Source organism: Python bivittatus, unplaced genomic scaffold (assembly GCF_059951505.1).
Source record: "Python bivittatus isolate LINGU-HERP-01145 unplaced genomic scaffold, Pbiv_v1 ctg000610_np1212, whole genome shotgun sequence".
In the NCBI taxonomy this organism is placed as follows: Eukaryota; Metazoa; Chordata; class Lepidosauria; order Squamata; family Pythonidae; genus Python; species Python bivittatus.
Window position 1 is genome coordinate 58402660 of NW_028277088.1, and position 261568 is coordinate 58664227.

The 261568-nt window shown below is 38.6% G+C and overlaps 2 protein-coding genes across 8 annotated transcripts; both read right to left on the minus strand.

Annotated features, from left to right (window-relative positions):
* Window positions 1–14228: 14228 nt before the first annotated feature.
* On the minus strand, window positions 14229–82565 carry DDC (dopa decarboxylase). 4 transcript variants are annotated; one of them, XM_088150121.1, is made up of 15 exons: window positions 82457–82565; window positions 65714–65932; window positions 61057–61170; window positions 59360–59479; window positions 59093–59260; window positions 56429–56563; window positions 46916–47059; window positions 40323–40389; window positions 36837–36931; window positions 31636–31703; window positions 30557–30633; window positions 27010–27029; window positions 26550–26648; window positions 20868–20969; window positions 14229–15902 (listed from the first exon to the last, which is right to left on the minus strand). In XM_088150121.1, exons 2-15 carry the CDS (start codon window positions 65912–65914, stop codon window positions 15696–15698), a joined length of 1617 nt encoding a protein of 538 aa, XP_088006247.1. In that variant the 5' UTR covers window positions 65915–65932; window positions 82457–82565; the 3' UTR covers window positions 14229–15695. The 4 variants fall into 4 exon arrangements, with proteins under 4 accessions (XP_088006247.1, XP_088006246.1, XP_007425721.3 ...); XM_088150120.1 differs by lacking the exon at window positions 82457–82565 and adding an exon at window positions 80149–80239; XM_007425659.4 differs by lacking the exons at window positions 59093–59260; window positions 82457–82565 and adding an exon at window positions 80149–80234.
* Window positions 82566–89984: 7419 nt separating this feature from the next.
* On the minus strand, window positions 89985–209489 carry GRB10 (growth factor receptor bound protein 10). 4 transcript variants are annotated; one of them, XM_007425657.4, is made up of 17 exons: window positions 208987–209489; window positions 168823–168920; window positions 147780–147876; window positions 140280–140496; window positions 138732–138873; window positions 117418–117574; window positions 109732–109847; window positions 108556–108630; window positions 106171–106308; window positions 103780–103890; window positions 103229–103327; window positions 96943–97020; window positions 96058–96174; window positions 94777–94843; window positions 94255–94342; window positions 93677–93770; window positions 89985–92675 (listed from the first exon to the last, which is right to left on the minus strand). In XM_007425657.4, the coding sequence occupies exons 2-17, from the start codon at window positions 168871–168873 to the stop codon at window positions 92529–92531; spliced, it is 1794 nt and encodes a 597-aa protein (XP_007425719.1). In that variant the 5' UTR covers window positions 168874–168920; window positions 208987–209489; the 3' UTR covers window positions 89985–92528. The 4 variants fall into 4 exon arrangements, with proteins under 4 accessions (XP_007425719.1, XP_025020825.1, XP_088006249.1 ...); XM_025165057.2 differs by lacking the exon at window positions 208987–209489 and adding an exon at window positions 208241–208263; XM_088150123.1 differs by lacking the exon at window positions 208987–209489 and adding an exon at window positions 179817–179838.
* Between the last annotated feature and the right edge of the window lie 52079 nt (window positions 209490–261568).

The window sequence follows — 261568 nt, forward strand, 5'->3', positions numbered from 1 at the left end:
GGGGCAGAATGTGTTTCAAAGCCCTTGCCCTCACCCTTGCCCTGAAGATTTCTGCAGTTATTAAAAAACTACTCCTAAAGATAGAAGGAATCCAAAGCAGCAATGATTTAAAAGCAAGTTAGGCCTTAAATTCACTCATCTGATTTTTCAGTCTCATGGTCAGTGTCCAAACCAATGCTGATTACAGAGTTCTAAAGAATCTGTGTTTTTAAGAGCTGAAAGCTTGGCATGTCCTTTTAAATTAGGAATAAAATTTGACAAACATTTGAAATGTTGCATTGAGTTATGTAACAGTCTCACTTCTTAATATTCTTGGATGTGCTTCCTGTTTGTGCAGGTGCTTAAGCAAACATACTGATTCTATTTCTCTCTTTTTTCTCTTTTTTGCCCACTCATTTGCAGTCCCCTCTACCTTTATTTATTTTCAGATTAGAAAATGGAAAGAAGTAAAGCACTTTTAACCTTAGCAGGCACCTGTAACTGCCTGAAGGCATTTATTTGAGAAAATGCCTCCACCTGCTGGCAGATTATTCAAAATTGTTACAATAACTTAGAAATAAGAGAGTTGTCATTTAGGGCAAAACAAGAACCAATACACATAGAGAGCAAAATCTATAGCCTTTTCCATTAGACCATTTCATTTTGGAAACATTTTGCAATGGCAAATATATTAGTTACTTAAACCAAACTCCTAGGCACTCCAAGGCCTAAGGCATTGGGCAACAGAAAGGAATCAGTAAATAAGTGTGAAGAAGCAGAGCTATCAAAGGAAAACTAGGCAGCCTAAAATGTGGTATGACTGGGGAAGCAGCCTGCATGGGCATAGGTGGCCTGGCAGGTAATCTGGGCTCCAGCCCTATAGGAGCAAGCACTATGAGTTGAGCCCTAAAGGAATAAATAATGGTGTAGCTATTTTAACACAAAGGTCCAGAGAAAATATAGTGCAGAGTTTTGCAGCACTTCCTCTGATGCACCCCATTTGTAGGAATCCCTTTCTCATCCCTCTTCAGGCTCCCCACTACTGGAATTCCCTCCCCCACTGGAAGCCAAGGCCCTGCCCTTCCCAAATACCCCAACAGTGGCTGGTTTTGCTTAATTTTTCTTCCATTGCTGTGAAAGAAAACCAACTGAAAGGAGGACTAGAAACAAGGTGCTGGCTAACTCCTTGTTTTGACATTCCCCTGCAGAAAGCACCCTTTATGAAAGCATTCCTGTGCCTTTGCCTGGTGAAGCTGCTGTCTCAGAAGAGAAGAAACCATTTCAATATATTCAGTGTATGAATACTTTGTCTTAAATATTTGATTAATCATTCTGAAATATTTTCCAACTTTTTGAAAAGAAAGAATAGGCTCAGGGAAAAAAGGGCATGTTCCTGATCTAAAAAAAAAAAATATTTTTTTTTTTTTGCATTTATGGATGGCCTCAAGACACTTGGGGGGAGGGTTGTGGATGAAAAAGTTCTGGGTGGTAACTGTCTCCCAGACTTAATAAAGAGTCACTTGGAAAAGCCATCCATCATATTTTGATGCTAGGCATTAAGGGAACTGCAAAGAACTTCCCAGCTACATGATAGAGTAGAGTATGAACCTAGGAGACAGATGCATTCAGCAACATGGACAAAGTTATCATGAGGAACATCCAGGTGATGCTTTAGCCTGCCAACCTTTTTCTGATATGAGGTCACTTCAAAATTGGCTCACATTTTCCCCAAAGATCTGAACTGGATTTAATAGTTAATAGTTTCATTATTTTATACTTCAATTTCATTCAGTGTCTGTCCATACTGTCTTCTAGTTTTAACTGAGGTTATTTTTTTAGGAACTTGATCATTACTGTCATATCGAGTTCTGCATCTTAAGGTATGTGTTTCTTTTAAATGAAAATGCAGATGATTTCAGGTTCTGCCAATGCAATGTAACTAGGTTAGATCTGGAAAATGCAGGAAGAAAATGAAAATATTTTGAACTACCTTAATAGCTAATGAAGGTTCACCTTTCCAAGACTGCTGAATCATTATTACAATTTAGAAAAAGGGATGAGGTGGGTATGGAGATAGTGCTGGATGTTATTCAACCACATAAAGGAGAGTTCTGCATTTCTTCTCTAAGTTTAATCAGGCAAAAAGAATAAATAAAGAAGAATTATATTTGTGCATCACCTGAACATACTCATTAAAGTGGATTCATCTGCATCATTTGCTTTAAATTGCAATCTTGCCATGTTTTGTTGCAGTTGTCAATATTTATGCAAAATTATGTTATTTTTCAGTGGTGGTACCATTTAAATAAGAGATAATGGAACACAGATATATTAAGTAGTCACCTGCCTTCACTGGCTTCAACAGCAGATTGCCTGGCTTCTTACAAGATATTGCCAAAATCCACATATTAGTGAAAGATGAAATTACCACAGAGTGAAGATTTATTCTAAGTAAATGAGCAAAATATGCAATAATAAAAACTTAACAATGATTAGTATAATACTGATACAGATTTATGTTTTCCTCTATATTTCTCTTAATTTCGAAGTATGGGACAACCAGTTTTATTTCAGTGGTGGATAATACTACGCATTCTGAACATTTGTCAGTACACTGCATATACCTCCTAATAGGTCAGATGCTCATTTATTTAACTTGTATGCAAAATAAATCACAAGAAACTCGGATGATAAAATATAGAAATTGGAATTAAAATTGCTGGGAGAAACATCAGCAACCTCAGATATGCTGATGGTACTAGTTTGATTGCTGGAATCTCTTGTTGAAAGTGAAAAAAGAAAGGGCAAAAGCAGGTTTGCTGGTCAATATTAAAATAATTCAAATTCTGTCAATAGAATGCCAACTTAATGCAGCTAGGAAAAGAAGTAGAAATTAAAGTTAATCTGACAATCCTGGCAAAAAGATGGCCATCAGGTCACAAAGAACTGGAAAGAACTAATTGAACAATACCAGCAGTAGTATTATGGTCACTCTTACAAATTATGGTCATCACTTAGGATTAAATCTGGAGTTGTCATCCCCTGGCCAATTCCCAAAGTAACTATTCTAAGGCATAGACGCTTAAGGTAATTAATCTATCTATCCATCCATCCATCCATCCATCCATCCATCATCTGCCTGTCTATCATTCATTCATTCATTCATTCATTCATTCATTCATTCATTCATTCATTCATTTATGCCTTCAAGTCAGTGTTGACTTCTGGGGACTGCCTGGACAAGCCCCTGCAGTTTTCTTGCCAAGGTTTTTCAGAAGTGGTTTGCCTTTGTCTGCTTCTTAGAGCTGAGAGAGTGTGACTAGCCCAAGGTCATTCGTAGACGGATATTGCTACCCATAATGATTCTGTGGAAGAATCTGCTATTTCAATGTTTTCTAATATATTATGTTTTATATCTTCCTTGATTTAAAGAACAAAATTCCTCCAGTACATCCTTCCCCTTACTATAAAGTTTTACTGAAGAATGATAATGCTCTCTCTATTCCACCAAGTTTCTGTTTATATCTACTTTATCTATGTTCTCATTCACAACCAAATATTCTAATTCTCCAATTTTGGTTTGAAGACTTCTAGTATTGATATAGATATACCTATCACCATTTTCAAATGCTGTTGGCATTAGCATATTCCACAACATTTTTGTCATTTACCTGCTGCCAATAAAAACTCTATCCTTTACAGTATTTGCTGACATATCTTCATATTTCTGAACTGGATGCTATCCAACACTTGTTGACTTTTTCTCAGAGATCAAGAGATCAATATAAAATCTATTCTGTCACCTTTGCAGTATTATGTGCCAACAACCTACTTCATTTCAATTCCAGTGTACAGGTTCACAGTTTATCAGAAAAATGATCCCCTATACTGGTCTTTGATCAAAATAAACTTTGAAACTGAAACCGATCTCCAATACCCAGTAAATCCTCTTGGCATCACTGCCTCACCCATACATTGAGAAATGTTCTGGTTGTCTCCCTGACTCTATGTATAGTGCAGGCAACATTTCTGAGAACACTGCCTTGGCAGTCCTGGACATCATTTAGTTGCTAACAGCCTAAATTTGATTTCCAGAACCGGTCAACTACATTTTCCAACATGCTCATGTCATCATGTCTGCTGCTTCTGCTCAAGAACAGATTATCTAGGCAGCACATGACATTTGCAACCTTTGCATTAGGCTAGCTACTTATCATACAATCTAAAAACCCATCACTAATCCATCTATCTGATTTACTAATGATCAAATAACTCAGAACCAAAACTCTCTAACCCTTTAGAGGGGTATCCTTGGAACAAGGATTGGGTCTCCTCTTGTGGGAACACTTCACTTATCCTTGAAATGACAAGGATGAAGGCAGTGATGTCGTTATTCTCCCTGATAGCAAGGGAACTGTCATGCATGGAACAAAGCTATCACATGTGAGAAATTCTTGTCTGTTTTTTTTCCTCTGACTCATTAAATATTTCCATCTCAAGGGAACAGACTTATTTTCTAAGAACCAGATGCACTTGCGCTAAACACAAATCCATAGCTCATGCTCAATGATGTACATATGATACTTCATGAAATAACTTGGAAAGCACCCTTTCCTTGGCTGGCTTTCTAACTTCATGCAATTTACTGTTGGTAACTTGGTTTTCTTCTTCTTTATAAACTGTCTATGTCATACTTTTACAGAATTTGAAGTTAGAGCCCTGGCTTTCTCACACAGTACTAATTTACCTATAAATCTGGTTTTGGAGTTTGGAAGGCAGTGTGCTCCCCCACAGTTCCCCACTAAACTCATTTGGAAAATTCGAATTTGTGTTTGCTTTTCTGATTGCTCTGTCTGCAAGTGCCCAACTGCCTCCCCTCTTCCAAAAAGGTTTGGCTTGGTTTGAACTGTTGACTAAGACACGGACTACTAGCTGCAGCAGGATGTCCCTATCTCTCAGACCATGTGCTCAGCATGCAAATACACACCTCACTCAGCCAGAAAGAAGCACAGACTCACCCAATTAGTCAAACAACCCTTCCTTAAATGCTCAGCTCCACAAACTCACCAGCTGCCTTGCAAAATTCCCATGTTCCTATTTGCCCTCTTATTTGCTCTGATTGTCAGCTCCCAATTGCCTTTCCTGTTTCTGGCTAAGTCTGAGTTAATGGCATTAGACACTTCACTTATTGCCAAAGATAACTTAAAATGTGCAACTTCTGCATTGGCTGAAGAAAACATATAGTGTTGATGGCACTGAAAAGCTGGGTATTCCAAATTTAGCTGACCCTAATTTGTACAAATTTGTACCCCAACTGCAGATTGTCTTTATTTTTATTTTTAATTACCATTCCAGAGATAAGATTCAGGTTAAAAATAAAGAGAGCAATACCTTTATTAGTGTTTACATTTGCTTATGTCATGGCACTGCTCTGGAACATTTTGGCAATCTGCATCATCTGGCAAAAATGCATCATCCACACAATTTTGTTCCATCAAATTACCTGTTGTCAAAGCAGATAGCCACTTGTCACTGTCATTTTGCTGACAGCTTGCCAAAATCAATGTCTTTAGCATAGTTATTAAAGCCAGCTTCTCTAGCCTGCCAGAGTCAATAACTACAGAGTATCTGTTCTGTGCATTTTGAACAGGTTGGTACTGCAAACATAGGAGATTCTTGAATTTGTCCATGCATACTAAATGCTTAAGATGTATGCACAATGTTCATTTGCCTTCTGTCCTGGTGGGAAAGTGCCAGAGGAAAAAATAAAGCACTTTTTCTGCTATTCACAGGTAATGAGGCTTTAGTCATATAAGATCTACAAAAAGAAAAATGTACTGTTCAAAAGTACCACAAAATGCGTTTTTATTTCTATCTTCAGCTTTAGCTGAGGAGGCAGAATTTCGTATAATTTATTTCTCTTATTTGGCTGTCTGTGACATATTACAAATATTTTGGACAGCCAAGACCAACTGATACCTCTTGATTTATACAATATTTTATGATTCATATAACTGATAAGGTTATGGGATATGCACAACAATCAAATCTCATTTAGCTCACACAAAAGAATTATTCCTACTCTGAAAGAAGTTACTCTGATGTTTCTTCTCCTGAATTTCAGCCACCTCTAAAGTCAACCAAGTGGAGCTGCATGGACTATGTACAAGACAGTTTGAATTGCTACCTTATAAGCAAGGATGCATACATGAAGTTCTTCAGTATTTATTTATTTATTTACTTGATTTATACAGCTGCCCATCTCACATAAGTGACTCTAGGTGGCTTACAACAAAATAGATAAAATACATAGTATAAAAAATAAAACCCATAGCGGCTGAACATCATCCAAACAACTGTCAGCATAGCCAGGAGATGGGCTGTGTCACACACTCTGCACCCCAGGTTCAGGTACAGACCCAAGTTTCCAAGGCCTTACAGAAGGCCAGCAGGGATGGGGCTAATCTTAGAGGGGATGATGTTCCAAAGGGCAGGCGCCACAGCAGAAAAGGCTGTCCTTCTAGGCCCCGCCAGCCAAAACTCCTTCGGTACCCAGAGCATCCCCTCCTGCCAGATCAGGTAGGATGGGGAGAGACGGCCCTGTAAGTTACTTGGTCCCAAACCATGAAGAGCTTTAAAGGTGACAAGCAGCACCTTGAATTGCACCCAGATGCATTTTATAGTGAAATATGGCCTAACCACTATATAAGAGAAGAAGGAGCCAATATCTTAGATGGCAAGATGGAAACCACTAAGAACCAAAGCAGGAGTTAGCTCTGCAATGAGTTTTCTATTACGGAAAGTAGAGAGAGGACCATAGCTATTGTAAATAAATACCTAAGCTATAACAAACAATCCAGACAGTGGCCTCATGCAGTACTGATCTGGGAGTCTTGCACATAATCACAAAAAACATAAATCTTGCATAACCATATGGTGAATATGGGAAATGCATGCTAATCTCATACCATGTACAGACTGGGAAGAACGTTACACATCTAGACTATGGGCAGAAAGTTAGACAACAATAGGATTCATAGTCCTTGAAGCTGCGTGGACCAACCCTGAGCACACATATCATATTAATTCCTTAATGCCTTCATCCAAAGACAAGCATATTATTGACTAAGTAACATTTTCATATGGAAGCTATGGTTGCTATGCTTTATGAATAGGCTAAGCACATGCATTTATTAAATTCTCCCTCTGGAGTTATATTTAGGCATTGAATAACTGACCACTTTTAAATGGCCCTAAAGAAATTTTATCCTGGAAGTTAATTTGATGCTTTAGCATTTTCAAGTTTTGGCATATAATTTTTTTTACTAAAATGCAGATAAACATCCATAGTTAGGACTCTTCATAAAGCGGGCTTTTGTTTTTGTTTTTGATGGCAGAATGCTTTCACTGCCTGGCATTTGAGCTGCAAAGAAAGTCTGCTGACAAGGCTCGGAGGCTATGTGACAATGGAGCAGCATGGAAGGAACAGGAGAAATCCATATGGCCAGCTATCTTGAGCAACTTCCCAGGCCTTGTGTATACAGAGTCTGCTGGAGACTTGAAAAAATATGAGTTCTTAAAAACCATAGGGAACAGCAGTTTTCTGCCCCTGACATGTCATTACTGTAACCAGCTCAGAATCATTTTATTTAGAGAAAGAAAATGGTCAATTGCAAAGCAGGGCACTTTAGTGATATTGCCGAATCAAAAAGCTATTGCTTGCCAGTATAAGAATTCACATCCCAGTTATCTTGGTCCTCATCTGCCTTTCTTTTTCAACTTTGTTTTCTGCTAGCAGATTTTTTTTTTAATAGTTTGGGACCTTAAGCCTATACCAAGAAAGATAAGAGATTTTGTTATTTTGAATATATTTTGTAGCTTTCAGACACAACGTGGCCTTTCCTCTTCATGGTTGTTTTTTAAGGCTGATGCTTAGCCTCTGAGCAGCATAAAATAGAGCAACCCCCAGTGAGGCACTACCTTGACATGGCTGTAGGGCTTGCGTGCTCTGAGGAGGATGAGAGCTATGCCAGAGGTTCAACCATACTGGACAGGTCTCATCAGAGGAGCCAGATGAAGAGTGCCTCTCCCATAAACTATATGGTGAGATATAATTTACAGAAACCTGTACCGGATCAATTGTCACCTGGGTCAACAAGGACCACACAAGATGTTCTAGTTCCTGGACATCTGTTGATTATTATTATTATTATTCTGACTTTGAGCATTGTCCTAAGTTTCTCTGGCATTAATTTTTTCTAACCTGCAAAATTTTACTGTGGACTTGGGAGGTAGAAATATTTTTCCTTCATTCACTTAATCCATGGGTTGGTAATCTGTCCCTGCATTGGGCCTCTGTACCTCTTCCACAACTTTTTAAAAAAGCAACACCTTTTGGAGGGCCTCTAAGGGGCTAGTCATTTTTTTTACCTCTTAAAATTCCCCATGCTTCTGCTTGGGGTGACTAATGGCAAAATGAGCTTCTTTAGTCCCACCCACTTTGGTGGAATCAAGCTATCACTATGCATCACTATGCAAGATATCACTGGAAAACAAAACTATGACTCTAAACAATTGGCTTCAGAATATCTGGCATATATCATAGCAGAGAAGTGATAGCATACTCCTTGGTTTGTTCAGGTCAAATTAAAAACAACACCTTTTTTATTGTAGGATCTCATTTTACAGCAAATGTTGGGAATTATGGCTGCCCTCCACCAATTAAATATATTAAAGTGTAGAAAACATATTAAATAATGCCTGGCTTCATGATTCATTCTTTGAAGTGTGTGAAGTGTGTGAAGTGTAAGTGTGACAATGTTTGGATGTCAAGACACCATTGAGATATGCCTCTTGAGCTCATTAAAAAAAACTGAACACCGCCCTTAGCCACACAAGAAAACTTCTCATCCATGATTTAATCTTTCAGCCACATTGCTTTACAGCTGAAAATATATAAAGAGAGGCATCATTAATTGGAATGATAGAATTTTCAGTGTAATTAGAATTCACTGAATCAATTTAAGGACCAAATCCAAGAATCAAGTTGCTACTAATCCTGCTTGTCCTATTTTTTCCATACGACCATTATTTCACTTGTTTGTGTCTTGGGTTGTTCTATGAGAATGAAATGATAGTAACTAAGGTATATATTTGCACATAAGTAGCTGACTTTGGTTTGTGCATGGAACACTCTATGGCATTTTATCTCCTTAAAATCACTCGCATATAATTTACATTCGCTTTTTTCTGTAATAGTATATTCAACTTCCATAAATTGGAAACCACTTTTTCTGTTTGAATTTATGTAATGTTTTTCAAAATACTCTGCTCAGATCAGTCATAGCTTCTTGCCCATTCAGGCATTTGAAGAGCCTCACTTTCTAGAACAGTAATATATTTTGAATAAGCCTATAACATTAATAAGTTTATGTAATCCATATTGGCCAAAGAAAAGTTAATAAAACCAGACACAGCTTATTTTCATTTGCGGACTATGGAACAAAGCAGTGAACAAGTGTACATCCCCCTTCTTAATAAATATCAATCATTAATGTTAAAACAACAAAACCAGTAATAGAATATTGAAAACAAGAATGAATTAGAGAATGTTGTTACACCAATTTTAATGTGATTCAGGATGGTACCGAATACTTTAGCAATGGCAACATAGGTATCTATCTTAAAATATATTAATTATTCAGAATATAACATCTCTACAATACAAAGACTATTTTTGTTTAATACTGCACTATTCCTTCATTTCATACAAACACATTTTTCCTCCTCCTATCTCCCTTTTCAGTAGTCACATATCATTTGATTTTTTTCATATTCTGCCAAAGTTCATTTAGGAGGCAATATCATTACAACTAATAATAAATTATTTCAGCTGCTTTGTAAGCTTTTAATGAAAAGGCACAATGGATCCTGATTTAGTGATTAACTAACATAGGATATATAATACATTTTTGAATGACTTACTGCCAGATGATGGTTTTACTTCAAGACATACAGATTTCACAAACCATTTTATTTTTCAGTGAAAAAGATAAAACACATTAGAGCATCAGTTTAACCAAACAATATTAAACACAACGGATCTCTGCAATATCATATCAATATCATCTTTTATTTCCCTAAGGGGGAAATGACCTTTTTCCCTGCTTGGATATGCAGTAATGGGAATAGCTTCATTTGCTAGATTTCTGCTTTGCGATGGAGCTATGGAAGCAGAGGAATCCTGCCATAAATAAAAAATGGGCTTCAGGTCTTACTCATGTGAGGTTAAATACGTATAGATGTACATACAAACATTCCTTCCTTACAGACCCTGTAAGTTATAGTTACTGAGAGGAGGGCAGTGTTAACTGTACAACACTGGACGGAGCTTGTTTGTAGATGCTCCATTGTTTGCATAAATGCTAAAATAATTAAAGTTAGTTATCCAGGATTTATTGTGTTTTTAATTAAAACCCAGCATGAAGGACTCTAAACTACAGAGAAAGGAAGTCTGAGTCTTCAACTGCCCTTTAAAATAAAGCTGCCCCTGATCCTAAAAGTAGTGTCCATATGCACTGGAAATAGAGATGGGGGGATGATCTCATTGGGGTCATTGCTTTAATTAAAAGTTACACTTAAGATGCTGCAACTAACTTATTTAATGTCACTTACAGTTAGACCTGAATATATCACATATCGTTAGAAGAATTTGCAGTGGTAGTTTGCTGCCTTATCAGACCAGAGAAGTTTAAGTACACTGAACTAAAACTTAAGTTTCACACTGGCTTATTCTGAATTGTAATTCACAGCTAATATTGTAACTGAAGTGTTTCCTTAATTTAGAAATAAAAAGAGAATGTGATGAACTTCTCAATTACTTCAGGCACTACCTAAATTCTGTATAAAGTCACACTATGTAAGTACAATATCTGCATGGTAAGTGTACTGGAAAACATGAAAGCTTACATATATTTTTGTGTTAATTTGGTCCTATTAAAGGTATCTCCCATTTTACATTAGAATTTTACTTAGAATTTTACATAGAATTTGGGAGCATGTTACAATTTCAGAAAACACCAAAACTGATACAGTATGCAACTGATTTCATCTTAGAATAAAACTTGTTAGTATATCAAGGAGGCAGCAAAGACTGGAAAAGAACACAGTTATTTAGGAGTCATTGTCCTGGATTCATAACACTTCTTCTAGAGAAAAATCATATGCAAACACTGCTTGACTATCATACAAACATTCAGAGCCTATGAGGTTAAGTTATTCAATTTGAATCTTGCCATTCAGGTAACAATCTGAGGCAATTAAAAGTTCAAATGTTGCATGGAGGAAGTACATGAACAATTCTGCTCATGTTATTCCTTAAAAGGTTTCAAGGAACTTTTCCAAAAACAATCTGCCAGTGCCAGAGTTTTTAAATAAAAAGCAGTAAAAATCATTAATATTTTCCATTTGCCCAGCAATGGGAAATTGAACACAGGATAAAATATTTATAATTTTTGATTGACATAGATATTCTATGCCTTTTGATAATTTGAAGACTGGAAAATGTACTGCTTATCATGCAACTGTATCAAAGGCACAGGAATAGACTCAGGCGTACAAGTTGTATATTTGGTAGGTAGCTGCAATTTAGTTGTTATTGAACTAATAAATGAAGTCTGGGCTGTACAATGTCCAGCTCCAAATCATGTCTTATATGGCTGGTGGAAAATTAGCATATAAAAAACTCAGCCTTAACACTGACATTGTAGTTTTCTGCACAGAAATAATTGTTGAAATGCCCATTTTAAAAATAAAACATGAGATTCCCCTCTCCCTGCAGCCTGGAGTCATCCTCGGCGTATATTTACATTTAGTCAGGACCTACTAGCTCTGAATAAAGTCTATTCCGGATCTTTAAATTGTCCCCTGGAGACAAAATAACAGTTAATATGATTATTCTCCAGACAGAGAATAATCTGCTGCACCCAAGGCCACGCCTGCTCTGCAGCCTCCGCCCGTGCATCTGCTCTGGAGCAGAGGGGTCAAAAGCGCGGCCTGCGGGCTGCGTGCGACCCACCACGCTCCCAAGTGCGGCCCGAACCCGACTGAAACGCCACTGAGTAAGATGTAAGAAAAAATAAAAATACAACGAAACATAGATATTGTTACATTTTAAAACAAAACAATAATAAATTTTCACCAATCACCAAAACTCAGGGCTCGCAACTCACGAGGAGTCTCGGCTTAATTCCAGGAGCAAAGGGAGCTGCCCCAGCGCGAGCTGAGCAGGGGCGCCACGTGCCAGGAGCTCCCTCTGCGTCTGCTCTGCACAGCCTCGAGCGCCCGGGGCTGCCGCGAGGAAGCCGAGGCAGCGGGCTGGTGCTTTCCCCCAGACAGCAGGCGGCCAGCCTTGCGCTGGTAGCCGACCTGCTCCAGGCCCCGGAGCCTCCGGTGCACAAAGGCGCACCTCTCTCTAAAGCAGGTTGCACTCGTTTCCCTTCTCCCTCCAAAAGAGGTTTCATTAATGTCTGTTGAGTTTCAGGATGCACAAGGTTCACGATAATTATTAACTTTATAAAAAATTCAATTTTTAAATGTGAAGTTTAAATAAGTTCAGAATGCATCCAGAGACGAAGGGAAGAATGGGGGAAAAATGAAAGAGAGGGGGCAATTCAAATGTTTATTTAATTACAGAATCAAATTCCAAGGAAAGAAAGAATGGATTGCAGTTATCAATGACTAGTGAGTTTATATTATAATCTGTAAGTCTATATGTGGAGCCAATTTAGTTGTAATAGTGTGAGAGATGGTTAAAATATGTTATTATTGACAAAGAAATAGTAGCTTGAGCATGCTAAGAGTGCAGTTGTGTGAGAGATAAGGAAGTAGTGTTAATTGTTATGGTTATCAAATAGTGGCAGATGGAGAGGAAGTTGTCTCCTTGTGTGGGACAATGTAAATAAAAACTAATTTAACCTGGGGCAGTCTTTATCAGTATAATGCAATTAGCTGAAACCTTGAGCAAATTACCATAGACTTGCAATGGATGAGGTGGGAGGGACCAGGAAGAAATCATAGAGCAGTCGGAAAGACTGTACAACCTGAGTACCTTAGCCAATGGGGAAAAGGGGAGGGACTTGCAATCGGGAAGGTATATAATTAGGCCGGAGTGTGTATGTGGGTGTGGCTTCTTATTTGCAATGAATCCCACCAGCTTTTGCAAACGCTTCCAATAAAACTTAACTTCTGACTAACCCACAGAGAGATTTGTGGTGCTTGTTTCACACAATAGTTAAAGTGTCAGATTAGAAACCAGGAGGTGGTGAGTTCTAGTCCTGCCTTGGGCATGAGGCCAGCTGGATGACCTTGGGCCAGTCACTTTCCTCACCCCTAGGAAGAAAGAATTGCCAGGTCACCTCTGAAAAATGCAGGCAAGAAATGGGCAGGGTGCAGTTGCCAGGAATCCAAAATGATTTGAAGGCACAACTTTCAAGCATGTATGTGACATACTATTCTAGTTTCTATCCTTTAGAAATGCATAAATACTTCGACACATCACAATTACACATATTTGCAGTTTACTCATATTCTCCTATTGTGGCACACAAATTTATACTTGGTTTGGAAAAGCTGCACAAAACAATTTTTTCCACACATGGGATGTCAGAAATTACAGAGGGCACATTACAAAGAAGTGGTAAGCAGGAGTAAGAGGTAAGGAGGTGGTTTCTGCAATAATTTGGCAGTACACCAGGAGGAAGCTCAGAGTGGAGTGGTGGGGAAATATGTGTGTGTGTGTGTGTATACACATATACACACACACGTGTTATATGTGTTTTATGTGTGTTATGTGTTTTATGGTTTTTATATTTTTAAAGCTGCACTGGGGTGGCATTAATTTCGTTCTACAAGCTGTACAATGACAATAAAGATTTCTATTCTATAAAGAGAGAGACATAAATATTGAAAACAAATAGTCAAATTTGTAATAATACATTTCTTTTTATGTATTAGTTATATTTAGTTTCTATCTGATTTTACTGTGTTGATGTATTAATAAAATAAATCAATAAATAAATGTGTGGTTTTTTACATCAATATGTGGCCCATAGGGATCCTTATGTACAGTTTAGTGGCCCTGTACATTCTGTCTGAGTTTGACACCATTGCTCTAGAGGATCAAGCAAGTCCTAAGATCCCATTCAGTGGAAACACCATGGAGGCACTAAACAAGCATTCACAGAGAAAAGGAATGTATAAATTAGCATTTATACAGAAAAAGATACACTCTAGTACATTTGATTATATAACAGTAAGAATCTAAATCAGAATCTGTCACATAATGGGAATAACGCAAGGCACAATTACTTCAATGAAAGTTACACTGAAACATTAACTTGCTACTGTTCTGTAATTCAGTTAGAATCATGGTGCTAGACTTGAGCTGTCAATACTTTCCTCATTCTTTTTTTTTTAAGTGTGCCATCAATAGGTTGCCAATACTTGCAAAGCTATAATGTCAACAAGACAAAGTATGGTTGGGCAAGATTATATAATTTGACCCCAACTGTCATTCACATTTGTTGGATCTAATCCAAGAAATTGTCCTGGAATAATTACTGTCTACTTGTTTAAATAATTGAAGTTAAAAAGAGGTAGCAATAAAACCCCAGATTTTTTTTTGTTTTTTCTCAGGATGAGTTTGTTTTTGTTTTGTTTTTTTAAAGAAAAGAGGAGTGGCAGAAAGGAAGAAAAAAATGAAAATATTTGGAGGTCGAATAGGATGAAAATCACAAAACAATGTTAGTGGTGAGGTGGATGGCTTATCTGAGAAGCAGCAGTAGCATTGCCTCCCTTTCCCACAAATGTCACTTTTTAATTTGCTGCACTGCAATGAGTGGCAACAGAAAATCCTCTAGCTGAGCAAACTTTTACCCTACAGTGCTGATCTTCATGCTTTGGTATCAAATGCCACAAGGCATGGTAATGATCACTGATTTGCATGGCCTAAAAGACAGATTCTTGGAGGCAGATTTATTCACATGTTTATGTTCTGCCAACAACCATGACATAGAAGATGCTGGAGCCAAACAGGAGGAGGTCATAATTGTCAGGGCTGCTTTGGCAGCCCCCAAAGGCATCAGGTTGGCTGTTCTTTTAAACCAAAAATGGAAAAAGTGGACTAAATGATTCATGGTCTGATTGAGAAAGGGCCATTACAGGTAGTCCTCACTTAACAACAGTAATTGGGACTGGAATTTCTGTTGTTAAGCGATGCAGTCATAAAGCTCAATGTCACGTAACCACACCGCTTAGCAGCAGCACCTCCAGCATTGCCATTGGAGGTTCCCATTATTAAGCAAATCACCACAGATCGTTAAGTGAGGACATCACATGGTGGCCATTTGCAACCTCCTGCCGGCTTCCCCACTGAATTTGCTTGTAGAAAGTTGGCAAAGAAGGTTGCAAATGGCAATCACATGACCATGGGATGCTATGACAACTGTAAGTATGAGGACTGGCCGTAACTACCACTTGTTCAGCACCTTCATAAGTTGGAACGATCACTGAATGAGTGGTCGTTAAATGAAGACCACCTCTTACCTATAAACTCAATCTGATTACAGCACTGTATGTTCCTGGTAGTTTTGCAAGTATCAGACAAGACAGAACACATATTATCCTTTAAATTTAGAGTTGATTCCAGCCTTTAGCCATTACTCTGACTGTTTTTGTGCTTTCAGAAGTTCACTTGCCATTGTTGTGATATGCTTCCAGGCAAACTGGATATGGGAAGACTCCACTGTGCGGGCACAAATTGCAAAACGAAGTACAAATGTTCCTCTCAGGTGACATGGAACAAGATGAATCTTCCTGGCATCATTTATGTTTTTAAGAAGCACTTCATTAAGTTCATTACTGCCCTAGAATAATGATAAAATATGCAATAATAGTTATTCCTATGACACATGTCATTCCTGCAGCTCTGTCAGAGACACATTGGAACCCTCATGGACCTGTTGTGATAGATCTGTGAGGCAAAGATAACATTGCTCATATTTATGTTGACTAACACTACTTTTCATGCAATATATATTGAGATATTTAGTATACCATCGGGTCTAGCTCATTTCAACCCATGAGGCCCAAGGATAAGGATGTGGACTTGTAACCATCCAGCCTTCTACATGGTTTCTTGACCCTTGCCCATTTAGTTCATTTGAGCTAACCAGTGGGGTTGACTGGTTGATCCAGAGAGGGTTGAAAGCATTTTTGCAGGATGGAGAAGTACCATTAAATTCACCCACTCCTGAAAAAATTCCCTAGATCCAGAAAACTTTCCTAACTACTGCCCAGTCACAGATACCCCTTCTTGGGGCAAAATGCTTGACCAAGGGTAACATCTGCACAGACATTCTTGGAGAACACTAATTATCTCAACCTTTTTCAATCTGAGTTAAGCCTGATTTTGGAATAGAACCAGCCATAGTCGCCCCGATACCCTGAAAAAGGGAGACACAGGGAGTGCAGCTCTTTTGAACCTGCTTGACCAACGCCACCTCCTGGATGATCCTCTATGAGGTTGTGGTTGGGACAACATGTTACAATGGGTTACTCCTATCGCAGGGATACTCTTAAAAATACTATGTTGTAGGGCGCCACAGGGCACTATTCTGTCTCCAGTACTATTTATCATCTATATGAATTCACTGGGGAATTTGTCAGGCTTTTTGTCAACCAATATAAAGATGGCACTCAACTTTACTTCTCCATAACAACTGAATCAGGAGAAGCTGAACACATCCTGAACCAGTGTCTAAATGCAGTGATGGAGTGAATGACAGCCAATAAGCTAAGACTGAAACCCAATAAGATGGAGCCTTTCTGGATGAGCAGTTCCAGAGTTCAGCACTGGGAGATTTACCTGTTCTATAGAGGATAATAATCACTCAGAAAGAACATGGACATAGTTTGGAATGCTCCTAAACTAATTGTTGTCAATGGAAGTCAAAAGATATCCGTGGCTAGGAGTGTCAACTGCTAGCCTCAGCTGGTATACCAACTATACTCTTTTCTGGAGAAGGACAGCCTAGCTGTAATTGTTCATGCACTAGTTCCCTCAGGTTTAGTTGTAGGGCTACCTTGTACTTGGTCCAGCAGCAGCAGCTGGGCAGAATGTAATGACCAGTTTAGCTAAGCAGGGCACCTGATCATAAAGGTTACACCTTTGGTGAAGCAACTGCAATGGCTGTCAATTAACTACTGAGCTGGATTCAAGGTCTGAGGTATGACACAGAAGGCCTTAGTAACTTGGAACCAGGATATCTGTCAGATCATCTTCACCATTATAGATCTGGTTGGTTATTGGGAACATCAGAAGTCCTGCAATATGTACTGACAGCTGCTGAATGCCATCAGGCAAGTGTTTCTAGATGGGCATTTTCTGTAATGGTGCCCACACTCTGGAATGATCACCTATAATATAAATGCTATACTATATATAAATATTATCTACTATAACATCTTTTTAGCTATGTTGAAAACTCACCTCTTCACCCAGAAATTACCAGTTATGATTGTTGGAAGTTTTTTGTTTCCCCTCTCTTTCCCCACCCCTACTTTTTAATGAACAGGTTTTACTGAATATAGATTCACGTTGTTTTAATGCATTGATTTATTTGTACTTTATTGCTGCTTTTTATTGTCAACTACTTCAAGATGCTTCAATATAAAACGTTTCTATAAGCATATCCAAATAAATTGTTGGAAGTGCGAATCCGAGGGCTCATAACCCACTGGCCACAAGGGGGCAGTAGGGTGTAGACGGTTAAGGATTTGTTTCCCTTCTTTGTCAGCCTGCCTGTTTTAGAGATTGCTGATCTGATGGCACTTCCTTCAGCTTTTCTTCCCAAGCACGTAGGCACAGAACACAAGCTCTTGGCATTAGGTCACTAACTGCTAGGCTTTGCGGTTCCTGTAGTATATTTCCTGTAAATACATCATCTCTCTGTTACAAAACCTGCTTTACAAATCTTCACTCAGATCAGATTCCCACTTCCAGAAACACTCAGACACAGAGAAGAGGCTTCAACTTCCAATATCAATCAACCATTCAATCAGTTCTTTAGGGCAGGGCTTTGAAACCTTTTCAGGTCACAGAACCTGTTAGTTAAAAAAAATATATTCCTGGAACCCCTGATCAAGAGGCAAAGCTTTAGTGATAGAAAAATAGCTGCACTTAAGTGAACCTTTTGTTTCGTCTCTCATGAAACCCGTCAAGGTCTGATGGAACCTTAGGATTCTGCGGGACAGAGTTTGAAAAAACTGCCGTCGGGCACCTTTCCCCAACATGGTGCCCTTCACATGTGCTGGAGGTACTAGAGCAGGCATCTTAAAGTTGCTGAGGATGGGAAACACTGATCTAAATGAATGGTTTGCAGTTTTTCCATCATCAGGAAATATGTATTATGTATCTAGTCTGCCAAAGTTATCTGCAAGATTTTTTCTTTGGGCATGTGTCCTATAAGATATGTGCTCTGTATATTACAGGAATAGGATAACAACGAGGAACAAGTCCTATATCAGGAGGGAGCAAACTGTACACTGCCATGGGCTTCTGGGGAAAAGAGGTATTTAAATGATGTCACGGATAGTTCTGCTCATGCTTCCTACAAATTTTATTCTCTCTGATTCTGCTAGTTTCTTAGCAGTTCTTTGGACAATTTTATTACTCCATTAATGGAACGCCCAATGTACTTAAAATTTTCTGGTTGTCCTGTTGACTCCAACATTATGCCATATCTTTTCCTATTGCAGAAACTTCAGATTTTTCCTTTAGAAATTGCCTCATTCTGACCTTTTTCAAATATCTGGAGATTTCCCATAGATAGAATGGTTTGCATTGTGTTTTATAATGGGAACAATGGGTCTAGGCTGAGGGATGGAGAAAAACAGAGGGATGAGGGGAGAGAAACAAAGTTCTTGCAAGCTGCTTTTTCGGGAGGAAGTTAAAAATGTATGGTTGGGGGGGGTCAGTTTAAAATGTACACAAGTTTAGGTGCAGTGGAGGAGAGACCTGCAAATAAAAGACAAGGATTATATTTAGCATAGTATTTTAATTTGGTATGCATTTATACCTAAGTGTCATATAAGACCTATTTTTTCCCAAAACAACAATCCTGGGAGATAAGTTTGGTGAGAGAAAGTGATTGCTGTGAAGTCATCCCAGTGAGCTTCTGTGGCTGAGGGTGGACTGATAAATGCCCCTGCCTATTGAACTGGTATTCATCTCATAATCATAGCAGAGATACAGACATCCAAATTCAATTGCAACTTCATTTCCTTTGAATTCACAATCTTAGGCTAACAGCATGGGCAGTTTGTCAGAAAACATTTTTAGTCATTTTTGCCAATTTATAAATTTGAGCACCTTCTTCATGCTAAGTGTTTGTTCTAGGTTTTTCCTGGGTCCAGTGATAGCTGTTAGTCACTGCTCTAAATGTGGTGCAAAGAAGCTTTTCTAATAGTAAGGTAAAAGTCAGACTGCATCAATTAGTGGTCCATCTAAAGGCTAGGTGTTCTATCAGAGAAAGGCTCAATGTCTTTTGAAACATATTGTTTGCTAGAAATACAAGGTTTACCCTGTAGTAGTACAGCTTTCCTACAGTCACAGCAGACTGAATGCATCTTGTGTGGGGAGCCTGTTAGAATGGAACATATTGCAAAGACCATGGAGCTGCCTTCAAGTCCTCCCCTTCTTCTCCCATATTCACAGGGTCCAGTAGTTAATACGCTGTCCATCTCCCTAACCCCATCAGTAGCAAATGAAGATACAGAGAGATGCACAGCACAGTGGGCGTCAGGACACTGGACGTGATGTGCTAGAAACTGTGGAAAAGGAAAATCAACATGGGACTGTTTTCACTGGCAGATCTATATTCTTTGGAAAATATAATTTCACCTTTACCATCAAAATATTTTCTTGCACAGGGAAGGATTTTTAAAATTGTTATTTTATAACATAGGTCATATTGTATGTATATCCATTGCCTAGAATTTGGTAGAAAATTGTATAAAAGGACATGAAGCATGCCAGAAAGAAAAAAATGGCTGCTTTGCTTGGTAATGAGGGGCAGCCAAAAGGTTAATTTCCTTAATTTTCTTTGCTTTTTATAAACTGTATTCACCTGTTTAATCATATAAAATCTTAGCGTGTCACTTTAGGCATCTACTCAAGCGATAAGCTAATGATCACACACTATTATCTCTCGAAATGTAAAAAAAAATGTGGTTAAGGGTCAATGTGTTTAAGGGTTATTTTTTGGTCTTCCTTGTCATGATCAGTATTAAGAAAGCTGATTATTTCCTTAAGAGTACTGGAAGCATTCTATTAAAACTAGCAAACTCAATCACTGCTGGAAATATAGAAAAGCCTTACTGATCACTGGTAACAATTTCACTCATCTAAAGCAGATGCTGCGGTTGTTCGTAGTTAAGAGTTGGCATCAACCAACAAGGAGAGCTCTGATCACCAAGCATATTTAAGGTATTTCAAGAAAAAGCAAAAAGAATGTCATAAAGGCTGGTAAAATTATCTCTAAAGTGTAAACTAAGCTTTTAGAAATGTAAGATAAGAAATATTTCATAGAGGTCTGAGAAAATCCAAATATTCAATTGGTGATTAAATATAAAAGTTGATTCATTAAACTGCATGTATGTTACATTCCTCCTATAAATCAAAATACAGACCTGACAATAGAAACTCTTTAAAACTAAATGTCTGCTTTAGCTTTAGTTTTCAGTAAGGTACTCTGATTTCCCCACAAATTATTGTACAAGCATGGTGTTAAAGCAAAGGTTATAGGAATTGGAAATTTGTCCACATTTACCTTTAATCGGAAGCACACCAGCCCCAGTATGACATCAGCACAAATTTCAAATCGATCATCCTGAAGCACTAGGTCCTTAAATTCATGTGCTATCCTAACATGCTAAAACAATAAAGAGAACTTATGAAATCAGCATTCATCCAAAACATAAACAAGAATTCCACAATTGGAAAGAACGTCCTCACCATCTACTCTTCTATCCATTGTGCACTAGAGGGTATATTTATTTCTAATCAACATCTAACAAATAATTAAAGCAATATTATACAATCCCAAGCTTGCAAATAAATCTACCAATTTCTGAAGCTCATCTTAATTTTTAAACATCTGGCTATATTATTGATTCCCATTTTATGGGAAATCACAACCTGACATAAAAAATGAAGCATGTTATTTGCAATATATGCATACTTTATAACAGAGTATGCAAGCACATTTAACTGGATCAAGACTGGGGTTAGCATGTTTTATAAACCCCAAAGCCCTCACAACAGTGGGCATGTTATAACTTTAACCCAAAATACCCTTGGACTGTTTTGAGTTAAACTATCTTTCCCCAGTCAGTTGTGTCATATGAACATCAAGACATCATCAGTCATGGGACAGTTTCCAAACTGCACTCAGTCAGTCCTATCAGAAAAGAACTGGCATTATAAAGGCGCTATCAAAGCAAGCTCCTCCACTGTAATTCACTATCAGAACATGCAGTTCAGCACACCTTCTCAAGGGCTGATTGCCTGTAGCGCTCATGTCCCACCTGATGCTTCCTGCCTGGCCGGTAGGAAAGCAACCAGTGATGTAATAAATGACTGCTTTGCCGGTAATCTGCCACTGCAAAGGTTCACAGGACAGCAGGCAGTAGATGGAAATCTTGGGTTCTCCAAAATGGTGGCTCTTGAATTAGTGTTGATTATGTTCTACCAGTATCATTGATAAGGCAATATGACTGGATCATTGTTCAGAGGCAATAATCTTAGGGCTCATCTGTCTTGCCTCAGCTTGAGGATGACCCACTTACTATTTACTGGGAGTCCATGCTCACAACAAAGCTTCCATCTCTTTGCTAACCTGGGGCTAAGCAAGCTGAAACTGGCCCAAATTATTCCAGTTGGAAAATAGTATTTTCCTGGGAAAATGGAAGAAAACCTCCCATAGGGAAATTCCAGGCTGGATCGAAGAGGAGTCTTCAGGGGTTGGCAACTTGCTGAGCTCCATCTGGTTACTGCAGGACTGCTCCCTCCCATCTGGCTGAGCACATTTCTACGGTGACTGCCAAAGAGATTGGATGTGTACTGGCAGCAACACTGCTCAGCCTCATTGCCAAGTCATGTTAAGGGTAGCCTGTAGGGGCAGTGCATTTTATAGCAATGTACTTTCCTATCATTTCAAGGACAGGAGGAAAGCACATTGGCACTGCTGTGTGGATGATCCCTTATTCCCTAGGAATGACTGGGCAACACTATTTACAAGTTAAACTATTCTTTCTCCACATTGGTAGTTTAACAAAATCTCATCAACACAAAAATCTGCAGAAGCCTATCCACCAATAATGATTAGCTTATATCTTTTATATAAATGGCTATATTCAAACTGCCCTATCTGGCAGTTCCATCAAGCACCTAACTGGCTGCTGAAATCAGTAGACTACAAATTGCTTGGGACAACTTCCTGAGGGGCATCATGGTCTACTGAGGGGCTCTGAGAGACGAGGCAACAGAAGGGATATCTGGAGTACCATTGGAAGAAGATCAATGGTGAATCTGACCAAACATGAGTAAGAGCCTATGTCTGGGTGTCCACTGTGGCAATAAGGGTGGCAAAATGCCAGTACTTTTCCATCTGATTGTGTCAGTGAGCTGTCATCCAGCAAGGTGACTCATTCCCTTGAGTATCCTCACGTTATGTTTCTGGAAGCCTAGGCATAGCAGATCAGTGCTGCAAGGAAACATGTTCATCATTATTGCTCTTCTATTACTCTGCATGAGAGCTAGTTTGGTCTAGTAGCTAAAGCACTGGATTAGGAGTGGGAGAACCTGAATTCTAGTCCTGCTTTATGCCAGTTGTGTGATTTTAGGCCAGACACTCTTTCTCAGCCCTAGGAGGAAGTCAGTGCTCCAAAAATGCTGCCAGAAAAGGAGCTAGCCTTCAGTTGATCCAGAGGTCAGATCTAAATGCACGCCTCCCTTGGCAGGCTATGTGATGTCACTGTTTAATGTAATTAAAACTTGCTTTCTGATGTCACCTATTTCTCAAATGTCAAAAGCATACTCCTTTGGATATTACTCACCCAGCCTTCACTACCCATCACAAATAAAATCACACACCCACTCTCCCTTTGCCTTCCATAGAATAGTCTGAGTAGCACCTTTCCCCATCAGTAATCTAAGCTGAACAAACTAAAAGGATCTAGAAAGCATCATACATCTTCCACAACTGGGGAAGCAGCCTTCCCATATCAGAGAAGACATCTACCAAAGACACTGGCAAAAATTACTCCTCACTTTCTTTGACTGACTCCTAGTGATCCTGTCATCTTTTCCTTATGGGGGAAGGACACGCTGTGGGCAAAGCAGAGCTAGTCCTCCTGCAGGAATGTGGGACATATTGGCTACTTTGGCTCAGGGTGGAATGATGAGGTGTAGATGAACTGCAATGGGACCATCACCAATGATAGGGGAAAGAGGTTAGGGAGGAAACATTCTACAAGCCAGACCTGCCCCTTTTCTTAGACAACTTCCCATAGTTAGCATGCTTGTTGGATTTGTTTCAATATTTCTCCCCATGTGATTCTCCTAACAACAAGCATTTTAGACCAGATGGAAACACTCAAAATTTTATGAAGTACACTGCTTGCATGATAGGCTAAACTTAGTTTTAAAAGAATCACATGGACAGAAGCCATGCTGATACTGGGACCAGTAGAGGGGTAGAGGGGACCTCATTTTACAGAGGCGGATGACTTCAACGGAATATGATAAGAACTAAATACCAATCCAAATGATAGTTCAGAAATTTTCTTGCCATTTCCCCAGATAATTAGATTATAATAAAATAATAATGGAAGTATCCTAAAAAAAAGAATATTAAGGAAAGTACTGTAAGGCATAGAATAAATTATCTAATAGAACAATAAAATGTACTTTATATAACAGGATTGTTACTGCTGGGTAAAATCGTGAAGCTCAGTTCTGGTAGATTTTCCCCCCCTTTTTTCTGCTAGAAAAAAGAAGGATATTGTACCTGTGTGAGAAAGAATTACTTCTGGCATATATACAGATGGGAATCAGTTAATTTTGCAACTGGAAAGCCTTATTTTACAATCAATTAATTTTAATAAAAACTACTATTTTTTATTTTTTGCCCTGATCCTATCCTTTTTTTTTTTTTGGCTAATGTGCACATATATCAGACACAAAACTGTTGGGAGAGAAAAATCTCCAGAACTGGTTTCAGCTGAGATTAGCATAGTAGAACAACAAAGTGGACATCTAGGTAATGCACAGAGCTTATTTTATTTTATTTTATTTTATTTTATTTTATTTTATTTTATTTTATTCTTTTCTTTTCTTTTCTTTTCTTTTATTTGTACAAAATTCATATTTTATACAATTTTATAATTTTTTTACTGTCTGATCTCATAATTTTAAATTGAGAATTGTTTTCCTTTTAAATAAATACAGTATTTCTGTACGTATGATTGTTTAATAGCTTTAAAACAACAAGTAGAAATTAGATGAAATTTTCTTGCATTCTTGTAGCTGTTTTATCTGAAAGAACAATGCTTTTTGTTGTTTTATCTGAAAGAACAAAGTTTTTAAAAAATCTATTATAATCATTTATAATTATAATGAGCAGTATTTAATAAAGCCAGAGGGGGGCGCCAAAGCTTTGGAGATTTCCATTGCTACAAGGAATGGAAACTGAAGATCTTCTATAGGTATAGGAAGATATGCTGTTCATATACAGTATACAGAAAGGTCAGTAAACAAGTACATGCATATGGCTGCTGCTTTAAAACAATTATTCTTTTATAATCATGTATAAAGACTACATAAATATTGGATGGATATGAACTTTAGAAGGTTTGGGAACTTCTGAAAAAAATATATTAGAAATATATTTGCACACCACTCCAATGAAGAAAAGGGGGGGGGGGCAGTTTAGGAAAATTGTGAAATGCCCAGGGAGCTTTTAACTGATCAAAAAGATAAAAAGGACATGTGTAGAAAATGGAGCAAGGGCTTATCCCTAAGGAAGTCTACCAAAAGTAGGGAATATCTTCAGGGAGAAAATTAGACCAAAGGAAAGAAAGCTAAGCACAACTGAAAGAGCTGTTTGTGCATTCCAATAGTAAAAGAAGGGAAAAAAGGAAGGGGTGGGAATTATGCAAGAAAAAGAAGATGGGCTGCTAACATGACAGGGAGAGGGCAGGGAGTTTCAGTGCCAATTTTGCTTCATCCTTTCCCCAAAAGGGAACTGCGTTAAAATTGATCTAAGCAGAACAACTGACAAAAGGAAGGAGTAGCAACCCAAGGTAACTTTTAACTGTGTTTAATTTTCCAAAGCAAGACCCGAAAAGTCCCTTTCTATGTCTTCGAGAAATCATACGCGACAGGCATAGTGTCAGAGAATTACAGAAAGGCAGATCTTTATTTTTCCTATCTTAAAAAAAAAAATACAGCACTTTATATATAGCAGGAAGATGGATTTTTGCAGCCCAGGTTTAGTGGCTTTATTATAGCTCCATTGGTTACAAAATGCAAACTTGTTTCACTGAAAGTGTAACCAATCGTCCTATAACTCTTAGGTGAGTAAACTATATTTCAACAATGTTGTCCTGTTTCTGGCATATAAATCATCAACTGATGAGGCAGAAGAGAAACCAGCAGAACCAGCAAACAGATCTGCCCCTAGTTCCATCCCTGAACTACAGCATTGATTGCCCAGCTTGCATGAACCCCGTCTCCGTGAGCTGGAAAAGAGACTTGCACGGTGATTGTATGGTGAGGTCTTTGGGCAGGACTGTCTACATGGAAGTATGTCGCACTCCCTGTCGCATAGCCCCTTTCTGCGTTTCAGACTGACTGACACCAGCTTGCCTTCCAGCATTTAAAGTTCTATCTGACTACAGTGTGATGCTGGAACAACTTCCATGACAGACTAGCCTTGTCGGTATTGTGGTGTATCTCCTTGGAAACCTGGATCCTTCATCTGGACCCGAGAAATCCTTTCTGCCTTGCTATCTGACTTCTCAGTGCCCACAATAAAAGTTTGCTTATTTAAGACACTAGTTTTCTGCCTTCACCTGTTACTGTTGCAGCCGGTTTATGACTTTGGATGGTTAACAACTTTGATAAAGCAACCTTGCTAAAGCTGAACATACCTTTATCAATGAATATATATATAATGTATTTATAGGTAATATATTTTAACGCATTGGTATGCTGTATTCATGAACATAGTGCATGTTTTTCCGCAGAAATGTGTATCTTTAGATGCATCTCTGGAAAACTGCATCTCAAAATTCAGAAACTACAAACATCAAAATATAACTGGTTTTGATGCACATATTATATTTTGAGCCTGTATTAAATTAATTTTAGATCATGTGTGAACTAAACACATTTTTCTTCCTGTCTCATTCCTTTCTGAGCATTTAGGAGTAAAATAAAATATGTTCACCTTGCGGATGTATTCTTGTAATCCATTCACACCATACATTCGGAACACAAACCACATTTTCAAGGAACGGAATCTTCTACCTAAAGGAATCTGCCAGTGCTGGAGATAAAACACAAACAATTACTTTTCATTCAGAACAGAATCTTCAACAAAAGGAGAAATGAATTAAACACTGTCAGACTTCTAAATAACCCAAATTAGAAGAATAAGTAAGAATCAAATATCTGATAGAGCAAATGCTACGCCGGAGTCCAAATTTTGCAGGACATAGAGCAAGGTGCTGTGCCACAGACAGGATTCAGAGATGTATTCTTCCTCAACTGTGCTCCCCTCTCAGGCACATTTCTCCCTTCTTCTCAATCCCTGAAGAGCAAAGCTGTAATTGCATCCAGCCTTTTGGTTTTTCCTTGACAATTATAGAACATGCAAATTATTCTTCTTATGGGGAAAGAGTACTTACCCTGTAATCTGTAATGCATCCTGTAAAGGGTTGGGGGTGAGTAAAAGAGAAACAGTACAATAATATATAAGTATGAATTTATTACTCTGCTTTATGATACTTCAGGCAGCCTAATCTATCTGTTCAAAAAACTTTATATAGCAAACACACCTGACTTTCTATGATGGAAACAAAGCACAGTTGCATGTGCCCTGCATAATATTGCTTTAATTCTACTGAGTATGTGTTTGGTAGAAAGTGCAAATCAGACTGTGGATTTCTCAATGCGCTTACATACACAGAAATACATGCATAGAAAATCCACAAATACTATACACAAGTAAATGATCCCATGCCAGATTTCCTGCATGGTTGAAACTTTTGTCAATAATATTTAAGAGAATTTCCTTCCACTGCAACTGAGACTATGCATATCCAAAGTAGCAACAACATCTATATATTTTATCAAGAAAGATTAAGGAATTATCAAATTATAGACTTTATTTTGTTTAATATAAGCCTCTAATCCTAATTTTATAGTTAAGAGAACCAACTCCAGCATCATATTTGTTGGAGAACTCATATGATCCCTCACTCAAGAGAAAGACAGCTCTATTGCTGTGTCTTTCGGCCTATTGCAATCACATGCGGTATTGCTTCCCATAGACTCAAAAATACTGGAGCAAATAGGTTGTGGTTGTGTTTCTCAGGTGTACAGTCAGTAACAGATCATCCTATGAAATCTGTTAATTTGCAGACCTTCAACCCTTTAAACCATCTATGGGGATATGGGGAAGGATGGGAAAACAACTTATTATTGGATGCCATTTTGCTGGTAGATGGATACTGTACTACTAGATATAATCCAGTGAACTAACCTCATACAGTATGTGTATGAGAACTTCCCTGTTCATTTTTCTTAAGCTATCTCAGATTGACTTCCAGCTATTCTAACTACCAAAATAGTACTATAAGCTAGCTATTCAACCAGACCTCTCATCTGAAAAACAAATGAATAGTATATCAAAAGTCAATATAAAATTCTAAAATTTCCCAGGTACGGAAACCGTACACTCAATCTTATCCAAGCTGTTTTCAAATATATTCTCTTTTTCATCTATTGGCACTGCTTTGTCACAAACCAAAGTACATAACACAAAGGAAAATGAATTCATGTCCAGTGAATCTATATCATTTACAGTGCACAATTACCCAAAAATATTTTTGCTTTTCTTTAAAAGCCCCAAAGGGTACCCTATTGCACTTCCAGTTCCAAATGACTGTTTAAAAACAGTGGTACCCAGTCCAATGAAGGAGAGACACATTTTTCCTAGTAAGAATCAATGGTAGGATAGGGAATAATAATAATGAGAAAACCACACCCCACCAACACTGGTAACTGGGTAATGAAACGTTTGCAATCAAACAGCAAAGCTCAGAGAGCACCAAGGACTGCACAGAATTCTCTCTGTCCCACCCATTTCCCAAACTGTATTTGCCAGGCTCTTTATTCCCATTAATACAGCAAATGTGTGATTGGAACATATATTTGCCAACTAATATCAAGATTCATAATCAGCAAATTAGTGTGCAGTTAATATTCCCATTTATGCATTTATAAAAAAACCAATTTCCTCAGAATATTATCATACATAAAGCTGTACAGAATTGGAATTACAGATATCTCATCTCAATGAACCAAGTAGATTTCAGAAGGAACTGAACCAGAACCCCAGATAAGCAGCTGAAAAGCCTACTATTCCATCTTACTAGAAGTGTTGATTTAATAGTTGCAGGGCAGGAGCAAAGCTGGAGGCAATTGGTGATGGATAACTAATTGCATGTTGCTATAACAGACCATGTGGCTAATGATACACTAGTAACCTCTTGAAAAGAAGCTGAACAGCATAATGCAATCTACTATTAGTCCTTGTCACTCTAATTATAAACTTCAATCTTATCTCTCTGTAGTCCGGATGAACTTAATTAAAGCTGCATATGTGGTATTTATTTAGAGTATAAAAGAGTATCTTTCTGATGCTAACAGCCATATGCTAGTGGCTAGGTAGTAAATAGAGTCTTGAATGTTAGAGTATAAATTAACACAAAATAATAGAATCAGGTAAAATAAGGAGTATTTTTTTTTTCTGTTTCTTGAACAAAATTAACTGCTTGGACATTGTGAAACTACATAGCATGAACAGATGGCCTTTCAAAGACACACTACACTTTACATTCTGATGGTAGAACAACTGAAGAATGACTTGCAGGATGTCAGCTTTGCTAAAGAAAGCACAAAACTGGAAGTTCATCATATCTGTATGCATTTCTCTTTCCCATTTCAAGAAAACTTACTCAAAAGATGAGGATTAGTTAAATGTTATCCATTTCCCTAAAGTAAGTTGAGAGTTTGAGCTAAGAAAAAAAGATAGCTTTGTAGGATTGGGCAGGCATAAAATATTAAGAGATGCCTTATTATGTTAGATCTATCTGTTTTGCTGTTCTTGGATGCATTTTATAGCATCATCTTGTGATATAGGTGGCCCTCTATATACACAAAGCAGGCCTGCCCAGAGGAATTTGCAGTGTAAATTTGAATGACAGAAGGGAGGGATGCCAAAAGCCACCATGGGCTACAGAAAGGATCCCAAAATAAATCTGAGCAAATGCTGCTGCATATCATAAAACTCAAATTCAGTTGGGGATGAGATTTCTGTAAGGCTTAACCATGTGAAAAGAGAGACAACTCCTGTGTACTTACATAACTTTCCCTAAACTAGTCATACTGGTGAGGACTTAGGGAAGAGATAATCTAATTCATCAAGGGAGCCCTAGGTTGGAAAATGCTATACCAGAGTTACTGTGTGCAATTTTGCAAGTTTCTAGAAAAGAGAGGTAATATAAAAAACAAATGAAAAAAAAAGATATCTTGACTTCTTCAAATCCTTACACTAAGGATACTCCCATGACTCCTAGATCGAATGAAGAATTTGGAACAGTTCTGTTCAAAGTTCTTGAATACTTGGAAACATTCCATTTTGATACCCTTTACACTAACATCATATAAATATGGCACATTATTGTATTTATTACTAACTGCTGGATAAGCATCTTTCAGAAAGATCAAAGCTAGAAAACAAGCATATTAACTATATTAGAAAAAGGTGAACAGACATTTGTGAGGCTGTGCTTTAGACTCAGTAGTTACTTGAGCATAGATCCTCCATTTTAATCCTGCTTCTATATCACTGCAGATAAGCAGAGTCTAAGGAACCATTTGGTGGAAGCCACCATAGTCTAGCATGCTTTTCAAATATTTTGACCATACATTACTTATTGTCCATTCCTTTGATTATTCAAGGAGGAGATTATGACTGCAAACTTCAAAATTCAGTGACAGAATTCAGTAAAGTGCACTAAATCTCAATATTCAAGTCAGAGAAATAAAGCAGAAACAGTAAGGAAAATACTATGAATCATATTAACTCTCATTGTCTATGTCCCCATTATGCAGAAACTGGACCAAGATTATTATCATCAAGGAAATTATTATTTAATGGCACTTTACCAGATTCATCATGATCATGCTTCAAGTAAACAGGATCTATTTTAAAGGCACATGTTAAATCCGATCTCTTCTTCACCCTGCACAGATATTGAATATATGGTCACTGCTTTACTTAAGAATTGACCTATTTCCATGATGACTAGTAGTAGAGATATAAATTTAAATCAGTTCAGATTAATCAATGGAGAAGTTTTAATGGGAGATTAAAATTTAATCTCTGAGTAGTTAATTTAGAGTTCATTAATTAATTAGTGTTGCATTAGATAACTTCTAGGATTGTTTTGAAGTCTACAATTCTATGAAATAAAAAGATCTGACTGCACTTTAAGCATGGATTAATTAATTAATCACTGTTTAAGTCTCATAAATGTACAAGTTCCTTCTTTGACAAACATTGAATTTAACAAACCTAAATATGGCATTATATCCTAAACTAGCAAATACTTTGTAACAAATGTATTTTGATTGCTTTCCTCTCAAATTTCTGGTATTATTTATTATTATTAATTATTTCTGTCACATTCTGGTGACAGAGTAAGTTATCACATAGAATCTGTACCTACATAGTTGGGGGGGTTTTTCCGCCAAGAATTTTGTTTCTGTCTGCACAAGGCACCAAAATTAGCGAAACCTCTGGCTTATCGTGAATGGGCCAGAGTGAAATGCATACTATCTCATGCTCTCTTGACTTCTTATGCCAATGGAAGCAGCTCAACAAACTGTGGAAGCTCTTTCTGTGGTTTCTTTATCATGATGTGGGAACCAGACCCTCTGGCTTACTCTTTTAATGAGACTGAGTCTGAATCCATCCAATTCCTTCTTGAGAAGAGACAACTCAGGGATCCTGGTCTCCATAGGATGATAAGCAGTTTGTTCCACAGTCGGTTGAACCACTCTTGGCATAAGGAACCAAGTAGGAGGTCATATACTGTATGATCAGCATAATAAACTAGAGTTCCTGGAAAACCTGTCTTATAATGGCACATATATGCTCCCATTAAGTCTGCTCCCTATCACATTCCCTTAGAGAGAAATGTTATGTGATAATACTGTTAATAATTCTTGCATTTCCTACATACCACATAGTAGAACAATCAAAGTTCACCAGGAGCCACTTATGAGGGTTAAAGTTGAATGAATCCGCAAACTACAAAGAAGAAAATAGACCAACTGTTATAGGATAAGTGTCCTACAATAGTTTCCAGAGTGTTATTCTCTCTGTGGTACTTTAAACTGTGACAAATATTGGAATGTTCAAAGACCTTTGAATTCCAGCATCAACATTTACAGAAGAAAATTCTGAAGAAATGTCCTTTATCTACAGTGAACAAAAATTGTATATGTGTGTACTGAATGAAGTCTGTTCCATATTCTGGTTTATTCATTTATTGTATTAATAATAATTAAAATAAATAATGTGTATTTATTGTTAATGTTTATTAATTATTAATTAATTTGTTTTTAAACTTAAGATAATTTTAATTTAATTTAATCAGTTATAGCAGCCCTCATCTGACAAAACTTAGCACATGGTTCCCATTTTTTCTTCTATGGAAGCCCCCAACTATGTGGGGAAAGACCCACCCCCATTCTCCACCCCACATATATTGAACATGCAGAGCTTGGGGGGGGGGGCTAAGAGTATCATAAGTTTATTTCCTTTTCTTCTTTGTCTCAGTGTTGACTCCTGGCAACTGCCTGAATGAATCCCTCCACTTTTCTTGGTAATATTTTCAGAAGTGGTTTGCCACTGCCTGCTTCCTAGGGCTAAGAGAGAGTGAGTGGCCCAAGGTCACCCAGCTGGTCTCATGCCTAAGGCAGGACTGGAATTCAGTCTCCTGGTTTCTAGCCTGGTGCCTTAACTACTACACCCAACTGGCTCTTCCCACAAATTTAATAAAGATTATTATGGTAACCTGACAAAATATCATTAGTTAATTTTATGGACCAAATTTAAACACCTACTCATGATATGTGAATTTCCACATTCTGAACACCACCCTCGCTTCATCCTCATGGTAGTATCAATGACAGAAAGACTTAGTGATAAGATCTAGCATCTGCTGTTGAAAGGAAAAGTTTGGGAATCCTAGAATTTCTCCATCAGGTTACTGTTCCTTTGTGAAAAATGAGTGCTTTAACCAAACAGTGAGCAGATAGGTAGAAGTAGGAAATGTATTCACACTTGCTGAATGGTTGCTACCCTGAAAAATGCTGGGCTACCCTGCAAGTGATGATTCATTTCCTTCAGAAGCCAATAAAACCTACCCAGGAAATTACAGCGGGCTTTGTTTGCTGATAAAACGAGAAAGAGGGATGCTTTACAGGTTAGCGTTTTTCCCCTTCTTTTTCTTTATTAGTCTGTAGCCAGTGGGCACTGACCTTCTCCAAAGAATGTTTTTTCTCCTGTTGACATAGAATTTATCTGACAGCTGAAGAGAGACCCAGGAAATTGCATTGCCCTTATCAAAGGAAGCACAGGGAAAGCAGCTAGGCATTATTGAAAAGGGGGAAGAATATAAAAGAAAAATATTATACACAGAATGTTAAACAAAATCCCCACCCCCACCCCCACCCCGCTCAGTTGTGAATTCAGGAAACAAAGCAGGAACTTCTCTACCTTAATTTCCAAATAAATGCAGGTAAGGAAAGTGGTCATTAAATGAAAATATGTATTTCAAATAACAAGTTGGCTGTAGGGTTATTCAAAAAGGAAAGCCAGCCTTTCTCATCTCTTCATTAGGGCTTTGTGCTGTTTCCTCTGAGCACAGGAAAGGTCAGAGGAACTTTAGTCAAGGAAAAGGCCCAAAGGTGTTCTTGCTTATTTATTTATGGTTCCTTTATGATTGTGGCTAGGATAGATCAAATAGTGCTGGCAAAAAAGACAGAAATACGTAACTAAATCCAAGAGGTTCTGTACTGTACTCACAAAGGATTCTTCTACCTGTCAGCCAAAAAGGGCACTTCCATATAGCAAAGTTCTCACTAGATAACCTCTCAGACACATACATAACCCTTCAAATGCCCCTTCTGCTGCCCCCTGGAGCTGGAGAGGATGGGGAAGTGAAAGGAAAAGATTATTTACTCACCAGTAAGGAAACCAACCACCAATCACTCCCCTAATGTGAGATGGAGAAGACAGCAAATTTTGATAGAAGGCTATGTCCATGGATTTTGAGACAGTCTGGTACCAAGGCAGCTGATCCGCAGGAGCAATGGGGGTTGCCCAGTGAAGGAGAGGCCCTTCCCCAGCCTACAGATCAGGCACAGGGCTTGCAGCTGCTCTTCTGGATGGCAGAGGCAGAGCAGTCTCCCCCAGGCCCTCTTGTCACCCTATCAGCTTTGGCAGCAAGTTGCCAGGACTGAGCAGGGTCCCAGGAGAACTGAGGAGTCCATCTGCCAGCCCCTGTCAGCCAGCCCAAGAAACAACCAACAGGTGCTCTAGGGATAGTTTGGAGAAACAGGAGAGATTCCATTTCACCATACCCACCTCCATGTAGGCTATTTGGGGAGCTACTTTTAAACATACATTTAGCATCCTTCTGAAAGAGAAGCATTCTGGCCACTTAATATGGATTTAGGGCTCTTTGAGAGGAGCACTGAACCCATGTTTAAAGTAGCCTAGCTGACAGCAAGGAAGGTGGCTGATCAGTGCAGTGTGATCATTCCTTCCCTCTGCACCATATATGAGCTGCCTCCCCTGTGCCTGTTAAATGTTTTTCAGGCTTCTTTTAAACACAAGTTTAGTGCTTTTAGTATGAACCCCGTGTTTAAAAACAGGTGAAAAAACAGCTGAGAGATAAATTGTCAGCCGAGGGGGAAGTGGGAGGTTTGGGTGCAAGGTTGCATCAGGGGCAACCTCTGGGTATCTTGTAAGAGTAAGGCAATACCAAGAGGGATCTTATTATAAACCCCTGGCGGAAAATATTTCTCAGTATTTATTTAGGGCTATCCCAACAACCTACCATTTCCCTGGCCCATAAATATTAATAATGCATATTAATATTTAAATGTAATGTTGACAAATATGAGAGATTGAAGCAGCAGAGAGACAGACTCCCCTGATCCCCTCTCCTCCTGACCCCACTAGTCAGCAACTGTTCTGGTAGGTCTCTGAGCTAGGGATCAGTTTAAACACCTGGCAGGTATGGGACAGAGCCCACCTTGAAAGAACCAGGTTCTCCCACTGCGCCCAGGGACTGGAGGGTAGGATGTATGCCAGCCCTGACCATTGTTAAGCACTTCTTTGATTATGCATTCTAGCAAAAAGTATGTCAGGAGAAGAGGGAACACATCTCCCTTCTAATCCCCCCTCCCCCAGTCAAAGTTCAGTCTTTTTTATAATAAGGCCACATTTTCATTCTCCAGATATTACTTTTAGCAGATCTTGTATATCCTGGTCACGAAAAAGGTGTGAAAGATACTTCAGAAACCTGAATCTCTTTGTTCCAATGCTTAAATATATAGAATATAGTTGACAGATAAAAGGTCTTGGAGCAGAACCAGTAGAGGCCACATTCCTGCCAAATGTGAAATCCATTTGGTAATGTTCAGATTATTCTTGTATCTGCCTGTAATCCCAAGTAGTTGGGAGAGGCCACACATATGTGAACATATTAACCAAAATGATCCAGGACCCGTATAGCACCATTGCTCCATGAGCTGCATTGGGTACCGGTTTGCTTCTGGGTCCAATTCAAGGTGTTGGTTATCACCTTTAAAGCCCTACATGGCATGGGGCCAGGTTACCTGAGGGACCACCTCTCCCCCACAACTTCAACCCATCCCACCTGATCACACAGAGAGGGCATGCTCTGGACCCCCTCGGCAAAAGAACTCCAACTAGCGGGGTCCAGAAGGTGGGCCTTCTCTGCTGTAGCCCCCACCCTTTGGAATATCTTGCCCCCAGAGGTGAGACTGGCCCCCTCCCTCCCGGCCTTTCGAAGGGACTTGAAAACCTGGCTCTGCCATCTGGCCTGGGGTGGGGAGGGAGGTCATCAAATGTGGGGTTGGCTAGCTCCTTAGAGGCCTGGTGTTGCTGCCTGAACCATCAGCCTCCTGGGTTTTTTTCCTTTTATTTTTGTAAACGTGTATTGTTATAGATTTTAATTGTATATCTATTTATTGTTTTAATATGTTGTGAGCCGCCCATTGGGGGGAGATGGGCGGGGACAAGTTTAATGAATGAATGAATGAATGAATGAATGAATGAATGAATGAATGAATGAATGAATGAATACTCATAGACACACATGCACACACACACACAGGGTCACTCTGCTGGGATTAAAGAGAGGTTTCTCTCCACTTTAGCAGTGAGAGACTGCACTGTTCTCCATGGGGTTGGAACACCCTAAATAATCCTGATAGAGGTAACAGTCTCCACCGCTGTATCCAGGATATTATTTTTGATTTTAAAAGCTTATAAAGATCTAGATTAGAGAAAAGAGGAGAGGGATGTCTCACCAATGTCACCCTGCAATTTAGAATTGAGGTGGAGTAAGGAAATGGAGTGCAGGACTATAGAAATCCAATCTCATTTATTAGACAGCCCATTCAAATGTCTGTTAGAACTGAATACATGCTGCTACAGTTGAGTGGGACAGCGTAAGATGTCTAGTGGTATATCATCTGTCCTTCTTTTTGTTAATTCCCTTCTTGAAATAGCCAAGACAATATGAGGGTTGGTACTAGATCATCCCAGTGTTCTTGTTCTGGGAAATTATCTATTTATACTAAGGGTGTTTATTTGAGAGAGGCTTATATTGAAAATTCTAAATGATCAGTGAATAGCCTGTTTAGTTGACCCACTTCCTTGCCCCAACAACCCAATCAGCTCCCTGATTCAGCAGAAATCTGAGGGCAATGAAATAATAAGACAATAGCTAGAACTCCAATGGAGGAAAAACTTGGGATAAATCAAATTTAACCTGGGTTACAGCCTAATACTATAGGCTATTCCATGATGAAAGGAATAGCCTAAAGACAGCATTTCTCTGCTATCATTCCATCTGCACCAAAGAGACAGCATGGCTCTTCTGTACTGTTTCTGTACTGTACTGTACTGATCTATTTTCCTAGCATTCTGGTGGGCAGAATTCAAAGCAGTCAGTGGCTTGCTGTGAAAAATTTACTTCATTTGTGGGTGAAGTTGCTAAGAATCTGATACGGTTTGAACACTGATGTTAATACCAAACAGAATGTCTTACATGACTGTAAAAGCATCAGCTTAATAGTTCTACTGTATTTCATTCTGAAATACAGTAGAACTGTGACTTACCTCTACTCCATTGAGAAGGTAACGAAATTCGGGGCAGACAAAAGCACTTCCAGCATAGGCTGCATCAATATGCATCCAAATATTCTCCTCGTTACCTAGAAAGAGAAAAGTCTTAGATGTAATACATTTTTTTACCTAATTAAATTATTGCAAGGATGGCAAGAATGATCAGCTGGGGGGGTGTGCCGCACGTGAAGCAGGAGACCCATGGAACTAGCCATTTCTCAATGCAATTGGCAAATGGTGCCCTACCAGCTGCTGACAGTTAGAGAGAGAGGATTTAACCCATGGCCTGGCTGAATATCATTTTTTCATATCCAATATTAGGATACCACCACCCAGTGACAAGCCTGAATGAAGACTACAGAGCATGATGCAGATCAACACAGGGAAAAGTACATTTTCTGCCAATACAAACTTCTGCTTGCTCAGGAATAGGTAGAGCATACAATAGCTTGACAAGTAGGAAAAAGTTCTAATACAGTACTCATAAAGTGCATGTCTGAAATCCATGAGGCAATTAGTTATCAAGTTTAATTTATTTCCCATTAATTTCAAGGGGAGTTAGTTATAATTAACTTAGTTTGAATGCTACCCATGAATTCTAGAAGCAACTATCTTAGGAAGGCAGTATAAATAAATTGCCATTTTATATTTGAGAAAGTTCTGTTCATTGTTCTGAAACTTAATCTAGACTGTTAGTTCTTAACAACCACTGACCTTAATGTCCCTTTTTAGGAAAGGTGCCAGATAATGATGGCTGCATAGCTTCTGATGTTCTTGAAAGAGATGGATTATCTGGGCCCATTCAGCTCAGACCTGGCTATGGATGTGTTTCCTTTTCAGGGAGTATGATCCTGTTGATTCTCTTAGATTTCTTGTACTGTCCTGTGATACTGGGATTTTAACTGTTTTATATTTTTAAAGACTGGGTGATTTAGAGGTTTTATTATAAAATTTATTTTAAAATATGCATTACAAAATACATATATGCTCCCTTCTAACATTTTCATTGAACCATGATTTCAAGATTCCTTTTCTGATCAAGTCATTGTCAACTTGGATCCCATAGATTATGTGTGTGTGTATGTGTGTTAATATACATCACCTTGTACTTTTTACACACTGAACTGCATGGATGTGCATATAGGGCAGTGCAGCTCTTCAGAAATGATTTAGAGAAGGTGCTTTGCTGTGTAAACATAGCACTGCTTGCATATCTTCAAAGACTTGTGTCTTTCCCCCTAAGATTGTACAATTGCCACATGATCCTAAGAAAAAATATGGCTGCTATGTCTGGTCCCTCGCAGATGTTGAGGCACCTTTCCGGAATCAAATCAAAGCATCGGAGTTGAATCCAAAGCCAGATATGTCATCTACATCTACTGTTTTTTAGCCCCTAAAAGTGTTAGTCGCATTATGAAAACATCATTTAGATTCCAAGATCCTGACTCTGGAGCATCAGGATAATGGTCAGAAGTGGAGCATTGTTCTACAATATATGCCTGGCCTCTGTTTAAATATGAGGAACAAAATAAACCCTGCACAAACAAGCCACTGCAGTGACTCTTCCGGCTGGTGCTATCCTTTGAGGGTTCTTTGGGTTCCCCTACATTGACCCAATGCCACATTAGAACCTGAAGGGGAGGCAAGAGAAATAATTCATTTTCTGTCTTTAAAAAAGATGTTTTGGTGCTTAGGCTGCCCAGGAAATGTGTATAACAGTTGGGAGCCGGGGGTGGGGGGGAAAGAATATTTCCTTTCTGCTTCCTAGCAAGTTGTGGGAAAGGCAAACAGTGAGCAACCAGAAGAGCAGAAATGGAATTAGAAGAGTAGTGGCCAGAATCCAGAGACAATTTGCTTAAAGCACATTCAAACCGAGGCCCTCTCAAGCAGGAGAGAATCCCAACTCTGTATGACCAACAAGAAGAAAATAGGCATTTATTTTAAAAGCAACAACAAGATAAATAAATAAAAAAGAAGAAAATAGGCATTTTGTGTTTGTTGTTATTCTAACTATTTATTCAAATGTGTTTGAATCTTAAATTGTTTTCCTTATTATGCACTGAGTGTATGAACTTGCAAAATAACTGCAATAAAACTGAATTGAATACATACAGTAAATGCTGTAGGTATGCACAACCTTTGATAAATATCAGAACAGATATCCAACATAGATACCTACTGTGATGAAATAGAAGAATGTGAAAGTTTAATTTACAACTGTAAAAACTATAGTGTTCCAAGGCTGCCTGGCAGTAATGGAATGATCTTGCTATAGTTTAAAGATTGTATAAAAGGTACATTATGGAAGTTGTATATGCTGCAGGTATCACGTTGCTCAATACTTTTCATATCATAGGTAATACTCAGTGAACAACCAAAAAGAAAGGCATTAAACCCCACCTTGTCACCTGATGCTGCTGTTCCAGATTGGAAGCCTCCTTTCTGCAGTGGTTACTTTTTCAAGTTTTTGTTTGTTTCCTGTATACCTTCTACCATAACAGTCTGTATGCTATTCCTTTTTCCTAGGTCACTGGGCATTTCTATAACAATGCCCTGAAGAAGAGAATATGCAGGTAGATATAGGAACATGCAGGCGATAGCTGGAGACAACACATTGATCTCCAGATAAGGTTCACAATCTTCCTGGATCCAGCATTGTCTGGATAAGGGGGATCTTTTATTAATCTCAGCCAATAAACCAGCTGTGCCCTTATCTGGAGGAAAGAAACCTGACATGGGTGACATGGGCTACCTATTACTGCTTTGTGGGACAGCCCTTGCAGAAGCTTTGGAAATTGTAGCTAGCTGAGAACGTGGCAGCTTGGTGGGTCTGCAATCACATTTGTGTTGAAACAGCTCCTCTACTTGCCAGTTGTTTTCCAAGCCCAATCCAAAATTCCCCCTTTGGAGTATAAGGCTGTATACAGCTTAGATTCAGGATACCTGCAGCATGGCCTACTCCTGCACAGTCTGTTCCAGACTTTCAGGTCTTTTGCAGGTTTCTTCATGGATACATCTAATATCAATGGCAAATTCTGTTTTTTCCTTGGTGGAGCTTTCATCATGGAACAAACTGCTACTGGAATTGAGGGCCGATTTCCCTCCTAGGAGGGAGAAGAACACCAATCTTTTTCCCCAGGACTTTTAGACTTTTAAGGATTTTACACTTCTGATTTTTACAGGTTCACGTACGTGGTTTTCAATGTTTACATGTAAGTATCATAGCCTGTTGAAAGTGGTTTTGGAATGGGTGACATACAGATGAGTAAAATAAATAAATTGCTCCCAGCTAAAGGATCCAGCCATCTGCTAGAAAGTATGCCACAAAAGTGTTTGTCTAATTAAATTGTGTGGGAATACTGAGCTTTTCTGCTGAGCCAGTCTCTTACTCAAAATCCACTAAAGGGTTTAATGCAATATGACCCACAAACCAAAAGCAGATTTTCAGTGTTGAGATAAAATGACCGCTTGTTAACTTACAAATAGGACCCAGCTCTAGCAGATTGTCAAAGGAGCAGCACGTCGTGGTTCCAAGAGTCGCACAAAACTGCAGATCCAAAAAAAAACCCAAAACAAAAAAAGACCTTTTAAGAATAACGTTTAATATAATGATATTACACAATCTAAAAACGTAAGTTTTGGTATACTCTATCTTGGCACAAAACTGGCAACATAACTTCATGCAGCCATTTTCTAGGGTGTTCTGTGATTATGCAGGCATATTTTATCAAACAAGGACAGAAAAATATTTTCAATTAAAAACAGCCTAGATGTAGTACGTGATAAGTTTGATTGTAGATAATATGAGACAGTTTGTGAAACAAACGGATAAATCCACAGCTAAAAAGCTACTGGAACAATCCACTGAAGTCCATTTTTAACCATGTACTTTTATTTCTTTGTTGATCTCTTCTTGTATTCTTATGTTTGCATAATGTTTTTCTGCCATTTTTTTCCTGAGTGAAGGAGATCTGCATGTTTGTGAGGTGCTTCAGAAATCCTCAGGAAGCCTCTTTGTGAAATGATAATGTACTAAAAGCAGTAGCTTTGCAATACTGTAAGTGCTTAAAATTTTCTGACAAACATTGCCATCAGCCAGAAGCACAGGGCACAGAATAACTTTGCAGACCGCTCAGCTGTTCCAACTGGTTTCCATATTACAGCCTCATTAATTCTGGCTTCTGGAGATGTTGAAAACATTATTTCTATGCTGGTCTTTGACCGTAATAAAGATTTGATTTGAATCTTACTATTTCTGTAATAATAATGTTGAGGTTTGGACTAAGTCTGGAGAACCCAGGTTCAAATGCAACTTCCTCAGGCAGTTATTATGTTTCTGCCTCTTACCTTATGGGGATGTTGAGGACTGTGAAAGAAAGAAGCATGACACTGCCCCGAGTTCCTTCAGAGAAAGACTGGATTATACAGAGAGAGAGAAAGAGGAGTGGAAGTATTGTGGAAAAGAATTTCAAACCTCTTAGAAATTTATATGTGAATCTCTGATAATGGGTATATATAGAAAGCTTTGCACGCTTATGTTAGCAATAAAACAGTTATGAACACCCAAATATGAATAAGTTCAAGTCATGACCTTTCAGAAAATGATTGTGTGCAAACTACAGAAAAACTAGATTTTTTTTTACCGTAATTGAATTTTTAAAAAATATTTATATCTCAATTGTGATTTGCAAGGTGGTCCACCATATTGTTAAAATAAAAAGCACGTATCATAAATGCCTCAATCATTAAAATAACCATAGGGTAAATCCAATTAAAGAAAAAAGGTTCAGTTATCGCTATTTATTCTCACAACATTCATTTATTCAGTATAAGATATCAAAGTTATAAATAATAGCAGTTTTACCCACTGGCATTATTGGGCCCACAGTTACTGGTTTCCCCCTCCCAATCGCACATAGCATAATTGTCAGGGAATATAGTAAACCTCACAAGTAGCTTTACAGATAAGAAGCTTCATAATTAAGGCTGCACATCCTCTGCCATCTCTGCATGGCTACGTAATGACTAAGCATATTAGTTGTTACCAGGACACGTATCCATGGGTGATAAAAGCCATAGCAAATACTCATTTTAATGCAGATGGTTAGATTAAAGATATAGCATCTTGGTCTCCATGTCCTATTACTGTTTAAATGCAGAGATTCACAAACCCCAGTAATCCATTCAGGCCTTTTGCCATTATGAAAAGAGATGTAGGCCCGTGATATAACTCTGCTGTGTCATTGTTATGAATATCTTTCCTACAAGTCTGCAGGCAGCTCAAAGCTCCTTACATCAATACTCAAAAGCTACTCAAGCTAACAGCAGCTGCTCTGTTTGTGTGTGCACGCATGCGTGCGTGCGATGGAGGCCTAATACTGCATCTAACCCAATTTGAAATCCCCATTACAACACTGTAATCACATTTGGAGCAGGGACAGATTGTCTCCCTTGCAAATTGTTCAGACAACTTACAGACCACATGCACCTTTTCAGAGTGTATCTTTAAATACAGCACTGCTGCTCCTATTTTGGTAACAAAGCAGTCAGTTTTATAGCTGGTACAATTACCACACCCAGTCAGGTAAGTTTAACATTTGGCTAATGACAGGACTGGATATATTCAGAAGAAGAAGAAGAAATTTTGTAGTGTCAAAGCTCCAAAAAAACCCTAAGGACACATCTTAAATTGCTGCAAAACAAAACAGAATGGAAGAGGAGTGTGTGCGGGGGCAATTAATTTAATATAACAGGGCCCTGTCAGACATGTATACTGGCATAACTTTTTGTACAAACTGGCAATTGCAGGAAAACAAGTTAAATTACTGATGCATCAAACTCTCAATTGATTTATTCATCTTTTAAGTGCCAGGAAACTCACAGACCAAGGCAGGAATGTAAAATCTTGTGAAGTACCCACCCCTGAACCTTTTTGTGGCCCCCAGACCAGCAGTGGAGTTAATAATGTTACTTGGAGGCTCTTTTAATTATTTCAGTGCCTTGAAAAATACTTTTGATCCATTAAAGACATTAAGAAACATTAGCAGCACTGGGAAAGTAGGTGGGTTGAGAAACATGGCCCTTTGCTGGCTTGCCCTCACCCATGACGAAGGGTGTCTACAGACTATGGTCAAAATAGTTAAGATGGCGGCTGGTGTAATCAAAGCTCTGACCATTTTTATGTGTGATGGTCAAATGGTAGCCATCTTGACTTTTTTGACCATAGCTTGCAGACACCTCTGCCCATGGCCCTTGCAATTGTAGTCACTCTCCTAGAGCAGCCCGTGCCCAAGAAAGGTTATACCAGTGTATACACTGATAAGATGCCACTGAGGTCAACAAGGCATGTTGTAAATAATTCTGAGTAGGGTTCCAGCTTTAATTTATTTGATATCTAATAATGAAGATGTCAAAACACCAACTACCTGTTACCTGTTCCCAAACAATTGGTTAGAAGACTGCCAGACCGTGTTTTTTCCCTCCTTAAGAAATGCTAAGTTCCCCCCTCAAGAGGGATTCTCATGCCACAAATCATTCTTCTCCCACTGCAAACAATAAACAGACCTGCAATTGACCATCCACACTTAGATAGTCCAGACTCTGGGGTTTTCTTCCACTTGTGCATTTTATGATGTCCCATCCAAATGACAGGCATGACATGGCTGCAAGGAAGGATCATTTTCTCTTTTTTTATCTGACCTTATTGGCCACTACAGATAATGATCCTATTCTCCTGGCTTCTTGAAATAAGCACCATTTTAGTACCCTACTTATGTGAGTTCATTGCTTCTAAAAGTTCACTGCTTGTTCACTTCCTACTGTCATAGGTTACCCTCTGCTGCACAGTGTTAGTTGCCTTATCACAGTTAGCACACTCATGAAGCAAGGAAGAGGCCTCACATTCACAAATCTAGAGGTGGCCAGGGTAGATATTTTCATTCAGACTAGCCCCCAGATATCATCCCACATGGTAATGAAAGGCTATAAATGCAATCTATTTCATTTTAGAATGCCTGAGCTCTAGTCTCATCAATTAGCTCTATTCAGATAATTTCTAGACTAGCTAGAAAACTTGTCAGCTTTATATTCATTTGCCTGCTGCAAAAACAGGGAATCCCTAAGAGGACATCTACATTTTGTTGTGCATTAACTCGCCTACCCAACAAGAAAAAGATTCTGGCTCTGCCTTCCTTTCTTCAATGGGGTTTATGTAGTAGGAAAACAATCTTCTTTACAAAACAAACTCAGGAGAAGCAAATGGGGAAAAATAGGAGAATTGTCACTTAGAAGACAATCATTGGAGAAAATAAAGGTACATGTGTTTGAATGCTCCTGAAAGCTGGAATCTAGCCTGAGCAAGGGTTAGTGAAGCAGGTTTATAACTTGAACAAAAAGGTTTGTCAAAGAAAACCCATGGAGAGAACAGCAAAGCCTAGCCTCCATTCCTTCCTATCAGAGGAAGTCAGCAAGCAAAAGGCTCCGTACAGTATCCATTGTGCCCTGCAGGCTGTGAGGTGCTGAAGCATCAGTGCCACTAAAGGATATGCCAACCACAAGAACATCTGGAAATGCTAAATCTGCAAGAAGTGTCCAGTTTAATTCAGTTTCTAGAAATAAGTATTGTCAGCAGTTGGGTCAGGTGACTCCTATACTTGTCTTCTTTAAAAAAAACAAACAGGAAAGCAGAGTTATTAAGAGTGAAGAAATAAGTCAGTGAAGATAATGGACTGAATCTGGAGCTATGCTTAAAGTATACCTTGCATGACTAACTCGTTAGAAAATGGGATGCTAAAACAGATTAAGGAAACAAAAATTGGATTAAATGGATAACAATTTAATAATGTAAATATAGCATCAGAGGTATGGAAGTATTGCATGTATACATCTTGCAAATAATCGTATGAATTTCAAAGAAAGTTTCTATAAATTATAGAACAGATGGCATCTGCCTCCTCATAGATTGAAAAACAGGCAAGATAGAAATGTTGGAAGTTGAATTACATAGATTTATGTTTATTATATCTGTTAGTCATGTATTAAAATATTAAAAAGTATTGGTATTTCTAAAAACAAAATAATATATCAGGTTATGTTTCACTATTGTTTAATTATGTAAAAGATTTGCATACCTACTTTCCATTTAAAAATTTCTGAGCCGTTTACAGTTAAATTACCACAAGCATTCCTTATACATTTATCCACATGTACCTTAAATAACCAAAGAACACCACACATTCTTAGTTTACTCTTTGCTCAGTACCAAACTATATTCCATTTGTTCTCATGCGTGCTGTATTTCTAACATATAGTGTTCTTATTGCATTCTTATTACATTTAGCAACCAATTTGATCCTATATTCAGGCAAAACATTCCATAATTCAGACCTATTCACCTCCATGGCACTTTATAGCATAATGAGCCACTCCAAGTTGGAATATTAATTGAAGTATTGAATAAATTAAATACATCAATAAATAATTTATTTTTCTTTCTATTTGAAACAGCTTTTATATTATCTTTCCTTACATCCCCTTTCCATTCATTCTGTTGGTAAAATAATCTGTCTTCTAATACTTTTTTAACACAGGACCCATACCTTTTCTTCCTACAGCCGACTCCACAAGATCACTTTCTTCCTCCCTTTTCTTTTTATTTTCAAAGGGACACATCTGTTTTCTTTTCTTTTATTCTTTTCATTTGTTAATTCAAGCTCTAACATGTACTCCTCTTCCATTTCATGTCATAATCTTGGTAATAATCAAATGGGGCCATAGATATGGCCCTGTTCCTACCCATCATGGCTTTGGTCAATCCGGACTTGCACATAATATTTTTTAGTAATTCAGAAAAAGTATAGATGAGATTAGCAGCCCTAGTCATTCTTTTGATACATACAGCATTCCCTGCTAATGGCCAGGAAAGTACCAGTCGTTTAGGCACATCTTGGCGATTACTTTACAAGCGCAACCAAAATCCTGTTTTATCACAGTCATGCACACTGTCTAACCTAGAGACTAACTTGCAAGCCAATGTACTACTGCCCACGTTCCACCAGCTCAGATATATGTAATGAACTGACACATACTAAGGATGCCAAAGATGCCGATGTCTGAGATAAAATAAATCCAAATGTTAGAAGACAACAAGAATATGAATTCACAAAGGCTTTGTGCAGCTAATGATCAGAAACATTATTCAGTAAAAATAAATCCACTGAAAAAATAATAGTAACCTCAAGAGCATCATAAAAGATTTTTTTTAAAAATGCACACATGTCTCTGCTAGTCATCTTATCATTTAGAGTGCTTTTCTCCTAGGCTAGATGGAAAAGCCAAGTCTTAACTGCTCTTCTGAAACCCAGGAGGGAAAACGTAGACTGGCAAATCTCCACATAGAAGTTCTAAGGCAAGGTAGCAGTGTTCGAAAAATGCCCATTTCCTACCCCCTGTCAGATGTCAGGCCCCCTGTTCAATCTAATGAGATGGATATATTAATACAGGAGAAAATGGTCTCAGAAATAACCAGGTCTGGAGCCCTGTAAGGTCTTAAAGGTGGCGACAAGCACCCTAAATTGTATCTGGAAAAAAAGCCAATGCAGCTTCCAAAGCAGTGTGATCACCCAAATATAACAGGAAACATCCATCACCGGCTGGGCCATCACATTTTGTATTTTTCTTATTATGTTTCTTATTAGTTTGCTTGACTAATAATAAACATATATTGGACTGCCAGTTTTTGAACTAGCTACCTTCTTTCTCCTTTGGGAATAATCATCTGCAACAGTTATTGTGAGCAGCCCCAGACTTGGATGGATGGGAAATCATCTGAAAAATGTAGGAGCTTTGGCTAGACTGGGAAGTTGAAAAACATTCCAGAAGAAAGCAGTAACAAACTACCTACAATTTGCAAAGAAATATCCATGAGGTTACCAAGGAATGTTTACCATAGATGTTATGTCTGAAGATAGTAACTCTGATTTAAAACATAGAGCAGCAGACTAATTAGCAACTGGGAATCTTATTTTTAATCTTATTCCACAGATATTAACAAAAGTTGAGATATCAGTACTTACAAAGAATGGGATGAGACCAGCAGCTTTATCTGCATCTAGAACTTTTCTTAGAGTTGGCCCACGTACAGCAAATGAGTCATCTGTGGAGACTTGTTTAATTTTCACTCCAGCAATCAAGCCATCCTTTTCAACTGATGAATGAGCCTGCATGAAATGGAATAAAGTTTATCCTAAAATTTCATTTGCAAATCAATAATTTCCTCAAAATATTTTATAATTACTAGAAGATGTAATCAAATCTTGCTAATGTAAGTAAAGAATAATATATGGCAACAAACAACCTGCACAGACACACACTTTTATTGTTTGGTGACTGTAACACTAAGTGCACATTTGCAGATAAAGAATAACCATTGCAGATCAACAGTGAAATGCAGATCATTTCACATCAGATTTATCCTTTTCATAGGAAATTCAATTATTCAGCTGTAAGCCATCAAATAATGCATCTGAATGCATTAACTAGTCTAAAAACTGCAATGATCCCATTGTGTATATATAGTGAACATATGAGCATTACTTATGCATCCCTTTACCCAGCTGTAACATTCAATAAATTTTACCCAACTATCACGTTCAATTAATTTAAACAATATAGAAGCACAGCATCACTAATGAGCTACAGGATCTGATAAATCATACTTTATAATTCAAATAGCTGAATGTATAAGAATGCTTCTATATAAGCCAAAAGACTGTTACCCTCAGTTCTTAAATATACTTATAGTTTCTTTGAGTAAGATAATGTCTTGCCTTTTCAAGAATACTCATCTGCTCTTCTATATGTATAAAATATTGAATCTATGTCCCTTTCTAGGTATATTTCTTTTTACAACAGAAATATAACTTCAGTCTGGCATCTATAAAATACAAGCATTATTCATTATGAAGCCACAAGTCACTTAATGAGAAGGAAACAAAATGTTAGGAAATTCAGGATTTAAAATATAATTTTAAAATTCAATTCAGGATGTGATTATTGTAAAATAGGAATAAGACTGTAGAGTCCTTAGGATAAATTCAGGTTATAAAAACTCTGGTGGCTATAGCATGACTCTTGATCCTAAAAATACATGCTTACTCCCAATGTGGGAATGAAAGCACTAAATATAAAAACATTAAAACAAAATATAGGAAACATATACAATTAGTTCAAAAACAAGCATGCGAATTTAGATTCCTCTAGCAGCACTTTTAGCCAAGTTGACCCACACTTTGTATAGAATGGAAACAATTCTAAAAGGAATATGTTGATGTAAGTTATTAGTTAGAACGATCTACACAAGAAATCTGCAAGGCCAAATTAATATTTCTCAAGATGTTTACAAGTCTGTTGTGTATCTTTGTTTTAAAGGACACATTTAACCTTATAGCCTTAATTCATTTTTTCCTTTTTACATCAGTGTTACTTTTGCCCTTTTTGTTCACCACGTTATAGTTTCTGACTTGCTACAACAAGTGTAGTCCATTAAAATGAAATTCAACCAAATGCATGCCATCCCATTGTCAAGTCCACGATGTCCAGCTCTCAGTTCTGAAGCATTCTCACGCAACCAGGCTTGGTTCAGACAAATACTTCTTTATTAAGGAGTGCATGTAGCTTGTAAACAAAACATTGCTAAAACTAACGCCTTGGGTAAACCTCCCTCTATTTATCCCCCCTCCCCTTATTGTCTGGCGTCGTGATTCCTCTTCACCTGTTGTTGACCTCTCTCCTTCCTCCCCCTCCTCCCGGAGCTTCTTCCTGGTTCTTTGGGCCCCAGCTGCCTGCCCGGCAATCAAGCCAGTCTAAATTGCCCATATATGGTTAAGCTGCTTCCCAACTCCCCTTATAACCATTAACAGCCAACCCCCCCCCCCCCGCCTTAGTTACAAGTGGCAGAAACAAATCAATCCAACTCCCAACGAATGCAATACAATGGAAAACAACAACAGTTGGGTGATGCAGGTTCTGACACCCATTTTCTTAAATCATTATGATCAGGGGGAAAAATACCCATTAATATGTTTATATTTCTTTAGTGCTCCTACCCAAAATGCACTGTTGTTGTTGTCCTAAAACAACCTTTGGAGGGAAAGAGGATGAAACATATGCTTGGATTCTTTGACATTTGTTCCAGAAACTTGCTTCCTTGTCAAACCTCATTTTTCTCCTTAAGTTGGTTTGCCATTTTTTCCCCTAGTTTGATTCCTGCTTTAAAGACTGCTTTAAAAGGTCACAAATATCTTACGGCAAATCTTTGTGCAGACAAAAGAATCCCCTGACATTCAATAGTCATAGAGGGTGGTCACACAGGATCAACTACTGGCAGTCAAAAGCAGAAAAGATCTTTTAAGAGAAGGTAAAACCTCCCAGAGATTGGGAAAATTCTGTCAAAGCTGATTTGGCTCAGTTTTTCCAGCTAGTTCTACCTTCTTTCCACATGAACATTTGATCATTTGCTTTTTCCCCAAAGTTATGTACTTTTGTATGCATTTTTCTAATAGATGCATTTTTGCAGATTATTTTCTCTAATACGTGTTTTGTTTGCACTTGCACATAATATGCATTGCAAAATTAAGAAAAATGCAAATGATTGCATAACAGTTCTTCTTTATGTTTAGAAAGTACAACTTTAATTAAACTGAATTTAAAATGCAAACCAAATAAATTCCTTAACATCCTTAGGCAGTACAATGCAAGTCCAAGGATGCTAAAAAACAGGGGAAAAGCTTGAATAAACACACTATTTCTGTAACTCTGAGCATTAGAACTTGTCATTCTCAAAGCTATCACTTCACAAGTACTTGAGATTTCCAGGTAAAAATATATACATTAGAAAGAGGAATTTTTTTTATTCATTACAATGAAGCAAATCAGTTAAATACTGTATTGTTTTGTATTAACTGAATTTATAACTTTAAGCAAATTTATCTTTTGAGTACTGGGTTACAGAAATTAATGTGATCAGTAGTAATTATTACAAAGTCCTTTCACCCAATTTATGCTATAACTTTTGTAATATTTTCTGAGATGTTGTCTTCAGCTTTTACGTTCATAGTTTGATGGCCATCTTGCCAAAGGAAACATTCATTGGCATCTAAGGGACAGTGATAAAATAAAATTCATTTAATATGCAAACTGATTATGCCAAAGAAATCTGAAATTTCAGAGGGAGAAAACATTTTAATCATGCTTATTTTAATCCACATATGTCCCTGTGTCAGGGCCTGTTACAGAATCAGCTTCAACAAAAAAGCATGTGAATCTGTCTAATACTGTGATAATAGGCGGTGCAAATAGAGGGATTTCAAAATATCAAAGAAAAAAAGCAGTCTCTGACATTTAAATACTAAAATGTCAACTTTGCCAGAAAAAAATGCATATTAATTGGATTTCTGTGCTATGTTGTAAAAATAATAAAAGACCAAGGTCCTTTTGTTTTTTTAAGTTCCAAGCTTTCCCTGATCCTGGCTCCAGGGCTAATCACTGTAAGGAAAAGAGATTGTTCTGGCACAGACCTAAGGCCAGCTGACATAAAATACTTCTGGACCACTGGTGCTAATGCGGAATTACTTCTTCTCCTGAGTTGCCACTAACACACCCCACCTCAAATGGGGAATCATTTGAATGGGTATATGCTCCTGAGTCAAAGAAGTTGAAGTGGTAATGAAAAGAAAGCATTCTGCATGTAACTAGACCAGCCTTCCCCAACCTGCCCTACAGATGGGTTGGCTCCACAACTCTTAGAATTCCTGGCCAGCTGAAAAGGTGCCCAGGTGTCGTTGGCAACCACTCTCCTCCAGGCTTGACTTAAGGTGCCAAATGCCTTAGACAATTTCAAGAACAGACAGTGAGCAGACAAAGCCAGGAATGCTACATAGGAACATTATTTTAATGTTATTTGTTTCTATTTTTCCAGATGAAAAGGCCAGTTCCAAAGTATATTCAATAACAATAAAAGCCAGTTAAAAGAATTACAATACAAAAATATCAATCTGTTAAAGCATCCCAAAAGCTAGAAAGGCCACAAGCATTAGCCCCCAAAGGCATGATGAAAATTGGCCACATTCCCAAAGGCAAGGTGGGAAAAGGCCATCCAAAACCCTGGCTGGCAAGTTATTCCCTAAAATAGGGCAGCACCAGGGAAGGCCTTCCTCTAACAACCAGGAGGCAGAAGTGCAAAGCATCCCTTCTTCATTTGACCACTGGACCCCCACATGCTGTAGGTAAAGAGCAGCTCTTTGGATTGGACCCAGAAATCAAAGGCAGCCAATGCAGGGTCCAAAGCACTGGTGTAATTCTGTTAAGCAGCTCTCACCCATCAATAGCCACACTGCTGCATTTGATGCAGCTTCCAAGCCATCTTCAAAAGCAGACCCAAGTACAGCACATGATGATAATCCAGTCTGGTGTTAATTAGGATAATGGTTGTCAGGGCTTTCTGCTCCAAAACCACTCACAGTTGCTGCCTCAGCCAAAGCTGGGGAAAGGCTCCTATGGCCACTGACTCCACTTGTTGTATAAGCAGATGCTGTGAATTCAGGAGAACTCCCAGATCCTGAAGTGAGCCTGTTCTGTTAAGGGGAGTGTGACCTTGTCTAGGGCTAATATTAGAGCAGGCAACAAACCAAATCATTTCTGGATGAGCAGGTAAGTTTGTCTTGCTGAAATTCAGTCTGAATTTGTTTCATCCCATCTCATCTCTAACAGCTCTGAAACACTGGGTGTTTCTCTGAAACACATTCAAAGCATCTTCAGTGGGGGCACAGCTGGGTAACATCAGCATATTTATGCTATCTTTCCATGAACTCAAATATAACCTCTCATGTAGATGTTGAATATTATGGGACAGAAGAGTGATCCTTGCAGTACCTTACATAGTTCTGGACATAAGTTTGATTGCTCTTCCCCCATCACCACCTATTGAAACTGCCTACTCAGGAAGTAATGTTTTGTTTTGTTTTGTTTTGTTTTGTTTTGTTTTGTTTTTGGGGCGGTGTTTTTTTTTTTCTTGTTTGGTAATGTTTTGTATAGTTTTTATGTTTTATATATTTGTTGTTTTAATGAATTTTGTGAGCCGCCCAAAGTCCCCCATTGGGGGGAGATGGGCGGAGATAAATTGAATGAATGAATGAATGAATGAATGAATGAATGAATGAATGAATGAATGAATGAATGACAGCAAAATGGTGCTTCCTATCTCCACCCTTGCAGGCTACTCAGAAGGATACCATAGTTGATAATGATAATGATAACACTGCTGAGATATCCACTAGGGCTGCACTCCCCCATTGCAGGCCCCAATGGTTATCCCAAGAGGAACCAATGCCATTTCAGTCCTATATCCAAGTATGAAACCAAAATCCAGTTTTATCCAGGATTCTTTCTAATCCTCATTGTACTAATTGGCCACCCAGCCTCATAGCTACCCAAGACTACCCCTATCCCCTCCCCCACAATAGTCTGGAATACTCCTAGCACAGAACCCTACTTCCCATTCCATCAAAATTGTCCTGGTATTTAGCACAGCCACCCCAGAACCAAGAAAGTCCTACCAGTTTGCAACTCAGAAAAGTACAAATCTCATCCCTAAAATAAAGAAGCCCAACCTATGTTCTCCCCATCACTAGAAGGCCCCTGGATCCTGACCAGTAGGCAATAACCCCTCTTCCCTGCACTCTCATTCCAGGTAGCAGTGGGTCATCCTCTCTCCTCACATTCCAGTCTGTTTCTTGTTCTCTTCTAATAATTCACAAACAATTCAGTCCCCTTCCCTCCTGCATTCTCTCTTCAAGCAGGTATAAGGCCTGATCTCTTTTCAACTTCTCCTGGACTCTTACTCTGGGAGACAGAAGCTCACAGATTAGCCACTATCTCATTAACTGCATTAGGACAAATCCTGAAACAGGAAAGGAACATAGTTTGCAAGAGGCAGTGAGAACTGGCCATCCGCTCTCCTCTATCCCAAGAACTTCACAACAGCATAAATCAATCCACTTTACTTTTTAGCCAGCAAATAAAATGGAAGGAAGGAAGGAAGGAAGGAAGGAAGGAAGGAAGGAAGGAAGGAAGGAAGGAAGGAAGGAAGGAAGGAAGGAAGGAAACCCAAATATTGTAAGCATATACAGTAATCCATCTTAAATCCTAAATTTCACTATGGATCCCCTGCCAAAGCCTTGCTGCTAGATAACAAAACTTTGTAACACTGTAGGTTGTATAAAAAAACCTTATCAGTGAGCAAAAAATCAACCCACACTCTCTGATTGCTGCTAGAAGGGAAGAATAAGATTTTGACACATTTTGGTTGTATAAAACCTGCAGTGTAAAAGAATGTCTATTACTGATTCTACCTCTTGTCTGCCACAAGGGCAGAGACAATGACCCAAGGGCAGTTTGCAGTACCTACCCTATAACACTGCTGAAGGAAGGATCTTACAGCAAGCCCTGATAAAAGCCCAAAGGTAGCTTGAGTAGGTCAGGGAGTAAATATAGGGCACCATGTCTCTTTGATTAATTGTTTTTTGTTAAAATTGGGGGGTTAAAACTACAAAAACTGGGCAGTTGGTTCGAATTATACTGCAGCTCAATTTCAAGTAATTGTTGGGCAATCAGATTTTTAGCCTGAGCCTGACCAAGGCTACATGAAATGGTCTGAGCGAGGCCACAGGAAAGGAGCTTCTGCTTAAAGGACTTCTTCCAAGGGGATTGGAAAGTGTTACTGAGAACAGAGTACAGCAGCCCACTGGGCTGTTAGATAAGTTTAAGACAATAATTAAATATTACTGGCTTGATGCATGTTATTAGATGCATGGCATACATCTTACCGAGGATATTAAGCAGACTAATGGCCCTATAATTAGTGGAGTCATCCTGTTTCTTTTCTTAAATAATGGAATAATAACACACACACCTCATCACTGGGATAAAAGCTGTTTTATTAATATAGGTAAACTGGGAAGTTAGAACTGGAATCCACCAAAAGAAGTTTGATTTAAATAAATCAGTGGGAATACATGAGGTCAAACATTCTATTATCTATCTGAACTCATTAACTGACACTGGTTGCAATTGCTGCAAAGAATCAATTGCTAAATTTAGTGAAAAGCAACAGGTGTCTTGAATTTCACAAAGAGTTGTTAAATAAGCGTTTTCAGGGATCCATCAGTCCATTCGGGGTGTTGTGGATATGGTCTGAGGAACCATTATATGCCAGAAGAGAGGAGGATTTCTATCCTTGGCCATTGGTACCAGGAAATTAGGCAGTTCATTTCTTCATTTTCAGCCATTTTTAATTATTTCTTTTCAATGCTAAGAGGTTTCGAAAGGATTCAGAAGAAAGATTGGATTATAACTTACAAATAATGAGATTGAGCATCCTCTTAGCAGCTACAGTGTCAGAATCAAACCAAGGTTTTAAAAAAAACATTTATGAACAGTCCTACTCTTTCTATAGATTGTAATTTAGATATAAGTGATGGGTAAGAGTCCAGAATTTGGTTAGCAAGATAATAAAGTTGAGAATATTGTTCCTGAAGAGACTGGCTGAAATGTGTATCTTCTGGTAGATATCTCCAAGCAACACCTCCAGAAAAGCTGGCTTTCTATAGCAGCAGAATCTCATCTTCCCCTTTGAATCTCAATTTTAATCATGGTGGCAGTGAACCCACCAATTTAGCTCCATATTTTTGCCCATTGACTAAGACTGAACACATCAAGAAGACTAGTTTCAGTTCAATATGGCTAAATATGGTATCAGGCTAGAAACCAGGAGACTGTGAGTTCTAGTTCCACTTTAGGCATGAAAGCCAGCTGGGTAACTTTGGGCCAGTCACTCTCTGTCGGCCCAACTCACCTCACAGGGCTGCTGTTGTGGGGAAAATAGGACAAGGAAGGAGTATCAGGTATATTCACCATCTTGAGTTATTTATAAAAATAATAAAGGCGGGGTAAAAAATCTAAAATTATATACTTATCTAATTTATATCTTACCTTTCATTCAGGAATGTCACATAGCATACATAGTGCTCCCAACTATCTTTTCCCACAAAAGCTCCGTGAGGTGGGCTGAAATGAGAGAGAACTATTGGCCCACGTGACTGAGCTTCTGCGGCTGAGGGTGGACTAGAACTTGGGTCTCCCCCTTACCAGTCCAACACATTATCCACTACACCATGCTGGTGTCTAATAAAGAGCTCTCGGGTAATTCTGCCCTTTTGGCATGACATCTATCTATCTATTGATTTATTTACTTACTTTTAATATACCACCAACCTCCAAGTAGAGTCAATAAGCCAAAATAAATACTGTGTAACAGTAATACAGAAATAATATAAAAATAATAATCTTCAAAACCATCAAAGCATAGCATAAATTACTGTAACAAGACAAATCTTTTAAAAAATTGAAGACACAATCCAGTGAAGTGTTTGTAATTTACATTGATTTTACTTCCTGAAATTATTCTTGTTGAAGTTAACAGGTGTTAAGTGCTTATATATAGTTGGATCAGTCCCAATTAAGTGTCAAAGGAGAAATAATGAAATCTGTTGACTGGGACATGCTGGCTGGGGTATTCTGGCAATCCCCGTACATTTGCAGGGGACCAGGATGAAGAAAGCTGTATTTGGCCATTGCTAACAGAATTAGACCCAGTCTGGAGTAGTGCCTATAGGTCCTGGATTAGAAGCTGGGAGACTGAGGGTTTTAATCCTGCCTTGGGCATGAAAGCCAGGTGGGTGACTTTGGGCTACCTACCCTCTCTCAGCCCTAGGAAGAAGGTACTGGCAAGCCACTGCTGGAACAAGTTTCCTTGAAAACTATATGGACTTGTTCCTGTAGTCACCAGGAGCTAGAACTGACTTGAAGGAAAACTACTGCATGAAGACCACCTCATTGCAATGTCAGGAATAATAATTTATTAAGTCATATCCAAATATCAGAGTACAATATTTAAAAGATATATATACTCTCAAGTTCAAATACAGGAAGTAATATTCAATTGATTCTTTTCCTATTTTAGATGATGATGATGATGATGATGATGATGATGATGATGATGATGATGATGATAATGATTTGAGCAATTTGGTCATCTTCTGAAAAATGGTCATGGATGGTATATTTGTGAAAAAGGATATTCTCTGGGATACATAAAATTAGTATTTGGGGGTGGGAAAAACAGAAACAGCTCCAGAGCCCAATCGGATCAAACAGGTCCCTTGCTGCTGTTTGCCTCCAAGGCTCACAGGCAAGATCAACCGAGAGTAGTAAATGCCAACAGTTCCCCAATATTACTTGGGAACATATTCCAGACTGCAGCTGCTTCCAAAATATACCAACTCATTTCAGCATCCTTGTTTATCAAAATGTATTGCTTTGCTAGCAGGTGTCTGCATTATTGAGAATCATCAAAAAATTAACCTGAGGATGAAAGGCATAGCATCTTAATGAAGCCTTAGTCTATGCTGCATGAGTATTAGGTATCATTTTATTTCCAAACCTACAGTAATGCAGGGCATGAACGTACTCACTTGATCAGAGGTATAAGCCACCAGCCGGCCAATGATCTCTCCCTGAGTCAGATTTTCATTTTCTAACTGAACACGACGGATTGCTTTGGTTCGAGCCGCAAGCAATGCAACCAAGGTAGCTTCACTGGCAGTCCCCTGTGGTGAAAATTGGACAAGTTGGACAATTGGACAGTTGGACAAGAGAATCCAGTAGAAATTGTCCTAAATTAATAAGGAGTATCCACTGCGTTGGTGTTGCTTATACAGTCCAGTTGGTGGTATTGGGCATGGCACAGCACCAGATCATCCAGATCATCTTGCTGGTCTAATAGCAGCAATCAGGGTAAGAATTCCTTCTTCCTGCCTCAAATGTATACAATGCAGTGTATTTTATTCATGCTTGCTTTAGGATGCCAATAGTCTATAAATGCATTTATGTGAAAGTGCTCTTAGACACTTCCAAGGAGAAACAGCAAAGAGGCAGAAGTGGCAACATTACACAGAGACCTTGTTTAAATTAAGGGCACAATCCAGTTGATTTCACCTTTCGAAATCATTCCAACTGAAATCAATAGGGTTGCATTCATAAATATGGATGGATCCATCCCTAATAAAATGACAGAAGAAAAATAATCAGCTGAAGGCTCTGTTGAGAAACTTCGCTTTTTTAAATGACACAAATACTAGGCACACAGTTGATTTTACTTTTCTGTGCAAAGAGGTTACCATGGTGAACAGGCTCAAGAGCCGGCACATCTATTGCTGAATAGTTACCTCTGTCAGCCAGAGCCCCCAGCAAGACATTTTCTTTCATCTCTGAATGTTTCAAGTGGCACATTTGAAGTAACAGGCAATGATTTCATATTGATTTGGCCTTTCAGTGGTAATTAAGCACCAATTTTCATAAGCGAACGGTGCAAATAATCATTTGGTTTTAAATCTAGGAAAGATTGGCAGTTTAATATAAAACCCGTGTTGAACACATCCTTTCCTGTTTCTATCACTGTTATTACGACTGGGAGAGAAGCAAATCATCTGCACAAATTGCTTCTTCTCCGGTAGTATCGGGAGAGGCCGAACCCATTCTCCTCCTCCTGTCCTAAAGTTAACAATGAAAACATCTTTCAAAATTACAGGCAATCATGAATTGTCATCAAAAATGAGTTGATAAATCGACATAAAAGTCCCATGTCGTCAGCCCAAAACGGGCTATTGCAAGATGAAATAATATACAATATAATATATATAGAAAGATGAAATATATAAATATATATATTTATATCACATATAAATACAAAACACTATAATATAAGGCTACAGCAAAGATTATTCAGGCTGTATATTTCAGCAGAATATTCAAGGCCAGGCAAGGCTCATTTATAACCTTTTAGTGTATTAAAATACAAAACTCTGAAATTCCAGCTGGCATGGAAGAATACAAATGAAGCACAAGCTTCTTTATCGAATTTGCAAAGAAAGGATCTATAATAACTGGCTCAAATATAAGGTTGCTATTTCTACAGGGCATTACCTCACAAGAATTTCACATGTGCATGCAGTGAACTTGATAATGAAGAGTTTTAGGACTCATACATGTATGCACAATCATTTGATTACTGAAACTTCAAGAGACAACTTGCATACAGTATGTGAATGGGTAACTGAACAACAATGGAGTCAGCTCACATGTTCATCTTCAGCTATCAAACATACAGTAATCAGTCACAGAAAAATAAAATAATATGTGAATTTACTCTCCAGTGATCAATATGAATAAATCAAATAGAAATACTCAAATCAGAAACCATGCCCGACCTAGAGGCAAACAAATCCAGAGTTAAAAACTTGGTTTCAATATTTATCTGATTTCATTATTCATCAATTTTTGAGTCTTGAGATACAGTGGCATCTCATTCTGAAGACACAGGAATAGTCATAATTATGGCATGTTAATTTACACATTGCCAAATCATAATGCAAAGTGTTTCAGAAATTAATTTTAAATGGTGGGTTCCTTATTCTGGTTTATTTCCTTAATGATGATTTAGCAAGATGTTGAATTGACTTGCTAAATTTAGAAGTATTTAAGTCATTATCTAACACAGAATTTTGCAAAATTGGGGCTACTGCAAGATGAAATAATATACAATATAATATATATAGCAAGATGAAATATATAAATATATATATTTATACCACATATAAATACAAAACACTATAATATAAGGCTACGGCAAAGATTATTCAGGCTGTATATTTCAGCAGAATGTTCAAGGTCAGGCAAGACAGAATGGACAGAAATGTATTTAACACTGAGTTAGTGGTATGGAGCTTACAGCCTTCCATACGGTCCTGAATTACACCTCCTGTTAGTCAAGCCAGAACAGCAACTGATGAGGGAACTTACAAGCTATTGCTCAGCTACAGTTTCCCCATTCCTCAAACACTCACATATACCTGTAGTCCAGAGAACTATATGAAATAATGTTGAGTAGACTCATCCTAAATATATTCCTGGTTATGCTTCCAGATATGTCCTTTATTCTTCTTTTCTACTCTATTCCATTTCCTATCTAACCTGGCTTTCATTCCCCCCCACCCTGCCAGCCACTGGACATCTCTAAGCATTCCCTTTAATATTTGTTTAGATAATATTTTCTTCATCACTGCAAAATTTGGGTTTACCCCATATACAGTATCTGTTGATAGTTTCCATTTATATGTAATTATTCCATTTTGGACAGAAAACTCTAAGCATACAGAGAACTGAATCAGAAATAGAGGAGATGATGATGATGATGATGATGATGATGATGATGATGATGATGATGATGATGATGATGATGATGATATCTTAAAAAAAGAAATAATTTGGCAATGTATATAATTTTCTATCCAGCTTAAATATAATATAGAAGAAAGAGTCACTTCAGGAGCAAATATTCTAATTACCTGGATTACCCCACCTCCCTCTCCATCCTTCCCAGCCAGAAATTGCGGAGGCAAATTGATCATCTTGCCTAGCCAATCCAGCATGACTGTTTCCAATTCGGTACAAGCTGGGCTTGAAGCCTAGAATGGGAAAACAGGGTAAAAAGGGAATAAAACTCTATAGTGGTTTCCTTTAGACATTTACACATTTTAGAAGAGTGCACAGAACAGATATGCAATGAAGCATGGAAGTATCAAGTGTAACTCAGAATGTTACAGAGTTTGTGAGTGAAAAAAGAGATGATTAATCATCCATTTTGATAAATGCTGTGTTTGGCAGGTACATTAACTCAAGTCTCTCATTGTACCTCATAAAATTTCAAACTGTAGGCAAAAGGGTGTAAAAGTTTGGAAATCCCACCTTATCAAACAATCCTACATATATTTACTCAGATATAAGTCTTGTTGAGTACACCGGAGCTTCTCTGCAGGTAATCCTCTGTATACAACTGCTATCAGGATCCAAAAGGCAGTTAGAAGAGCAAAGTATGGAAAGAATCTCTACAGCGTACTGCTCAGTTTCATACAGCTTTCCACATTCTGAGACTGAATTAACCTCATTAATCATTGTTAAAGGACATATTCCCAGGATGTTGCTTTCATCTGATCCACAGTCTGCTATAGAGCCCGCCTAACATCAGAAGTTCTGGGGTTAAAGTACTGGTTTTCATCTTCTCTGACGCAGGTCTTCCTATAGGACAAACGATGTCACTTCTTCCACCATGCTATTGAGATTGTAGATGGGTGGGGATCTCCCCAGAAGTAGCCCAGTGCTTCTAGGCAACTTCTAGGCTGTTGTTGGCATGCCCCCACTCCATCTGGTTACTTTGCCCTGCCACCATTTGTGTTTGGGCTGTAGAAAGGACTGACATCTAGCTTCCTCAGAGTTAGCATCCAAATAGCTGGCCACCTGTCAGGCATTTTTCAGGATGGAAAAAGCCTGGGTGTCTTGACTGCCTGGGTGTCTTTAAAAATAACACTGCCCACTTCTCCTGGAGCAATTTAACGCCCTTTCCCTCCACATCTGCCTGTCATCTCTTGGAGGGCTGGCAAGAAAAGTGGGGAGCAGTATTTTTAAACACATACTACAAGATCTGTGTGTAAACATAGCAGTCACCCCTTGTCCTGCAGGCCTGAAAAGTGGGTGACAGCCAGGGGCAATATTTTAACCTCCTCCCTCCACCCCCTCCTCCCCACTTGCCAGGAGAAGTGGGGAGAGTTAGAGAAATGGCAGCTAAAGAGCTTCAGAAAAAAGGACAAACCTGGATCAGGGGAGCTTCCCAAATATAGATATGTTTCTCTCACACGGGAAAACCCCAGCAAAACATAGCTCCTTCCACATAGATGTATAGGTGCTAGACTGTAGCCTAGGTTACAAGCTACAGAGAAGTTTAGTTTTTTATGTGAAGGAAACACTTTTGTACATTCAGTTATGTTAACCCCTATCTTCATACTGGAGTGGTACAGTTCTCCCATGGTCTACCACTTCAGTGAGAACTAGGCTGTTGAAAGCCATTATAACCCCTCTGTGGCCTAAAATGTGAAGAAAATATCTCCAAAAATCCATAGTTGTAATACCTTTGAATTATAAAGACACTTAGACATGCAGTAACTGAACTTTTTTGAAACTGGTTCTTACATGACCACATAGAACGTACCCATGAAAATCCAATGCATCCTATGCCCCCAGATAACATATCACCCAAAAGAGCCGGGAAAGAGTTGGCAGTAGGAAAATAGGCAAAGAAGTAGGGACTGTGCCAGTGAGTCACCTGTGGAAAAGAATACAAAAATTTATCAGGATGAAAGGCATTTGATTATACAAGCATCAAAAGGCCATGTATTATGCATGGCTTTGCTTTAACAAGCACATGCTGAAATTGTCCATTTATCAGTTCTGAATCATTTTGTTGTAGCTACGCAGAACCAATAGAGTCATCTCTGCCTCCTATTTTACCTTAAGATTCCTGGCGTGAATTACACCCAAGCAATTTTACCCAAAGTCAAAGTGAGCTATTCAGACAGAAGCAACTTTGATATTATTGGCAAGATATACCCACATCTGTATGATTTTAAGAAGGGGAGGGGCTTATCTTTGTCTTCGGTATTAAAATTAAAAAGCAGCTAACTTGGGGTTTATCTTTGTTTTCCCTATTAAAATTTTAAAAATAGCTAAGCTGGGACTGTTCTGAATGTGATCACACTTGATTTCTTCCATGGTTAACAAACCTGCATGTTTGTTACTACATTATTATCGCTATTAATTGTAAGATGCGAGAAGAACTTATTTGACCAAATGTCCCAAAGTCTAATATATAGGCTTGTGGATATATTAATGAAGACGTGAATAAGATTCTGTGGGTAAGGATTATTATAAAACAACTTTTCATATAATTCATTATCAAGTATCAGGCCCATATTCAGAAGCAAGTGGACAACATCATGGCATCTTAGAAAATAAAATCTGTTGATGCATTCCTGAGTTAGTGATCTCCTTTGTGTGCTGGCCAGTTCTAGTACTAACAGAGCTGAGTATTGCTGGGACTCAACATACAGCTATTGAGCCAGTAAGTTTTTTAAGAGGCATATAATTTCCTTTGATCGTGTGCAGAAACAGAATGTAGCTACAAAAAGCCAGTTATTTTCCAAGCTGCCACTAACTTTTCACTTCACTTCACAGAACCTTTGAATTGGTACAAAGCAACCCCTGGACATGCACAGCACCTTAAAGTGTGGACTGCTGCCCCTACACAACACCTTTAGAAGTCGAAGATGATATATGATTCTCCAAACATTACTGGACTGGTTAAATGCAGTCTGTTATATTCTACAAAATGAAATAATGTACAACTAGCAGGATAGATCTAACAGAATTACCAAGTGCCACCCTCATATGGCACTTGCTGACTCAAATGTGAGAGCAGGACTGGGACAGCTCAGATAGCCATTGCAGAAGAGAGACGATGCAGCTACAACTGGCACCGCTCAGAAACATTATCAGCCTTATAAGAAGATAGGATATTATTGGGACCTAAAGCCTTATTTTTAAAGGTGAACCAGAGCGATTATCAGGGTTCAGGATGGAAGGGAAATTTTAAAATACTGTTAATCCTCCCCATCATAGGTTATCTTGCAGTGACAAGATGAACTGACCCTGAAAAGTGCTATTTTTCTTTTCTATTTGTGCTTTTTTAAAAAAAATGGAACAGGACCACAACAAAGAAAATCAGGCAACCTACTGCATCCAAATGCAACAAGTTCATGTAAAACATCACAGTCCATACCAACAATTCTAAGTATTTCAGAGCCCCAGTCAGGTTCAGCACCATTTTATGCTTAAAAAGAAGCCTTTTATTCCTATCAGCACTAAAGCTATTATGCAAGTAACCAAATTTAGTGATGTGATATCACTGGCAAATCAAGTTACTTCAAGATGAGGGATAAACCTACCTGCCCTCTGAACTAGCTTCATTTGCCTCTAATGATGTAATCACATTGCCAATATGACCTTTGTGACATCACATTAAAACTGTTTACAAAGGAAGAAAAATAATACCACTACCACAATTAAAAAGAGTTTAATTAAACAATTAAACAGAAATTGTTGGAAAAAAGGTAAAATTTGTTGGGCATTGTAAAACTTTAGTTTATTATGTTGATGGAGTTTGCAGTATTTTTTTTTTTAACACAGAGACTTTATTACATGTGGTTGTAATCTGCTGTGAATGCAGAAAGAGTTGATGTAACATAAATTAAATAAATCTAATCTGATCTAATATTCTGGGAAACTTCCTTTACCTGAAAGCCACTTTTTTCCTATTAAAATGTTCACTAAAGAATGTTTAGCTCAATATTAAAATATCACCAAAAGGGAAGGTGATAATTTTTTTTCAATTGTTCTTTACAAAGAACTCAAGTAGATATGTACCCTCTTGGGTATATGGGTCCTTCTCCAGTATACACTGCTATTTAAGAGGTAAATGATAAAATTTAGCAAAATAAATTAACTGAGCATAAACCTTCAAAATACAATTTAAAAGCTGTATTGAAACTATGTGCACAGAGGAAAAATAAGGACCACCGTGAGTCTGAGAGACATTTTGCACAAAACATTTTCTCTGTCTATCAATGTTCCTATCTAATGTATGCAAGGCAAGAGACAAATTTCTCTTCAGTGAGCATGTGATTCTTCTGCCAAACCAAGATGATGAATGATCTCCAGTCTGACTGTTAAATGAAAAGTGGAGCTATTACAAGAAATCCAGGAAAAGTCTACAGACAAAGAAATTAAAACGTTGGTGGATTGGCTCAGGAACATGGTGGACTGAAGATGACTGCGCAAAAGTGGAACTGACGATTGCAGCTAAGAACAAGGAACCAACGAGCAGATCGGCTCCTTCAACCCTCTCTTGAGAAAGAGAGGACATGAGATTGCCCAAGTTGTGTTCAGTACAGTTGCTCCTTACAAGGAGACTGCAAGTCAGCAGTTTCCAGAGGGTGGGAGAACTGGGAGACAAGGGAATTTACCATTCTTGCTCCAGAGCCTTCAAAGGACACTGAGTTCACTCTTCCTTTGCTAACCATTTTAGGAAATTGTCTATTAACTGCTTTAAAGAAGTTAGACACCTTTAAAATGACAAGGCTGGAAACACTGGGGGAGTGCCCTCAATCCTTAATGTAAGAAAATGAAACTGTATCTTTATATGCTTTGAGAATTTAAAATAAACAGGAAAAAGCAAGACAAGGTTTTGGCTATAAAAAGTTTAAGTGGATTAAGGGCTCAGAAAATGTTGGAATATTTGATTTTGAATATTAAGACTTTACAATTCATTTTAAAGAATACATGGATTTTCATGGGAAAGAAAAATTATTTTTGATACTAGAGACATGACAAAATAAGCAACTTATAATGGTGTTCAGAGATATTGTTGAGGAACTGCACTGGGACCTTGAATTAATAATGTCAGGTGTGTTATGTGTTCTTATGAACAGTCTGTTCCCAGAAGAAGCTGTTATAGAAAAAGATTTGCAACTGATTGTGGAGAACAATGTGAACAAGAATTTGTTATTGGATATACAAAAAAAAAAAAAATGGATGAGGCTTTAAAAATTAAGAAGAGAATAAAAATGCCAATCCCAGAGAGCAATTGGAATAATTTCTTCTTACTGGACTTACAAAAGAGGCTTGTTTTGAAGAAATTTGAGACAAGGGTCGATAATCATTTGAATGGATTAAAGAACAAGATTGTTTTACACAAAAGGAAGGAACATAAAGTTGGCTTATTTGATCGGGGTTAAAATGGGACATGTTATTTTGGGTGGTCCTTCTGGACCTGCTGACATCTGGACTGGAAAAATATTGTGTATTGGATTTGCTTACAGTTAAGAGTTGAGATATGGAATGATGACTTTTATATTTATTAAATAATGTTATTATTTTAGGACTCTGGAGTTTTTGCTGACACCTTGATTGGAAAAGATGTTGCTTATTGAACTTACCTATAGTTAAGAGCTGGGTTATGGGATGAAGAGTTTTATATTCGTTAATTAAGAGATAGTGAAATTGTTTATACTTGTCATGACAAGGGTGGGAAGTTGCTTTCTTAGATTTTTTTTCTCTATTTTTTCTTTTTTTCTTTCTTGCACCTTTTTCTCTATTTTCCTTTTTCTTTTTAGTTTGTATTATCTTTTATTATTGTAGTTAAAACTTTTAATAAAAATTATTTAAAATAAAAGAAATTAAAATGTTGGTTATGAGCCTGATAACTCACACTGACACAATGGATGAGAGGGAAGTTGGACAGTTGCTTGAGATTATCATCTTGGACAATAATATGTAAGAGTGATATGCATTTTTATCAAATTAAATCCCAGTTATTTGCCTGATGAAAGAGAAGGGAAAGGTCTGCTAAAAGCACATTACAGAAAAAGCCAGAGGCCATGCCCAGAAAATAAGACATTTCTATATGTTACATCTAAAAACTAAATTAATGTACAAAGTATGCTCCAACTGTGGAAATTTAGTTTTGTTTTTTAGAATCTTTTCAACTGCTCTTTAGTAGAGAAGTGCTGATTTCTGTTTCCAATTACTCTTCGAATCAAGTTCCACTAACATCCTAGCTCACATCTCTTGTGATTGCGATGTACAGGCTCTTCAGCATGAAGCATTGAATGGCCTGTAAAACAAATATGTGCTTTGAACAATTCTAAATCCCTGGAAGGCTCAGCTACTGGTAGCCAGAATTATTACCTTAAGTTTCTTGTCATCAGTATTAAAAATAATTAAACTCTTCAAAACACCTTAATTAATATTACCCCAGGCATAATTATCCTTTCAACATCTTTAAGGATGTCTTCAAATCTCTCAGGTTTTTCAGGAGCAGACTCTGGAATGAGGGATCTCAGGTACCCTGGCTCGACATCAGGATAAACCTGCCGCTTCTCTATCTTCTCCATGTAATCTGCAATGTAGTCCACCATCTCTTTTCCTCTTTTTCGAAACTCTGTGGCATCCATTTCAAGATTTCTAGCAACCTAAAAGAAACATATTGACAATTTTTAAAAATGCACATGTGTATTTGTCTTATCTTCTATATATGTGAAGCCAATTGCAAACCAACAGCCAATGATTTTAAGATAGGATTATCTCTTTTCCATGATTCCAAAGACAGAAATTTACAGGATGGTGTTCAATAGTTTCCATTTCTTTAAAAAAACATAACAAAAACAGACAAGTAGTCAGGGAGAGCTCATCGTTAAAATCCAGAGCCACAGATATGAAAGCATGTCCTGTTTGGGCTACAGGTACTTTTGGACTTGTAGATAATAAGTTGTTGTCGTTGTTGTTGTTTAGACTCGTTATAGCCACCCCACTCCAAAAGACTGAATATGAGAAACAAGGAAAAACAATAAAATACAGTTACAAAAAGTATAATATTAACATCAAAGAAACTTTATGCTACTTCTGCTAGTTGGGAAACCCTGAAGACGATGACATGCAGACCCCTTTTCCAAGCCAGCAAGCATACAGCACTTCCTAGGATAGGTCTGCATTGAGGTTTATTCTAGCAGAGTTTCTGACTGGTTTATATAGATCATACACAATAATCAATCACACCTGCACATATCTGCCTGCCCTTGCCAAGAGCAAGAAGTTTATCATGTCTTATCCCTCATAGGATTTGCTTATCTATCCCAAAACAAGGCCAGGCAAGTACAAAGAGTGCCTTGTTTATACCAGGTGGCTCTAGCCAAGCATGGAGAGGGACATACCTACCCACCTAGGTGTTTCATATTAAGGACCACACAAGATAATCAAACTGATCCAGTGTGCTAAATACTCAAATACATTTCACTATCCAACTTCTATATGAAAATACAGAATTTTATGAACTTAAGAGAAAGAGGCACACAGCATGAATCTCCTCCTCGCCAATATCCTCCATAGGACCACCACCACTTCATGGCAGCAAAACAATGGGAAATAGAGAAGGGGAAATTAAGGACATATAATGCAACATAACCACATAAATTTTGTTTATCCATACTTTCTAACAATGATGGATGAAAAACTTCTTAAAATAATATGCAATCATTGAAAAATATTAGATCTAATTACAGTGTAGCAAAAAAGCTGGTTACATTGTGATCCCTAATGTCACTCAGATAACACTATCTTTCTGGAGGCATCATGCATTTAGCAAGTTTACAAGGTGGAAATTTCATGTTTACAACAAGGTGTATATTCTTAGGCTTCCATTTAAGTCAGGGCCATGATAATGTAAGTTGCTGACTCATGTGTCTTTATGTAGGTTTTCTCCCTCCAAACATTGCATATCCCTGCACTGAACATGTAATGACTGCAGAAAACAGCAATGTCAACAAGTGATGCAAAGTATTATCCAGAACACTAATGTGATTGTCATTCAGTGTATAATCATTCCTGACATAGATAATTCTCTTATCTAGAGAATTACAATTCTCTTATCTAGAGAATACACATCTTACAATGTGGATATTTTACAAAACAAATGAATTTATATTTATTTATATTATATATTTTTATATATATCCTGTATATTTCACAGTAAATGCTGTTATTCCATTAATGAACAGTAATGGCTATTATCTGGCAATATAAGGTGATCAGAATTAAGTAGAGATGAAGTCTCAATCCAGGTAAATTGCAGGAATTTAAAGCAGACCTTGACTCACCCGAGGCTGGGCAGACAGTTCTGACCAAGCTAGTATTAGTTCAGAACCCTCTGTTGAAGCTCTAGTACCCATTTGTCATTCCAGAGCTCCACCATTCTGCAAATAACAGTGCAATGATAACCATATCCAAAAGGATATTTAAAAGCCTTTGGTGCTTGCTTACATAAAATACCTTAGTGGAAAAAAGAGAGAGTGAAAGTAATTAATAGTAATTCACAATTCAAAGTAGTTAAGTAATTGATAAACCTATTCTCAAAGCAGACCACAATTGATCATCTCAGTCACGGCCTTTTCAACAGATGATGAGATGATGTGGACTTGGGCATTAACTGGGCAATGCAGGGGATCCAACAGACAGACCACTAACAATCAGGCCTGAAGTGGATCTTGACCAAATTGCTTTAGCAAAGGTATACTGAGAGTTTTGCAGATTGTCCAGAATTAGTCTGAGCAAGTCACCGTGGAGAGAATGGGGCTCCCCCATTTTTACAGTCTTTCTCTCTTACTGGGAATAAACTGATACAGATTCTTCCCAGAGTGAAATGGGGGAGGGGGTTCAGGGCTTCAGATTCAACCCTCAGTGCAGGATGGTAATGCCTAAGGAGCAGAATATTGAAGAAACTGACAGTTTAGTGAAATTAGCCCAAGAAGGAAACTGACAGTTTAGTGAAATTAGCCCAAGAAGGAAGAAGATAAAACTGCAGTTCTGCTGAACTGCACATTTACACCAGAGACTTATTTGAGATATTGTCTTCCATTACAGATCTCTGAGAAGAACCAAGAACAAAATCATTAGCACCCACAGACAGCTACAGTTTCTGTGATATTTGGGGGGAATGTTTGGCAGTTCAGGTAGTATAATATAGATGTTTGTGTGTAAATGGAAAAGACAGATATTTGCCTTTAGAGTCTTCTGAATACTGCAATGTATCTATTTCTTGCCATTCAGTCTTACTTTTCCTGCATGATAAGTACCTCTAGCAAGAAAGGATGCATTTACTATAAAGTGTGGACTACAATAAAAACATAATTGGACAGGATGCATAGATATAAATGTAGGCATAATATAGGCCTTGGGTGCAATTGGTGGATTTTTATAGCTTTTTCATACCAGCTCCTCAAGGCGTGCAAACACTTACCAACTTCAGTTCATCTCCAGTGAATTAATTCCTCATAGACATAAAGAACTAGTTTTTTTGGATCAAAGCTACTGCATTTAGCAAGCGAATAATCTGCATCTAAAAAAAAACTCCACTCCCACTGCACATGTGATAACTATGTACAATTCTTAAATGGAAAACTTCTCTGCATTGTAATGGATTGTCATCCATGAAATAACCCTAATCCAAGAAATCCCTGGGCTGCAGACTAAAGTGGGCAGTCAAAAAACGACCCCAGAAGCAGACAAATTACTTCTATGCCGTTGCCAAGAAAATTACATGGACATGACAATCTAGTTATCAAGGATAAAGCTCAGTTCAATACTTTTTCTTATTACATAAAATATAAAAGAACTTATTTTGGTCGCAGACATAAGACTCAGCCAAGAAGTAATGAAGTCAAGTAGTGCACCATCAAGTTTCGTTCCATCTCACCCTCCACATGCCTTAGAAATCCAAGCTTCATAGACATTTATAGGCTAGCTGTCCAAAACAGTTATAACTATTGAAATTTTTTCTCACTTTTTATGAAGGTGTCTAAAATAGGTTTTTTGTGTAGTATTACTTGCTAGTTTACTTTCATAGCTGAAGGACTACATAAATGACTGAATTAATAGGAGAGGTAAGCATATCTAAATACTCCCATCAAAACAATTGAAAAGGACTAACTTCACTTACACACTGAAAATTTTAGTTAGGAAAACAAGATTTCTACTGAAATTAGATAGGTGGAGGATTAACCATAGGCATAAAGGAAGTAAATACACTAGCATCCTAGTTGATTGAGGCAATCAACTCCTGTAAATTAATAAGTAAACAAATAAATAAATAATATATTTTGGAAGAGCAGCCCCTGTTATAATAATACTTAGAAATCTGATTAATGTTCATATCAAAGAAATTTCAGTTCCATTGTTTCATGATTCCACAAAGATTAAAGCAGTACAGTCTCTGTTGGGAGATCTCATCAACCACTTTCTGATCTCTTTCCAACATTATAAACATCTCATGCATTTTTCATGACATTTTCCAAACTCTTGTAAAAGTAATTAAAACGATGAGACAATATGGCTTTCCAATACTACTATTACTACTACTACTATTTCTGGAATACTTCAAAGATACTAGGAACTTACTTACAGAAGAAGGAGGAATAGGAGTTTTTTATTGAAAATCTATTGTATTTAATAATTAATAGTTAATAGTTAATATTCAATAGTTCAGTAATTAAACCAGCCTGAACAGAAACCCTATAGACTCAGCTAATATATTAGGGTAGAACAAGAGAAAGAACACGTCTGATGATAAATGGATTTTATTTCAATACAAATTTCAAAATAATAAACATTCTCATTTTTTAAATCATACTTATATTTAAGAAAACAATTTACACACTTGTTTATGCCTTAAAGTAATATTAATAATAGCAGTACTGCTACTAGTACTACTAAATTTTAAATTTTCTTCTTTCATTTTAAAGATTTTAATTTAATTGAGAATGTATTCTGCTGAAGTTCCTAAATGATGAAACATTTAGGTTATGTTTAGGAACAGGCTTAATTATTGAGAGGATAAAGCAGTGACAAATATTGAGAGGATAAAGCAAATAATTAAGCAGTTATTTTTACCCTTCTATGAATCTCCAGTATTGCTAAAGCATGATTAAGAGTATATTTGTTACCCTTAGTATAAACTTAGTGCATTATATGCATTTTGAACTCTGAAGTGTTATGTTGAAGTTTAATTTTTCTGTACAGTACTATCTCTGCCTTTTCTGTAATGTACAGAAAATTAGCATATTTTGAAATACTGTAATCTATTTCATCCTCAAATACAAGTATCTTAGAAGTCATCAAAGAGCCCAAACAGAACAATAGAATATTAACATTCATTAGCAGAACCCTCATTTAAACATAGCTATCAGGAAGATATCTTTCCTCAAAATCCAGGCCACTGATGAATGGTTACATTAAGATGATTTCAATAACTCAGCTTAAATGATAAAGACTTTTACTTACTGTTTGCAAGATTTTGTTTTCTCTCTCTTTGCCCAGCTGCTTTCTTTGTGACAGTTATAAAAAGAGGACGCTCTTGTCCATTTATACTGAGAGTAAGTGCTTTCCATGAACCAATCAGACAGTGCTTTGCAGTTTAATATTCTGAGCATCACACTTTCCTCTCCTATTCTTCATCCATTCATTTGTACTCAACGCAAACACTATTCCAAACCCAGAGTAAACTAATAAACCTTCATATTTGCTGGGAAGTTCAATGCAGTATTCATCTGTGGTTGATCAATTGTCTTTCCTTATTACAGAAGACTCTAAACACACTGTTTATAAATGGGCGCACACATGTTCATTTAAGAAAACATTTGAGCACAATTAGTGTTCCACACTGTTTTGTTTGAGCATGTGGAGAATAGCTTTCTAAGCACCGTGCTGGAGAAACATCAATCAAAGGCCTATCTGTAGACACAGGATTAATATAGAGCTATATCTACGGAAAGCTTTATGAAAACTGCCTCTCATTTATAAATCTACTGAATGCACATGGAAAAACTGTAAACAAAAAGGAAGCAAACCACAACAAAATCCAGAAGCAGATGTTAGATCATGCAATTTTTCTTCAAACAAACATTGCAGACATGCACTGCAAGGTTATTTTCTGTTACTATACAGTTTTACATTACAGTTATCTCTGGGAAACAGAGGAGCAGTGAGTTGTGTAACAGTCTTAGAAGGAATATCTTATGAATTATTTAAGGATGCTTACTAGTCTTCACTTTAAATGTATTTTCACCAGCCAGATATATTCCAGCAAAAATGGCCATGACATTAAGCAAACTAATTTTGCTGATGGGCCATTAGCTAGACCTTGAAATACCGTAGTATTGTGAAGAACAGGGAGCTTCTTACAAGTGTTTTATTTCTAGATCATCCAATATTTAGTTCTCTGTATAAAATACTGGGCTTCTTGCTTTAAGTAGCAAGTTCAGTTGTTGCCAGTTCTCTTCTTTGAGATGCATCCCTGTATCACTCCGGATATGTGTTTACTGAACCCAGTGGACTCCCCTCTTTTCTGACTTAGGGCAGTCGTCAGAAAGAAAGAAATTCACATGTTGACTGGGTTCACACAACACAACACACCCTAAACCCAAGGGAATAGCTGCTATATTCACCTAACAAGCTGTTCCAAACCATATCATGGCTTAATATGAACTTCATGACAATGGCTGAACCAGAAACGACAAATCCCATTTTAGCATATTCTAGCTAATCTTGCAAATTCAGCCAGCAGGGTTGGTGAACAAATCTACACTAAGAAGACAGTGGGTCTGAATAACCATAACACCAACATTATCAGCATTTTTAATAATGACGGAAAAGTCAGCAGGAAGACTGTTCTTTCTTTAAACTGAACAAGACAATCCACTGTTCAAACAAATATCTGATTTTATTAATCCTGACAGAAAAAACAAGATTCAGTGCAGAAAGGGGTATGAAAATTTGGAAGCTGGAAATGGTTTCTTTAAAATAAATACATAATAAATAACACAATAAATAATAACATAGTAAAATACCAATTAAATAACCAGTGTACCTAAAACATGGAAAGTTCAACTCTAGTTTGGATCAGAAGTATTTGAACATGATTTATTTTTTACATTGGTACAGTGGTACCTCTAGTTACGAACTTAATCCGTTCCGTGACTCTGGTTGCAACTCGAGTTGGTTGCAACTCAAGGTAAATTTTCCCATAAGGTTCAATGTAAATACGGTTAATCCATTCCCCTCTGGATTTGGTTGCACCACGAGGTAAATTTCCCCCATAAGGTTCAATGTAAATATGGCTAAACAGTTCTGAAACATATGCATTTTATTTTTAAACCTCAAAAACCTTCCAAACGCCACAAAAACCTTCCGAACGCCACAAAACACACCACAAGCCTCACCAAACGTCTCCTTGCTACCGCGATCTCGCCCACAGGAAGCTGCGACCGTGTGGCAGCAGGGAAAATGGCCGCGGATCCGGTTCGTAACTCGAGGCAGAGTTCGCATGTAGAGGTAAATTTTTGGGGCCGGAGCTGGTCGTATCTTGAAAAATTCGTAAGGAGGGGCGTTCGTAACTCGAGGTACCACTGTAATTCCATTACTTTAAAAAATTTGATGGCACTGTAAGTCTTTATAGTTTGATATACAGATAAACTCAACCACAGTTAGTTCAGGAGACATAACTATTCATTGAACTATCATGATAATAATTTATTAAATTTATATGCCACCCAATTCCCTAAATTAACTTTCTGGATGTTCCATACTACTGTATTTTGTAAACCTAGGGTGGATTATCTATTGTAGATAATACAATACTACATTCATACAAGTAGTATTGTATACAAGAATGTAGTATTCATACAAGGTCATACTACAATCATACAAGACGAATTGGGTTCAGTTCTCCTCTACTGGATTCTGAGAGAGAAGTAGCTAGAATGAAAACAGCCTGTTTAAAAGGGGGTATCTGAAACATATTGTTTCTTTTGTTAAAATGAGAGCTCTGAGAAATAAACTCTTTTAGGAAAAAAAATAGGAGGCCCAGAACAAATCTATATGAAGTTTAACTTTTGTGTTGGTTTGCAAAATATAGCATTTGGTTTATGATTTACATAGCTTTGAAACTGTACCTATAATAGCTTTTAAAAGAACTAAAAACTTAAGAGACTAGCTAGTCATTCTACTACTTAATTATGTCCCAATATTTGTTGAGCCACTATATTTGGATTAGAACAATCTCATAGCCATTATCTTTCTAGCTACTGTGCATTCTGCAACTATACCAACAGTTTTATTTAAAAAATAAAATAAATAAGCAATACAGCAGCATTTACATAGTGTAATGTAATGTGTAGGAAATCAGAGGTTTGACAGATACCCAGGCTCTTGCAAATGTGCACGAGGCAAAGTAATACCTTGATATGGCAGAATAGCTGCCCCTCCCACTCTGCACATAACTCATCTTTCTGAGCTATAGTATATGGAAAGTATTTTGCTTTGGAAGGAACAAAGCACATACATTTGATCAAGGTTTCTTTAAAAATAAAAAAACCAGAAATAATATTTTAACATTTCTTTAGAAATCAGATTAGGAGGAGTGAAATTCTTTAAGCAACAGACAGGAAAAATCTGGCTTGTAAGGTTTGGTCAATGTGGCCTTTTTAAACGTTAAGCTTCCAAAGTCAAAATAGTGAAATTATTTTTAAAATCCAAGTATCACCCTTAGGCTTAGTCTAAATATTTCAGCATATATGGAGGACAGTTTTAAAAGATGATGAACTTCCAGCATTATCCATGCTAAAGGCCCTGAATGAGAAGTTGATGGCCTGGTAGCAAAGTCGCATCAGGATGGAAGAAAAACAGAGGACTTAGTCCAGAGAAGAGAAGGTTAAGAGCACTGTGATTTTGGGTCCTGGAAGACACTTCTTCATTATTTGCATAACATGGATGGGCCAGGTACACCATAAGGCTCACCTAACCATCCACTTCTTGAACCTGTAGTGCCTTCCGGCCAGAATGAGTTCTTGGCAGTATGCCACTTTAGTAAACCAACCTTATTTCTAAATATAGGTTCCTAAATCTTTTCTGTTTCCCTATCTTTGTTATTCTATAATTATAGTCCTGAATGGTCAGCTTTATATAGGTACTTCAGTGCCTAAATGCCAATAGCATATAGACCAGAGATAAGGATAGTATGGAAAAGCACTGAATTTGGTTTTCCACTGGAAGCCTTGGACTCAGCAGAGCTGAAGACTAAGCTGTTTTTCTGTGGATAGGAACTCGTCCTTAACCGTGCCTCCTGGGCTATCTTCCTCCCCATAGGAGGTAGGTTGAGTCAGTTTCATGCCATCATTTTTCAAGAACAGAGGCATCCTGGCAGCACTGCAGCCATCTTTCCCCTGGCTGTGACTGCTTTAACTGATTGCTTCAAATGCGGATGCCTATTTTCAAGGTTGGCAGTAGTTAAAAGCAGTAGCCTTGAATTTCCCATAAATGGTACTGTTGGGCAGACACATTAATGCTCTTGGTTGGAAGTATCTTTGTATCTAATAGAGAAAGTAGAGCACATATGCTTCTGAAATGCCCAATTTACCACTTTTGGAGGGCAGAGTTAATCTATCCTCTAACTATAAATTATTCACATGGCAATCACTACCTACTAAACAACCAAGATCAGGAAGTCTCTAGAATTGTAGCCAAACTTTGAACCATTGCTATGCCAAATGGAAGTTTCTGGACCTGATAATTTCCCTAGGTGTATCTAGTGAGGCAAGAATAGGGTTTTTTAAAAAAATTGGATGCAATGTAATGTATTTTTTAACATCTGTGTGTTTGGTCTATAGCCATATATTTTACTAAACTAAACTGTGTGTATTTCTATTAAAAATTTGATCACACTGTGAAACATAAATTTCCTCTCCTATTTCCTAGAATAAGGAACCCAATAGCTCTACTTGACTGGGATACTAAACCAAATTGCAACCATTGTCACAGGTTTGGTGATTTAGGAGTACTTTCCATAGATACTGTGTGTGTGTGTGTGTGTGTTTTAGATTTTTTTTTAGCCCACCTTTATTATTTTTATAAATAACTCAAGGTGGTGAATATGCCTAATACTCCTTCCTCCTCCTATTTTCCCCACAACAACAACACTGTGAAATGAGTGGGGCTGAGAGAGGGTGACTGGCCCAAAGTCACCCAGCCGGCTTTCATGCCTAAGGTGGAACTAGAACTCACAGTCTCCTGGTTTCTAACCTGGTGCCTTAACCACTAGACCAAACTGGCTCTCAGTGTTCTGTTTCATAGTTCAGTAATCACTGTATTCTTTATATAAACAGGACAGTGAACTGTTTTTGTTTATTCAGTGTGATAAATAATTATTTCTGTGATTATAATTGAATAGTGAATGTTGGTCAATTTTAATATATATAAGAGATGAGAGATTGTTCAAAAGCATAATGGAAAGATTCCTGTATCCTCTGACAAATAATTGACTACATTGTTATTTGTCGTTTGAAATACTTTCTCCCACCTCCTTTGACTTCAAGCTATGGATGTCAAATAAATCCTCACGCTTTCATGTGATGAGGCTACTGCATTAAGTTCTATCCACTGAAACATGTGATAACATGAATGATCGAGATGCCTGCAGAGTTTACCAAAAATTGACTTCAAATTAGTTCATACAGCGACTGCATAAAATACCTGCTCTATTTTTCCGTGTTTGTATAATCTGCTTTACTTGGTGCTTTATTTCATGTATTAGAAATAATTTATTAAGAAACAGTATACATTGTTGGACATCATACCTCTAGATTTCTCAAAATAAGAATGGCCTAATAGATATTACTATGCCAGTATGTGTAGTACTGTTCCTTGGACTGGTGCTTTAGCATATTCACCTGATGGGAAGCTCAAGGCATTATAGACAGGCAAAAGAAAAGCAAAGGCAAAGGGGATGTAAGGAGGAAACTGGAGAGATTCAAAACTGTTGGTGCAGCACAAGGTAAAACAAACAGCTGCACTAGGAGTGTTGCTCAGCCTGCTAGTGAAATTTTCCTGCTTCATTTTAAGAGAGTTGCTAGGAAGTAGGAGATTTGAGAATCTCAGTCAGGTTCCAAGGCACAGCAAGAGGGAGTAATTCTTGGAGCCATCATGATAAGCATTTGATAAATTCTGTTACCAAATGTCAAAAGCATTATTTGGACCAAAAAAGTCAACATTATGAAAGAAATCAGAAAAAATATGTGTTTGACCCCCAAACACCCACTATTTAGGAAAAGGGCAAAACATAGTTCTTTTCTTGAGCTTTTAATTGTTAATTATTTTAATTATTAATTTTGTTTTTAATTAAAAAATTAATTAATTTTAATTGTATTGATTTTATGATGTTATACATGTTGTATTTTTAATTGTTGTAAGCCATCTTGAATGTTGGTATAAACAGAATATGTTTGTAATTTCCAACATTTGTGGAAAACTTTAGGAAACTTTGCTAAATTACTAAATGACTCTTTTGTCTAGCAAGGAAGAAAGAAAGATCCCAACATTAAATATAAATTTCTTAAGAAAAATGAATTGCTATTGCAATTAAGGCACTACAACCAAGTCAAGAATGAAGAATAATTAGGGAGGGGTGGAATTAATTTTGAAAGTTCTCCAGCAAGTTCATGATAGATCTTATTTACCATCTGTACTATACTTTAAGATTGCTAAGGAAAGACCTGTATCATATCAATAGTCCCACAACATCTACAGGGCAGTTGTGTGGAATCTTATATGGAGTCTGTATTGTTTCTTTCATATATACACAGAGAGAGAGACACACACACACAAACATACATATATATATTTGTAATATATGATAAAGAATGACATTGCTCTACTCTTGAACATGCAGCTGGGAAGGCTACTAAGTAGCTGAAAATAGACATACTTATGGCCACCAGGAAAGAAAATGTGAGTACTCCTCCCTCCCCTGATGTAACCAGCGGATTTAAAAAAATTATAACCTAGGAGTGCATGTCTCCCTTGCCTATTAATTTCCAACAACTCTCTGAGGAAGGTGCCAGTAATGTTAGTGCTGGAGAAACTAACTTGGAACCAAATCCTGGGACCTACACCACAATAAGTGATGAAGAGCCTATACTTTGGTAGTGCTTGCTAACAGCTCATGCCACAATGACTATCTTTGAAAGAGTCCTCCTGAATATAGAACAGAAAGTGGACAACCTTAAGAAAGTGTTGGCACAATAATTCTAATAATGATAACATAAGGGATATTTTAAGTAGGGGGAGAGAAGAAATCGCATTGATGAACAAGCAAAATTAGAGGGGTATTACTCCTCTCCTATAAGATCAATCAAAGTGGTCAGTAATCAGCAGCCTTCCCAACCTTGCGCTGTGCTAGAATGCTTCAACCAAATCCAGCCTGCTTGCTAACTGAACTTCAATAAATATTGTTTGGTAGACAGAAGAGGAATAATTAAATTCCTAAGTAGCCTGTTAATATGTGGCCAGCAGGCTGTCTTACTGCAAGCCATAATTTGACTTCCTAGCCTTCCTTCTCCACCCACCACTTCAGAAAATGATCCTTCTTATCTTTAGACAACAACTTACTCCAACAATGTTCTTGCATATGAAAGTTTTTTGGCCACCTTTTCTATTACTCTTACAATAATTTTTAAAGATCAACCATCTCAGCTGATCCTCCAAGGCAGAGCAAATAAGGTGGTCAGCCTCCCACAAAAGAATCTCTGACCTTTCAGATAAATCTTGCTCAACGCTAGTGCCTCTAGTTTTCAAATCTCTCTCCTGCGCTTTGCATGAGGTAAGTAGGAAAATTGAGAAGAACACATCAAATATCAAAGAGGTCAATAAAGATAAAGAGGTGATATTCCCAATCTTACTTAAAGAGCTATCCTCAGCAGACACAGATGAAAGTTTGGTTAACTCCCCAGTAGGTAACACTGCCATTTCCTATAACACCTAAAGCCTTCTGGAAGAGGAAGGAGGAGGGCTTATGACCAGATGATGGTTTAATGTTAAGTTTCCTATGCCTCATAGAGCACTAAACTCTCCACCTCCCCATCACAAAGCCCAGCAAGTCTGAGCATAGCAAAGCAAAGTGGGACAAGAAATAATTCCTCCCCTCAACTTTGCAGGTCTGTAAAGCAAAGGAAAGTGGAAGTAAGATTGTAAGCATAATTGCAGTTTCATGTAGTGATCACTTCACTTAACGACCAAGTTGCTGATCCCAGTTGTGGTTGCTAAACAAGACTACCTGTAATGGTGGTTATATGATATACAAAATGTATGTATGATTCTGATGTGCTTGTTAGCCACTAACAAGATCTCTTACACATTAATTCTCTCAACAGGCAATTTGGTATACCTGGAATTGCATTCTCTACCTATCATTTAAATCACAGGAGCCTCCCAATTCTGTTTCAGCATGATAGAAACCAAGATGATTATAATACCTTCATCCATTTAAGAACTCATATTGCAAAATAAATAGCTGACGTGGATATGTTTTCTGTTTGCACATTCAGTTACATAGTATGACTGAAAAAATGTACTGCCAAATCTCCAAAATGATAGTAGCAACTTTATACAATATCTGAAATTAATTTCGTTATAAGAGAAATAGAGGATTGGCATAGCAAAGCAGATTTTTGTCACTATAGCTGTATTCCAAAACAAATGTAAATCCATTTATGTTGCATTCTGTTCATATTTGGATACTATGAGTAATGTCAGTATTCATCAGACGAAAATCCATCAGTTGCATCTGTAGGAAGTTATTGTGTTCCTTCTTTTTTTAATTAAACCCTTTATAAAAAATATATAAACCATGAAACATGAACAATATATAAAAAGAATAGAAGAGTAAAATATAATAGTAGAATACAAGTAAACATGGGATTTTAAATGTCATGGAGGTCAGTTTTTCAATATATCCTTATTTACTTATAAAATTATGATATATGTTATATTAGTTATTAAAGGAGAGTCTAAAAATCGCCATTAATCTTCAAGCTAAAAATACTTGGTTGATACCGTTTAAATCAGTAACTAGAAGTATGAGCTCTAACACATTAGGACAACACTAAGAATCTAATTTCTTATCAATTTAAGTAGAAACCCCAAATTTAGTATGTAGTACAAATCTGTAAATTATAATCCAAGAATGTGTAGGAAGTTATTGTGGATGAATTGTGGCTCTGTTAAAGTTTTGTTTGGCTAATTACTACAATAGTGGGATTACTCTTAAATCTGCATCAGGGATCTGTGCACCATATAATGCTAAGAGATCGGGGAAGCTGCACTGTTTAATGTCTTCTAGATATATCCCTGCAGCCTAAAGTTGACCTGAGAATCTAAGAAAAGCTAAGTAAATGGATCCTCTTGTAAAGCTATTACAGTAAATGAGATTGAATAAGTATTCACCACTTATATGGAATGAATTCTATGGATTATAAAATACTTATATTCTAATTTCTTGGTATTTGAAAGTAATGTAACAATAAAAACTATTGTTATTATTATTATTGGTATAATTACTATTACACTCTTATCAAATAAGAACAAATTTATTTTTAAATAAAACAACATTCCATACTGTCCATACTTCCAATTACACACACAGCTTCTGTAGAAACTCAGCATATTTATTGCAGTTAGAAATATGTTAAATTCGTATAGTAGCTGTCTGTGTAATTGGCAGCATAAAAGTAACCAAATTAACATAAAAACAGATTGCAAACTTAAAACTTCCTGTTGTAAACAGATAGAAAATGTAAACATAACAGCTTACTTTTCCAAAAGTCCAGAGAAACAAATCACAGCTTCAGTAGCAGTAGCTGGTGTCTGCTCTGCAGTTCACAGGGTGAATCAACACAGCATATAGACAGAATTACAGGAAGGGAGGTGGGGCATTGCCACAGATAGCCAGTCAAATCACCATCCTGTTTTTATATCCCTGACCACCAGCTTGATTCAACTGCCGAGTCACACTTCTTTCTTTTAAGCAGGCAGTCCTATCCTTTGTAATTTGTCACATGGTGCCAGGCTAGGAACCTTGCCTAACTTAGGCTCTGGGCTAGCTGGCTCAGCTTGCACCTGTGTCTCCTCAAGGGCCTCTTCTACCTCTCTACTCTCTTCCATTAATTCTGGTGGAACAGGTTGAAACTCAGCCTTGTCAATCTCTTCCACTTCTGAATCTGAAGACTTGAAGTGATCCCCAACACCCACAAAATAGAACCCACAAAATGGAACCCATCACAAGCACAAGTGAGCCCCTAGTTCATAGAGTCTGCCAGCATATCAATATGGTTTGGCTAAACAATTGCATATACAGTAACATGTAGGGGAATGCTGCATAAAAACTTGTATTTGGAAAACAGTGTGCAGAATTATGCAGTATGCTGAGAAAGCAGGGAGGTGGAGGTGGCCACGGTTTAAAGGAATTTCATTTTTGACCAGATGCTCCTTTCAACTGCCTACCAAGTTAAAATGTATGCTGTTGCATTTGGGTGGCAGAACAGCATAGGGATACCGCTAATTATCATTCTCCCCTTTGCTAACAGTCTCTTTTTTAAAAAGATCTCAAGCTTGGCACAGGATGAGCCTTGGCTTCATATCCTTTGGGACTTCAGTAGCTATTCTGAAGTTTCCCACTCAGGAGCAGCTCAGGATTTCATTCCTCCATGACATCTGTCCCAGTTGATATATAGCCTCAGTTTTAATCAAGGATCATTAATATTTACTATTTTTTTATCAGCACAATTAAAAAATGAAAATGTTGTTAAGGAGGAATTGGAATACTTGGGGACTCACTCTGATCTTTACAGTTAAAGTCAGTGAAATTTGATTTGAGTTGGACTCTTGGAACAAGGCACAGAAATGTAACCATGAACCATGGATCATGAACCAAATGTAACCACTTGTCCTGTTGCTTTGGATTCTTTTGGGATTGTAGATCTCAAGGATGTGGATAGTATATGTAGAGAAAGAGGAGTATTGTTAGCTTATTCAACTCTTTCCCCACCTGGCTGATGAAATCAGCTAGAACAGGACTGGCCACATGGTTAAAGAAGATGATCAATGTCTCCTCATATTTTTCCTCCTGCCTGAAAAGAGGCAGTTTAGTCAATAAAGCTTCTATTTAGAAGCTCTCTCTTAAACTGGGAGATGTTGATTGAGAATAGGTGGCTTTCTTGCTCATGACACATCTGGATATTTCCTGGATTTATTTCAAATGGGTTTTCAGCTGGATTACATTAATGAGACTCCTTTAAACAATTTATAGATAACCTCCACTAAAATTGGACAGGGGAATGCAGCCGATAGCCCTCATGGACAGCTGAACCATTTTCAATAAAATTGATCGTGGTATCCTTCTGGACTATCTGATGGGCTTAGGATCATAGTTTTACAGTGGCTTTTCCTTCTTACTAGGCCATGTCCAGAAAGTACTGCTGTGGGATACTATTTGAAAACAAAGTAGTTTTCAAATATCCAACAGATATTATCCCCCATGTTATTCAGTATCTACATAAAAACAGCAAATAATGCCTCTTAAACTGTGATACCAGGAATGAAATGTGAACTCTGGATCATACATTTGAGAATTTCAGGAATTAGTTCATCATCCTAATCAACAGCCATTTTAGAGCATGATTAAGTTACTAGAAGGTACATGAAAATGTATGGGCAGAAGTTGGACAACTCCTTCCACACTCCCCCCCCCCACACTGCTTGTCGAAACTTAAAAAAATGTGTTCCTGCTTCCCCCATGTTTCTTGAGGCAGTAACAGTGACAAGTGCTGCTTCTCTCTGCTGCCCATGTTAATTCTTGGTTATTCATTTGCAGCTAAGCAAATATTGCATCTTGCCCTGGGTAGTGTCGAAGATCAATGGGTTACTCCAAGATCCATGATAAATTTGATTTATCCATGATAAATGGGTAATCATGGCGTGTAAAGTTCATCCATGATAGTATTGAAAACAGAGTACGATATTAAATATCTATTTACAGCATTAACATTTTTAGAAAATCTACTACAAAGGTAAACTGTTAATACTCAGATCTCAGTACAACAAGAAGTTTAAATTTTACTTACTGTTTTCCTGTAATGCTCAAGTGTTTTAGTTGAAGTGGATAAGAACTGTATAGATTTTTTAAATCACAAACAAGCTTTGAGACTTCTAGAAGTCCAATGAGAAGGAAGGCCATTCTGTTTTATAACATCCAACCCGTACTGAACATAACAATCATTAACTTTCTGTGGCACATAGGCACATTCCTGCACATGAAATTGTACTGTTACAATGTTACTGTTATACTCCTACACATGAAATTGTACTGTTACACAAATAAGCTTCCATTACAGAATTAATGTCCTCAAATGTCACCTCTAAAATTCCTAGTCATCCAGTTCTCTAACTTGAACTCCACACTTCAGGTTTTCTATCCTACCAACCTGCTCGTTCAGTTTCTCTTTATTTTTATCCTGTCTTTCAGTCAGCATATCCAAAGTCATTTGACTGACGTGGGATTTTATTGCCCATTTGTAAATACTCCTGTGTTAATTCAACTCAGCTTAATTAATAGCATCCTCCTTTGCTTGAGAACTTTATTATATACAGTAGATGTTAGAAGCTATATCATCAAGCCAGCCAAGCAGAAGTGCATTTATGCTATAAAGAAAGGAACAGAAAGCAAAAGAGTACTGAAGTTGCTTATGTCATTGCTGGGTCTAGTGATGGCAGTTTATGGCATGCTGGTAATTGATGAGACAAAAAGAGGGAGTCTACCTTAGAGCTAATCTGGGAAACGTACTGAAAGCAATTTGATTTGCCCAACAGAAACAGAAAAAGTTGTAGTCAGGATAACAGTTCTGTTTCAGTATTTTGGAACATCAGTTCTATGATGTTAAAATTTAATAAAAATTTTAATAAAATTTATTTTATTCCATTCTATTTATATTAGTGTCTTGAAGCACAGTAAAAAGGCAGCATTAGCTTGTAAGGCCAGGAGAAGTGATGTAAAAACATCCATTCCTATTTTTGTTTCATGGAGCAGTGTACAAAATGGAGGGATGGTGTTGATTTGCAGGAGCAATTCAGAAATTTTTTCTCCTCAGTAGCTTGTAGTTCTCCATCCTATAAGCAGCCACACCCAGACTTATGATTTTTTTTTTATATAGTCTAGTCTATAGACATCTGCATCTGCTTTCAACCAAAATAGTTTCTAAAATTGATCATAGTGATCCTTCTAAAAGTTAAACTTGACTTTAGTTCTCATCTGGCATCCTTTTTCACCATTGAAGTGTTTTAGTTACAGTTTGCTCTTAAAGGTGTTTGGGCCCGGTGTAAAATATTTTTATGAATTTGTTGCTGGTCTATACTTGGAGAGTAGTCTAGTCGTAGGTTCACAATTACAAATAAAATATTTTTAAAAATACATAAGGAAAGCTTTAATCACTGGGCCAGAAGTCCATTTAATCCAGCATTTGTGACTCTTGCATGCTGAATCAGAGTGTTATTTAGGATTAAATGTTCCCCTAGAAGTCAGTATATATCCCATTATTGGGAGGGAAAAATATGCTAAATTCCAGGGTGATTGGAAATGGGCCAAACATTTCTAGGACAAGTAATGAATGGCCATCACAGAATCTACATGAGTTAAGATGGGTAATCATGTCATGTAAATAGTGATTGTAAAAGAAAAGCATACTGTTGAATTGCATAGCCTTAGTATGTTTAACCTATAAATTCCTACTCAAACAAATGGGGAACTAAGACTTACCCATGGACTCTAGATTTAAGTGTCAAGCAGCACCCTTAGCAAGTTAAAAGGGTCAAAAAAGGGTCAGTAAATCTACTATGTGTATCTGTAGTCTTGGAATCATCTGAAGTGGATGGAATGGGTTTCTTTTCCCAGGCTTATTACAATGACCAATCAAATACACTCAAAATCTGATGGGATGGACAGGATGACATAGCCCTCTTCCACTGTGGCTTTCTATTTTCTGATGTTTAAGATAGGCTTCAAGACTAGAAGCTGCTCAGACCTTGATCCTCAGTGAATGTATCTTTTTTTTTTTTTGTCTGCGCTCAGTCATTACTGACCCTGCAGTGACTGCTTGGACGAGTCCTTGCAGTTTTCAAGGCAATTGTTTTGGAAGTGGTTTGCCAGAGCCTCCTTCCTAGAGCAGAGCCCAGCTGGCGAGCGCAGGAGGCGGGGTTTCTGTTGCTTTGCGCCCTTTTCGGGTGAGCGCAGTTTTGCGCTTACCGGCAACTGCTCCCAACTCCCGTGCAAGCGCTGCCAGCATTTTTCCTCCCACCGGAGTGAGAGTACCCATTTATCTACTCACGTGAGTTTTCAACCTGTTGGGTTGACAGGAACGGGGGAGGAAACAGGAGCTCACCCTGTTTAGCGCGAAGGCTGGACTCGAACCCCCGAAGCGTCAGCCATTTCTGGCCGGCAACTTTCAGTGTCATTAAGCCGCTGCGTCCCCCTGAATGTATCTAGTTCCCTTTTAAAACCGATGCAGTCCAGATCCAATGGCATTGATCTTTCAGCACTTCATGATCTACAGGCCACAAAGAAGTGAGATGTAGGTAAAATTAAGAATTTACTCTGCTTCTCCTCTTTGTCATTCTGCCTGCTCTTTATCTAAGAGATTGCTATTCTAAGGTCACTTCCTTCTGCCTTTCCCAGGCAGACAGGCACAGAGCATATGCTCTTATACTTTCTTTCAGCTAGTTTTGCCTGTCCCTAAAATGTATTTTTTGTAAATATTTTTCTGTAAAAATTGCTTTTGCTTTAGCTGGACAGCTGGGATACACTTCTGACATTCTTCCTCATCCCTCCCAGTAACAACATCCACCACAATGAGGCAGCACAGCAGGGCCTGGGGGTAGGGTGGGGGGAATAAATTGTGTGTGTGTGTGCATGTGTATATAAACACACAATCTGCTTCGTTGCTTGTCAGATTCTCTCCAACATGCACACACAGAATAATGCAACTCGCAACCCTAAATTGTTGCAATTAACACTTCTGACAACAGTATATTGAAAGTTTATACAGTATTTCTCATATGTAGTTCCATGGCTCTTCTCTTAGGAAGGCTATATTGAATTCAGAGTTTGGATGGTCTCACATGTAACCTCCTGACCTTATGTTAAATTAGATATTGAGAAAACATTTATATATCTTCCATTTCAAAACATGTTAACAATAATGCCAAGGCATTATTTCACCTTGGTATACAATGTATCAGCTAAAACACTGCTCTATGGTCACTTGCCAAAGCTAGATGATGCTACTATGCAGTCACTTTGCCCGGCCAAGAGCCTCTTGTAGTGGCAGTGCAGAAGACCATTGTATTTTGAATGAGGTGACATGTTTTAGTTTCTCCTTCATATTAAGACACTTAGTTCACTCTGAGTCATAATAATGTTTTGCTGGTTTTTTACTTTTGCCTGGTAAATCAAGAAAAGAGAAGAATCTTCACACAGTTGTAGGAGGACCTCAAGATTATTTAGGTTAGCACTGGCTTATATATACAGCTCCCAAGCTCTTAGTTTACATCAAGGGTTTTGTTAGTTCACATGATGAGCAGGGGTACCATCTAGCCAAGGTCAGATCCTGCAGTCTCAGTACCATGGAAACAGGATCATGAGGTTTTAGAGCCAAACCTTGATAAAAACCTTAAGATTGCCCCTGAAGCTTTGAGCTTCGACACAGATTTTGGTACCAGGTGCTGTGTGAATTGGCTGCCTTGGGGTATTTCCGATGTCGTTCCACTGGGGCTCCTGACAGCTGAAGGGCAATTGGTTATCATCTTGCTTGGTACGTTATGTTTTTGTATTTCATGTTTTTGCATTTCAAGCTTTTGTATTTATTTAAATCTGTCTGCTAAAGTTAACAATAAAGCTTAGTATACCCTTACTTACTGGTGGGTTCATTGTCTCTGGATCCTAAAAGAACCAATTGTCTAGCACCTGGCCAGTGCTTGGCAAAACACCTCTTCAGATTTTGTAAGGGCATGCTGTAGAAAGCAGAGTCACGTTTTGATGAGCCATGTCAGAGCAAGCAAGCAGCATGCTTTCTGCAGCTTTCATCAACATTTTTGATGAGTAGCAGTCCTCCATAATGCTTAACACACAACTTTGAAAAAGTAGAGCAAAACATTAACATCCTTCTTAGAATCAGAATGACCATGTTACCTCACAAAGCAACTTTGAGGGAGCGCTTTGCATGAACCTTTGTTGAAGCAAAACATCCCTTCAAAGATTTACACAGCCTTGATACATACTGCTATGGCACCACCTAGTACTGTGGTGGATTTTCAGCTTGTAAAATCTGAGAAGACTGACAAAGAGTTTGGCAAGTTGAAGTCTATTCTGCAAGTTCCTCAAATCTTTTGTTTCATGTCTTCTAAATCCTGCCAAGATAGGGCTAACACTCTGCAGTTTAGAAAAGGTAAACTGTTTCATTTGATTTTTTTTCCCTAGTCTATCAGTATTTATGATACCATACTTCTAAATTGTTTCTCCTAAAACTTGGAGCTTTATTACTCCAAATATTGTAGTTTTGTTACTCGTGCTGACCAGAAGGTGGAGCTGGGGATGACTTTGCTCTTCACCTTTAAGAGAACTTATCAGGTGGTTTAGGCTGCAATTCATCAGTATGCAGATGACATGCCCTCATCTTATACCTAGTGAGGCTGTATACATTTTGGCTGGTAACATGAAGGCTTACTGGGGATTGATGGATGCAAACAAGGTAAAACTACAACCCAATCAAGACAGATAATACATTCTTTTCTTTATCTTTCATAAAGGAGTTTGGGGTTTTCCTGGGCACAGTACAGGTACCATTGGTGGCCAAGAATACACTTTATCATCTTTAATTGGCTCACCAACTCTAATTTTCTCTGAAGAACAGATCTTGCCTCAGAGATTATAGCAGCAGCAGCAGCAGCATCTACTTTGGTCACTTACCAATCAAATTTACATTCAATGCTAAAATTAAAGCCATCCTTTTGTGCCAAGTCTAATCTACATACTACAAGAACAATTAATAAAATTAAAATTTAGGGTGCTACCATAGATATAAAAACCAATACCATTAGGATTATAAATATAATTGGGATTACACAAATATTACTAGTAATTATATCTGAACTACATTACTATAAACTGGAGATGGATTTTAATCGAGCAAAACAAGAATTAAAACAAAGGATAAAGGATATTGAGAGACAAGAAGATATAGGAAAGACACCGCTCCTCCTGTCCCCTGCATTCAAAAAACACAGTTTTGGTCGCTAGTTACCTTGACCACCTTGAAATCACCTGCCATCTGAGAGCTTTCTCCTTAGCACGCTGCCATGCCCTCCCCTCTGCTGTCTTGGAGGGAAGGTATAAAAAAAATTCCACTGGCCACTAGATTATGCCCATGTGACTCAAGAGAGGTTGAAACTACAGAACACGTCCTCCTGCACTGTGCCTTTTACGAAGACCCCCGTGCTAAATTTATCACACCATGGATCGCTAAATATCCTGGATGTACAGACCACGAGCACATGCAATTGCTGCTCACAGATGAACATCCCATAGTAACAGAGCAGGTAACAAGATTTTGCGCTGCAGCAATGAAGATCCGCCTCATCAAGAGACCAAATGTTAAGAAAGGCTATCCTATGTAATGGCCTGTATACTATAGTAAATCTTCTATAACCTTGCCTATATGTAACTTTTACATATAGCATAGTCACAATGCAGACTTTTAAATTTTATACCTCACATTTAATATATTTTTAATCTGTACATAGTTAGTATAGTCAACATAGGCTCCATCCTAGATCTCATTTGTTGAGCTGGTAATAAGTGTATTTTAATATATATGCCTGCTATTATAAATTGTTAACAACTAAGTATGACTAAATTTGTTTTATAAACATATGTCTCTGTATTGGTCTATGACTGTAATAAAGTTTGATTGATTGATTGATTACTATAAACACTTGACACGAAACTGCCTTTGGAATTTCAAATGATCCAAATACAGTAGTGAAAATACTCAAAGAATATACCTATTCTCTTCCTGTAATAAAGGCTGCCTATTTGTTTCTAACCCTAGCCCTAACCTTAAAGTGCTGGCCTTGGGCTTTGCAAGCCTTAATACTGAAGAACTATTTGCAAGAACTGCATGAGCATTTAAATCCCTCTTCAAGGCTCTGCTCTGCAGCCAGATTAGACTGGTAAATAACAGAGAGAAGGCTTTTTAATACTGCTCCCACATTGATGAAAATGTTTTTCTTCAAGTAGAAAAACAGCTCTGTCACGGATGATGTTTTAAGGTAAGTTTTTATTTTGGTCTTTTTAATTTGTTTCATCTTGATCAAAATGCATAGTTCATTTAAAGGAGCATAATGTGGATATTGTTGACGGTTTTTTGTATATTCCACATCTGTTAATGGCAGTTGCCCTGAAAGTAGCTTAATCTCTTAATTAAAAAAAAAAATACAATGAATACATGTATTTACTCCAGTTAATGGAAAAATAGTTCACAGGCAGTACAATCACCTACAGCTGTAGTATTGCATTGGGCGGATATGCCCCTTTGAAAAAAACCAAATGAAACTTTACCAACAGTATAAAATGAATACCATTGTTTGAATGTTTATTTCTAAGTACAAGAAATATAACCAGTCCCTTGTTTTGTACAAAAATACCTGAAAGATAACAATTAAGTTCACTAGTCAAAAATGAAAAGCTATTTACAATATGAAGCAATGCATATTGAATAAGAGGTTGTGTCCCTTAAGTTAATACCTTTTGCATTCCCTGATAAGTTTTATTCCATTTTACAGTCACAATAAAGTCTTGTGTTATGACAATATAATTTAAGCAAGTCTTGCCACTGGAAAGGTGCATTGATTGGTCAAAATGGTCAGGTACTTAGTGCAGAAAAGTTAAGACAAAACAATCTAAAAATAGAGGCACATATTTCTTCAAGATTAATTCAACAAATAAAAAGCTGTACTTTTAAAAAACACAAATAATATAACTTACCTATTTTTTAAAAAAAATTGCCAAATGGTTTGGCATTTTCCTTCTTAACATATTACAAGATGCTATATGACATATTTTATTTACAAAACAATCACAGGCAAAAATAAAATAAAATCAACAGGCTCCAGAAACAACCCTGAGCATCCCTCTTTACATTCATGTCATTTAAATATTTTTTTAAAAAATCAAATTTCCTTCAATCCTTATTTCCTAAATTGTTAGACAGCTGTATCTGCTGGTACTGTTTAAGATGTGTTAGAAATTGTACATTTCTAGCAAAGCCGAGAAATTCAATAATGGTGTGCTCAAGTAATATAGCTACCACTCTGAAGGTAGTACAAAATAGTCTGTCCTCTGCATTCAAATTCATCATAATCAGAACTTGTACTGTCAAATTCAATTAAATGTAATTTTTATAACATGAAGCTATCACTGGGAAACTGTGTAACTAAGATACTGAAAAATTTTCAGTAATTTTTAATAAACTCAAACAACCTCACTTAAACTTGAGAATCTGTATTTTAAAAAATCCTGTAAGTCCATTTAAAAAATCTAGGTGGAACAAATATGCAGTATTAAGTCAACTCATGTTAGCTTACCTTACAAGCGTTGACAAAATATGTAAAATGTAATAACCAAGATATTTCTAACAAAAATCAAGTTTCTTCATTGTATATGTAGACATTTCATGGAAAAACCTCTAGTAGATATGTTCTGTAAACTAAAATACAGTGTTTTTTCATCTGCTATACATAACTCAAGCTGGTTATATTGTCTTAAGCTACTCTCAACAGTATATGATTATCCTGTGAATAAATAACTGTACTCAATTTCAACTGCTCAAATGGGCTATTAGTTACATGCAATAATTAATATTAATACCTATATAAAGGTTCAAGATTTTTGGAGAGAGTGAGAGAGAAGATATTTCACTTGCAAGTAATTCTGAACATTCATAGGGTGGAACATACTTCTTGATTTATAAAACACAAAACACTTCCTATATGCACTTACTATCATCCCCAAATTACGATAATCATAATAATTGACCTTATTTAAGTGCAAGCTATCAATGAAAGAAGTGTCGCTATGTAAACATGGAACAGCTGAAATATTCACAAGCATTGGCCTTGATTCCGATGTTATAAAACCCTCCACATGGCATATCTCCATGCACACAGTTATCTAGAATTAGAAAACATGAGCCAATATGAGTACACTGACAGAGATGACACTTCAGTGGCATACTTTTTATTTGCCACATTTTCCCCCAATTACAGCTAGAAAGCTGTGCCTTTCAAGAGAAATAAAGTATTATTTGTTCTGCATAGCTATGTACACATTAACATTCTAAGTGTATGGATTTAGGGAGCCTAAATCAGGACTAATAGTAGGATGATGAACCAGGACTGAAGCAAGGTTTCTCTAGTTGCTGCAGATACTGGCATGCAAATGTTAGTGCATAAACCTTAAAGGATCAATTGTCTGAACTGTCAATGGCAAGTCCTTCTGTGGCAGAGACAGCTGAACATATAATTTCCAAATAAAAATTAGTCATCCAGTTATTGCAATGCTGCAGGTGCACTGCCCTCTTTTACAGCAAGACTGAAATGGACGGAGAGAATGTGCAGCAGTGCTTGAGGGATGATGTCCACAGTTTTGAACAAGCTCACAGTGTTAAGTTTTGGCAATCCAGCAGCATGTGATCAGACTGCATTTCTCACATTTACTTCATTGACAATCATATTTATCATGCCATCACTTAGGAAAAGTACATCTATGCTGCTGGAGCATTCCTCAATATCCCAGCCATACTTGGAAGATTGGGAGCGCTACATGGGCACTTCTCCTTTGTTTTCACTTTTGATTCTATTTATAGTTTGTGTAACACCTACAACAGTATTTTCAATAAGCAAAGAAACATAAAATCAGAATTGTGCTTGGGTTATTAGAAAATGCACGTCCAGAGAAAAAATAAATGGAAAGAGCATGCAGACTTACAGAGCACTCTTAAACTCCTAACTATGGTTAGAAGACTAGGCAGTGTTATATGTGCACTGGAGCTGTATAATACATTCTGAAGAGTTAAGGAAATAATGCTAAAAATAGAAAACACTGATTTCTAGACTAAATAAATGACAACCCCTCCCCTCCCCACCAAAAAATAAAATAAAATAAAATAAAATAAAATAAAATAAAATAAACAGAAAAAAGCCAAGTGATTCCAAATACATATATTATCATTCAGCTCTGAACTAGCTACTGACAGTGGATTTTCCCACGGGATATGTGCAGAAAAAGGAGCTCCAGCAGATTGGGAGGGAGGAGGCAATCAAAATAAAACAGGTTCAAAACATCTGTGCATAGAAGCAGAGTCCTCTTTCATACACACAAACTACAGCCATTATTTTAAAAATCATACACTGGTGGGATGTTCTTTCCTTCCCAGAATTGTCTCCATATTGTTTCTTCAACAACATCAGCAAATGGCGGAGCATCTAGTTTCAAAAGTCAGAAGACATTTTTTGTCTTTTGGATTATTGTTAGGATGAAGCAATTCATGCAGTATAGGATTTAGAACACCCAAATCAGGCATAAATTTAAAAACTGTATCAGCTAATATAGGCTAAATATAATATCCAAAAGGAGTGCAAAAAAAATAGAGAGCGACAAAAAACAATATAAAGAGAGTGATCAATACAAAAAGAAAATATACTCAGTTTTAAATTGTCAAGATTATTCCAGGGCAAGAGTTCTTTTCAATAATTTTGCTTCACAAACCTGACTCTGTTAAGTGGACCAGCCAAGGGACAATTTCCAGTTTTGTTTAGTGTTTTTACATAACCTTTCCCAGTTTTGTGGGGGTTGCTGGGACACTCAGCAGCAATCAGGCTTAGGATTTAGACAAAAGAGCAAAATCTTGGACTGTTGGCACCAGCTCAAGCATCCCTTTCCAAGTCCCCTAGGTGCATAATTTTGATGGTACATTTAGTTCCTTAAAAGCAACTACAAGTTGGCTAATGTCCCAGTGTCAACTTTCTTCAACAATATTTCTCTTCCATCTCCATTCTTGGAACAAAGCCAGTTATGGGCTGGAACAGAGGTCATAAGGCCACCCGGATGCAGTGATGTTTGAGTTTACAAGGTAAAACTCCCTTGTTTAGTTGGTAGAATTCAACAAGCTGTATTAGGTCAGTGAATTTGGTGCTCCCATCATCCAGGCTGAAAAATATCTGTCCGTCATCTTCACACTTGAAAAATGAAAATGAAACAACAATAAAATACTAAAACTTTTCTTAAAGCAGAAAACAAATCATTCAAAAAAGAAAGAGTGTTAAAATATTTCAACCAGTATAAGTATCCATATTCATCTTATTACCCTTACTTTTTAACTTCCTTCTTTCCTGCAAAGTGCAGACTTTGAAGTTACATGAATCCACAATTCTAAGATTTCTGTGGGATTACATTCAAGCCAAACAAATCAGACAAGAGTTCTCACTGAAGGCACAAATGGCCAGGCTCAAGCTACCCTGTTTTGGAGACACTAACACAAAGACCTAGCTCTCTAGAGAAGGCTCTCATGCTGAGGAAACTGGAAGGAAAGAGAAGAAAAGGATGACAATAGCAAGATAGATGGATTCAGTTACAGTGGCAATGGGTGCACTGTTGGAAGACCTGAAGGACCAGGTTAGGGACAGATCATCATGGAGAAATCCATCTATGTGGTCACTAAGAGTTGACATTGAGTTGATGGCACAAAATCAATCAAAATTATCTCTTTCCAAAATATTAACACTACTTAAAATTTAGGGAATGTTAGCAACTTAAGATCAATCAGTTCTAGCAAAGGACCATCAATGTAGCATTTAAAACTAAGAAATAAAGGAATGTATATGCTGATATAAGAAAGAGTATAGCTAATATAGAAAAATACATATACTAATCACATATATATTGTACAGAATGAACAATGTATCTGAGACTGACAATCCTACACTTATTACAGTTCTGAAATTCGGCCCACCATTTTATGGATCATCATTATTTTCACCATCTCATTACAATGTTCCTTAATTCTTCAATAAGTATGAAACCATTGTCTTTTTCAATTCCTTGGGTTCTGATGGGGGGGGGGGTAAACAGATAGGTAATTGTTAATTTAACACTTTAGAAAAATTAAGAGGACAGAATTAAAGTCACATACTGAAAGATATCACCACCCAGTACTGCCTGGGTGGAATACTATACTTACTGGTAAAATCTGAAAATGTTTAATTTTTTGATGATGACACAATGTAAGTACAAATGCCTTCGGATTACTCTGGCTGTCCCGAAGAAGAAATAACCTACAAAATAATATTATATGTTACTACCAGATTGACTATGCAATTCTTATAAACTAACAACTCCACTGCTTTATGATGTCATCAGATTCTATGTCTATTCATAAGTAATCTAATATTTCACTGATGAAAATAACATAAAACAAAACTATATATAAGATGCTGATATACTATGTATGTTCAAGGATACAATATTAATCATTTTATGCCTTGCAACTTGAGCATTCCAGTGATTCTAGAGGATTCCAACTCAATAAGCAAGCACATAGCTTTCAGTCTTAGGCAGCTTCAGGTAGACTAGTTCAGTATAGATGGTCTGAACTAGTAATGGATAGTTATTACTATTTTTTTCCCCCAAGAACCTTATCCTATAGGCATCCCAAGTAATTGAGTAGAATGTAAGTCTATTAGGGCACTCATTTCAGGGATATTTCTGGGACTTGTAGGCCATGGAATAAATAGTACATACTCAGTTAAAAATACATACCCATCCACAAGGCCCTGTTGTTTAATAATCCTGTGGGATTCTTCTCTTGAGATCCTGCCATGAAACCAGTGCTGTGTCTTATGAATAACTGATGGAGAAATAAATGGTTAATCCTTGTATATTGTTTATGCTGGTCTTTAACTGTAATAAAGATTTGATGTGATAGTATACTGTAGAGTGTGTGCATGGTACAGTATGTGTTTTATCCTTGTTTATTATATTCCTAACTACCAGATTCAAAATATGGCTCCTGGTGGTTTACACAATAAAAACAAAACAAGACAAAAACATAATATTAATAAAATAAAAAATAATAGCACAATACAGTAATATCAGGTTCTAAAATGGTTCTGGAAGAGCTCAGTTTTAATTTCTGGAAGGCTAAGAATGAAGAAAGTTGAACCTTCTGACTTAAGGAGAACAATTATTGTTTGAGTCAAGTTAAATCTGAAATCTAAATTAGTGACTCAACTTTCACATTGAAATAAAAAGACCAAACTCAGCAGTTGCCATTCTTCTTACTTGTGCTCAGCGAGGAAGGATGAAGTGGGCTTTGATTCCCCAAAATGTTCATTCTTGTGCTGCGTTTCTGCAGAATAAAGCATATAATTATAATGCATTATCAGCTGTATGGAGCAAAAAGCACAAAGTCTGACCTGATTCCATTAAGAGGGAAAAAAAAAGAAAAACTCTGGTGCAAACTTCCAAGCCAGCTATGAAGCTCACTGGGGTGGGGTGTGGACCATAAACTACATCCTGAGCTCTCTGTCAGGAAAGGCAAGATAAAACAAATTCATGGAAAGCAAATAATACTACTTTGCATACCCGTTTGCCTGAATAGTGAAGATGATGATTCTCCAATCATTTATAAGAATAATAGTGCATAAGAGGCAATTTGGTACCTAAGTTTATATTTTATATATAATATAAGTATATTGGCATATAAGATATTATATAGTAATTAATTAATAACATAAGAGCCAGTTTGGCGTAGTGGTTAAGGTGCTGGCCTAGAAACCAGGACACTGTGAGTTCTAGTCCTGCCTTAGGCATGAAAGCTGGCTGGGTGACTTTGAGGCAGTCACTCTTTCTCAACTCAATCTACTTCATAAGGTGGTTGTTGTGAGGAAAATAGGAGGCAGGAGTATTAGGTATGTTTGCTGCCTTGAGTTGACCAAATATAAATAAATAAAAAGGCAGGACAATAAAAATAAGTGTCTTTCATATACAACTGCCTACTATTCCACTAATAAGCCAAGGAACAGGGTATGAGCCATTCACTATCTATGAATGGAGATGCAGAAGGTAGGCTGAAGAGGAAAAGCCTCTTTTATACAATAATATGATCTCTGAAGAAAGAACAGGATAAAAATATATATGCGTATCTATATCTATTGCCCCTTCATTCAGTTAATGCATGAAGCAGGCATAACCTGACACCTCTTCCTTAGATAGTAGATTGGGCCCATGTATATCTTCTTAATGTGAAAACTTTGAATAAAAGGCATGTGTAAAATGCCACCCAAAGGACTAAGGATTTCCCCAATGCAGTCATTCCCACATCAGAGGAACCATGCCCTGCAAGGTGAATACTCTCCCCATTACGAATGGCCATTTGAAGAACCAGCATAACAGAGAAAATAGTGTCTTCCTTCAATCAAATATCAAATTCCTTTGAAAACATTACAATAGCTCCTATGCCATAGCTGATAATAACACGAAGTGCTCTTCTAACCAATGTTTCACAGATATGTCTACAGAGAAAGGTTTGCCAATTGGCAAAGCAGAATGGGATTCTCTTACCCGCCAGGCATGGCCTTCTTCCAAGGCTGCACACTGTGCTTCTTCTGGATTTTCAATCACTCTTCCTATTTGTCCAGAAAAATCCATTGCTACTAAGGAATTTTCAGACACACTTCTCTGAAAGATTTTTAAAAGTATCATTAAAAAAAGAATAAAATTAAAACTGAAATCATAGAATGGACAGCACGTGGGCAGAATATATAAAATAAATTATCCTTGCTATCACTCAGTCATAGGAAAGCTTGATGGAATAAGTCAAGCAGATTTTAAACCATGGGTGGGGAAACTGGCTCCCAACAGCTCTAGCAGCATGTCAATGGTGGAGGATGTTGGGAGCATGTGATTCAGAAACAGATTTCCCAACTTGATTTAAAATGAATTCCAAAGAACAAGGAATAGAACAGTGTTTCTCAACCTCAGAACTTTAAGATGTGTGGACTTCAACTCCCAGAATTCTCCAGCCACAAACACTGGAATAAAACCCTGTTTCAATCACTCCCTGAGAAGACAAGCAATAACATTCTGAGGTAAGTAGCAGAGTAGAACTTCTACTGATCTCATTTACTGGTATAGAAGTTAGGAGTAGCTACTGTAGGCAAATTGGGTTCACAATCCAACCCCTTCCCATCACGTAGCTCATTTTGCATATTATTTCATTTTACTGATTTGTGATATTCTTTTCTACTTCTTTGGTTTCCTTTATGATGAAAATTACTAAGAAGTGTAACTGGATTACCATCTGACTCTCCAAGAGTGTACACTGTAGAGAATGTCAGGACTGAGTAGCTAAAAGCTGCTTTGTACCATTCAATGGGAAAAAGCCACCTGAACTCCTGCTTATATTATTGATGAAATAATGTCTGTACAGTACATAAATTAACTTACCACAGGAGTGGTGAAGTGAGGAAGCAAATTGTTTCTCTGTTGTGGAATTCTGTAATTTTGGTACAGCAACATCCCATACTAAGAAGTGGAGAGACAGAAAAATATGCAGCTGTTTAGTTTGTTCTGACTGTGATAATGTAGTATCCTTGGTGCTTTTTTGCTTGGCTTAAGCCAAAGACTTGGGCTCAGGAATTCTGTTCAATTTTCAGTTTGTTCCAAGGAAAGCTACTGAATGAAAAGAATGCTAAAAATAACTCTCCTTTGTTCCTACAGAGGTAGTAGAATAATGCATTCATACTGAAATCTGCAACATTTTACCGCTGAACACAGAATAATTGTGTTTACGGCATAGAAGAAACACCCCGCCTCTCTCTCTCTCTCTCTCTCTCTCTCTACCTACCTACCTACCTACAGTGGTACCTCTACTTATGAACTTAATCCGTTCCATGACTCTGATCGCAAGTCGAGTTGGTCGCAAGTCGAAGTAAATTTTCCCACAAGGTTCAATGTAATTACCATTAATCCGTTCTGGTGTCCGCGGACCAAGCAGCAGGGGCGGAAAAATGGCCGCTGACCACGCGGCAGGGCGGAAAAAATGGCCGCGGACCACGTGTCAGGGGCAGAAAAACGGCCGCGGACCACGTGGAACGGGCGGAAAATGGCCGCGGACCATGTGGCACGGGCGGAAAATGGCCGCGGACCACGTGGCACGGGCGGAAAATGGCCGCGGACCACGTGGCACGGGCGGGAAAATGGCCGCGGACCACGTGGCACGGGCGGGAAAATGGCCGCGGACCACATGGCATGGGCGGAAAAATGGCCACGGACCACGTGGCACGGGCGGAAAAATGGCCGCGGACCACGTGGCACGGGCGGAAAATGGCTAAGTCGAGGCGAGTTTGTAAGTAGAGGTAAATTTTTGGGGCCGGAGCTGATCGTATCTCGAAAATTTCCTAAGTAGGGACGTTCATAAGTAGAGGTACCACTCTATCTATCTATCTATCTATCTATCTATCTATCTATCTATCTATCTATCTATCTATCTATCTATCTGATTTATAGGGCCGCCAGACTCAGTGTGATTCTGGGTGGCATACAGGAAAAAAACAAACAATAAACCAAAAATTACCACGTAGCATTAAAAAGCATACCCAATATCTAAAATATAAAATGGCAACCTAACACAATAATTAAACAACCAAAAGGGGACTCCATTCAACTGGACCCAAATGTCTGGGGTCTCCTCAATTATTTTCTTTTGTTGCTAGATCCTTCCCTTGGTTAGAAAGATTTGCAGGCCTAGAATTCTTCATACCATTCTCAAGACATGGCTATTGCTTTTTTTATTTTCCCAGTCCAGAGCATAGCCTTTGCAATACAGGTAGTCCTTGTTTAGTGACTACAACGAGGACCAGCAACTCTGTTGTCAAGTGAAGTGGTAGCTAAGTGGGAAATCAGGTGACCATGACTCTGCTTTCCAGCTTGAAACTGACAAGATTAATCAGTTTTACACCACTGGCTTTTGTTTGCCTCCTACCCACTCCCCTGCCCTTTGGAATGCTCACCTGGGCACTGAGATAATTAATAAGAAGGAAATTAATGTTTGCATTCACATTCATTGGAGAGGAAGGGATTATATACAGTGGTACCTCGGGTCACGAACTTAATTCATTCCATGACTCTGGTCGCGACCCGAATCAAATTTTCCCATAAGTTTCAATGTAAATACGGTTAATCCTTTCTGACCCCTACGAATTTGGTCACCAACCGATTTTGGTCACGACCCAAATCAAATTTTCCCATAAGGTTCAATGTAAATACGGTTAATCCGTTCTGAACCATATGTATTTTTTTTTAAACCACAAAAATATGACACAAAGTACAGTACAGTACAGTATGAAGAGAGAGAACACTAACCTTGCTTGAGGCGTGGAGGACAGGAAGGCGGGTGGGGAGGCGGTTATTGTTTGGAGGGAGAGTCCCCCTCCCTACAGGAAGCCACGACCACGTGTGTCAGCAGGGAAAATGGCCGCGGATTCTGTTCGACACCCAATGCGGAGTTCGTGAACGGAAGCAAAATTTTGCAAACGGTGCTGTTCGTGACCCGAATTGGTCGCGAACAGAAGCATTTGTGACCCGAGGTACCACTGTATATATGTGCAACCAAGCACACAATGGGGAATATACATCAAAAGCAATGTGCTGGCGCTGGCAGCCATGAGTGCACTATGCAAACAGCCCGGTATATTCCCCTTTGGGTGCCTGCTTTCTTTCTTGTAATCCTTTCCTCTCCAATCTCTCTGCTCTGTGGAGGGTGGGGGAATAAACCAAGCGATTTCTGTAGGCAATCTCTCCTGTGCCTGACCCTTTCTTTTCTCCCCCTCCCTCGCAGAGCAGAGAGATTAGAGAAGACGGGATTATAAGAGAGTAAGCAGGCACACAATGGGGAATATATCGGGCTGTCTGCATAGCACGCTTATGGCTGCTGGCTCCAGCACATTGCTTTTGATGTGCATTCCCCATTGTGTGCCTGCTTACTCACTTATAATCCCTTCCTCTCCAGTCTCTCCACTCAGCAAGGGGGCAGGAAAGAAAAACAACAGGTCAGCCACAGGACAACACATACTGATTGTAATGGCAATCACGTAACTGAGGGATGCTCCAAAGGTTGTAAATGTGGGCAATGGTTGTAAAGTTATTTTTTCAGCACCGTTGTAACTTTGAATGGTCACTGAATGAGGCAGTTGGTAAGTGAGGACTACCTGTAGTAGTCTGAAACCCTAAAATTACTCTTTAATCCAAGCATTGTCTTTTTTCTTTTCTTTATTAACCAGATCTGCTGTCTATAAGTTGTGTTCTCTAGAACTTGGCTTCAAAATGGTTCCAAGGTTCATTTTGCTTCATCTAATTCTTATCAAATACTAACTCTGCTTTACTATGATACCTACACTATATTTCCTAGGTGAGAACCTCTTTTTGTCTCTCTGAAGTGCTAGATAAACTTGCTCAGAAAATATCCCTTTCTTTTATCCTCCAGCCACCTGGTTCTATGCATGATTTGCCTAGCTTTTGATATCTGGCAAGAAGAATCCTCCCCTCTAAATTATTGGTAGAAGGACCAATGGTTTTAAAAAGTCATATAAAGAATCCATAGTCAGAGGGATACTGCTGCAGAACATCTCAAGCAAGCTTTAAGATTAGCTACTTGCCTACCTATTTTTAACCAAATTGTTTGGGGGTTTGGAAAATAGTGGACAATCTTCTTTCATTCTCCCCATTGACATTAAGCATAGTCTAGGACAGGGTTAGCAATTTTTAGTGACCAAGGGGAGACTTAACATGGAGTCGGGGGAGCAAGAGTGCCAAGGGTCACAGTGGATGAGACAAAATGGATGGCACCTCATCACACTTCACTTTTTGAGGCAAGTATTTTTCTTTTCACTCTATTAGGCCTATTTCAGGACTTCTGTTACAGTTTCCCTGAACATTTAGCTCCCATGATCAGAGATGACAACACCAGTTCTGTGGTCTAGAAAGTTGTTGCCTTCTTGGCTTTTTCTGGATAGAAACTAGGATTGTACCTTCAGATATATTTATTTAAATATTTATATCGACAGAGTTGCAGACCTCTATTGTTTCCCAGAGCAGGTCATTTGTTGGGTAACAAAGGCAGTTGCAGTGTTAAAACTCAGTCTGAAATCTGACTGGAACAGATCCAGATAATCCATATACTTAAGTGCATGGGACTGGTTGGCCACTACTTTGTCAAGTATCTTGACCCAAAAGGGGATATTTACAATAGAGCATCTGCTCTGATGTATCTCTAGATCTTTAGAAGCCCCACTATCCCTTTCAAGCCATTCTATATTGAGGCAACTGGCATTCCCTAAACCGATCCTATCAACTCCCTCTGCTTGATCTAACAGCCAGGATGGCTGTTCAGTGACACATAATTTTTACCAGACTGCCAGAAACATCCTGGAAATTGTTTATTTTTGTCCTAGCTGCTTTATAACAAGTATTGGTTTTTTGTTATTCTCCCAGTTTCATTTCTATAATCCTTTTTTTATAAGTGAACTTCCCTTGATCCAATCCCTGGACTTCCCCTATTTCCCTGCCATTCATTGCAAAGGTAATAATTTATTAAACTTAAATAAATGAAGTACTGTGCAAAAGTTTTAGGCAGGTGTGGAAAAATTCTGTAAAGTAAGAATGCTTTCAAAAATATATATTGTAATTGTTTATGTTTATCAATTTACAAAATGCAAAGTGAGCAAACAGAAGAAAAACCCAAATCAAATCAATATTTGGTGTGACCACCCTTTGCCTTCAAAACAGCATCAATTCTTCTAGGCACACTTGCACAGAGTTTTTGAAGGAACTCAGCAGGTAGGTTGTTCCAAACTTCTTGGCTCCTGTGGATGTAGGTTGCCTCAAATCCTTCTGTCTCTTCATGTAATCCCAGACAGACTCGATGATGTTGAGATCAGGGCCCTGTGGGGGCCAATCCATCACTTCCAGGACTCCTTGTTCTTCTTTACGCTGAAGATAGTTCTTCATGACATTAGCTGTATGTTTGGGGTTGTTGTCCTGCTGCAGAATACATTTGGGGCCAATTACACGCCTCCCTGATGGTATGGCATGATGGATAAGTATCTGTGATGGAATGGAATTATGAAGGCCAGATTCAGGGAGATAAGCGTGTTCTTAGTTCACCAGAGGAGCGTGGGAAGATCAAGAGGATGAGGCTAGCACCTCCCTGAGGAATTCAGGGTGTTGTGGTTGGCTGGCTTGGGAGCTAGGTTTGAGTCTGGGGAGACTGATGTCAGGTTTAGCCCAAAGAACTCCAAGAGACAAATCCAGTTCAACTGTGTTAATTAGCTATAACCTCTATTCAGAAAATCTCCCCAGACTCAAACCTAGCTCCCAAGCCAGCCAGCCACAACACCCTGAATTCCTCAGGGAGGTGCCAGCCTCATCCTCTTGATGTTCCCACGCTCCTCCGGTGAACTAAGAACACGCTTATCTCCCTGAGCCTGGCCTTCATAATTCCATTCCATCACAATATCTGCCTGTATTTCTCAGCATTGAGGACACCATTGATTCTGACCAATTCCAACTCCATTTGCAGAAATGCAGCCCCAAACTTGCAAGGAACCTCCACCATGCTTCACTGCCTACATGTTGCCTGCAGACACTCATTATTGTACCACTCTCCAGCCCTTTGGCAAACAAACTGCCTCCTGCTACAGCCAAATATTTTGAATTTTGACTCATCAGTCCAGAGCACCTGCTGCCATTTTTCTGCACCCCAGTTCCTATGTTTTCTTGCATAGTTGAGTCACTTAGCTCAACCAAGTGTTTAGCTTCCACGTCAGAGGTATGGCTTTTTGGCCACAATTCTTCCATGAAGACCACTTCTGGCCAGACTTCTCCAGACAGCAGATGGGTGTACCTGGGTCCCACTGGTTTCCGCCAGTTCTGTGCTGATAGCACTGCTGGACATCTTCCAGTGTCAAAGGGAAGCAAGCATGATGTGTCTTTCATCTCCTGCATGAAGTTTCCTTGGCCGACCATTGTGTCTACAGTCCTCAACATTGGCCATTTCTTTGTGCTTCTTCAAAAGAGCTTGAACAGCACATCCTGAAACCCCAGTCTGCTTTGAAATGTTTGCCTGGGAGAGACTTTGCTTGATGCAGTATAACTACCTTGTGTCTTGTTGCTGTGCTCAGTCTTGCCATGGTGTATGACCTGTGTCATGAAACTGTCTTCCACAACCTCACCTTAGTAGCAGGGTTTGGCTGTTCCTCACCCAGTTTTAAGCCTCCTACACAGCTGTTTGTGTTTCAGAATGACTGTGTTTCAACCTACATATGAAATTGATGATCATTAGCACCTGCTTGGTATAACTGATTAATCATACACCTGACTCTAATCCTACAAGATCCTTGACTTTGTGCAAGTGTACAAAGTGTACAAGTGTAAGAATTGATGCTGGTTTGAAGCCAAAAGGGTGGTCACACCAAATATTGATTTGATTTGGATTTCTCTTCTGTTTGCTCATTTTGAATTTTGTAAATTGATAAACATAAACAATTACAATATATATTTTGAAAGCATTCTTACTTTACAGCATTTTTTCACACCTGCCTAAAACTTTTGCACAGTACTGTAAATATTTTAAAAATCCTAACTCTGCCTGTGTCTATACCAAGGATGAATGCAGGACCTCTGATAATCCACATGGAGGCTATTAAAAATAAACTAGCCCATGGCTAACCAGTACCTTGAGTAGTCTGAAGGCAGTCATCCAGCACGTTCTGCTTTGTTCATCCTCAGCACACAGCAATCTTAATTCTTTAGTTTCATTTCTTACTCTGTTGGGCTACAAAACAAAACAAAAAATATATTAATCCTGTCTCTCAGCCATGAAATTAATTTACAGTTTAGGTGTGATATATAAATCCCAAGAATTCGCTATATTGTGGAATATTTCAGAGTGTTCATATAAACTGAAAAATGTCTGTATAAGCATATAGGCATTATCTCCTTTTTGAAGAAATTGATGTAGAGGTTGAAAGTACAATAGTTGATGTAAGGTACATAATGAGTTTACTGTTTTGCTACAACATGAAATGGGGACCATTAATATTATGTTGATTTGATGGCTAATAATTACACGCAATACCAAATTTGACAAGGTTCTAATTTGTATGATTTTTCTCTATCTAAGGTAAAACTCAGGATATAACTGAAATCACAATCATTTTAAAAGTCATATAAAACTATGAAGTTTAACACCATGAACCACAATCTTGTAAGATTTAAAGCCATTACCTTTATACAAAAGCCATAGTCTGTAGGTGCACTGTACATTTTTTTGCCTGCAATTAATGAAAAGATATTGCTGTCTTCAAGATCAGCTAGCAACTGCAGGTGTCTTGGTTCCTGTGGAAACAGTTGTAGTAATTTAAAAAAGCATTAAACCATTCTTTTATATTCCCTGAAAATAGAAAGGAGAACCACTAGAGGGCAATAAAAGCACACAAAAGGACTTTGTAGATGTCACCTCCAGCAGCAATAAACTTGGATAGTAATATTACCTTCCAATATATTCAGAATCCAAGTATGTACTTAAAGACATAGCATTCCTTGTCTATCCAATGTTAAAAATTTCTATCAAATGCTTTAAAAACTTGACTAACTCTCCACAACCTCAATTTATATTGGGAATACTTTTTTTTCTATTAACTTTTTAGATCATCTAATTAAGTTCTGCTCCTCTACAGGTTTCAGCTTTCAGAGGTGACTTCAAAGTGATGGGACATAGGAGGAAGACCAGCTTCATTATGAAATGCTCATCTTTTAAGAAAAAGAAAGCAGTAAGTTCAGTTTAATTGTATTTCAGATCTTCTTATGGGTTTGCTTGGTCATATTTCTGCAGATACTTAAAGAAATGTATTTTCATGTTATTTTACTCTGATGAACCTATTTCTTTAAATTCCTTCCAAACCTATTTTGAACTTCCTTCCAATTTGGCTGCCTTTTCTTCTTTCTAAGATAGCAAATTTGTGCGTACAGTCAAAAACCAGAAAAGTTTGAGAAGGGACCATCTACTGCCTGAATTGTTTAAAATAAATACTGAAGATCAATATTGGTTCTACAGCTTTATTTACCCCCAAAGGCAGAATGGTCTATAGGATTAAAGACTGGCTCCAACTTTTTCTCTCCATTTGTAAGAAATCTAGCCACTGCCCAGTAAGATATTTACACAGGATACATATCCCAGAAACTGACAGATTTGGATTAAACAGGAAATAATCCTGATGGTACACCAGGCAGAGTAAGTGAACAATCCCATAGTAGATAAACCCATCCTTGGGGACTTCGATGTACAACTTCTTAAAAATCTTAAGTCACCTTTGAACTCATTCCCAGGGATAAATTATGGAGAAAACTGGAGGCAACTATCATTGGTCAGCGTCATCTATTTTTAATTCAGCAGTTTTATGTCAATATATCTTTATGAGTAATCATTTGGGAGTTTATCTTATCTCATACTAATGGAAAGGGGTTAAACAGAAATGCTACTAATGCTTCTTCTATTTAATCTTTATACTAAGTCAGTCAGTCAGTCAGACTGATCTAGATTTCACTTGTCCAAACTAACAAACAGACATCTCTCTGTGCTACTGTGTGCAGATGGTGATGCTCTTTTCAATAACAGCAGTGGGTCTGGGAAGATCCCTCCAACCCTCACCTCCCATTGAGCAGTGGAATGCTACTGATTAGACATGAAAAGACAAAGATTTATTTATTTGTTTATTTATTTATTTATTGGACTTGTCCCCGCCCATATTCCCACAATGGGGGACTCTGGGAGGCTTACATCAAATTAAAATCATAAACCCATGATTAAAAGTTATAAAAGAACCACACTTACAGAGATAAAAAGAGATTAAAAGATCCAAGAGGCCAATAGAGATCACACCAGGCTGCTAAGGGGCTAGCCAACCCCATTTTTGGCATCCCCCCCCCCCAGGCCAGATGGCAGAGCCAAGTCTTCAAATCCCTCCGAAAGGCCTGGAGTGAGGGGGCTTGTCTCACCTCCGGGGGCAAGATGTTCCAAAGGGCGGGGGCTATAGCAGAGAAGGCCCGCCTTCTGGACCCCGCTAATCGGAGTTCTTTTACCGAAGGGGTCGAGAGCATGCCCTCTCTGTGAGATCGGGGGGATAGGTTGAAATTGTGGGGGCGATGCTGGATATTGCCCAGCATCCAAAATGGCATATATGCCATCTGGCCTGGAATCATGTAGAACATATGAAGCTTTTAAATATTTGGAACTTGTGTTCTGGATATTCGGTTTGTGGAAATGATTTCTGAATTTGTAACCAAGAATGCATAGAGAAGAGACACCGCTATTTTCTTGTGCAATGAGGGAAACAGTATTGATGATCAGCCACAAGGGTGCTTCATGTGAAACTATAGCTCAATGATTTTGTGGCACTCAACAACGTAATTATAAAGATTGCAACTCATTAGAAAGTTCTAATCTAAAACCTTAAGAACCCCCTTACTGGCATTAAGTTATGCACCAAAACCAGGTTACAGTGAAATTCAGAGCACAGAGTAATTGGAACTTACACTCCAACATATTACTGACAAAGATAACAGTGCCTTCAGAGTCAATTGGCTATCTTTATTAAACTAGTCTAATTAAATAAGTACCTTTGAAGACCCTTTTGTAGAGCAATAAAGTCCAGATTTCCTCAGACAACCATACAGCTTCTTCCATGATTTTCTTCCCAATTCTTTCACATGTAAAAACCCTTGAATTTCTGGACAACTACTTGAATTTAAAAATTTCTGTTGAAGATAAATGGAAATTTGAATTCTATAATTACAAAGAAAGAAGTACATGCAAGAGCTATTACTTACTGGTTATTGTACCAGTACAAATTTTCATGCTGAAAATTTAAAAAACTGTGCCACCTTAAAATGACAGCCAGACACTTCAATAGAGAAGAGATTTTCTAATTTATTTCCCTAGGAAAATATTATTAAAATAATAAATAATTCTAGAATCTACTGCCCAATATAACCATCATGTTATAAGTGGAAATTATTGTGGTTGTAGATACAGGGGCATAATACGATTCCAAATACAGCCAACAACATAGCTCCTAGAATTGAGACAATAGTAGCATGTTGTTATTCTACAATGATCAAATCTGTATAATCTATGTTTGTCATATTCCCTCTTCAGATATGTTTTAAAAAAAAAAAAAAACATGTTGACAAGGGATGCACTGTTCATACATCATGTCAGGCTTCCCCAGCCTGCTGCCTACAGATATTACTAAAATTTAATCTCCAAAATATCTAGTAAACAAACTGGCTAGCAATTCTGAGAACTCTAATCCAACATATCTTGGCAGAACCATACTGGAAAAAGCTGAACTTTGCTAAGGTTAAAAAACTCTGTATTGGCTTTGAACAGTATCATATTAACATTTCTGTAGGGTTACTGAGAGCCAGTTTGCTGTAGTGGTTGAGGCATCAGACTAGAAACCAGGAGTCTGTGAGTTCTAGTCCTGCCTTAGACACAAAGGCAGCCGGGTGACTTTGGGTCAGTCACTCCCTCTCAGCCCTAGGAAGCAGGCGATAGCAAACCATTTCCAAAATCTTGCCAAGAAAATTGCAGAGACTATTCCAGGCAGTTGCCAGGAGTCAAGACTGACTCGAAGGCACCAAAAAAAAAAAAAAAAGTGTGGGGGGTTACTAAACATGTACTACAGCAGAAGTATAATTATTCCATAATTTTAAGCAGGTATGTGTATCTTAATCCATTTTATCTACACTTTTACTAATGCTTTTTTCTAGTGTTACAGGAAAACATTATTTGCAATTTTCAGAATCACTTCTTTTAGAAGGAAATTCTGTGAATGAATTAGATATGTGGTAACTGTATGTTGATTGAAAATCTTACTAGCTGACCTTATGTAGTTTATCCTTCTTTGCAAAGCCTTAGAGAAAAGAATAAAATCTATGATTAAAGGCAATTTTCAACAGAACTTTTCCTTTTACTCTTTTTTTCCAATGGATATGTCCTGCTTCAACAACTTGTTTCCTCAGGCCTTCTTTTACTTTGGATGAGGTGGCACTGTTCCTGAAGAAGCAGTGAACACCCACAGAGCAGAATAATACCAATGTAACATTAGCTGCAGTTGGTAGCCGTGTCCAATTCAAGGTGCTGCTCATTACATATAAAGCTTTTTATGGATCCTTGTTACTTCCAGTAGATACAAGTAGATTCACAAGTAGATTCAATACAAGTATATTCACATACAAGTATGTGTTGATACAAGTAGATTCACATCCTGAGAGGGTATGCTAAGAGGGTATGGTAAGAATTGCCCCGTCTTGAAGTTAGTGAGGAGGGCACCTAGAACCAAGCTTCTTCTGTGGCAGCCTCCTTGCTCTGGAATAGTCTGTCCCGTGAGGTGAAGAAGGTACTGAAAACTACTCTCATCCAGTAAGCCTTGGGTAGGAAAGTAACACTGAACTAAAAGCATCTTAAATTGGAGTTAGCAATTGGCATGACACCCGAATTGTGACATTTTGGCACAGAGTGGAGTAGAAAGAAAAAAAATGTAGCGAGAAAATAGATTAGAATGCAATAATGTTATCAGGCTGCATATAAGATACCATTTTTTAAGGCTCACCAATCCAGACTTCTCCTCCAGTTTACCTCTCATCCTGAATATCAAGAGATCTGTCAACCCTACTTAGCCCTAGTTAACAACTGCTGTTTTACTGGCTTTTGCAAGTGTTTAGGCGAATCATATTAAAGTCTGTTTCCCTTGTCTCTTCTGTAAGGAAAATAACATTTGGCCACACATTGTACATTGAAAGGCCCCAAAGTATTTTAAACAAAAATTCAGAAATGTATTTCAAAGCCCATGCTGCAATAATTCAAATTCAGCACTGTGCTAGTCCAGTGCTTGTCAAGTCTTAACATATTCCTCCTTCTATCCCATCTATTCTGTCACATATCGTTTATTACCTCCTTTGCTCAACTTCGAAAGCAACTACATTGCCATAAAAGCTTACCTGTAAGAGTTGTGATTGTGGAATATAGCCATTTGACTGCTGACACCAAGCAATCATCTGTTCTGGAAAAAAATTCTGGGGTGGGGAGAGACAGTAATATCTGATAATAACTTGCTGTTAAAATACATCCAACTAATTTAGTACGCATACCAATGTATTAAAAAATCTGAGTACATTTTGCTGAGTTGTTTTTATTATTTGATATATACCTTGCCTTTGTGCTCGAACAAGCACTCAAGGCAGCTAACGAAATCTATCCCATAATATGGATCTATCTTTTCAATCACAGCAGCATGGCTATTTGCACAGATCTTTCTAAAAATAACTATCTACTTGGACATAAGGAACAACAAGCCACGTCTCAGATACCTATGTAACTGCTCCCACATAGATGGTTTTGAAATTCAACATTACAGCAATGCCATGTGTTGAATCACAACATACCCATTTAACACCCACAACAGGAATTACAGCAGCTACTGTAAATATATGCAAATGGGATGATTAAGATACAGATATAGTTAATTTACTTTCCACTTCTGAAATACAGGAGTAGAATACCGAGTAATTTTTAAGGATGACGTACTATTTCTTTTCATGTTTTTAACAGAAATTCTACTATAATTTTTAATAGATCAATCACTATGAACTGTGATTGATATAATTAAAAAAAAACTGTACTGCTTGTTTTAGATGTCAGGTGAAAATATCGAAGTATCTTATATAGTTAGCCTATTGTTCCATGTTGTCTCATACTATGTGTTCTAATTGCTCATGGTTCTCTAAAGCTCTTCCTAGCCATTTTTAACTAAGATCAAAGGAGAATTTCCATGTTCAAGATGTGCAATCTACCACTAAGAATATATAGCTCCCCAAAATAGTACTGAGATATTACTTCGTCTTCCCCAAATGGATACTTGTTCACAAGATTGGCTTATAGATAAATATCAGCTGAAGGCAAAATGTTTTCGCATAAAAATTGGAATTATCTTTTTATAAAAGTAGTAAGAATTTTTTATATTGTTTTGTACTGGGAATTATTCCAATCATACACTGTAAGATTATTTCATATTAATATTATGATAAGAGTTGATACTGCACAGTTTGCAAAAACAAAGCAATTCTTTTCAGGACAACAGACTGTGACTACATAAGAGAAAACAGTAAGATACTCACCACAGGATTCTTAAAGAATTCATATTTTGCATAGTTCTTCCTAAATAAAAATTTACTTTCATTTCCCATGGTAGACTCAACTTGAACAATGAGTTCGTGATCTTCCAAGCATCTCTCTATAAGCAAAAGATAAAACAGACATTTTTCAGTTTGGTCAACTACAGGCAAGTATATGTTCATGGACCTGCATCTTCATACACAGAAGAGAGCATAATCAATGCTCCTAATAAATGCCTAAAATTTCCTCCAGATATAGACTTTCCAGAGTGCAACAGAACCTCTGAACATTATCTGCTACGGAATCTTTTCCATATCTATTGGATATTCCGTGTATACTATATATTTCAAATATTTTGTGTGTGTGTGCACGCGCGCCGTGCCTTCCAGTCAGTTTTAACTGCTGGCGACTGCCTGGAGTAGTCCCTGCAGTTTTCTTGGCAAGATATTTCAGAAGTGGTTTGCCATTGCTTTCTTCCTAGGGCTGAGAGAACATGACTGGCCCAAGATCACCCAGCTGGCTTCGTGCCTAAGGTGGGACAAGAATTCACGGTCTCCCAATTTCTAGCCTGGTGCCTTAACCACTACACCAAACTGGCTCTCTATTCCAAATCTTACCTGTTTATGATATAAATGTAAGTACGATCTAAATCTTTTGTTACTTCAACAAAACCCCTCATGAAGTGGTTTTTAAGCTTTAAAGGAACTCAAAGTTTTCCTAAGGATGCCACTTTAAAATCACTGTTTCCAGAAAACACTGTATTTTTCAGATAAATTTGATTTCTGAATTGAAAGATAATTCAATCTGAAAGGATTGCTTAAACTTCTGGATCTAGTGCCTCCAAGATACTGTACAGTTTTGGTAATGATGGTTAGCACTTATAGAAATCCAACATATCTGGACAGTTGATAGATCATAAATAGAAATTATCTATAAACTTAGAAAATATAGCCATCAACCTATGGTGTCTTGTTTACTTTGAAGTCAATGAAGTTATAAACATTTGGTAGCAAAACAAACGGCATGTGAGCCATATAATTATCAAACAATATTGAAAGCTACATGTTGAAAGAGATCTCTAATGAATATTGGTAAGTAAAAAAGCTAAGACTGAGACTTAATTAATCCTATTTAGCATAACTTATTATCTGCTATGGTAGCTTTTGTTTAATCTATCTAATATAAGGCTTTACCTGGCATCTGTAGGCAATAGGTATATAAGAATAAACTAAATGCAAGTAGGTTAAAAAATACAGTCAGGTCAAGAGGTTTACAATAAACACATACCATATTTGGACAAATGCCTGGCACTGGTGGAATCAACATATCCTCTGAGCTTGAACAGATAGGGTTTTTTTCTCCATTTGGTATAATTTCATGTGTTAGTAATCCCTTTCATTTCATGTGTCAATAAGTAACCTCATCTCCTTTCCCACAATCAATTCCAAATAAGGAAAAAGGAAGAAATAATAGATGCTTCTTGTCAATCCCATAATAATCCAAATAAGTGCATTTCAACTGACATTCATCACCACTGATCCATCTTGATCATATGCCAGATTAGGCTGTCCCCTTAGGCGCAGAAATACTCTGCTGTCTTTTGTCACCAGCATTAGGAGAGTGAGCATATTTTTCTACTAGTGTATTTATAAAACAAAGCTTTTAAGCTTTATCTTGTTGGATTTTTTTAAGCAAGGGTACATGCAATCTTGGTTTTGGAGTTTGGCCAACTCTGGATGTAGGGCAGCTAGTGGGAGAATTGTATAAAATTCGCTTATATATTTAGTAACGTTCTCACAAGTTTCATACTATTAACTTTGCCCCTTTTAAGTTTAACAAACGAAAAGAAGTATTTATCTTTTTTTTCTTTATTTTACTGTTTAATCACACAATATTTCCATGGATAATGGTAAGAGTACAACATTTAGAATTTAGTGGATTCTTTTTAAATAATCTTTGGAAGATTTGCCAGCTGAATAAAACTAATTCAAGTAACTGAAAAAAAAAGTGTGTATATGAGTGGAGGTGTTTATATGTAAAGTCTTTCTACTGATTGGTACAAAGTTTGTCCGAAACAGAAACTTTTACTCCTGACAGTTTTATGTCTAGATATATGTAGAATATATGTATATAGAACAAAGCAAGCAATATTTCTTGCTCCAATGTGCTGTTTAGTTAGTAACAGAGAATGCTGCTTGCAAGGGCATAGAGTAGTATGTTGCTCTTCTATGGGTAAAGGGGTTTGCCATCTCCTCTTAATTTATACAAAGAGGAAGATAACATTAAGTATTATTACTAAAAAAAAAAAATGAAAATGAAATATCTGGAAGACCTTGTTTGGATTATACCAGAAATATGGGACACAAAGAATTAATGCTACAGGTAGATTAACAAAGAGATAAGGAAAGAGATAAAAAGAGAGATGAATGTAAAAAGGAGTATAAAGTACTGTTAAGGAATGTCCAAATTTTATTTAAAGGAAAGTGGCATCTATGAGCCTAACACAACAGTTTTATTTGAGGATTAGAAAGACACAAGAAGTTAATTAGAAAGGATAAACTGATTTCCCCAGATGATAATCAGGCCCTACAAAAGGAACTGGGCTCATTGGGGACAGATTTCCCTGCAGTGGTGAACAAAGTTGGCATTTTACATCTCACAACGTGAGATATGTAGCAGCTGTTAATTGCCATTGGATTTAAAATTGAGTCAGCCTTCTTTTCACACTAGTTTGTGGAGAGAAAGGGACCCTTCTCGTGGCTTGCTTACAGAGATGCATACGGGTCACTGGAATTTAGGGATGTTTTTCTCAGTACAAAGAATTCCAAGTCTGTCTCCAGAAATAGTATGCAGATCTGAAAACAGATTGTCTATGTTGTTTATGTAGTCTGTAGAATAGCAAGTATGATCAAGAAAGTAAGGATTGGGACTGGAATTTCACAAAATCTTTCAAGAATGGCTTCCATCCTTCCATCCAAAAAAGTACTGGCAAGGAATGCACACAGAGATATGAAAAACTGAAAGAGTTATCATAATGAAAGCCAAAGAAGCACAGAAGAATGCTGTGTATTTTTATTTTTCTCCATGGAAAATAATGGTTATACAAAATATATCCCAATTTTGATCTCTCTCAATTCCCCTCTTCCCATTCTAATCTCTCATTTGTGCCCCAAATTCTCAAACCACAGCTGCTGAGGGAGAGAAGGGTCATGTGCACCAGCCTTGCCCTTCCCTTCCCTTCCCTTCCCTTCCCTTCCCTTCCCTTCCCTTCCCTTCCCTTCCCCATTCAGCCAGGCCAAAATCCTTGACTTTTGCCCTGTCTTCCTTCCTCCCCCTTTGAACCACTCCTTCCTGAACAGTCATGTTTCAATGCATGTATAAGTTAAAACAGCCCCCTTCTGTTTCATCCATGGACCATAATCATAACATAATAATAATCATATATAATAATAAACATAATCATAACATAAACATAAACAGAAGTGGTCTCTATTGATCTCTATTAATCAGCGTGGGATTTGCTTCTGGATCATGGGGAAAAAGTGAATCTTTTTGTTTTTAAAAATCTGTGGCTTGGTATTTTCCCCCATTTTTTAAGGGAAATATACATTACAACAGCCAAACTTAACTGATTTACAAAAAGAGAAATGAAAACAATGGTGAACATATTTAAATAGCAACATTTTGGATTAGCTGTAGTTATATATACAAATAATTATGCTACCCTAGGTACAGATGGTTACCAGGATGAAGAAAATATAAACAGACAATGTGAAATCTACAGGTAGTCCTTAGTTTACGACGGGCATTGGGACCAGAATTGCCATTGCTAAGCAACGTGGTTGTAAAGCGTGATGTCATGACCGTGCCACTTAGCAACAGCAGTTTTGGCAGTCCTGGTTGCCATCATTAAATGAGGACTGCATGGGTCGTTAAGCAAGGACCTCACATGACCGTGACTTCTGACTTCCTGATGGCTTCCCCATTGACTTTTCTTCTGGGAAGCTGACAGGGAATGTTAGATATCGCAATCATGTGACTGCTGCTTACAGTGACTTTGTAATTGCAAGCTGGGTGCTGAGCGCCTGGCTTGTGATCACATGACCACAGGAATGCCATGACGGCTGGAACTCCAAGGACCAGTCATTGGTACCACTCATTCAATGTTGTCACAAGTTCTAACAGATGCTGAACGAATGGACGTAAGCTGAGGACTACCTGTAATGGTTACTACACATTTAAAAAACAAGTAGCCACAAGCTAGATCAAATCTCTAATATAGCCTATTTTAATCCACTTCTCTGTAAAGTCCCAAACATGGCAACAAAATTCTTGAGTCTCCCAGTTGTTTCTGCTGAAATTTTGTCTGCTCTATAATACCTACAAGTAGTCCTCACTTAACAATGGTAATTGGGACCAGCAACTCCATCGCTAAGCGATGCAGTTGTAAAATGTGATATCATGTGACCATGCCAACTTACAACAGCAGTTGTGGTAGTCCCAGTTGCCACTGTTAGGCAAATCCTGCACGGTTGCAGCATCCCAGTCACATAATCTCCATTTGTGATCTCCTACTGGCTTCCCCATTGACTTTGCTGTCAGAAGCCACCAGTGAAGGTTACAAATGGTGATTATGTGACCGCGGGATGCTGCAACTATCATAATTGCGAGCTGGTTGCCAAGCACCTGAATCATAATCATGTGACCGTGGGGAAGCTGCAATGGCTGCAATTACGAGGAACAGTTGTAAGCCCGCCCCCCCCCCCCCTGTTCAGCACTGTCATAACTTCAGTCACTGAACAAGTGGTCGTTCAACAAGGACTATCTTTTTTTTTTTTTTTTAACTGCATCAACCAGAACTGAACAAAATATTCTAGATCATGAGGAGTTCTAACCACACTATGAAAGGGACATGGGTTATAGTAGTACTCAAAGTAATAATTTCTATATCCTTGGGGGTGGGAACTTCTTTTTTAACCCATTCCTTCCCAGGGGCTGAGAAAAATCAGTGTGAGCTTTACAGTGACAGGAAGATGAAGATAACTCAGGCTGGAGGAGTGGAGACTAAAAGAAAAACAAACCAACTATGGTGGAAGGGAAAAGAAAGTTAATTAGTATGTCATGCAGCTTCTCTTAGAGGAAATTATGACCACATATCTGTTTTCAGAAGGGAAAGAAACCAAATGCAATCTGAGGCTGCAGAACTTTCAGATATAGCTGGCCCCAAATTTAGCATCTATAACCCTATACAGTCTCGCAGAAAAGACCTCAAAAGCATCCTTTTTACTGTCCTTTCTGCATCTACCACCACCTAGCTGGCACAGAACTATGGCTCCTGTTCCCTGCTATCTGGCCCTTCAGAGAAAAAGTTCCTTTTCGTGGGCAAGAAACACTACAGCAGCCTTACTCAATCTGAGCACCCACTAGCCAAATGGACTCTACACTTTGCCAGAATTCTCAACAATAACCATGCTGCCTGGGTAACTCGGGAATTTGAAATTTCTTCATGGGGCAGTGGGGGCACCCAGATCGGGAAAGGCTGCATTAGAGCAAAGATGTCACAATAGGGACAATTTAAGTTTCATTCCTATACAAGAGAGAGACACAAATGATACAATAGAAGAGAAGTATACACTTTTTTTTAACCTGTGGTGCAGCATAGCTGTTAAGCAAATCCCCAGTTCAAAGCTTGACTCTGTTGACCTCACTAAACGGACCCAAGCAAGCCATTGTATTTCAGCCTTAGCCTTCCCGTCTGTAACAGGAACACAATAATACTTATATTATAGGTAAAGGATTTTCCCAGATAAAGGTTTTACATAAAGTGCTTTGAACATGTTAAATTATTACATGTATGCAAATCTTATTAACATGCTGTCAGGGCAATTCAAAACAAATATCCTGGATGTTAACATACACACTACTAAATTAGTGTGTAGCATTACAAAAACATGTCTCATGCTCTCAAGTTGACCTTTCCACTTTTTTCTTACAGTGAGACCTCAGAAAGGAGACCAGAAGCTTTTACCTCCATTGTTTAACTAACTGCAAGTTAGTTATGTGCACACATTTTGAAAAACTGAGGGTAATTTTAACTATGATTTACTGAAGCAACCAACTTCAAACCATAGGTTATGAAATTTGATTCAATAATCCACATGATAGTTCATAGTTTGAGTATCATGCCAAACCATGATTAAATGGAAAATGGAAACAAAACCCTCTGACCTAATTGTCCAAACTCCAAGCTACACAAAACTAGAGACAAGCATAGGCAACCCAGAATTACTCAACTGCAGAGTTTACGTGAGGTAATCAATCTTTCATTTTCAAAGAATTCACTTGGACTATAACTCTCACATATTTTATGAGTCCGGAATTTGTACAGCTTTGCTATCATAAAGGGATTTCAACAGAATTGAGGATGCAGTTGATAGTGATTGAAATACTGATAAAGATATTGTTTCTTATGATTGTTAACTACCAAGTTATTGGTGAGTGAACAAAAGCTTATTTCCTAATCAACTTCCTGGGGGATTCATTCACAAATATCACCCTACAGAATCTGACAACACAATTAATCACCATGGAAGCTACTGTGATATCACAGACATTGAACTATGGCATCACTGGATGAATCTGGCAAAAGAAAGACAATGGATACAAAAGAGAAACGCTTTTGTCTGCACAATACCTTGATAATTTTGAAAGGGAAAAGACTTATAAAAAGAACCTAGAATTTTAAAATTTCAGTCTGAGAGAATGAGAGAGAGAAAGAATACTATCAGTGCAACAGTTGTCTTCATATCCATTTATGAGTTTACTAGGATCTTTCCAAAAGTCTTACTATGCATTTTTTTAAAAAACAAGGTTCAAAAAGCTGGTTGATTCGTACTAGTTCACCACTGCTGCACTTGAAAGAATCCAAAGAGAGACAGAGATCACTATCTAAGATATTTTCAAGTATAAGGCATTAAAATTATTCTACTTGGTTGTTCTCTTACTGTAACCATGGTACCTTAATTTCAATAGGTGTAAGAACAGCTGCTTAAAAGCAGAGACTCCAAATCTATGCAAGATCCCCACATAATGCAACGTGAAGTGCGCTGCCATTTTCACTTCCATAAAATTAAATGTAAGGAAGCATAACCCTAGCTTGTGTCAGGCTAGTCTTAAGGAGACTTTAACGATGCCATGTGCTCAAATGTCCAAGCATCTCCACTGGTTTTTAGCTTGCAAGGAAATCTGACTCTCTACTAGAGATCCAAATATAAGTCCATACACTGCTGCAGTACAGACATGGCCCCCGAAAAGAAGTCATCAATGCAAGCAGAAATGTGTACATTACAGTATATGATCAAATTCCCATTAATGTCATGGAAGAAGTCAGATATATAATGATGCTTATTATTACCTAAAAGATTGGCAGCATACATCTGCCAATATTTAAATGCAGAGGAAATATATGCAAATATGAATATATTTTAAAAGTCCTGTTATTTATGAAACACACATACATACATCTCCTATGTTACTTAAATGCCTGTCAAATTTTTATATTTTTCCCTTTTCACTGGTAGGAATTTTTTCACATAATTTCTAACAGATTACCCCAGCAAAGTGGATCTATTTCCTTATTATTGGAAATTCAAGTTTATAACCAACTTCCTTTCTGTATTCCTTCATACCTAATCCTATGAGAGGGTGATGCTCCACTAGGGCCCAGCTGTTGTCATCCACACAATGACTTTTGTAAACGAGCAACTGGCAGAGGTCCCGGGCTGTCATATCTGCTAAGATCTCAACCACCTTGCAAGTCCCATCTTCACTAAAAACTTTTATATCCTGCAATACAAAAAAAAAAAAGATACACTTTACAGATAGCAGCAATATATTCCAAAAAACATTAAAAGAAAAAGAAACTGAACAGTTATTATACATAATCAATGTTAGGCACATTCTGGGTTATAACAATGAACCTCTGCACCCTGATGCAATAAAATGCTGCATCTTAGGCACTGTTCAAATTAAACCTATTTGAACAATTTATCTGGGTTTGGAATCATGAGCAGTAAAGCTATAAAGATCACACACACTACCCCATACATACAATGTATCTTTGCTAGAAAACCAAGAAGCTAAGAGTCTCAGAAAAATGAGTTCTTACAACTATTTCAATATGAATATTAAATGCAATACAAGGCTTCAAACTATTGGCACGGGTGGGGAGGGGACAAGATTAATCACATACTCTCCACTTCAAGGTCTTTTGCACTAGAGTGTTTTACCACCCCCCCAAAAATCAACGATTATTAGTTAAAACACACCTATCTTGTTTAGTACTAAAGTTTGTCTAATTTGGAATTGAAATTATTTAAAACAGATTAGTTGCAAGCACTAGTTACACTTCCTCCACCCCTGTATCACAAAATCCAATACTTTCTTGCAACTAAATATACTAATAATTAAAAATAATAAAAACAGAATTAAAAAATAAACACATTATCCTTAATCATGAATAAGATGAGATTGTAGTCTGCTGGCAACCTATGAATCTTCATTAAATGGGTAATTCCCCATTACTGATTAATACTGTTTTAACCAGTGTTAATAAATAGTATTAACTCTGCAAAAAGAATCCCCAAAGACTCCCACTGACAGGTTTAACCTTGTATTAAGATTTAGCCCTGTATTAACTTCATATTCTAATTTGGGGGAGGAAGGAGGAAAAGAAAGCACCTTACCTCACCAGTATGCACAAAGCAGCAGTCAGGAGAACAAGATGGCATTTTAAAATATAGATTTCTTGTTCAGAAAGGTTGTTCTCTGCCTCTTCCAGCCCTTTGAAACTCCCAGCTCAAGCAACTCAGGTTATTTCAATGGATCAGTGTCAGCAAGCCCTGGTGGTGTGTGCACCATTTTCTGGGGGAGGCAGGGAGCTCTCCAGAGCTTCCCTTAAAGGGTTACACACAATCTTTTAGGTAGTGAATCAAACCACACGGTACAGACCAATCCTAGCCCTTTTTGTGACTGATGTAATCATTTCCACAGAACTCACAGACGTCCAAATTATGCCCCCCAGGAAGAATTTTCTTCCTTTATGACCACCCACATGCATTTAAAAAAAGAACAGCACCCAAACCAGAAATCATTCGCCAGGATCACAAAAGTTGAAAAGAGCAAAATTCTGCAGCCCAAACTCAACCTCCTCCTTGAACTGCTGATCTCTTTCCCAAATCCCTCTCCATTCCCCACCTTATGGAAGCAGCTGATGTCATCTGTTTGCAAGTTAAGCCCTTGAACTTCTCCAAAGCTTCTAATACTACTTTCCCCCAACAAGCTCTCTCCCCCTCTGCTTCTCCGAAGCTCAGCAATGGCTTTCAAGGGGGCTGATGAGCCATCATAAATTCAAAAGATTCACCTGGCCATTCCAGCTGAACTCTTGTGTTATACTGTGTATTTAAGAATGGGACCCCACACTGCCTTAGCAGTCATATTAATCTAATGTCTCAAGAGCCACTTCTCCATTCAGCAGAGAATTGCATGTGCACGGAGAGGCATGATTAGGGAGGAGTTAAAGTTTAAATGGGAAGAAAAAAACCCACTCAAAGCTGGTGCATTCAGGAAACAGCATCTTTTGACAAGCGGGATGAGCCAGCTCTTTCAGAAGAAGGGGGAAGGGGAATCCTTATTAATGTATCTCTGAAAAGTGTTCCAGCTTCATTAAATTCCTGCACATCCAAAAATAAGTTTTTTTTAAAAAAAACTACCCTAGAAATAACTGCACCTCAAAGTTTTGTGTATATACTGGTAAGCTTCTTTTTAAAATCAGGATCTTGGGGACTTTATTTTCCACAATCTAGAGGCAAAATATTTTGTATTCAACTGGATGTAGCCTAACTAAGTCAGGTGCAAGTGCTTTAATGGAAATATTACTGGTAGAAAACAGATGTATTATGTGTAGTCATTGCTGGGGGCAGCCAAAGAATAAAGGTATTTCCTGAAAAATCTGCTCATTAGCAGCAGCAACATCAGTAGCCTTTTTAAAAGTTCCCTTCTTTCCCTTATAGGAATTCATTTCAGAAGGGTGACCAGGTAAACTTATTACAGCAAAAATAACAATGTTTTATAGAACTTTAAAGTAACCAATAGAGTATGGCATAGATTTAGGTGTAATGTAATCAAATCAACTGCTGCCCAAATTTTACTTTATAGATTGCATATGAACAAAATTTTCCATCACAGGGAACTAGAAAGAGAGAGATGGGAAAGAGATTACCAAAGTACCAAACATGTTTCACATATTGTTTACTAATTGTTATGTTACATATATCACCTGCAAATATTATCTCTATATCACAATTACTAGGCTGAGAATGACAGACAGTGGCTATCTACTGAGGTTACAGCTGGGAAAAGTTTTAACTGAGGGACTCACAGTTCACACTGAACCAGTACACTCACTCATTCACCAAATCTCAAGGGAATAATGCTGACATTTATGGAGGACTTCCATAATTCTGAAATCAGCAGCATTTCAAAGTAAATTCAATTAATACATGTATACGTAATTGTCTGAATAAATCATATATTTAAGTGTTATATATCAAGTCAGATTATGCATAACATGTTGGAAAGTGGGATAACTTTTGTAAAAGTGCAACTCATCTAAAAATCTTTAATTACTAGATTAAGTTGTACTCATGCCCTCTTCTAGGATAGCTTAAAAAATGCTTTCTGGAACAAATGCAGGCTGACCTGTCACGGAGGGGCAGGCAGAGTCCTCCGATGGACAGAACAGCCTTTCACTGATGGGCAGCCAGAGCAACCCATCAGCAGTTACTAGCTTATGGGCCATCTTGCCCATCTTCCCCATAACTGCAAAGAAAATTGTGGAAAAGCATGCTATTGATTCCATAAGTCAAGCAGACCTCGAATCCATGTCATCATCATTTCTTTAATCAAGAACTTCCATTGCTATGAAAACTGACTTTAAATCTATACATGAGAAGTGCTTGCAGTCAACAATGAATTCAGTTGATGCCATCAGCAATACTTGAAGATTTCAAAACATTCATTTCTACTCAAATGTGATTGATCTTCAAATCTTCAATCACAGAACCTTGGAAAAATGTCTATTAACTTTCTTGGAGAGTAAAACTCACTGACCTGATCATTACTCTCTTGCTGCCTCAATCAAAGGAAAAACAGTAAAGGCTTCAGCCAATTTTGCCTGGTCTACAGCCAAATGTTTTGAGAAATTTGTTCATGCTGGCACCTACATTAGGGCCATAAGAAACTATGAGGTGTTGTTCTTGTTGTCATTTTAATTGTTTAAAACTTTATATACTTGCTGTTATATTATTTATTGCCTTAGCTTATTCATTCATTTTAATTATACACTGTAATTTTAATTTTTACACCATAAATGGTATCCAAATAAATATAAATAACACATCTTAGGATGTTAAAAAGTGCTGCCCCAAATTTCCATTTCCCCCAAAAAAGAAACAGAAAAAAAATCCCTTTAAAATGTCTGAAAATGATCAATAATGAAGCTCAAGCTCAGATACTTTGGTCACCTAATGCGAAGAGAGATCTCTTTGGAGAAGACCCTGATGCTGGGAAAGATTGAAGGCAAAAGGAGAAGAGGACGGCAGAGGATGAGATGGTTAGATAGCATCACTGAAGCAATGAGCATGAAACTGAGCAAACTCAGGGAGGCAGTGAAGGACCGGAAGGCCTGGCGCAATATGGTTCATGGGGTCACGAAGAGTCGGACACGACTTAACGACTAAACAACAACAACAAACCTTCCAAATGTGAAATCTAAATAAGTCACTTAACATGTGACCTATCAAAGCACTTATTGTTTTAGCAGACTTCAGATTAAGCAAAATTTTCAGCTCATGTTAAGAATCTGAACTTTGGGAACATTGCTCTAAACACAATTTATTTGTGGGAAATGCAGTGATTGGTTATATATTCAGTTTTCTCTGACTATTTCTTACAGTTCTAAGGTCTCTTTTTCCTCCTAGTAGATATTTCTATGACATTACAATCTATTAACTAAAGGAATCCCTTGAGAACAGCTTGTGTTTCTGTTTGGGGTAGAAATAACTCATCTGACAGCACAAATACAATCTCACACAAATAAATACATACATAGTGAGAGCCACTGTGATGTGGTTACAATGCTGAACTCAGAGTGGCAAGACACAGGTTCTGGTCCCCCCTTAGGCACAGAAACTGGCTGGGAGACTTTGGGTTAGTCACTGTTTCTTAGCCTTACATGGAAAAGCTGAAAAACAGCTATCTACCAAGCCACACATACATTACAGTCATGATTAATTGATTAATGATTAGAATCTCACTCTTAGCATGCCAATCTATGCCAGATAATGACAGGTAGGCCTGTCTTTTTTTTAAAGGCTCCTGATCAATTTACACTGGGAATGTATTGCATTGATGGTTTTCTGCTGCTTTTGCTAACAAGTAGTTTTGCATGGCCATGCTTTCTACTGTTTTCTTTCTTTAGGAAAGAGGCAATGCCATTTTGCATACTCCATGAGATAGTTCTGGATGCTGTGAACTATAGTCATGCGTGCCCAATAGAGTGCTTACTGACTGAGGTATTTGGAAGGTGGGACAAAATTGACAAGGGTTCTGCCAGTTTCCTCTTCTGGTCCAAGTGATAGGAAGGCCAGTAAAACTTCTAGAACCTAGCAGAGGGATTGGTGGGGTAGAGAATAGACAGGGATGAAGTAGGGAGATCTCTCAACACATCATGTGAGCTACTTCCTGCTTCACCCCATACTGCTCCTCCCTCCCTCCAACCTGTTATCTGGGTTATTTTGGGGCAGAGGTCTGACAGACTTCAGAAGACCAGTTAACCCATGTTTGGAAACATTCAAAATGACAGGTTACCAGTGCAAAGCTTCTACATCGGCATCCTGTCACTCAGACAACTTGAAAGGTGATTAAAGCCTCTTGTTCCAGGCATCTGCTCACACTCAGCCAAGCCCACCCACCATACTTTAAGGAGGGTGATTGGTGGTGCTTTCCCATCAGTTACTGTTGCTGGGCAAGAGGAGAAAAAAGCCAGGAGAATCTACCAATCACTACCCTTAGATTGTCCCACAATAAAGCTGTAAGGACAGGACTACTCAAGATTCTTGTTAACTGAGGCAGATTAGGATTTGGCCATCAGAGCAGTACAAATTATGCTGACATATTTTTTGTCCACTTAAGGACTGGAGGAATGCACATTAAAGCAGTCCTGTGAAAAGCCCTCAGCCATTCACTGTGAATGGAAGGAAAGGAAAGCTATTTGTTATTACGTACATAACAAAGATGTGATTAAACAGAGTGAAGATCATTTTCACATCAGATTAGTTTCTACGTACAGTAAAAGAGGTGACAGAGAAGTATAAAAAGCTTATGTGCAATGAGGCTGATCAGGGAGTAGAATTTTCCATATTTTATATGTATTATTTTCAGCCACATTTGTCTTCAAATGGAAGGTAAGATAAACTTTGTTTTTGTGCAGCTGCGGATTACATTGCCTTCCTAAATTCAAGTGCTGAAATCTCAGATGAACTCTGAGTGTACTTTAGTTCCACGCTGGCAAATTCTAGTCTTAGCCTGTAATGGTATACTTGTTTGCATCTTGAAAGTATCCTTGAAGCTGCAGCTCTTGGTCACTGCAGATATATCAATATGTTTTCTCTTTCAATTTTTTTTTAACCGAGCGAAGCAGAAAATAATGTTATTACAGAATGCAGGGGTACAGGCAATACTATGCATTAAATTTTACTACTGAAAGTACAGAATTCCCCCCTTTCTCATTTTTATTTAATTTTAGTTTTCTTTTTTTTCTTTTTTGGTTGATTTGTGGGACTTTTTGGCATCTATTTTTCTTTGTATCTTGTACCTATATTACTCTCTATTGTGATATTCTTTTTAACATGCAACTATAAGGGACTAGATTTCCTATTAAGTTAAGACAAATCCTGTCTAAGTTAAGAACGTGTGATCTACAATTATTTTCTTCTTTTTAATAGAAGGCTCATACTGTAGTTTCTCAAGCGTTCTCTCAAAAGCTTTTAAAGAAAACATGGTTAAGGAAGTATGCATATAAGCAACAACTCTAAATTCAAGGTTAGGACATTGTTGTGGAGGAGGACTTGGATGAGGTTCAAGGTCATGGGGAGGAGCATCTCCTCAGCCCACAGCCTGAGTGTGTGAAAGCAAAGAGGATGAGACTGCCACCACCCTAAGGAATTCGTAGTGTTTAGTTGCAGACTTTGGGAGTTAGAGTTAGTCTGGAGAGATTCTGTCTAGCAGGTGCAAGCTAATAAACCGAGCAATTCCAGAACTGTCTCAAGGAGTTTCTTGGGCTGAACCTGACATCAATCATGCCAGACTCCTACTCCCAGCATGAGGGAGAAATTTTGAAATATGGTAACGGATCCCCAGGGGGCCAATTTGACCCCCCAGCTTTTGGCAGCGGTGTTATTACAACATCAACAGGTTGATGCACAAATTAATAATCTACAAGAAGCCATGAGTCAATTAGCACAACAGCTCGGTCAAGTTGGCCAGCAGCTTCCCCCTCCACTGCCAGTGTTGTTGCGTTCTCCTGGAAGCATGCCTGAGAAGTATGGAGGTGAGGTGGAACAGATGAGAATCTTCCTGGCACAGTGTGAGTTGTTCATGGATGGCAGACCGGTGGAGTTTCCTACGGACCGCATGAGGGTGGCCTTTGTGCTGAGTTTGTTGAAGGGAGCTGCTGCCAAGTGGGCGACCCCCCCCAATAGAGGCAGGTGATCCGGTGCTCAACAACTATCAGAATTTCGTCGGTCCCTTTAGGGGGCATTTCAGGGATCCAATAAGGAGGCTAACTGCTATCAGGACATCCGCAAGCTTAAGCAGGGCGGCAGACCGGTAAGGCTGTACATTGCGGATTTCAGGTTGTTGGCTGTGGGATGTCGAGTGGAATGACATGGCTCTCACTGACCAGCTTCAGGAGGGGTTGGACCCCAAACTTCGGTGTGAGCTGATAAAGCAGGGCATTCCAAATACTCTGGATGATCTCTATCAGCTCTGTATAGTAACTGATGCCAGGCTGGAGGACTTAAAGCAATATTTGCCTTCCAATCCTCTTACTGCCTCGCAGTCTCCTCAGGCAGTCCTATCTCCTCCTTGTGTCGCAACAGCAGAACTGGCAGAGGGGGAGCCAATGCAAATAGGAGCTGCTAGAAAGGCAGTTTCGGGAGAGGAGAGGCAAAGGAGGAGAGATCTAGCCTCTGTTTTTACTGCAGAGCCCCAGGGCATATGGCGAGAGCATGTCCGGCAAGGAATGTGCCGGCGGGGGCCAAGCGCATGCAGCAATCCTCCACCAAGCGTGCAGATTCAGTCCCGGTGCCACAGCAGGGAAACTTGCAGAGCCCCTCTCTTCAGAGCTCGCGGGGGAGGGCATCAAGCAATTAAGGAGAGCTCATTCTGGTGACAACAGGCAGGCGTTCATTCTAGTGCCCATCACAGTAACCTTGTGTCAGCACCACAAGGCACTGGGAGCCATCCTCCCCATTTCCAAGGGAAACATCCAGGCGGGGGGAGGGGGTTTACCTGCCAAGTATGCTGATTTTGCAGATCTTTTTGGAGAGGAGGCGGGTACTGCTCTACCCCGCTACCTAGAGACTGTGATTGCACAATTGATTTGAAGCCAGGGGCAAAGATCCCAGCCAAGCAGCAATATCCCATATCTGCAAAAGAGTTAGCTATTCTCAAGGAGTACCTGGATGTGAATTTAAAGAAAGGTTTTATCAGACCATCAAAGTCACCAGCTTCAGCTCCCACATTTTTTGTGCCTAAGAAACCAGACCCACAGGCTTTGGGGTCTGGGTCTAGCGGGGGAACTCCCATGCGCACAGTCCATGATTACAAGGAGCTAAATAAGGTAACCATAAGGGATCATTATCCACCGCCAATGATATCAGATCTTTTAGACCAGTTGCAGAAAGCCCACATTTTTACAAAGCTAGACCTTAGAAATGCGTACAACTTCATTCGTGCCAAGGAGGGGCATGAGTACCTGACTGCCTTTGATACAAGGTATGGAAAATATGAATACAAAGTGATGCCGTTTGGCTTTCTAATTGTGGGGCAGTGTTTTCCAGATTTATGAATCAGATTTTTTTGACATAACTGATTCCTATGTGGTGATTTATTTGGATGACATTTTGATATGTTCCAGGGATGCTGAGTCGCACACGATGCACGTTAGAAATGTATTGCAGAGACTGAGAGAAAATAAGCTTTTTGCCAAACTGGAGAAGTGTGCGTTTGATTTGCCTCAGTTGGATTATTTGGGGTTCAGAATTTCAACAGAGGGGCTGCAAATGGATCCAGCTAAAGTGCAGGCAGTGTTGTCTTGGCACCCACCCTGTAATGTGAAGGATGTGTAGCGTTTTCTGGGCTTTGCTAATTTTTACAGAAAGTTCATCCTAAATTTTGCTGAGTGGGTTAAGCCCCTCATGCAGCTGTTGAAGAAAAGCAAGAAGTCTGCTTGGCCTGAAAAGGAGCAGGCGGCTTTCCAGCAGTTAAAGCAGCTTTTTGCCTCCCAGCTTCTCCTCCTTCACCCCGACTCTTCGCACCAGTTTGTCCTGCACACAGACACTTCTGACGCGGTGATGGGGTGGTACTGTTGCAAGCTGAAGCGGAGGGCGGGGGGAGGTTGCTGCTGTGCACCTTCTTCTCATGGACACTCTCTCCCGAGGAGAGAAATTACAATATTTTCAACAAGGTGTCGCTGGCAATTAAGGCAGCTTTCCAGGAATGGAGGCAATGGCTGGAAGGGGCAAGGTTTCCCGTGTGAGTGTGTATGGACCATAAGAACTTGGAAGTGATGCAGAACTCACAATCTCTCACTCCTCGGCAAGTATGGTGGAATCGTTTTTTTTCACATTTTGACTTTTATATTACGTATATGCCAGGGTCATGCAACCTGTTGCCGGACGTGCTTTCATGGAAGCTGGAATACGTTGCTGAGCAACAGCCGCCGCTGCGCGCTGCGATCTTGCAGCTTTGCAACTTTAAAAGCTGAGGTGCGGGAGAGAAGTTGGGAGCTAGTCAGCAGGCGGAAGACCTAATTGCAAGAATAAAGGCACAACAGTTGCAGGACCCTTTTGCGAGGGCCCGGATAGATGACCTCCAGGGCACCCAGCTGGGCACGAGTTCCCCTTTTTCGATGGAAGGGGCGCAACTCTGGCACCAGGGTAGGTTATACATTCCTTTGTCTCTACGGGAGGAGGTCTTGCAGCTTTGCCACAATAATGAGACAGCGGGTCATGGAGGAGTTTTTAAAACTCTTCACAGGACTCTGAGGGACTACTGGTGGCTGAAAATGGCTGCAGACATTAGAGATTATGTTGCATCTTGCCACGTCTGCAGGCGAGCTAAGCCTCTCCACGGGAAGCCCACTGGGCTGTTGCAGCCTTTAGACACCCCCCCAAGCCTTGGGATACAGTATCAATGGACTTTATTACTGATCTGCCTCCGGTGAAGGGTTATACATCTATTCTGGTGGTTGTGGACCTATTTACTAAGATGGCTCATTTCATACCATGCAAGGGGCTGCCTTCTGCTCAAGCCACAGCGCAGCTCTTTTTGGATCATGTGTTCAAATTCAGAGGAATGGTTAATCGAATAATAAGTGACAGAGACAGCCAGTTCTCTTCTAAATTCTGGAGGGCTCTTTTTGGGCTGTTGAAGGTCCGCCTTCACATGTCTGCCGCCCATCATCCGGCGGAGAGGACCACCAGGTGTTGCAGCAGTATTTGCAATGCTACGCCACATACAGCCAAGACAATTGGACTGCACTTCTTCCCTTGGCAGAGTTCTCCTATAACAATTCGGTGCACTCATCGATTGGGATGTCCCCTTTTCAGGCACTGTACGGGGTGAACCTGCAGGTGTTGCCAGAAACTGTGCCACAAGGAGGGGTAACGGGTGCAGCACATTTTCTTAAAGAGCAGCAGGCAACTCAGCAGCTGTTGAAGGACCAACTGGCAAGAGTGAAAGAGGTGTACAAGAGATCTGCTGATGCCCGCAGGCAGAAAGGTCCGCAGATTTCAGTAGGGGACAAGGTGTGGTTGTCTACTAGGTTCTTAGCTTCCACCAGGACGTCTAAAAAACTCGGTTCGTTGGGCCTTTTAAGGTGTTGCAGCAAGTGAACGAGGTGGCTTCCTACTTGCAGCTGCCACCTTCAGTGAAGGTCCATCCTGTGTTTCACAGTTCCTTGCTAGTTAAGGAGGCTCTGCCAAGTCCCTTGAGAATGCAACTTTCCCACCCCCACCGGTCATAGTCGAGGGAGAAGAGGAATACGAGGTGGAGGCAATTTTGGACTCTCGCAGGAAAGGAAGGAGAGTTCAGTATCTGGTTCATTGGAAGGGCTATCCTGAGGCAGAGTGTTCCTGGGAGAATGCGAAAAACGTCCACGCCCCAGAGCTGGTCAATGACTTCCATTGGCGTTTCCCCAGCAAGCTGAAGCTTCACATGCTGCCTGGCGTACCAGTGGTTAAACAGCAAGCAGAGGCCATCGACAGTGCACTAGAGGACGGTTTGGTGGGCGCCTTCGGGGAGGAGAGGGTTGGTGCATGGAGCCCACAGCCTTCCACTTCCGGTTTGCATTTTATAGGAGGGAGGGGGGCTAATTCTACTAATGCTGTAGCTGTTTTGCAGGACCAATTGGATGGATTGGGGGAGGCACCAGGAGACACAGCCAGAGCTTCATCACCTGTCCTTTCATCTCTACCACTACTGCCCAGCTCTCATGAGAACTCAGAGGGGGAGGACAAAGGTGGAGGGAGGGGTGATGTGATGGAGGACTTGGATGAGGAGGTTCAAGGTCATGGGGAGAAGCATCTCCTCAGCCCACAGCCTGAGCGTGTGAAAGCAAAGAGGATGAAACTGGCACACCCTAAGGAATTCGTAGTGTTTAGCTGCAGACTTTGGGAGTTAGAGTTAGTCTGGTGAGATTCTGTCTAGCAGGTGCAAGCTAATAAAGCAACTGAGCAATTCCAGAACCATCTCAAGGAGTTTCTTAGGCTGAACCTGACAATTCTTCCTGATATCTCGCCTTACCCTCTTTCCTTATAGTTTTAACTCACTGGTTCTGTTAAGGGGCAATAAGGAGGAAGTCCATCTGTGTGACAACTATTCAGATATTTGAAGACTGCTATCATAACTCCCCTCAGCTGTCTTTTATGTAAGCTAAACATACTCAGATCTTTTAACCATTTCTCACAGGGCTTGGTTTTAATTCTTTCTTCTTGGTAGTTCTCCTCTGAACTTGCTCCAATTTAGCAAGGCTTTTTTGAGCTATGATGCCTAGAAATAGACACAAGCCTATCTAGAGCTTTTTTTTTTAAAAAAAAAAATCTTCTCTCTTTCATCTAAAGCAGTATTTCTCAACCTTGGAAACCAGTGTGCTGGCTTCGGAATTCTGGGAGTTGAAGTCCACATATCTTAAAGTTGCCAAGGTTGAGAAACACTGATCTAAAGTATCAGCAATCCATTCTAGTTTTGTGTCATCTACAGATCTTAAAAGGGTCTCCTTAATCCCTCATCCAATTACTGATAAAAATGTTGAACACCACTGGACCTAGGACGTAATGTGGCACTCCACTCAACACTTCCCTCAAAGTGAAGTGGAGCTATTAATAAGCACTCTTTAGGTATAGTCATTTAGACAACTGAGAGTTCATCTAGCAGCAACAGCATCTATCTCATATTTTTACCATTTTCTGAAGAATATGAAGTTACTGAGAAGACTTTGCTGAGACCCAAGGACGCTGTGTTTTTGGCATTTTTCTGATCTACTTAGCTAGGATTCTACCAAAATAGGAGATAAGGTTAGTCCGGCAGGACTTGCTTGTGACAAACCAACGCTGGCTGTTATTAACTATAGTATGCCAATCCAAGTGCTCACGGACATGCTGTTTGATAATCTATTCAAGGATCTTGCCCTGTATAGATGTCAACCTGACAGATTTCTAGTTTCCCAGGTTCTCTTCCTTTCCCTTTTTGAAGATAGGGATGACATTTGTTCTCCTTCAGCCTTCTGGGACATTGCCAGTCCTCCAGCAGTCCTCAGAGATCCTTCCTTCCCCCAGTGGCATAACAATAATCAACCAGGGCTCTGTTTCCCTCTGAGAGAAGACAGATGCAAAACAGGAGTTAAGAAGTTCTGCCTTCTTGTTATCACCCATTCCTGCTTCACCACTTTCTCTTCACTATGAACCTGAATTTTCTTTGGCTTTCCTTTTATTTCTAACAGACCCAAAGAATCTTTTTTTAAAAAAACAATGCTCTTTTTTTATAATTTTGTTTAAAAAGTATGAAAAATAAACAGACAAGCAAAAGAGAGAAAAGAAGAAAGTTAATGCAAAATATAGTATCAGTTAAGTGGACAGAGAAATTGCAAAAGTTGTACAGTTGGTGCTCAGTATATCTTTGATGAAGGATTAACGTAAAAAGCAGAATACATTGAATTATTTTTATATTTATAAAAATATAAACATATTTTATACATATAAAAATATATAAATATTTTATATATATAAAATATATAAGTATAAAAATATATTTATACTAATTTTTATTTTTATCAAAAAGGAAAAGGATTTTAAAGTCTTTTTAAATCTTCGAGGATTTAAATATTAAATATTTGTGGAATTTGAATAGACCATGTCTAAATATGTGATTGCACTTTTCCCAAAGAATAATTTTTTAGCCCCTTACAGTGCAAATTTCTTTCTTCTGTGTGCTTAAATTAACTCTGAACATTCTTTTAAGTTGTACTGTTCATACACACTACACACCTGGGAACATGAAACTGACAGGCAAAAAGACTATCTTGGCCATCTGTAGAAGTGTACCATGCTTGGTGAAGACAGAATAGAATTTAGTCGAAATACGGCAGTTTAAAAACTGACACATCCTAGGACTGAAGTGAAAGTGGCAGGAATTGTGGTTGACAACCAAATTTGCAAACGTGGAAAAAAGATATTCAAAAAGATTTTAGGACATTTAGACATCTAATAAATATTCAGCCAGATGCAATTGTTAACATCAGAATTGGACCATTTTGGGATTTTTCATGCTCTCCCACTTTGAATTTTTTCAATACTTCAATTTCAACACTTTCATTCCAATAGGTATTTGATTTCATCAAGAACTGTATTGCTGAGGTTTAGTGTGAAACCTTTAAAAGGGAAAGCAATTACTGCTTTTAGGAGAAAAAATGATAGTTGTAAATCCTTTCCTCAAGAGAAATGCCAGCATCACTATGACCCATAAGTTGTCAAGCTATCTATCCCATAAGCTATCTACACAGTAGATAGCAGAACCTTTCATTCCAACAAGTATTTGATTTCATCATTGGTTTTAAAAAGCATTTATGTGAGATTTTATAAGCAGCACATTCAGTAATAAAAAGAAGCGACAATTTACCAAAATTAAGTCCTTAGTGGAGAAAGTTAAGAAACTATTAATTCTTTATGCAAGCCATCCTTCTCAAGCAATATAAATCTCTCGTTCTGCTGAATATGAACCTCTAGAAAATGATTTTTTTAATCTACCAAGCGAAGATTCTAAGGAAAAGATGAGAAGCCTTCTAAACTGTTACTTCTAATTTATGCAAATTAAATAGTACTATATTTTATCAGAAATACTTATGAGAAAGTGTATACATATTCTAAATAAAGAGTTTGAATTTTAATCAAAACTGCACAATTAAATAGTGATATACTATTTCTTTCAAAATACAAAAGCTGAGATTTCTGCAGGACAACAGAAGAAGGCTGCCAAGCTCTTTTTCTTTAAGAAACAGTAAACAGTTAAATAATGGAACAGGATATTCTCCCTCTTTTTTAATTTTGTCACAGAACTTCTTCCTTGCATCCTTATAAGTTCTCAAAACACCAGAATCAATGTTTTAATTAAAATACTAAAGCTATTTGGAATATGAAGAACCTATTACTTATGTTGTGCATTATGTATTGTTTATGTGGATCATGTTTTATAGATATACTGAAAATTCTACCCCTTCGATACTTCTATCACTTTCAATACCTGCATTAATATCACTGAATACATATATATTCACAAATGCACACACACACACACACACAAATATAGGTACATTTTAATCTTTTCACCCCAACATGTTTAGCTATGGTTTAGAGGTTAGGGTTAGGGTACAGGCACATTTTTTTTTCTGGTCAGGCTTGGTTGTTTGGAATATTTGGATCAGATTAATTCTGAGGAAGCAGTTTTATAATTTTTGTGGACCTCAAAATTGAGTTTGATTTATCCCAGAATGTATTATTTGGCTTTTTGGGTCTGATGTTATTATCATCTCTAAAATTTCATATTTTAATTTTTTTTAATAAGAGTAATATCCAATGAGTGCACATTAATGGCTCTACATCAATCTGGACGGAAGGGTTGAGTGGTGTGTTGCAAGATACCATTCTAGGCCCTATGGTATTCAGCATACATATAAATAATCTGAATGAGGGGTTAGAAAATATCATTATCACAATTGCAGACAACAGAAAGATAGGAGAGACAAGACACGGCTTACAGGACAGTATCTATGAATCAGGAGGATTCTGAATGGCCAAAAATAAGCAAAATAAATTTTAACAGAGACAAATATAAAGTCCTACATTTGGGAGGGAAGAAATCAAAACTGTGTATATAGGATTGGGGGCAATATACTGGGCAGCAAAACATGCAAACAAGATTTGAGTATCTTGGTGGATAACAAGCTCAATATGAGCCAACAGAGTGAGGCAACTGCAAAAAAGCAAATTGACCCCTGAGCTGTATTAGTAGAAATATAGTGTCAAAATCAAGACAAGGCACTGTTCTTCTTTACTCTGTGTTGGTCAAAGAACACCTAGATCATCACATCCAGTTTCAGGCAGGACATTGACGAAGTAGATTGTGTCCATAGGAGAATAAACCAAGACAATAAGGTGATTAAAAAGAAACCTCATCAAGAATGGTTCAAATCACTGGAGATAGGGAGCCTACAGAAGGGAGGACTGCAGGGACACATGATAATTGACTTCAAGTAACTGAGGGGCCGTCATGCAGAACTGTTCAGTTATTCCAGAAGACAGAGTAAGAAACAATGGGCTTAAATTACAAGGAAGGAGATTTCATTTGCACCTCAAGAAAAAAAAAATCCTAATAGTAAGAACTGTTCAGCAATAGGACAGATTGCCTCAAGAGGGCAGGGCTTCCGTTGGAGATGTTTAAACAGCAGCTGGATGGCCATCTAGCAGGGATGCTGTAGTAATGGATTCCTGCATTGTGCAGGTGTTTGAACTAAAGGAAATCTAAAGGCCCATCCAACCTGTTGTGGAGAAACTACCCAGAATGAGCAAGCATTTCTCCTCCCTCCTGGAATCCAGCATTTCAGGAGATTTCAAGCAGCCCCATTTTTCCTTACTTGGAGAGACATAAAATGGACCAGAACCCCAGCACATTGGGAGAGGGTAGCAAAAAAGGACCCAGAAAGACTGCAGAGAAACAGGGGAAAAACTCCAGTTCAAAGGCAAACAATTCAGCAGCAGTCCCAGGACAACACAAGGAATGGAAAATCTTGGAGCTGCAAAACCCACTGAGAGACAGAGTCAAAAGATTGGGGGGCGGGGGGCAGGTGGGGCGGAGAGCCCAAGCGGCATCTGCAAAAAAGCAACTGAAGCAAGCCCTCTGTGGACAGTTTCACCAACCAGCTCCAGGAAAAGAGGACTGTGGGTGCTGAGAGGAGAGAAAAGTCACACACAGAAGTTCATAAAGAAGGAGTGAAAAGGGCTTTCGAAAGCAAATGGACTGAATTTGGCTACAAGAACTAAAGAAATAAGAAAGGCTCAAAGAGCTAGGAAATAGACAAGACAGGGAAACATAGAACTAAGAATACAGAGATAGAAATGTGTAGCTTAAAAGAGAAGCGGTTGTAAATTTATAGTAATAGAAAGACCCTATTAAGATAAGTAGTAAGAAAATTAGGTAGTAGATATAAGTACTGAGTTAGCACTAAGATTAAAAGGAACATTAATTTTGTATTAAACAACCCCAATGGGACAAAAATAAATCTAAGTCTTTGTGTACCAGCTTCAGAAAACCCTAAAACCTGAACATTCCAGAATTCTACAAACTATTATGTGAGGTTCCACAGTAACATATCTTTCAGAAACTGAAATAAGTAGACAACAATGATATTGAATATATATGCAATATCTTCAATAACAAGCTTGAATGTCTTGTTCTGGAAAATTTGTGACAGGTTATTTTAAAAATAGTGAAATTAATACTTCATATTAAAATGCAGTTAATATAACGAAACAGTATTTTCTATACATCTGATACCACCAAGTTGGTTTAATAAGACTTGGATTATGGTTATGTTGCTATCCAAGATTAAACTCTCCCACAGTAATTGTATTTTACTTTGAAATGCATATATTGTCAACATGACTGCAGAGATCTATTTGTCAGAAATGCACATACTCTAGGGCATGCTGAATGGGGAATTCTGGGAGTTGAAGTCCACACATCTTAAAGTTGCTGAGGTTGGAAACACTGTTTTAGGGTTCCCAGGAATTTAAGAACTGTGCACTCTTCATGTGTAAAGGGTAGCCATTTGAAATAATTATACATTGTATTTCCAAATAGAAAGTAGAGTGTTTCCCCCTCCCAAAACAATGATAGTTATCTACAGATTGAAAATGCTGTATTTACTGATAAGAATAATTGTGGATAACAAGGAATGAGTTAGGAATTACAAATGAATGCAAGCACTGCTAAAAAGCATAGATGCTTTTAATAATCATTTCTTGCTTATGAGGGTTATTTTTTTGTGTGTGATTTTAACCTTTTTTGTAACATGTGCAGTTACCTGTATTCCTCACCCTCACTGAGTTTTATTCTATGTTTCTCTTTCCTTTCTTTCCCAATGTAGCCACACCTTCCCCTTAACCAAATTTCATACTATCTGCTTCACCATTTCTGTTGGAAAGGAGAAGAGATGTGTTTGTGTGTGTACTTGCTTGTTTCTGGGTATGAGAATGGTTTGTACATTACAGAACAGAATGATCGGTATTTGCCAATGAAGTATCAATTTTCTAAACTTCGTTATCTTATTTTACTAGCAATTAATTTTACTTAATTTAATTAAATTTAATTAACCTGGCTTCTAACAGGTATATACAGTACTGTGCAAAGGTTTTAGGCAGGTGTGAAAAAATGCTATAAAGTAAGAATGCTTTCAAAAATATATATTATAATTATTTATGTTTATCAATTTACAAAATGCAAAGTGGGCAAACAGAAGAGAAATCCAAATCAAATCATATTTGGGGTGACCACCCTTTGCCTTCAAAACAGCATCAATTCTTCTAGGTACACTTGCACACGGTTTTTGAAGGAACTCAGCAGGTAGGTTGTTCCAAACATCTTGGAGAACTAACCACAGATTTCCTGTGGATGTAGGCTGCCTCAAATCCTTCTGTCTCTTCATGTAATCCCAGACAGACTCGATGACGTTGAGATCAGGGCTCTGTGGGGGCCAATCCATCACTTCCAGGACTCCTTGTTCTTCTTTACGCTGAAGATAGTTCTTCATGACATTGGCTGTATGTTTGGGGTTGTTATCCTGCTGCAGAATAAATTTGGGGCCAATCACACGCCTCCCTGATGGTATGGCATGATGGATAAGTATCTGTCTGTATTTCTCAGCATTGAGGACACCATTCATCCTGACCAAATCTCCAACTCCATTTGCAGAAATGCAGCCCCAAACCTGCAAGGAATCTCCACCATGCTTCACTGCCTACATGTTGCCTGCAGACACCATTATTGTACCACTCTCCAGCCCTTTGGCAAACAAACTGCCTCCTGCTACAGCCAAATATTTTGAATTTTGACTCATCAGTCCAGAGCACCTGCTGCCATTTTTCTGCCCCCCAGTTCCTATGTTTTCGTGCATAGTTGAGTCACTTAGCTCAACTAAGTGTTTAGTTTCCACATCAGAAGTATGGCTTTTTGGTTGCAATTCTTCCTTGAAGACCACTTCTGGCCAGAGTTCTCTGGACAGCAGATGGATGTACCTGAGTCCCGCTGGGGTCAAACCCCAGGCTGCTTTAAAATGTTTGCCTGGGAGAGACCTTGCTGATACAGTATAACTACCTTGAGTCTTGTTGCTGTGCTCAGTCTTGCCATGGTGTATGACCTGTGACATGAAACTGTCTTCCACAACCTCACCTTAGTAGCAGAGTTTGGCTGTTCCTCACCCAGTTTTAAGCCTCCTACACAGCTGTTGCTGTTTCAGTTAATGATATGTGTTTCACATATGCCCTTGTTATCTCCCAGATAGACTACTGCAATGTGCTCTACATGGGGCTACCCTTGAAGAGTATCCGGAAGCTTCAGCTGGTCCAGAATGCAGCCACATGAGCTATTTTTGGGGTCCGAAGAAGGACCCATATAACACCATTGCTCCATGAGCTGCATTGGGTACCGGTTTGCTTCCGGGTCCAATTCAAGGTGTTGGTTATCACCTTTAATGCCCTACATGGCATGGGGCCAGGCTACCTGAGAGACCGCCTCTCCCCCACGATTTCAACCCGTCCCACCCGATCACACAGATGGGGCATGCTCCGGACCCCCTCGGCAAAAGAACTCTGACTAGTGGGGTCCAGAAGGCGGGCCTTCTCTGCTGTAGCCCCCGCCCTTTGGAACATCTTGCCCCTGGAGGTGAGACAGGCCCCCTCACTCCCAGTCTTTCGGAGGGACTTGAAGACCTGGCTCTGCCATCTGGCCTGGGGTGGGGAGGGAGGTCATCAGATATGGGGTTGGCTATCCCCCTAGAGGCCCAGTGTTGCTTCCAGTGGCCTCCTGGATTTTTCCTCTTCCTTTTACTCTGTGTAAATGTGGTTTTTTTAAAAAAAATAAATTTTAACTATGTATTTATTTATTGTTTTAATCTGTTGTAAGCCGCCCAGAGTCCCCCACTGGGGGCAGATGGGCAGGCATAAGTTTGATAAATAAATAAACAAACAAATAAACCTACATATGAAAATTATGATCATTAGCACCTGCTTGGTATAATTGGTTAATCATACACCTGACTTTAATCCTACAAGATCCCTGACTTTGTGCAAGTGTACACAGTGTGCAAGTGTAAGAATTGATGCTGGTTTGAAGCCAAAAGGGTGGTCACACCAAATAGTGATTTGATTTAGATTTTTCTTCTGTTCGCTCACTTTGCATTTTGTAAATTGATAAACATAAACAATTACAATATATATTTTTGAAAGCATTCTTACTTTACAGCATTTTTTCACACCTGCCTAAAACTTTTGCACAGTACTGTATATGCATACCTAGACATATGTATACAGAAATGTGCATACAATTATGGGGAGAGGGGGGAAATCTCCAGAATTGTTTACTACAATCTCCAACGCATTCTGATGCAGAAGAATTTCCAAATAGTCCCTCAAATTGATAGTCAATAATCTATTATCAATGACCTAATTAGCTATCTCTAATTAATCACTAAATCAGCATGACTAGTCCTGCTGGTATTATTTAAAAAAAACTTGAAAAGCTAACCTGACCAGCATTTTCTTCAATAAATCAAAAGAATCAAATCTAACAGTCATAAAAATCTGTTATACTGTTTCTGTACCTATGGCTCCAGGAACAATTAAAATACAGAAATCCAGGTTGTGCTATCTTTTCAAAAGGACTTTCTCCAATTTGACAGAAAATCAGCATGAAGCAATGAACTGAAATATTTCTAGGCTGCATCTTTAAGGCTACCAGAATACTTTTTCTATCAACCAACTGAGAATTTCCAGCAGGAACTGGGTTGTAACTAGCCCTCTGCCACTTGCTGAAAACAAGGCAAACATTTAGGCTACTTTCAAGAGCTAGTCTAAATATATAGCTCTCCATTGCTCTGAATAGGAGAGAAAGACATTTTTAACAAAATCTCTGCTCTCCCACTCCATTAGTGCTTATCCAACAGGAGACAGGGATTTTTGGGGGGCTTTAACATCAGAGTACCCCAAGAAAGGCACATGACTCCTGTTTTAATATTGCTTATTTACAAGAGTAATTTCCATAAAGAAATCAATTGTTTGGAAAGATGGTTCTGTATCAGGCATTTGAGTGCTACTGCCCATTAGCGTGGACAGCACTGGGTTCAAAAGTCCAGCACTGACAGCACTCTGGTTTTGGCAGCTTCATTATGGCCATGAAACCAGTTCAGAAGCAAGGAGTTTCTTTACCTTACAACCCTGAGCAACAGCAATTCTATTGTGTGCAGTTATACTAAGGTCTAAAACATGCTAAAACGTGTGTGTAGCTTTGATCAACTACAGCATGTCATGATTCTTCCTTGGCCCTTTTTCCTTTTTAATTTGAAAATCAAAGCAAAATAAAATAATAATTAACACTTTTAATTTGAAAATTGAAAGGGTTTATGTTAATATGATTATTGTAGAACCTTATTCAAGATCAGCAACAAGCTGGTTAAGAATCCCAGATGCCAAGAATAAATCAAATTACTGTGAACTTCATGCAGAATTTTTAAATTTCCAAAGTGAACAGTAATTGCTTACAGTTAAAAAGAGGATACAAATCTTTTTGTTGTTGTTGTTCTATTCACTATAAAATGATTTTAAACTGCAAATTATTTTGAGCTGCTTTTAAAAAAATGAAGTCTGCATAAAAACTGGGGTTTGGTGATAAATGTTTACATTGCTGAAAGGACAGATTTATTCTTAGCAATATAACATTTATTTCCTCTCTCCCGTTTTTTTTATGATGAGAATGTGATCGGTGATCTCAAGAAAACTAAGAAATGTCAATGTTAAAACAAGTCACTCTCAAAAATGCAAAAAAAAGGCTCACTCACTTGCTTATTCATAGGTTGACTCTGAGGTAGAGATCCAGGTGCCAACACAGGTGAGTTTGTGGGGCTGCAAAGTTCAGGGAAAGGATTTGGAATGGCAGGCAAAGAGGATGTTCTGAATTGTTGCTCTTCCTCTTGCAGACGTCTACAGAACATACAGAAATTTTCAGATGGTAGTCTGATTAGGCTAGTTAGCATTAGTTAAAGTGGGACAGAAATAATAACCATGGTTAACGTTACCAAAGCAAGGGGAAGGGGGATTCATTTGTGACACAAAAGCACCACAAGATCTTAAGTCTTAACTCTATTTTTAAAATACCTGTTTAAAAATTAGGCCTACCATTTTTTCCTAATATCTTGCTAATTCTACTAATTAGCAGCAATGACAGTTAGTAACTGTATTTAGACCAGGGGTATTTCATGGATAGTTTTTGTTTCATAGAGAATATGTAAAAATGATTTTTTTTCATGATTTCTAAGTGGCTTCCTATATTAGAAAAAAAATAGCGCTTTTAGAAGTTTACAGATACTGATTTAGCCTAAAACAGAATAAAGCTATTTAAATTTGTACTTTATAAAGTTCTTCAGCAGCACCACATGATAACTATATTTTTTATCTTGACTTTTTCTCATAGCTCAAACTATTTTGCACTATAGCTTTCTTTTATTGTTCAGTTACCTCTGTTTTGCCCTTAAATTTAATTTACTTAGACACAAATCTATTTCTAATCTGACTCAATAGACACTAATTTTTAAGAATTCTGAACATCTGAAGTGCCATGATCTTAACATTTATTCAGAAACAAGGCCCTCTGAGTTCAGTGAGATTTACTTCCTACCAAGAATATTCAGTCATTTTTAAACAGTATGCTGGGCAAATAGTTTATTTTAAGAAAATAAATGTATATTGTTGTATGCAGCCTAGAGTTGCTCTGGCAACTGAGAAGGCTTATAAGTTGATCAAACAAACAAAGAGAAAGCTGCTTGCTGACCTAGCTTTGCCCTCAGCTTCCACTTTGGGTAGATAGCCCTGCCAGCCCTTGCTTGGGACATTCAACCCTTCTCAGTGCAGAGGCTCAGGAAGACCCATGCATCAGCTATTCAGTTGATTTCCAGCCCTGTTTCTTGCCTCCTTCCAGAACTTCCAAAATTATCTGTCAGTGTAGAAGGATGCTGTACTTTACTCTAATTAAGTACAGCCTTAAGAAAAAGCACATTCAGAACACTGACTCATACAAAAAACAAGAAATGGATTTCTTTAAAGTTGCCAATGCTTAACATTCATATTTTAAAAAACAAAACAAGTTTTCAGGTAAAAATGCGTACTGCAAGCAACAAGCTCAGGGAAATGCTGGACTAGATAAGTGTGCTTATGTGCTACGAACCCTAGAGAACTCAGGCAGGACCACTGAGATTCCACTTTCAATTTGCAGAGGCGTCACTGAAGCAGAGGGATAATGTATCCTACTAAGTTCTTGCTGTCAATCAGACCCCAAATCTTAGGGCTGCAATGGCTTGCTGAAAAGGACCACTGCTGCACTGGTTACATACCTGACTGCCATGATGCGGACTGGTTGAGACCTCTGTATTTTCTGTCGTGGAGACACTGGATGCTGCAAATGAGTTCCCGAAGCTAACAGCTGGCTGCGATTTAGCTGGCCATTCTGAAGGAGGGGTGTGCTTTCTGAATGCATACTGAAGGTGGAGCACAGACTTTCAAATGAGGAGTTCATATTGTTAACTAAAGCTTCCAAGTCCACATCATCATCTGAAAGGATATGAAGAGACAAATACTGAAGGTCAGAAGCAACAAAATACATTAGCCACACATATCTGGCCAGTTCTTATACAACACTTATCTACCATTTGGAATTATTTTCCCCAAATTCACTGGATTGTGCAGATAAGGATTGTAGCCCAAGGAGGTTGTTCAAGTTGAGAGAGATAGATGTATGTATGTTTGTATGTATGTATGCATTTAGGTTTATACTTGCCAAAGCAATTCGGGGTGGTGAACAAAGTTTAAAAATAAAAACCACAATATAAATAACCTTTAAAAAATAGAACATACAATCCAAAAATGACAGTAGCCAAGAATTAAAAAACCACAAAATAATTTCTAACCACTTGGGCTTCACCAACTTCCTGATCCCCATGCCCAGGAAAACAGCCAGGTTTTCAGCGCTTTCCAGAAAGCCAGCCTGGTCAGGGCCTCAGGTGATAAGATGTTCCAAAGGGCAGACATCGTGACTGAAAAAGCATGTTTCCTGCAAGATTCTTTAATTGAAAGAACTCAGAGCATGCCCTCCTGCCACATCTAACATCTAACAGGGTAGAGACACAAGCTTAAGATGAGCAGGTCATAAAAGCATGTACAGAGAACTAAAAAAACCTGTCTCAAAATAATCTTACATAATACTAGTAGTGGTCTTTGCATTTATAATTTACAATTTCAACAGTATCAGCACTTTTTAAATTGCCCCATCCAGTCTAAAACAATAGAAACAGCAGAAACATAATCAGCCCTGCTGCTTCATTGGGTTGTTTTTGAAAAAAAATATATGTAGTATTATATTCCCCATCTGTTTCTTTCTGGTTACCACCACTATCTCACTACAGAAAGCTTTAAAAGCTAAAATTAAAATCTGTTTTCTTATAGCATTCTTATATAAGCACACTGAACCCAATGCCCATGAGAGTACCCTATTTCAGCAAAAACAAGGGGTCATATTACACTTAGATTAACACATATCTTCTGGAATACATTCAACTTTATCAGATACATGAAGTATTATGCCATGTTGCAAGTATATGTATACATGACTATAAACAATGAATTTAGAGGAAATGGAAAGCATATTCTACACAAAGACAGCAATAACCACATTATTAGCAGTGACCATTCAGAAAGCAATAGTTGAGTGAAAACATTTTTGGTCTGGTATATTGGTCAAGAGAAATAATTAGGAATATTATCCTTGATGATGCTATAAGTACACTGATCTACCCAACTTTGTCAACTTGCAACCAAATAAAAGTACTTCAGTTTAGTGGAGCACATGGATCTTCAGATCAATGACACAGTCATGGGTACTACTGTCACAAAGACTGCTTCACATTATGATAAATGTCACGGCTATTTTAAAATAATACTGTTACACTTCTGTTCCCAAAGCCTCTTCTTGATCTGAGATTCTTAAGACATCATTGTAATCTGGATTCACAGACAGAAAGCAAATAAAAAATATCATTTTACTAACATTCATTCCACCAATCACCACAGCTAGACCAATCCATGAAACAAGTTTGCTATCTGTATGTTATTATGAAAAAACAGAATGGATATGAAAAAACTACCTTATACAGTGGTACCTTGGGTTACGAGTGCCTCTGCTTACAAACTTTTTGGGTTGCAACCAGCTCCAGCCGCAAAAATTTACCTCGGTTTGCAAACTCCGCCTCGGGGTACGAACCGGAGCCGCGGCCATTTTCCGCCGTGACATGTGGTCCGTGGCCATTTTCCGCTCGTGCCACGTGGTCTGCGGCCGTTTTTCCGCCCGTGCCACGTGGTCCGCGGCCGTTTTTCCACCCTGCCGCATGGTCCGCGGCCGTTTTTCCGCCCTTGACGCGTGGTCCGTGGACGCCGGAACGGATTAACGGTAATTACATTGAACCTTATGGGAAAATTTGCTTCGGGTTGCGAACAAATCGGGTTGCGACCAGAGTCATGGAACGGATTAAATTCGTATCCCGAGGTACCACTGTATCTAAATCCCCTTCCAGCTTAACCAGAACATACCACTAAATACACTGCCTACATCAGAAATTATAATGATGATGATGATGATGATGATAATGACAACTATGGCAAAAGAAAGCAAAGTTAGTACCAATAGTTACAGGTGCCTTAGGTGCAATCCCAAAACATCTGGAGCACCACTTGAAGACCATCAGTATTGACAAAATCACCACCAGTCAATTGCAAAAGGTAGCTTTACTTGGAGCAGCTCACATCCTGTGATGATACCTTTAACACCATCAAACAACATCTGCCTATCCCAGGTCTTTGGGAAGGATGTGATAGGTAGATAAAAATGCAAAATCCAGTCTAAACATCTGTGCAACCAACCATAATAATAATAAAATAATGATGATGATGATGATGATGATGATGATGATGATGTATATGTGTATAAATATGTATCTGGACAGTAACGTATCATGTTAAACATTTTATAAGATGTGCTTCTCAATCTACAATATCCATCAACAAAGTGAAAAGTCAAATCAACAGAGCTAGACATCTACCTAAAAATAATCTGCTACAGGACAGACTCCAGTAAAAAGATAACACTCCTGGTTGACATGGATATTTCCCAGTTTAAAACCTCTCAAACATACTGTGGCAGATCCCAAAACGTTCTTAGATTTACATCACAATTTATAAGTAATGTCGATATTTCTCTCATACAAAGGAATGTCCCTTCAGAAACCACAAAAATCCCAAGTCGGAGTTGCTATTTCAGTCATGTCTGATACTCTCTGTAAATCAGTCTCTAAGTCTGTTTCCTTCTCACTACTGACATTTAGGTTCTTTTGGCTTTTTCACTATTAACTCTAGCTTTCCTGCTTAATTTATACCATCATTTTTTTAATTCAGTGCTCTTCTCAGCAGATTGCTCTCTCTGAATTCCATCAGCTCATAATGGAAGACTGTGATGAAAAGAGAGTGGGCAAAAGTTAACCATTAACACTTTTTTCCAATCAGAGCATCCTCAGTGGAATTTTTCTTATAGCTCTTACTGGCAAAGGACACTGTGGATTCAACTGTATTTAAATTAAAAGGCAACAATTTTAGCACACAGTTGACCTACAGGTTATCAGAACTATGTATTATTGTTAGTTGTTTCAATTGCCATCTCTCCTTTGCCTAGGTAGCTCCCCACCCGAACCTTGATGTATCTACACAGGCTTTCTGCTGCCAGCTACAACACCAATGACTTAAAGCCAACCCTGGACAAGGCCCATGAAGGGGACAGACAAGTCCTCAAACCTCGAACAGACACTCAGCAGCAATCCAAGGCACAAACACCACAGCCAGACTCTGCAGACTTGACACCAATTCTGTCCCCACATCTCCTCTGGCAATCTTATTACAGGGTCTAACATGCAGCATCAGAGTTTATGTATCTGCTCATCTTTTGGTTTGTTAAATGTCATCATTTTTTGCTAAACAGAATGAGCAAGGCAATCTCCATGCCAAAAAATTAACTAACTGGTACCACTCCAATATCAGAAATGGCATTAAGATAAAAAAACAGAAACTTCAATCCACCCTCAGATATTATAATCGATTTCTTTAACAAACAAACTCCAAATAAATAAATAAATAAATAAGGCATTTAGAATATTATCAAAAGCTTGAGATTTATTTCCTATTGCTTGAAATGGACAGACTTTTTCTTTTTTTAAATCACGCTACTTTTGTTCTCTCCCCCACCCTCAAAATGAAAGATATCATCCAAGCGTTATTTATGAAAGGCTGCACCTAATAAAGTAAACATGTGCACTTTCCACATTTTCCCTTCCCACTGATCTCACCATTTGCAATTTTCAAATAATTTATATATAAAGTTGCAACTCTGCATATTCCAACAGTGAAAGGTATGCAACAACAATTAGTCTTTATCATGATGTTATTTGGTTATATCATAACATAAAACCACCAGGTGGCACTACTTCCTTTAAAACAAAACGAAGACTACCCCAATTTCACCTATAACCAAAAGTCAAGTATTTGAAAGTTAACACTTCATAATTAGCTCAAGGTATGTCAAAACTCATTTTCAGTAAACAGTATAAATTAATTTTGGGCACCATGCTGTGAATTGTTTAATTTGCCTTGCGTTTACCTAAAATTAAGAGAAACTAAATTACTGAAACCCTTTACAATATGGTAAAATTCACTAACCTAGTGTTAAGCTGTCCAAGTTAACTAAACTTACATGGGTAAAAAAAACAAAAACAAAACAAAACAAAAAACCAGATTTAAAACACTGCATAAGCCGAACTTTGTCTAACTGTGATTAGACACTTGAACCACTTGAGCATTTTTGACAAGTTCCTAAAAATGATCTTTAGGATTTTTACCTGTGATCTGCAGTCACTAATGCGTGGCTGACCCAGGCATATGCAGTGTCACTGCTAGCACAAAGAGCTGGCAAAAGAAGAATCTTCCTAAAATTCACGTTTCTCTGAGTTCCCTCCCATTCTTTTTAACGGTGGAGTCTTAGTTGGGTGGCTTTCATCCGACTGCCAGTTTTTGAGAATTCTGTTTGGCTTTCCAACTTGGCATATTTTCCTAAGTTTATCTGCAATTTTCAGGCTGCTTGACTAGAATTAATACTGAAATCAGCACATGGAGATTCACAAAGTTCTGCACATTGTGGTTTGTATGCAAAGGATTATAAAAATAATTGTGGGTAAGTCAAATGAAATTAAATTCATTTTTAAATCTTTGTGTATTATAAGTATACAGATATATAATTGTATATTTAATATACAATTAAATCATATTGTGTATGGAATTTATAATAAAGAGTAATATATATTTTTTATTATTTGTAAAATTTATAATAAACTTACGTGTGTGTGTGTGTACACAAACACATGCACACATTTTTCCCTCGAGAGATGACTGTTAAACATTTACCAGTACACCACTGCCAGTAGGTTCACTGAACTGCCTATTGGTAAAGGAGTATTTTGTGGCCAGCTATTCCCTCCATCTTGTGGGTGTCCCATAATGTGTTTTCAGAATTCTAAAGGAACCTTCTTTCTTCAAAAGGCTGGGAACCTCCAGCTTAAAACTGCATTTGTTATCACAGCATCAACCACTTCTCAGTTAATTTAGGCTTTCCATTATTCACACTTAACTATTTTCTGCAGAACATCCTTAATTGATTAAGAACTGACTTCAAGCTGGTGAACTTAAACTTCAGTAGTAATCAAAAAATTATGTACAATCAATTACATTCTTTTGGCAAATATTTAGAGTTATATGCCCACCCAGTGACTCTATTTAGAGGTCTAGAATAAAGGTTAAGCATGACTTATTTTGAAAAACACCAAAAGCCTTTCAACACTTTGTATTTCTCCAGATCAGTAGTTAGTGGAAGGAGACCTATTTGAACATTTCTGGCAGAAAAACCATTCAAACTCCATTCTGCCAACAAGCAACTAATAATCATCAATTCTCAATGTCTTAAAAAAACAAAGAGAGAACTCATAAATTAAAAACAATAAAAAAACTAAATGTGGCATATGTTTCCATGTAAGGGTCATACGCTGTGCATTAATTAGATGGTTAAGTGTATACAAACAACTGAATGTTAGGAAAGAATACTCCTAAGAGGTGATCATTGCAAGGCCTGGATGCTGGTAGGGCCCGCTGGTAGGGCCTTTCTGCTTCAGTGATATGTGTAAGACCCATTTCTAAATCTTAGCCAAGTCAGATTGGTAAGAAGGCTGATAAGAGAATGATACCAAAATTGCAACGGGTCACAGCTGGACATCAAAAATTTTAATTGATCTGAAATAAAAACACCTACAGCACATTACATCAAACAGAATTACACAGAGCGTTAGCCAGTACTCCAGCACTGATAATACTTTTCAAAACAACACAGGGCAAGAAATTCTGGCATAGATTACTGATGAATCCAGAACTGTGGCCTAGAATTCTCTTTGTGCTACCTTATACAGGTGATGATGACGATGGTGATGATGATTAGCCCAAATCAATCTACTACATGATGAAGACCTTTTTATTGAAGGTTATGAGCTGTAATCCACCACAATGGTCCAGTGCAATTTGGCAGAGAGATGCTTTTTATTTCCCAGTCTAGGGCCGAGAGAAAGTGACTGGCCCATAGACAGCCAGCTAGCTCCCATACCTAAGGAAGAGCATCTTAACCACTACACCATTTTAGTGCTCACATATATACATTTATAGAAAAGTTTTATTCTAAAACTTTGAAAGCTAATTACTTCTTTATTAGTCTACGCCCAAGGCTGAGGGAAACTTTAACCATAGAAAAGCAATTCAGACATTTTCTTAATCCTTTATTTTCCTGCCAGGTAGGTAATCTGCTAGGGAATCTATCAGTGGCAAACTGTGATAAATGTTTTAGAGCCTTAACTTGGGGAATCACAAGATCTGCCTTTTCTTTTTATGCCAATCTGCTATTAGCGTATTGCTTTACATAAAGGGTTGTTCCTGGTTGGAACCCAAAAACGTCAGCCAAAGGCAGGAAATAATGACTGCTGTGATAATGATACTCAATGATCCAGGAAGGCTTCAAGTACTAAAGCTTTCTAAATGGATTGTGGAAGAGGTGCAGAAATTATTAGAGAACTCCTTGATTTGGAGTTTCACAGATTGGGAAGTGAGTGATTCTCAGCTAAAGGCAATCAAATTTTCAGTAAGGAGAATAAAAATACTATAGCAACCATACTGTTCCATTGGCACAGTCAACTACCACTGTATGACAATCTACTCTGTTGTATTTTATGAAACTACTTTAATTCCATTCCATTTTATCTCATTTATTTCATTCCATATAGCACTGTGGGAATTTTAAAAATCCTAAAAACTTATTTCTCGTCTCTTCACGTACATCAATTTCCTTTTAACATACAACCTAAGAAAGAGATGTGTTGAGCCCAAAAGACAGCTCCAGGAGTGTACAGTACAAAATGTTTCAAATTCTTAAAACTGATTTGTTCTGAACATTGCCAGAAAGGTTTCAAGCTTAAACCTGGATTGTTTCAAGTTCAAAACTTCTGAGTAAAGACAGAGCTGTTCTGAACTAGAAGTATGGGACATTTCAAGTACAAAATATTTTGGACCCTTCTAGTTTACCACTTCCGTCAGCACTTTGCCAACTGGAAAATGTTATAATATTTAAAATATTATGCTATTGTGCTGTATTGCTAATTTTTCTTTTCCTTATATGCCAAAGAAATATGCCTGTATCATATGTCCCTTACCTCCTTGGTGACTTAATGAGATGCGACTTGATTGTTCTTGGAATCCAGGTTCCACTAGATCTCGCCGTGTATGTGCTGATGTCTGATCAACAGTGTCCTAGAAATAAACATCAAAAAAGAAGAAAAGTATTACTGATAATTGCCATGAATAATCTTTGTTTTCCAATGTTTGATGAGAAATGTAATCTTCAAAGCAGTAAGGAAACAGTAATTGTATTCTAAATTGAAAACAGAGTTTTCACAATATTCAGAAGTTGAAAATGAAATGAATTATATTGCCTTATATAATGTCCCTCTATTTCAGGTAAAAAAAACTTAATTTGAAATAAGGCAGTCACAAGTTTTATCCTTGATCAGATCTGTAATTAAAACACTTTCCTTTTTTTGATTTTCAGGGGAGCAAAGCTCTCTTGTGAGACCTGGTAACTAAATCTCAGTAAAGCAAAACCATGCAAAGACAATATGCAACAGACTTCACCTCACTTCAACCTAACTAATTATACAAATATTATTACATTTGACCTCAGCACATAAAACCTATAAACATTCATAACTGCTATATATAATTTTTATTAAAGACATTTTTGAAAGAATAAAAACAAAACAAATTTTCTGGGGGAGATAGGCAGCATATAAATTCAATAATAAATAAATAAAAATTTTGAAAGAGAAAAGTAAGGAGAATAAAGTAATAAGTGGGGAAAAAAGTACAAAAAAAGAAATCGAGACGAGAAAGAAAAGTTATAAAGAAGCAGCTTCCAGTCTTCTTAACAGCAATTACAAGTACATTTATACTTTACTCTCTCTCTCTCTCAAGTTACTCATTCATAACTGCATAAAACACCACCCCAATATAATGTATAAATGTTCTACTTCAACTTTTAATATATACATTTTAGGTAACAGACAATTTACAGTCAGTTGGTAGAACAGGATACTTGCAATAGTGTGTTGGAGCAGAAGGACCTTAATTTGACCCTGGTAGGTCATAAAACATGATTAAGAAAGAATACAGGCTCAATCAATATCAATTCAATTACGCCTTACTTAAAGTGGTACCTCGGTTCACGAACTTAATTTGTTCCACGATTCTGGTCACAAACCGAATTGGTCGCGAACCGAATCAAATTTCCCCATAAGGTTCAATGTAAATAAAGTTAATCCGTTCTGAACCATATGTATTTTTTTTAACCACAAAAATATGAAACAAAGTACGGTACAGTACAGTATGAAGAGACAGAACACTAACCTTGCTTGAGGCGACACCAAAAAGCTTCACAGCAAGTGTCTGTCTGCGACTGCGATCTCGCCTAGAGGAAGCCACGACCACGTGTCAGAGGAGGGAAGATGGCCACAGGTCGTGTTCATCACCCTATGCGGAGTTCGCAAACGAAAGCAAAAATTTGCGAACGCTGCTGTTCTCGAACCGAATTGTTTGTTAACAGAAGCGTTCGTGAACCGAGGTATTACTGTATTTAAAGACTCCAAATATGTACTCTTATTATTTAAAAAAAAAATCAGAATCACAGTGGTGAAGCAATATATTCGAGATGTACAGAATACACAAGACCAAAGTTACCCTACTCCTAGCACAATTTAAGCAGCAGAGTAAAAGCAAACCAGGACTGAACTTCCGGTTCAACCCACAAACCCCAAGTACTTGGTTTGCAAACAAATAGGATTTTTCTAACAGTACACATACAGAAACAGTCCCTGGAATATATTTCCAGTACTAGGACCACATCCTAGAAGATATAAAACATATAAGGAGAGGAGAGAGGAACTTGGTGCATGAGAGCACATCTAATTGATGTGCAAAGAGAGCACATCTAATTGATCAATTAACAACCATTCAAAGTTACGACAGCGCTGAAAAAAGTGGCTTACAACTGGTCCTCATACTTATGACTGTTGCAACATCTCCATGGTCACATGATCAAAATTCAGGCACTTGGCAATTGGCATGCATTTACGATGGTTGCAGCATCCTGGGTTTATGTGATTGCCATTTATGACCTTCCCAGGAGGCTTCAGACAAGCAAAGTCAGTGGGGGACGCTAGATTCACTTAACAACCATGGTGATTCATTTAACAACCGCAGCAAAAAAGGTAGTAAAATCAGGTGTGACTCACTTAACCACACTGCTTAGCAACAGACATTCCAGTCCCAATTGTGGTCATAAGTCGATGACTACCTGTATATTGAATTACCTCTCCATGACTAGGAGTTGTAGATAAGATTGTGCATTAGAATGCAGTTTCTCAACTAACAGTGAAAGTATACTGCAGAATTCTAAGTACAACATGATTCCTCTTTCCATTCCAAAACTAAGATGACTGTACTTACCGAGTCCTACACTAACAGCTTATATAGCTGGAAAATCAACAACAACCAAATAGACAAGGATTTCTCAGTATTGGCACAACAGGCAACAAATGCTATAATCAAATTTGCAGCTATTAGGACAATAACTATATGTGGGGAGCAGTTAAATTATTTCAAGTCAAGGTGATAAATCTTCTCTCATAAGGCACACAGTTTGTGCCTATAATGACACATCTGCAATCTAATGCTAGCATGCCCCCTGCCCTCCCCATAACATATGCTCTGCTTTAGCTAGAGATTCCTTGTGCCTTTCTAGAGGCCAGAGAGTTTGCCAGCTGAAATACAGGCTGAAACAAGTCCCTAGTGCAACCTGGTTGATAAATGTTCCTCTTCTTGGAAGAAATGAATAGCTGCTTGATCTGGCTCACTGGAGAGACCCAAGCATTTCAAGGAATGAGTTGAGACTGGTTACAAATGGAGAAACCTTCCATGGCTACATCCCATCTTCATGTGAGGCAGCCAACCAGTTCCTTCTCGTCACTCCTTTTCCAGTGTCCGTTAAGTCCTTTATCTAAAATGGCACTGTATCCCAGAGAAACCACTGTCCCCATTTACCCAGTATAAGCAATGACCATAATGGCTGGGAATTTGAGAATTGAGAAGGGCAGAATATGGGTATATGCAATATATAATCTCAGAATTAGACTTCCTAAATGTCAGTTTTGAGTGCAGCCTTATTTTTTTAGTCATAAATTCAAGCTTTTTTGTCTAAAGAAGCTTTATGCTACTATTACCTATTCATCTGCACATTAGCCAAAGCAGCTTTGAACCTGTATTTTTCACTATAGCTAAAAAAGGCAGCTGGTGATCACATCTAAATGGATAGAGGAACACGGTCAAAATGCTGGCAAGTGTCCTGTCCAGCTTCAATACTGGGAATAAATGTTCTGTGTACACATGGATGACACTTGCAACATCATACAATGTCCTATATTTAGTGTATCCTTTTACCTTCTTCCTTCTAATATTTAAGACATTCAGCATAAAAACATACCTGACTTCAGTTAATACTGTACTAACTGAAAAATTATGTTTATACCTTACCTTAAACACTTGAAATAAATAAAATTTTAAATACCACAAAAAAATCAGAAGCAAAGAACTAGCCTTGAGCACAATATACAGGAAATTAATGATGCCATAGTTCCTATTCCTATATAATTCTTATGCCTACACAGTTCCTATGCCTACTATTTCTATTCCTGCATAGATTCTATGTAATCCTGAGCATCTGCTCTTTTAGTATAAGGCAACAGGCAATTTCCTTTAATAAACTACATTAGTTTATTGCTCTTTATCAGCCTTCCTCTTGATCTGAAAAGATAATACTTTGCCACCAAATCTTTATTTTTGTTAGTTTCCAGCACAGATCCTTTAATTCAGTAAATCAAAAATTTGTGTTCTATTGCTCAAATATTCCAGTGCTTTTATTGATATATTTTGGAAACATAAGTTAGCATGATGTTTTCATTTTTATTAGGAAAGAGTCTGGGATTTCAAAATGATCAAAGATTTATCTCTAGGCTGAACTAGTGAAGTTAAAAACTCCACATTTCTACAATTTGTTGTTTGCTACACCCACACTGAGAGGATGAAAATAAAGGAGCTGCTTCCTTTCCTTATAAAATATTTTGTTAATAATCAAACACACACACAGAGACATACACAAAGACATACATACATATACACACACACTTTCCATGCAAAAGTATCTTAAAGACAAAAGTATCTTAAAATTCAGTAGAAGAAAAAACCCTGCCTAATCCCCAGGAAAATACACACAGATGCTGACTCCAAAACAAGCAGCCACTCAGTAACCCAACCCCACCCACACCACACCACACCCCCAGATCTCTATAAATACCCACAGAAGGGTCACTTCACCCTGGGCACAGAGAGAACTGCTCCTGTCTGTGCTCCTGCACTCTGAAGATGCCGGTCACAGGTGCTGGCGAAACGTTAGGAAACAAGACTTCAAGACCACGGCCACACAGCCCGGAAGACCCACACCAGCTATCTTAAAGACACTTACAAAATTTAAGTTGTGCAATGAGAATATATAGCAAGAACTGGGGAAGAGAGAAAATAAAAACAAATCATCCAACATTCACATAGAAAAGATCCGACTGAAGAGAAAGGTCTTCAAGAGACAGTTAAAAATGTTAACAGCAGGCACCTCATGAACTTTAGGGGAGAGGATACTAGAGTGTAGATGTCACTACACTCTAGCAAGCAAGCAACTACAAGATAGTACATTGTGAGTTTATACACACGTGGTAGGGCCTCCCTTGACAATCTCAGAATGGTATCCCTAGTCTCAAGTTTTTAGGGCCTTAAAAGTCATTAACAAACCCTGAACTGGTTTGCTAACTAATTGGCAGCCTGCACAATAACTTCAACATAGGTGTAACATGTACCTAGCAAGGCATTCTGCTCAATAACCTGGTTGCTCCGTTCTGCATTCACTGCAGCTTCTACCATAAAAATATTCCCAGAGAGAATGAATTAGAGTCATCTAAAAATGAAGTGACTAGTGGACAGACAGCAACAACTAAGCTCTCCCTTTCAGGAAATGGAAGTATTGGTGTATCAGTTGAAGCTGGTAGTAGGCCCTTCTGACAACAGAAGTTACTTGGGCCACCAGTGCCATTCCCAAATCACATGCCTGTTCTGAGGGAACGCAACCTCACCGAGAACAGGTAAACTTCCCAATTTCTGTCTTTAGGAATTACTCACAGTCTCTATCGTGATAAGGTTTCAGTCTCAGTTTCCTGAACCTCATGCACTCTGTTACTACAATCAACGCTGGTACATATCATACATCATGTCCCCTAACAGGTGTTATGGAGAAAAACAGCTGAATGTCATCAGCACACTTACACCATTATGATGAATCCCCTCAGCAGCATAACAGAGATGTTAAATATCTTGTGGACCAAAGAATGCAAAAGCTGTCAAAGTCCAGAGACAGTCATCCAAATACTTTGAGACCAGGAGGAAAAGAGCCACTGTAACAAGGAAGAAAGACTGACATGACAGTATATTGGACTAGCACTGGTACGACCATGGTTTATCCATGAAACACACTGGGTGAGTTCATGCCAATCATTCACTCTTAGCTTCACCTACTTTTCAGAGTTGTTGTGAGCGGAGGGGGACTACAGATAGCAGAATAACACCCAACAAGAAATGTGATATATAAATGCCACAAATAACTAAAATGTTGCTGTTCATATTTTCCCAGGATTGCTAGTTAAATCCACATAGGATTTAAGCTATGCTGTTTATTTTCCTTCATATTAGCAAATCTGTTAGTCCTTTTTTTCTTTGTATTAAAGAAACAAAACAAGACAAAAATGTAAAATATACAGTAAGAAGAACAAATAGGGACAACAGCAAAACAGATAAGAAAAGGAGGAGTATCTGGGAATATACATACAGATGCAATTTAAAGGAAAAATGAAAACATTTTAACCAATCATGTTCAATATTTCTATTCAGAATGAAAACTGTATAGACAACAGTGATATATGACAAAAATATTAATATAACTACTAAATTATTATTAGGGTCACATTATTTTATCCTTCAGTGTAGTGTTTTTCAAAGCTCTTTACTATCTAGCCTTTTCAGTCAGAGCAATTTTTCATTTTTGAACATCAGTCATCCAATGAAATACTTATTTTATTTCTTCACGATCAGCAATAACAAATGTGGCAATTAAATTAATTAATGCCCTATGCTTCATCAATTTATTTTCTTTTGGAAATATGAATAATAATCCAATAGCAAGAGTACTGTTAAGTGATTTACTTTTTTTTTTCCCCAAAATCTTTTGACCAAAAAGACTAATCAGGCATTGCTACCCAAGATGAAAATATGTACCAAATTTCTTACCCCCACAACATAATCTATTGTTTACATTCTGAAGTTTACCGTTTATATAGCATACTTTTAGCAGGCTATAGTGCTAAATGAATTTTCTTCATGATCAATTATGAAAGACTGACTGAAATAGATTTAAAAGGAATACATCACAAATTCAGTATCAAGCAAAACAGTGTTTAAAATAACATTCAAGCTTCTATCTTTTCTTCGTATTTGTTTCTGAAAGCATTCCAGCTGAATGGATTTGTAAGAATATACCTTCTGTCCACTCCACCTAACTGGATTTCTAACTTAATATAGCAACTCAACAACTTTTGTAGTCTGATAAAAGACAGCTACTTAAGGTTATCTGCTGAAGATATTTAGGATTCAATATTTTATCTTAATGTTCTCTCAAAATAACTCATACTCTAGTTGTTAGAAAGTATCACAAATAAGAATCTTCCATCCACAATATGGGTTTTCAAGATGCTTACATTTTCCAGGACATTTTCTATTGGCCTAAATTACCTGATAATGCTATTATCTGAATCCAAATAATAGTTGAATTATGAAACTCCTTAACATCCAATTAATATAAGTCAATTGCAGGACAAAGTAGCTCAAGAGATTTATGTCAAAATTGGAGATAAATTCATCAATTAAGACAGTTTTCTAGGAATAGAATAATAAAATAATCACACAATCTAAATTTCCAAGATCTAAACATATAAAATTTTAATTCAGACCCCAATGGTATCAAGACTGATGTACTGTTTTAGGGAATAACCGGACAAGATATAACCTCATATTCAAAAAATCAGATCAACAGAGGTTTGTGGTATATTTATGAAATATAATAATCTGCTCAACCTTGCCTACTATAATTCCTTTAATATTTTCAGATCACTTTAGAGAATGAAAAGAGGTCCAAAGCCATTGACAGCTTGCTTCTCCATGAATCTGTCTACCTCCATTTTCAAACTTTAAATGCTACCACATGTGATGGCAGTGAATTCCATGTGATGTGTAAATGAATGCTTCCTCTGATCCTAAATGTCTCTGAGTTTAGTTTCAATGAGCAACTGAGAGTTCTTGTATTGTGAGAAAGGCAGAATAACTTCTAACAACACTGTCCATCCATGCACAACTCCATTCATGTCTATGTGAAGTTTGAATTTTTTGCTCCAAGCTGCATCACTGACATTCTTGAGACCTGTTCACCCAGTTTGGAGAGATTGTTTTGGAGCTCTTTCCAATCCCTTTTTACTTTATTGTCATTGGGGTAATAAAATCTGATGGTATCAGCAACAAACCTTCCTCACTGCTACATTCTAACACCAGATCATTTATAAACAAGTTAAAAAGCAATGGTCTCAACACTGAATCTTATGCGACCCTATTTTCTACAAATATGCACAATGAAATTGTCCATGTATACCAACTCTGTTAAATAAATATTTAAAAGTTGTATGTGCTAACAGTAAAGATGAAGATAATCCTCAGATGCTTTCAAAAAATATAAAACAAAACACTAGTACATTACATACAGTATATGAATAAGAGCTGATACTAAGCCAATTTAGCAGATATTGCTTATGAGAAACCCAAGGAGAATTAAGACCTTCCCTGAAAGCCTGTAAATGGGAGGCAGGATTGGGGAACTGTCCTATCCAACATTCCACAGCTGTGGGTCCATTGCTGATAAAGCTCTCTGTATTATGTTAGCTAGCCTGATTGCTTATCAATGGGCATGCAAAAAGGACCTTACTAGCTGGTAATAGGACAGGCTGACATGGGTGAAAATGCTTGTCCCAGAACTACTTAGGGTCAAGATTAGCACCTTAAAATTGAACTCAGGAACAACTAGAAACCAGTAGTTAGCACAGTATGGATGTCACATGATCCAACTCTGACAGCCTCATTGTGCAGTAGCTGGAGTTCCCAAACGATCTTTAAAGGCACTATTGTATGCAGCGCTTTATAGTAATTAGCCTGGATGTCACTGCAGTATGGATACTGAAAGCAAGATCATGACTGCAGACAGCACCATCCTTAACTGGCAAAAAGCAGTAGTGGCCATCACTATCATCACCATTTCCCCAGTTAGCACAGAATTCAACTTCAAAACAGCTGCCCACATAGACCTTCATATAAAAAGAAGAGCTTCAGGCAGTTGTACATATGACACCTTCTCTAAAAATTTTCCCCCACTATAACCCCATGAGAGAAGTTTGGTGAAAGGAGTATGACTGCTCCAAAGGTCATCTAATGAGCTTCCATGGCTGAAGGTGGACTTGAACCTGGCAATCTCCAGTCCTATCCTAACACCTTAACCACTATACCATACTTATAGTACAGAAAATATATAGCATATATAGCAATAAAATTTGTTGATAATAAGTCTTCAACAAATGGATAGGGAAATGAAAAGAGACCTAACATATGACAGTTCATATTTTTAACAAAAATCTATTTATCAAGAAATATATCTGTGATATTCAATAGTAAATGCGCAAGTGGGGCATCGCCATAAATCTGGGGGGAAAAACAGTTTAATTCTAACTGAATGCTTAGAATTAAAGCCACAGATGTACAGTATTATACAGCTTGTTTATAAAAGGAATGAAGTTTTACCACAAAATGTTCAGCACTAAACAATTACCAACTGAAAGCTGGGTCCAGTGCAATACAGAAAATACTCTGATGCAAAATTTATCTGCCAGGACAGAAAGCATATGGTTTATATACAACTGTATTTATTCTGTTTAAAACAGATATAGAATATAATAAAATTGCACATGAAGAATTTTATTGGCACTTAAGCAACTTTCCAAATGAGTCAAACTAAAATTCTTGGAAAAACTAAAACAAAAATAAGAAGTGAGAAATACAAATCCCATAAGGACTATTGACCACTGACAGAATTGAAACATGTTTCAATCTTCATCAGATTCCTTACAGTGGTTCAATGGGGGGTCTGAACAGGAATGGGGGGACTAGATGAAATGTCTTCCCTTCTTCAAATGTCAAAATAGCGAAGGCTATAACAAACTTTAGAGTCACAAATCATAAATATAGCAACCATTTATGGGACACATTCTCCATTAATTGTATAAAGAACTAAAAATAAATTATCAAACTCCATAAAAAAATAGTGGGAAAAAAACTTTAATTGAAAAGAGGTTCAATATTTCATCAAGACAATACAAGCATACCTCCAAAATCAATCATAAAACACTTATAGGAAAAATAGTTAAATGTTTTGGAACAGCCTTCCCAGTCCCCTATTTGAATATAATTGAAAATTGATAGGATGTTCTCAAACGTGCATGCAAGAAGACATAAGAATATTTCCAGGCTAGAAAACCTCTGCAAGGAGGAAAAAGTTCCAAAACAAGAAGAGAAAGACTCTTAGCTGTTATTTTGCCAAAAGAGATGTTACAAAGTACTGACTGAAATGACAGCCAAACTTTTGTACCTGTCATATTCAATGTTTTCTTACAGTACTGTATTTTGAATCTAGAAACAGCTGCATGTAAATCCTAAGCAGGCATTCAAATTTGCAGAAAGACGCGTTTAACTTCATGCCATGTAGAGGCTGTGTCAGCTTGTGTTCACTTAAGGACTCAATGAAACATACAGTTTGACCAGGGATGCATAACTTTTGCATATAACTGTGCATCTCAAATGAAATAAAACTCCAGTACTGAACAATGCCTTTGCTTTTCTAACACCACAGAAAAATGTTACAGTGTCATTCTGTGTAATCCAAAATGCATAGCCCATAACTGATTCAAGTATAACTGAATAAAGAAGAAACCAGATGTTCCCCCAATCACTAATAATGAATATATGATCTACAGGAATGGAGGCAATACAATAGAATTTCATTTTAATTGATTAAATGGAGGAAGAGTTGCCTGTTATTCAGATACCTCCATTGAATTGAAAAGTAGGGCTTTCAGGGGATTTATATAATTTGTGTGTTGATATCAGTGAAGATGATGGAAATTTGGTTCACTGAATGCAAAGTCTGGTAAAGTGAAGTCTTGCATATAACAGCTCTTTCAGACTCCTTTGTTTGTTTGTTCGATCTATATCCACTCTCCCTTTTCCCCCCCAATAACTTAAATCACCATGCAAAGCACTCCCTCCTCCAATTTTTCGATACGACGACCTTCTGAGATAGATGAAACTGAGAGAAACCACTCCAAAATCACCCAGCAAGTTTCATGGCTAAGAGTGGAATACATTGGTTCTCACATGGACAGTACACTGTAAAAGGAGTGCCTGCTCTTGATATAAAGTTTAACCTAGTTCTTATTGGGGAACTGAGATTGTTATGTTTGGGATAATTTTCTGCACCACATACATTATATTTCTCAACACAGAAAACTCTAGTGTAACATTTTCTATGGCAAGGAATGTAGTATTTTGGTCCAGAACATTCAATCACTCAAAACCACATTCCCAACGTGACAGAGGGCATCCCAGACCACAAATGTACCCTAAGTTGTTATCCCAATGTACCACTAATTACTCAAGCATGGGTGAGCAAAAGATCACAGCCCAGCCTTTTTATATGTTGTCTTTCCTAAACAGAACTTACTGAAGCTCAAACATAAAAACGCTGTCTGTGCAGGAAAGGGTGGACAGAATCAGCTACTTCATCACAGTATGTGAACATATGACAAAGGGCAAGGGCCTGAACTGGCTCCAGACACATAGTCTGAAGAGCTAGTGCAGCACAGAAGCTGAGGATATATCCGAAGTGCATAACTCTTGACAGCACTAAGGGAAACATTTGAATGTGAAGTTGTCTGAATTGGGATACCAGCAGCTGCCCCAAAGTGAAAGACTTAAGAGGAGCCCCATTCTGGGCCAGTAAGGTGTCTAACCAATTAATGGAAAATCTTTATCCCTGTGGTCTGTTTCTCACAGTACCACTGAGCTGGAAAAGGCCATTCAATTCAGACACATCCAGTACCTCTTGCTCAGTCAAGGAATTCATAATGCACCCCAACAGGTAACGGTACAGATGCTTTTTGTGACAAAGACTGTATAGGCATTTCGTTCCAAATGGTTTTTTATGTTCACATGAAATGTGCCTTCCTGAATCTTTAAACCCATAATTCCATATAATCACAGAGCAGGTAAGCACATTTTGGTATACAGGACTATTTTTTCTTCCTCAGTCTGTTCATCACAATGGTAAATATATCAAGTTCACTCACCCTCCTGTCATAGGAATCAGTTTCCAGTCCCTGGACTATTTTTTTTATTATTTTTCTGAAACTAATCCAATTTATCTGAATGCTTAAAACATTGCATCCAAAACTGGACACAATCCTCAAGATGAAGTCTGACCAGAGTACAAAGTAGTTTGGAATGATTGTTCCTTTGATTTGGAAACTATAGTTCGATTTATACTTCTACAAATTCAATTTGCTTTTTTGGTAGCTACATCATGCTGATGACTTACTGTATATTAAGCCTACAATTCCAAAATCTTTTCAAGTGCCCTAGTGCCATGCTGTGTTGTATTCATCTCCCACCTGTTCATTGAGATTTTTTTCCCCTTAAATGAAGGCATTTACTTTTTTCTGTTAAATATCATTCTATTGTTCTCTGTCCAGCTTTCTATCCTATTAATGTAATTTTGCTATTTCTGTCTTCTTAGATATTGGCTATTCAGCTCAAGGTTGTGTCATCACCAGGTAGGCAACATGATACAATAGGCAATATGTCCCTACGGGTCTTGGGTGTACTGCCCAAACCGCATACCCCACCTAACTTTTAAAAAATGAATAAAAACAAAGTTCAATAGGAAGGTGACACTCTAAAAAGCAACATATTATCTGCTAGCACTTACAGCAATGCCCTTGGGCTTCAGACAGGTTCCACCAGTATGGCAGAAAGCATTCTGAAGGGCATCTGGTAAACTGACATTTTGTGACTAGTCGTGCCTATTTTGTGAATAGATACATTCCCCTTTGAGTGGATCACTGTATGCTCTTAACTCTCTAAACGTGCCAGTGGCACCAATCTCTAATTTAATAAGCATTCCCTCACCCCTTCCTCTCCAAATCATTAATAAAAATGCTAAAAAGCGTAAGGCCAAGAACAGAGCCTTGCAGTATCCAAGCAAATACGTCTTCCAATCTGATGAAGAACCACTGATATATACTCTTCAGCTAATTATGGATTTACTAACTTGTAATGTTATCCATCCTACGTGAAACTAGCTTTCTAATCAAAAACCTATCAGAACCAATGCAGCACCCACAGAACCAGTTATATAGTTTTAATGCCTCTCACCTGCCACTAGGTGGGCCACTGCACTTTGCATCTATTGCAATTTCTGATTAATCTTCAAAGGCAGCTCCATATAAAGGGCTTTACAGTAGTCTAGCTTCAAGGTGATAACAGTGTGGGTTGTGGGTTTGCCTGACAAAAATTAATGATGAAATTAAAGCTTTCCACATGGTCATTGTAACGTATACATAAACTGTAAAATGTCTGCAAAATATGTTTTAAAACTGGGATATAAAAGTTTGTGAAGAGTTGCTTCCAAGCTCTGTTCCTAAAAGCAGTAGTTTTTTTTTTAATATCACATATTTACTTTTTAAGTAAGGATTTCCCACATATACAAGATGTTTTACTTATTCACACCTACACATATTCTGTCTAACATTAAGATAACAGAGAATCCAATGCATTGTTTTGCTGTTTATATTAGCAGCATAGGGCATGGGATGGAAGGGACATATCAGTTAAATGTTTTCCTCTAGGTTTCTTTCAGTCTCTTCATGATGAATTGTTCTACTGGAATAAGAATCAGTGATTATATCACTAGAGAATAAAGTGTTCAAGTGACTGTGCTTGATTACTGCTGTGACTCCTGATTGCATAAGAATAGGAGTGCATGCAGTTAGTCATCCTATTTTTCTGAGAAATTCTGGAACTACAATCTGAACTTCCAGGAACACAAGGTAAGCACTGCCAATTCTCACTGCTGGATTTTTATGTTTTAAAACCAGAGAAAGACAGAAGTTTGGAACAGCCTCCTGGAAACACCAGTAGTAAGAGGCACTTTCAGCACCACAAGATTAGAGATCATTTCCAAGGGAATGCATTTGAATGTTAAAAGCATTAAATACAAGTTCTGCCCAAATACATTATTATTTCTTTCAACATCAACAGTTAAAATTCTGTGCTCCAACTAGGGTAATATTAAATTTGATCTAACATTAACTGTAACACAGAATGACAAATGAATTAAAACTTTGTGGGGACAGATACAATTCTTCAATATGAAAATCCAAATTCCATAGTGACAGCTGGGGAATGGGACTGGCCTTAAGTTTAGGCAGTGAAACAAAGAGTCAAGCAGAAAATGGGTCAACCTTATGCACATCTACATGATATGCTCAAGATTAAAAACAGAATTTAGCTGCAGAAAGATATGCACAGATGCATAGAGAAGCCCTTGATTACCAAACTCAGAGAAATGTGGCAATTAGGTCAAGTACTGGAAATTGCAACTTTGCTAGCTTCCAAAATGTAGGTGAGAATTAGGATGGTGTAGAAGTAATGATATACTATCATCCAAGATATATAGAGATCTGTTTTCAATGCCCACTTAACAAGCAGTTCAGAGGATGACCAGGGCTATTCTCTGTCTCAGAATAATCCATCCCACAAGGTTGTTATGAGAGTACTTGCAATGAAGATACAGGCAGCAGGGTGAGAAATATGGTGTTCTGAGTATCTCTGAAGAAAGATAAAAGAAATACAATCCTAGATTACCTGCCTCCAAATCATTTAAAAATTTATCTTTTGTATCTTATCCTTCCTTCCAGGAAAATAATGAAATAACACATGGAAGGTACTGAGAAGCACTAGGTGAGGATTATAGTTAGAATCCAACTGGCAGGCATCAGATTAGAGTAGGCTGATTTAGGCATAGACATGATAATTTGTTCAAGGGCAAAGGAGATTATGCATTCCTCCACCTGGAAGGGGTTGGGGGGCAAAAAAAATGGCATACACCACAGACACATTTGTAGTCAATGTAAGACTTCTTAGCGTTGTGATCAACTGGCACCAGTCACAGAATATGCAATGGGTCAAGAATGGACAGTGGATATGAGAGACACATACAATGACAGAAATACAGAAACATATTACAAACAAATATTCTCTATCAAATATCTTCTAACCTTCTCGATCCTGAGATAGGGCACCAATAAATCCCACTGAACTTTAGAACATTGTAATATATTGTAGAAATACTATTCTACATTTCTCTCCCAAAAAGCACTATGATCAGAGAGCTCCATAAAAATAATTCACAGCAACTAGAAGCTAGAGATCTTGGATTCAAAGTTACTCTACTCCTGTATCTCTTATCTTTATCTCCTTTCCTCATATGAAAAACTTCATCACTACGTGCCTATGAATTTCTATAATGCTAATGAAGGTTCAAAGCATTTGAAAATACACTTTGAAGCCTGATATAGAAAAATCCTGCTTCAATCTGGACACTTCATGAACTTGTCCAAATCTGTCCAATTTAGTATTTGGCCAGATCAAATACTTAGGTCTACTAAACTATAGTTTCTAAAACATCATCAAGTGCAGACCACATCTCACTTGAAATACTGCAATACACTGTACATTATTAGACTGTGAACAGCTGTAGCCAACTCCAGTATCAAAAAAAGGTCATTGATTTAATATTAGCCTAATTTAATGAAAGATACTGTCATGTGAATATACAGAGAAGGGGTTGAATCCAATTCCATGTTAATAAAATCAGAGAATTCTAGAGTTGGTCATCCCACATCAAGTGAGAAGGGAACAGCTGAATTCCACTGACTCAGAAAGACAGGAGGAAAAGGCTTGGAATTTAAATCTTGGAGCAGACATACATACATACATACATATATACATATGGACTGATTGCTCTATTCTTCAGAAGGAAGACATTCTGCATAGATGTGACTTCTGTTGTATCTGCAATTTAAGCATATCTTGCCATGTATGGTTTGAAGTCTGACAGGTGTAGGGAAACCTAAATATCTGAAGAACATCTAGTGCCTCTGCACACGGGAAATCCCTCCACTCTTGACTGCTGAATGCCCCAGATGGGATGCTTCACTATTCTTACAAGAGATGCCAGGAGTTGAACCTTCTGCCTGTGAAGTACATAAGACCTTTTCGAAATGGCAGCATGATAAGGTATCACCTGCAGTTTTGATTTTTTGAAGATTTTGACAGTTTGGACTGCAAATGATGATAGTAATAAAAGTGATGGGCTTATGGCAAGTTCCACTGATTGAGCACAAAATGAAGTTTAGCTATCTGAGATAGAAACATTTTGACCAGATCATTGTCCAGAGTAGGGGCCTCCACAGTGACAATCACTGGCTTCAAAACAGTGGGCACAACTGGGCAACTGAAGCCTTTTTAATGTACATTACATGCACTATACATGGAGTTCAACTGCCCAATCGTGCCTGCTAGTCTGAAGACACTGACTCCTACTCCAGATGTTCCTGACCCAGAGGCCCAACCGTAAATGATGTTGCTTTGTCCTTTTCATCACTACAAGTCAATTCAGCAGTAAATGAAAAAACTGTTTTTCAACCATGTCTTGCTACATGTCTATATTATCAAGCCTGAAAGAAATTTTAAAGGTGATGAATTATTTCTAGGATGAATTATTTCTCCTATGAAATCTGAGAATGCATAAAGAAGTGTGACAAAATATGACTGCCTTTGCTTTTCTGCAAAGAAGGATGTATTTGGGGAGGGGGAGGGGGAGGGATGTCTTACACTGCATGCACAATTATTAGGCAAGTTGTATTTTTGAGGATGAATTTCATTATTGAACAACTACAGTGCTCTCGGTCAATCCAAAATGTTAATAAACCTCAAACCTGAATATTTAAGAAAGTAAAAGTGAGGTTTTGGCTTTCTTAGGAGCATATCCATGTGTGCACAATTATTGGGCAACTATTAATGTGCAGAATTATTATGCAACTAAACGAAAAACAGAAATTCCCCCATCTCACTCATTTATTTTCATCTGTTAAAGTGAGAATAATAAACAACTCAAAATTTACAAATAAACATTTCTGACATTTCAAACAAAAAATCAGTGACCAATATAGCTACCCTTGTTTGCAATAAGAGTCATAAGCGTCCCATTCATGGAGTCTTGTCAGTTTCTTGATCTGTTGATGATCAACTTTTTGTGAAGCAGCAACGACAGCCTCCCAGACACTATTCAGAGAGGTGTACTGTTTTCCTTCACCGTAAATCTCCCGTTTGAGAAGGGCCCACAAGTTCTCAATAGGGTTTAGGTCAGATGAGGAAGGGGGCCATGTCATTATTCTTTCATCTTTGAGGCCTTTACTGGCTAGCCACACAGTGGAGTACTTCGATGCATTCGATTGAGCATTGTCCTGCATAAACATCATGGTCTTCTTGAAAGATGCAGACTTTTTCTTGTACCACTGCTTGAAGAAAGTCTCTTCTAAAAACTGGCAGTAGGTTTCGGAGTTGATTTTGAGTCCATCTTCAACCCAAAAAGGTCCAACTAACTCATCTGTAATAATACCAGCCCATACCAGTACCCCACCTCCACCTTGCTGGCATCTGAGTCGAAGTGGAGCTCTGTGCCCGTTATTGATCCAGACACGGGCCCATCCATCTGGTCCGTCAAGAGTCACTCTCATCTCATCAGTCCATAAAAGCTTTGAAAAATCTGTCTTCAGATATTTCTTGGCCCAGTCTTGCCGTTTCAACTTATGTGTCTTGTTCAGTGGTGGTCGAGTTTCAGCCTTCCTTACCTTGACCATGTCTCTGAGCACTGAACACCTTGTACTTCTGGGCATCAGGTAGGTTGCAGTTCTGGAATATGACAGCATTGGAGGATAATGGGTTCCTGGTAGCTTCACGTTTGATTCTTCTCAAATCTTTGGCAGTTAATTTGCGTCTTTTTTTTTCAACACGTTTCTTGCGATCCTGTTGACTATTTGCAACAAAACATCTGATGGTTCTGCGGACACGCCCCAATATCTTAGCAATTTCAAGAGTGCTGCATCCCTCTGAAAGACTTTTTACAATTTTTGACTTTTCAGAGTCAGTTAAATCTCTTTTTAGGTCCATTTTGCCTGAGGAAAAGAAGCTGCCTAATAATTATGCACACCTTGATATAGGGTGTTGATCTCCTTAAGCCACACCCTCCCTCATTACACAAATACACATCACCTGATATGCTTATATCCAATAAACATTCAGGTTTATACAGCTTGGAGGTGGAAAATATGCATAAAAATGATGATATGGTCAAAATACTCATTTTCCTAATAATTGCGCACACAGTGTAATTCAGCCACTGCACAAGTGCCATCTAAATCCAATTCCATCTTCTTAACAGTTGCAGCATAAGTGAATTTTGATAAAATGTGTTTTGGCTTGATGCGAAGGGAGGGAGACAGAACTAGCATTCATATACTGTGCATTGCAATTACTGTATGTGTTCCAATATCACACTGATTAACACTTCCCTACCCTGTTTTAGGATCAACATTAAGGCTGCTTCACACAAACAATTGTTCTGCAACAATAAATATATACAGTAACATCCTATCCCAGCTGGGCACACTCATAGGAACACATATAAGGAACTATTTTAGAAATATATCTAGTTTTTATCTTTGTTTTTTAAAATTTAATAAAGTTATAAAAAAAGAAACTGATTGTCACAAGTTTTGTTTTTTTAATATTTTTATTGAACATTTTTTTTAAAAAACAATAATAAAAGACAATACAAACTAAGAAAGGAAAAGAAAAATAAAGAGAGAACAGAAAGTGCAAGAGAATGGGGGGGGAAAGGAGAAACAAGAATAAGAAAAAGAGAAAAGAAATATTTAAAGAAGTGACTTCCTATCTTCATCACAAGTACAAACTTAGTAATTCTTCACCCCTATAAGGTTACATGCACATATCTCTTCTTCCCATAATTCATGCCTCATCCATACACAAATCCATAAATCATTAACATTTCAGTCCTGGTGTCAGCAAAAAGTCCATAAGGGTTTCCAGAATTTTAGAGAAATGTGTCTTGGTTTAACCATGGTCAAACAAACCAACTTTGAACTCCTTCCTTTTGCTTCTAGCAATCTTGAATTTTAATGCATTCAGATGTTGTTGTAGGATTTGATATCTTTTAAATTTTTCTTTTTCCCATTTCAAAGGCTTCTTCGAGGCTTTAGCAAACCTCTTTTGTAAATCCAGTAAGGAGTCATGATCCAGGTCATTCTCTTGGCTTCTCATTTGTATTTCCACTTTAACTATTATCTCTGTTTTATAATCCACATTTTTAAAATTTTTTTCCAGTATTTCAACAATTTCTTTATAATCTAATATTTCTGCAACAGATGAGGTTTGTTTCAGGTCTTTATCCTGTAGGTCTTCCAAAGTATTCTCTTTCATATCTGTCATTTTTAAACATTTTTTGAACATAGTTTCCATAGAAGCAGACATCATTGCTGACATTCTGTCCCCATTCTTCAAATATCTCCTGGAGTATTTCAAATGTCATATCATTTTCTGACATTTTGTCTCAATGCTGACCAAAGACAAAAGGCATGCCTCTCTCTCTCTCTCCCCCCCCCCACCTTCTCCTTTTATGCCTGGAATCTTTAGTCCCCTCTAGTGTCCAATTTCTGAAATAATAAAGTCTCGAATTTCAGTTATGACTTAAGGTTGACTAAACAATTCCCACAAAATGCTATTTATTTATATAATTATTTCCAAAACCTTATAGCAAAAGTCCTAATATTCCAAATTTGTCCTGTCCCTTAATTTGTTTATAACTTTCTTGGATTAAAGCCTTATTTAGCTTTTTGCTTGTTTGTTTTAAATTATTTACATTCTTAAGCTTATACTTAATTTTTCTTTTATTCTGGAATGAATAAAAGAACTACAAGGTGGCTTTGCAAACTTGTCATTTTGAAGATCTCTAATAGTCTTAAGATAGTTAAATAGGTACTTTAAGTGATTAGAAAGTAAGTTAGTGAACCCAGTGTCCTTTAAAAGGCACAGACACAGTTGAGAGCGTGATGGCTTCCCTTTGTCTCCTGGCGCTCAAACCCATGGGAAACTGCTATCCTGTGGTCTCCTCACAAGGATCAGCTGTCCAGAGCACAAGTGGGCAATCTCCCATGCTCTCCTTATCTCGAGAGGTTCCATGGGACTGGCGGTAGTCCTCCGGTTACAATGGCAGTTGGGACTGGAATTTTCATCACTAAATGCAGTCGTAAAGCGCAATATCACATGACTGCATCACTTAGTAATGGAAATCCCACAGTCCCAGTTGCCATTGTAATCCCAGGACCATGCAGGTCACTAAGTGGGAAGAGGCTGGAGTCCCAGACAAGCAGGCTGGTGGGGGAAAGCAGCAGGTGAGAGCCACGGTATGTGTACAGATGCCACAAGGGGTGCCATAGGCAGGTGCTATGGAACAAGGGTGGACAAAAAGGCTGCAGGAATGGGAGCGACTTGTGACTTCCAACTTCCTGTTGGCTTCTGCACTGACTTTGCTTATGGGAAGCCAGCAGGGAACATTGGAAATTGCGATCACATGACTTTGGCTCACTGAGATGTCATAATCATGAATTGGGCACTGAGTGCCCAGATCGTGATCATGTGACTGCGGAGATGCTGCAACGGCTGGAACTCCAAGTTGTAAGTACCCCTCATTCAGCACTGTCATAACTTTGAATGGTCACTGAACAAGTGGTCATAACCCAAGGACTATCTATACATGGTGATCCACCAAGAAATTAATTTTTGTTCTGTTTCCTATCTGGAACTTTATATGTGTGGGTAAGGGGAGATTAAAAAACCGCAATGCATGACCTTGAAAAAGAACTATACTTTTTAGATTCATAGAAGGATAAAAAGACAGTACCTGATAAAGACAGTTAATATCTGGCATTAGTAACTCATGATCTCATCACCACCAGGATAGACTACTGCAATACTCTACATAGAACTATTTTTGAAGACTACTTAGAAACCTCAGTTGGTGTAGAATGCAGCTCTCTACATGTTGGAAGTAAGAGGTGTTGCAGGCGTGTAATGCTGTAGATGCTACACTGATGTTGGTTTTGACCTTTAAAGCCCAGATACTTGCAGGACTGCCTTCTGCAAGCAGAACTGACTCAGCTGAGATCCCCAATCAATTTTTTTGTGGCAATTTTTTTTGTGGGCCCAGGTGCAATGTTTCTGACAGAGGTTATAAAACAGACTCCCCATAAAAGAACATATTTATTTTAGAAGTTGTTCAATTTATTTTAGGAGTTGTTCATTTTATTTATTTATTTCATTTACAAGTAAATACCATATTGTGATTGTTTAACTTCTAAGCTTTTAGAACACATACCAACCCACACCCAGGTATTCAAAACCAGGGGTAAAAAAGGCAAGACAAGACAAGAACATGGAAACCCCAATAAACTCTGCTTTTACCAGTCTCAGCTACACTACCTAATACATATCTAATCTTCAGTTGCGATATTCACAACAGAAGACAGAAAGGATGGCTAGTGGATATGTAAAAGCATTAACTATGGATATGAATTTCCATCTAATCAAGCACCCAACCTACCACGAGCACTAAGGCAAAGCCACGCATATACCCTGGACAAAGCACTCTGCTAAGAGAACATACAATTGAAGTATATGGAATTTAATTAAGTTATAACTTACTATCCGATATGGATGATGCAAAAAGGAATCTGGACAGCCAGCTAAAGCCATTTTACCGACAGTACTTCTTCAAAGTTACATCTACTGTTTCTTAGTACCTGCAATATAAAAACAAGACTATGAGAAAATCCTCCTAGAGATATTTATTGCCTATTTATTATTATAACTAATAGCTCAGTATCTTGTGTGAACCCAGAGCATTGGACTAATTCAGTAAAAATACGTAATGTATTCATGTCATCACAACTTCTACATACAAAATAACCTCCTTTAATTTACAAAAATATTTTAAATTAGGTGAGCTAAATTGTTTATCACTCAGCACTGAACTATATCTAATTTGTCAACTGAAAAATGTCAGGTATTTATCATGGACTTTGGAAAAACAGTTCCAAGATGAAAAGGAGAGATTTCAGACTGAACAAGGGAAAACAACTGCTTCAATTTATCCTCCAAATCATAATAATATATTTTAATGGAAAAAAAGGCCACTCACTTCTTGAAATTGCAGAAAGCGATACCCTAATTTTTGGAGATATGAATGGGGATTTTCCCTAAATGTAGATGAATCTGGATTTTCCAAAAGAATTTTTAGTAAACCTCCAAAAACATTCTAGACTACATGGTCATTACCCTCCCTTTCAGACACATGGAGATACAAACCCCTTTTAAAAAAGGAATATATTTATTACTCTTCTGTTCATGAAACTTGCTGAATGATAGATATGTATTAGATTTCCAGCTCATTGTAAATTAAACTTACAGATGTAGAAGTTGCATCTCAGAGGAATCTTCAATTGAGAAGATGGCAACTTAATGGTTTATTATTACTACAGCAGATATTTGAGGTGTTAAGACAAATTAAAGAGCTTCATCCAAACCAATTAAACTCCTGATTTTCCTTTATTTGCAGCATAGAATTCAAGTAATACATTTAGAGAAGACTGTTTATTTCTTTAGCATCAAACAGAAAGAAAGCCATACAAAAACAAATCAATATATTGATGAACTAACTGAAGCAACTAGAATTAAGACAAAGCAGAATCTACAACTCCAGGACCAGACACATTTTCTGCAAAATACTATAAAACCTTCTAGGAAATCATGATTAAACCATTAACTGAAGTAATGAAAAAGATTCAACAATATTAAGTACTTCCTTCTTCCTGGAAGGAAGCTTTAATTTCATGATTTATACAGAAGTAAACAAGCTGACTTGGCCAGAGTCACAGAGACTTATTTCATTAATTAATGTAAATTATAAACTTTTTACAGCAATACTTACAAAAAAAGACTAAATGGCTTGTAGCTGTATAGATACCCCTGATGGGACTGGAGTTGTTTTGAAAAGATATATGGGAATAACATTAGATACATTTTAAATGATATTCTTAATAAAAATCAGAAAAGCAAGAAAGTAGCCATGATTTTTCTAGATGTGAAAAAAAGATTTTGATAATTTGGAATGGTTATTCATATTTATGACTGAAAAAGATGAATTGTGGCTTGAATGTTGTTACATGCATAGAGTATTTACAAAAAATAAACAGCCAAGTCAATGGTAAATAGATTTTATCAAAAAAAAATCTGCTTTAATTAAGGGAACAACACAAGTTTGCCCCCCTTTTCCTTCTTTTCTACCAGCATTACAACTACTGGCAAAGCAGAAAGAAATAAAATTTCAGGAATTAAGTAAGCAAATCAAGAACATAAATTAAAATTATATTTCAGTCAGATTCCTCCTGCCAAAGACTGATTTTTCCTTGCGTTAAATATATTGTAATTATTTTTGCTTTCTGAACACTGATTTTATATCCAAAGAATTCTCCAAAACTATGAATTGTTTTCATTAACTATTTTATTGACTTTTGTGGTTCTGTGATGGTTAGTACTACATCATCTGTATAACATTTCAGCTTATATTTTGAGACTTATTATTTATCTCCTCAAACTTTTTCTGCCAGTATTTCTAACACAATGATGAATAATAAAGGAGAGAATGGACACCCTTGCCTTGTTCCTTTACTGATTTGGACATCTGCAGAGAGTGCTCCATTAGCTATAATCTTTGCTTTTTGCTGTTGGTATATACTTTTAACCCAAGCTTGAAACTCTTCTCTGGGGTTCATTTTATTCAATACAGACAGCAGGAATTGTCACTGCAAATTATCAAAGGCTTCTTCTGAGTCTAAAAATATTAGTGCAGCTCTCTTCCTTTCTACTAGTTATAGTCCCAGAAAAACACAAGAAACATCACAATTTAATTAGATACATGCTTACAGCAGTGAGAATAAATTTTACCCGATACTGGAAGAAAGATACAATTCGGGCAGTATCTGATTGGGAGCTTAAACTTGGAGAATATGCAACAATGGCAAAATTAACAGTATATATTCACAACAGAAGTTTAACCAAATTTAAGCATGAATGGTTAAATGTAATGGTGTAATGGTTCCCATACATACATCACACAGCATGGCAACAAACATTTACAGTCTGACTTCTAAGGGGGCCCAATTGTTTATAAAAATTGTAAATTAGCAGACGGACAAAAAGAGAGAGGTTAGAAACTGAATAATCTTTTTCTTCTTTCTTTTTCCCCCTTTTTTCTTTCTTTTCCAGTATTTTAATTGTCATCAAATTTGCTTCATCTTCTTTTTTCATTTTACAACATGCACAAACATTAAGTGACAATACAGTGGAGACCTTAATCAACTTAAGACCATAATCAGCTTAAGAACAAAACTTTATTGTACAATAATATTTACTGTGTTATATTGTTTTTATTATATTGTACAATATTTTTTGTACAATCTTTATTGTACAACAAATACTTTGATGCAATCTGCATCAGTTTTCTAACATTATATTCAATTATATTCAATTCTGGATGAAAAAACCAAATATTTTATGCTCATTAACACTGATATTTTAATTTATAATACTGATTTTTTTTGTTTTTATCCTCAATGTTCTAAATTATCTAAATATTAGAGTGTTAATAATTTTTAATCAACACTCTACAAATGTTGTGCAAGTCAACTGTACAAACACTATACAAATTAACTGCATTGAAACAATATAATGTATTATATAAGTTTGTGACAATATTAAAAAGATTACTCTTAAAAATAGTATTTGTAGCAAACAATGGACTTCATAATTGTGTTTCTTATTTTGAGTAGCTTCATTTGACTATGTGTTTGCCAATATGTGACAGCCACAGCATAAGCAATTCTCTCTGGTCTATGAGAATCTAAATTTTGTTTTGGCTTCAAAAAGAAATGCAATCCACTAAGTGTAGAGCAATTTTAAACATTCTCTTAGGTACAAATTGAAACTGAGCTCTAACTGGGTACTTTGCTGGAACTTTTTTTTTTTTTTTTAAGATAAAAATTGAAAATGTTCGCCCTTTTACTTGCAGAGATAAGGAATCTGTAAAGTCATGTTGAGGTCTGCAACAATTGTGGTGTAAAAAGTAACTCTAAACTTAACATTAGTAGCACATGCCTACTAATATTTTATTTAAATGTTTGTTTTATATTCACATACATTATGAAAATCTCTTTCAAAAAGTTTCCAGCTTCAGGCCTAATTTTAATCATATATAGATTCTTCTTATATCAGTTATTGATTGTTACCTTGAAGATAGGAAATGCAAGATGCATGTGTATGGACAGCAAACCATCATTAGACTAAGACTTATTTATATTACAGAAAGTAGATAAAAACTAATCATGAAGTACAAGCAGAAAACACAGTCTCCTCCAGAAGATACACTTTCAACTATCATCAGAGTTATATCAAGGCATGATATAACCCTTATTTATAAATGAAGTTCCTTGACTGATCTTGGGGCAGGCATTCTCTCAGTCCAACCCTTCTTTGAGCTGATGGGAGAGTTTAAACAAATCAGTCTTGTGCTTGTGGATAAAAGGTAAAATGCAGGTCTCATAAATAAATAAAAGTGAATATCAGAAAATGTACTAGTATAATGCATTATACCAACATTGCACCAACACTGAGTTTGCATCATAAAATGTCACTCAAAACAAATATTTTAATATTCAGTACTAGTAGTTACTTTCTTACTGATCTGTTTTATCTATGCTTTATACTTATACTAGCCTTGTTTGCACCCAAAAATCTAATCCAAACATTGCCTTGTTTGTCTTCCATTATTCTACTCAGATGTGAAACTGAACCACAGCTATGGTACTTCCAGATGTAAGCTTTCTTTAAAAAAAGTCAGTAATAAAGAGGATTTTTGAATTTTGAAAAGCATATTTAAGATAAATATATAAATATTTGCTCCTTTGTTTGTTGTACTGGCACATCTGGACAGCCTGTGCTCAGACTTCTGCATACGCTCTTACTCATCTCAAACTCTCTTATACCTACTATGACCATCTTCATTCCACCAAAACCACTTCTTGTTGTCAGCATGCTGCGGGTATCCTATGTGCCAACATAACAGAATTTCAAAATACTTTAAATGAATATTAAAAAATATGAATATCGGCAATTTGTGGAATGCTACTGTACAGTAATCGGCTTTAAAAAATGGGTGTTTGCAATTAGATTGGCCATTGCTGTACAAACCACAGAAAGTTTTAAGCACTGCTCTGCTCATTTAAAGTTCTCTGTCAAACACTGCTGCCTTCTCTGTGCCACTCAGAAGATACTACTGTTATCTTTAAAATCCTCTCTGCCTCCTGTTACCCATTCCCCCTGCCCAACAGTAGAACTAGACAGATACTGTGCTCTTCTAGGTTTCAGGGCCAATGCATATACTCAGCTGAGGCTTCTCAAGTAGCAGAAAAGGAGAGTCAATCCTTGATTGCAGTGAACTTTAAAGTGCCTGAATTATGACCTTCCACATAGACAGAGGAGCAAAAAAATTAGTGGTATAGAAGAATGCTCAGAATGTTGCACTATGGGTGTTAAAGGAGAAAGATATCCCTCCTAAATAGAAGTGCTAACTAAACTGTCCAACTCCTGTCATGCAGTATTAGGAGATGGCTGATGCCACTGTAGTCTGGCTTACTTGGGATTCAATAGCATTGAACAGACTTGCTTAGGATTGCACTGTAAAATTAATAATAATAATTTTCAGCCACAGTGTGAGCAATTCACAAAACAATTCCTCCTGATAGCCATCTAGATATTGTTCTCTTTTTCACAATGAGGCTATAGAATCGGGGGTGCAGTGTGTGGGGAGAACTTTTAGAATAAAAAGCTGTTATCCTGATGGGTAAGTTTTGTTACGAAGTGCTATGAGAAAATGGCTACAATCCTAGTTTTGCTTACCTAAAATAAACTTAACTGAACTTAGTAAAACAGTCTTTTTCTTTTAATTTGATTCATATCCCTGCAACAGAAAGACCACTCACAACGTTGTTATATGTTGTAGATCTAAAGAACATTTGAATGGATAACATGCTTTTCTTAAGCTTAGTAAGTAAATAATAATTCAGAAGGTTTTTAATGATTTGCATAGAGGCTAGATGATTCTATTAATTGCTGCTTGTTTGTTCTTTCCAATCCAGGAAGCAGGGCTCTTATCTTCTTCATTTTACTGATTTAAAATGTTATAAGTGCGCACAAAGAGACCACATGTATCCTCAGAACAACTTATTTGCAGGAGTACAGAAAGAAGGAGAAAGTAATAAACCCAATTCTGAATGAATAATTATATTTTAATCTAGAATTAGTTTTCTGTCTGATTACAAAATTTTTAAATGAAACAAACACAAAAGCAAAAATGGAATAGATTAAAAACAGCACTGGAAAAAATAAATAAAACAAAAAGCATAAAAAGCCATTACAAAATAGGTAGCAAAGTCTGAAATCAATGGGAGAAGATAAATGTCTTAGGATGGGTCCAAAAAGTAGAATAATGTAGGTGACAGGTAATAATGTAGGTGACAGGTAATGTAGGTGACAGGTAATGTTGGTGACAGGTAGGTGACAAGGAAAGCATATTCTGGTGCACAGGATCTCACAACTGGGGGAAAAAACTCCCTTGCAATCTTTGCCCTAACTTCATTTGGTAGAAATATGAGGACCACAAAGCTTCACTAATAAGCTCTCATCCATGTTTACCTGGATTGAGCACATGTTTTCCTCCTCTTATGACAGCCACTGCTCCACTTGCTTTATTTCTTTCAGTCCAAAATAATATCTGGCAGCTGAAGCAGACAGAACACCATGCAATATGTCAGCACAATCCTTAAACTGTCCTGAATATTCAGCTATAATCACAAAACCTATGCAAATAAAGTACAAGGGAACATAACTTTCAAGAAAAGTATTTAGGACTGGATTTTTTCAGTTAAATAGATTATCCCTGTTAAGGGGCAAGGGGTGGGACAAATAGAAAGGGAACAGAAACATGAGGTACAGAACTTTACAGACCTCAAGCTTGAGCTTTTATGACCTTGGCCCATTTGAAGTTAGAAGTCCTAGAGAACATTTATTCAGATCAAAGGAAACGTTTTTCTAGTTCAAATCCTATCCCCAGATTCTGTCCTACTCACAGCTGAAAATGTTCTTAATTAGGAGGGGATGAAAATAGAATAGTATACAAAAGCCCTTTTCACATATTCATATAGGACACCCATTGTTTGAAACCCAAGTGAGGCAACTCAGATTCCACACACACACTATCACAAACTGGGCCTAGCCACATGAATGCCCATCTGTAAAGGCATCCTATACGTGAAGAGCTGCTCATATATGTCTACTCTGATTTGGGTTTTCTTGTAGAGAACAACAATAAATGAGGGGGATAAGGCCAGAGTACGATTACTGGTAGTCCTTGACTTAAGACCATTTGTTTAACGACCATTCGAAGTTACGACAGCATTGAAAAACTTATGACCAGTCCTCACACTTACGACCACTGCAGTCATTAATGTGATCAAAGTTCAGACCACTGGCAACCGGCATGTCCTTACGATGGTGGCAGCATCCCAGGGTCACGTGATTGCCATTTGGGACCTTCCCAGGGGGCTTCCAACAAGCAAAGCCAATAGAGTAAGCCGGATTCGCTTAATAACCATGTGATTCACTTAATGACTATGGTGATTCACATAATGACTGTGGCAAAAAAGATTGTAAAATCGGGTGCTGCTCACTTAATGACTGTATCACTTAGCAACAGAAATTCCAGTCCCAATTGTGGTCATAAGTCAAGGATTACCTGTATATTTCTACTTCATCATTTAATGCCTTGTTCTGGCAATACATCTGAATGGAGAACTGACCACACAAATAACTATGAGCAATGATAAAGTCATGCTGTGTTAGTCATCCAAAGTACAACATGACTGTCTGCAACACAGAATCCTTTATATGTAGAGTTCTATGCATACTCTTCTCCACTGAAGACTGTCAGGCTGCACACATGGATGATGATGACATACCGTGCTTTACAGAAGAGAAAGGAGGGTCAATGTTGCTTGTTTGGCAGGTTTTGAATGCAAAAGGATTGTATGAATAAGGCTTAAGAACACCTTACATATAAGCTACGTGTGAACAGTAACCAGTGAAGGAAGAATTCCTGCCACTGTCTTTACTGAATTCTTCCCAATGGCACAGGAAAGGGAAGGTAAATAAATGCAGAACTGCGCTACTCAGTTCCCAATGAAAGCAACTCTCACTGAAACCAATGCAGGTTCAAAGGAAAGTTCATTTATTGGAAAGTAATGAACAGCTCTAGAGCATAGTTGGAACTGAGTAAACTTATTTTTACCTCACTCCCATTTCACACACACACCCCTTCAGTCTTGGAATCTCTCTTGCGCATGTTGAAGATGTCCTCAGGTTCTCATGTTGGTATGACCTTGGGCATTCCTGAGAGCAAGATAACAGCCCATCTGTGCCTAATGGTTAATATTCCCATCCTGTACCCCCCTTCTCTGTAATGGCAGAAATGAAGCGAGCAAACTAGCAGTACAAGTGATTGATTGCGAGGATTCTGACAATTTCCCTTCTTGCACCACACCATTAAAGTCTAATGCTAGGTAAGTAACTTCCTGCATACTTAGCCCAAATTCTCATCCATTAGTACTAAAGATCAATTGTGGTACAGCACTAGTCTGCTGAAGTTCAGGAGCAGGGAATAAGCAGCTTCTGCCAGTCTGATCTTAGTAGGAGAGGGAAAACAACATTCTTAGCAATTTTAATAATACACCTTCGTTTCCATTTCCTAGGACTGCATATAACTGCGTATTTAATTTGCATCATGATTATCAGTTTTTCCCTACATATCTAATTATTGTAGATACATCTGAGGAAAATAGTTTTAAGAATGCAAAGAGAAAAATATAAACCTTCCTTGAGAAATATTATTTAACTTAAGCATGCTAATTCAGAAAATCAATCTATAGGCAAAAATATATTGAGATAGAAAAAGATGCAGGAGGAAAGAAGCCTGTTAGTCAGTTGTGCATTATCCTTTCCTTAAACTTCAAATATTACGTCTGTTACTCTCTGTTGATTGAGAGGAAGAAGGGCACCCCATTCAGAAGCTTTATTCCATTATTCTATGACTGTCAAGCACATGCTCTCTCTGATTACTGTGACGATATTTTGGCTCTGAAGAGAAGGCCTGTGGTCTTTCCAAAAAGCAGCAACTATAGTCATACACCAAGGACTCCACCCAATAGCCCCAAACCACTCCTTGCCTTAAATGGCTGTCATCAAGGTTCTATGGCTAAAGGCACATTCCTCAGAAGTTCAATAATAGTTTATTCTTTCTAATAAGAAAACTTAAATCTGTAAAATTTTGAAATTATGTAGACTTGGGAAGCTTCCATTCCATTCAACTACATGAAGAGTAAAATTAGGAATATTGCTGTTGGAGACTCAGATCAAGGTGGTAGGACACACTGTAGGTAATCCCCAGTTTAAGAACAAGTTCCATTCCCAAGGTCTGCCCTTAGGTCGAATTTGTATGTAAGCCAGAACAGTAGTATTGTGCAATTAATTCAAACCATTGTGTATTTAACTCAAATTTTGCTACAACAGGCTCTGTTCTTAACTATGGGTCATCTGTAAACCAGGCACTCTTAACCTGGGGACTACCTGTATTATTATTCAGTTATGCTTAATGCAGTGGAAAATTTCCTGAAAAAGCCACTATCACTAGCCAACACTGTGAGAAGAGCTGTGAAAAAGAGATGCAGAAGAAGCATAGCCATCAAATCTGTGTAGTTTAGGAGAAGGATCATTCCCAGGTTCAATCCCTGGCATTTCCTGTTCAGGATCTCATGTTGCAAGACTGTGAACAGATTGTACTCAAGATTCTAGGGTGTTAGGGTGCTTATTCTAGCAGAATAAGCAGTATTTGACCACAAATTTGATTTCATGTTAGGCAGTTCATTCGATCCATCAACTAGAGTTCTTTCACAAAAAAGCTACAGGGCACAGCTCTGAAGATATCACATGCCAAATCATGTCTCATAGTAACATATGGAGCTATAAAAGAATAGCAGGGTATGGAAGACCACTGCTAAATTTTTATATGGTATAAAATTTTATATGGTATAAAATGTTAAACTTTATACCATCCCAGGAAAAATACATTAATCCAAGCTCTACTGGACTTCACTCTCAATGAATCACCACAAAAAATGCATAAACAACAAACCAGAAGAGAAATATAATTACTATATATCATATAACTGAGAGACATCCAATACCAAAATATCTTCCTGGATTCTCCAAATGAGAGAAATCCAAGATTGTCACAGATGTCTAAAAGCAAAAAGAGTTTCTCACCTGAAACATTTTAAGGCTGTTTTCAAAATGGCACGTGAATAAATACAGCAGCACATGGTCTATCCCATTTTTAAGAGAATAATCCATTACATACTACACAACAGGTTAACTCACAAAACAAAATAACCTTTTCTTTCACAAGAGAACAGGAAATTCAGAGACTCTGGTATATGTTGTAGGTAAAACCCAATTTACAAATCCCTTCCTTTCACAATTTAGAAGCAAAATTTAACTTCAAAAGGTTCACCTGTATTTTAGTGCAGTCAAATAAAGTCCAAATTATTACCTAATATGTGGCATATACAACATTTGGACTGAATATTCACAAAATATTCATCTCTGATCACATGAATAAGATCCTAATCAACACCAAAAAATATTTCACTGTCTCATTAGCTGCTATTATACTTCATTTCATCACTGAGGAGTGGGGAAAGAATTTAGCTTGTGTAATAAACTAAAGTGATTACGCAAAAACTAAGAGAAAGGGGGAGGTCCTTTTAGGCTGTGGCTGCTGAAGTGGGAAACTAGGAATGTGTGACTCTACTGAAAGAGTTACAGAGTGGAATGTAAAAAGGCAAGTAGAGGAAGAAGACATAAGTGGTTGGACAGAGATGAACAAAGAGAGCCTATGAAGAGAAGCCTGGAGAGACCATATCTGCTGGAGTCTGGAAGAAGATGGTGTCCAGGGCAGACCACCATTACTGCTGCAATTTGCAAGCAAACAACCAAAGGGCTGTAAGCAGGAGCCAGAGGGTAGATGGAAGCTTGTCCAAGGATTGTGAAACTGATTGGACTAGACTTGGTCAATGGTGGGAAGAGAGGCAGAGGCTGATGAAAAGGAAGAAAGGTTGGAGCTGAAAAGAGTGAGAAGCGGGGGTGGTAGTGGAATACTCCCTCCAAGAGACTGCTAAAATACAGAGGCAGCCATGGTGCTCTATAGGACTGTCCCTGAATGGCTTCTCCCTATCTGCCAATCCAATGCAACTCCTTGATATACAGCTGTGCTCATAAGTTTACATAGCCCTTGGATAATTTTTAAGATGTGGGCCATTTTGTAAACAAACATGGGTGATCAGACAGAAAACATTTTTTAAAATTTGTAATGTCATTCAAATTAAACTACTGGGCATCACAGAATAGCACAATCATTAAACAAATCATAGCAATAATAAAATGGTCCTGCTCAAAAGTTTGCATACCCTTACTTCTTAATATCGTGTATTGCCCCCTTTAGCATCAATGACGGCTTGCAGTCTTTTGCGATAGTTGGATGAGGGTGGCACTCTCCCGGACTCTTAGGGAGTCCTCTTGGTCTCGCAGTTCCTGTTAGAACAAGAAGTAGAGGCAGTGGCCAAGAGGGCTTCTATGCAATTTACATTTGTTGTATCTGCTGTAACCATTCCTGAAAAGGGAGGCTTTGCTGACAGTCACTCACTCCCATGTCATTTCACACTTGCAACTCTCTCTGCATGAGGGCAGTCCTTGAAGACTAATTCCAACATTGCAGCTGGTTCAGCATGCAGTAGCCAGAGTAGTTATGGGCATACCCATGTGACGCCTCCACTGCAGGAGCGGCACTGGCTGCCAGGTAGCTTTCAGATGCAATTCAAGGTGACCAGTCCTTTAAAGCTCTACACAGCTTACAACCCGCCTATCTTGAGATTCACTGCTCTGAATGAAATCTGAATTGGAGAGATGAGGGACAGAATGCACAAAGAAGTCTTCCACTGAAATAATAGCATCTTCAGAAACCCCACCTTCATATCTTCTTGATAATGCCCTCCTCCTTTGGAATGACACCCAGACACTGTTAAGTTTTTGAAGAGCCTTGAAGACTTGGCATTTGGGGAAGAAATGGAATGTTGAATTATCATCAAGGTACAGGCACCTTTGAGTGTGTTGTGGGTGTTGTCTGTTTTTTGTGGTTTGCATGATTTTAACCCTATTATTGTCAGCAGATTGTAAGATGATCAGAGTCTTCTAACTGCAGCAGTAATAAAAAGTAAAAACTCAGTACACTATTGACAAAGATGCATTTCTACCCTCACTTTTCAAGCATGGTTTCAAAGCCTCAATCAAAAGGACATCAATCTCAAAGTATTTTTGGCTCCCCTATACCATGAATAGCCTTTCAAAGGGCATAGCAAAAGTGAGAGAGGATGAAGTAATGGTTCACAGCCTTTTAAAGAAGATTATCTTCCATTTAAATTACAGTGATATTTTTGGCAGCACCTAGAACTGCTCACATCTACAAAGACAGGCTGAAGAGCCACTAATTTATCTACAAAGATATTGCCAAATCATGAATATTAAAGAGAAACCAATGCCTTAGAGCACAAGAATCTGAAGTACTTAAGTCTGCTTTCCTGGACACTAATGTTAAGGAATCAACTCTGCGATACCTAGTTATTGCATGCTTGAAACAGAAGTATTTCTCTTTTTTTCCCATTCCAATTCAGAATTCATACTCTCATGGAATTAATTTTAATATTCATAAACTACTGATTACACAGCTGTCCTTAGCAATGGCAGCTAGTGTGGAGGTTCTTAATAAATCTGAAATATAAGTCTTTTTATAGTAATGTGTTTACGTCCCTACACAAATCTGCAATTTAACCTCTTCCAGCAATCTGAAAACACCAAAGCCACTTTTGCTCACCTAAGACTGACAACTACTTTCATACAATTTTTTCCTGTCTAATAGCTTGAAATCAACCCTTTGAGAAGTTGCTAGTTGCCAAGAAGGACCCATCTCTTTGTGGTCTCAGGATCTGCTACAGCAGAACTGCAGAGGATGGGAGAGATGTGGTTGAAGAAATTAATTAAGAAATGGAAAGGATGACTAAAAAATATGACTAAAACTAAAGGCAACAGCAGAAGTTGAACAACCTTTACTGTTGCATGGGAAGGAGAAAGGGCAAATACAGTAACCTACTTGGCAACCTATCTACCTAATAGAAAAAGTAGCATACAAAGTTTAACACTCAAGAAACCAGAAAATGACAAACTCCCAGAAATGACTAATAACCAGAAAATGACAAATTCCCAGAAATGACTAATAACCAGAAAATGACAAACTCCCAGAAAATAACACACACTGTCAGTATACTAAATAAACCTTTCTCACAACTGAAGGATCCAACATGCATGTTTCTCAGAAAGTAGCAGGAACTCAAAGCTTGATATCTAGGTAAACTCCCAGCCTGAACAAGAAGTCTTATAACAGAAAGAAACAAAAACTAGCAAAGGCACTCAGAGCTCAGAAAATACTCTGACACAGCCCAATATGCTTACTTACGGGGAAGCAGTGTACAGGGCTATGGGTTCTAGTCAGGGCAGTACTCAACACCAGAGCACATTCATAGGCTGCTTGTAAAGCCATTGAGAAATTTTTTGCAGAATACAGAATTTTTAAACGTATGAGGGTTTTCTGTCATGAGCACATCTGAACAGAACAGCAGCTGTGCCTTTCTCACTCAGTTAAACAGCTCCAGGTTCACTTTTCCAGAGATGACTCTCTGCAGCATCTTAGGGCCATCTTAGCACATAATCTCTGTATAGTAGATTCCCATGTAAAACAAATAATGCGGCCTCTTGTTTCACAAAACAAACACCTGTACAAAGTGTGCTCAAATATCAATAGTGGACCAAGAGTAAGAACTACAACACAGTTTGTCATAACTACGATGAAAAAGTTTCCATGTGAGTTTTCAACAGAGTGTAAAGCTTGTGAGCACTAGTGTTCTCTTGTATTTTAGTAAAATTAAAGCATAACTATTTTCCTACTATGTGATTGATGAAAAGTCAACCCTGCTTTGTAATCTTTTCTGCCACATGAGTTGTTTGGTTACATGCTGAAAAGAATCTTCCCATACATACAACACAGACACACACTATTTTATTTTTGTTCTTATTCATCTAGAAGCAACTGCTTCTTTAAACTCTATTCATACTTTATATGACCAAAAGTTCTCCTCTTAACAAAGTTGGTTAAGCAACAACTGAGGTATACAAACTCATTCTATTCAAGGATTATACAAGAAGGGGACAGTGGACATGAGTAAATTAGCACATCTCCAAGTCAGCCATCTTATTGGAAAGCATCTTCTCTCTGTGGAGAAACTCTTAAAAATCAGAATCCCTAATCATATGGAGAATCTTTCAACAAAAGAAATACCCCAGTACAAATAGTCACATTCTTCAGATGGGAGCTGATGCAAAGAAGACATTTAATATGCTCGCCCCTTTTTGACCTGCTTCTCTCTTCACACAATGTCAGAAGGGGGCTTCCATATAGTCCCAAAAAAGAGCATGTTAGGTATACAAAACACCTTTGTCATTTAATTAAAAACTTTATACATGCTGACTTCAATAATCAATTGTGGTCAGATTTGTGATAATTATCCTAAAGAGTCCATTACAGTCTTTAGGAAACAATCCCACCAATTTCTAACATATGTGTAGAGCATGCTATCACATTTATTTGTTTTAAAAACAAAATAATTACATACAGCCTATTACAGAAAGAGAGAGAAGCCACTGAAATATGGTTTATTCAGCATTCAAATGAATCATAATGCTTTCCTTCTCTCCTAACTCAGGAAGATGTACTTCTGTAAAGAATTTCTGCATTTCACAATACAGTATAAAAGTACTCTTTATGCAATTAATTCAAACTCCTCCAGTTAGAGTTAAAGAAGGAAATATAGGAGAAATTCTTCTAATGGAAGAGTTTAGCTGCCCAAACTCATGAATCTGAGATGGCCAGCTACCTAAATTGAAATAGTAAATAAATAAAGGAGATAGTTAATATTTAAGGTCTAAAAACTGTTGAGAGGATCTTCATCTAGACTGAACAGAGAAAGATACAAATATCACATTTACAGCAAATATAATACCAAGTACTCTAGCCATCTTGATCAAAAACAGCTTCCACAATAAACAAAGAGTTATTTATTAAATTTATATGCTGCCCATCTTCCCCAGAGGGTGGCTCTGAATGGCTCACAATTAAAATAAAACCCCAAAACAGTTAAAAATATAAATATCCACACTAATTTAGTTAAAAAGTACATACATACATACATACATACATATATATATATGTATGTACGTATGTATGTATGTATGTATGTATATAAAAATAAAAACCCATATACATAAAAAGAGTAAAAACATTCAAGATGACGGGGTGGTAGAATCAATTACCCCACAAGCCAATTCTGATGGTGTGAGCCCCATCCAGCCCCCAGGCCATCTGTCATAGCCAAGATTTCACACTCTTCCTTTATTTATTTATTTGACACCACCCAATTCCAACAATGGGCAGCTCACAATAAGTTTAAATTACACTGTTCAAATGTCAGGCACTGTAAATTAAGTAATGAATGACCCCAAAATTTGATGTCCCACCAATGCTGAACAGTTTTTATCAGCAGCACATAAAAGCTGATCCATCAAATGTTTATGTTTATTATTACTCTATGCAAACAACACATTTTAAATGTGTTTTATAGTAATTTTATTAAAAATTACAATTACAACAATAAAAACTAACATAAACTAAAAAAAGAAAAGAAAAGAAGAAAAAATAGAAGGTGCAGAAAAGAAAAAAGAGAAAGAGAAAAATAGAAAAAAAGGAAAAGAATATACTAAAGAAAAAGAAAAGAAATATATAAAGAAATGACTTCTCCCTTCATCATAAGTATAAACAGTTTCCCATCTCTTATCTATAAACAAATCCTTAAAGCCTTGTCATTTCAATCCTGATGTCAGCAAAAGTCCATTAAGGGTTACCAGAGTTAACTTATCTATTTTAACTTTGATCAAATAAACCAACTTTATATTCCTTCCTTTTACTTCTAACTATTTTGATCTTTATTCCCTTTAAATAATGTCCTAGAACTTGATTTCTTTTCATTTTCTCTTTGCCCCATCTCACAAAATTCTTTAAAGTTTTAACAAGCCTCTTTTGTAAATCCAATATAGGAAAATTATCTAGGTCACTGTCTTGGTTTATTATTTGTATATTCCTTTTAATTATTAAGACATCATCTGGTTTCTTTTGTATATCCAGTGTAACTTCTGGGGAAGAAATGGTGGACTGAAGATGGCTCCTCAAAAAGCAGAGCTGACAACTGCAGCAGAATGAAGAGTGAGTAGACCGGCTCTTCGATAATTCCTGTCTGGACAGAGGACTTAATATTGTCCACAAGTGCTCCAGACAGTTGCCCCTTGGAAGACCACAAGACAGCAATCTCCAGCAGGGTTAGAGCTCTGGGAGATGAAGGAATAGCCATCTTGCTCAAACTGCAGTCAGCATCTTTGAAAGGACACTGGTCCGCGTATTTCTTTTTCTAATCCCTTTCGGAAATTGCTTGTTAACTGCTTTTCAGCTATTAGGAACCTTTGAATCAACAAGTTTTACAGCACAGGGTAAGTTTCATTCGATCCTTAGCAAAAGAAGTTTTAACTACAAGTTTAAGAACTTTTTTTTTTTAAAATAAACAGCAAAAGGGTGATTAAAACTTTGATTTTAGAAACTTACAAAAGTACTAAGGGTTCAGATAAATTTGAAATAAGATTTTGGAATTAATTATAACAAATCCTTCCCATGGGAAAATGCTTTTGTTTTGAATTCTTTTTAAAAAATATAGTAAGATAATATTTTAAAAACTGGACACTAGAGGGAACTAGAAGAAGCTAAAGATTACAATTAAAGTATAACATTTAAACTCAACTTATAAATACAGAATGAAGCAAAATATTTTAACACTGGACTTACTGAAGGATATTTTTGAACAATGGACCCAGAAGTTAATTTTAAGAGTGTCTGCCTCTGTAGATAGACCGTGTTTAAAAGATGTTATAGAAAAAAAGCCATTTTGGATCAAGCAACATGCTGAGGAACCACTTATTTGATGATAAAGTGTTTGCTTGAACTAAAAGACTTTCTTGACGATCTGCACAACATAAATGTTTCACCAGCTAAAAGCCAGTGGGCACAAGTGACAGAACTAGAAAGTCTACTATCTCACCCTTTTACTGTCACCAAGAAGTTGCAGTCTGAGGATTTAACACCTGGTAATTTCTTGTTGGAGTGGAAAAGTTTGATGTATTGCCAGAACAAAAGAGGAGGATTAATTGCTGATGGCACTGTATCTTCAGTGAAGAAAAGGGAGGGTCTCTTGCTGGATAATCAAATCCTGTTAGCTGCTATTTACATTGATCCAATGAACCGACTTTTGTCGAGCAATGACCAAGCTACAGGAAAACAGGCACTCTATGAAGTAGCAGTTCACATGAAAGGGTTACAAGTACTATCGGAAACACCTGAACCACTGGATGAAGCTAGAAGCATTGGTAAGTCAGAATCATCCTCTTCAAAAGAAGAATTAGAGTTTGACGCCTACTTGGACAGAATGGAACGTTCAAAGTGACACCACTTAAGCATGGAAAAACAACCAGTAAATATCCAAGTAAAGGAATTTCAGCAAGAATTTTTTGAAGGATTAAAGAAAGTGGAAAAGTATGACTGCTCATAGAAACTGACTATAGAAGAAGCCATCCTTGTTTATCCAGAGGTTATTAGTGATTGTAGCTAGAACTGTAACAGCAATGCCACCCACCCAAGTCAGTGTTGAGAGACTGTTTTCAGCACTGAAAACAGTCAAATCAGATTTAAGGGCTTCTATAAGGGAGGATTTGGCAGAAGCAATTCTGTTTCTAAGAACAATATGTTGGTCTTCAACTTCAACAATCTTCTACAATATAATTTTTATTTCATTAAATGTAATGTTTCATATTACATTCACTTGAATTTTATATTCAAACGATACTTTAATCTCAAAAAATAAAGTTTGTTACTTATGTACCTAATTGAATTCATTTCTTTTAAAATGGTCATTTGTTAAGTTGTTTTAGGTGTTCAATTGTTTTTTACTTTTTTGTAGTTTTGACTTTGAATTCTTTTTAGTAATATCAAAGGATATACTTTAGATTTTTGAACTAGAAGAGAGCTCTATTAGGAACTAGTTGTTCCTGATTTTCTTTTATAGTTTTTTTATATCTTATTACTTTATAGTCTTTTGATAAAAATATAACCTCGTTGTTTTTATTTTTTAGCTTTTATCCTTTGTTTAAACTATAAGGTTACTGACTGTTTGTAATTTCTTTAATAAATAAAATGAAAAAACCAGAATGTCTTAGCTATAGCCTTTAGACCCAAGATTTAACAGGTTAGGATTCTAAAAAGTTGCCTGCTGATTCACGTTGGCAGTGATGAAATGTGTTGTATGTTGCATGCTTGCAGTCGATATAGGAAATATATAATTAGTATATTTATAATTTATTTCCTATATCGATATATAATTAAAGGAGCTGGAGTTGGTGGTATCATGAATAAAGGAGTCAGAGTCAGAGTCAAAGGTTTTATGTGCCGACTCTACAGCCCTACTCATTTCACAGCTATATGTAATGGTGTAATATCTTGGTTACTAAATAAGAACCACCAATTGCTACCAAAAGTCAAAAATATATTTTCCTTTTTTCCCTATTTATCTTATAGCAATTAAGAGAAGAATGCATATGTAAATATTGAAAATGCAGAATTCACAAGCCTCTTTAACAAACAACGTATATCAATTATTAATTCCTGTAGATCAGGTGCAGATTTATCTTTCTAACATTGTATGATAATTTTTCTGGCTATTCCCCCATGCAAAATCTCCTGATGTTACAATTAAGCTGCAAACACTGGGAACATAACTAAGAAGAAAACATGCACCTTTAACCCATAATAATTAGTCTAAACTAATGTTAAACATTATTCAATTGTATCCTATCACTGGGTCACTTCCGGCTAAGTTCTGATCATATGAATGTTTCAACTTCTAAGTGGCACTCCTATAACAAGAAATTACATGCAACCTTTGTTGAATATACAAAGTCATTTTAATATAACTTTTCCATGGATAAAAGGTTCCAATTTTTAACTACATTTGAATCATTTTCATATGTATCTTTTGGCAATCAATACTAGTCTACACATTGGCAGTGAATGACACAAGAGACCTCACGAAACATGTCAAGGGGGCTTCAGGCTGCCTGCCTCCCATTTAGAAATCATTTAGCTAGCACTGCAGAAAATAACCCCTCTTAGCCTTCTCCAGGAGACTAAAAAGACTAATGTTTTCCTTCAGCCTTAGAAGCAAAGGGACCACTATTATTTTGTAAACAAGCTTTGAGAGAGGGCACCATTCAAAACATCATTAAAAGTGAAGCACTCATTTGAAGCTTTCCATAGCCCTACAGTATGCCAAATTCAGATATTAAAAAATAAGATAAGGAATGGAACTTTCTAGCTGAACAACAAAATATAACTGCATTATATTCTGCCTCTCCTGCCATAATTTGGTTGATATTTTCCGAGTTTCTACTAAAATAGACAATACAAGTTTTAATGACAAAGGGGAGAAAGAAAGCAAACAGCAGTGAAAGCTAAAACGTTTAGTAACTGCACAAATAAATCATAATTAAACACTGAAGAAAATATCTCACTCTAAAAAATAAATTTTTGAGAAAACTGAAATCAACTCAGAACCTTTCAGAAACTTCCAAAGGAACATATTGACAGCTTTCTCAGCATCCAAAAATTATTGGCCGCTGGATTCTTTATATATTGAGTTAAAGCAAGTACATCAGTCAGAAATCTGATATTATCAGATCCTTGACAGTCCTGTATAAATCCAGCCCAGGTTGGATGCACAATAGTCGGAAGAACAAACTGTAATCTGAGGCCCAAGAAATTTACATTCTTGGCATCCACATTTATTAAGGAAGTAGGTCTATAATTGGAACATATAGTAGAATTCCTAACCAATTTGTTTCAATGAAGCTAAGAAGGGTGGGGGTGGTAGGAATTTAGTTGAAAACATTTCATCATTCATTTCCAGTAAGAGAGAAAGAAGAACTCCACTATATTTTTTGTATCAATGAGCTAGAAAATCATAAGGGCCAGGAACCTTCCCTAATTTCATCAATTTAGCTGCAGTTACAATTAAAGAGAGGTAAAAATTGGCGTATGGTGTATGGCGATCACTTTCTACAGAAAATTATTTCTCTTATCAATCTGTTGATATGAATTTAAAATTACAGTTTGGAATATAATTTTTCAAAACTATAGCTAGAATCAGTGCAGATGTTTTCATATTTAGTGCAGATGTTTTCATATTTTTCAGATATAAAACATATAGTAGCACACTGCTAAAATTATGTAAGTATAAAAGCCAGTGGCAGAATTCTGTCCCCTTTGCCAGTACCCTACCTCGGGCCTTATATTAAAAATCTTGTTTCAAAAGGTGAATGCTTTTTAAGTGCATTTTTAGCAGAGACCAATGATCTATATTTCTCAAAAGAAACAGAGTTTCTTCTTCTGCATAAAGTTTGCATTAAGAGATTTAACTTTAAATCTTTTTTGCTCCTTTTTATAAACAGAGTATGCATTGGCATTACATCAAATAAATACTTTTGTAATTCCCTACCATACCAAAGACTGGGACAAAACCAAGTCCAGAGTCATACCACCTCCGATTCTATCTGCTCAATAAATCTTTATCCTTCAACAAACAAAACATATTTTTTATGTACAAAAGAAAGGAAGATACGTTTCTAAATATTCACTAAATCCATCTATGCATACGACCATGAAAGAACTGCAAATTCAGAAACATAGTCCATATGCACAATCTAGGAAGGCTTGATTCAGATTTCTTCCAACTATTACCTTAGTATACAAATTTGAAAACAATAATGTAGTTATTCTGAATCATACAGATTCAGTAATGCTAACACCAATCTTCTAACCAAACAGCAAATATTAATAATTACCTTTTTCATCTTCTGTTTTTTTCAAAGATGAACTTTGAAAATTTCCTAAACAAAACTGCAGCACCACCTGGACATTTAGAATCACTACTTACATCCATTTCTGCATCCAAGCTTTCTGTAACAACAGTCTGTCCTTTGGGGAAAAAAATATGAATCTTCTATAAAATTGCAATTTCTGTTTTATATGCATTTTTTAAAAAATGCATTTCATGTTTGTGCTTAAAAGAGTACAAACTCTCATTGCTTCATCCTACTGCAAACTGCCACAAGAAATAGTAATAAGTAAATTCAAATCTGCAGTAGGTAAGTTAGTGCAAGCATTCCCACCATGCCTCATATGCATTCATTAACTGGTTATAATTATTATTAATACTGCAAATTCCAACAAGGAAAAAAAAGAATTAAAAAGGGGGAAAAAATCCTACTAGTTGACAACTTGAAAATATATAGTTTCTTCCATAATGCCAGATGTGAAAAATAAGAAACAGGGATGGGAGGGGGTGATAAAAAAAAAAAAAATCAAGCCATAGCCACTGAGAAAAATACAGTTTGTTGTGATCTTATTATAACTCCAAGGACACTACATAAAACAGGCAAATGCCTACTTAGGAACTAGAGATTTTTTTAAAAGCACACACAACAATGTTAAAACACAGAGAATATTCAGGCCTCTGAAGAAACTTCAGCTGCAACTTAAAGCAGTGGGTTTTTTCTTCAGATTTGACAGAAGTATTAAAGGACCTCTGAAAGTCAGCTGACATTTGCAAATATAGATATCTGGAACTAAAAGAAATGAAGAATTTCATTCACCTTTCTGAGATGCTGGATTCCTGAAGGTACAGTAATCTGAGGAAAACATAAAGTGGAATTTTTATTTCCCATTCCAGCATATCTGGCTTCCTGTGTGAGTTAATTCCACCCAGTAAATCTGAGAAAGTTCACAGTAAATAGGAGGGTTTTATCCACTATACAAAATGAAAAGACCTCAATGTTGTAAGCTCTCTACATTTTAAACCGATAATCTTAGCAGAGCTAACGCTTCATATATTAGTGTTGTCTTAAAAAGAACAGACAGCCTTCTCTGCTTGTTCTGGAAGTCCAACTACACATAATTTTGACTGAAATTGAATTTCTAGAAATGTTACTTTGTCTTGGTAATAATCTGATTCTTACAGTATGAAAAGTAGTTTCGGTATCTTTTATATATCTCCACATCTGCATAAGGACAAACAAAACATCTTTCTTAGTCACTGCCAACCCAAGGAGGGAGAGACTGGTGGCAGAAGCAGTCAATGAATAAACCGATAGCAAAGCACAAGATTTTATTGAGTAACAATTAAATAAGCTAATAATATTCTATGAAGTGCTGGTGTATAGGATGCTCTTCCAACTACAGCACCATCTTATTTTATTCGTTTATTAGATTTATATCCTGACTTTTTTCCAGGAACTCAAGACAATTTATATTTTTATCCACACAACAAATCTGAAAGGTGACCGACTCAGAGATACCTACAGAGTTTCCATAACTGAAGGTGGACTTGAAGTGGGTCTTCAGCAGTTTAACCTTTACACCACACTGGCTCTCTCTCTCATTTTGCACAGTCTATGAAAAATGATCCAGATATCATTCAGAGCACCTCCAAGAGGAGGGGAGTTTAATAGTCTTGAAGAGGTCCAGGAGGGACCACTTTTCAGAATACAAAAACAATACAACCCACAAAAGAGCCTCCTCGTGTGAGATAGGCAGCTATATAAATATGATTGATTGATTGACTGATTGATTGATTGATAGACAGAGACAGAAGAAAATTCATCACATATATGGGCATTTAACATTTTATAAAGGCATGTATTAGCCATCAATATAATCTCTGAAACACTAGTGACTTTGCTTAGTAAGTGAATTCAAAACAATGTGATTTGTAAAGTACAGCTACTCTCAGATAAATGCACACAATCACATTTCAACACTCAAATAACCACATACTAAAACAAATATAGAAACAAAACAAATGCCAGTCATATCTATGCTGAGTTCTATCTTTTGTAACCATCCTTCTGCAGATGCTACAGTGCAAGATGGTCTAAACCGTTGGTTCTCAACGGGGGCGGTACTGCCCCCCGGGGGGCGGTGGGAGGATGCTGAGGGGCGGTGAACTTGTTTTGGGCGGTAGGGGGGCGGTGGGCATGTTTTGGGTGGTAGAGGGGTGATGAGCATGTTTTGGCATTCGAACTTAATTTTAAAACTCCCCCAAAAATTTATTAAATCGATTATCCGGTTTACACCATTTGTACCAGCAATAAAACGAACTTACGCGACGGCTGCCCTCACGCACTTCTAAGAATGGTGAGACGAATTTGTATTCTAGGTAGGATGACCTTGAAGAACTCGACACTACGATTCTTCTCTGATCCCAACCAGCACAGCGCATGCATCAGCTGTTTTCCTGCGCGATTAATTGCAGCGCGTGCGTCAGCTGTCTTCCCGCGCGATTAATCGCAGTGCGTGCGTTGAGCATCCTTTCAATATGAATGTTTGATTTGACCTGTGTTTCTTGAGTTGCTTTTCGTTCGCTTCATTTCTGTTTTTTCCGCTCAGTTTCGATTTATTTTCATTGTTTATTTGGCCAGTCGGCTAGGTAAGTGCGCTTATTAGTTCTTTATCGTGGTCGTGAATTATTAATTTTGAGAAACTAATGAAACTTTGAAAGCCAGCTTCCAGAATGGTGATCGTCTCACAGAATTTTGGCTTCAAAGTAACATCAATCACCTCTACCCAGGACTGTGGACTATCATCAAAAAAAATTTTAGCGTATTTTGTTGTTGTTTTTTTAATTATCTAATTAAGAATAAAGAATTTTTAAACATTAAAAAAGCATTTGCAAAAAAAATAAAATTAATAAAATTCAAAATTTTAAAAATTTTAAAAATTTTAAAAAATTAAAAAACGAGCATCAAAAAAATAAATAAACGTATTTACAGCATTTTGAAATAAACGTATTTACATAAAAGAGCATTTAAGCATTTTTTTTTTTTTACATTAGTCATTTTAATTTTAATAAAAGGAATGCAATTACCTTCCAGGGCAAAAGTATCGAGTTAAATCGAACAAATTTGGTGTGTAAGTCTACTGAAAAAAATTACTTAAAATTTTTGCCTTTTATAATTCAGTAACTCCCCCCCCCCAATACCCTAAATTACAGGATTTTCACAAAGCATTGAAAAATTACAAGATTTTCACAAAGCGTTGAAAAATTTTCCACTCCTTAGGGGGGCAGCAGCTTCAAAAAGGTTGAGAATCACTGGTCTAAACAGTTCTGTACCCCGTGGTAAAACATTGCTAAGAACTACTAGTAGACATACACATAATCTACAGATAAACTTCCATGCTTAAAAGGAAAAAAACCTAAGGGAGGCTCCAAGACTGAAACATGTTTTTAGCCAAAGCCGTTTGAAGGAGTGTCTCCTTACTACAGAAGTGTCCCCAAGTCTATTCAGTTCAGTATTCCCAACACTCCCTTGGCTGTCAGATGGCAATGCCTTAATTAAAACCATTTAATCTAAAGCTGACTAAGTTTGGTTGCTTCATTTCTTTGAGCATGTGCTTTAATTGTGTGTTGTATTACAGTATGCTTGCAGCAATGAATCCCTACTACAAATTCCATGTGGATCATGGAAAATAATCTCTTAGACAGATCAGAGCAAAGTCCCTGATAGAGAAGCAAGGTGGTGGACCTGAAAGAGAGAAAGTATTCCCCTAACTGGCACTCTCCAAATGCACTGAGACCCCAATTTCAAACCAGCACCAGCAAGGACTTCTGAGGCTTGCTATTTGAACACTTCAGAAGAACAGTAGGTTGGAAAAGTCTGACATAAAAAATTGACTCTTCTTTTTAAACAATAAAATGAAGTTATAGGTCAAAAGGTTACAAGTACGTTTTTTCTATAACTAACTGTAGCATTAGAAGACATGACACACCCTTCTAAAATAAATAAATGTTCACCCTTCTGCCAGGATTCATACAGAAACATACATGTTCAAAAACTATGAGAGAAGAGAGAGCATCTACCATTAAGGCTTGGGGGGAAATAGGGTGGTAAGGCTCTTTCTGAAATACCTGTTTCCATGTATAGGCAACTAAAACCATTTCCTGGATATCAGCTGAAAACACTAGGGAGGAGGGCAGGAAGGGAGGCAAGGAGGCAGATAAGCACAACTGGTGTTGTTATATTTGTATCCTGTCCTTGCTAGATGTATTTTTGGCACACATCCATACCATCGGGACTCACTGCAAAGTAAGGAATAACAGTGTCAATCAAAGCAGAAGTTCAAGGTTTGATTTTAAGGTCTATTAGTAGTTCAATGTCCTTTGCCGACAAAGATCCACATAATCAAAGCTATGGTTTTCCAGTAGCAATGTATGGCTGTGAGAGCTGGACCATAAAGAAGGCTGAGCACCGAAGAATTGATGCCTTTGAACTGTGGTGCTGGAGAAGACTCTTAAGAGTCCCCTGGACTGCTAGGAAGTCAAACCAGTCATTCTTAAAGGAAATCAACCCTGACTGCTCATTGGAAGGATTCATAATGAAGCTCAAGTTCAGATACTTTGGTCACCTAATGCGAAGAGAGGACTCTTTGGAAAAGACCCTGATGCTGGGAAAGATTGAAGGCAAAAGGAGAAGAGGACGGCAGAGGATGAGATGGTTAGATAGCATCACTGAAGCAATGAGCATGAGACTGAGCAAACTCAGGGAGGCAGTGAAGGACAGGAAGGCCTGGTGCAATATGGTTCATGGGGTCACAGAGAGTCGGATACGACTTAACAACTGAACAACAACAACAACAAAGTTGTTCAAACTGAAAAGAATAATAATAATAACTTGCATGTCACAGACAATGTTATTGAGAAGACTGCAATGGAGTCACATTCTTCCCCCCACCTTAAAAAATAGCATAGCAAAATGAATTGGATTGAATTCCTTTACAGTCCATCCTTCAAGGAACAGAATTCTGACCTATGTTGGGCTGTGTTTTAAAGGCTGGTCTCTCACAAAGAAGGGACAGCCATTAGAATGAGTTAGAAATACCCTTTAACTATTTTATTTATGGCATCTTCCTTCCTTCCTTCCTTCCTTCCTTCCTTCCTTCCTTCCTTCCTTCCATCCATCCATCCATTCATCCATCCTTCATTCTGAACTCTTCTCCAGTAAGAGTTTGAAGTTCACACTGTGCAAAATGTTTGATCCCAGGCCACATCCCTGAAGCAGAAGACACTGAGCAAATTTAAGTCAGTTTATTGTGAAGGCTGGACAATGGAGACAACAGGAAACAACTGATGCTAGACAGATCAGAAGTCACTAACTTCTGATGTATCATTTCCATGAGGTTTGAAGCAATAGGAATTATTTCCCTTTCTTGGGAAAAATACAGAAAGGGGAGGAAAGTTCAGAATACCTTCTATCACAGGAAATGTTGTGTGATAATATTCCAGATACAGAAAATGAAATGTATCACTATTGGTAGTTTCAACTGAGTTTTATTTTTACTATCAGATAATTCTAGCCTAGTGGTCTAAACTGGGACTGGGGGGTGGCAACACCTCACAATGGCAAAATTATTTCTGTACTGTTGCCAAGAGAACTTGCACAGATGTGAAACTTGACTCCTGGTGATTACATGGGCACTTAAGGGCATCTTTACCCCCCCCTTAACTGTTTCATGGACTGATATTTTGTTTGTATTGCAACAGACCTCTTTGCCCTTTCACATATTAAGATTATAACTTGATTTAGTACCATTATTTCCAAACACAGTTCAATTACTTTTACAACTTAGCCATTTTATATATTATTTAAAATGAAAATATCAGGAAATATTTCAAAATCATCTTCCCAAAGAAAAGCAGGAAAGAAAAATTCCCTAATTTTTCTGGATTCTCTTTCCCAAGCCTTCACATATGTAGTATTAAGCAAAGATGGCAACAGATGAAGAAATCCAAGACGGTCAGGTGACTGTAGTCCAAGAATACAACACAAATAATACAAGGCTAAGGGAGTTCAAGGGCAGCAAATGAACAGGTCTGAAGAGTACTCACAGAGGACATGGACATGGATGCTGTTCCCCATTAAAGCATTAATATCTTGGCCTTAAAACCCCTACACCAAAAATCAACTGTTTTCATTCAGATCAATTCAGTCACAGCATTATTGGACACAAGATGTAAGTTTAAACTACAACTCTTATTTCCAGGGCATGTTTCTTTGCCACCAAGTCCATAGTCTCTATATTCAAGTGTGTGCTGAAATGTCAGATTTAGCTACTGGAAACCTACACACCTGTCTGTTAAAGTTCTGCCTCATCCTAAGATGAGGATCTTCTAAGAGGATAAAGGCAGGAGAAACAAGAATGCAAGTAAACTTTTGGTTTCCACAACTAACCCAGAGACACAGGACTTCCTAGTATTGTTCCAGAGAAGTTGCCAAGGAGGTAATAGCAGTAGGAGAACAAAGCTGAAGCAGACAAACCCACTGAAATGCTGCATTATGGGATATGTCACAACTTCTATTGATAGTTATTCTCATAATATTGAAAAAATATGTAAAGGCTTAAATCTATTTTAACAATACATTTTAAAAATAGTATGACAAAGGCAGCTGAAAGATATAATCATAAATGTATTTTCTAATCATACTCTATTCTGCTTGCTAATACGGAGATGACAGATAAGTTAACAGACTACAAAAATAAAGATCAATGATGAGAACTTTGAGGTGATATGACAGACCTGACAAGAACAAAGGTGTATTCCAGCAGTCTTGAGAATTTGAGGAAAAGTTTCTGACCCTCATGTGCAACATCTATCGACCAAAACCTAACCATGGTAGCAGTTTGTGAAATAGGCCCCCATCTGCGATGAAGTTCCTATATTTGTGGGTAAGAGAGGCAAGCATGCCAAATGTAAATGATGCAGGAAAGAAATACAAGGTCAAATGAAGTATCCTGCTCTGAAGATGAAGAAAGTAGCATATTTGAACATGCAAGTTCTTCAGGTTATTTCTATGTCATATTTTATGCCATTATTCTTTTTCATAATGACTACCTGTCTAGCTGATCATAGGCTCTGGGTGGGCTTTTCAAGTTACTAGTGGAACTGCCATATTTGAACAAAAATGTTATTATCTTATCCAGTTCAACAACACAAGAAGATATTTCTTTTCTTGTAACAAGAGACAGCAAGGAGTTTTATCTGCATACTGGTTACTCTATATCTCTATATGACTTTCCTCTGTGGCTTCATGCAAATGTTCAAAAGCAACATGAAACTTTTGAGGCATTGCATGAGATTAATGAGACAGAACAGAAATCTCTCATAATAACCTTCTGAATCAATCCTTCTGGAAAGGATCAAAATCACTGCAACACTACCTATATCCCAACCAAAATAAATAATCTGGAAAGAAAGCCACTGAGAGATCCAGCAGAATTAACAAAGTAACACTTCCAGGTTCCATCTATTCAGCAACACACATTCACTGACAATGACCAATTATTTTGACTATCCTCTACACATGAAAGATCCATAACTCTTGATCCCATGACACATTCCAAACATAGGGAATATAGCCAAGCAGAACACTTGCTTCTTCATTTAGCAGCACTCACTCTGAAGTCACACTGACATATACATTCAGACCAAAATATAATAGATACGAGGCCTAACTGTGACTGCTGAACTAAACTTTATTGAAAATTCTCTGAGGTATCTTATATGAAACAAAGTTTTCAGTTTTATTACCCACATGTTATGAGGTCTAAAAAAACTTGTGGCTGCTTTAGGAAGCAGTACATTCGAATTGTTTTTCCAAAGGTTATCTAAATAATTAATACCAATTTCATCTAGTTCCTTCAACTTCTTATCAAGAAGCCTCAGAGATAACAAGGGCATCAGGATCAAGAAATCAAAAAAACAACTAAGTTGAAAAAACTGCCAAACTATAAATTGTTGTGTCCCAAATACTACTCTATACATTGAAACTAGTGTTATTTCCATAGAAACCTGGTTTTAGGAATATAGACTCATGTGTTGGCTAAAGCAATGAAACTGTCCAGAAGGCCCAGCACCCCCCATCCCAAATAATCTTATATGATCAACATGAGTATAGCTGGATTACCTCTTTAGAAACAAACTTGAGGGGATTTGGCTTTTCAACATCTATTATGGCATCTATAGGATCTCTAAAGGCCAAAGAAGCTATCGAAATGCATATTTGGACACTGATAAATAAACGCTTAGCAGAACAGCCCAATGCTGTGCTGTTGGGACTTTATTCAAACTTCCATCCCAGCTTCTTACTTCTTAAATGACCTCCCGGGTACCCCTGTGTACTTTTACTAGCTCAACTAAATGCTCTTTCTTCTGCAATTAATGCCAAGCAGATTTGGAGATGCCCCATATTCAGAACAGCCATGACTCCTAGAGTTTCTTATCACATACAATTTTCCAACATCTAACAGATAATACCTCTTTAAATAATTACCCAGGTAGAGCAGATTTTATGTCAAATTCCTTTTATCTGATTTTATCTGATTCAAAACCATTCATTACCCATAAGGTAATGAAATCTGTTTTTGGGACCATGCTTATTAGGAAATAAATGGTATTGCAGGAGATACAGTCTATCAGCCAATCTATTAGTTCTTTATTACGGTCACCAACCAGAATACAACAATCAATAGCAGATGGAGCAGAATAAAGAGTATAGTTTACAGTTAGATAATTGATGGAATCAAAATGTGTCTGGTTTTACAAACAGTGTAACAAAATTTGGCCATGTCCATAGAAACTAAATCATATTGGTGTGATAATAACAGCTGTACATAGAAAAAATCTGAATTGCCTGGGTATTTGTCATATAAAAATTGAACCAAAGGTTTAATTCCAATTCTGCTGCTGCATTTTATATTTTAAATTGCACAATTTCTCTTATACAGTATATGTGTTTGTAATGTTTTCTTTTTATATCCCTTATCCTGGACCAAAATAAAATAAATAATAATGATTACTACTGCTACATTTCTTCTACAATGATCTCATCTCTGCCTTCTTTAGCAATGTGTCAAGGAGGCACTGATGTTCTCAGTTGGTCTGGTAGATTTCAGAACTGGAAAGGACCCAGAAAACTGGTGGGCCTCAACTCTCCAAGCAATTTATCCACATCCTCAGACTGTATAAATTAAAGGTATCTGACCAGACATGGTATAATCCAATTAACTATCCACCATATCAAGTAACAATATCCATATCAGCATAAAATAATATTTCTTCACTGCCATAAAATAAGGTCACAAATTGATTTTTATTTTATTCTGTCAAGCATAGTATGAATCCTTAGTCTTATCCATTGTTTGTTGTTTCATCACCCTCAACTCCTCAGTATACCAAGGAGTTAGCATAATGTATAACTGGATCATGAATATTTGGCAGGTATCAGGTCACCCACCTTCATTTGGATCTGACAGGTCAGCAACATCTCAGAAAATGGTCTTGATTCCTCACCCTCCAGAGTGAACCATTGAATTCTGTCTTCTACCCCTGCAGAATTGACACAGGCAGCCTGAAGGTCAAAACTGCTCAGTTAATTATCTATTTATGCCAACAGAGTATTTAAAGCCACCAAACACTGAGATCATTATTCCTTAGGCCTATGCAGAAAACCAGGACCAAAGTATCTCTCATCACATTGGTTGGGCTAAATATAAAGAAACAGGTCCAAGGCTGACCGGTACATATGAAGTCCTGAACAGTTTACTCTGGAAAAAAGTCCATTTGGTTTATCTGACTTAGTTTCCAATTTGGAGGGACATTCTATTATGTGTGTTATAGTGCAGTCCGACTACAGATCTCCTGTTATACAAACTCCTCTAACAGTTTGTAATGATTGTTCTCAACATCTAGCCTCTTTATCTACAGTCAGTTAACCCTAGGTGGAGTTTTTTATTAATGTTATAATCCAAAATTAGAGAGGAGCACCCATCTCATAAATTTGTATCAGTCTCATAAGTTCAAAATCCACCACTGGGAAACACTGAAGGCATTTTAATTTATTTAACCAATTTATAATCTGCTTCAATCACAAGAGCAATTCTAGGTGGTTTAGCAACCATAACTAATTAGGTTTAAAACAACCACAAGGCAAAAGAAATCTACCAAGTAACATATACTTGCTAGATTTGGGGTTGGTAGATATGTGATATCCCCTGCAAACCAATACCTAACTGCAAAGTTAGGTATTATTATTCTTGTTATAAGTTGTTTTAGATATTTTGACTCAATTTGTCATTGCATGTAAAATATAGATACCATAGTCATCTTTGATCATAGTATTCCTCAAATGAGAATTATTTCCAGACTTGCAAATTCAGTTGAATGTTCAGTAAAATGAACAAGGAGCAAACTATTTCTAAGTGTGGCAAAATAAGAAAGCTAGGAATTGTATGCTGAATCTGAATTATGTAGTCCTCATATATAAAGCCCATAACTAATACTTGGGCGTTTGAAATCTTATTCAGGGCTAGGAAACCAATATTTCCCATGGCATATGAACAACAAATTTTGTACAGCTTAATCTTTCATTCATTGGCCTTGATCCAATCCTTTAAATAGCAGTTCAGTTCAGTATTGGTACAAATTCATCCAAATTTGCTGAACAGAAGAACTAGAATGTGAGTCATCAGCACACAAATGTTTCCTAACCCTAATCATTACTAAAAGGGCATAGAGTATGAAGTGTCCTAATTTGCCAGAATAGGGTATAAATGTTTTCTCTTTTTTGTTTTTTTACAAAAGGCAGGCAATTTTTGGTTCATGGAGTCTAAAATTGTTTTAGAACTGCTAACTAAAAGTGGTTACCCAGTTTTTTTGAAACTGTCAAACCCTCACAAGCAATGGTCACCTTATCTCTATAACATATTCCCTTGAGAAGTATTTGACAGATCTGGTTTCAAAACACTTCTGTCAGCCACATTATAAACCTGGCTCAAATACAGCACAGAACAAATATCCACCAAAAAAAAAAAAAAAGATTCCCTCTTCTATGAAACAACTTTTATTTCAAAAATTTAAATTAAGTTTATATTTATTTACAAATCTGTAGAACAGTCCTGTTCAGGCATCCCATATTTGCAGGTTGGACTCTGAATATCAACCTTTCTAAGTCCATTTTGTGAGACTGTGAATAAAGATAAGATTTAAACACAGTTCCCATTCTTAATCAGAATTTTAAGACTTTTAGATTTTCCCCAGATAATTTTCAACCAGAGTGGTACTTATTTGATACCTGATACCTGAACAAGAGATTAATGTCTATATTCATAAGAAAATATGCATATATGTTCCTTGAGATATGTTCATTGAAGGAATATGCTTCAGTGACCTCTGAACAACGGTAAATTAGCCCATGCATATATGAAGAGTTTTAACAAAAGCATTCAGGAAATACTGCTTAAAAGAGCAATTGTATAACACGTTAAGGTTGACAGCTTAGATTATCACAGCTGAAACAACAAAGCAAGACAATAAACCACAGATTTAAGATTGCCCCCATCTTCTTAATTACATCTGCTAAACACATGATTGATTTTACTCCAATTTTGCACTCTCTACTACTGTCTGTTCAGCAAGCACAGGTTGCCTAGGCCTACTGTAACTTGCAAACAGACATAAGAGGTATTCTTCAACCAGGTCCAGGCTAGCTATTTGTTGTTTTAAAAGGTTTTGAATGTTATTGTTCTTGGAACACTGCATAAAATACAACAGCCTTGCGATTACAGATATGTAACTTTTTATGTATGCATGTTTTTCAATTTCTTGGAATTATACATCTCCTTATCTAAGAACCACCAAAGAAACTAAACAGGGTTTGAGTATTAGAGATTTAAATAAAAAAGAGCCTCCATTCCTTTTAAGTGGAATTTTTTAAAGTGGCATAAAGGGTGAAGGGGAAAAGAGACGTAACTCTCTCCAGCCTGTGCAAGGCATAGCTAAACCAGAATGGGACCTTGGATGCTTCCCAGAAATAAAAAAGGCAGAAGGAAAGTTACTGAGCATGACTGTAGTGTCTGTTATAGATTATACTGCAAGTGTTGTTTATATTCCTGGAATAATCTTCTATGGCACAGAAAAACAATACAGTGATCTATAGATGTTTTGACTACAACTTCCATAGTATCCTGCTCCTGGTCATGCTATCTGGTTCTAATGGAAGATAATGGGCATTTGGAAGAATCTGGCAGGCAACAGATTGTCTATCCTTGTTCTAAGGCATACCCACTAAAAATAGACAAAGGGCATTTTAACAGAATATATAATCTCAGGAGACACTAAAGCTTTCCTAGACAAACCCATTCAAGAGCAATGAGTCCAAAAAAAGATACTTTTTGTTTTTATACTTCACTGGTCATATCTGGCCAATCACCTCCCTGCTTATTAAATAAGATACTGCCTTTATAGACAATTCCTTTGCTGTGTGAGCAAACTGAAAAGTATGTCAGTTTAAAATCTTGGCTTGTTTAAACCATAACTGTGACTTTACTGCTTTTTTAACATTTCTGGTTTGCTTGTAAGTCAAAAGCCTTAATTACATCTCATCATTAAGTCTTCAGAACAGTAAACATTAATATATTCCCTTTCACTTCATCTTATTTGTAATTAAGTCCGCAAAAGCTACTAGCCTGAAAGACAATAGGCTACCAGAGGAACAAAATTCCAATAAATAATATTTATTTTTCATTCTGGGTTAATATTTTCACAAAATATGCAGCTGAAAAGAAATAGACCAAGTTATTGCTAAGGCCTTTAGGGCATACCAGGCATGATATGCAAGAGAAAAAGATATTTTTAAAAATCTTCCCACATTTTACTTTTCTAGGTGAGCAAACTGCTTTAGCCAAGCAAACCTGCAAACATACTTTTCCATATCTCCTTTTGGTGCTTTGAAAAGATGGATCTTTTGACTACTGTATACTTGCAGAGAACTGGACTGTTTTTGCAGAACTTTATGGCTATCTTGAAAAACCTACACAGGGTCAGACCTGATTGGTATTTGGATGAATTATCTCCATGGACTACTAGGGCTACAAGCTAGACTGAGATTTTATTTATTTATTTTAAGAAAGCACTGACCAATCATTTCTGTCCTGTTAACAAAAATCCCAAATGAACATGCTCAGCAGGAATCAAGCTTGACCTAAAGGACACTTAACTCTGAGAGCTATTTTTGCAATCATTTTCACTGACCTGCTTTCTTTCAGAAAAGCCTTTGCCTACAATCCCAAACACCATTTTCTAAGATGCTCTTTTTAGCAAAAACAGAAAGTTCAACCTCTCATACAAATCCCTAACAAATACCCCCATTATTTAGGTTTCTGAGCTCTCTGAGAGAAACAGATGCTCTCATAAACCACATTCTGAAGAATGAAAAGGATGGCAAAATAGGCCAGAATATACCTGTGCCCACAAAAGAATTTATCAACATAAATGTTTTCTCACAGCACTAAGCAGTATATTTACCTGCACTGTTTCTTCCTTATGAACTCTGCAGATTCTCTTTTCATATAAGCCACAGGCAGTGAAATTTTAGGAGTAGAAACTGTGCCTCATCTCTTGTCTTCAGAAGCTGTTATATCTTGAGTATTAACTAACAAGTCCACATATGCATGTAATTTTAACTCAGAAACTGTTTACCAAATTAGAGTTTGAATGTTCCGATTTGGCCCAACTACCAAAAAGAAGGTATTGTTTAGCAACAAGTCCTGTTTTGATGTTATTGAGTTCAAATTTCAGCTTGTTTTAACTGTGGTTTATTAATTTAACTGGTTTATCGTTATGTCCAAGTCAGAGCAATGGTGATGTGAAGAAAGAACTGTTTTGCAGCTGATGCAACACTTAGCAGCACATTTGTCTTTCCTGAAAAAAATGTAATATGGATTTTTTGTTGCCACAAAGAAAGGAACCTACCTTACTATGAACATTCACAACAAGGGGGATAAGCAAAGTTTTACCACTAGGCATAGTAAAATAAAAAACTGTCAAACATCTTTCCTTCATAGTTGATGTTTCCCCCATATCTCTTGATGTTTAATTTTCATCACAAAGCACCTACCACCTCTTTGATTTCAATAGTCTTCAGATGTATAATACACATTTGTTTCCTATGATGGGCTAACACATCTCTCCATATAACATGTGCTTCACACAGGCAAGTTGCTGCAGTGTGACACACATTATATCAGGTGAGTGAGTCACATGTATATCAGAAATAAATTGTTAAACCCCTCCAGTAAGGTTTCTGGGGCTCAGAGATAATGACTGCTATCAGGGATGGAGGTGCAAGTTAGTGTCCATTTAGTATAGTTTACTATCAAAAGGACATTTTAATGAAATTTTACAACAAAAATTAAAGAGCATCTCAGAATCTCAAACTCTTACTTTCTGATCATATCAAAAGATTACCAAGCTCAGGAGCCAAAAATCCTTTTCATGTATGCAATAGAGAGAATGCAAAGGGAAAGGAAGTTGATTCTTGCTGTGGGGAACATGGCCAACAATCCTTGATTACTGTTTGAGCATTTGGGATAACTGCCAGAACTTGGTTATTTACAATGGGGGAATGGTGAGCAGGTAACCTAAAAATGATGAAATAAATGAGTTTCTTTCCTTATCTGTAAAATCATTTCAGCCTTATTCAACAAACTATGGTGAAAATAAACCTCATCGCAGTGTTAAATGCAAACATTTAACACTTTATAAAATGCTTAGAATATATAGGCTACCCTAATATATAACATACATAGGTTACATTATGAAAGATGGTGTGTGTGTGTGTGTGTACGCGCACATGTGAGACAACATTCACTGCCCATCTAATAATTGAAACCTAATACTTTGTCCACGTGATGGTATCTAGAGTAAGCTGTCTTTTACTACCTGAAAAAATAGGTATAATATTAAACAACCTTTCATATAATTTTATTAAAAGTTTCAAAAACAAAAGTAAAAACTAATATAAACTAATATACAGTAAGAAAGAAAAAAGAAAAAGAAATCAAAGAGAGAGCTAAAAGTGCAAAAAAGAAAAAGTACAGTAAAAGAAAAATACAAAAGAAAAAAAAGATACAAAGAAGTGGCTTCCGATCTTCTTTACAGCAGTTATAAGTACAATTATAAATTTACTCTTTCTCTAAAGTTACATCATAACTTTCTTTCTATAATGCATCCTATCTAATAATCAAAACCATAAATCATAAGTTCATTTTTTTTCTGTTTTACGCAAAAAGTCCATAAGGGGTTTCCAGTCAGCAACAACCTTTCAGAAGTACTTTCAAAAGCTGTTATAAGGGTTTCAGACATCAGTGTATGCCACACACTATGAATACTCAAAGAGCATTTCTTAAATATTATAAATACATTATTAAATATTCCCATCAACACTCACTCCTATTTGTTTTTTATGAGCATACTATTTTTTCTTGAAACATCCCTGATAGAGATTTGAGCTGTGAAAAAGATTCAAACTTCACTATTTATTAATCAGATTTATTTACTTGCAAAGATTTAATCCAAAACTCTGTGCAGCTCACAAATCATTCAGGACAAAATATTACAAATTATTAAAACATCATCCATAAACATTCAATAAAAGAACCTAAATACAAAATATAAAACCAGCAGCCACTCCAGTCATAGCACTATGCCCCCCAAAAAATCTGGCAAAAAAGGAGCTCTGTTTAAGATAATAGAGAACTCCCTAAAAGTCAATAGAGAAGGGACCAACATAACCAATCTGGGGTGGCCACTGAGAAGACCCATACTCCATTCCCATCCCAAATCCACAGTATATCTTGTCAGTTTACATGCACAGAATAGGTAGTGTCCATTGAGAGAAGAGGATCCTGCAGGTACAAGGATATAACACTGATATCCTGAATTTTCTCCTCCAACTTTTCCCCATAACACAAAGTTGTTGGGCAGAGGCAGTGATTGGCCCAAAGTCATCCAGTGAGCTTCTGAGAGTGGACTTAACCCTGAGTCAGCTGAATATCAACCCAAAACATGAATCATTACATACTACCACTCGGCTTTAATTTTCAAGTTGCTCTGTCAGTTGTCATCTTCTTTAAAGAGCTCTTCTTGGAAATAAATGTTCATTTATCTGTTAGATAACAAACCTATCTGCAAAAGCTAAGGAGGGTCAGACCTGATTAGTACTTCGATGGGAGACCATTAAGAAATATCAGGGCTATAAGATAGACTGGGAAGTAAAAAAACACCTTAGAAGAAGGTAGTGGCAGTCTATTTCCACCTAGCTGCCAAGAAAATTACATAGATGTGCCATGCCAAGGTCAACCACTTTTTTATTCCTTCATACTGGTCATCTTAAGGAGAGTCCTGGGTATCAAAGCATTAGTAGAGCTTAATTTAAATGTCTGCAACTTTCTCCCATGTTCTATTAGAAGAGCAAAAAGAGACTCATGATTACTTTATCCCCTCCCTTTTTAAATTTTGTTAAACTTTTGCACTTTCTTTGCCATGAATCCTTATGAACTCTTCATCAACTCTTCATAAGGAAGCCTGAGATCTTGAAAGCCTGAAAACAATTATGGGACACTAAGTTGGTCTGATATTATGTGCCATCATGTCATTTTCGACTCCTAGCGATCATCTCTACGATGATCTGTTCCTAACCTAGTCTTTCAGGTCTTCCAACAGTGCACTCATCACCACTGTAACGGAATCCATCCACCCTGCTGCTAGTCATCCTCTTCTTTGCTTTCCTTCCATCTTTCCCAGCATTAGAGCTTTCTCCAGAGAGCTCGGTCTTTGCATAATGTTTTTTAAGTAGGATAATTTGAGCCTGCTCATTTGTGCCTCGAGTGACAACTCTGCATGTTCCTTAATATTTATTTGGAGTTTACCTTTCCATTAGCCTTCGCTTAGTAGTAATAAACAGCTGGAATTTTTAATGGCAGTTTGCTGCTTCTGCACTTGCTTCATTCCCCAAATCTCTGCCTCCTTAACCCTACCCACATTGGTCTCCTCCCTCCCCTAATCCTGAGATTAGCCTTGCTGCCATTCTTAGTACTTTTAAATATCAATTAAGTGGCCCATGAGAATATCAGAAACTCTTCAGTTTATTTGATAGCTTAAACAACTGAGGGTACATGATGCATGGGTGGGGGGAATTCCCACAATAGTGAATCCATTAGATCCATTAGATTCATGGTTAGAATGAATTCTAACCTAAAATTTTTACAACTTTACAATAATGGAACAAAGAGGAAGTATTTCTAATACTGTACACATTTTTTTTTTGCTACCAACTGTTCATAGTTACAAAGTTAGTTACTTTGAAAAAAAGAAAAGGTACAGCAGCTGTACAGCCCAGTGAGAAAATTAAACAGGCAATCACTATCACCGCTTACTCTTCCATTTAATCTATTCCACTGCTAAAGTACACTGTATACTTTGAATGCATTCTCTCAGATCATACAGAGGATTGAGAAGATCCTGAAAACCTGACCAACACATCTTAGGAACTAAGGAGATGCCTTCCCAGAATTGTTTTCAAACTGCAGATTTTCCACAGCAATTAAACGAACAAGTTTCCTTGATGTTAGAAAGTTTAGTATCATCTGCTAAAAGCTTTAACTCATTTTTTTTGTTTTGAACACTAATTACATATATTCTCCAGCCTAAACAATGAAGACCATTCTAAATACGTACAACAATAATCGAATGGTTGAATCTGCAAGATCATAATCTTAAGTGATAGAATCTAGTGTAAAACTCCAAATAAGTTTATGAATCAATGTTGAAATGAAAGACACTGGCACATTTCAGATTAAAAAATACACTCATCCACATACAAAGTCCAGCTCATTTGGCTGTGGGGGGGAAGGGGGGAATGAAAGGGGGGGAAAAACTTGTGTCTATAATCAAATCTATTGCTGAAATCATAGCCCTACTGAATTACCTTCTGGATAAACCAGGCTAAGGTAGTTGAGTAAGTACATATTCACTTTGTTGGAAGTATTTCAACCAGCATAGTGGGAGTAAAGTGAAGTGCTGTATTGTAAAAAGAAACACAAATGGCAATATAGAAAGACATATGAAAATAGTATGGTACACCTTTTGTTTTAACACAAAAAGAAAAAGGGACCAGAGTTTCCCTTTACCTAATAATGAGCAGTCAGCAAGTAACAAGGATGTATTCCAAGAACACCTTTATGGACATGATTGCCAAACATGATAGATGTTTTTGTAAAATCTTATGTCATGTAAATTAGTAGCATCAATTTAATTTGGTTCTGATACACTTTAAGGATAGTTGACTCCTCTAATCCAGAAAAGATCACAATGCAACGTTGCCAAGCTTTTTCTAACATTTGGGGGGGAGGGGTATGTTCATCTCCAAACATAAGACTTTGGGATTAAACGGACAACATGGCCTCTGCCACCACTCTTCCCTCCACTCTTAATGGTTCCAAAGGAATTAACTATTTGCATGTTCTATGCTGCTTAATTAGGGGAAAGAGAATAGAAAGTTTAATACTCTTTGCAAGTTATCTTCTGCAATTTTGAGAAAATAAACAGCAAGCCAAAATTACATTAAGTGGGGACAATGCATCTGTAAGGCCCACACTCATATCTTCCCAGATTACAGTTCAAAGAGTATGTCTTACCAGGCTGTTGCCGGATTAGCTCCACAATTCTTTTGCCTCCCCCTTAAGTCTTTAGAAGCATCCTCTCTTCCTCCCCACCCACCCCCATCCAATCTCTGGATTGACCGACTCCCCGAAGTAGGCGGGGCAGAGAATAGACCGCACTACCAACCACAAGTGATTGGCATAGCCGGGCAAGCCCCTCCAATCTAGTTACTTAGGAGGGGGGGGAATGGGAGGAGGAGAAAGATGAACTCCACCCTTATTTTATGATGCAATGTGGAAAAGACACAGAGAGCGAGTTCAGAGAAACAAAGTTTCTACGCCCCAAACCTTGGGGTTTTTTAGTGGAATGAAAGCCCACACAGCAAAGATTTGTGTAACCCGGGAAGAAGCACTGCTCTATTCAGGCATTTCCAAATGGTTCTATAAACTTCTAATCCTCCCCACCCAACCAGCGGCGCGCGTGCCAAATGGAGAGGAGAAAGGCGAAGGCGTGCTTATTAAACGCAAGGGAATTTACTTCCCAATAAAGACAGCTCGAACCGCCCAGCTTCCCAATCGCAGGCGAAAGGCCTCCCTGCTCCCGTTGCAAGCGAAGTACTGTAAAAAGACCTCCGTCTTTCTGCTAGCACCCCCGCTCTTCCACACGGGACGCGATCAAGGCGCCCTGTGCTCAGTTGCTAGCCCGCTTCTCAACCACACCAAAGAAACGGAAAGCGAGGCGCGACCGAACACTTTACCTCACTTCTCCAGGCAAGACTTACCTGCCAGGTCTCGTGCTCTCCTCCAGTGGCCCTTCTGTTCACCCTGTGGCCTCCCTTTCCCTCTGGGCGACGGAGAACTCGAGAGCGCTGTGCGCCCCCGCCCCCTCTTCCTTCCACACACTCTCTTCTGACCGCGCTGATCGGATCAAGTTTAGGGCGGACTAAGAACGTCAGTGCGAGAAGAAAGAGAACCGGGGCAGGCAAGGAGGAGATCCTCTTGCATCAGCACCCGGAACTTTCTTGGAGGCGAGGGAAGGCAAAAAAGAAACTCCTGGCGTCCACACGTATACAAAAACCCGCATACAAATAACCAAGCAAGCCCGGTAGGAGGAAGAAGAGAAGAAAGAGTCGGGGGGAGGAGTCTTCTTGCTCTTTCACGACTATGTATTTACGGTTGCTTATTGGCTTTCCTCCCCAAGGTTCCTTGTATTAACCCGGGACTACTTGCCCGCGCCACCGCCGCCGCCCGCTAGCACTTGCTTGGTTGCTCAGCTGACTCTTCCCAACCCAGCAGACGTCCCCCTCCCTCTCCCCCTTAACTGGGCCTTAAGCCCTCCCATCACCGCGCCTCCCGCTGTCTGCTTCACGCAGTCGCAAGCGATCGTTTCTCGGCCATGTATGCTTCGGGAGTCTCCCAGAGGCTGCTTCTAGGAGCCGGTAACTTTTTTCTGAGACAGAAGGGCTATCGCCGTATTCCCACGTAGCCAAGGAGCGTGTGCTCACACGCGCGCACTCCTCGGCCCCTAAAGTGTAGCCGGGCGCGTAAGACACGACAGGCTTTCCTGGTTAGGTTGGGCTGGCTTTGGAGTCTGAACTGAGCCGTACTTCGTTAAATAAATTTTCAGTGTTTTGCAGGCACATCTGGGAGTGCAGCCTTATTGTACGCGGCGGGAATCACTTCCCAATAAGCATATCTCAGAGTTTTGTATGCACTACTAGCAAATGTACTTAGAAGAGAATATGAGAGACTTCCTTCCAACCACACTTAAATAGTATTTAACTGCAGGCTGCATTGTTTCTCTGCTGAGCAAATTTTTGATGCAGCAGAACACCCAAAGCCTTGCTCCAACAGGAGATAGGACTCCGCCCTCCACATTCGTTGCCGACACATATGTAAAGGAGGGTCCCTAGCTCAACACTAAGGCCTCGATGCAATCTCCAGGTTAGGAACTGCTCCTGTCTGAAGTCATGGATAGCCACAGCTATTCATGTGGAGTGACAATACTAAAATATTAATTATATTTTCAGCTATCCAGTAACAAATGTTCTCTTAATGGAAAGATAATAAAATGCAGTGGAAGATGACAGCATGAAAAATAACATGGAAAATCAAAAAAATCTCATTCAAGTTGCCAGCTCAATATAATGCAGGTAATCTGAAAATTCAAATTAAACTAAATAATTGAGAAAAGGAAGTCTTGCCCGGATGTCAGAAAGGACAACCACATGGGACAATGGGTATGTCTGCCCAGATAGCACATTCAGAACTTACACCTCCCCAACTAAAAGAAATTAAATCATCTCTTGTAGCCACCTGCCAGTTCATTCAGTGCAGACCCCCAGAAAAAGGCCGTGAAGAAGACCTGCATGCACAGCCAGGTCCATACAGGAGAAGACATTCCTTTCTAGCCTGAAACAATCTCTGTAGGAACAGGACTACTTTAATAAGAAAGGCCAACTATGAAATCCAGTCTGGAAGGATTATGGTTGATAGTATTGAAAAGCCTCAGGGATCCATGAGAACCAACAGGGCTATAGTCCTCATATCTCTGTCCACAAGCATGGAAAGTGCTTTGATCACCTAATGGTTTATATAATAAAGCTTGCAGAAACCAGACTGACATAAGTCTAGAAAATAAAGTTCATCCAAAAATGCATAGAGGGTCAATAATCATTCACTTAAGATCTTACCTCAAAAGTGCATGTAAATATTCAGCCTATTGTGCTCCATTTCTGGGATTCCGTAACCTTTCTTTGGGACAAGAACAATCTGATTACTGTCTTTTTCAAGTGATGTTTATAATTCTCCAGTGAGGAATTTGTAATATGTACCTAACCAGCTATTAACATTAGATAACAGTTCCAAGACAAGTGATAATTTAATGTTACAGTTATGTTGTTTTAGTTTTACAAACTGTTTTTATTGATGCTGTCCACTACGGATCTATGTACATCACATTATATCGAATGAATGAATGAATGAAGGCAGTCAGAATCATCTGAGAACCTTGTCCAGATCCCTTGAGCCTCAACAACTGGAATTAATCCAATAAAACTGAACCAACTGGTAGTCAAGCCCAAAACATTAATGATTCTAGATTAACCGTGAAGTCCAGTGCAAGCAAATACCCAAATACCAATACAAGGACATTTTCCATTATAGTATTTTGCTAATTTGTTGTAGCCAGTTGTCAGAAGTATGATCAGTTCCCTTTCAAGGTGAAAGCACAATAACCTATGTCACTGTGTGTGAATTGGGTGGCCATATAATTTTTTTAAATAAATAAAATTAACCTCTTTACTACCTAGAATACTATGAAGGTACAATGAAGGTAAAAAGTAACTCATTTTTTGTCACCTCAACCTCCACAGAATAAGCTTAATAATAAATTCTCATCTGTATTTGATTCAGCACAAGTTTATAGGGCCTAATATTCAAGTCTTTCAAGATCCTTTTGAATTTTGAGTCTGTGTCTTCTGAGTTGTTGGCAATCCCCCCCTCCCCCAGCTTTGCATCATCTGTAAATTTTATGAGCATTACTGGTATTCCCTCTCCCTCTTTTTCCCTTCTTTTTCTTCCCTTTACTAGGTAGAAGGACCCACAGCATTGCTTTTGCCTTTAACTACTTAAAATGTATATGTGTTGTAGAGCAACAGTGCAGTCAAGTCAACCATTTTCATTTCTTCAGATAACTTTTAGGAGAGGAGAAGTGATGTTAAATGTGCAAGTTCCTCAGCTTTTGTCCAGTGATTCATCCCTAGCAGCATCACTGCCAAGTTTAAACAATATAACTGACTGACTTGATATGATAAGGATCATAAAATCATATCTTCCTGTGTCAAAAATACAGAATGCGTTCCATTGCATATTCTTGTTCCCTATCCGCCAAAACTGGGGGTGAAGTGGAGGAACAGTTTTTGAATGCCAGGAGCAGGGAAGTTCCACATGAACAAGCAATGGCTGACAGAATATTGGATGAACCTTCATTGAAGCAGGCAATTGCAGATAAGGCCACTGGTTTAGGTTGTTACATAGGGACCAAAAAACCTTTGAGTCCAACTTTTCAGACTGGTGAATAGGAGGCAAAAACATATTGGAGTGCTACACCAAATCCCCCACCACAAACTTCTTCTTGCCTATGTGTATCTTCAGTATGCTTGTTTACAGCCTTGGCCAAATTTAGTTGTTCTTTTAAGAGGAGCTTAACAGCCTGTCTCTCCTGTAGAAAGTCCAAGGTGCAATGAAAAGTGGACCATAGCAAGATTCAGGGCTGATAGCCATATTGCCTGAAAGAAAGACATTCCTTTGGATGAATGTACTGAGTCGTTATAGAAAAAATTTCAGAAGAGGCAACAGTTCAATCCAATTACCCTGATGAAAAGAGACATAGCACCTCACGTATTGTTCAAATAATTGATTCGCTTTTTCCAATTACATCAAATAATGCAAACACACACACACACTTTCATCTATATTAAAAAAAGGATGGTTCTCTAACCTTACAAAAACTATGGCAAAGAAGAACATATTGAGATATTTTCTCATTAGTGCATAAAATTGGCTTTCAAAAACAGATAAATTACACATCTCTTGAATCCATTCCTTAATATCAGGAGAATTTATTGTTTTTCCAGTTTCTCTCAATAATTCTCTTAGCAACACCCAGGCTGATATACAGGTAGTCCTCACTTAACCATTTCTTCAGCGACCAAAATTACAACAGCACTGAAAAAATGGACTTATGACCTATGCCTGAAGATATGGCCATTGCAGTGCCCCTGCAGTCACTTGTTCAAAATTGAGGCACTTGGCAGCCCGCCCACACTTACAACCTCAGGGGTGCTGCAACTCCCCCCACCTGCCTATCTCACCCTCCATTTGTGCCCTTTTGCAACCCTGAACAGCAATACTCGGCACTGGCAGGGCTGGGGCTGGGGCTGGGGCTGAAGTAGAGTCCCAAGGCCTTCAGCAGTTTCAACCAGCTGCCACCATTCCCAGGCCTCAACTTCAGCTCCAGTGCCACCACTGCCACTGAGAAATGCTGCCTGAAGCCCCACACTGCTGGTCTTCACCACCTTGCGCCGTTCTCCAAGCTGTGCCTCTCATTCCTTTCCCAAGCCAGTGTCCCATTCCTTCCCCAAGCCGTACATCCCATACCTTCCCCAAGCTGGCGTCCCATACCTTCCCCAAGCCGGCATCCCATTCCTTTCCCAAGCCATGCCTCTTGTTCCTTCCCCAAACCAGCACCCCTCATTCTTTCTGCAAGCTGCACATCCCATGCCTTCTGCAAGCCAGCATCCCGTTCTCGTGATCCTTCAGAAACCTTCTGGTTTCTTGTGCAGAGAAGAAGTTCTGACAGGAAATACAATAACTAATATGATGTATAGATTCTTGACAGGTGATTGGTCCTGCAGCCCATTTATTACTGACCATCTGGAGGCCTGCTCTGAGAAATATCCTTACTATCTGGCAGATGCTCAGATCCGCTCACAGTTGAATTCTAACTGGGCAAGGCAAGACTCTCACTTATCTAGAGTGAGTTTGATTTCGTGACTCCCAAGAAACTGGACAGAATTCTCCAGTCTGTTAGCTCAGCCACCTGCTTGTTTGATCCAGGTCTCTCTTGGATGGTTAAAGCCACCTAGGAACTGACCAGTGGTTGCATCCAAGAGATGGCATCAACTTCTTTGAGTGAGGAGGTGGTATCCACAGTCTTGAAGGAGGCTATGCTGACTTCCTTCTTGCAGATAATCTCTTTTATGTAACATAATGTTCTGAAGTTTTGTTACCTAGATTCAAGACTGCACCAGGGGATTTACAATGAAAAATAAACTTGAATGCTCCATGTGCTTATGTATTGTTGGGTTTCTTTGGTCATGTCCTTATCTTGTCTGTTTTTCAGTATTTATTTGTTAACCAATGGCTGTAATGACTAGAACTTCACCAAATGGAATAGCAATACCACAAGATCTAAGTGGGAACAAAGTACCTCTTCCTTCTAAAAAACCCACAATATAATAAGAGTATTTAATTTGTAAAAACAGGAGAAAAATGTGTTGCTGCTGTATAAAGAGAGGGGAGATGGGCTTTGGACCTGCAAATGGGAAATCTGGCATTTCTGGGAGCCAAATATGGTGGCGTCTCTGTCCCAGTGAAAAGGTGTGTGACGAATCTGAAGCCAATCCATCCATAGTACCATAGGGACATGCAAAGAAGAAATTAAATAGAATTGCAGTGTTAGCAAAGAAATGCCTTCAGAGTGCAGAGGTCTGCTACTAGTAGTTCCCACCCTATTGGTTATGCCTGTTTAAAATATTCCTAATTGTAACTTTCTGAAAAACAACTACATGTATCTCATAGAATGCCCTCTTTGTTCTCTCCAAGTATCATTTTTATACTCCCAACCCACTACCTAATAGAATTCACTCCATATCTGACATCACTGACACATACACTATGTCCAGTCGTACTCAGTTATATCCAGTCAATTACTTTGCTGTATCTAATTACATATATATTCTAATTTGCATAATTTTATATAGAGTAGAGGGATTGCATTCCCACTACTTTTTTGGTTTGCCTCTGCTGCCTTTGGTATTGCAATAAACAAGCTGTGCTTCAACAGAATTGTGTGCTGGTCTCTGTTTTAAGTGAATTCTTGGGGAAATTGTGAGGGAGAAATTTCTCCTTCAATTTGGTGTCAAAAATACAATAGCCAGAAACACAGAGATGATACTTCTGCAGCAAGTATCAGGCACTCTTCCATTGAGGTACAGATGAGTATAGACATGATCTCCTTACCTTTGTGTCTTGGTGGGTAACCAGCAGAAAAAGGAGGATTCCTGATTCTGTGTATCTGCATGAAAATGCACCGGAAACGCTGGATTCAGATTTGTAATAGGCAACATCCCAGGTGCTAGATGGAGGCCAGGTGATGATCTGACTCCCAGATTGGGGACTGGTGATTCTCCATGGTCCCAGAATATAGTGGACAATGTCCCAACTACAGATTTGGCCAAAGAAATTTCACTAGAGCATAAGCAAAAAAGTATTATGGCTCTTTAGACCAATAATAGTTTGCCTAAATTAAATTCCACAAAGAACTCCAGCTTTTACTTAATGGAACCTTTGATCTCACATTTTGCAATATCTCCATTTTTTGCTTAGAAGAGGTATATTCAATATAACTTAGGGCCTTGAATCTTTGGTAACTACAGGGAAAGGGGATGCAGAAGCATGCCTGAACTCCCCCTGCTTACTCAGTAGGATTCTTTGTGTCCCAGCTGGCTGAGATTCCAAAGATTTATCCCAGGGCATCAGATGTGCTTTTAGATGAATGGGTATCCAGGCAGCCTATAACTCCAGCTACTACCCCACCACCTAGGTTCTCAGGAATAGCAGCCTTCTCATGAATGCCAGTGATCCTGATGAGTGAGACCATTCACACAGGTACTGTTTGCTGCCATCACCCCACCAGCAGATGACATCAGAAAAGGATCCAGGATTTGAATCTCTGACCCTACCTAACACTCCCCAAGGCCACTTCCAGACTTCTTTTCCATCTCAAATTTACAACTGTACCTCCATCCTACCCTGAAAATTACCTGGGAAGTAATAGAGCATGATCTCACAGGCAGGATCATCTCTCAGCAACTGAGGAAATTATAGTCTGGGTCCAATTTAGCTCAGTTTGCCTTTACTCTCTACAATTTTCCAGAACTTTTTCCACTCCCTCCCTGAAGTATACAGTACTGTATTATTGTCCCATTACATGCTTTTTTGGATTCTTAGGGAGGACATCCCACTGTAGTCCGTGTTCCATAGACCCCAGGAGATTGATGAATTGAAGCACAACCCTTCCTAAATTAAGAGAAAAGTCCTCCAATGCCCAGGGAGTTTGGTCAAAAATTGGCTCAGCGATTTGCTGTGTATAATCCTACTTGGAGTGATGTGGAAATGTTACTCTCAGACATGCTCACACCAGAGAAGTTGGCTCTCTTTTCAAAATCCTGAGCCGACAATCACTGAGATGCTTGGCCAATACTTTTCTCTGCTGGCTCAGCTGGTTGTCAAATTTATAACCAAGTTAGCAAGTTATAAATCTGACACAGCCAGAGATAAGTGGGCATGGGCAGTTCACAGTTAGTAGAGAATAAGCAGCCTTTGAAAGAGTACCTGTGCTTATGATCAGGCACAGATCAAGACTAGTAAACAAATAAGAAATGAATCCAGAGGAGAGGTAATCCAGAGGAGAGCACTGTTGGAGTCTCCAGCAACAGGTCTGCTATTACTGGATGCCTCTGGGTCCAATCCTTCCATATCCTCCCCATTTAAGGACATGTCCATCAGGGACCCCATTTTTCTCTCATCTCTAATGTCATTCCTGATCCCATTCAGTGGGACGAAGAGGTGGAACTAACTACTGCCTCTCTGAAAAAAGCTCTTTCTGCTGCCCCTACCTTGAGGCAACCTGATTTTTAAAATTTTCCACTGTATATTGTCAGGAGAAAGAAGGGTTTGCCAACAGTTCAGCCAAGTCCCTTGGTAGTATATCTCTCAACTGAACTTGACACAATTGCTAAAAGACTAGCACCTTGTATGTAGTAGCAGTGGCAGCCCTTCTGATTAAAAAGGCACGAGGTGGCTGACCCCCATGCAGTTCGTGCCCTTCTCCAAACAAGGCATGCACAATTTTTTTCTCCTGAATTACTTACTCACTATGAAATCATCACTCCTAATTGTTGAAAACATACAGTTGTGAGATACCTGCCTTTGAATCAGCTTCCGTCATTCCAGACCTGCCAGAAGGCACTCCCCATGATTTACTACATGACTGTGTGTCTCTTAGCTCTGACCTTTTGCTACCTCAACCTGATATTCCTTTGAAAACTCTCATTTAATTCTTTTTTCTGATAACTCCTTCCACCACAACCAAACAAGTCAACTTGTTATTCTGTGTGTTCTCAGTATGCTGTACCAAAATCCTTTTCTTGCTGGATGTGGGTTCTTCTCAAGCCATGGAACTAATTGTTCTAGTTTGCATTGGTGAGCTAGCAGCAGGGGTACCTGAAACTATCTGTAGTGATTCAAAATATGCTCATGATGTTTGTCATTCCATTAGTACTATCTGGCAGGAACAACACTTCTTTACTTCAGCAGGCACCTCAATCTTTCATGCTCTCTACTCCATTTTGGGTTTTCCCTGCTGCCTCTGGTACCATAATATACAATCTGAGCTTCAATGGAAATTTGTAAGGGAAATTTCTCCCACAGTAGCATGAAGCAGCAGTTGATCGTTGCTGGACTTATTTCATCTGATGTCTAATCCAGTTTGTCTAATCCAGTTTATTGCTTGTGTCAGCAGGTTAAACTAGTTATCCATTTAGTTCTGAAGTAGATCTTATTATTCTATATACTGGAACAAGGCATTAATTACTTGTTCAGTTGCCGTGATCTGAACCTAGGAACTTAAACTAAGCTTGTCTCCATTATAGAGGGAGTAAAACGTTACTGGAACTAACCGGCAGGCTTAAAAATCCTGGTAGACAGGATTAGAACCAATGAAGCAAGCTCATAAGAACCCAAGAATGTCCATTAAGTAGTAATGAACTGTTTGGCCTTTTCTTCTGAGCAGAAGGCCTAGTCACCTTTGCATTGGTGACAGCTAGATGTGATCTTAGGTTGCTTACCTCTGATCATGTAAGAACTAATTCTCACATTGTCATGCCCCAAGGGACAAAATCAGCAGATTGGGTACACAGGACACTGTGGAATCCTCTTTTTCTCCAGGTCTGGAAAAGGCATTGCTAGGCCATGCGGCAGGCCACACCTGAGGGATCCCATGCTAAACCAAAGTGGCCAACTCATGAATACTTACTGTACATATGTATTCCCAGGAGTCGACACAGTTCATAGCCTTGCTAACAACGGCAGCTGAGGAAAAGACTCTGCAGCTATGTCACCCTAGTCAGAAAAGTATTTAAAACCAACTGCCACAGTTGCTACAAGCAACTTCAGCATCCAGCTGCTGTGCTGTGTGTTCCTGGGTCCAGTTGCTGTTCCATTTCTTGACCTCAGCTTGCTCCAGACCGCTATTTTGGCTTAATCCCTGGTATTAAGAAGATTGATCTCTGCGTATCTCAACTCCAGACCGCCTGACTGTACTTCATGTTTTCTCTTTTGGCTTCAGAAGAACTCAATGAACAAGCACACAGACTTCACTCTCCCTACTGGTAACTCTACATGCAAGCACACATACTTCACTCTTCTGTCCCCATGCTCTCTGTGCCAGTTGCTCCACATGGAAATGCATCCAGCCTACTTTCTTGTCCCTTGCTCTTTGTGCTGTACACTCCACTCAAGCACATACCAAATGCTTGCTTGACTCCTCCTCTCATTTTCTCCCCTCAGCATACAAACACAGACATTGCACTTGTCCCTCCATTGCTTGGACCCTCTGGCATCTTCTATAGTTCATGCAACCAAACCGTGAAACATGTTTGCTCTCCTTCCCAACCTAACAGAATGTTGAAAAAAAAATTATAAAGGGGCTCAGAACTCTGTCGCTGTATCCATCAGCAAGATAACTCTCTGAAAATTGGACAGAGTAGGACCAAATTTGGCATGGAGGGAGAAGCTAGCACATTAAAAAGTAGGCTGGATTTGGCCAGGGGCTGTAGAAAGAATCATTTCAGAAAAGAAAATCAGTGCATTTCTCTGGGACACACAGTTTCACAGCAACTCAGAATGTTATACTACTTTTATTATGGTCATAGACCAGCTTTTCATACAGTTCTGTAAAGGTGTTACAGAGCTCAGATTAAGATACATAAACATTTTCTAGATCAGAGCTGGGCAGACTTTCTGTAAAGGGCCAGTTCCCACCCTTCCTCCACCTCCATGGGTGCGGTCATGGCTGGCACTTCTACAGGCCAAGGAGCAAGGCCCAATGGGCAAGTGGCAATTGGCTGTTTTGGAAACGAGGCAGAAATTTGAAATCTCTTAACAGTTGTGGGCATTGAGGGAAGGATGAGAGAGCAAGTTGGATGCCTGCTGGTGAGGTGGGGCTGGCTAGAGGGCACTGGTGGTTGACGGGTGAGCCCTCTTCCTTCCTCGTGGGAGGGGTCCCTTGGGTACATGCCAGAATGGGGAGCGGGGTTGCAGTTTTCCTTGCAGCCTATACTATATGTGGAAAGGGAGGCAGGCAGGCAGGCAGGCAGGCAGGCAGATTTCTGATGTTCCCTGCCAGCTTCCCACAAGCAAAGTCAATGGGGAAGCTGGCAGCAAGCTGCAAGTCACTCCCACTCCCACTGTTTTTTTTGCCCTTGATCATTCTGTTTCTCTGATTAGGTAAGGAAATATCTCTAAAATGATGACCCAACACGTCATGAGTTGTCTAGTGATAACTATTGTTACTCCTGTTGAAATGCCAATTTCGATCAACCTTTATGAATGAAACAATGTTATGAGATGATGTCCAAGGCACCATGATAAGGTTCAAGAGTAGTTAATATGCCCACATTATTATTTCCACATTTCAGTGGCATTATCTTATAATGAATCTTTCATTATTAACAAAGATGATTCAGAATCTAACAGTCAAATGTCTGGGTCATTTTGCTAATAGAGACTATATTCCTTAGCCCACCACAGAGGATCCTAGAACTGTAAATGGCTAATTAGGACTATGAATGCTAACCCCTGTTCAGTACAGGATCCAGTTTAGCATCTGTTACAGACCACTTTCCAGCCTTGGCCTGGAAATACCTAACAGGAGTACACCACCACTCTGTATACTTGGCTCCATAGTCAAACTGCTCTGAGTCAGGAGGCTTTTCCTAAGATTGAAATGACATCTGAAACTTATGCCTATTATTCCATGTTCTGCACGCTGGACAATTATGAAGCCTTGAGTTTCTTCAGTGTGATACTACTTCTGGTATTTAAAGAGTATTCTTGTTTCCCCGCACCACTAGCAACCGTAAGGGAGTAAAAAAAAAAAAAAGTCAAGATACTGATTGCAACTGTAAAATCAAAGAAATCCTTCAGTTCAATGAGGATCAGGATAGGTTTGGAAACAATTGAGCAGGGGAACTTTATGTAAGTGGTCTTACAAAAAGGGAAAGAGTTTTATTCATGTATTATAGGGCCTTTCTTTCTTTGTTTAGTTTGTTCCTTAAGCTGTTATCTTATTGTGATGATTAAGTCTTTTGAAAATGACAAATGCCTTGGTTAATATTTATGGTCCTAGTTTAGATTCCCATAATATATTTTATTATTGTTTAAACCACTTTGTTCTGATTTTTATGACTTCTTGATAACCTGTAGAGGTTTTAATGATATTCCTGATCCAGTTTTAGACAGTTCTTTATGTGAGAAAATGCACTCATCCATTTAGCTGGCATTGAAGGCTTATACTGTATGTATGAAGCTGATTTAGCTGGCCTTGGCAGTTCCACATTCAATGCAGAGATGCCATGTATTATTTGTTCTCTATATCCAAGCTTCTATTTTGATTCTTTTTTTTTCTTCATCTTTGCTCTATAATGTAACAGATTATCATAGAAATATAATGGCAATATGGGATCATGTTTTATTTGTGTTTTCTTTGCAACTCAAAATTCTACTAAATAATTTTTGGCATTTAGGTGCTTTCTTGCTAAACGGCAGTAATTTTAAAAGGCAAATTGGTATTTAGCTTTTATATACTTCAGTATGAATGAAGATTTAGCATCTCTTGCATTGTTAAGTGAGAAGCATGCAAGGCTTAAATAAAAGGGCAGATTATAGAAGGGATTATAGGAAGAAAAGTTAAAACAGGAAGGATAAACTTTTATTCTCTCAGTTTTGCTACTCATTCTTCTCTAAAACTTCAAAAAAATGCAAAATTCTATGTATAAATTCAGTACATTACGTTATGCTTTACTTCCTTTCCTTTATTTGTTTTATTTCCATTAACATATAAACATCAGAAGTTTTGACAACAACTATCTAAAGTTTTACTATTCCAATTAAATAATTAACAAGCTCAGAATCGTATGTCTATGTGTGTATTTATATATTGTGGGCACAGATTCCACCACTTTCTTAGCCTATTCAAATAGAAGAAACTGGACATACTTTTGATAGCATAACTCATGGCAGACTGTCAAAGCTGGATGATTTTTCTATGAAATAGTTTATAGATATTTTGACTTCTTAAAGTTTACACTTTTATTAGAATTAATTTGAATCTGGTACTTTACCTCTTGTTGTAATAAACCTTATATTTTCAAATTACTAAGGCAAATAAAAATTCATTCATATTGTGAAATGATAAAGCTATTTCATTAATGAAAGTAGATGTTAAAATATTACCTGGCATTCTTGCTAACTGACTCTAGAAATTACTAGCAAATCCTACTCAAGCAGAATATATCTGTTGTAAATAAGAGGCTGAGATTATTAATACATCTTGTAGCTCTAAATAACACTAAGATCATATTGAGCTGCAAACATTTCTAGCATGGTGGGAAGAGCCTGGTTTGAATTTGATGCAACCCTTTTGAATGCAGCATGAAACATGTTGTGCTTGAAACATTTCAAATTCAAAACATTTTGCAGTCTTTACTTGGCATTCTTTTATATCATGGCTAGAGCTAGGCTGGAATGGGCCTGGGCAAAGAAAGCAAATGGTCCCCCAGAACAAGTGCAGAAGGAATCAGGGTCTACTGGGAGCAGCAGGCTAGCGGGCTGGCTCTCCTTTTGGGGGGGAGGCTTCCAGAAGCCCTGATTTGCTGATCTGGAGGCTGGGTTTGGGAACATCACCCTGTCAAGGCCTTGCCTTTGGACGCAGGGGTTTGGATCTCTGTCAGCTGCCCAGTGGTCTGGGCTTACAATTGCCTGTCCACCCAGGAGGGAAAGGAGGGTTGAAGGGGGGCTAGAGTGGGGCTATAGAAGCTCCTTATAGAACTAGGTAACTCACAACTGTAGAGTGCCAGGAGCAGAACAGCTGGAGGTGGGGGGGAGAAGCTGGGGACCTTGGGAGGAGCCAGGCTGGCCACAGCAGTGGTGGTGAGTAGTTGGTGTTGGTTTGGTTGCTTTGGGTGGACTGTGTTGGTGCATGGAGATGAGGTATGAATGTTTGGGCTTGAGACAGAGAAACTGAGGGTGAGAAGGAACTGGGAGAAGGGAAGGAATGGGTCCATGGAAACTGTGACAGGAAGGAATTTGAGGGTAGGCTATACTCGAGGATGCCAAGAACACCGTTTGATAGTGATCCCAACATCTGGCCCTTAGCATTCACCCTCTGGATCAGGCAATTGGGCCCTTAGTGGTCCTGAGAACCAAATGTTGCTTTTGAATGCTAGATTGATGGGTAATAAATCTGCATTTATCCATGATTTTTTGGGGGATGAGGGTATTGACCTGGCATGTATCATCAAGACTTGGGTTGGCTCTCAGAAATATGCCCATCTAGTGAGACCTTCTGGTTGAAGTTGGGCCTTTGGAAACAGTTGTAACTATTGCTGTTATATTGGTCTCCCTGCTGCTCAGCATCCTCCCTGCTTGAGCTGCTAGATTCCATTGCTGGGTTGGAAGTGGAGTGTCCAGGCTGGTAGTTCTTGGGACCTTTAACCTGCTCCTGGGGACCCTGAGTCCATCTCATGAGTTCATGGCTTGCATAGCAACCATGTACCTGTCCCAAGTAAGTGAGGGCCCAACGCATACTGAGGATTGCATACCAGATCTGTTTTTTGTCTCGGGGCAATTTCGATGTGGTCTGGGTTGGAGGATAGTATCATCAGTCCATTGCTGTGGGCAGATCAGTCTCTGGTTGCCCTCCAGCTTCTGGTGCCATTCTCCCCTGCAGAGAGATAGGGCCTGACAGCTGATGAACCCTGTTAGATTTGTAGAGAATCAAGGTGATGACCTTGATGGAAATAGGCAAGTACATTTATATAAGCAAAGAGCTGAAACATTCCTTAAGTAATGAGAATCAAGATACAGTAATATTCAGAAGAGACTTAGCAGGCTCCTCCCTGATTCACTGGGATATAAGAGGGAGGGGAGATAAAGTACAATCAAGTTTGCAATATTCTGTTATTATAGCCTATCTCAATAAAATAAAGTTGTAGTCTTCCTATGGAGACTGTTTCATCATCTGGTCTGCCCTGAAGGGCTGTCATCACTTTTGCAAGCCTCACTGTGCTTCATTCAAGTCTACAGATCAATATTTACCTGAGGGATTGCTATGTCCAGTGCTGAAAAGGACATGTTCATGCTGAATATAATCCTCTGCAGATGTTGGTCTTTGTTACTCCCAAAAGTCATCAAGAAAATTCTTTACCATGGCACACATCAGTCACAATTTTTTTTAGATATATCCCCAGACTGGGCCATTATCAGCACTATTATATATTTGTTTGTTTGTTTGTTTGTTTACTTACTTACTTACTTATAAAACTTACATGGCCACCTATTTTGCACACAATAATCCTAGGCAGCTCACAACAAAACCAATACAACAACCATAAAACAATCATATAACCCATATAAAGGAATGTCATACTTCCCACCTTGGTGCCATAACATCCATCAACTCTACATGCACTAGTTCAATCTCATCCTAGCCCAATGTTTGGGGAGAAAGTCATGTCTTCACAGACTTCTGGAAGGCTAAAAGGATAAGGGCCCTCCAGATCTCAGGTGGGAAGGTATTCCAAAGAGTCAGGGCAGCTACAGAAAAGGCACACCTCCAAGGTCCCACCATGTGACAGCATTAAGGGAAGAGACCTGGAACATACTCACGCTATCCAATCTGGTGGAATGGGCAGATACCCTCAGGGAAAGGCAGTCCCACAAATAATCCAGCCCAGAGTCAAATATGACAACTCACTGAACCTGGGGGGAGAGGGGCAAAATCCCAAGGCTATTCCATCTTACTAGGGTTGAATTGTAGCCAGTTCCTCCCCATCCAGGCCCTCACAGCCTCCAGGCACTGGGCAAGCACCTGAACAGCATCACCTGCCTAATATGGGGTGGAGATGTATAGCTGAGTATCATCTGGATACTGATGATAACCTCAACCTATGCCACCAAATGAACCTACCTGGCAGCTTCATGTAGATGTTAAATAGGAGAGATGAGAAACCTTAAACCTGAAGCACCCCACATAAGAGGGACCTAGGGCTGGACCTCTCCCTCCCACCAACATTGATTGGAACTGGCCATGGAGGAAAGAGGAGAACCACTGCAAAACACTGCCCCCCACTCCCAACCCCAAGAGTCAGTCCAGAAGGATACCATGGTATTGAAAACTGCCAAGAGATCCAGAAGGGCTAGGATGGACACACCATCCCCATCCTGAGCTCTAAAGAGGGCATCCACAAGTGCGACTAGTGCCATCTCAGTACTATAATGTGGCCTGAACCCTGACTGAAAAGTATCTAGATAATCTGCTTCATTCAGGGCCCTCTGAAACTGGTTACCTACTATTCTCTCAGCAACCAACCCCAGAAAGGGAAGGTTAGAGACTGGATAAAAGTTATCCAATAGCGTCAGGATGGTTTCTTGAGAAAACAGGTGGGACCACCCCCTCCCACAAAGAGGCATTAGTCACCACATGGACCCAACCACATATAATTTCCTAGGAGGCCTTAACTAACCAAGAAGGGCATGGATCCAGAACACAGATGGCTGAACTCACAGCGGCAAGGACTCTGTCTTCTTCCTCAGGATTGACCAGCTCAAACTCCTCCCAGATATCATGCAGGATCTGATAAGCTCTCCCCTCCCCCAACCCGCCTGTCACCCAAAAATAACAGGCCAGCCAAGCTTTCCCAAGCCCCAACTTCCAAAATAGTCTCAGCTGGCAATTACCCTAGATCTTCTACTTCACGTTGCAAGAGTCCATAATAGAAACCTTCCAGGTCTGCCTCAATGTCCCAACTGCCATGGAGAACCCAGCCCATCCAAGTCCTGAGTCCTGGGCAGAAGGCAATAGAGATCACCAAAATGTATGTTGTTCCATATGGTCAGTCAAGCAGCAGCCACAAGGCACAGGTCAGCTCTCCTGCAAGATCCCTGAAGATCCTTATTGCCAGGATGCCATAGCCATAGCCACAGCCACTCTGACATGCCAGCCCAAACCAACCAGCCTCCACTCTATCCATAGCATGGGCCTCATGATGGAAGTCAAAAACAGATCCTTTACTCTCCAGCCATTTCCTCTGCTGAACTGTGGCACTTCCTGGCTCCCACCAGATATCATCAGACAGCTGAACCAATATCAGCTGATTTGTGATGCTCCAAAGCTTTCTCAAACTCAATCTTCACAGAGTCACCATAGCAAAAAAGCACCAGCCACTGATGAATCCACAGCTAGGATCTGCTGCAAACCGTCGCATCACCTTTCTGCCACCCAGTCAGACACAAACGGAACTCCATTCTTGTACTGCTGCTTCTCCCATTAGCCTGGACATCGATCACCAGCCTGAAGTTCTCCCATCCGCCTGGATATCACCCACAAATCCCTCTAGTAGCAAACCACTCCAGGTGAGACCATAGCCAACTTCCCTACACTATCTCCAACATTCAAAAGCCCACTACAATATCTTACTGACTTTGTATCTTTACATCTTTCAAATTAATGAGAAAGGTCTGGAGAAGCCCTGCAGCTTTTCTTAGGTCAGTTTGCGGTGACTACAACTGTTCTGAAATGTAGTTGATGTGTTCCAACATTTTTGTGAGGAACACTTTCAAAAAGACAAATTGTAATCTTTCCATTTGGAACTTCAGAGCATTAATTTATGTTATCTCTTCTATCTTTCCCAGGAGAATGATCTCAGTCAACACCTTGTAGATATCTCTGAGGTGGAAACAAATAGGTATGAGGTCTCATAGCACATTGAACATCTTGTTGCATACTATGCCTTTGGCATGGTTTTGAACTGAGATATCATACATAGGGAGATTGAATTTTGTAGTTTGATATTGCATGCAAAATAATTGTAAAGATATTGTACAACTCTAAAAAAGTTTCTTGCTGCTGAAATAGCTGACATAGCATAATTCAGGACTCAGTTGACATTGTATGTAGCTCTTGGCTTTTATGCTATAATTCTAGCATGGACAACAATATACAACTCACCAATAACTGGAGTTCCATCATTACCTTGGCCTTATAATTAAAAAGCTATGATTGATTGACTGATTGATTGATGTCAATGACTAGACAGTGCAACAAACAGAAATGCAAAGATACTATGCGAACAACAGAACAGTTAAAATGCTACGCATCAAGCCAGCTACTTATTGATCTTCTACCTTTCAAAAGCCTGAAAAGATCTGCATCTTTATGTTCTAGCATTCAATCACATAGCTATCAGTAAATACACAACCAAACCTCTTGGCTGATAAAGCTTTTTATAATCCTTTTTTAGTGAAAGAAAATTTTCATGAGAAGATAATTATCAAACTGCACATTTCTATAAGCTGAAATTACCATAACCTTGGCTTTAACAGAATGCTAATCAAACCAAGATTTGGAACACTTATTAGAGCAATAACAGGTTCTTATGAAAATTCTCCATGCGGAAAGTGGCCTTAGTGGGCTTAGACATGGCGCTTTCTTTGTGTCAAAATATGTTATTTTAGGATTTTCTCAATAACTTTACTGTATTTGTCACTTAAATCATCAAGCCAATCAGTAAGCGGCTTACAAGGAGCTTATAGCCTCCATAGCTGACATTTATAATTTTATCAGTTTGGACCATCTGGATTTCCATTCCAGATCCAGAGAGCCTGACCAGACATGGATGTCCTTCATCAGGATTGCAGTGACAAACAATGACTTATGTCTGATTTAGCACATATTCCTGGGGGCTGACTTAGATTGCAGTATCTCCACCACGAGGGTGACATTTCCAATAGTCTTCACTTGCATCTTTTGGCTGCTATCCATTCAGAAAGATAGAAGCATTGAAAATTATGCTCAAATGCAGCTATATTGACAAGACAGTTAATGTTTATACCCCAGGGATCATAAGCTAATATCTCATTTGAATGATGCACTGATTAAGATGGCACACTTCCAATATCAGGGCTGCTTTTGGCTCAGTAGGCTATCCAAGTAATTATCAATATGTTGTTTTAGATGCACAAAGTTCCTGTATTCAGCTTATCAAAATACTGTTAACTTTTCTAATGAATTTCAGATGTTCTGTTTAAAACGTATTTCTTTCTCACATTAATAAAGCCCACACAAACACTGGATTCACTGTCCTTTGAGTAACACAGGACTCTGATTTTTTTAATAGTAAAAACCTGACAAGGCCATTCCTCTGGAAATAAAGCTTGTTTTAAAGCTTATTCTTGTGATAGTTTTGTCTGTCACCTTCCAACTTCAAAAAAATTCTGACTTTTTTCCATCCCAACAGTAACTGTAAGTATATAAGAAGTACTCACTCCCATGCCATCGCTCCATAAATCTGACAAGGGAATTAAGAGCCCCAAAGGTTTATGTGATAAAATAATTAATTTGGTTACCCTTTCAGGTGTGGCAAGACTGTCTTAATTTTTATTTTTTCTCCTGTAATAGTTCTAGTTATTGTCTTTTGCACCTTACCTGTCTCCATCCTTCCTTAATGAGCTTATTTTAGGTCTGGATGTTATGAATATAGAAACCAAACCATGCCAAAAATGTTTGGCTGATGAGAATAATCTTCCAGCATCCTATATGGCCCAGCTCTTTCAATCCAGTTATTCTTTTGCTAGATATTTGCATACCCTTTCCTCCAGCAGATAAATTCTCATACGTTAGAGGTGCTGGCCATTCTACACATTTCAGATGGAATGCTGTAATTCAATTTTATTTCCACTTCCAATAGTCACAGTTACAGACTATGTCATGGGATAGCACTAAAAACTAAATTCCATACCAAGACAAATACTAGCAATCTCCAACTCCATGATACTGCAGCTTGTCTTGTAGCTACATGATGTTTTCTACATAGACAGTGTCTTTGAATAGAGGGTCTGAATGTGGTAAAGGCATTGGCTGGAGCAGCCTCTCTCACTTACGCAGTGAGCATGGTTAAGTTAATGGGACAGTGGAAAATGCTGAGTTTAAGAACTACTGCATTGCTGTTGTTCTTGCCTGTACATTGCATTACTTCTCTTCCAGTTCCCAACAGAGATTGTCATCAGTCTTTAAATCCAGCTGAATGTGACCTGAACATAGAAATGTTGGCTGAATTCACATGTCACCCTAAACATGTGGTTTCTTTAGTTGTGGTTTAGCAGAATCTGAGAATCCAGCCAATGTAGCTTATTCAATAAACCCTGATTAAGCAAACTGTAGCTTATCACTATCTGTGGACCCACAAAAGGTTTGGGAGCTGACCTTATCTCTTGGACTCATAAAGAAGAGTATCGCTATGTCAAACAAACTAAAGGAGCATTGGTAGAAGTATATATGTTTCCTCAAAACCTTTTCCACTCTTTACTCACATTTTTCTTTAGCTTCTGTATTAATGTGAGGCCATTTGGGAGATTAATGCTTTGTGGCGTAAGGGATGACAACTATTAATGCTTTGTGATGTAAGGGGCCATAATCTCTCTTCTTCCTTGAGAATGGTGGAATATTGATGTTAACTAGTGTAAGAAAGAAGGAGAAATCCAGACCTCAAAATGTTCAGATACTAAATTGTTGATCAATCAAACATAAACCTGTCAGTCTTGATAGTGGGAATAGACTAATAAAACCTGGGAAACAAACTCTGAGCATCCAGTCAGGAGCAGGAAGATTTCCCTCTGAGGAGATCTTTAAAAAGAAGACAAACTCCATTTTGCTTTTGTTCTTTTGGCTTTCCTCCTGAGAGGAGAGGGCATTTCTTTTCAGACTGGCATCTCCCAAGTATGAAAAAATACTTCAATTAAGAGGAGGGTTGGAGAATCTCAAAGAAATAGCCATACAGGGAAATATGGAGCTAGATGCAAAATAGAATCCTTTTTTAAACTGTATATTATGGATTGATCTGTTTCTATGTATCTATAGTCCTATTTTGTTCTAGCTATACTGTGGGTGTGTCTGGATGTAGATTCCTACTCAAAGAATAGCTGCAATTTAAAGCCTGCAAGGTTCATGATGTTTTCCTTTCTCTTTCTCTCATGGTCTTCAACCCTCAACTGACTAATAAGCAACTTGCATCTTCTCTGATATCAGTCTTGTTCTGACAGGGAATTTAGCCCAGAACATATCCTGGCCATTTTGCCAGCTACTGAAAAGGGGGGGGGGGGAACCAATAGCAGAAGATTTTTCCACTCCTTTCCTCTTATTAAATGCACACTGAAGAATTTTATCTGTAAAACAGTGGATAGTGAGTAATCAGCTGTCCCTAGGACTGTGGACACAGCAGCAGTAAGAAGTAGAGAGGGGGCCTAAGGAACCCCTGCTTGAGGAAGCCAGAGGAGCTAATATCATATCCCTGTGCATGTGCAAGCGTGTACTCCACTGCAACTGGAGATGAATAACTTGTGCCTATAATGACTATGGGTATACAAAATATTGCAACTTTGAAAGAGTTTGCACTCATGAAGCCCATTTTGAGTATGTATTCTAAGCTTGACATGAAGTAAGTATTTCCCAGGAATTTTGCTTGCAGCCAAGCACTAAATGTGTTGTTCTGTTCTGCCTAAAAGACAAAACTCGGCTGCTTCAAACAGCATTGCTTGAGTGTTCCATGATATTTGTGTGAGTATTGTTTGTGTGAAGTCTGGCTTGTAGTAGTAGCAGAAGATGTTGTTGTTATATTTTACAACATAGTTTCTACAGAAGTAGACACTGACCATGTCCCACCTGCAGCTTACTTATTTTGTATGGGAAGATCTGGAAGAAGAAGTGCTGGGCAAAACAGCTGCTATTTAAGCAGCACATGCTCAGTAAAGAGCCATTCTGGAGTCTGTTGCTACAGAGAGACAAGCCAAACTGTTCGACCAAGCAAATGCTTCTGGAGAGGACTGCTGTTGCTCCTGGAGTATCTTGCTTCCCACCACAAGCAACCTGGCATTTCCTCCATCCCAATATAGCAGTAGTATGCTTTTAATTTTTTTCTTTAGTTTTAATTTTTAATTAGTATAGTATGGATATGAGTTCTATATGAGAGAGAGATCCCCTTTCCTTCTCAGAAGAAGCATTGGGGTATGCTGCAGGCTCAGGAAAAAGCATGCACTTCATTTCAGACTTTTGGTTCAGTGGAGGTGGACTGTATATATTGTATGTCTCTCTCACTATACACTGGTGGAGAGGGTAAAACCTAGGGAATGTCTGCCATTGTAACTGCCTGCACCTCCTGTGGTATAAAGATCCAGGCACAGTGGATGCTGCTTCATGCTAGGTGCTGAACAGTCTGTTTTTGCAGAGCCAGTGGCCACAGCGATTAACAGAAGCTGGTGAAGGATCTGGCTCTTCAGAACTATCTCCAAATAAAGGAGATGATTGGATCTCCCTCAAATACTCCTTACAAAGGCTTCCTGTGAAGAGATCGCAAATGAGTGATCTCCAGCGGGTTGAGCACTCTGGGAGTCTTGAGAAACATTGAGCCCAAGCCATGGTTCTAAGCCTTCAAAAGGACATTAGATTCACATACACTTCCTCTGTTAATTGACAAAGGAAACTACCTATTAACAACTTATTTGGAATTAAAAACCTTCTGAAGGGCAAGTTGCTGCATACTGGGAGAATTTCCTTCTATCCCTGAAGAAAAAAGATTTAAGTTTAAAGATTAAAAGGGAAAAAAAGTGAAATGGCAAAAGGGAGATTAGAATGTTGACTGTGGACAATTAAGATGGATTTGAAAGAATAGTTATTATAGACTGTTTTAAATTTTATAAAAATACAGCTGATGATTTTGGAGTTAATTGTAAGAAATCTTACTGTGGGAAAGTTTTGACTTTGAAAAGAAACAAAAGATAGGACTGGGCTTTGAAGGTTAACTAGAGGGAACCAGAAAGCAATTAAAGGAGAAGATACTTACTAACACAATGGAGGAACATTATCTTACTATAGAAGAATTTAAGTTGGTTTGGGAACAATGTGTTCAGGACTTGTTTTTAAAACTTTTTGATATGCCTAAAGTGGAGTTAACAGATGTTGTAGAAGAAGAAAAGACTGTTGGATAAAACAGAGGCTGAGGATAATTTGAATAGGGATCTTAAAATGGACTTTAAAAAACTGCCAGACTATCAAAGAGATATGGAAGATACAGACGAAGAGGTTATGGATTTGAAATGGGATTTGAAATGTTTGACTATGAAAGTGACATGGAGAAAGAAGCTGCATGGCGCTTACAAGTTATACTAGATAATGTTTTAACAGTTAAAAGGGATATTCAGATTAGAAATCAGAAAAGTGACTCTGAGAGCCATCTTATTTTGGATCCACAGAAGGGAAGTATGAAGAAAGACAGGGAGAAAATGATAAGAGATTATCATGTGTGATTTTATTTGAAGAAACAATGAAAGTTTATATAGCTTGAAGCTATCTTTGGATGATGTTGGAATAAGAAGGCAAAGACTACTTTAATGCCAGTAATGTTAAAGGTGACTTAAGCCTTTCTCATGCCTGGGCTAGGCATAGAATGAAAGCAATATCAGAGGAGAGATGTTGCCAGGGTATGTTTGTGCTGCCATTAGGTACACGTGGGAAAAGGCCCAAGGTTGGTGAAGGGGATTAGAGAGATCACTGGAATACCTTTGGAAGAGCTACAAGCTCTTCCTAGAAACAGGTCAGGTTGACAAGCATTTTTCCATGCAGTCATCAGGTACCACAATCAACTTTATAGCATCTAACTAACTTGCTGTATGGAAGGCAGATCATGGACATCTGCCCTTTCGTACTTACATCACAGCACACGTTTTTATCCTTTCTCCCTCCTGCCACCCTATGCCTCTGTGGACACCTAAGACAAAAGCCACTGCCTTCTTTTTCTCAGCATAATCTGAAGCGCCTCCTCTTTCAGTTTATATTAAGCTATGCCACAGAATAAAAGGTATCTTCTGATATGACACATACACTTCACATAATTTATACAGTACTAATAGGGCACAAGAAAACAAACTGCATAAAAATCCACTGTAAACTGGAATAGGGCCTGCAGCCAATCTGTATTATAGCCCAAACAGCAAATGAATACATTTTTAGAAACACAACCCAGCACAAATACAAATGGTCATATTTTCTGCTCTTCTCAGAAAGGATTACATTATTTGGTTGCAACCTTGTCAGCTATCAAGCTCGTTTCTGTTGCTTTCTGCTCTAATGGTTATCTCAGGCAATTTCTGTTTTTGCCTTGTGTCTAGTAACAACAATGAAGGCTAGAGAAGACTGTGTCCTCATGTATGTGGGATAATCAGAGGTCAATGAACTTTTTTGGATTTATGGCTGGTTCTTCAAGAAAACATTATCACTTGGTATGGTAGTAGGAACAGGTTTTGTTGGCTTGGAGTTCTGGAAGATTTTTCCCCTAATACAGAAAGACACCTCCCCTCCATAGAATGAGAAAAACATTGGACAATATGGTATGATGGTATTTCTATTGCTGAAATGTGTCAGTTGCCAAAAAGTATATCCAGTTGGCAATGCAACATGGGTTCATTAATTACATTGATTTCAGTGGCACCTACTCCTAGGCAAGTAGCCATTCAAATGATTCGTGTATCAGTCAACTGGCAATATGAATGTATAACCTGATCAGCCAGAATACTCACCTGCATTAATAATGCTTCTCTTGTATGTTCTCTTTTGCATGCACATTACGATAGCCAACTATCTATTAAAAGAGAGAGAGAGAGAGAGAGATCATCCAGACCAACAGAATCAGAGTGGTGACCAGGAATTCTTTGTTCTACAAGGTAGACATAATGTCACTCAAAACATCAGAAATTAATCTTCCAATGTGGTGCATGTTATTGTTAGCTTCAGTACCTTGGCCTTTATGCAGTTCCTGGTCTAATCCCTATCCGGTGTAATAAGCAATAACAAATCTGACATCAGAAATAGCAGTTTCTGAAATGCCGAGAGAGAGGATTTCTGTTTCCCAATGCACTGTACCACTGATTTCAAGATGAGCATCCCTGAGCAAAGGAACCGACAGAAGTAATGGACCAGAATTTATTTGGAGATGTATTTCCTATAGATTAAACAGAGATCATGCTTTCATATCAGACTTACATACGTTAATGAGCTCACTAATGCCAACAACTGTAGACAGAAATGGTAGATTTTTACAATGTTTACTGATAACCACTATTTTTAAAGTATCACTGTTTTCTAATATGCATATTTTCTTTTCAAAGGTAACTCATAAAATGTACAGGCTGTTTGATGGTGATTCACGATACAAAAACAAGAGAGCAGAGTAATGTACACTTGGGGAAATACAGTTGACAGCTTTCCAAAATCCCATTAATTGGGATAAGAAGTGACTTCGATATTAAAATGACATTCTTTTTCTGTCTCTGAAATTTCTGTCACAATGTGAGAGAGCGTATTAACCAAACTTATGAAGACAAATGTACTGATGACTCAGAATAGCAGAGTATATGGCCAGGAGAGGTGACACTTGAGACATCTGGCCACCTGCTCTTAGGAGCTGTCGCATAGCATGCTTGCAAATTCCTAATGCTGAGCTGCCTGGAGCTTGAATGGCAAAGGAGAAAAAGCAGTGATTCACCCACCTTGTGACTACATATGGCTTTGACAGGGTGTGTGTATACATAATAAAAGCAAAATTGGCTTTGGTCCCAAAAGGATGGTCATCAGGAAGAAGCAAAGACACACCTCTGTCTCCTATGTTTGATATGCACAGAGTTTATGAATAATGGGCTTGACTTACTGAAAGTTACATCTGAGTATGGTCATATCGCCATGACTCAGAGCACTTTGGCATTTGTACTTTACAACATCAGTTCTTCATTTGATGGTGCAACCACATTGATTATGTATTTGCATGTAATAATTGGTTAGAATCCACATGCTATTTGTATTGGTGTGTCTGTTTAGGTTTTTGCACCATAGAAAGGTGAAATGCAGAGCCACAAATTGATGTCGGAGGTGAGTGGAGATACAGTAAAAGAATAGCCCAATAGGAAGAATGGTAAGTATGACATTGTGGCTTAGTCAGGAGGAGAATTGGGGGGAAATACCTGTGAGTTGTACCCCAAGTTGCAGAATCTGGGTGACTTATCAGGGCCCCTGATTCTGATATGTCTACAAACATGTACAGATACATTGCAGCCTAGGCTATGTCCCAGGATTTATACCACAGATGTCCAACTGAAAGATTTCATACTGTCTGCCTCTTGCACAGGACAGTGCTACACATTCCATTCTGTGGCTGGAGTTAAAATGTATTATTACAGTCAAAGGCCAGCCAGATAAAATGCTTAATATTGAGCAATACCATAAATCATTTATTATTGCTGTATATATGCATTCACATTTATAGTCACTCTGAGACAAGCAAAGTAAATATTACATTGTGATCAGCTGACAGTCTAGTGGCAGTTCCCAAAGGTGGCCTTGCTGTTGCCTTGTGCCAGACTCTTCATGCTGTGATAAAAATTGTTACACTACATGAAATATATCTGACCTCATTAAGGAAAGATAAATTTTCTCTGACTTAGACAAATAAGGTAGGAAAACTATGATGTACTTGGTGTGATGTACAGTAATCTCTGTAGGAAAGTATAATGGAGTAAGATATGGGATTTTGTGCTTGAAGAGTGCAATAAGGTCAGTTCACATAGTCCTTGGTTATTCATTACATAGTGGTGTCTTAAAATATAAAGGTTTTTCATTCAAATACTTGAGTCCCTGACTCTGATTGCCTGCCAAGGTATAAAGCATTAAACTCTTGGTTCAACAACAGCAACCAACTTTATTGATTAGCTGTTTGACCATATAAAAAACTATAAAACCAATACAGAGAAAACAGTAGGACATATTCATAATAAATCGTCATCCCTGCAGTTAACCCCAGTCTGTTCTAGGTAGTCTATCCTCTTCGAAATGGCCTTTGATATAAAAATTGCAGTCTTGCTAGTGATATACAGGTTCATTCCCTGAAAGAAGTAAAACAGGATGTCCCAATATTTTTAGTTTTTGAATCTAAGTAAACAGACCTTTCTGCAGAATATAGTTTGTAGTCAAACCAACTTCAACAACTGGTGCACCACAGAAACGATCTTTCTTTAAATGGAACTCCCTGGATAAACCCTTTGTTTAACTGTTAGTAACATTTTTTAAATTTTTATGTTTTATGTATTTATATGTATTTATGGTTTTAATGTTTTGTGTGAACCGCCCAGAGTCCCCCACTGGGGGGAGATGGGCAGGGGAGAAATTAAATAAATAAATAAATAAATAACTGATCTGAGTTTAGTGGACTTCAGATACGATGGACGATCCTTTTGTTCACACACCACCTACAGCTAATGTACTAAGTCTGTTGCTTCTGGAATAGTCCAAAAATCTTCATCATTTGCATCAACTTATGATACTTTTACACAAATAATGGAAATGATGAAATTTGTGCCATTTGCATAATCACATTGTTACACAAATGATGTAATAGACGCATTTTTAAAAAATATCAGATTTAATGGACAGTTGGGTTTAATGTACACTTTTCATAAGAACAAATGAATGTTAAATCAGGGTTTACTGTACTCCTTCATTGCCTTGCTTTCCTGTTAATTTCGATGCTTAATTTAATGTACTAGTTATTGCCTTTAAAGTCCTACATTGCTGGATTCAAAAAAGCTGTGAGATTGTTCTGAGCATATCAATAGGAGATTGGGATGCTGTAATTCTAGTAACTTTTGTTTAAAAGGACAGGATCTGTGGAATAGGGCTTTCTTAAACTTAAACATTTAAACTAAACTTACTGAGATATCCTATTGGCTGCATCTTTATTCGAAGGTGGCTATTGTATGGAAAGCTGCCTTTTATTTAAGCATGTGATGATTAATTCCAAGTGACAGATCATAGATTTCAATGGGATCTTTGAAGTCATCCAGTCCAATATGCTACTCAATGCAAGATCTGAAATGTGGGATGCAACTACAGCATTCTGGTATTAAATATTCAAAGGAGGAAACACTATAACCTCCCAAGACAGTTAGTTCCACTGCTGAGTAGCTTTCATTCTTATTTTAGTTTGTATTGCTAAACTTGGCCAAATTTAAAACTTTACCCACTCCTATTCAACATAGGAGCTGCTGGGTGAGGTCATCCATTGGCACTGGGTCAGGTATCATCAATACACAGATGATACACAACTTTACTTTTCAACCCCAGGCTGAATAGGTGATATTAATGGAGGTTCTGTCACAGTGCCTGGAAACTGTAAGGGTCTGGATGGGGAGGAACTGTCTTAGGCTGAACCCTAGCAAGACTGAGTGGTCATGGATTCAATTATCTTCCATTTCTAGGGATTTTCTAACCGTAGTTCTCAGTGGGATTGCACTTCCCCAGGTGGTACTTGTGTGTAATTTGGTAGATCTCCTGGACTCTTGTCTTGTGCTCAGTGAGCAAGTAGTGCCCATAGCCGGAGGGCCTTTGCACAGATCTAAGTGGTGTGACAGTTACAACCTTTTCTGGATCAGGAAGTCATTCTCATTCACACATCAGTTACCTCTTGTTTGGACTACTGCAACATGCTTTATATGGGGCTACTCTTGGAAACCTCTTGGAAGCCAGAGCTGGTCCAGGATGCAGTGATGGGCATATCCCATTTTGTCTGTGTTGCACCACTGCTTTGCAAGCTGTAATTCAAGGTCTTGGTTGTTACCTATAAAGCCTTTTACGGCCTAGGGCCTGAATACTTATGGGACCACCTATTTCTGATTGTTTCTTCCTTTTCAGTAAGATCAGTTCAGGGTTGGCTGCTCAAGGCTCCATCACTAAAGCACTGTCATCTTGTGGGGCTGGGGAAATGGGCCTTCTCTGTGGCTTGTAGAGCCAGTTTGGTGTAGTGGTTAAGGCACCAGACCAGAAACTGGGATTTTGGGGAATGCTGTTTCATACAGTAGGCACAGCCATAGGGTGGGGGGAGCCTTAAAGTCAGTGTTGACTCCTGGTGACTGCCTGGACTGGTCCCTGCAGTTTTCTTGGCAAGGTTTTTTGGAACTGGCTTGCCATTGCCTCCTTCCTAGAGCTAAAAAAGAATGACAGCTGGCTTTGTGCCTAAGGCAGGACTAGAAGTCAAGCTCTCCCACTTTCTAGCCTCCTTCCCACCACACCAAACTGCCTCTATTATATGATTAGGAGTCCAAAATTCTTGATAATATGCTGAAAATCATCAAAATCGAATGAATCCAGATCTACCTTCTCCTTGCCCCTGAACTAAACAGAACTATCTGCTCACACATTGCTGTTTCTATGTATTTTTACCAGCTTGTTCGTTGCTGCTTCACTCGTGGCTCATATGTCAATTAGTATATTATAAAAGATTCTGCCAGCATGATCTATCCATACACTTCACAAGGATTATGCCTTGCTTGTTAGGACACTTCCATATTAACAACCTCGCCATCTCCCAGTCCTTCTGTTTCCAATATAAAAATGCACCTGAAATTGATCCGAGGTGCTCTCGCTGGTTGTGGGTCTTTCCCTGTTTTCAGCCTTGAGGTGAAATTAGCAATAGGCCAGATGGAACTATGTGTCCCGTTTTGCCTTTTGTTTGTTTGTTTTATGGGTTGCTTGTCCATTCCAGAGCGAGCAAATGCCCTGAAACAGCCATTCATGTTCACAGAAATTACAAGGATATATTGAGATATCCCCAAATTGCCAAGTCCCCAATTAAGATATTCTTTATCACTGGTGGGCCAAAAGCAGGACTGCACCTTTGTCTAGTAGCACACTGTTTGCAAACATATCAGGATAGTGAAGCACACTGATAGAAGTGAAAATATTCCTGTGCCCCCATATAGCATGGAAGTAACTGAAGAAGGAAGGGCAATTATGCAAGTAAACGATCATATAAAATGTAATTAAAGGCCTGGAATGGAACAGATAAATAAGAGGGAAATATCTGAAATGAAACATTAACAGGCTTGCAACTTTGACTTTCTAAAATATTTCCAATACTTTATTTAGCTCTTTGAGCGTAATATGACAAGAAGCAGAAAATGGATGTTCAAACCAGAGAGAGGATGTATCTTTTTTATAGTTAAGCATAATGACGACAGCTATACATTTATAGTCAACTACATAAGACTGATAATAATTTATTTCAAAGCCTCAGTTTTGCTATTTTATTTTTGTATGTGTATGAAAGAGGGAGAGAAATTGTTTCTCTCTTATTTTGTGATGCTAATAAGCCATCTCTTACTCAAATCCATTTTTCATTTTGCTCCTTACCTTAATTGCTACGGTACTGTGAGGTTTTTGTTGGTTTTTGTTTTCACTACCTTTTATCTTGAGGTAAAATAGAAAACTGTTCTATTTTTAGAATCCACATGTCACTGTTTCATGTGATATGCAGCTGCTAGGTTTCCCCTCACACTGAAATTACTATCAATATGTATGTCATTAACGTCAATGGAACTTTATAAAGTTTCACTAGCAACAAAGAAAATCTTAGCCAGAAGAAGTGTAGATGACCACAGAAGAGAAAAAAATACACCAGTGGCTGCTGGAAAGCCTAAAAGCATTATATGAAGATAACAGCCCCCCCATGCTGTAAACTGTTGACACAGAATACTGAGGTATACTGTGTCTGAATGTAGTGATACCATATCTATATTTTGCCACAGACAGAACTTGCCTTTTTCAAATGAGAAGCAAATAGGATATTTTATTAGTGAGCTTAGCAGGAGAATTTGAGGGAACAACCAGGAGTTTGGAAAAGCTTGTGTAGGAGTCCATTTCTATAGGCATGAGGTGAAGCTTATTCCACAAAATGTTCAGGATAAAAATGAAGATAAGCAGACAGGTAGATTTTGTAATGCACCAAGAAAACAGGTTAGTCACCTCTTCCCTTTTCTTATTATAAAGAAATGGCATTTCCAGATGGCCAAATACTATTCTGCCACAAGCTGGGAAGGTAGAAAATCAATAACAACATGGGAATTTCCGGTGTATTGCCTAGAATTTCATATAGATAAGAATTTGCCATGACTGTTTGCTTGGTGCCACAAGTATCTGACTTCTTTAGGTTAATTCACCAGAACAAGCTGCGAAAGGCAGAGAGGTTAGTTGAAGATACCTTTAAGAAGGCAATAGCAGTATTTAGTTCCCAACGGTGATGTTGATATGGTCGGGGAGAGATTCATGAAAGAAAGCATCATCTTGAGGAGGTGGGACATGATTTCTCAGAAGAGACCCATTCCCTCAACAATAAACAGATAGCCCATTAAAATCAAGATATACCACCAGGGAAGAGAGAAATTATTTTGTGCAGAAACATGGCCCTTGTTACATTGTGTTTTCTCTACCTAAAGCAAAGATCGCAAAGGCTGCAGATATCACATATTAGCAATGATCTATGGCATTTTTTTTCCTGGAAATTGTGGAGGAATGCTTTAATCAGAATGGAATAATATTTGAAAAGCAGAGCAGTTCCTTCTGTGGTGAGATGAACTAAGGAATTTACCCAGTAGACTTGCTTCAGCCAGCATCTAAGATGACAAAGCCTTATCTCACCTTGCTGGATAGGTTCTCTCCCAACCTTAAGAAGGCAAATCAATGACGATTTGGCATATTGCGGCCTTACTTTGTCAGCACTACCTGCTTTGGGACTTTATAAAACTCCGGCTGAACTAAAGCAGAGTATTTAGGGTCTAGATATAAAAATGACAGAGCCAAAGTCTCCCATCCCCTCTATAACACAATCACTCCTCCTCCCTTGTCTGTCCCTAGATATTTCTGTAACATCTTGTGTGTTCACATAGGACACTATTTACTTTGGCCCAAATCGGGGCGCTTCCTATCAGGGCAACAACCGGTAGATATACAGTGCTACCTCGGTTCACGAACTTAATTCGTTCCGCGACTCTGGTCGTGAACTGAATTGGTCGTGATCCGAATCAAATTTTCCCATAAGGTTCAATGTAAATACGGTTAATCCGTTCTGACCCCTCCGAATTTGGTCGCCAACCAATTTTTGGTCGCAACCCGAGTCAAATTTTCCCATAAGGTTCAATGTAAATACGGTTAATCCGTTCTGAACCATATGTATTTTATTTTTAAACCACAAAAACATGAAACAAAGTACAGTACAGCACAGTATGAAGAGAGAGGACGCTGACCTTGCTCGAGGCGACTTCTGGCGTGGGGGACAGGAAGGTGGGTGGGGAGGCAGTTATTGTTTGGAGGGAGAGTCCCCCTCCAAAAGGACATCGGGGAGATCTCCTTCAAGGGTGTCCTCTCTTCTTTGTCTCTTAGCTGGGGCCATGCTCAGTTCTGGGGAAAAATCTGTCTAAAGTCAGTTATTTTTTCCTGCGCTGCATAACCCTCCGGAAATGAGAGACCACGTTATCATTCATCAGATTCAACACTCTGTTCGTTACAGTTATGTTGGGGTGGTGCTTCTCAAAGAAATCCTGGCACTCATTCCATTTTTCCATGATGGATTTAATCACGTCACTGCTAACCTCCTCCCTGTCTTCCTCTTCCTCAGTGGAATGCTCCTCACCAAACACTTTCTGCTGCTCACTCTGGAGTTCTGCAAGTTCTGCCGTGGTCAGCTCCTCCTTATGGTCCTCAACAAGCTCCTCTACTGTATGTCTGCACCATCGACAACCAGACCCATACTCTTGCACATGGACACAATCTCCTCCACTACCTCTGCATCAGACCCTTCACAGTCACGTTCAGTGACACATTCTGGCCACAGTTTCCTCCAGGCTGAGTTTAAGGTCCGGTAGGTGACATCTTCCCGGGCTTTGTCAATGAGGCTGATGCAGTGGAGGACATTGAAATGTTTCTTCCAGAATTCTTTCAGGGTCAAGGATGTTTCTTCAGTGACATTGAAATACCTGGTGAAGAGCGCCTTTGTGTACAGCTTCTTAAAGTTGCAGATCACTTGCTGGTCCATGGGCTGCAGAAGAGGTGTCGTGTTGGGGGGGAGGAACTTGACCTTTATAAAGTCATACTCAGCGTCCATATCATCCACCAAGGCTGGAGTGTGTGCCGGGGCATAGTCCATCAGAAGAAGGCACCTTTCAGGCAGTTGGTTGTCAGAAAGTTATTTTTTAACAGTGGGTGCGAACACCTCGTGCAGCCATTCCATGAACAATTGCCTTGTGACCCAAGCTCTCGCATTGGCCCTCCACATGACAGGCAGTCTGGCCTTGTTCACATTGTGTTCCTTGAATGCACGAGGAGTCTGGGAATGGTACACCAGTAGTGGCTTAATCTTCAGCTCGCCGCTTGCATTTGCACACAGCAAAAGGGTCAATCTGTCCTTCATGGGCTTGTGCCCCGGCAGTGCCTTTTCCTCCTGCGTGATATAGGTTCTCTTTGGCATCTTCTTCCAGAAGAGCCCTGTTTCATCGCAGTTGAACACTTGCTGAGCAACGTATCCTTCCACCTTCATGAATTCCTCAAATTCTTTCTTGTAGGCTTCTGCAGCAGCCTTGTCAGAACTGGAAGCCTCACCATGTCATGCCACACTGTGGATGCCACTTCTCTTGCGGAATTTTTCAAACCAGCCTCTGCTGGCTTTAAATTCTTCACTTGCTACGCTTGTAGAGGGGTTTTTTCGCAGTAAATCACTGTGCAATTTCCTGGCTTTTTCACAGATCACTTTTTCACTAACGCTATCACCTGCTAGCTGTTTCTCATTCAGTCACACTAACAAAAGTTTTTCCACCTCTTCCAGCACTTGTGTCCTCTGCTTAGTTAATGTCGTTACTCCTTTTGCCACATCAGCTCCTTTGATGGCATCTTTATTCTTCAAAATAGTTGAGATTGTCGACTTTGCCATCTTGTACTCCAAGCCCAGATCAGTCACATGAATACCACAATCGTGCTTTTCCACAATTTCCTTCTTCAATTCAATGGTTATTTTCTTCAAACCCTTATTCTGACCAAGCTTGCTCTGCACCTTTTTTGGAGCCATGCTAACAAGCACACCAAAAAGCTTCTCAGGACGTCTGTTTGCCACCACGATCTCGCCTACAGGAAGCCACAACCACGTGTCAGCAGGGAAAATGGCCGCGGATCCTGTTCGTAACCCGATGCGGAGTTCACGAACAGAGGCAAAATGTTGCGGCCAAAGCTGTTCGTGAACCGAATTGTTCGTGAACAGGAGCGTTCGTGAACCAACGTACCACTGTATAAGCATCCTATATGAAAGGCGAACTTGTTTCTGTTCAGACCTGGAGGTAGAATATGTCTCACGTGCTATTAAAATGTCAATTGTACACCCAATGGCTATCAAGTTTAATGCTCTCAATTGTTAATAATTCTAATTGCTATTGCGACCAGGAGGCTGTTACCTTCTCCTGGGTGACCACTCTTCCAAAACCTCTAAAGAAGATTGCAAATTTTTTATCAATAGCTCTAGCTGTCAGAAACCATCTAGTTCCTCCTCAGTGCAATTCATTATTAGCTGCTAAATGTTTTAGGATTTTCTTGCAATTTTTAAAATTTTCTTTTATAGATATTGTACTGTATCTTGGTCTTTTATTGCATTTGGACTTGGACCATAAATAAATTTTGATCCGACCTGACCATGCATTTTTCTTTGCTCTATGTCATTAGTCCTATTTTATGTATAGTATAAAACTAGTCAGAGCTGATTTTTTTTGTTTTTCTCAGAGTGTTGGGGGAGGGCAGAGTTTGAAGTAGCAGCCCTCATTATGCATCAGAAAGTGCTCATGAAAAAAAGTTGTTCTTGCAGCAATGGTGGACTGAAGGTGGCTCCATGAGAACAGAGCTGACGGCCACAGCGGAAAGAGGAGTCGATGAATGGATCGGCTTCTTGGAACTCCTCTCCAGATCAAGATTGCTCCATATAGAGGCTTGTTGAGAAGCAATTGTAAAATAGCGATCTCCAGTGGGTTTGAGAGCTCTGGGATCTGGGGGAAAAATCACCCTGCTTAAGCTGCAGTTCGGCACCTTCATTTGGACACTGGGTTTGCCCACTTCCTTTCTTAACCACCTTAGGAAACTGCTTGTTATTGATCTTTCGGATGTTACGAACCTTCTGAAGGGAAAGTTTCATTACATTGGGAGAGTTTCCTTCTATCCTGGAGGAAAGAAGTTTCATGTAAGTTTAAGGATTAAAAAGATTTTTTTTATTTTTTGGAAAACAGCAAAAGAGGGACTAGAATGTTGATTCTGGAAAGTTAAGGAGCCAGATGGACTTGAAAGAATGTTTAAAATTTTATAAAAGTATATATAAAAATTTTGAGAAAATCCTCCCATGGGAAAGTTTTGCTGATTGGAAAATAAACATATGGTAAAAGTGGACTTTGAAGATTGACTAGAGGGGACCAGAGAGAACTAAGGATTACAATTAAAGGACTAAGGATTACAATTAAAGGAGAAGAGACCTATCAAAACAATGGAGCAATATTATCTGACTATAGAAGAAATTAAGGCTGTATGGGAACAATGTACTCAGAAATTACTTTCAAGATTGTCTGCCACTATAAAAATGGATCTAACAGAGGCTACAGGAGAGGAACAGATTTTACTGGACAAAATAGAGACCAAGGCTGTCTTGAATGTGGATTTGAAAATGGATTTTAAAAAAATGCCGGACTATAAGAATGATATGGAAAAAGATGCTATGGATTTGAAAATGGATTTAAAAATGACAGACAATAAGAGTGATATGGAAAAAGATCCCACAGTGGATTTTCAAATGAAACTGGCTGATGTCTTAATAACTAAAGGGGGCATACAAATAATATATCTGAAGAATGACTTGGATAACCTTCTTATCTTGGATTTATAAAACGGACATGTTAAACTACTGAAGCTGTTGAGAGGACAGAGAAAATGATAAGAAATCTACTTGTGGTACATTATTTGATGGGATTAAAGATAAAACTTGTTAAAAGTAAACGGAAGGAGTATAAAGTGGATTTATTCAACTAGGGTTAAAATATATATGTTGTGGTTTCTGGTAGCTATTAATGGAATTTTTTTTTTACCAGTGCTGAGTGATGAAGCTTTAAAGATTTGTTTATAAATGGAGAGAGATTTATTTTATTTTATTCTTCAAAGAAAGTGATAAGTTGGAATACAAAATGGATTTATTTGATTAAGGGTAAAATATATACCCTTATATACAGTTATTATTTCTGGTAGCTCTTAATGGACTTTTGCTGATTAGGACTGAATGATGAGTTTTTACAAATTATTACCAAAAAAAAGTTTTGCAAAAAGTTTTGAACTGAAGTCTGATGCTCAGCCCAGCTGATGCTCCTTCATTATGTTTTGGAGATTTGCATTCAGCAGGAGCCCTTGTTAGAGGGTGAGCATATGCACAATGCTAAAAGAATGCTGAGTAATTAAGTAGCAGCAGTTCCCTTTCAAAAGGAAAAAATGTTCATAATATAGTTTTCTTAGTATGGAGCTTTGGCTTAGACCACCTCTCAATGAATGCTAATAAACAATTATATTTGAAGTAAAAGTAGATGCATTAAGAAGTACATAGGATAGGAAAGCCTCAGTCCTGCCTAAACTACATTTTGAAGAGAGAGAGAGGGGAAGCTCCATAGTCTTTGAAACCCATCAACTCATTTAACTAACAATAGGCCAGGTAAGAGAGAAAGACTCAAGGGACAGCCTTTTCTGAACTTTCCCCTCATCTGTCTCTTGCCATTTATCTTGGTGATCAAAAGGCTCCTAGATGCAAAAATGCCTAGGTACCAACCTTAGTACCATGTCTTTCGTTTTGTTTTTCTCCAACTGTCAGATAGGAGCAATCTAGTGGCTGTGTGCTGTTTCAACTGCTTATACAATAGGATTTTAAAAAATGCCTGAAATGTAGAAGATCTAACCTCTTACAGGATAAAAGAATCATTGAGAGGTTTGATGAAAAATGCAGGCATCACAACAGAACAGCAGCTGAGTCTCCCAAATTGGAATGAAAACAACTGAACATTGTGATGAAATTTCAGAAACGCAAAGTGAAATGAGGAATGTAAGAGTCCTATAACAAAACAACAAAAAACTTTTTGCATGGCCCACTATATTTGAAAATGTTGAACATTTTTTGAGGGTGCAGATGCACATGGAAAAACTTCTCTGTAAAACTAAAATGAAAATGTTACTTACTTTGGGGATACCAATTTGAGCAAAAATCAATTTTTAAAAATGTGGTTTTCTATAGTCCTTAAAATAAATTAAAAAACAACCCAATGTCTAAAAATGATTGAAGTGACTCTAATATTAGCCATTATTGAATAAAATATGTAATTAAAATGTTATTAAAATTAGGATCTTTTCAAATAATTGCTTTGATTTTTTATAAATAAATAATGGATATTGCAGGGTGGGTTACTTGCAAATTCATTTGGTTTATGAATGTTAAGAGTAAGTATATTATTGTACAACTATAAGAAAATAAATTTTGTACTCAAAGATGTGTTGCAAGTTAAAAGTAAATTCTGGATCTGGACAGTACAAGATAACTTTGACAGAGTAATTACTAAGATCAGGATTTATTGTTCCATTTTCAAATTCATGCAAAAATGAATTTGTTACTGACATTGGTAACTATATAAAGACTTTCCATATTTATTCAACATAAACAAAAATTATTTAAACAAATAAAGAGCTATAGCCAATTGTTACTAAAGGTATGATCTATAAATGCTTTTTGAAGCATAAAAGTTTAATCAATGCATTAAATTGGATTTTTTTCTCTCTCATGTGATTTAAAAATTCTGTTCTGATAGCATTACAACGTTATCAGCATTACAAATGAAAGCACTACAAGGTTTCTATGATTGTTACCCCAAGATGAGAAATAATTTTAGCATGATCCACCATATTTGTGGTCACCCCATAAAAAGGCTCCTACAGTTCCTATGAATTCCTCAATATTTACTACCTAAGAATGTTCTCAGGATGTTCCGATTCCTGGAATCCTGGCAAAGAAAAAGAATGGTATAATTCATTAACAGCCATGATGATGGTGCAGTTAATAAGATCTGCCTCAGCTGTCCAATGGGACATAGCCAGACCTATTGAGCAATTAGATACTGCTCAGAATTACACTTCCAGGAAGCTTAATCATAATTTAAATTTGGTAGGCTGTGAGAGAGGTAAACATGCTGCCCATTTGAAAAGTTATTCTCAGCATCAATAAACTGCCTGCATCTACTCTGCAAAGATATGGAAAGGCATGTGAAATTGCTTTCAAGAAAGTGGAAGAAATGTACCTCTACCATAAAGCGTTGTGGCACAGTGAGTTCAGCCTGCTAGATTTCTTCTAAAGAGGTTTCAAAAATTGCAAGGAGGGAGCTACCACTGCAGCAGGGTGAAGCAATAGATCTGAAGCTATTGCAATAAGTAAGCTGAGCCAGAGGGATGTAGTTTTACATGTCTTTTTTTCTCCACTTTTCTTGTAAAAATGCTAAAATGTGTGAGAAATGTATTTCAAGCATTTAGAATTTCAGTGTACTGAAGGCTCCTACTATCTTAGCAGGTGGAAACCCCTGGCCAATTTTGGGTTAGAATCCCAGGTTGTAAGCTAGACAGAAATTAAAAACCATCCTATAAGAAGGCAATGGAAAATCACTTCTGTACTGTTGTCCAGAAAACTGCATTAGATGTGTCCATGCAGTCACCAGGAGTTGAATCTGATTTGAGGAAGATTTTATTTTATACTAAAGATTATTTTTTTAAAAAATCTCAACTCCAATTATCTCTGGGTATTACATTTGGTTCTATAGAGAAAGAAAAGAGAAAACCTGCTGGTTAGCCCAACTTTGCACGGAAAATTGGGCTTTGGAGCAAAAGAAAGAAAAATGTTGGGAAGGTGAAATGATTGAGAACAGCAAGCCTGTTACTTTGCTGGATGAAAAAAATGGATCACCTCCACTGTCCTTTCACAGGCACTCCATTTGGGCACCCTGCTGTCAGGACATTTTACTTGAGAAATGTCTAGGACTTCTTTCAGGCTTCGTCAGGAACCCAAAAAAGCCCCTCTGCTCAGAGGAGAAGGAATGTTATGCTGACTGGCTCCTATAGTGAGAACATGCAGGAAAGGCCTTGTCTGCTTTCCAAGGAAGGACTTGTCTTGCTTGAGGAAATACTACCAGAAACAATTCAGACCAAGAAAACTAGTTGTCAGGTAAACAGTTGGGAGGAAAAGAGCTTTGTTACGACCCAGTTTGCAGACTGAGACAACTGGTTTGAAAGACGTGAGCATCTTCATACAATCAGTTATAGAGCTGGAAAAAGCCATTTAGACCACCAAGCCTCTCTCCCTTGCTCAGTGCAAAATCCAAATTAAATCATCTCTAACAGATGCTTGAACACATCCAGCAAAAGGGAGCCCACTCCCTCCCTGGGTAAATAGTTTCACTATTGAACTACTCTTATTATTAGAAAGTTCGTGGGCGGGGGAGGGGGGGCGGCGGCGTTCCTTTCCTTTTCTTCTTATTCCATCAGAATCTGCCTTCCCATCACTAAGGGAAAGGCAACATTTTCTACACTGGGAGTCCCAACTCTATAGAGAATGCCCTGACATCACTGAAGCTGTATGTCAAAATGTTTTTGACTTTTTTTTAATATTAAGGAGCCTATGAGGTAAAGGATGGAACTGGTGGCACTGAGCTTTGCAGAGACTTTTCATGTTGGTTTCAGCTTGCCCATCCCCGTTATAATTTAATATCACTATTCAGTGCCACTCACTCTGGGATGATGGCTGTCCCATTGTGACTGTTTTTTCTATGAGAAAAACCTTAATATATTTGTGCTATCATATCAGTGTATTCAATTCACTTTTCCTAAGAGAAGAATTTTGCATTTGTCTGTTAAATTTAATTGTTACTTCTCTACCTTTCCAAATTTTGTTTCATCTGCAGATTTGATAAGTATTCCCTCCATTTTGTCACTCAGGTCAATAATGAAAATGCTGAACAGTGGAGGGCCCAGGACAGACCCTCGGGACATTCCATTCAATTCAATGGATAGGGTTTTATTTATTATTTTTATTTATTTAATAGACTTGTCCCTGCCCATCTCCCCACAATGGGGGACTCTGGGCGGCTTACATCAAATTTCAAGTTTTCAAAGCAGTTACAATTTGGCATCCCATCCAACACATTTTAATTATTTTTACTAATCAGGAGATAACGGGATGTTTTTTCAGATGCCTTAATTTCAGATGAATTTATATTATAGCCACAATATTTCCTACATCTATTAAGAAGGTTACTGAATCAAAACTTGAAGGTTAATTTGACAGGATTTATTCTTAACAAATCCATGCTGATGCCTAGTAAAATCACTGCATTATTTTGAGGCACTTACAGATCAATCACTTTATGATCTGTTTTTTAAAAAATGACTAATGTCAGACTGGGCTATAATTACACAGATCCTCTTCTTTTGCCATATTGAAAATAGGACTAAAACTTGTTATTTCAGTCATCTGTCAGGATTTCTCAAGATGTATTTGCATTTCATCTAACACCAGAGATTTGAATTTATTCTAGATAAATAGGTATTCCCTATCCCTATCCACCTCTCAAGATGGAATCCATCCTCTTCCTCCTGGTCATCACAGTCACCCACTGGCACATATATCATCTTATTGATTAAACCAAAATAGGGAAAGAGTTGTTCTACCCTTATTTTTTATGGTTAGCATTCTGACATTTTCAGCAAGCATTTGGTATATTGTTTCTTTCTTCTTGCTTTGTTTTGCTTTGGACATATAAAAAATAAAAGATCTTTTGGGGTTCCTTGCTAATCTTAGCCCATTCTGAACCAGTGCGACAGACACCCTCCCTACTATTTATATTCAATTTAATCCAGATCTTCAGATTACTGGGGTCCTTTCATGTTTCTTGACTGTACTAATGAAGGCTATTTCTACACTACCATTGTTTCTACTCTCCAATCCATCAAAAGCAGTTTGAAAACAACTCTGCTGCCAACTGAGAAATGCAGAAAACAAGGAGCAAAAAAAAAAAAAAAAATCACTGTCTCATCCCAAGTTACCAGCAACAAGAAAAATTCTCACTCAACCTCCATATAAAAGAGGGGGGAAAAGAAAGGAAATTAAAAGAAAAGCCAAACAGCCTAATGCTTTGTGCATTGTCATTCACATGACTATGCAGAGAAGGGGATGCTGTTGGAAATTTGCCACTTTCACCCTGTCTGCTTCACCAGGCCTATTGGGGAAACAGGCAAAGCAAAGTAAGAAAATACTTGCATGTTATAATGTGCTATAAAACTTTTTCAGCAAAAGCATCCATGGCAGAACAAGCAAGAACTATAAGTGAAGACTGGATAGTATTTGTGTGTATGTACTGTATGTGTGTGTATGTACATGCACATTTAAAAGACTGCACCTTTATCATAGTGACAGACCCTTTGCAGAACAATGTCTTCCTTTCTCCAACACTTCCTGAAATTATCAGGGCCAGATGACATTGCAAACATTGAAATAAACACATAAATAAAAGAAAGGTTTATGGTGTGTTCTTGGAACCTGAAGCAATCATCATTTGGGGCTTATACAAACAGATTATAAGCTTTTCATTATGGAGGCTTTGCCAGTCTAGAGCTAAATTGAAATTATAAACTAGGGCAAAGTTCTAACCAAGGATATATAAAAATCTAGTTATAACTAGTGTATAACCTTAATAAATCAAATAAGTGCCTTTAATGTATGCAGTTTGTGTCAAAAATATACTTAAGAGATAAAACACTATTGGCCTCTGTATCTAAATATCTGTACATAATTTCTGCAGCAAGAGTGGGCAGGAAGCTAACTGGAGGATAGTGGAAGATAAAGGTTGTACTAAACATACAACTGTTGTTTTTTTAATGGCTCATTTAACTCATATTTTATTTGCAGAGTTTTCTGTAGAACTGCTACAGAATATATGAATTGGCATATTAAGCCAATATCATTACATAATTAACTAGCAAACTGTACTAGGCACCATGAAGTCATAATATGGTAGTCCTTCAGGTTCAAAGAAGACATGCTGATGTTCAGTTCAACTGTGGACACGGAGGTGGCTTTGCAGTCCCAGTCTGGAAGTGCAGAGTCTACCACAATGGGGGCACTGGAAGTCCATTGTTGTGGTAGCTGTGGCTGTTATTCCGTGACGCTGCTCATGGTTTTCTATCGGTTTTTAGCAGCGCCTGTCTTCAAAGCAGGTGGAGGCTTCATAGCACAGGGCTCGTCAGCAGGTTCTGTCAGAAGGCACAACTTCTAGTTCCCTTGGCTGGATGACACAGTGATGTAGGGTTTCTTTCACAGTATCTTTGTAGCACTTGCATGGTTGAGCTCTCTTCTGACTCCAATACATTACAGAGCAGTGTTTCTCAACCTTGGCAACTTTAAAATGTGTGGACTTCAAGTCCCAGAATCCTGGGACTTGAAGTCCACACATCTTAAAGTTGCCAAGGTTGAAAAACACTGCTATAGAGCAACTGGCGAGGCATAGGGTAGTCATCCATTCTGATGATATGTCTTACCCATCCCACCTGGGCTCTGATAATCAGGGACTCAATGCTGGTGGATTCCACGCAATCGAAGATCTCCAGGTTGGAGACACAGTCTTGCCAACAAGTGCCAAGGATGGAATGGAGAGCATGCATGTGAAGTTTCTCCAGTTGTTTGATGTACCTTCGGTACAGAGTCAGGACTCACATCCATATAGGACAGAAGGGATAACAACAGCTCTATAGACATTCAGCTTTGTGGAGATACGGGTGTTGGGTTGATTGAGCACTCCAGTACGCAGCCACCCCGGGGCCTGGCTGGCCTTGCTGATCCTAGTCAATTTCTTTGTCCAAAAACCCATTGCTCAAGATGATGCTTCCCAAGTATTTGAAGCTGCTTACATTTGTCAGCTGGGTGTTGTCAACAGTGATTTTTGGTTCGTGCTCTTTTTGGCACGGGCTGGTAAAATATTTCATTCAGTCTTGTTCAGGTTGATAGACAGGCTGAAAGGCATAGCAGCATCTGAGAATTTGTTCAGCATCAACTGTAGATCACTGTCTGTGTGCCAGGAGCGCACAGTCATCAGCAGAGGGTTTCTTGGATGAGTGTATGGAGGCACTTTGCCCATGCATTCAAGTTAAATTAACAGTGCTCTGTAGTGCACTTTAAAATATCAGTATGACTCTAACTGAAATCAGAATGGAATAGTTAATTTTGAGAGTCATAGTGCTGTCTTTAAAATAATAGCAGTAGCCAGAGGAAGAACAGCACATAGATGCCAACATATGTAGAAATTATTGAACAGTAAATGTTAATAACCACTTTCTGCTATGTCTTCACTTGATCAGCGAGCCACCTGTAATTGTGGGCCAATTGATTGACATTTTATTATTTATAAAATCAGTGACATACCTTCCAAATAGTTAAGATATTTAAGCCTGTTATTGCTCAGTGCTGAGTAGCTACTTTAATATTTGACCTTTTGCTTCTTAGGCCTGTTAGAAAAGCCAGTCTTAGTTTGCATGGTTACTAGCAATGATGGCTTATGAAAAAAGCAGATGTTCCAAAGGCACTGATGGCTGTCAAAAGTGCAACATTCACTCCCCCAATCTACCATTTAGAGTCCTATTGGAATGAAGTGATATAAATAAATCAAAAAAATCTGAATGCCCTTCAAATATATGAACTTCAACTTCCAGAATTCTCAGTCACTGCTTTCCCTGACTTATACCCTGTCACAACTTTCCATGGAATATTATCCATTTATGTTGGCAAGAGATCCAGAAGGAAATGAACAGATAGCTAGGATTACAAAAATGAGGAAAGAAATACGCCCTTGTTAGTATTCTTTTAGCATTTTGCTACTTATTTGAAGCTACTGAAATCAGTCAGGTGAGCTAGGCCATTACAAAGTGAGAGTCGCAAAAGATTTTATCTGTGTCATATTGTGTTTGTACACTTTCTCTAAAAAGTCATAAATAAATAATTAATCTGAAGCCAGTTTTCAACTAAGGATCTAACTAGTAAAACTATAATCATAAACTCCTTTTGAATGGATTTCCAAAACATCTGGAAAAATGGTATAAAGTCTGTAAAGGGCTTTATGTGTGTTCTCAGGATTCAATGCGGGGCATTGTACAAAAACATTTGAGATTTTTTTCATTAACAGAAACTAACAGCATTTATTTTCCCTGAATGTACTTCGCAAGTATATACTTAGCAACTATAATTTACACCTTAGATAAGTTCATTCCATTGCCTGCTCCCTCTTTCCTCTGCCTGCTTAGGAACAAAATAGCTCGAGTTTAAAAGGCATTGGAACAGAACTTTTTTCCTTTCTCTCCTGAATATTACAGCCCAAGTTTCCTCTAACTGCATATCTTAGCAAGCTGCAACATTGATCTATGTATGCATTGCTATTTCTAGTTATCTTACATTCTAAAGATACTGGCTGGCATTCTCTTCAACTCAGACCAGTACTAGCTTCCACTATCTATGGCTGGTAAACTTACCTTCCATCATTTCAGCTTCTGAAAAGCCATTGTGAAGGATAGGAAAGGTCTTATGGTGCCTCCTCTTCTTCATGATTTGGACCACACTCTAACTTGCAACTCTCTTCAGCAATCTTTTCTAGACTTGCACTGGAACACTTCAGGAGTCTTTCAACTCCCCTCAAACCAACAAACCTTCAGTGGTGTAACATTGTTCAGTCCTTCTCAGGTTCACCAAGCAAAAACATTCTTCAGTAAAACCATAAAACTTCAACAGTCAACGATCTTTAGATCCATCTTAGATTGTTGGCCATTACCTTCCCCCATCAAACTTCTTCATCTCCTTCTTAATGTAAGGAATGCCCCATTCGTCAAGAGAAACTCCTGTGACATGCGCGTAGCACAAAGAGGTTTACTCAAGTGTAACGCAACAGTTACAAACAAAGCCAGGACTGTAACATTTCGTGTTACAATTTATAGCTCTCCCCTTCCCGTGCTTCACCCTGTCGTCAAGTTACATGTTGCGGCTTGTCGGTACCCCAATAATCCCCCTTAATGGTCCAAATGGCAGGTTCAGCCAGCTTCCCATTGTCCCTTGATGGCTCTGCCCCTCTGGCGTGGTCTTGTTTCCTCGGGGTCCTTTCAGCTGCACGCAAAGCTGGGGTTTTCTCGATCGCGCGGCGATTGCCCTTCCGCAGCTCGCGGCTTTGCCCTTTGTCTCGGTGCGCGCCGCTCATCAGAGTAGATACAAAACATCCACTATGCGGTTTCCTTGTTAAGTGGGCCCATTAATCAGCCATGGCTCTCACTTCCTCTTTTTCCCCGGCTTGCGAGCGGGCGGTAGAATTGGCTCAGCGCGGCTGGCCAGGTTTCCTAGCAGTGCCACGCTGGCTGAACCTGACATACCGCCCCCCTGAAAACAGACCCCCCTACTTTGGCTTCCTGGGGTGCTGGTTGTAAAAGTCCCACACTACTTTGGCGCTTTCACGTGGGCTCTGCTTACCCATTCGCTGTGAGACTTTGGGAAGTGCTTCCACTGCACCAGCAGTTGGATCTGTCCTTTATGTCTCCTCGCGTCCAAAATTTGTTTTACTTCAAAGTGCCGCTCCCCGCCGATCATGATTGGTGCCGGGGCGGCTCTGCCTTGTGCCAGCTATTGCTCAGTTGGTGCGGCTTCAATAAGCTGCAGTGAAATACCGGGTGAATCTTCCCGAGGGCTTTGTGGAGCGTTAACCTGACAGTCACCGGGTTGATTATTTCCGCGATGGGGAATGGGCCCATGAACCTCGGGCTGGGCTTCCTCGATGCTTGGTGCATTTTTAAGTTCTTTGTTGATAGGTACACTTGGTCCCCCACCTTCCACTGCCACTCGGGGAGCCTCTTGTGGTTGGTGTGCTTTTTATAGCCCGCTCTGGCTCCTTGCAGCACTGCGTGCACTGCTTGCCTCGTGGCGTCTATCTGGGCGAACCAAGTGTTCAGGGAGTCTATCCAGGATGCCAGTTGGGGCAATTCCGGCATGGGGACGAAGTCTTGCCCGGTCACCACCTTGAACAGGGAGAAGCCAGTGCTTTTGTGGACGGCGTTGTTGTAGGCTACTTCCGCAAACGGTAGTAGCTCTGCCCAGTCGTCCTGCTGGTGTCCCACGTAGCACCGTAGGTATTGTTCTAGCCCCCCGTTAAGGCGCTCTGTGGCTCCATCCATCTGTGGGTGCGCCGTGGAGGAAAGGGCTTGCTGCGTCCCAACCCATCTCAGGAACTCCCGCCAAAATTGCACGATGAAGTTCCTGCCTCGATCGCTGACGATCCGTCGGGGCGGGCTGTGCAGCCGGTAGATGTGCTGCACGAACAGCCGCGCCAGCCTCTGCCATGGGGACTTGCCGGCAAGCCACAAAGTGTGCTTGCTTGGAGAACAAGTTGGTTACAACCCAAATGGCTGTCTTGCCCTTGCTCTCCGGCAGCTCCACGATGAAATCTCCTGCCACGGGCCATCGGGGTTTGCCACTGGCTGGAGCAGTCCCTGGGGCTTGCCCTTGCTTCCTTTAGCCATCGCGCAAACTGGGCAGCCCCTGTCAGGCCTAGCCCAAAGAACTCCTGGAGACCTTGCAGGTTCAATCAGCAAAGTTTATTAGCCAGCGCCTGTTTACAGAAATCTTCTCAGACTGACCACTAGTTCCCAGGCACAGCTATTCACTATCTTCTGGAATGTTTAGGGATGCGCCAGTTTCCTCCGCTTATCTCCAGAGCGTTGCTCTGGAGACGAGAGGGCCGTTTTCACCCCCCTTCCTCCATTCCAGTCCATTCCAGCCCTCCATGTACGCTTCCACATCCTTCCGGAGCATCGGCCACCAGAACTGCCACTGGATCAAGTGAAGCATCTTCACGAAGCCGTAGTGCCCCGCACTCCGGCTGTCGTGGGCTCTCTCCATTACCCCCCGCTGGCATTCCTCGGGCACGTACACTTTCCCTTCATGCCACCACAAGTCCCCCTGGCTCGTTAGTGCGTCCCAGTTCTCTTTGAGCCAGGTGTCTTGCTCCACCGCTTCCGAAAACCCCCGGTTTAGCTCAGGCTCCACGTCCCTTATCTCCTTCTTGGTTTGACTCCGGGTAACAGCTTTCGCAGCCAGCCTGCCGGCGGGGACAATGGAATCCACAATCTCCTCTCGCAGGCTGGCGTGCTGGGGCATACGGGATAGCCCATCTGCTAGAAAGTTCCTCTTCCCGGGAATATGTTTGAGGACAAAATGAAACCTCCCAAAGTATTGGGACCAATGTGCCTTTTTGGAGATAGCCTCCGCGGGGTTTTTAGAGCTTCGAGGTTCTTGTGGTCTGTCCATACCTCGAACGGCTGGGCTGCTCCCTCCAGAAGATGCCTCCAGGTGGCTAGGGCCCATTCGACCGCAAATGCCTCCTTCTCCCACACCATCCACCTTCTTTCCATCTCAGTGAATTTGCGGGAGACATAGGCACATGGGTGGAGGGGCCCCTCCGGGCCGGGCTGCAGCAGGACCGTCCCCGTTGCCACGTCCGATGCATCCACTTGGAATGATGAATTGCCGGTCTGGGTCAGGGTGGTGCAGGATCAGCTCCGCTGTGAACCATCGTTTCAAGTCCCCAAATGCCTCCTGGCACTCCGCGGTCCACGTAAGCGGCATGCTGGGTTTAGGGGGTTTTCCGCTGCCGCATGTTTTTAGTAGGTCCATTAGCGGGAGGGCGACTTGGGTGAAGTTCAGGATGAACTACCTGTAGAAGTTTGCAAACCCCAAGAAGCTTTGGAGCTGCCTCCGGGTCTGCAGCGCTTCCCAGCCCAGGACATCCCTCACTTTCGCCGGATCCATCTTGATCCCTCAACTGGATATGCGGTAGCCGAGGCAGTCCAGCTGCTCCCGGTGAAACTCACACTTAGAGAGTTTCGCGTACAGTTGCAACTTCAACAGTCTCTGAAGCACCGTGCGCATCAGTTTTACGTGCTCCGTCAGGCTCCCGGTGTATATCAGGATGTTGTCCAGGTAGACCAGGACACCCCAGTAGAGTAGGTCATGCAGTACCTTGTTTATTAGTTGTATGAACACCCTCAGGGCCCCTTTTAACCCGAACGGCATCACGCAGAATTGGAAACTTCCAAGTGGGGAATTAAACACCATTTTCCACTTGTCCCCTGCGCGGATCCTGAGCCTGAAATACACCTCGTGCAAGTCCAGTTTGGTAAATACCCTCCCCTTAGACAGGTGTGATAGCAAGTCTTTCATCAAAGGGAGGGGGTAATTGTATTCAGTGCTGATTGCATTCAGGCCCCGGTGGTCCACACACATCCGGAGCGAGCCATCTTTCTTCTCATGGAATAGTACTGGGGCCACTAATGGTGACTTCGCGGGTTGGATAAAACCCCGTGCGAGGTTTTTGTCTATGAACTCCCGAAGGGCGCCCATCTCCTTCATTGACAGGGAGTACATTTTTGGTTTGGGCAACTTTGCCCCGGCTCAAGTTCAATGGCAGAGTCACTGGGTCTATGGGGTGGGAGTTGATCGGATTCTTCCGCCCCGAATGCTGCCACCAGGTCCTAGTACTGCCGCGGGATGCTCCCTGCCTCCGCGGTTCTCCCTGGCCCCAGCTCGCACGCCGCCGTGGCCCCGCTGGCACACTCCTCGGCACTGCCGCTGCCCCTCTGGGTTTCGGGCCCGCCGCTGCCGCTGCCTGGACCCCCATCCCAGTCTGCTCTTCCTCCATCTCCGGGTACTCCGGGCTCTCCATCTGTCCCGTCACGGCTGCGCCTCCTCTCGTTGCCGGCTGCCAGTGTCTCCTGCGCTTGCGCTTCCCCAGCTCTCCATCACCGAACCTCAGCACATCCAACACCCAGTCGATGCACGGGTTCCACCGTCACAGCCACGCCAGGCCGAGCACCACCGTGTAGTCAGCGATCGGGACCACCACGAACCTTAGCTCTTCTTGGTGATCCCCGATTGTCATTTGGACCGGCTTGGTATAGTACTGAGCCGGGCCCCCCCCCCACGAGTGATCTGTCTAGCTGGCTGAAGGCAATGGGCTCCCTGAGGCGCCGGACTTGTAGTCCGAGCTCTAACACTAGTGCTGGGTGCATCAGGCAATGTGTACACCCAGAGTTCAGCAGTGCCTGCAGTTGCGCTTCAGCCCCGGATCCTACCCTGCAGATGTGTACCCTCACCCGCATGGGATGGCAGTCCTCATTTGCTATTGGATTCACGCATCTCGGCTCCTCTGCCCACACTGGGACGCCATTCAGTGCGAGCGCGCCTCGTTTCCTGCCAGCTCCGACTCCTCCCCGGAGGATGCCATCTCGGGGGTCGACCATCCGGCCCTGCCGCGCTCTGCCGTCGCTGCCACGACACCCTTCTGCAGCCGATCACCCACTCGCTTCCCGGTTGTCCGCGCTGGCTTGGCCTCTGAGAGGGGTGGGACCCTGTCTCGCTCCATCGGGCACTGCACCTGGTGGCCTCGCCCCCCACACCAGAAACAGAGGGTTGGATTTCTCACTGCCTCTCGCCCCCCTGTGGGCTGTCGCCGGCTACTCCGTCCCTCCTCTGTGGCTTTCTCCCGTGGTCCATCTCTCGTCGCCTCCCATTTCCTCGAGCTCTGCTGGATCTGCCGCCACGCTGACTCCACCATCCCGGCCAGCCAGATCCAATCCTTCACGGTGGTTGGGTTGTCCCAACCCAGCGCCCATTCGAGGATCTCCGGGTTGAGGCCCCTCTTAAAATAGGTCACTCTCAGGGACTCCGGCCAATCCGTGACCTTCTCTGCCAGCCGCCGGAATTCCAGCGCATATTAGGCCACCGACTTTTCTCGCTGCCTCAACCACAGGATGTCGTCCCCGGACCGCCTAGCACTTAAGGTATCCTCGAACTGGTCCCAGAGTGCCTGCATGAACTCCGGGAACCTCCACAGTTCCGCCACATCGGCATCATATAATTGGACCACCCAACTGCCTGCTTGGCCCTCTAGTAGCTCCACTACATAGGCGACACTCTCCTCGTCACCTGCAAACAGGTGACCGCTCCGCTTCATGAAATTGCGGACATGAGTCAAGAAGTGAGGCAGCTGCTCGGGATCCCCCGAGAATTTCCCGATGATACCACGGAGCCTCAGGGCGTCCACTGCCCATTTATCCACTGTCCGGGGGGCTGGCATCAGAGCTGGCTGGGATGCCGAACTTCTGCTCCCATCGCTCGCCCCTTCTTCTGATGGCATCAAGGCGCTGATCGACCTTCGCCTCCAGCCGGGTGAGTCTCTCCTCCAACTTGCGGGTCCGTGACCCCAAGCCCCGGGTCGTCGTGACTCCCGATTCGTTGGGCCCCTGCTTTACGCTGAACGACCATCATTCCTAGGGCGCTCTCTCGGTCATGGCCACAGGGAAAGAAGGTGAGCGCTCCTCGGTGCATACTGGGTAGCACTCAATGGAAAGTCCTGGCTTTATGTAAGGAATGCCCCGTTCATCAAGAGAAACTCCTGTGACACATGTGTAGCACAAAGAGGTTTACTCAAGCGTAACGCAACAGTTACAAAGAAAGCCAGGACTGGCTTGGCACATTTCGTGTTACAATTTATAGCTCTCCCCTTCCTGCACTTCACCCCGTCAAGTTACATGTTGCAGCTTGTCGGTACCCCAATAATCCCCCTTAATGGTCCAAATGGCAGGTTCAGCTAGTTTCCCATTGTCCCTTGATGGCTCTGCCCCTCTGGCATGGTCTTGTTTCCTCGGGGTCCTTTCAGCTGCGCACAAAGCCAGGGTTTTCTCAATCGCGTGGTGATCGCGCTTCCGCGGCTCGCAGCTTTGCCCTTTGTCTCGGCGCACACTGCTCATCAGAGTGGATACAAAACATCCACTCTGCGGTTTCCTTGTTAAGTGGGCACCAGTGGCCCATTAATCAGCTGTGGCTCTCACTTCCTCTTTTTCCCCAGCTTGCGAGCGGGCGGTAGAATTGGCTCAGCGCGGCTGGCCGGGTTTCCTAGCAGTGCTGCGCCGGCTGAACCTGACACTTAAGAGTTCTTCTTGATCTCCACCTGCCTTGGCCAGATCAGCAACCCCCCTCCCCACTTTCTCTTTTATGTGGGAAAATCTTCCTATGGAAATTAAGCTAACTCCTGTTCTCAGCTTCTACTTATCAGTTCATTCAAGCAATTTGTTTGATATCTGGGCTGTCTTCATGACAGATTGAGAGGTATGGCCTCTTCTGGTTTGCTACAATGTTCATGCAGACTGACTGACTCTTTAAGGCAATAAAATATTGATAAAATCAGTGAAATGCCTCCCAAATAGTTAAACCTATTATTGCTCAATGCCATATAGCCATGTTAATACCTTTTGTTTCTAGGCCTGTTAAAAAAAGTAGTCTTGATTTGCATGGTTTCATGACAGAATCGTAGAAAGATCTGGCCTATTATGGCTTGTCACAATGTTTGTCTATTTTTATTAGCAGATTGGGAAAGTTACCAAATTTTGTTTAATTATGACTGCCATAAGGTGGCTTTGGATTTAACATTAGTATGGCAATGCTTGTTGTCTGATTTATTTCAATAGTCTGTAATTCTATTATTTTCCCCTTATTTTTAGGTTAACTATTATCATGCTTTTTGATATGTTAGTCTTCAAATGTAAATAAATGTCAACTAGGTGAACAAAGCCAACTTGAGTACTGTAAGAAAATAAAGTCTCCTTGCCAAATCCAAAACCTCCAAGGCCATTTAAATATGAACATATAACATTCAAGTGCCTGCTTAAAGTAAAATTTCATTCATTTATTCCTTCTACTTACAGTCAGGTCCAGAAATAATGGGACATCAACACAATTCTAACATCTTTGGCTCTATACACCACCACAATGGATTTGGAATGAAACAAACACAATGTGCTTTAACTGCAGACTGTCAGCTTTAATTTGAGGGTATGTACATCCAACTCAGGTGAACGGTGTAGGAATTACAACAGTTTGCATATGTGCCTCCCACTTGTTAAGGGACCAAAAGTAATGGGACAGAATAATTATAAATCAAACTTTCCCTTTTTAATACTTGGTTGCAAATCCGTTGCAGTCAATCACAGCCTGAAGCCTGGAACGCATAGACATCACCAGACGCTGGGTTTCATCCCTGGTGATGCTCTGCCAGGCTTCTACTGCAACTGTCTTCAGTTCCTGCTTGTTCTTGGGGCATTTTCCCTTCAGTTTTGTCTGCAGCAAGTGAAATGCATGCTCAATGGGATTCAGGTCAGGTGATTGACTTGGCCATTGCATAATATTCCACTTCTGTCCCTTCAAAAACTCTTTGGTTGCTTTTGCAGTATGCTTTGGGTCATTGTCCATCTGTACTGTGAAGCGCCGTCCAATGAGTTCTGCAGCATTTGGCTGAATGTGAGCAGATAATATTGCCCGAAACACTGCAGAATTCATCCTGCTGCTTTTGTCAGCAGTCACATCATCAATAAATACAAGAGAACCAGTTCCATTGGCAGCCATACATCCCACGCCATGACACTACCACCACCATGCTTCACTGATGAGGTGGTATGCTTAGGATCATGAGCAGTTCCTTTCCTTCTCCATACTCTTCTCTTCCCATCACTCTCATACAGGTTGATCTTGGTCTCATCTGTCCATAGGATGTTGTTCCAGAACTGTGAAGGCTTTTTTAGATGTCGTTTGGCAACCTCTAATCTGGCCTTCCTGTTTTTGAGGCTCACCAATGGTTTACATCTTGTGGTGAACCCTCTGTATACACTCTGGTGACGTCTTCTTTTGATTGTTGACTTTGACACACATACATCTACCTCCTGGAGAGTGTTCTTGATCTGGCCAACTGTTGTGAAGGGTGTTTTCTTCACCAGGGAAAGGATTCTTCGGTCATCCACCACAGTTGTTTTCCGTTGTCTCCCGGGTCTTTTGGTGTTGCTGAGCTCACCGGTGCGTTCCTTCTTTTTGAGAATGTTCCAAAGAGTTGTTTTGGCCACGCCTAATGTTCTTGCTATCTCTTTGATGGGTTTGTTTTGTTTCTTAAGCCTAATGATGGCTTGCTTCACTGATAGTGACAGCTCTTTGGATCTCATCTTGAGAGTTGACAGCAACAGATTCCAAATGCAAATAGCACACTTGAAATGAACTCTGGGCCTTTTATCTGCACACTGTAATTGGGGTACTGAGGGGATATCACACACCTGGCCATGGAACAGCTGAGAAGCCAACTGTCCCATTACTTTTGGTCCCTTAA

Bases quoted from the DNA above. Each gene is read 5' to 3' on its own strand.
- GRB10 (XM_007425657.4), bottom strand. From the start codon at position 168,873: ATGGCTTTAGCTGGCTGTCCAGATTCCTTTTTGCATCATCCATATCGG. The intron at 147,877-168,822 runs GTAAGTTATAAC...GTTTATTTCTAG, and splicing joins TGCATCATCCATATCGGATA to GACACTGTTGATCAGACATC. The intron at 117,575-138,731 runs GTGAGTGAGCCT...TTTGTATTGCAG, and splicing joins GTCAACCTATGAATAAGCAA to GATATAAAAGTTTTTAGTGA.
- DDC (XM_088150121.1), bottom strand. From the start codon at position 65,914: ATGGATGCCACAGAGTTTCGAAAAAGAGGAAAAGAGATGGTGGACTAC. The intron at 40,390-46,915 runs GTAAGTACTGAT...TTGGATCTGCAG, and splicing joins CTGGTCTCATCCCATTCTTT to TTTTGTGCGACTCTTGGAAC. The intron at 27,030-30,556 runs GTAAAGTGCCAT...AACCCTTTACAG, and splicing joins GCATGATCATGATGAATCTG to GATGCATTACAGATTACAGG.